We start from the raw sequence: 257,545 nt of genomic DNA on the forward strand, positions 1-257,545 counted from the left end.
AGGTACCAGCTCCCCATCCCTCCTAGACTCAGATTGCATGGCCATGCTAAGGTACCGCCACTTGGTGGCGGCATTCTCCAAATGGAAAATAGTATCTAAGTGCTAAAAAGACAAAGGCCTAATCTTCTTTAGGGCAAGATGTGTCAATTTATGCGAAATCCATGGGGAGTGGCCTCCACCCAGCCTGGTCTTCATCTTCCTGTTCTGGACTAAAACCAATGGGCGCTTTCTCAAAGTGCTGTACAAAGTGGGCTCCTTTGCTCTCGCTCTTGGAGCAACTCACTTGCCCGTCGGTCGGTCACTGTAGGTCACTGTAAGTGAGAGCCAGGGTCAGTCACTACTGGGCTGGTCCGCGGGTCAGTCAGAATCCAATTGAGCCTGTCCCTGTGGTCAGTCGCCCTACTCGTCCTTCCGGACAACGGAACCTTGCACGACCTGACTGGGAGATCACCTCTCCGCACGGGACAGAAATCACGTCCTCACGATCCGCCCCTTCGCAGCCTTAACCAACCCTAGGTCTCTACCTCAAAAAAGTGCCCGCCCCCGGGTGACGTCAAGCAACATGCCCCGCCTTCCCAAATCCTGCCCTATCAGAGGCCTAGCTCTCTAGGAATGTCTAGCTCATTAAGTCCCGCCCCTATGCCAGACCGCTCTCCAAGGCCCCGCCCCCACGGGAACCCTGTCTAATCAGAGGCCGTTACCTCCCCGAAACTCCGCCCCCAAGGCCGGCTTTTCCCAGACCCACGCCGCGCTATATAGACGCGGCGGATGACGCCATCAGGCCGCGTCACCAGAAGGTCACACGGGATCCAGCAACATGGCGGCGGCGGCGCTACGGGGAGGTTGGTGCCGCTGCCCGCAGGTAAGGAGACGTACGGGGTCAGGGTGGGGAGTAGGGGGCGGGCCTAGGGAGCTCCCAGCCCGCGACCTCCAGGGCCTTTTTCTCCTCAGGCCTTAGGCCCCCTCGGCCCTTTCTTGGGCTCGGCAGAAGGCTTGGGTTGGGTCGTTGGGTCGGTCGAGGCCGGGGCCGGGGTCCCGGAGCGAAGCTTGTGGTTGAGGAGCTAAGCGTGCCGGGTCCGAGGCGGCCATGCGCTGAGCCCGGCGGACGGCGAATCGCCCCTCACTTCCTGATCAGACTCCACGTGCACCGGGGAGTGCACGGTGGCCCGGGCGCCCGGTGGAGAAAGCCGGGAGAAGGCAAAATACCGTTGACAGTCACGGCTCGCGTTTATGTGCCAGGTCCTCTACCGAGACCATTTCCTGCATCGCTCCCCCTCGTCCTCCGTGTGAAAGTGCGGGAGGTGGTTCTCGTCCTGGCTTAGAGCTTGAACTCATAGGGGTGGTGGGAGTTAAGGCGTGTATGGTGCACTCAGAAAACAGTAGTATTTCATGTACTACAAGCTTCGTGGATTACATGTACTTCATGTACTGCTGCTGCTCGTTGCTGTTTCACAGGTTGGGAAACTGGGACTCAGAAAGGTTAAGCAACCTGCCCACAGCCTCAGCTCGTGGTAAGCTGACCTGGTCCAAAGCCTGGGTCAAACTGACTGCAGTGCTAGGCTCTGGATGAAGGAAAGTATCTCATAGGGATCCTAGTGTGGGGAGGAAGAAGCTGTCTTTGATTCCAGGCTGATTTTTTTTTTTTTTTCTTGGCTACTTGTGTTTTAAGTCAGGGTTTGACATTGAATTTACACATGTTCGGATTTGGGCACAAAACCGGTTGGGAACCAGCCTCGGGTTGGGGCTTAATATGGGATTTCTTTTCCAAGTTAGACAGCCGTTCACTGCTATCTTAGACTGTTGCTGAAGTCAGTGGTTCCAGGATCAATGGGTGTAGGCATATAGAGAAGAACAAATGATTTCAGCTCTCAGGGGTTACTCTTTTTTTTAATATATATATATTTAAGTTTATTAAGTAGTCTCTACCCCAATCGTGGGCATCTCAAACTCACAACCCTGAGATCAGGAGTCAAATGCTGTTCCCACTGAGCCAGCCAGGTACCCCAGGAATTACTCTTGAGTAGCTGTAGGAGATGCTAGCCTTTGCATGAGTTTGGGCTGTTGCTTAGAGTTCCTGGAGATAGGAGGCATGGAACGGGAGAGGAAAGGCCCAGGGAATATGGAAATGGAAGAGTGGTTCTATGGTCATTGACATCAATGTGCCTGGCTCGGTGCTGGGTGCTACGGTGCAATGTTGAGCAGGACGTGCACTGGCCCTTCTCTTATGAGCTTAAGTCCTTCATTTGGTAGGAGAAGAAATGCCTTTCACATGATGTTAGTAGTGTCTTGGCCCAGGTGTGCCCTCTTGCACAGCACATGCTAGGTTTCTTCCAGGGTTGTACCTAGAACAAGTTATCTGTGTTTTACCTCTGAGAGCCCAGGTCTCTGGTCTTCCAAGGCTGGCAGCAACGGACTAGGCTTGTGAGAGAAGACTGCTCACGGCCAGCATCGAGGCGCTTGGGGGCCCATTTCAGGCTAATGAGACGAAATCAGACGAAGGCACGTTTAGCCTTCTTCCACCATAGGTTGGTATCTCCTGAGACTCATCTGGTTTCCCCCAGGTTCAGAGGCAGGAAAGTAGGGATGGACCCTGGAGGTGCAGATCCAGTGTCTTCCTTTCCACGAGATTCCATTGGCTTCTCAGAATTTAGCAAGATGGCGGAGTGTCTAGCATGCAGCAGGCCTGCAGTGAAAATTGGCAAATGATGGGGCGCCTGGGTGGCTCAGTCGGTTAAGCATCTGGCTTCGGCCCAGGTCATGATCTCACGGTTTGTGGGTTTGAGCCCCGCATCGGGCTCTGTGCTGACAGCTCAGAGCCTGGAGCCTGCTTCGGATTCTGTGTCTCCCTCTCTCTCTGCTCCTCCCCTGCTAGCGCTCTGTCTCTCCCTCCCTCCCCCCGCTCCTCACCTCTCTCTCTCAAAAATAAACATTAAAAAAAATCGGCAAATGAGACTTGGGCGACCCCTACTTTTTAGTGGGGCTTACTCACTTCCTAGTTACCTTATCTGAATGGCTCTTTCTCTTTTCTTCCCTAACTAGAGATGCCTCAGCAATGGAGTCCAGTTCCTGTCCAGCCACAACCTAATGCTACTGCACAATGGTGCCTATCAGATACGCCGGCCCGGCCGAGAGCTGCCTCTGGTGAGTGACGGGATGCCAGCAGACAGAGAGGAGTCTGAAAGATCAGACCTGGTTGGCAGGAGACAGAGCTGCAGGACGTTGCCCACACTGGCAAGGGCAGCTGATTGGCGTTCCCCATCCAAGACCTGCGGGGTCACAGAACCCAGCGTGCTGGTCCTCTCGGGCTGTCGGGCAGCACCTGGCATTACCAGGGGTGGAGCTCCTGCCCGACAAAGTAGATGATGTGTCAGCTCTCAGGGCTGGAAAGGCATCCCCGTACTCAGCTGAAATCCATGTCCCTGTGGCTCTTCCCTTTTCTGGGTGACAGCCCTCCAGGCATTTGAGTGGAGTCACCTCACCTTGGGGGCTCAGTTTCCTGTCTCTGTTGTTCCTCACAGACAGCATTTTCTAGAGCTTTTCTCCTCCGCGTCATTCCTTTTCAACTGTGCTTTCTGGCGGTGTGTTACCACCACAGGGAGGAAAGCCCCAAACCAGTATACTTCCCCAAGTGCACACACTGGGGCAGCCCACACCCTTCCCTTCCCGCTGAGTCTCTCACAGGCCTGGTCTCCCCGTCCTGTCCTTGAGCTTTTGTGGGCGTGGCACATGCCCTGTGGCCTTTCCTCTTAGCCACCACCTCCCTGTGTGCGGCCGGCCGTGGAGGGGGAGGTGGGGCAGCTGCCAGGTGGCGCAGTCCCAGACAGTCTTAGAACCTAGACCTCCCCCAGAGAAAGGCTGGCTGGGCACACCATTCGCGTGGTTCTTCAAGCATTCTCTTTTCGGAGCCCACTCTCAACGTGGTGGGGAAGCAGCGATCCTAACCTGGCTCAGTGCGACCCTGAACTGAAGCCTGTGTCTTGGGCAGTGTACGACCCTGGCTCTTGTGTCTACAGAAGGACCGTGGCCTTTCTTCTGGCCTCCCTAGGCCCCGGCTTTCTGGGTGTGTTGGGTTTTCCTACGAGGGGCACCCCTGAGCTTAGGCTCTGGGTGACAGTGATCCTGTGGGTTGACGACGGAGGTTTGTGCCAAGCCCTGGGGTGACATGTGAATTCCAATGTGGGACTTGAGAGTGACCCCAAAGTTATCCCGGCCCCAGAAGCCCAGGGAGTAGGGCCCTATCTCAGCTTCTTCCAGATAAGGGGCTATAGAGTCCTTTCCACTCCATTCCTGGGACAGGGGCTCCTTTGGGTGTTGCCCTTCGCCTTGGGTGAGCATGTTTGAATGTCCATGAGGATTCCAAACCGCCCGTTTCTCACCCAGGGTTCCCTCTGTTGGAGAAGGAGCCTGGCACTTTGTTTTGTTTTTAGCAGACTTTATCCTTCTGAGCACTTTTACATGTACAGAAAAATTGAGCAGGAAGTACTGAGAGTTTCCGTCCACCTCCTGGCGGCCCCTCCTCCCACCTAGGCCTGCATTTTCCCCATGGTGCGGCCTCTTGCTTTAGTGTAGCACCTTTGTTACAACTGATGAGCCAGTATTGATACATCGTTATTAACTGAGGCCCATAGTTTGCCTTAGGGTTCATGCTGGGTGCTCATTCCTTGGGTTTGGACAGAGTAGTCTTACTGCCCAGAAACTTCTCTTTGCTCCGCCCATTCATCTCCCCCAGCAGCCTACCCAGCCCCTGACAACCACTGATCCTTTTACTCTCCATGGTTTCACCTTTTCCAGAATGTCCTAGAGTGGGGACCATGCCGCCTGGAGTCTCTTCAGACCAGCTTCTCTCACTCAGTAATATGAATTTAAGGTTCCTCTGTGTCTTTTTTTTTTTTTTTAAAGTTTATTTATTTTTAGAGAGAGAGCACAATCAGGGTAGAAACAGAGAGAGAAGGAGAGAGAGAATCCCAAGTAGGCTCCTCACTGTCATGGTGCCCGATATTGGGCTTGAACTCACAAACCGTGAGACCCTGACCTGAGCCGAAATCAAGAGTCAGACACTCAACTGACTGAGCCACCCAAGTGCCCCCTCCTGTGTCTTTTTTAAATTGAGATGTCATTGACAAATTGTGTAAGGCTGCAACATCTTTTTTTTTTTATTTTGTTTTTTTTTATTTTTATTTTTTTAAATTTTTTTTTTTCAACTTTTTTATTTATTTTCGGGACAGAGAGAGACAGAGCATGAACGGGGGAGGGGCAGAGAGAGAGGGAGACACAGAATTGGAAACAGGCTCCAGGCTCCGAGCCATCAGCCCAGAGCCCGACGCGGGGCTCGAACTCGCGGACCGCGAGATCGTGACCTGAGCTGAAGTCAGACGCTTAACCGACTGCGCCACCCAGGCGCCCCTTTTATTTTGTTTTTAATGTTTATTTTTGACAGAGAGAGAGAGAGCGTGAGCTGGGGAGGGGGAGGGGCAGAGAGAGAGGGAGAAACAGAGTCCGAAGCAGGCTCCAAGCTGTCAGCACAGAGCCTGATGCGGGGCTCGAACTCACAAACTCTGACATCGTGACCTGAACCAAACTCAGATGCTTAACCGACTGAGCCACCCAGGCGCCCCTCGCAACATCTTTTCATAGCTTGCTAACTGGTTTCTTTTTATTACTGGATAATAAAGAAACTGGACATCCCACAGTTTATCACCTGATGCTTTCTTAACTTGACTTTCTTGGCTCATAATGGAGGTAGCTGTTCATTGTGAAACCCGTATCAGCACAGAGGAGGAAGTAAAAATCCTTTGTTTCTTTTACATTCTTTCCAGTCCAAATCCTATTCTTCTGGAAACAGGAAAGGCTTTCTCTCTGGCTTGCTAGATAATATCAAGCAAGAATTAGCCAAAAACAAAGAAATGAAAGAAAGTATAAAAAAGTTCCGAGATGAGGCCCGCAAGCTAGAAGAGTCTGACGCGCTCCAGGAGGCCAGAAGGAAATACGTGAGTCCCTTTGCTTCCCGCACAGAGACGACACAGTGGGGGAAGTGACGTCACTCACTGACCACAGGGGCGAGCGGACAGGAGTGAGTCGCCAGCCCCCCGTTTCTGCGGTGAGACGGAGTGGGGTTCTCTGCACACCAGCGGCGCCAGCTTCTTCTGGAAGCTTGTGAGAGGTGCGGGGTCGCGGAGCCCGCCCCGACCTGCTGGATCGGAGCGCGTCTGCACGGGCTCCCCGGGTGACCCCTTGAGCTGTAGGTTTAAGATGCGCTGCTCCTGAGAGCTGGTCGTGGCCCCTTGAGTGAAGCAGGTAGAAAGCGGGTCACGGTGCTGGTGTGATTATTAATTACCGCCTGGTCTCTTACCGAAGCAGCTGCCAGGCGCCCGCCGCGGGGAGTGGGCTCGGCAGCTGCCGCATCAGGGCTCTGCGAGGTGGGGACAGCCGCCCCGTCTTGCCAATGGGTGCCTGCTCCGGGTCCCTTGGGTTTTTGTTCTCTTGGCCACGTCCCAGGCTGTGGGCGAGGCCCGTTCGCTCAGAGGGCCTGTGGGGGATTCGACCTGATGGATGATGACCCTTTCTTTCCAGTAAGGAAGAGGAGGGGGCTAAGGGGTGGTTTGGGGGCAGAGCAAGCCGAGTCGGGTGGGACTGTGGCTGTGGGAGATCCAGCAGCGGCTGGCAGCTGCAGGGGTGCAGAGCGAGGCAGGATAATGTGGATGAACCGGGGCGGGGGGCAAGATCACCCCTGCACCTGGCGAGAGACTAGAGCCAGGGCTGGGCCTCAGGGGTCTCCATCCGTCAGCCCTCAACTGCTCCCGAAAGCAAGGCTGTCGGGCAGTGAGGGGCCCTGGGGTGGGGAGGGGGCTGGGGTGGTCGGGCAGGCGGTGGGGGGGCAGGGCGCCGCTCAGAAAATGCTTCCTATAAGACAACTGCTGTGTTGTAACCAAGAGAAACAACCTCCTTACCGTAGAAAAGCATTGAATCCGAAACCGTGCGGACGAGCGAGGTGATAAAGAAGAAGCTGGGGGAGATCACAGGCACAGTGAAGGAGGTAATGGTCTCCGGGCCCCCACGCTCTGTTGCCCGCGGCTGCCAGGCCATCTGTTCGTCGCCTCTGGGAGGAGAGCTGTGCTGGAAGCTGCGGGCAGAGCTGGCGCCTGGGCAGGGCGTGACTTGGCACAGCGGATGAATAGGCGTGGGTGGCGAGCCAGGGAAGAGCCAGCCTGGCCAGGTGGCTTCCGGAGTTAGGATGCACAGCCCCCCCCCCCCGCCCCTCGCCCAGGAAGGAGGGTGAAGTCAGGCTAGCCCACGTGCCCCGCGGCCCACCGCTGGCAGTAGAAGCTTTCACGCTTTCGTGCCACCAGCAAAGACAGAAGGGCCAATGATTTGTCTCATCCTGCCCAAAACAGGGAAGCACTGCTTGGCCCCAGGTGAGGGGAGATGGGGCAGCGTGGGGGGGGGCCCAAGGGCTTCCTTTTTGTTGCCTGTTTTGCTTTGTTCTGAGCAGGAGAGAGGGGCAGGGCTCTGCACTGTTCTGAGCCGCCTGCGAGGGTTCCAGGCCAGTCCAGCATTAGGCACAGGCTCCTCGAACCTTTTATCCCTAAGCGGCCACTCGTGCCCATTCCGGGGAGAGCCCAGTTGACCTGGCGTCCAGCCCAGAGCCCAGGGGTTCAGCCCTGCAGACCTTGTACACGGCGCACCCGAGTGTCCGGGCCCCATAGGTCAGATGAGTTCAGAGTGTCTGTTCCCGACCTTTGAAGGACTAGACTGGTCTTAGCTTGGGGGGGGGGGTGCTGTGCTGACACCCCCATCCCTGTGTCTCAGTAGAGTCTTGACGAAGTCGGTAAAAGCGACCTTGGCCGGAAGATCAGGGAGAGCGTGGAGGAAGCTGCCAAGACTGCCAAACAGTCGGCCGAGTCGGTGTCCAAAGGCGGGGAGAAGCTGGGCCGGACCGCCGCCTTCAGAGCCATCTCCCAGGTGGGTCGGGCTGGGGCTCACGGCCTGGCCTGCTCTGAGTCCGGGATCCGGAGTTCTCACTGCCGATCTCAGCCCTGGAGAGGGAGGGCCCGCTTGAGGCACCGGGATGGTGCTCCGCTCCCTGCTGGGTGGCCTTGGACAAGTCACAGCCCCTAGGAAGCAGCAGGTTAATGCACGGAGAGCCTCTCAGCCACTAACACCCTTAGCTTGTGTCCGTAAGCCCGGGACCTGTCGTACTCAAGGCGACCTGAGGTCCTGATTCATTCTGAAATGACTGTTGAATCTTCCCACATGCTGGGCTCTCTTGCTACCCACAGGGGCCACTGGATAGAAAGTCCAAATTCCTGCTCCTGAGGTGTCTGGGGGACCCAGAGGGGGATGAGTGGTTCCTGAGCGACATGTGACAAGGGAACATACAGGGGAGGGGCCACGGGTGGAGGGGCAGCCCCTCCAGTGGGGAGGCGTGCACAGCCAGCTCAACACGGCCAGGGTCGCTGCAGCAAGGTTGGGGGAAATGAAGGGGGCGGCCAGAGAAAAGCGGGGTCCATCTGAAACAGCCCTGTGGTCCACACAGGGAAGTCAGGCAGGGTGCTCAGAGCCACATGACCTCGAGACCGGGGGAAGCTGGGGCCCTGGGTTGGAGTTCTCCGCGGACACTGTCCTGACTTGGGGCACAAACGCACAGGCCCCCGGCGGTGGTCCGCAGTGTCAGGAAGGTCCTGAGCGCCCACCCTGGGGCTGGCTGCTTTTCCCCAGGGGGTAGAGTCCGTGAAGAAGGAGATCGACGACAGCGTGCTGGGGCAGACCGGGCCCTATCGGAGGCCAGAGCGCCTCAGGAAGAGGAAGGAGTTTGCAGGAGAGAAGCTCAAGGAAGAGAAGGTGTTTGAGCCCAACGAGTAGGTAGCAGACTGGCCAGGGCCTGTGTCCCCCTTCCACACAGACACTGTTTGTGTTTGAGCGCCCCTGGAACGTTCCTGCCCAAGTCACTTCATTCTCGAGTGTCTGTTCTGCTCAAGAGTCCCTGCTCCCGTGTGAACGTGGGGGAGATGGTGGGCGGTGGGAAGGGGGGAGAGAAGGCAGGAGGCTGAGAGAGGAGGGCGGGCTGCCCAGGGGGACAGAGGCGCTGCCCGCGGGGACAGGAGGGCTGGGTGCCTGGGCCGGCACACAGGGGCCCGTCGCCACTGCTCACCGATGCCCCATCTCCCCAGGGAGGCCCTGGGGGTCGTGCTGCACAAGGACTCCAAGTGGTACCAGCAGTGGAGAGACTTCAGGGACAACAACGTGGTATTTAATCGTGAGTGTTCACGTCTCGGACACTCGGCCGACAGCGTCGCCGTGACAGCAGACGCTTACTGAGTGCTCCCCGCGCACTGGGCACAAGCCAGACCCCCCGCTTTACAGAGGAGGAGACCGGGGTCAGAGAGGAGCAGCCACTCCCCAGGATCACCCAGCCAGTGAGCAGCAGAGCCCAGGCCGCCCGGCAGCCCTGCTCTCGAGGGCAGCCCGGTACATCTCCAGCTGGCGGGCAGGGGCCCTCCCCCAGGGGCTGAGTCACCGTCCTTGCGGTCGCAGAGCTGCAGCTGGCAGGAGGGCGGCCAGGCCGACCTGCCTCTCCGGTGGCTGGGCTGTGGGTGCCACCGTGAGAGGCTCCCTCACAGGGCAGGACAGGAGGCGCTGGTGGGCCTCCCAGGTGCCAGCCAGAGCACCGCCACGCCACACACCCTTGTCCCTTGTCCTGTGACGGTCACTAGAGGCCGGTTTCCTTGGTAGGGAGAGCCCCGCCCCTCAGCCCACCCCCGAGAAAGCTGGCTCCGCCCCGCGCTGCCCAGGTCTGCACAGGGAGCGGGTCTTGCAGGGGCTGCAAGGAGCCCCCGGAAGTCGTAGAGTAAGGGTGTCTTTCTTTCTGGAGGCGACCCCTGACCTCAGCCCACGTCCCGGCAGGGTTCTTTGAGATGAAGGTGAAGTATGATGAGAGCGACAACGTCCTCATCCGGGCGTCCCGCGCGCTGACAGACAAGGTCACAGACCTGCTGGGTGAGTGGGCCCGGACCGTCCTTCCCGCCTGGGCTGGCCGCAGGGACGGTCCCGGGCCCTGGCCCACTCCTGCCGTGGCTGCCTCCAGGGGGCCTATTCTCGAAGACGGAGATGTCAGAGGTGCTCACGGAGATCCTGCGAGTTGACCCTGCCTTCGACAAGGAGCGGTTCCTGCAGCAGTGTGAAAGCGACATCATCCCCAATGTCCTGGAGGTGGGTGCTGCACCCTGGGGCCCCCACCCAGCAGGTCCCCGCTGTCCCGCCTGCCAGGTTACCCTGGGAACTGCCACCAGGGGCAGAGATCTCCGGCCGTCAGAGGCCTGGCGCCCCCGCGCCCCCACGCCCGGCCCTCATTAGTCATGCACCTCTGAGAAGGCACCCAGGGTCACCTGTGGGCCCTGCTGGTCCCCGTGATGGTGGCCGATTTCTTCCCTGTGGGGTGTGTCTGCTCCCAGGGACGGAGTTCCCTTTCACGAGGTCCGGCAGCAACTTCCGTCTTTCTGACAGCCGGCCTGGAGCCTCCTGTCTGGTTTCCCTCATGATCTGCTTGAAGCAGTTCCCTCGAGCCTACAGTGAGCGGCTGCCCAGGGCCGCGGCTCTGTCTCCCGGGGGCCAGGTCCCCTCTTTGTGGGAATCCTGAATCCCATTTTCTGGCCCCTCCTTCTGGTTCATAAATGAGGAGGGGGTGGCTCGCTCAGGGTCCTGCCCCTGCACACACTGCACAGGGCCCCTGCGCAAGGTTGACTGCCTCCAGCTAGCCACGTCTGTTTCTCCAGCCCCTGGGATGTGGCCGGAACCTGGGCCTCTGCCAGGCCTTTGGAAGGGCCTGATGAGATCACAGAAAGGCTCCGCACCCGCCACCACCCCCACCCCCCTGCCCCCTGTCTCCTCTATCCTACTGGTCTCCCTGTGGTCCCCTCCTCTCTAATTCCCCACATTCCCTGCACCACTTCGGGCAGGGCCGGGAGGAGGTAGAGAGGGGGCGCTCCCTTAACACAGCAGCCCCAGCACAGGCGGATCTTCTAGAGACGACGCCTCAGCTCCCGGCCTGCCCCTAGTTTTCTTTTTCCCTCTGGCCCTGGGCTCCTCTCTGACCTTCAGCAGGTCAGCCCCGCCTCCAGGTTCCTGCAGAGGCATCCCCTGTGGCACCTTGGGAGGCCACCCCAGGACCCCTCCTCTGCCCCTGTCCTGACCTCTGGCTGTGCAAAGCTCCAGCCCCGGTAGAGGTGGAATGCAGCTCCTGGCCTCCTTGGCTCAGCTTCCCAGCCCCGCTGAGCCCAGCATGCTGCCACCTTCCTCCACCTCACCCGAGGCCCTTGGGGCCACCCTGGGCTGCCGGGGGTCACACATGCAGGCCCTTGGTCCCAAGGGCCTGGGGAGGGGCATCCGTTGCTGCGGCCTGACCCGAGGCCCCCTGCTCCCCAGCTGGAGCCTATAGGGTAGGGTCTCCAGCCTAGATAGCCCCCTATTAGTCTCGAACTTATTTTTTGTTTGTTTGTTTTTCCCTTTTTAGGCCATGATTTCTGGAGAGCTTGAGATTCTCAAAGACTGGTGCTATGAAGCTGTGAGTCCTTCTGTTTTTCTTTCTACTTTTTATATTTAGGCCTAAAAAGAATCAGTTTGGAGGTCTGTTTGGGCAGAGCCAGGAAGGGTATGACAGGGCCCGGTGTCCTGGTTGTGGGGGCACCCAGGGGTCCGGGGCCGGGCGGAAAGGGACCGGGAATAGCTTGGGGTGTGTGTGACCTTCCCTCAGCGCTCAGGGGTCTCACGTGGTGGCTGTGGGCGCTGGCCGGCAAGCAGCCTGCGGGCCCACACCACCTCCCGTCCCTGGGCCATGTCACAGGCGTCATGAGGGTACAGTGTGAACACAGACGCAGCGCTCCCGGATGCACAAAGCGCTGGCCAGACTCATTATAGCTGTTCTCACTTTGAGTTCCCGAAACACAGATCAAAACAGACGGTGATAAGATTTCCCGCATGGGGAGGAGCCGTGTGTCCTGATGAGGCCTGACTGCTCCCCAGAGTCAGTGCTCAGGGTCCCGGGGCCCCATGGTGCCAGGCCGTGCACCCAGGTCGGCTGTCCCCAGGAGCACACCCTGTCCGCCCCGGTCCTGGCAGCCTCCCCGGCCCTGCAGGACTCTGTCGGCCACCTCGACTCACCCTGCTCACTCCCTGACCTGTGTCTTCATGGGGTTTTTTCTAGCTTATTTGTATTGAGCAATCCAGAGCCTTTTTTGGCTGATCTATTCTGCTTCCAGCTCACAAACAACTTGGAGAAAGCAGAGGAGAAGATGTCAGATTTTTTTTTTTTTTTTAATACTCCCCTGCATGGTGACTAATCCAGCAGGCATTTATGAGCGTGTGGTGTTTTTTTTTTTTTTTTTTTTTTTTTTTTTAATGCTTTGGGACCATTAGGCTGTGGTTGATTATCTTTCCCAAAGAGCTGCTGGGGCCCCTGGAAATGCTCCTGAAATTGCAGGTGCTTTCACAGAGGTGTATGTGTGTATGTATGTGTGTGTTGTGTGTGTGTGTATTTATTTATTTAAATGTTTGTTTCTCGGGGCGCCTGGGTGGCGCAGTCGGTTAAGCGTCCGACTTCAGCCAGGTCACGATCTCGCGGTCCGTGAGTTCGAGCCCCGCGTCAGGCTCTGGGCTGATGGCTCAGAGCCTGGAGCCTGTTTCCGATTCTGTGTCTCCCTCTCTCTCTGCCCCTCCCCCGTTCATGCTCTGTCTCTCTCTGTCCCAAAAATAAATAAACATTGAAAAAAAAAAATTAAAAAAAAAAAATAAATAAATGTTTGTTTCTCTTCGAGAGAGACAGAGCGTGAGTGGGGGAGGAGCAGAGAGAGAGAGGGAGACACAGAATCCGAAGCAGGCTCCAGGCTCAGAGCTGTCAGCACGGAGCCCGATGCGGGGCTCGAACCCACGAACTGTGAGATCGTGACCTGAGCCGAAGTTGAATGCTCAACCGACTGAGTCACCCAGGCGCCCCCAGAGGTGTTTCTTAGATGCCATTTTTAAGAACCACACAGGAAATAGGGTTGGCACCATTTTTTTTCTTGGTAGATCAGTTATTTCCATAAAAAGTAAGTGTTATTGGAATCTCTTCCACCATAGCTGCTGAGTCCAGAGAAGCCTCCAGTGAAAAGGTACCAGGTGTCACGTGTGTCCTGGGCCTGGGAGTAGGCTCAAGGGGGCTGGAGGTGTCATTGGGGTGTCACCGCCCCGCGGGAAAAACGGGCTGCCTGTGGCCAGCGGCCTCCCATCGGGGCTGGTCAGTGAGGAGGAGGCCGACCGAGGGAGCTCATTTCAGAGCGGCTGTGGGTTAGGGCGAATCCTAGAAAACGCGTTTGATTCCAGGCCAAGATTCTGAGTGCGGTGAATACGGGGAAGTCCAAGATCAGCCGTGTATTTCAGATCCTGTTGCAGGAAAATTACCTACTTTACTGATTAATACCACTTTCATTTGGGCGTCTCGATGCAGCGCTGTCTTTATAACAAGGGGGTGTGATTCGGGCCAGCAAATGGGTGGCACTGGCCTCCCTGCTTGGACCTGTGCTCCTGGCATCTGCTGCTCCTGGCAAAGCACACGCGGGCGATAGCAGCCGTTTCTGGAAGGTGCAGGTGCAGAAAGCACGGGATAGGGCGGTGAGCCTGTCTGCGGGGAGAGTTTCCCAGGACAGTGCAGCCCCTGGGGTTCGCCAGCAGGTGCACCGCAGCACCTGGGTGGGGCTTGCGCTCGCGGGTCCAGCCGCAGGGATGTGTCTGGCTTCTCTTCGCAGACCTACAGCCAGCTGGCGCACCCGATCCAGCAGGCCAAGGCGCTGGGCCTGCAGTTCCACTCCCGCATTCTGGACATCGACAACATCGACGTGAGCGGCTCTTCTTGGCGTCGGGGGGGTGCTAGTCAGAGGGGCGCCCGTCCCCGGGGGAGCTGCGGCACGGACAGACAGGGACTGGGGTGAAATGACCTCAGGGTCCCTTTCAGCAGAGGGTTCCCATAAGCCTGTGGTGGGAGAGTTCTGGGGCAGGCGGCGGACGCAGGGGGTGCTGTTGCCGCCCGGACCTCGGGGCCCCCGGAGGCAGTGCTGTCCCTCTGCCTTCACTGGGCAGGGCGAGAGCTTTGCCCCTGTGGAGAGCCGGACGAGTGCCGGTGCTGGTTACCCCTGCCCATGTGCAGGGGTCCCTCTGTGAGGCCTTACACGCCCACCCAGCCCCCTCTGGGGAACAAGAAGCCACCAGGGTCCAGGGAGGCTGCGTGGATTGTTAGTTCAGACTCTGGCTCACATTGGGAGGGGTCCCCCGGGAACCCGCCACAGGTCCTTCTGGGGCCTGGCCCGACGAGTAGGACAAGCGGGGTGGCTGGGACTGCCTCCTGGGAAGCAAGGGTCGGCACCAGCCGAGAGGCGACTGTCAGGGGAGGGGCAAGGCCACTCTCTGAGGCCCGCCCACCTTGTCGCTCCCCCTGCAGCTGGCCATGGGCAAGATGATGGAGCAGGGGCCTGTGCTGATCATCACCTTCCAGGCCCAGCTGGTGATGGTGATCAAGAACCCCAAAGGCGAGGTGGTGGAGGGCGACCCGGTGAGTCCAGGAGGGATCGGGCCTCGCGGGTGGCCGGTGCGAGACTGGCTGATGGCCGCCTCCAGCCACCTCGCGCCGACAGAGCCAGGAGGTTTTGTGACTGTGCAGCAACAGCAGGGCAGTGTCTTGAGAAGCCTGGGGCCCTGTGGGTGCTGGTGGGGGTTGGAGGGTGACTGACTCATCTGGCTGTGCAGAGGCCCGAGTTGTCGACTCTGGACCCAGGCTGACTCCCAGCTCTGCTCCCTGGTCCCTCCTGGCGTCCCCTTTGTGTTCTGCCCTGCCCCTCCCCACAGTCCCTTGTCGCGGCCCTCACCGTCCCTGCTTCTGCAGGACAAGGTGCTGCGCATGCTGTACGTGTGGGCGCTCTGTCGAGACCAGGACGAGCTCAACCCCTACGCGGCCTGGCGGCTCCTGGACATCTCAGCGTCCAGCACGGAGCAGGTCCTCTGAGCGTGGTGGCCACGAGCAGAGGCTTCTGGGCTGGATCAGCGCGCGGTGGTCACACAGGACTGGTGTCTGCCTGTCACAACTAGACCTCTGGGGAAGACGGGACTGTCGGATCTCTACCAGGGCCGCTACAAAACCAGCTGGATGGGGACGGGCGGGTGGATGAGGGGGGGCGGCTCCCCATCCGGGGGGGCTCCTGCGCTGCTCCCACGCCCCTCCGCCAGCAGCCGGGGTCAGTATGGTGCACCGGCCGGATGGTGCCGAGAGGCCACCCCCCTGGCCCAGGGACGATCCAGGGGGCAGGACGGCAGGTCTAGGACCTGCTGCTCAGAGTAGCATACGAGCCGCTTCAGCCCGGCCATTTTGGCTCCGTTTTTTAACAGTGCCCTTATTATCCTGTATATATGCCTGAGATTTGGAAATAATAAAACGCCAAAGTGCAGGACAGCAACTCGGGTGGTCTGAGGTGTTTGTCACTGGGGTAGGGGGCAGCTGGGACCGAGGATGGGTGGTGGGAGCTGGCCGGGTGGTCACAGGAGGCGGTCAAGGTCACTGAAGGAACTGCAGCCCTAGACCTTGCCTGCTCAGGACCCTGCCCTCCCTGGGTCGGGGGTCCTCCACAAGAGCTAGGGAGCTTTTCCGAGGCCTGGCTGGGATCTCGGAAGGTTGGGGTCCCTACAACTGGAGGAGCTTGAGCGTCAGTATGAGTGATTCGGGAGGCATTGGGATTCCCCAAACAGGTCGTCTGCTTGAGGGGTCTATCGCATAGACAGGTGCCCGAGTCGCGCTGGGGCTGCCTGGGGTGCTTGTCGGGGTGGGGTGGGCGAGGTCCTGGGTGCTGATGCGCCCCACGGCCAGGGTCTCCCAGGCGCCTGCGGGCGGGAGCGCTCTTCTCCCGGAGGCCGGGGCGGGGTCGCGAGCCCGCGCGCCGCTCCCTGCGCAGCCTCCGCCCCCCGCGGCGGCCCCGCCCCCCGTCGCCATGGGAACAGCCGCGGCGGCCCGGCTAGCGCGCGGCTCGCCTGCCTCGGTCTCGGGCGCTCCAGGGGCGGGTGGGGTGGGCTGAGCCGGGGCCGCCGCCGCCGCTGCCTCCGCGGGAGAGAGGCCGAGAGCAGAGCCGGCGCGGGTCCCGGAAGAGAGCGCAGCCGCCGGACGCTCGGTTCCCGTCCCGGTCGAGGCCAGGGTGAGGGGCGCGGCGGGGCGGGGGTGGTGGGGGAGGGGTCCCCGGGACGCCGGGAACAAAGGGAGCGGGGCGGGGGACAGGGTTTCGCCGCGCCGCCCGGGCTGTGCGTTCGCACCTGTTGTACGCGGGCCGGCAGGGCCCGGGCTCCCTCTCCCCACTGTCAGCACCCCCACCTGCGCGCATGGCCGGAGTTGGGTCCCTGAGTGCCTGTGGTGGCGTGCCTGCGGCCCGGGCTTGGGCGTAGCCGGGGGGACGGAGGCCCGGGCGGGGGCTGGATCCCGGCAAGGTCAGGGGGCCGCGGCAGGAGGGGGCGGCGCGGGGAAGGGAAGGCGCAGCCTCATCCCCGCGCCCCGGGCGGGTCCCTCCTCCGCAGGGCGCGCGGCGATGTGAGCCATGAGCGCGACGTGGACGCTGTCCCCCGAGCCGCTGCCGCCGTCGACGGGGCCCCCGGTGGGCGCGGGCCTGGACGCCGAGCAGCGCACAGTGTTCGCCTTCGTACTCTGCCTGCTCGTGGTGCTGGTGCTGCTGATGGTGCGCTGCGTGCGCATCCTGCTCGACCCCTACAGCCGCATGCCCGCCTCGTCCTGGACCGACCACAAGGAGGCGCTCGAGCGCGGGCAGTTCGACTACGCGCTGGTCTGAGCCGAGCGGGGTTTCTCGCCGAGGGCCGACCCGACGGGGGCGCCGCCTGGCCGGGATGGCGCTCAGGATCCCACCCCAGATCCTAGCCCGAGGGGGCAGGGCGTTAGAAGTCCGGCTCCTCCCCCTCAGACCCCTCCCATCTTTCCTCCCGGCCTGGCCGGAGCCCCACTTCGTGCCTTTATCCCGCCCCGTCCTCGCTCCGTGACTCACCGGCCCGGCTGGTCCCCTACTGGCTCCCCGACGGGGAAGAGGACCCCTCCCCCACCCCAAGGCGTATTGGTGGCTCTGCTACTGTCCTGCCGCCGCCGAGCATGACTGTCGTGTCCATTCCTGGATGCGGGGCACCCCCGTGTCCCCCTCCCTCCCCTGTGGTCTGGCCATCCTCACTCCCCCAACCCCGACCCGTCGCCTCGCCCCCCACCCTTAAGTGTTGAGCTGCTCCTGCGGGGCAGGCTCTTCTGGGCCCACGGGGTGGACGCTGCATAGCAATATGCCCTGCGTGGCCTGCCCCCGGAGACCGAGACTGGAGAGCAACAATGGCTGTTGTGTCCAGGATGCGTGACGCCTGCGGTGGGAGGAGAGTGCGGGCGGGTTCCCTTCCGCTCCAGCCCCGGCCCCAGTACAGGTCAGCGCCCTTCCCCCAGTCACCACCTCCGCCCCGCACTGGCGCTCCTGCCATTTCCCCCGATCCCTGCTCCCATCCCCGCCTGGCCTCACCCACGCCTTCTCCCTCCTCCCAGCCCCCGAGCCATTGGTGAAAATAAAAGCTATTATTGAGCGCTTACTACATGCCAAGCAGTGTGTGAGTTAGAGCGTCCTGCGCATGGCCTGTTCCTTCTTCAGGACCCAGAGTGAGGCCTGTTAGCATCCCTATTCTACAGGCAAAGGGACAAAGGTCCAGGCAGCCTAAGTGACTAGCCTGTACTAAGTGGCTGGAATTTGAACCCAGGCCTGATTTCCACCTGCTGTCCGTGAGCCCCATGCTGCCGAGACACCCAGGCCGCATTCTGGGGGCGGCTGATGTGCAACCTGGATCCCGCCAGCTCCATGCATAGCCAAGACCCATCCCCCTTCTTTCCCTTGACTTGAGGGGACTGGGGGCTGGGGAATACATGGACTTCGCTGGAGTGGGGAGCTGGAGGGTGTCACCAAGAGGTGGCATGATCTGGCACTGACCACATCTGCAGCCTGAAACACCTCTGAGCCTGGTGCCTCCTGCCCACCGTGAACACGTGCACACTGGGAACTGTGGGACTGGCGGCATGGAGTGGGCCGGCTCTGCTCCACACCCGCCTGGGAGATATGTTTGTGCCCCGGGGGAGCCGTGTGCAATGTGTGTGGGGAGAAGCGAGCGCTTCTATAAAAGGAAGGCTGTGTGAAGGCACGGGCTCTGCGAACAAAATTTACCAGCTCCCAGAAGACTAGTTAGGCTTGGTGGGGGGGGAGGCAGTGCTGTAGGAGGATGCTTGGTTCCCCTGCCGTTCCTCTCCCCAACCTGCCCCTGAATCTACACCCTCAGGCCCCCTGATGAAGGGGGACCCCTTGCTGGGAGACCCAGCAGCCAGGCCCCTGCCTCTACCCAGCTCAGCTCCTCCCTCCCTGCTCCTAAGGCCCCTCCAGCTCCCCCTCCCTCCCCCTCCTTGCTTCCCTAAGGCCACCTCAGGGACTCCCTCCCTCCCACCCCTACCTGGGGCCTGGCTCCTCCCATCTGGCCACTCTGCTGGCTTCTCCCCTTCATCTGTGTGACCTGAGGTCACCTGCTCCGAGAACCTTTCACTCACACCTGTCAGGATCAGGCCTCTATCCTCCATACCGTCACCAAAGGTCCCTCTCACGGCCAGCCCAAGGTCACTCCAGGTGGCACCGAACCAGACCTGGTCGCAGCAGCCTTTAGCTGCTGGCCTTCCTCCCTGTGTGCCCCTCGATTCGGTCCCTGGGACCCAGCTCTGGCACTCCTACCCCTGACTTCTCTTTCTGGCACTTTGGGCCTCGACCCCCATCTTTAACTCACAGAAAAAAGGGAGCAAGAGAGATTGACAGGAACTTTACTCACAGTTACAGGACATAGGATACAGGATGTTGGAAGACACAGGAGCTGGGGGGGGGGGAGCCCAGGGGGGAGGGTTTGGATTTGACAGTGGCTTTAGCCAAGCCTGCCTGGCCGCCCCCACCTCAGTTCTGTGGCCAAATGCCTGTACAACTGTGCTGCTTGTTTCGGAGAGCCCCGCGGGATCAGTCATCTTAAAAGCCGCCCCATAACGCCCACCGTGTCCGGTACCTTCCGCCGCGACTCAGGACAACCCAGTGCCAGCCCACGCAGGACTGAGGGCCAGGGGGTTCACAGATGTCTGGTGTGTCCTCTGCCTGCCAGGCCTTCAACGTGCAGGGGTGGCTGCCTGGCCTAGAAATTCCAGGGGCACCAGGAACGGGTTCAGGGGGCAGACCCCAGCTGCTTGCCAAGCAGATCTCGGTTCACTGGGCCCAGCATTCTCTGGGGCCTGGGGCATGGCCCGGCTGGCCTCCTCCGGCCCCCTGGGGCTTGTCCCGCCATTCTCAGCTCTGGGCCCCAGGCCCTCACCAGCTGGGTCCGGCTGGGGGGCGGTCAGGCGCAGGTACGTATCCGACATATGTTTAACCAGGGCCGCGCAGGGCAGGCGGGGGAGCTCCTCCGGAAGTGCCAGCAGCAGGTCAAGGACCACAGCCGACTCTGGTAAAGGACAGAGAGGAGAGAAGAGTGAGGTGGGGCGGGGCTTGCTACCTGGGACTCCCTCACAGCCCCTTCCCGTTATCCTCACCAGCTGCAGAAAGTTCAGGGCCCTGGCAACTGCGGGAGATGGCTGACAGATACTTGTAGATCTTCTCAAAGTCCACGGAGAGATCTCCTTCAGCCGCGGGATCAGCCAGGGATTCGGAAGGTGCCTCAGGGGCGGGGTCACTTGTCTTGGGGGCGGGGCCAGGGGTCTCCGGGGTCTCAGGGCTCGAGTCCTCCCGCCCTCCGGGGGCGCTGAGCAGCAGCTGCTTTCCACGCGCCTGTGTGGGCTTGGGGGGCTTGGAGTGCAGGAGGCTGACGGGCTCTGTGGCCGCGATGGTGAGTACCTGGCAGGAAGAGAGATCGGGGAGGGGAAGGCAGAAGTCCTCCCATCAGCCAGCCCCCTGCCCTGCACAAGGCTGAGCCCTCCACCCCCACCTGCTCACCAAATCCCCCCTGTTAGACGTAACATGCACGAGATGCTTCGGAAGCGGGGTCACCGGGGCTCAGGGTGCTCAGTGGCTGGCTGGAGTCACAGAGCTGGCCAGGGGAAGGTTCCAAGACCCCAATCCACCGTATTTAGCCTTACACGTAACACCCCCATCCTGCCTGGGGGAGGGCCGTACCTGTGAAAAAGCCACAGTCAGGGCTTCCTCCAGCGGGCCTGTTATCTTCTCAGCCAGATCCATCCATACCTGGATGGGGAGACCAGAAAGTACACGGTCAGCCTAGGGATCAACCCTCAGGGGTTGTTGATCCAAGCCCTGCCCCTCCTGGGGAGCCCCTGGCCAGATTATCACTCTCCAACCCCCGCAACACCCACACCATGCCCCAGGGCCCGGCCGTGGGGGGTGGGGGGTGGGTGGGTCTAGTCCTGCCTCACCTCGATGGGGGCCGGGGTCTGTGTTTCCCGGCGCCTTGGACCCTGCGGGCCACCTGGATGCACCCTCTGAATGGCCTCCCGGACCACGCGGCCCTTGAGCTGCCGCAGGAAGTCCCGGATCTGGGGAAGAGAGGAGGAGGCCAAATGAGCCTTCTATACGCCCAGGGCTGGGGAGAGAAGCCAAAGCCGACTGCCTGCCCCAGGACCGGCACCGCTCCCTAGCCTCCCGCTAGGTGTTAGGGGTCTCAGTGACTCTGCACGGGGACGAGGGCCAAGGCCCCAGGTGTGACCGGCCACTCAATAAAGTGTTAAGACCCAGGTCAGCTCGGGCTCCTCCCCGCAGCCAGGGCCCACCCCCCGCTAAGTACCACCCCATTCACCTTCCCGCTTCACCCATTCGGCTCCGTTTCCTGACTCTCACTTCTGCCTCACTCCCGCCAGGTCCCGCTGCCCTTTCCGCCCGGTCCCCGGCCTCCGCTCCCCGCTCCGCCTCATCAGGAGTCCGACTTAACCTCTCGCACTCTTGGCCTCCACCTCGCCCCGCCCCTCATCTTCACGTACGCCCCGCCCACCCCATCCTAGCTCCCAAGTTGGTCCCGCCCCCAGCATCGCACGCGCCCCGCCCACGCCCCGCCCCTCGACCGCAAGGATGCTCCGCCCACATCCTAGCCCCGCCCCCACCCCCGCTTCCTTGCCAAGATTCCTCACCTCGGCCTCGCTGCGGCCCGGCAGTTCTCGGGCCAGCTCAGTGGCGTCCGGCTCGGGCTGGCCCTGCCGCGCCTGCAGTAGTCGTAGCAGCTGCCGCTTCTCGCGGGGGCTCCAGGCCGCGGGGCCGGTCACCTCGCCCAGGTAGCGCGCCGGGGCCGCTCGCCGCCGCTGTGGAGGCTTCATGCCGGCGAGGGCGGAGTCGGCGTTCCGGGCTCGCTTTCCTGGTAGGCGGGGTTACGGAGGCCGCTGGGATCAGAAAGGGCGGCGCGGAGGCGGAAACAGATGGGGGCGTGGCTCCGCGTTTGCGGCCTGAAGCAACCGTCTGGGTGGGAGAGGCTGGAGGGACCCGCCTGAGAACTGTGGCGGGGGCGAATGAGACACACCCGCCCTCCCCGCCTGCATTTTATCTCCTTCGGGAACTGGAGCCGAGACCGTAGATCTCGTGCCGTCCCTTCCATTCCTGGACTAAGTCTAGGAGCTCCTACTGTGTGCTTTGCTTCTCCAAAAGGGGTGGACCCTGGCCGGAAGGCAGCTTGTCCAGTGGTAGCCAAGAACCTGGGCTGTGGGGTCGGCCAGCCCTGGTGACCTAGAGCAAGTGATTTGGCCGAGCCGAACCTCAGTTTACTCATTTGTAAAATGAGGTAGTATCCCGCTCAAGGGAAGGGAAGAACTGGGACAGGAGACGTTTATTTAAGAGCTCTAGAGTAGGGGGAGAGGAGGGGTGCCTGGGTGGCTCAGTCGGTTAAGCGGTCGGATTTCGGCTCGGGTCATGATCTCACGATTAGTGAGTTCGAGCCTCGCCTCGGGCTCTGTGCTGACAGCTCACAGCCTGGAGCCTGCTTCAGATTCTGTGTCTCCCTCTCTCCCTTCCCCTCCCCCGCCCACGCTCTGTCTCAAAATAAACATAAAACAATTTTTTTAAAGAGCTCTGGACTAGGCGGAGAGTAGCCTGGAGCAGAGGCCAGAGGTCGAGGCCCTGGCGAGAGCAGGGTCCAAGTGGTGGGGGTGGAGAGCGGAGAAGGCCTGGCTTTGGGAAGATCGCACGAGGCAGGTGGGCAGGCGCAGGGGTTGAGGAAGGAGGCGGGGCTTACTTAAAACTTAAGCAGGTGGGGTTGGGTATCCCTTTCTGTTTAGGACAACACTTGAATCTCCCCTGGCACACGTACATAAGGGTATCAGTCTGGACCTCTTTCAGCCCAGACCCCCCTAAGTCCTGGTCCCGAGGCCTCTGCTTCCTGCCCCCTACACCTGCGCCGAGCGCACACGCAGACTTCAAACTCAGCAGGTCAGACCAGATGTTTATTTTGAGCCCAGGTGGGAGGGTGTGCGGAGCAGCGGGTCGGAGGCGGGAGGGTGCAGGACGCTGGGATGGCGGTCCCATCGGGTCAGAGGTCGACCTCGGCCGATCCAGTCCTGGCGGACCTGGTTCGAGGCGTGGCTGGTGTGTCTCAGGACCCCGCCGGGGGTGTGCCAGCCCTGGGGAGAGGCTACCCAGGCCGAACGAAGTAGAGGACACCCCCTTCCCAGCTGATCATCCGCCTCCTCCATCGATCTGTGTGCCGGAGTGAGGGCGGGTGTTGGGTCTGTCCGAGGTTTGAGGACCCCATTTGTGACACAGGGCCCGAACTTGGCCGTGGGTGACCCAGTGCCTGAGTTTCAATCCAGCTCCACCCAATTTTGTGACCTTCGACAACTTCAGAGAGTGTCTCATGTTTCTCATTTCTAATATGGGGCTTATGATAGGAGCTACCTGGAAGTTGTTGCGAGGATGACTGAATAGGCGTGAAGCCTTCAGAACACTCCCTGGCACAAGGGAAAGCCTGTGAAGAGTCATTCTCCGCACCCCCCTCTTCCAGCTGGCCCCACGTTACAGCCTCCCCCCACCCCCGTCACCAAATTTACCTACCTCACTGGGGCCTCCTGGGCTGGGGGCCGCCGGCCGAGTCTCTCGGGAGGGCGCCGGGGGCTGGGGGTGCTGGAAAGGAGAGGCAGGCTCCAGAGCGGTAGGGGTTGCCGCTCATTGGGTCGGGCCAAGAGCGCCCCCTGGGGGCTGCTGCGGGCGTAGCGGAGGCGGGTCTAGGGATGGTCCAGCCCCACCCGCTGGGTCGCGGAGCCCCGGGGTCCGGACTCGCTGGAATAGGCTGCGGGCCCGGGCGGAGGATGCTACCTGAACGCGCACAGACGAGGCCGAGGCCGGCGGCCAGCGCGGCGCCCAGCACGAAGGCCGCCACCACCAGCGCCACCACTGGCGCGGGCTCCAGGGCCGCCGGGGCCGGCGCAGGCGGCTCGGGGCGCACGGCTCGGCCGGGGACGCCCTTGGACGGCCCTGTGGGGAACACAACACGGAGACTGGGCTCGGGCCCCAGCTGTCCTTCCCACCCCCCTCCCCCGACCCCAAGGACCCGTGCGGAGGAGAACTGCGCGCTCACTGGGGGGTGGCCGCGGCACCGTGACCACGATGGGCTGCGTCAGCGTGTGCAGGTGGGGGCTGTCGGCACCCGGGCTCTCGCCGCTGCCGCTGCCGCTGCCGCTGCCGGCGCCCGCGCACGCCTCATCCCGAGGCAGACACTGTGGGCAGGAGGAGGCAAGGGATGGGGATGTCAGGCCCCAGGGTTCAGGGGCCTGTCCCCAGGGCCCCCAAGAGATCTAAGTGTCCAGCTCTCTGTTGCAACCGGGAGGCGCACCAATAAGCCCCTGGAAACCCGACCCCCTGAGAGGTCCCCGAGCCCAGCGCCCAAGATGTACAAGCAGCCAGCCACCCGACCTGAGGACTCCAAATTTCAGCCCCTCAAAGTCACACGACCCGATTCTCTGAGAACATTGGATAACCTGAAATTTGGCCCCTTAGCCGCCTTCTGCATCCAGCCGCCCAGCCCCTCCCAGAGCAAGCCCAGGGCTCCTTCCCCGCCCGCTGAGGAACCCTTGTGCAGAGACCCACAGGCCCCCCTCTCGGTCCTTGCGCCCAGCCACCAGACTGAGAGACCCAGTGACTATCCCCAGCCCCGAGGGGCCCTTGTCTCCAGGCTCCATAGCGTCGGCCCCCTAGATCCACAAACTCCGAGGGGCTCCTCCTTTAGAGGCCAGAGGGTCCATGCCCAACCCCCGACTGGCCCAGGCGCCCAGATTCCCGGCCGGGTGCCCGCGCACCGGCGAGGGCGGGGACAGCGTCAGAGGCGCGGGCGTCCGGCGGGCTCCCCGGAGGCGGCGGCAGCGACTCAGCTGGCAGTGCAGGAACTGCACCGAGGCGTTGAAGACCGGGCGCAGGCGGAAGCTGAAACTGAAGCGCGCGGGACGGGCAGCACCCGGGAGCGGCGGCGGCGGCGGCGGCGGCGGGAAGACGACCGAGGAGTCGGCGGGGCAGCCCCCGCGCAGCAGCGCCAGGGCGGGCCCCGGGGCCGGCCGGGAGGACGGTGTCACTGAGCAGCGGTGCAGGACGAGGTCCCAGCGCGAAGAGGGACGGGCCAGGGCAGCCTAGGAGGCGGGGTCGCCATCAGCACCCGCCGCCCCGCATCAGGCCCGCCCCCCCCCCCCCGGCGCGCCCCGCGTCCACACCTGCACGAACACGCGGCTGTCGGCCGGGATCTCGAGCGGCCCCGCGCGGCGCGGGAAGGCGTCCTCCGCGTCGGACAGCTCCAGGCTGAAAAGGGGTCGGCGCAGCCAGGGCCCGGGCGCCGCCGGGAATGGGGGCGCTGGCGGGGAGAAAGGGCAGCCCGAAGGACGAGGCCGCGCTCTCCCTTAGACCCTCCAGGCGAGTGACCCAACCTCCCCGCCTCTGCCGCCTCCTTGGGAAAACGGGTGCTGTTTCGGTGAGGGGTGCACCCACGCCCCGCTCCTGCCTCACTGCTGGCAGAGTCGCTGTGTGTCCCCCGAAGACCCAGGGGCTGTCCACAGTCCAGCAACCAAGGCTGGGCGCAAAGCCACTCGCCTCTGCAGGAGACCCCCTTCCCGGGCCTCGATTTCTCCACCCAGAGCGGGCCAGGGAATCCCTGGCTGGGAAGTTGAGGGGTGCCTGATGGGGGGGGGCGGTCAGCAACCCCAGGGGCCCAGGCTGCTCTGTGGGGGCAGCAGCTTTCAGGGAGGGTGCCGGCCCCACCCCTTCCTTTCCAAGGGTACTGTGACCAGTAGGGAGGGTGCTGTCCCCTTGCCCTTTGGCACAGCGGAAGCTCAGCCAGGCTGCGGGGGTCTCTGGCTTCTCCATTCGTCCAGGTTCCTCACCGAGAGCAGCAGTAGCAAAGGGTGGGGACACGCACACGCGCACGCGCCCTCTGCCTTGGGGAGGCACTCGGCCGGCATCCTTGTCAAGTGTTCTCATTCAGGACACCCCCCCCCACCCCCGTTTCCTAAACGCATTTGAACACTCCTCCCCTGCAGCCATCGGCCTTAGCCTAACTGCCAGGGACTCTGAAGAAGTCGGGGGTCCAGGAGCATCTGGACACAGAGGCAGACCCCACCCGCTCCCCCAGGCAGGGGTGAGAAAGGGCAGCACGGGGACGGCAGCGTGACAGGTCCCGTCCCCAGCCTCTACGTACCAGGTGGCCCCCTGGGTAAGGTGGAGACCCCCGAGAGCAGGGCCAGGAGCAGGAGTGCGGCACCTGGCATGCTGGACTGGCAGTCAGGTGTGCCCCAGCAGCCGAGGCGCCGGCGGGCGGCACCCAGGCCTGGCAGGTAGGCAGGCAGCCCTGTCCTTGGCTGAGCGGCCACCCCAGGAGGCAGGGCGCGGGGGCGGTGGACTGAAGGGTGTACATCAGAGCCAGCACCCAAGGCCTGCCGGGGATTAAGGGCTCCTCTCTGGCCAACCTGTGGCCATCGGGGTTGGGGGGGGGGGGGGAGGTCCCTCACCCCGGTCGCTCGGCATCGGGCAGCTCACTACAAATACCGCCCTACCAGGCCCTGGCCCGGCTCCAGTCTCCCCTCCACGCAGAGGAAGGCACTACGCCCGCGGCCCCCCAGCTCAGGGCTCACAGCCCCTTCCCGCCCGGTCCTGCCGAGCTCTAGACACACAGAGACACACGATGGAAGAAAAGGGAGGGGTTTTATTCTCAAGCGTCTAAGGATTTACAAACGAGGGCATTTCATTTTAAAAAGGGACAGGGGAATACTGGCGACCAGAGAAGGGGGCTGTGGGCCACCCCAGGCCCCTGCCCGCCCGCTCCACCCTCTGCCTGGTCAAGAGGGAGGGCTGGTGACCGGTGACGGAGGGCAGGCCAGGAAAGAGGCAGAGGGGAAGAGGTTCCCCCAGAACTCCCACTTAACACTGAAGGAGGGCAGGGGTGGGCAGACACACTCACAAAACAGAAAATAGTTAAATAAAAGTAAATCCAGGTGGCCGGCCTAGGGCCTGCGCTGGCCCTGGGACCAGCCATGGAACCTTCCAGCTACCCACAAAGGCCCCCCTGGCCGGGCCAGGCGAGGGAGGATGGGGGACCAGGCCTGTCGGCCCCCCACCCTGCGCCCATCCCCTCACAAAGGAGACCGGGGCGGGAGAAGGTGGCCGTTCCCCTCCCGGGGAGGGGGGGGCAAAGAGCAGAGAACTTGCGTACTTTTAAACATGCGGCATTTCGTGAGTATGGACAGGAACAAGAGAATACAGGGATGCCTAGGTCTAGACTGCTTCAGCTACATCCGGCCAAGTTCCTCACCTTTGGTGTTGGTGGGTTTTTTGTTTTTTTTCATTTTGTTTTGTTTTGTTTTGTCGTCCACTTGGTTTGCATGCATCACCAACAAAAAGGAAACACACCCCCTCCCATTCCGGCTGCTGCACAGGGCTCGGGCGGACTGGCCAGCTCTGGGGGAGTCGAGGGGCGCTCAGGGGCACTACGAGGGCGTGACTGCCTGCACACGCCCAGCCCTCAGCCAGCCCCACCTCTGTCCCGTCACACGTCCTCGAACCCCCACGCTCACCGCTTGCACCCTCAATCCCTGCCTCCCCGGGGCTCCACGGCCCCGCTCCTGCCACCGACTCCTTCCACCACCTCCCTGCCGCGGCAGCGCCTGCTGCCCTCGGCGTGCCCTGTGCCCGCCTTCCCTGAAGGCCACCCTGTGTGGCCGCGGCCCCTTGGGCTCCCTCCATGCCCCCTGAGGTCCTCAACTCACCCCCCAAGCTGTGGCCAGTCTCCAGCCCCGAGGGCTGGCCCCGAGGGAGGAGGAACGCCCCCAGAGCCCACCTTTGGGGCTTGGCCCCCAGCCCCAGACGCCCGTGCCCACAGGCGGTCAGGGGCTCCACCGCAAGCAGCTAAACATGACTTTGGTAAAAGTTTCTGAAGGTACCGACAAACCCCGTGAGAACAAGCTCTTCTCCCCCCACCCCCCAAACACCCCACCAAGTACAATAAAATACAATAAACTCCAAAAAGGACCCCCTGAGATCAAAGAGAGACAGAGAAAAACAGAGAGAGAGAGAGAGAGAGAAAGACCAGCCCAGGTCCAGCTGTAGTCATAACGCCCAGCCCGCCTTCCTGGGGCGAAGACACCAGCCGACCGACTCGCCGTTGCTGGAGACCTAAGTGGACCCAGGGGTCCCCCCCCTCACCCCTGGGGGTGGCAGAGCCCAGATCTGGGCCAGGAGAGAGGCAGAGGCAGGGAAGGAGGTGGGGAAAGCCAGAGAGGTAGACAAGGGATGAGAGAGAGGGGATAGACACAAGGAACGTGTTCGCAGAGGGGAGGCAGAGGGGACAACACACAGCGGGTGGGGTGGGGAGGGAAGGGGCAGGACGGGCGGCTCTCTCCCGGGCCCTGGGGGCCGCCCCAGCCCAGAGGTTACGACTGAATAAATAGCGAGTCTGCTCGTGGCCTGCTGTCTTCCGTTCACAGTGTCTGTCAGGGGGACGCGCACGGCCGGCTGACCCCGGGACGGGAAGGGCTGGGGCCTGGTGAGCCCGTCTGTCCACAGCTGGTGGGCAGGGAGTCGGGGGTGGGTCGGCGCCCCCTACTTTCTGTCCTCAGCCCTCAGCAGCCATCCAGATCCCAGGTCTCCCCTGGCGGGCAGCTGGGTGGCCAGGTGGGGAAGGGGGGGCCTGTGGCCATGCCCCCGGCCCCCGGTGGGGCTGGCCGCCACCACGTGGCTACCTGAAGAAGGGCAGGTGGTGCTGGCTCAGGACTCCGCTAGTCCTCGGTGACTCGGTCTTCGCCATGACATCCTTGAACCAGGATGCCACGTCTACCTCCAGCATCTCGTAGCGCTTGATGAAACTGTGTTCCTGCGGGCCCGAGGGGTAGGGCTTAGGACCAGGGAGGAGCCCCAGCGGGGAAACAGGCCCCTGGATGTCCAGATGGGGTGGGGGGGGGGGAGGCAGGGGCCCCAGATACTCACAAGTAGCTTATTATACTTTGGTCTCTTCCTGTGATCCTTAGTAAGGCTAACAGAGAAGAGGGAGGAAACAGAAATCAGAGCTTGGGAAGAAGGGCCTGGCTGTCCCAGGAACACAACTGTCCTCCCTCTGAGACAGGGGTCTTCAGAATCTGGAGGGAAGCGGCTGCTGTGTGTTCACAGCCCTGTGCTGCTGGCTGAGAAGCCAGAGGACCCAGGGCCTGCACAAATCCCACCTGCGGCAGAAGCCCCACCCGGGCTGGGAGGGGCCCACGGGAGAGGTGGACCGGGGCTCTCCCGCACAACAATCAAATGGGGACACCACACGGGCATCATTCTGCTTGTCGCCGCGGGACACACAGACCCCTAGGCCCCGGGGCACATCGGCTTGTTCACAACCTCCTGTGGCCAAGCCCGAGGGCCATCCTGCCAGTTGCCCACAGGGCCAACTCGGGCCTCGGGTTCCAGCTGCCGCCCACATCACCGCCCTGACTGCAGCCTTCTCGCCCACAGCTGCCCCCACCCCCCGTCGGGGGGGGGGGGGGGCCCACCAGCCCCAAATCTCCCTGGCTGTTCTGAGCACAGGGCCACACCTAACCCCGCCCTGCCTCCCAGAGCACAGCACTGGAGGGGGGAGGCTCCTCACCAGTCTTTGACGAAGGACTGAAAGTCCCCCGAGAAGCCCATGTGACCGGGCAAGAGCGGGGGCTCTTCCTGCAGGACTTTGGTGAGGACCTCAAAGTCTGTCTTGCAGTTCTTGTAGGGAAACTGTCCCGTCGCCAGCTCCACCTAGGACAGAAGCAGGCGGGCTGGGTGGGCCGAGGACTGGTCCCCGCCCTCCCTGACCGCCCTCGTCTGTATCCCAAGAAGACGCTGGCAGGGGCCCCGCAACTCACCAAGGAGATGCCAAGGCTCCACACATCGGCCCGGATGTCGTAGTCTGGCTTGGTGGGGTCCGGAGGGTCTATGCGCTCAGGCTGCCGGTGGGAGAAGGGGACGATGTACCCCCAGGGCTGCGGCAGGCGTGCCGCCCAGATCCCCACGCTCGCCCGCCGGGGCGCCGCCGGACCCCCACTCACTGCCATGTAGGCGGCACAGCCCGCGCTGCGCGTCTTGGCCTTGGAATCGACGAGACGGCCGCTGATGCCAAAGTCGCAGAGCTTGATCTGGCCCCGCTCGTCCAGCAGGATGTTGGAGGGCTTGACGTCACGGTGGATCACGCCGTGCTTCTCCTTCAGGTAGTACAGCGCCTTCACGATCTGCGGCGAGGACAGCGGAGGGCACCCGTGATGGGAGGATGGGGGCCCAGGGGCCACCCGCCCGGCCGCACCCCTGTCGGGCTGCTCACCGCCACCGTCATCTTGCCCAGGATCCGCTCGGGAATGGGGCCCTGCACCCGCTTCTTGAGCTTCTCAGCGCACGTGCCCATGAGCTCCATGGCGATGAAAACATCCGTCTGTGGGGGCGGCACGTGCCGGCTCGGGGGGCAGCCGCACCCTCCGGCCCACCCCACACAGACCAGCAGCAGGGGGCACACCCGGAGATCAGCAAGGACACCTGGGGAGCCCACAGAGAGGCAGGGGAACACCAGAGGCCTGGACTCACATTAGTGATGAAGGTCCCGAAACACTGCACGATGTAGGGGCAGTCGTGGCTCTTGAGGACCACATCCAGGTCCATGAGGATCCGCTTGTTCTCCTCCTTATTCCCCGAGCGCCGCATTTGCTGCACGGGACGGCCGGGGGAGCCTTAGTGCCCGGTCTCGGGGCGGGGCGCCCGGTGGGGACGGGGGCGGGGCTCACCTTGACGGCAATGACATGGCCCGTCTTCCTGAAGCGCATCTTCCACACCTGGCCGCAAGTGCCGCTGCCCATCTCGCCCAGGTTCTCCAGATCGTGGATTTCGGCCTGGTACCGCTGTCGAGGACACCCAGAGCTGCCGGGTCTCCGCCTGCCCCCGACAAAGACCTAGCCCCACCACGTGTCCTGCCCGCCCCCCCAGGGGTCAGGGCGAGGTGGTACCTGGCCCCCGATGGTCAGGTAGCCCGTCTGCTTCATGATCTCCTGTAGCTTCTGGTCAATCTCGATGCTGAGGGAACAGGGAGGAGGTCCCGGTGGAGGAGGGTCCCAACCAAGCTGAGGCCACCCCAGTCCCCGTCACACAGGGGTTCCCACAGACTTCACCCCCCTCCTCCCTGGGGCGGGCAAAGCGGCCTCCCCACACTGACCTCCTGACCCCCGCACTGGCCAGCTGGCCCCATTCGACAGCTCACCTCTCCATGCTGCGGGGTGTGAACAAGGTTGACGGAAGCCCCAGCATGTGGCGGGGCCGGGCAGGGGGTGTGGGGTGCTGTGGGGAGCTCTCGGAGGACGGTGAGCGGCTGCCCCCATCATTGGCCAGCGGGAGCTGCAGGGCTGGGGAGGGGGGGGTGAGAGCCAGGGGTGAGAGGGGTTAGCTGGCACTGTGGGGTCTTCGGGGGACTCCGGTCTTCCCCTCCCTGGCATCAGGTAGGCCAACACAGACATGGGCTGGAGGAGCTAAGGTCTCCCTCCCACCCCCAACCACTCTCAGGGTGCCTTCTCCTGCCCCCCTGACCTGGAAGAAGATGGAGTGGGCTGGCAGGGAGGGGTGGTCCCCCGAGGCTGAGGGATTGTCCCCAAGTCTATGCTGACACAGGATCAAGGCCCAGAGGCTGATGGCACCCTTCAGCCAGGCAGTCTTCCTTATGTGTCCCTTTCTGCCCCACCTCTGCCCAGGAGCAGGCCCAGGGCCACGGTGCCCACGCTCCGGACCACGTGAGGAAGGAACGCCCGCCAGGATCAGCCTGGGCTCTGGCCCTGTTGGGAGCACTGCACGTGGCTGCCCAATAAGAATCAAGCAGACCACCCCAGGGAGACAATGAGCGAGGGACGCAAGCTTCCAGCTGCCTTGCCGCACATTCTGTTCCAGGGTCAGGGAGGGCCATCCTCTAGCCAGCAGGCTCGTTTCTGAGCCTCCCAGCTCGGCCTACAAAGCTGGGGCCAACGGGTGGGGGTAGGACCCCAGGCTGGGCCTGTGTCCTTTGGGTGAGGGGATCCAGGCGGCACAGCCCCTCCAAGGGCTGGTGGGACGGGAGGTGGGGAATGGGCCAGGCAGTGGGGTTTGGTTCTTCTCAGCAGCCTGCATGCGGACAGCTTGGGCATGCTACAGGCAGGCAGGCAGGCAGCGGGCAGGCAGCGGTCACCCCAGGACGGGCAGGCGGCATTCGGGGATCGGGAGGGCAGGAGACAGACAAATGGGAGCCAAGACTTGGAGCCCAGCTGCCCAGAGGAGGCACTGCAGAGACAGGCCAGACAGGGGCCCGGGACAGGACAGGAGGCTCTCTGAGTGGCTAGAATCCTCCCTGGCTGGGCTGGCAATAGGGTCGAGGAGCAGAGACCGGTGTGGTCCGTGGAGAAGACACATGACCCTCCACTCAACCCTCATACCCCCAGAGGCCCTGGAAGTGCTCCAGAAGGGGTCCCTAGCTGGGTAGGGCACTGGCTCCACGAGCTAAGGGGCCAGAAGAGGACGTTTCGTGGAGAACGGCCAGGAGGCCTGGGGCCTGCCGCTCTGCCCCTGGCCTCCCCCCCCACCCCACCTACACCTCCTGCCACGGCCCACCCCTTCCTCCTCCAGTTCTGTAAGCACCTGGTGACGTGGGCCCAGTGACCAACGTACAGAGACAAATATGCCTGAATTGCTGGCATCTGGGCACTTTCCCTGCCTTGCCAGCCTGGGACCCTGACCACATCTAGAGTGAGGGGGTAGGCATGTGACCCTTGCCTACAATTGAAAATGGGATGCGGGTCTTGCTAAGGGCTGGTAAGAGCAAAGGAAAGGCCCTGGGGACCAGTGCCCATCAGCCTGCACTGGCCTGGGGGCCTGACCTCCTGGGCCCCCTCCCTGCTGTTCCAGCCCCTTGCTTTGTAATCCCCTGCTTCATTACACTGCCATGGCCAGAGGCAGAATCCTCATCCCTCCCTCCCTGGCCCAACCACCTCAGGGACACTCGAGGGCCCCCCATGCTGTCCCTGTACCTGGGCTCTCTGGAGACACTGCCAGGCTCTCACCCCCTGGAGGATATCTGGGCCCCCTTGCTGCCCTGCACTGTCAGGTGTGTGGGGTGAGGACCACACCCTACCCTCTCCATACTTCTCAGGGGGGTGCAGACGCTTCCTGGGGCCCTTCAGACTGAAGCATGGTGGAGATTTGAGTGGGGCCAGTGTGGGGTGGCTAAGGTGGGGGGAAAGGGGCAGGTACACAAAGGCCCTGAAAACAGAGGTCACAGAGGTGGGGACAGGCCACGCGGCAGGTCAGGAGGGCACAGTGAGAGCAAGAGGCTGAAAGAGAGAGAAAGAGAGAATGAGACAGAACAAGAGAGGGCATGAAAGCACATGGCCAACAGGAGCCACAGATGTACTAGGCTGCCAGCCCAACACATGTGCACGCACGTGCACGCGCACACACACACACACACACACACACACACACACACACACCCCACACACGTCTGCTCCCAGACCCACCGGCAACTGCACTCAGGCCTCAGCTGGCTGCCTTCTCTACCTTCCTTCACATGCTCCCCACCTCCCATGAGACTGTGCTCAGATTGCAGCTTCTCCAGAGGCTTCCCCAACTGGGCCCCTGCTGCAGAACCCCAACCCAGCTCTACTCTGCCTTTTCTGCAAGGCATCACTGCTTTCTCCACTTCTCCCAGACCAGGAGGATGCTCCCTGTCAGGGAGCGTCAGCCGCAGAAGGAAGGGGCCTTGGTCCATATTCTGTCTGCCGCCGTGTCCCTAGCACCTAAAACAGACACGGCACGCGGCAGGCAACACACGTTCGCCGTACTGTCGGAACGGACCAACAGATGTAGCCCGATGGCCTTGGCCCCGCTTTCCCTCTTTCCCTCACGTGGGCGTGCGCGCGCGCACACACACACACACACACACACACACACACACGTGATCTCTCACGGGTGGCAGACTCCTGGCCGGTGAAGGAGCCCATTTCCTCTTCAGGGGAGTCCAAACCTGAGCTCACCAGGAAGGGAGGAGCGGAAGGTGAGAGAACACAGAAGAGGCCAAGTGGGCCGAACATCACTGATCACGGATTGGGTGGAAGGACAGAGAGTAAGAGTGACAGGCGCGGGCACGCACACACACACCGCACACACAGCATGGGGCGATGGGGGAGGGCATTCTGCGGCCGGGGCAGCGGTTAGGTCAATGGTGCAGATGTCCAAGCGGCAATGATAAAAAGGCTGGTACCTGCTCGTTGGGACGGGGCAGGAGCAGGGCTTAGAGTGATCACAATAACTGGATGGGGAAAAGGAAGAAAAAAAACAACACCACGATAAATCACAACAGAAACAACTGATTTGTCCAAAAGAAAAGAAATCAAATCATAACAAGGAAGAGGGGGAGGCGCGAGGCACCAAAGTGCAGAGACGGGTAGAAACCACAGAGATGGGAGGACCAGGAGGATGGGATGGAGCTGACACAGACACAGACGCCTGGAGGGGGCTCCTCGGGGGCCTGCCCACCACGGGCCTCACCGTACCTCACTCTGCACCTGGGACAGCCACCCCATAAGGCACCGCAGGCCCCATGCCCAGCCCTGTCTCATCCAAGCTGGGGCTGCGGGAGGCAGCATCGCAGAGCCCAGCAGGGACCCTCCGGTGTCGGGAGGGTATCTGCCCCAGGGAGGAGCCCACATTACCCCAGGTCAGAAGAGGAAGGGAGGAGTGGACTGCACACAGGGATGGTGGGGGCACTCAGGCTGTGAAGGTCAGGCTGGGTGAGCAGGGAGAGACTGGAATACCCCGATGTGGGCGCATGTCCCCCTCCTATCAGGATGACCCCACAGGGAGCTGCATAAGCTACATGGTTCGCGGAAGAATCACAAAGGAGGGCCAGGTGTTAGCTCAAGAGAGCGGGGTGCTCCTCATCAGGTCTGGGGGGGGAGGGTGAAGGCCTCATGCCCTCCAGCTGAGAGATTTGGGGAAGGGGTTCTGCGGGACAAAACAAAGAGACTAGACAGTGGTGGTGTCATGGCAATCCCTGGCCAGGTGTTGAGTGCCGGGGAGGGGCAGCTTTTGACTCCAAACAATAAGATGCCAGGCAGCTAGTCACAGAGACGGTGGGATCAGAGGTGAGGTGTACACGGGCTGGGATAGCACCACATTGGCCTCAGGTATCCCTAGGCCAGGTAAATGTGGGTGTGCAGGAAGTCACTTGAGTCCAGGTGATGACGTTGCCAGGCTGGAGGCTGGGTGTGTATTTTCGGAGAGGCCAGACAGTCGCCAAGATGAAGTAGGAGGGGGCCTGGTGTATGTGGGTAGGGTGTGTGCGGCAGGGGGTCTGCGAGGCCGAAGAACAAGGTCCCAGCCTAGTAAAAAGGGATCACCAGACACAGTCACAGAAAAGGAGATCAGAGGAATAGGGGGTTATATGTGGTCAAATAATCTCAGGTGTCAGCCGGGCCAAGTGTGCGTGTATGAATGCGAGTGGACCATCCACTGAACCATATGACAAGGACCCAGGTGCAGAGGTTGGGAGAAGGGGCCCCCTGCCAGTCACTGAGATGGCAGGAGTGAAATCATCTGGTCGGAAGGGACGTGTACATGTTTGCGGGGGATCTGGATGTGGTCACAGTCGCTCGGATTAAGGGGAGCCCGGCTCCTAGAGTAGGTGACGGTGACACGGGCTCCGAGGATCACGGTGAGGGGGCGGGTCATCAGATGGGGAGGCCTTGCCCTAGGGCCGGGTGACTAGGCTCATAGGCCCCGTAAGGGGGATCCCCCTAGGCTGGGGGAGGGCCGCCCGGGAGCCCGCCGGCCCCACGCCCCCCTGGGTCACCGTGACCCTCTCCCCGCGAGCCGACAGCAGGGGGTATAGGGTGGAGAGAAGGAGGAGCAAGAGCGCCCCGGAAGCGAGGGCGGGGCCTGACGGCGGGGGCGGGGCTTCCCGCGGCGCGCGCCCCGCCCGCCCGCCCCCTCCCCCACGCCGCCGTGCTTACTGGGCCTGGGCCGCTGGGGGCTGATATCCAGGTTGAGGTCGATCCTCCGCCGGGCCTCGCGGTTCTCCTGCTTCAGCTTTGCTTCCAGGCGGGACAGCTTCTGCTCCAGGGAGGACGCCGCCATCTTCCCCGCCGCCGCCGCGCACCGCCCGGCCGCCCGTCAGTCCGGCAGACAAACACCGCACTGCGCCTGCGCCTGGATGACCCCGCCGAGCCGCCGTCTCTCCCTGCACGGCGCATGTCCGCGGCGCGCACTCGCCCATCCCTCGTGCTAACCTCCGCGCATGCGTGCTTCTTCCCGGCCGGAGAGATGACGCCACCTAGAGTTCGCGTCGGGCAACGTGCAAAGCCGCTCATCGTGATGCGCATGCGCGGAGTCGGAGCCTTTTCTCGAGAGGCGCTGTGTTGAAATCCATTCACGGTTCTGCAGACCGCGGCAGGCGGGGAAAGCGGCGCGCCTGCGTGCAGAGGGGTAGACGCAATCCCGCGCTTTGCCTTTGCTGCGCATGCGCAACGTTGGCTCTTTCCGCGGCCGCTGTTGCTGGGAGTAGCTCTTGCTATGTGTCCTCGGCCTCGTTTTCGCTGTTCCCCGCCCGGCCTGTTCTCTGGCACCCACGCTCCCTCAGGACTGCCTTTCTCTTACGGGACAGTGTTTCATTAGGATCGCTGTTATGCCTAATTGCTGCCTCCTCCCCATAATTAGGCACCCGTGGGGAGCCCTTTCTATTTCAGCAAACTCGGGGGTGGCTAAGGACCGGCGGGAGGGACGGGGTAGGGCTCAGGTCACTGTAGCGGCCTTAGGAGTCCAGCGGCATGACCCCTGACCTCGACCACAGGGCCAGGGTCATGGCCAGAGAGTTCCAGGCCAGACCCACCTGGGACATTTTAAGACGTTCCCTCATCTTCCCGCCCCGGAATGTGAGCCCCGCGTCTGGACAGTGCAGTAGATGGGCTTTGGTGTTAATGCCCCTCAGCCTGTCATCCTCGCGGCTTAACTGGCATGGTGGGTGCCGGGAAAATGTCCACAGCTGCAATCCTGGTTTTCGGAAAGCAGCTTGTCTCTGCGCTCAGTTGCCAGGAAGAGGCTCACATTTTGCAGACATCTCGAGGTGTCCAGTCCCAGGAAGTCAGGGTCAGGCAGGCTGTGCCATACGCCCTGCCTACTCCCGGGCCCGCACGGGATCACTGGTGGGCATTGAAGGCTTGTGGGGACTCCTATGGTGACAACTTACAGGTGGAACAGATAAAAGACTGGAGTCCGGAGAATAACAAGGAATGGAGAGGAAAAGGGGTTCTCCAGAAAAAAAGCTGAGCAGAAGATGCCACTTAATTTCTCCTGCTGAGCTCTGTCTTTGCTCCCAGGACGGATCTCATACCCTTCATTCTGGCACGTTAGTGTCACTGCTTGCCTGTCATTGGTCTGGATGAAATGGAAGTCTTAGACAACAGGAGTGGATACCAGAGATCAGAATTTTAGTTCTCATAGTATTATTTATTAGCCACCCACTGATAGATGCTCCCTCACACAGAGAACATTTGAAAGACACAAAGTCCCTGCTTGTTCTCAGAAGCATGTAAATTCCACAGCAGGTGTTCTTAACCCTGGAGTCTGCCATCCTTAGGGTGTCCGTGAATGGCCCTCTGGGAAATCTGGGGGAATCCGTTGACGGCCTGAAGTAGCTTTGGAATTTGGCGTGTGTGTGTACATTTTCCTGGGCAAGGAGGTGCCCAACTTTTATAAGATGTTCAAAAGTCCTAGGTCTTCAAAAGGGTTCAGAACCCCGGCTCTGAACATCCAGATTCTGTAGGTCAGCGTTTCCCAACATACAGGCCTAGGACCACCCGCATCAGAATTACCTGGGATGCTGATTTACAGACAAGTTCCTGGCCTCCAGCCAGACCTGAGTCAGTCTCTCAGGGGTGGGGCCTGGGAGGTTTTGTTCTGGGGCTGTTGATTTTGATGCAAGGCCAAACACGAGGACCATTTTACTGAGTTCACGTGTCCATAGCAAACAACTTATAAATAAGGGATTGGCATCAAAGTTGGGGGCAGGGGTCGCTGGTCCCTCGTGTCTGTGTCCCCTCCTTGGGAGAGAACCGCAGATGTAAGCTGTTTGGGTTGGGGGAGAAAGGGTTCAAATCCCATTGGGATGTGCCTCACCCCCACATACGGCACTAATTGAGCTAGAATGTCCGCGGGGAGGGCAGGACAGCCAGCCAAAGACACGGGTGTGCTTTTGGTCTGAGACTCCTGCGACTGAGTTGATCCCTCTACGACGGTCCACCCCAAATCCACAGCCTCCTGTCTCTTCTCGGACAAACCAATCCCAGGATCTTGTCTGGACCCTCCCCCCCCCCCCCCCCCCCCGCCCCCAAGGCTGATGTGTCTGCTCCTCGTCTCCTGGCCTGGGCCCTGTCGGCCACCTCGCTTGAAGACGACAGTAGAGATTCTGGGGTGGAAGCATCCAGAAGGCCTCTACCCCAACCTGCCCCACCTTTCGCTTCATTCCTCCTCCATTTTTTCCCGCACCTCCGCTGGCAGGCCCTCGTAAAGGGTGTCCTCCACCAGGAGCGCCACTCTCTTGAGCCCCACGCAGTTGCCAAGTTCTTCTGGCAGAGCCTCCAAGCGGTTGCCCTTGAGCTCCAGGCGGCTGAGGGCCCTGAGGGCCCCCACCTGGGGCGAGAGCTGGCTCAAGTGGTTGTAGCCCAGGAGCAACGTCCGCAGCTTGCGGCAGCAGAAGAGCTCCTCCGGCAGGGCCTCCAGGGCGTTGTAGGACACAGCCAGGTGCTGCAGGCTCTGGAGGAGGCCCAGCTCGGGCGGCAGGGAGCGCAGCCCGTTGTGGGAGATGTCCAGCAGGCGGAGGCCAGAGCACAGGCCGAGCTGGGTGGGCAGGGTCTCCAGCTTGTTGTGGCTGAGGTAGAGCTGCTCGAGGCCCCGGAGCTTGCGCACGTGCTCGGGGACGTAGGCGATCTGGTTGTGCCACAGCCTGAGCGTGACCAGCTTGCGACAGTGCTGGAAGCTGAGGATCTCTTCAATGGACCGCAAGTGGTTGTCCTTGAGGTCAAGTTCCTGCAGCGCCCCCAGGCTGAAGATGGCATGGGGGATGCGCTCCAGCCCGCAGGCCACCAGCTCCAGCTCCCGCAGCGCCGCCAGCTTCTTGAGGCTGCTCAGGGCCAGCAGGCGGGCCCCGTCGTTGTGCAGACTAAGCCGCTGCAGATGCCCGGCCACGTCGGTCACGCTGGCTGGCACCTTGCTGGCATTGCTCCGCAGAGACAGCACCTTGAGCTGCTTCAGCTCCCGGAGGCTCTCGAGGGTCGCCGCCCGAGCCAGCTCCGGGGGGAAGAGCCCCTCGAGGTGCAGCTCCTCCAGGCCACGCAGCCCGAACACCCACAGGGGCACCTCGCGGAGCTCCTCACACTTGACCCGGACGACCTTCAGGCGGTCCCGCAGGAAGATCTGCAAGGAGAAGGGCAGCCGGGCGGGCGAGTGAAGCAGGCTGAGCTCTTGCAGGTGCACCAGCTGCGAGAGGCCCGGGGGGAAGGTGATGTCGCAGATGGCCTCCAGCCGGAGCGCCTCCACCTCGCTGAGCTCGAAGACGGTGTCGGGCAGCCCCGGGAGCATGCAGAGGGCCAGCTCGAGCCGGCCGCGGGCGTTGCGCTGCAGCTTCTGCCGCAGCTTCTCGGGCGTCCACTCGTGGTTCAGGTTGAGCTGCTTCAGGCGGCTCTCGCTGACCTCGGAGAGGAAGACGGCAAAGCGCTTGGAGTAGAGGGAGTCATACTGGTCGATGAGGTGCAGCATGAAAGCAAAGTCGTTCTTGACGTCGGGGATGTCACCCATGCCCGTCTCCTCCCGCACAGAACGGAAGGAGTACTCCTTGAGGGGCCGGTGGAAGAGCCAGTAGAGGGTGTAGAGACAGGTGATCCCGTAGACGCACACGAAGGAGATGTAGCAGAAAGCCAGCTTGGAGAAGAGGTGGGCCTTCGTGTGGTTGCAGCAGAAGCTGGCGTAGCCCGTGACCTCCGAGGTCTCCACCCTGCAGGCCACCAGGAAGCTGATCTTCTCCACGTAGACCAGGTTGTAGACCAGGATGGCAAAGAACTTGCAGACTTTGAGCACCGTCTGCCGGATGTACATGGTGTACAAGATGTCCCCCTCTTCCACGTGCACGCGGAACTTCTTGACCTTCTCAAACAGGGCTTTGGCCTGCTCACCCTCCTTCTTGTCCAGTAGGGTGACGGCTGGTGGCTCAGTCACCACCTTCTCGGGCTCCACCAGCACCTTTTCCTTCTCACCCTCGTTGGCTTTTCCCGACCCCGCCGAGGCCTCCACGGTCGCTGTCGCCCGTCCGGTGGTGGGGCCCTTCTGGTTCTCCCCAGAGACCTCGGACAGGGCCCGTGTGGTCCACGGAGAGTCGAAACACTTGCCCAGAATGGAGATGAAGTGCTCGATCTTGGAGCTGGTGCCGGGGAACTTGAACCAGAAGCTGGTGCAGACCATGAAGATGAGCGTGTGAATGACGACCAGGTAGGGGAAGTACTTGGCGTACCAGTGGAGGGCTGTCTCGTAGCAGAGCTGGTTAATGAAGCTGTACTGCTGGAGGTCCAGATTGTTCTTGAGGCCGCTTACCTCCCGGAGGCCCCCCATCTGCTCGGAGACGCCCCGAGGCAGCAGTTGCTGGCAGGGGGCCTCTGAGAAATTCTCCCGGAGTTCGTGACTGGGCAGACAGATGATCTTGTCCTGTGTCACCTGGGAATGAGGGGGAAAGAGGGCCAAGGAGCTGGGATGGCCTGCACGGTTGGGGGGAGAAAGGCAGGCTGAAGGTGGGAGACCCCAATCCCTGACTGTCCCCAGCGGGCTGTGACTTTGGAAGAGTCACTAAACTTCTGAGAATCAATCTTTGTCTGAAAAAAAGGAGTTAGGTTGAATTGCATCTTCCTTCTCCCTCCCGCGCCCCCGCACCCCCCCCCCCCCGCCGAAAGATACTGACCTCCTAATCCTTAATACCTGTGGACAGATAGTCTTTGCAAAGCAGATGTGATCAAGTTAAGGTGGGGTCATTAAGGTGGGCTCTAATCCAGTGCGACCGTGTCCGTATAAAAAGGAGCCATGTGCACAGAGACCCGTGCGCAGAAGGGAGATGAGAGAAGGCCTGAGGCCACCAGAAGCCAGGAGAGAGGCATGGGACACATACATGCTCCCTCACAGCCCGTAGAAACACACAACCCTGTCAACCCTTTGACCTCACACGCTCGCTCTCCGGAACTGTGGGATCAGAGCGGGTAGCCCTCCGGAATATCCGGGCCGCGACCCCACACGCCCCGCCTCTCCGACCCGCTCAAACAGGCCCCGCCCCTGTAGGTCCCGCCCCCACAGGCGGGCCACACCCGGGCCCCGCCCCCTACGTGCCCCGCCAACTACCCGCTCATCCGGGCCCCGCCCCTCTCCACGCACCCAGGCCCCAACCCCTGCAGGCCGCGCTCCATCCAGGCCCCGCTCCTGCCTCGCGCCTCACCTGCAGGGTGCAGCCGAAGACCCCGATCATGAGCATAGCCACGGTGAGGTACTCCGCCAGCACGTCCCACCAGGGTTTGAGCACCTTGAACGCGGGCTGCTGCTCCGTGAACTGCTTGAACTCGGCCACCGGAATCATCTTTCCTATGGGAGAGGAGGAGGCAGGGGTTGCAGAGACCCTCAAGAAGGGGCGTCTGGTGGTGGACCCCCAGAGGAGCCAGACACACGCCTCTGCTCCCAGTTTGTGCTCTGCCCTGCCCGAATCTGGCAGAAGGCACGAGCTGTGTGCCCCCTCTCTCCCCCAGACCTCACCTCCTTCCTGAAGCCAAGCTACTACCGGTCTCACCACATCTGCTCCCCGGGATCCCTGCCCCCCCCTCTGACGCCGCTCGCCCTTTCAGAGGTCAGGAAGGGCAGTCCACGGAGCCGCTGTCCCCCAGCTTGCCCGAGTGGCCTTCTCCCAGAACCCAGCCATCTCCCACCCTTGATGACGAGCCCAAACCACTCGCTCTGCCGCTCTGACTCCAGACACCTGCTGTCCGGACCGCTAGCCTCTGCCGTCTCTGCCACTGGGCCAGAGAGAGCGTCTGAGGCTGAGGACTTCCGGGGTGTGGGCCCCCCACCCCCTTCAGGGGCGCTCCGGGCACCACCTCCAACCTCCAACCGGAAAAGCCGGCTGGAGCCTGGCTCTGGTTACAGGGCCTGAGGGGCAGGGAGGGGCAAAGCTGAAGGCTGGTCAGTGGAGGGGAAGGAGGACTAGGACACCTGGGTTTCTAGAGGGATCGGTGCCCAGAAACTGAGGCAGACGACAGAAACCTGGGCTCTGACTGGGAGGGTAGGGGGTCGCCAGGATGGCCGGAGGGCAGAGGATCAGGAAATGGAAAACTCAGGGACAAAGCCAGAGTGACACCTACTGTCTGGGCTGGGGCTGGGCTGCCAGGCTCCTGGGCGGCCAGCCCGCTCTGTCTGTCCCTGGGTTTCACTTTAGACCAAGGTATCATTATTTCAGATACGGGACAGCCAGGCGCGAGTCACGTGGGGGCATGGGCCGCAAGCTGGGACATCACCCTCCCAAGAACTGGCAGCTGGGGAGCCTCCCTCCCCCTCTCCCGGAGGCTGGACGGAAGGAAAGGGAGGCCGCAAGGCCCCCACTGCCTTTTGAGGGGGCTCCCAGGCTGGACTGCCTCTCACAGCACCCTGCCTCCCTTTGCAGTCCCCAGGTCCCTGAGGCCTGGGGTTGACTCCCGGGCGGGGATGAGGTAGAGACGGACAGGGATGCGGGCTGTAAGCCCTGCCCACCGGGCTGAGGGCGAGGTAGTCCACCACACCTTCTAATCCCTTCAAAGGCCCTCACATCGGGATGGCAGGGGCAGGGCCCCCCTGACTCAGGCCCTGACTCACCCAGAGCCGGGCACAGGCAGGGGGTGCACAGACAGAGCACGGGCTCCCTCCCACAATGCCCCATTCCTCACTCTCAGTTTGATACCCTGTCCTAAAAGAAAAGCTGAGTGGAAGTGCCCCAGCGTATCAGTGCCGTCAGCCGGGAATCTTATCAGCAGCACCCTGGGGGCCACATGAACGACGTAGCCACCAAAAGGGACACCTGGGGGCATTCTGGAGTGTGCATACGGATGCAGGTGGGTACCCGGAGCCGTATACACTGGTCTGAGGGGAGACCCAGGACCTGTTCCAGCCAGCCACCGTTCTCCCTGCCCCGGGTACCTGTGAGGGACACGGCTCCGCTGTTGGGGCTGCGACAGAAATGCCACGTACACAGGCGAGGACCAACTTCCTGCCTGGGTCCATCTCGCAGTGGCGGAAGCTGCAGTATCCACCAGGTCAAGACTACAATCAAAGGCAAGACGGCGGCGACACCGAGGGTCCCCAGTGGATGGCCCAGTGGCTCCCACGGAACAAGGTATATACACAACGCCATCAGAGGCAGACACTGGGGTTATCATTATCTGTCTCCATGACTCAAACTCGATGGTCTGAACCTGCCATTAAGCTTCCACAGACACAAGGCTGGCCCCCCCTTTGTCTGAGCAGGGCTGGCGGGAGGGCCCTGGGCAGAGGGCTCCAGGGATGGGGAGCCCAGAGGAAAACAACAGCACGGCCATACGCAACTTATGGCCACCAGATGCTTCCGGTGCCTCCTTTAATCCCCACTCTGGGGGAGGGAGGGCACCACAACCCTCATTTTCCAGACTCAAGGGGAGGGAAGGAACCAGCTGAAGCTTTCACAGCTACAAGCGGTATGTGAGGCGTGACTCCCGAGTCTCATCTGTCCCCTAGCGCCCTGTCTGCTTCATCCTGGGTGAGAACCTCTCGCTGGGATGCAGCATCTTTGCCAAAAGGAGCCCGGAGGAGAGTGTTCTCGCAGAGAATGTTCTAGCAGAGAAAAGATGGGCGGAGGGCTGCTCTGCAGGGCAGGCCCTGGGGGTTCTGGTCGGCCTGGGACCGGGTCGTGCCCCCTACCTAGCCTCAGCTCTAGTATCCATGCCTCACCCCTGCGTCTCCCCTCTCAGACCCTCCCTAGGCTCCCAGCTTGCCTCCTGGGGGCAGTGGTGGGTGCTCGGGGTCCAGCCCCCCTCCTCGCCCACAACCCATGCTAAAGGGCAAGGAGGACACAGGGGTAACTGTCAGCCCTGAAACGGGCTTTGAAGCACACAGGTCCAACCTTTGAGTTTTACACAAGAGAGAAACTAAGGTCGGGGGTGGGGGTAGGGGTAGGGGTCCCCTAGTAGCAGATCTTGGGTCAGGCCCCAGGCCTGGGGACTCTCCACCTAGTACTTTTCCAAGCTGCCCAGCCAGGACTTGGGAGTCAGGGAGTCTTGAGGTTTAATAGTCCCAGGGAGGGCAACTTGGTAGGGACCCCCAGTGGTAGGGTTCTGGGGCGTCCAGGGGAACATGGCCAAGACCCCATGGGGGTCTCCCCCAGCCTGCTGATCTGTCCTTGGCCAGGCTGGCCTGCTCCCTGACAGGCGCCCTAGGTCTGGCCAAGGCCGAGTCTCTCGCCGCCTCCACCCCCTCCCCAGCTCCTTGTGTCCCTGGCGGGCGGGCCGCGGGCTCAGGCGGCAGTGCCGGCGGCACCTGGGGCGGTCCTCACGTGGGCCAGACCCCCACCCCGCCTCCCGGTCCGCAGGGACGGGGAGCCTCCTACTCACCGCTCTGGCTGGGACGCTGGGCCCAACTCCTGGGTCCCTGGGAGCGGAGCAGCCGGGACTCCCGCAGAGTTCCCGGGCCAGCCTGGGTGAGTCAGGGCGGGCGGGCGGGACAGGAGCCCGGGAGCCGCCCCGCCCGCCCGCCCCGGGGACGTCTCGGCTCCGCCTCCCTTTGGGTCCTCCCAGGTCGCCCCCTACTCCAGACGCGGAGGGATTGCGGGAGGAGGGCAATCCGAATCCAGCTCTCCACGATCGTGGAGGGTGAGGGGCGGGCCGGAGGGCAGAGGTCTTAGAACTTTGGGCCGGGCTGCAGCCAGGGAAACTAGGGGGGCCCCCCGGAGGCGCTGCGTGGCTCCCAAAGCCGGCCTGTGGGCCCCCTTCCAGGATCTAAGCTGTAGAGACCCTGTCAGGAACAGGTGAAGGGCCTCCTCATCCTTGCCCCCAACCCCACCCCAAGGGGCAGCCACCTGGCCTTGAGGCACAACCAAATCCAGAGGAACAGAGTCCAGGGGAAGGGAGGGGGCTTCCCCTCCCTGCTCTGACCACCCAGCCAAGGGAGGATGAGCAGAGTGGGGTGCTTACCTGTCTGGCCCTGCCCAGCCTTGAGACCTTCTCCGGACTTCGGGGGATGGGTGAGCTGCTCCCAGGTCTTGGGGGCGGCACAAGGGCTGGAAGGCTCTGGGATCTGGGGCTGGAGTCCGGTCTGGGAGGGCAGCTTCTAGAAAGGATGGCTGCCTCCCCACCCCCACTCATCCCTCCCTGGCCGAGAAGGCCTGAGCTGGCTCTTACACTGGCAAAGCACCCTTTCGGCCTGGAGGCATCCGGTGAACTTTGACCCGTTCTGTCTGCAAAACTGAAGGGAGAGGGGACCTTGACAAAGTGGGGGAATGAGACCCCTCCCCCACGGGAGGCTCACGAGTTCACTAGACTGGAGACAGTCCGAGACCCGAGGCTTGAAACCTCGAGGATTGAGACCCCCCCCCCAAGCTTGGGTTCCTCTGCGAAGCCCTGTAGTGGGCGCGACCCTTGGAGACCCGGCCTCTTTCAAGTGTCTGTGGGCTCCACCACAGGCAGCTCGAAGACAGACAGACAGACAGGAGGCCCTCTTCTCTCTGAGAGCGCCCATGCCCTGGTCTACAGCTTTACGCCGGGTGACCATCCTGATACACATGGCTTTGCACACTTGTACAAATCGCCGAGGTCACTGCGACGGCAGCCCCATGACTGCTGTGTCCCCAACCCTTGGGATGGTACCTGGCACACGGGGTGGGGGGGCATTCAGTAAATGGCAGGTGGGTGGACGACTGAGGTGTCGTCTTAGGTGCAGACCCTGACACAGGGAATTGGAGGCAAACGGTCCACCCGGAAGGTGATCCCAGGGCGCCCTGGAGGGGGGGGGGGGTAACTGGGAAGTGACACCGGGAAAGGAAGGAGGCCAGCAGGCATCCGTGAGGGTAAACGGAGCAGGTTCACAGGCAGCTGGGGCTCTGTTCTGCTGGGAGACGGTGGAGGACACACTGCCAAGTTGTCCAACCCAAGGGGCGAGGGGGTTGAGAAGGGCTGACCGTCAGCTCCTGTCAGGCTGCGGGTTGCTCTGGAGAAGGGGGGGGCGGAGGGGACTCTGGGGCACCTGCCACAGGTGTAGACGCCCCAGGAGAACAGCCAGGTCACGGGACACACGTACGCACCACGCCTTCCAGTGATTCTCCCGAAGGACCGTCTGCTTCACACCCCCATTGGTGGCGCGTGAGTGTCCCCCCCCCATCGATCACACCCAGCCTTTAAAAAGCATTGTCGTAAAATACCATGACGTAGAACTTACCACTGTCACCGCGGTGAAGTGTGCAGTTCAGCGGCATTGAGTGCACTGACGTTGTTCTGAAACCATTTCCACCGTCCGACTCCAGAACGCTTTTCATTTTCCAACGCCGAGATTCTGTCCCCATTAAACCCCGGCCCCGGCCCCCTGCCTCCCGCCACCTGCTGTCTGTCTCTACCAATGTGACTCTCCTAGAGAGCCCGCGTAAGGGGAATCCTACCATGTTCGTCCTTCCGTGACCGGCTTCTGCCACCGAGCTCGCGTCGCCGAGGTCCATCCGTGTTGTAGCAGGTGTCAGAATATCTTTCCTTTTTAACGCTGAAAAATATTCCATTGTGTGGCTGGACCACATTTTGTTTATCCATTCATCTGTCGATGGAGCCTCTACCCCTTGGCCGTCGTGGATAGTGGTGCTCTGAACCCAGGGGTGCAAGTATCTCTTCAGGTTCCTGCTTCCCATTCTTTGGGGTGGGATTGCTGGATCATATGGGAAGTCTGTTTCATTTTTTCGAGGAACCGCCGCCCGGTCTTCCGCAGCTGCTGCACCTGCACCATGTTCCCACCAACCGTGCACGAGGGCTCCCATTTCTTCTCATCCTCACCGACACTTGTTATTTAACACCCAGCTTTTAAGGTTTTGTGAATGGGAGGTAGTTATCGATCGCCGCCGAACAAATCACCCCCAAGCCTAGCAGCTTAACACAACTAGCATTTATTGTCTCACACAATCTCTGAGGGTCGGGAACCTGAGAGTGAGTGTCATGGGTGGTCACACCCATAGGAGGGTCACACCTCCCTCTCCCACTGGCCCCAGATATCACTGATTTGCTTTCTGACACTACAGATTAGCCTGGATTTTCCAGAATGTTATATAAATGGAATCATGCAGCGTGTTGTGTGTGTGTGTGTGTGTGTGTGTGTGTGTGTGGCTTCTTTTGTTCTGCAGGATATTTTTGAGATTTGTCCCTGTTTTGAGTGGCTTGGTACTTTGTTGCTTTTTATTTATTTATTTTATTTTTTTAATAAAGTTTATTCATTTATTTTGAGACAGAGAGAGGGAGAGAGAGAGAAACCCAAGCAGACTCTGTGCTGTCAGCACAGAACCAGACGCAGGGCTTGAACCCATGAACTGTGAAATCATGGCCTGAGCCAAAACCAAGAGTCGAGGCTTAACCAAATGTCGAGCCAAACCAAGAGTCGAGGCTTAACCTGGGCCACCCAGGCGCCCCAGTAGTTTGTTGCTTTTTCTGGCCGAGGAGTATTCTACTGTCGGGTACTCTCTGGTTTGCGTAATCTGTCCCTGTTGATGGACATTTGAAGAGCGTTCTTAAAAGAAGGAGGAGCCCAGATCCCAGTGAAATGCAGAGTGGGTTCAGAGTAGCCTCGGAGGGGCCTTGCGCTATAAAAGGTGAGGGGCAGGCATCTGGGGGTGGCCAGTGGATGTGACTTGCTCAGAAGGGCACTGCTGGTGAATGGGCAGGGGGGGGGGACCAGGCTGCTGTCATGCCAGAAGGGGCTCACACAGGTGATGCTCGGAAGACTTGGGGAGGAGGTGAGGCCAGAATGATCTACTCTGGAGGGCAGCGCCCTGAGGAATGGTGAGGGGGCACCTCTCCCAGGCTGGAGGGAGGGGTCATTGAAAGGATAAATTCCAAAGGGTTTTGACCTTGCCCTCTCTCTCTTCCATTCCCCTAACCTCAGCTGAACTCAGGCGCAACTCCTGAGGGGAGAAAGCCAAACCCCTGCTTCCGGCCACACCCTAGTTGAGTCTATCTTCCTTGTCCAGGTTCAGCCAGGTGCCAAAGCCCCCCACGCCCCGTCCTGTGCACGAAGCCCCCCCCCCCCAGTTCCAGACAGTAGTGAACTGCTCCTGTGTGGGCATGCAGGCATGTGATGGGCAATCGGTTGGGGCAGAGGGCGCTGGCTCTTTGGGATGGGGGAGGGGGTGGCTCAGTCTGGACAGAGGAGGTATCAGAGGTAGAAAGCACTGTGTGTGTGTGGGGGGGGGGGGGTAGGTGTCCTAGCAATAAGCAGAGATGAAGGAGGGCGGCCGGCTCTGTCTTCCCACTCCTACCTCCCCCTGGCCCCAGTGCCCTGTGGAGGTCCTTCCACGGAGACCCCTGCGCAGGCTGGGAAGGGCACCTCCCACTCCCACCGGCTGTGCTGGGCAGCCTGGGACAGGGTCGTCTCTGCTCCTTCAGGCACCAGTTTTGACACCCCCCCCCCCATTTGACTCCTCCCCCCCCCCAAAGCTCGGCTCTGCTTGAATGCTTTTGCTGACTTGACATAGGAGCATGGGCGGGGGGGGGGGGGTGCCCTGCCCTGCCGAGGGCTCGGAGCCTCTCACAGTTCTCTCTCCCCGCCCTCCCCAGACTTCCTCTCTTCTTGTGTTCTCCCAAATCCGAGCCTACCCCTAAATTCCCACGGCTGCATTCTCTCCGTGGTCCGCCTCCCGCAACCAATGTAGGGGCTTCCTGGGGTCTGGGAAAAGCCTTGGATATGAGAGGGGCGGAGGCCCGCGGGGACCCTGGGGGGCCCGGCCTCCGCTGTGGAGAAGGCGAGGACTGGGACCAGGGACACTGAGCGGCGGGATTGGTTGACTGGGCACGAGGCACGATGGTCCCGCCCCCTGGTTGCCAGGGCCCGGCCTATCCGCGTCCAGGCGGGCATCGGTCGCCAGGTGGTTGGGGTGGGGGCCAAGGCAGGTGTGTATGTTTGGAGGAAGGGGCCAGGCCCCGTCGGGACCCCAAGGGACTCCCTCCCGAAGCCCCTGCGGCTGGGAGTCTGGGGCCCTGCGGCGCGGCCGCGGAGAAGCCGCCCCTCCTTCCACCGCGCCTCTCCCCACCGCCCCCGGCGCGCTCCCGCCCGCCGCCTCCCGGGTCTGGATCGAGCGCGCGCGCCCCCGTCTCCCCTTCCGCGGCCGAGGGGCGGGCCCGGCTCCCCGCGCCACCGCCCGCAGCCCCCTCCCCTCGCCTGCCGGCGGCTCACGCCAGCCCCGGCGCTCCCGCCCGGCCCCACCCCAGGCGACCCAGCGTGGAGAGGCGGGCGGCCAGAGCCCGAGGTGAGCGCGGCGCGAGCAGGTGGAGCGGGCGGAGCGGACCAGGGCCCGGCTGGGGGAGGGGGACGGGCTCCGGACGCGGCTCTTTGTCTCCGCGAGCCCCTTCGCGGGCCGCCGGGGCCGCTCCTCCTCCTGGCAGGTGCCCGCATCCTCGGGGAGGGCGCTGGGGGCCGGGGAGGGGACCAGGGCTGGCGCTCCCGTCCCCCTCAGCTGGAGCCTGTGGCAGACCCCCGTCCCCGAGGCTGGTGGTCCGGGTCTCTGAAGGGGCGAGGGGTAGGGGCGTGGGTCTCGGGTCCTGAAAGGGAGCCGAGGCGGGTGGGCTGGGGCAGGCAGGGCCTCTCAGCTTTGGAGGAAGGCGGTGGGGGTGGGACCAGGGGACCACCGTGAGCAGCTGGGCTGGTGAGTGGGTGTGTGGGTGGGAGGGAAGTGGATCGAAGCCGAAGTGTGGGCGCCTGTGGGTGGGGAAGGAGCAGCGAGGTGCCGGGACCCGGGTCCCTGCAGGCAGCGTAGCAGCGCAGGAGCTGGGATGCTGATCTGTCTGTCTCCTCATCAGGTGCGGGATGGACAAGAGGGACAAGGGCAGGGCGGGGGCCGCCACAAGGACTCCGGCTTCTCGCCCTCCCGGCCTTCCCACCCCCAGACCCCCGGGGTCTCCTCGACCCCCTCCCCCAGTAACCAGCGCGGCGCTCCGAGTTCTGGGGGCAGCGGGAGCTGCAGGGCGAGGGCCCCTGGCCGAGCGAGCTGGAAGTACCCGGGCAGCCGCTCTCCCGGAGGCTGCTCCCCGGGTGGGATCAACTCGGAGCGCTGGGACAGGCCCCCGGAGTCCAGGTATCCCGCCCTCTTTGCCCCCATTCAGACCCCGTCTTTCTGTCCCCCCTTTCCTTGTGAGGCTGCTGCCTCCCCTTCCTTTCCGGAGGCACCGCCTTGACTTGGCCTTCTCCCCGCAGCCTCCAGGCCCCCAGCTGCTGGGAGAGGGGAGCGGGCCCCTGCCAAGACCCCAGGCCCAGGCTCTGTCTCTAGCCCGGGACGTGCCAGCGGGACCACCAGGTAAAATGCCTCTCCAGTCCCTTTGGCAAGGGCTAGTGTCACTAACCGGAAACTTTCAATTTTACACATGAATTGGGGGAGTGGGTGCATTTGCAGGTCGCTGGGCACAGGTTGCGTGTCCTCAGAGAGGGCATTGGTGGGAACATGCAGGCTTGGGAGAAAGCAAAGAGTTCCTTCTTGAGCGCGGCCGCTCCTGTCCCTAGGCTAGGCACTCTTGCGCAGAAGGGGCTTCGGCCCCCAGCTGAGGAACCCGTGGCCAGAGGAAAAGCCCCAGAAACACCAAGAAGGAGCCCGCTGAGCGCCGGGGCACGGAGAGGTACGTGGCCTGGGGAGTGTGGGGTGGGGAACGGGGTTCCTGGGCAGTGAAGGGGACCAGCCTGGAAGTATCGGTGACCCTCTGGCCTTCTACTTCGTCCCCAGACTCTTCCGGGCCCTCCCCAGGCGCCCCTTCCCCAGCCACCTCCCGTCGGTCCCGGGCTGCAGGAGCTGAAGTGGGTCTCCCTCGGGCAGCTCCGAATGCCCGGCCGCGGCCTCCGACCGAGGCCTCCAGGAAATCCGTGAGCAGTACCCCGCAGCATGGTGCCGCGGAGCCGAGCCCCGCCACCAGGAGGCGACCCAGCGCCGGCGGAGGTCTCCAGAGGCCAGCCTCACGCCCCTTAGGCTCCAACGCCACTCCTCTGTCCTCCCCTGCCCGCTCCGGGGCCTCGCCGGGTGGAACACCCCGGGCTCCCGGGCAGCCCTCGCAGCCCAAGGCGAAAGGGCTGCAGGCTCTACGCCCCCGCCAGTCCACACCCCCAAGGAAGAGCGCTACCCCCGCGCCGGGCTTTTCTCCTCCGATAGCCACACCCTCTCCACCGGGTTTGACTGCACAACTGGCACCGCCTCCGCAAATCACAGGCACTCCCCTGCCGGCCACTCTCCCTCCATCTCCACCGACCACGCCCCCTCCTCGCTCTCCTACCTGCCCTTTGGCCACGCCCCCTCCCCTAGCCCCTCCTCCCCTAGCCCCTCCTTCCTCTGCTCCACTCGCTCTGCAGACCCTCCCCTCTCCGCCGGCCACACCCCCCTCGCAAGCCCCACCCACACACGTGGGTACCTCCTTTCTGGAGGCATCCACCTCTCCTACGGCCGCTTCTCAGGCTTCATTCTCTCCATCCGTGTCACCCCCTCTGCAGAGTGTGCCCCCAACCCAAGCTTCTCCAGCTTTGCCCTCTCTTCTGACTCTCCCCTCTCCCTTGGCCACACCTCCTCTGTCGGCTCCTGGGTCACCAGCCACGGCTCCTCTACCACCAGCCACCTCCCTTCTACAAGCCTCTTTGACTCCAGCAACTTCTCTGCTGAATCCGCCCTCTCCCCAAGCCACACCCCCTCTGCAGGACCTTTCTGCTTTGACTACTCCCCCTCCACGGACCAGTCCTTCCCTATCTCCTTCCCCACTTCAGGCTATGCCCTATACAGTGACCACACCTCCCACGCAGGACACTTCTCTGGCCACATACCCTCTACAAACCTCTCCCTGCCCTCTGACCACCCTCTCTCTGCAGGGTTCTCCTTCTCTATGCTCTCCATTTCCTTTGGCCTCACCATCGCTGCAGGCTCCGCCTTCTCTCCTGGACACGCCCCCTCCACAGACCCCACCTCATCTGGCCACACCCCCTCCACAGGCCTCTCCCTCTCCGACCCGGTTCTTTACAGAGGTCCCACCCTCTCTGGCCTCACCACCTCTGCAGGCACCTTCTCCCCTAACCACGCCTCCTCCACAGACTCCAATTTCCCTGGCCACACCCCCTCGACAGGCCACACCCCCTCAGGCCTTCCTCCCAGTTCAGGCCCCACCGTCTCTGCGGGCCCCTCTCCCCCCTCCGGCTTCACCACCTCTGCAAGAGCCTCCCACTCCCTTGGCCACTCCCCCTCTCCAGGCTCCACCTTCCCTGGCCTTGCCTCCTCTTCAGGTTCCTCCCTCTCCCCCTGCCTCACCCCCTCCGCGGACAACTCCCTCTCCCCTGGCCACACTTTCTCCTCAGGCACCACCTTCCCTGGTCTTGCCTCCTCTCCAGGCCTCTACGCTCCCTTTGCAGGCTCCTCCCCCGCCCCTGGCCACGCCCCCTCACCAGACTCCACCTTCCCTGGCCCTACCTCCTCTGCAGGGCTCTACTCTCCCTTTGCAGGCTCCTCCCTCGCCCCTGGCCACACCCCCTCAGGCTCCACCTTCCCTGGCCTTGCCCGCGCTGCAGGTCCCTCCCTCTCCCCTGGACTCACCCCCTCTGCAGGCCCCACGCCGCCCCCCGACCCCAGGTCCCGATGCCCCGATCCCGGGCCCACGGCTGACCCTGGCGCTGGCCCCAGCTCCGCCGCCACCGCCCTCCCGCAGCCCGTCCAGTACGCTGAGCGGCCCGGATCTGGCGGGCCACAGCAGCAGTGCCACCAGCACGCCGGAAGAGCTGCGCGGCTACGACAGCGGGCCGGAGGGCGGCGCCGCCGCCTCCCCTCCCGCCGACGCGGAGCTCGCCGCCTGCCACCCGGCCTCCTGGAGCCGAGGTCCCCCTCCGCCGCTGGCTGTCCGCAGCACCCCAGGTAAGCAGCCCCCCGACCTCGCCGAGCTGTGGGAGGAGCGAAGTCCGGGGATGGTAGGAGGGCGGGATGGGAGGCGGGGCTTTCCAGCTCGCGGGCAGGGCAGTCGGGTCTGGGGCGGAACCGGGAGGAGGGGCGGGGCCTTGCGGCGGGAGCCCAGGTGCCCGCCCCTTGAGCCCAGTCCAGCCTCTCTCTCCGCAGGAGCGCCTCTGCCTTGGCCTCCTTCTGCCGGGTCAGGCTCCGCTGACGGCCTGTGCACCATCTACGAAGCAGAGGGGCCCGAGTCGGCGACCCCCGCCCCAGACGCGCTGGATTCGGGTCCTGGGCCCGGCGCGGGTGGTGGGAAGGTCGTGGCTGGAGCAGGCGCGGGGGCGACCTCGCGCGGCGCGAAGCCGGCGCGCCTGGGCGAGCTGCCGCTGGGGGCGCTGCAGGCGAGCGTCGTGCAGCACCTGCTGAGCCGGACGCTGCTGCTAGCTGCGGCCGAGGGTGCCGCGGGCGGCAGCGGCGGTGGCCCAGGGGTTGCAGGGGCTGGTGGCGTCGCGGGGGGTGCCCGGACTGCGCTCAGCGACGCCGAACTGGGCCGCTGGGCTGAACTGTTGTCTCCCCTGGACGAGTCCCGCGCCAGCATCACCTCGGTCACCAGCTTCTCCCCGGACGACGTGGCTTCCCCGCAGGGTGACTGGACGGTGGTAGAGGTAGAGACCTTCCACTGAGCCAGACCCTTAGCCCCGCCCACCATACCCATCCCTGCCTTAGGACCCGCCCCTCTGGCTACGCCTCTGTGTCTTAGACTGCCCGCCTGTCTGCTCTCCTTCAGGAGTCTGGCTCCCGTTGGATTGGACGTAGCCCCCTAGAGCCCTAGATTTTGGGTCAGGCTCTCGACCCACCCACGCCTGTGGCCAAGGTCTTTCCCTCGAGCCCCGCCCCTTTGGCCTGGAAACACGCCGACTCCCCTCGAGCCCCGCCCCCTCCCTCCGCTTAGGCTCCGCCCCGCGTCCTGTGTCTTGTCTACCACGCGCTGCCCGAGTTTGCAATAAAAGCCGGGACGCTGCAGCCTGTGCGCCTTCGAAGTCGCCTAGGGGGTCTACCGCGGGGCGGCGAGAGGGGCTGGGCCTGCCGGTGCTGGAGGCTGTGCGCGAGCGGGTTGTAGCTCCGGCTGAAGGCCTCCCGCGCCCCACGCAGATGTGCCTCTTTGCTAAGGAAAGTGGGCGCGTGAGGCAGGCTTGGGGTGGGACCTGGTGCTGAGTCCCCGGCGCGGCGCCCCCACGCACGTGCGTGAACGTGGGCTTTTTCCTGTCTGACTCGTGGTGGACAAGTTAGGCGCAGGAGCGGCCCGGTGGAATTGCCCGACCACCGGATGGCTGAGCTGAGGCGTGCCCAGCGTTGTTGAACGACCGAAGCTCTTCCTATACTCCCCTAAGGGAGCCGGCAGCTCTAGCGGGGAGGGGGAAAGACGTGCAGGAAGGGCTCGCCCAGGTCCGGGGGCGAGGGTGGGGGACCTCTTCCTGAGGCCCCCTCGTCACGGTGCGCGCCCCTTGACCTCGCACGCCCTGTAGTGCCGAAGGGAGGGGGTCGTCTAAGACCCAGTGGCGATCTCCGTTCCCTCCTGCGCCCTCCCAGCCCGCGGGCACACTGCCCTCCGCTCACCGAGGAGGTTCCGATGCGGAAGGTAGGTCTGCAGCTGCGCCCAGGACTCCTCCGGCCCCGGGGCTCTAGGGTACAGGATCCTCCTGCGTCAGGCTTCCTTGTCCCTGGGGAGCCGACTGTGCTGAGAGGGTTCTGCGGGAAAGGAGCAGCCTCTCCCAAGGTCGGGTGGGAGACCAGGAAGTCCTCACGAGGCCCTTTTGTGCCTCCCAACCCCTGGGCCTCATCTTCCCCTCCATCTCAGGGTGTCCTCCTCAAGCCCCTCCAGCCAGACAACCTTGCCTGGGCCCACAGTCGAGAGTCCTCAACAAAACTGCCAATCTGTCTTCACCTGTTTCCCCCATCAGAATTCCTGTCCTTCCTCCTGCAACTGAGTCACCTCGACCCTGGACCCCTTTAGCCCCACCCAGACCCATTCTCCCCAGTGTCACTCCAGAAAATGCAGCCCCTAGGCCTTTTCTCCCTGAGGGTCCTCCCTGGTGGGGGGGACCACAATCCGCAGAGCAGGTAAAAGGACAGAGTGGGACCCTGTGTCGGACCCTTAGCCCTGTCTCTGTCCCTAGACCCAGTCCCTGTAGTCCACCCTATAGCCACGTTCCTGTCAGACCTAATCCCGAAGCCCTGCCTGTCCCCACCCCTCATGTCAGTCTGGAGTCCTAGGAGAAAGTCGGCCTTCTCCCAGTGGGACCGGGCACCTCCACCCCTAGGGGCCACGCTCCCCCACTCAAGCTCGGTTCAGTGGCAAGCCACAGAGATTCCCTTTCTAGCTGGGCCCTGCAAGGACCCAGGTGTCCTTGCTTCCAGATGCCAGGACAAAGTCAAGGGTAGGGGCTGAATCCTAACATGTTGGGCAGCCAGGGCATCAAGACCACGCCTCTAAGATGGAGCAGGGCAGAACCTCAGACACTTCCCCCAGGGCCCTGCCCCACCCCCGGGAGCCAGCTGGGGTGGGTGACCCTGTGGGAGCAGGAGGGGTGGCAGCCATTGGGGGGAGGGTGTCTCAGTGTTAAATCTGTAGGCTGGGAATGGTGCGTGGAGACACCATTGTTGAGCCATGGGTCAACATGTGGGACTTGGCTGTCCTGGTGCATAACCGGTGTCACGCCTTGCTCCCTGGCGGGTACCAGGTGGCAGTGGGTAGGGGCACTTTGGGTGCAGAGGGCAGGGCCTGGCTGGCATCTCCCTGGACCCAATTAAGATTCTCTCCCTGGGAAGCCTCCCTTTGCCATCCCTGGCTCTGCCGCTCCCCCCCCCACCCCCGCCCCAGGTACCTGCCTCAGCTCCGTGCGGAACCCCCCTAAGGACTCTGCCTCTCCGGGCCTCCTTCCCCCAGGAGAGCTCCTGCCTACTCACTGTCCCTACTGTCCAGCTGTTTGGGTTCTGCCCTGGCCTCCTGATTGACCCCCAACACTGTAGTCCATCTGATGGTGCCCCCTCCCCTACCTAAGCCCTCCATGGCTCCTCAGTGCCCTCAGTTCAAAGCACAAATTCTGGCTCCCGACTGGAGAAGCAATTCTCAGTCTGGCCATGCCCGCTCTCTCCAGTTCCTTCCTCATAGGCATCATGTGCCTCCTCTGACCCCGCCAAGTCTCGCTTTCTGCTTTTGCCTTTGGAGAGAACTCCATCCCCCACCCCGCCCCTTCCAGGAAGTCTTCCTGGATTCTTTTGGGTACTCACCCCACTGGTAGGCAGGCTCAGCCCCCCACCCCCACCCCCTTGTCTGTCTCTGCCACACTGGGGACCCCGCAGAGCTGGGCACAAGGCAGAGCACCTGGAAGGCCTGAGGAAGGGTGTGAGGTTGAACGAACCCCAACCAGGTCCTGTATCTTCCTGAAGCCCTGGGGCCCCACATGCCTCCACGTCTCTCCTGGGAGGCCCAAGCATATTGTCCAGGTGGAAAATCAGGCCCCCCATCCAACACCTCCCCCCTGTCACCGTCTCCAGAGCCACCCTTCTGAAAATAGCATGACATAAGCATCCATCTGTCAGCCTGACACCTGAAGTCCTTTGCAACTTGTCCACCCCCGCCCCCACCGTACTATCTCTCCCAGCCCCACACTTTTGTTCACACTGAGCCAACGAGTGACCTTTCCTCTCCCTTGCTGCCCCCCAACCCGGGCAGCCTCTTTGGCACCCCTGCTGGTCCCCTACCCCTGGTTCTCTTAAACTGTGGGGCAGTCTGATGTCCTCTACACTGCTTTTCAGGACAAGGGGCTCACGGCTGCTGGCAAGCCCCCCAGGCCTGTCGCACCTTGTCTGTGACTGTGTAAATACACTTTATTTTCCATCTTTCCCGCCTGGGCAACGTGTGGAGTGTGAACAGGCAGTGTGCAAAATGGTGGTGGGCAGTGTGGGGGGCACGTGGGAGAGCCCCGTGGGCGCCCACTCTGGTCCCCAGGCTTTTGTAACACTGAGGAGTGGGCAACCGGGACGGGGGAACTGACCATGGGTCCCCACCCCAGGAAGCGCCAGGGAGATTGCTTTTGATGCTGCTCCGGGCTCCAGGAGCACCGACAGGGTCAGGCCCGAGGGTCGCAAGGCCCTGGGGGCAAGGGGCTGGGGGCATCGTTGGACTTTGGCACCGTTCTCAGCTCCGACTCTGCAAAGACCACGGGACCACCATGAGCAGCGGAGGGGAGGTAACCACTGGGAAGAGTCCTCCCCTGGGGAGGGTGGGGCTGGGGCCACAGGGAAGGAAGGGATGAAGAGGCTGGGGACCCCCTTGGAGAGCAGGCTAGCTTGGGTGGGGGAGCCTCTCCATCGTTGGCCAAGACAAGGTGATGGGAGTGTCTCACACAGGAATATGGGGGGGGGCGCTGGGGCGAGGGGGGTCTCTTCACTTCCTTGCAGCTGCTCTGGCCCCCAAGAAGCAGGGACAGTCACTGCCCACGCCCGGGCTGGTTTCCGCTGTCCGCTCACACCCCAGGTGGCCCTGCACACAGTCGGGGGGACTTTGGTTTCTGCTGCAGGGGCCATGATGCCTGCACCAGGCAGGAAAGGCCAGCCTGGCCATCTGTGCCCAGCCGCCAAGGGTCCCCAGGGGCATCGTGGGGTGGTAATGTCCAGCCCAGAGCCGCCCCCCTTCTTCTTCAGGCCTCCTTTAGCCCCTGGGCCCTTCCCAGCAGGGCCACCCGTGTCCCAGAAGAGGGACTGCTGGGAGGAGGGAGCTTCCTGCGCGTCCAGTCCTGGGACCTCCGGGTCGTCCCCTGCCCTGGCTGTTAAGAGGGGCAGACCCTCCCGGGAACTGGACCCGGAGGGGTACAGACCAAGGTGGGTAAACACTGCTGTGGAGAGTGGGCCTGTCGGGGGACCCTGAGGATCCTCAGCCCGCGTCCCTACCCTCTGCGCCGCGCCGCTCTGGGCCTAGCCCCCGGGTGGGCGGGACCACGGAGCGCACGGAGTTTATCAGGTGTGGCCCCAGGCGGCGGCGGAGCGGGTGGTGGCCCCCTGGCTCCGGCACGCGGGGCTCGGCCTCAGTTGTCCAGGCCCTGGCTGTAGGGCGCGGCCAGCTCGTCGGCGTCGCTGTCTGAGCTGCCCTCGCTGTCCTTGGCCGGCCGCTCCAGACGGCGGAAGAAGCGCGCGTCGCGCGGGGACAGCGGGTAGAGCGCGTCCTGCAGCGCCGCGCCCACGCCCACGCCCACGCCGAGCAGCTCCTCGTCGGACGACGGCAGCGAGTCCTCGTCCAGGTGCCGCGCCAGGCCCAGCCCGTCGAAGGCCAGCGGGTCCTCGAAGGGCGGCGGGCCCTTCAGCAGCCTCACCTGGGGCGGGGAACCGGCGCGCTGAAGGCGCGGACGGACGCGCCCACGGACGGAGCCCGGCCCGCCAGGCCGCTCCTCCCGCGCCCTCCCGGGCGCCGACGCCCGAGCGTCACCCGCCGAGGACACGCGGGGCTTCCGCCCGTCCCGCGCCAGCCGGGGCGGCCCCGCGCTCACCTCGGCCTTCAGCTCCTCGATCTGGTCCTTGAGCTCGCGGATGTACTGCGACGAGTCGGAGTGGTTCAGCTGGCCCTGGATGCGGCCCTCCTCCCTCTGCGGGGCGGGCCAGGTCACGGGGGGTCAGGGCCGGGCCCGCCCCGGGGCCCGTCCCCCGCCGCCGCCCCGCCGCTCACCTGGATCTCCAGCTCGGCGATGCGCTGCCGCATCTCGGCCACCGCCGCCATGCTGTCCGCCTCCCGCAGGCGCACGGCCATCACCTCCTCCTTGCTCTGGGGGGGGCAGAGGGGGCGAGGGCGCGTCAAGGCGCGCGGCGGGGCGGGGGCCGGGCCGGGCCGGGGCGGCGGGCGGGGGCGCACCTTGCACTCGGCCTCCGCCTGCTTCCGGCGGCTTTCGCTCAGCTGCGTCTGCAGCCCCTTGTTCTGCGCCGCCAGGTACTGCAGCTTCTCCTGCAGCGCCGCGCGCTCCGCCTCCACGCGGTTCAGCAGGTTGCGGTGGATGTGGTCCTGAGGGCGGCCGGGGGGCGGGGTCACGGCCCAGCCGCGGGGCCCACCCCGCCACCCACCCCCCTCCCCGGCCCCCGCCGCGGCGCGGGCGCTCGGGCCCACCTGCGTCTCGAGCTCCACCACGCGCTGCCGCAGCTCGCGCCCCTCGGCCAGAGCCTGGGCCTCGCGCAGACGCACGCTCATCAGCTCGTCCTGCAGCTCGCCCAGCACCAGCTTCCGCGGGGACTCCTTCCAGCGGCCGCCGCGGGACAGATGGGCCTGGAGGGGGCGGGGAGAGGCGGGCGGTGCGTCTCCAGCCCCGAGGGTCGCGCGGGCCGCTCCGCGCGCGTCGGGCTGGGGCCCTCACCTGCCAGGTGTCCGAGAGCTCCTGCAGCTGTAGCTTCAGCTCCCGCGCCGAGGCCACGGCCTCGCCCTCCCGCACCTTGAGCGCCTTCAGCTCCTCCTGCAGCCGCGCCACGTTGTTCTCGTCGGGCAGCGAGCTGTTCCGCTGCGGGGCGAGAGGTGGTCAGCGCCCGGGGCGGGGGAAGCCGCGCGTCGGGCGGCCCTGCCTGCGGGACCAACACCCCTCCCTCGCGGTCTTCTGAGCTCCACCCCGGGCACCCCGGCGAGGAGGGGTTCGCCCCCAGACCCCGGGATACACTGGGAAGGCGGCCCAGGCCCCTGGGGAGCAGACCCGACCCCACGTGGCCCCGGGCCTAGATCCGCAGAAATCCTGCCGGCGGAACGGCACCCGCTCTCACTGGACTGTCTCAGGGTGACCCCCTAACGCGTGGGTCTTCCATAAATGTTACTGCTAATAACACCAGGTAGGCTGGGATAGGGCGGGTGTCCCGCCAACGTGGGAACCCGAGATCACCCCCTGGGGCCCATGGTCAGACCTGGAACCTGCCCCAGCAACAGCCGAGAAGGCTGTGGGTCACAGCTCCCTGTCCCTGTTCCTCTCTCCCCCAGACCAGGACAGGCAGCCCCTTTCCTTGGAACAGGCCGAGGGACAGTCTAGGCCTAGGCCTAGGCCTGGCGGTTCCAAGGGCTCCAGTCCCTTGGGTCAAAATCCAGCTTGCTGCTAGAGGTCCTCACCGCCCCCAGTTTGAATCTGGGAGCTGGGGGGGAGGGTGGCAGGGTCTCCTGGTGTGCACATTTCCCTCTGATGTGGAGGGAGGTGGGAGGGAAGCCCTGTTCTGGGCCAGCTGGTAGAGCCTGAGAGGCCCATGGGGGGGGTGGAGACACCCCACTTGGGAGGGCACCCCAAATAGTGCAGGCTTGAGGGAGGTGGGGCATGGCTTCTGCCTGGTGTGAGTGCGTTCTGCTGCCCCCTGCTGGCTGGGGCACCTCTTTCCCAGGGCTTTGTGGGAGTTGAGTCAACATGGAGTCAGGGTGACAGCAGTTGAGGAGGGCCCAAGAGGTCTGGGGCGCCCTTCAGAGTAGCAGGTGGGAGCAGGTGGTCTCTGTATGGAGGTGGGGAGGGGGAGAGCAACCCCCAGGGGCCCTGGCCTTCCTTCCCACCTCCATCCTGGACCCCAGGGCCTGTGGAGACACAGGCAGGTGGGACTGGCTATCCAGGAAGCCCTTGAAAGCCACCACACTGCTGTCCCTTGAGGAGTCACGCTGCTTTGTGTGTGCCCTGATGTGTGTGTGTGTGTGTGTGTGTGTAGATACCCAGGGCAGGGGGGCTTGACATGCCCCACTGGGTCTGTCTGGTCACCCCTTCTCAACTAGGGCCTGCTCATGCACCTCCAGAAGCACGTCTGGTCCCTCCACCTCCCCTCCTCCACGGTCTCCCCAACACCTGCCCACTTGCCGGCCCAGTCGCACCTTCTCCATGTCTAGAACCTTGTCCTGCATCTCCCGCAGGGCCCCCAGCGTCTCTGTCTCCCGCAGCCGTGACTGCTCCAGCTCAGTCTCCAGGTGGGCCACAAAGTCCTCGGTGAGGCGCGGGTTGTCCTGGGGGCAGGCAGAGGGCTGCAGCTGGGGGTCAGTAGCCTTCCTGCCAGCTGGCCGCAGGCCTGGGCTCTGCCCCCCCCTCCTCAGAGCCCCTGGGCTGGCAGAGGGGGCCGCGGCTGCGGTGGTGAGGAGAAGCCCTGGATCCCCTTCCCTGTGTCTTCTGCCCCCGTGGGGAGGGAGCTGAACCCCATCATGGGGCTTCTGATGCTCGGTGCCTAGGGATGGAGCCCGCCTGGTTTAGCCTCTTTGCTGGGAAAGCCACAAAGTGGGGACCTTCTGCAGGGCTCTTTCCAGGGCCTCAGGCTGGCTCCCAGGCTTGCTGGGGTTGGGGTGGAGGACGGGTTCTCCCAGGCACGTTCCCCAAGGTGAAGTCGGCGCCTAAGCACAAAGTGGGGGTGGGAGCAGCGTGGGGCTGGGGCATTCTTGCCCCTCCTCCACCTCCCTCCTCTCGCCGCACCCTCATTTCAAAACAGAAAGGGGTGGGGAGTCTGCTGGGATCAGGCTCTTGCTCAGGGCCCAGAAGGCTTCTCAACGCACGTACCCCAGGGTGAGCCCCAGGGGAGTGGATACCCGCCTGGTGGGTGAGGGAAGCAAGCCCTGGGGCTGGAGCCATGGCCCCATCTCGATGCCTGGAGGCCCGGGAGGGTGGTTCTCCAGGAGGTGGTCCCAGGCTCTCCTGGCTGCTGGCCCCTTCCCAGGGGAGGGCCCGCTCGCCGCCCTTGGCTACCGCGGGTCTCCGAGATCCACAGGTTCGAGGGGCCCTCCCTTGGCTCGTGTGGGCCCCGGGCCCCACGCTGAGCCCCAGCCCCAGCAGCTATCTCCCTGCCTCACCCGCCTCTGCAGCTCAGGGGTGGCAGGTGGCGGTCTCTCTGGCCTGAAAGGGGTCATCGTGCCAAGGCCGGGATGAGCCCAGCCTTTGTTTCCCCATCGGCCTTGCTGCCGCCAGGGCTACGGTGCCGCTGGCAGGTCATGGCAAAAGGAAGGTGGCCTGGGCAGAGCCAAAGGAAAACCCGAAAAGCCACCTCCTGGAGAAGTGGACTCTTCACGGTGCTCTCGCTTGAGCACCCCCCGCCCCCGCCACTGACCCAGAGTTCATGACCCACAACAGAGTCGGGCTGCCCCCTCACCCCGACTCCGCCAGCTCAGAGCGGTGAGCACAGACCGGAGCCTCTTCTGAGGGCAAAGTGCTGGGCACTGGAGCGGGGAACCCTCTCTGTCTCTCGTCCTAGCTCCCATCCCGCATGGCTGGCCCCCGGGGAAGCCCACAGCCCTTCAGACCTCAGGGACATGCTGGACATTCCCCTAGGGAATCACAGCCACGTCAGCTGAGGGAGGGGGCACTGCAGGTGCAGCCTGGTTCCCAGGGGCCCTTGCGCCGAGGCCGCCTCGTTCTCAGTGTGGCAGGCCAGACGCCTCACCGGCGGGTGGGACGTGGGCGTGGGGCAGTGGGGGGAGCCGCGTCCCCCCTACCCTGCCTGCTAGGAAGTAACCGGGCGGGTCCGGAAGGCCGGGCGGCTGTGGTGCGGGGCCCCACCCGGCCGGGTACCTGCTGCTCCTGAAGCTGCCGGATGGTGCTCCGCGCCTTCTGTAGGTCCTCGGCCGCTGAGCTACACTGCTGCCGCACCACTGCCAGCTCCCGCTTGATGACGTAGTTCTCCTCGGCCTCCTGCGCCCGTGTCACCTGGCCCTGAGCACAGCGAGGACCGGATGCTGTGGCCCTCCGCTCGGGCCCACCTCAGGGGGCGGCCCAGAGAGGGAAGGAAGGGGACGAGGTCTCCCGCACTCAGAGCCTGGGATGGGGAGCCCCGCCGGGCCTGGGCACGTGCGGAGGGGCACAGGGAGGAGCCTGGAGGGGGAGAGCCACCCCGGGGCCCAGGCTTTGTGGCGCCTGAACGGAGAAAGCCCAAATGGCAGCTCCTTCCCCTGCCAGCTCCTGGCTCTCGGCCCCTGCCCCAGGTGGGGAGAAAGGATCCTTACTCAGGCCGATGGCACAGCAGAGTCTGGGCCCCGCTGGTGAAGGTGGGGGTCTGGAGGCAGCCAGGGCCCCAGGGACTCAGGGACAGCCCCTCAGGGCAGGGCTGGGAGGTGGGACGAAGCTCTCCTACAACTCTCCGGTCCTGGCATCTGGGGCCCCCATCTACCCAGGGCGAAGAACCCCCCCCCAGCCTGATCCCCCCACCCCAACCAATTCGGGCTGCCCCCCATTCCAGGCTCGGAGCCACCAGGTGGTGGGCAGAAGCTTCCAGATAAAGCCATTCAAGGTGAGGCAGCAGCAGAAGCAGGTGAGAGATGGTAGGCCTTGCAGGTAGGAGCGGAGAGGAGCGTGAGGGGTCAGAGGGGGGGTGGTGGTGTGTGTGTGTGTGTGTGTGTGTGTGTGTGTGTGTGTGTGTGTGTGGTAGAGAGGCTCAGTGCAGTGCACACACCAGGGCCTGTTGCTGATATAGCCTCAGGGCCCCCACCTGTGTCCCCCGGAGGGCGGAGGCTTTCTGCACACGTGCATGGGCTTACACTCAGACACGCTCACACGCACCCGCACACACCGTGCTGTCACGCGCACACCCCTCTTCCCCCCTAGGGAAACCTTTGTTTCCCCTGGAAGCGAGCCCCAGCCACCCCCATGCACGGTGCCAGGCCTGCCCCCACCCCGCCCCAGATGCCCCCCCCCCCCATGGCAGTGGCCGAGGAAGAGGCCGTCCCTAGCTGTGGTGTGCAGGGACCGGGAAGGAAGCGGGAGAGGGAGACGAAAAGCTACAGTACCTGGATTAACCTATCAGCCAGAGCAGCGCTCTCCTACCCGGCGGAGGGGGTTCCGAGCAACAGGGGGAGGAGGCAGAGCGGAAGGCGCGCAGGGACAGGAGAGGGGGAGAGACAGACAAGAACGACTTGTCACTAACGCAGTGGACTATCTCTAGAAGCAGGGGAGAGAGGAGTGAGACCAGAGAACCGAAGAACCAGCAGGAGAGGACCCGGAGGAAGACCAAAGCCAGAGCTAGCTCCGTCCTGGAGAGGGGTCTGTGTGCGGGTGGGGACGTGGGGGTGCCCACGGCTACACCCTCCAGGGCCCAGAAAACTCAGCGTGGGAGGCGGCGCCATCCCCGGAGGGTGAGGGGCGGGGTGGCAGCGCTGGGCCAGGACGAAGTGTTTTCCCGTGGAGTCTAGGCAAGAATTGAGACTTTGGGGCAAGGGCAGTAAAATCTGGTGGGGGGGCTACTCTCTGTGGGCAGTGGAGGGCCAAGTGAGGCGGGGAGAGGAGCAGGAAGGTGGGACCCCCCGCCTTTACTCCTGTCCTTAAAAGCAGGCTGGGGGCCAGGGTCAAGGTTGTGGCATCCCACCATGGCACCAGTGGTAAGGCCTCCCCTCTCCTCTCCTTTCTTTTGAGGGGGAGGCTTCCAAATTCCACGGTTGGGAGCCTGCGGCCTAATTCGGGGCACCTCAGTCAAAGCTGCGGTTCTGCCTCTTTCCGCCCCATGCAGGCCGCCCAGGAGGGACCAGTGTGTGCAGTGAACTGGGTTGTAACCTCACACCCGATCCCAAGCGAAGCGGCCCTAGAACCCCTGAGTATATGGCAGCCCCCATCTCGGTGGGGCTGGGGGTGGGGGCCCCGTGAGATTTACACCATGCTCCTCGGGGCCTGCTGGCTCAGGGTGGGGCCCGGGCCCTGGCCCGGGTGGGGGGCTGGCCGGCCCTCTGGTTGCTGGGTCCTGCTTGGGGCCTGGAGGAGTTGGTGCCACAGGCTGGTGGCCACGCTCCTAACCTTCTCCAGGGTCTCAATCCGTTGTTTCAGGAGCCGGTTCTCCGTCCGAAGCCTCTATGTGGGGAGAGGGGGGGGGAGTGTGTCAGAACCCCACCCCGTTCCCCATACACACAGAGGTCTGTCCCCTTAAGGGCCAGGTCGCCTCCGGGCAAGATGGAGTCCTGGTCAAATGTTCTGGGTCAGTGATTCCAGAAAACAGTCAAGGCCAATCCCTGTTCAGAATGGCCCATTAGATTTTTTTTTTTTTTAAAGAATCCTTGGTTCACTTAAAACAATGTGATCGCTTTCAGGGGTCAGCAGTCAGCACCCACACCCACTTTCTCTGGAGTCTGTTTCCACCCCACACGGGGGCCTGCCAAAGGCCAATGTGGCACCTATCACCGGGCAGACCCTTCCTCTGGATCTGTCAGTCCCTGCCCCTCATGGCTCTGCTTCGGGCACCAGAACGAACTGTTCTCAGAGTCTGGGTCCAGGGGAGGGGGTCTTGCTGAACACACACGCTTCCTTCAGCGGGACAGCCACATTTCTGTGAGCCACCAAAAGTCAGCTGTGCTCAAAAGCTGTCACTTCCCTCCAGCGGGGCGGTTCTGGAGGCAGTTTCCCTTGCTTTCCGCCTTCTCTCCTGCACTGATGGATGTGGGTTAGATATTTGTGGTTTTAAGTTCCCCGTGGCCTTTTGGGAAGCAGGTGAGCTTTATGTATGCCTTGCATCGTAGCCTCTGCTAGGCACCCCTTACGAAGCGGGTACAGATAGTTGGACCCAGAGTGTGTGCTGAGTGAACACCAACCAGATCCTGTGTCTTCCTGAAGCCCCAGGCCCCACATTCATGCGTTATTAATGAGGGCCCCGCCTCCCTGTGGATCACAAAGAAACTTTCCTCGTTTCTTCCCGGGAGGAAAAGGTGATGGAAACACTCAGAACACTCCCAGGAGGCAACTGAGGTCAGAGAGAATCATAGACTCGATTGAGGGTCATTCACTGATGTCACGGGTGGGGAAACTGAGTCCCAACGGGGTGGTGGCTTGCCCGGGCCTCCCAGCTGGCCTGGGTTCGATCTGTTCCGGGCAGGCTCTCTGCCCCACATCTGCGCTCCAGGGTCCTGATCCTCGCCCCCCGGCCCCTGCACTGCTCTGTCTTCTCTCCGGCCACGACCCACCACCGCAGAATTGCAGAATCGCAGAGATCCCTGAGAAGCCGCATGTGCCCGACTGACAACTCCCCTCTCTCCTGCTTACCCCAAAGGGAAAATAAGAGACAGGGAGTGAACAGGGACTACAGGGTCAATGCATACGCTGGGCTTTTTTTTTTTTCTTTTAAATTTTCTGTATTTTTGGTGCTTTGATATCCAGCCACCTTGCTAATCTTGGAGAGACTGCCTGGCCCTCGACTAGCCTTTCATATGCAAACCAGCCAATACAGAGCCCACAGCCACCCACCTTCCCTATAGCACTCGCACACGCAGCCAGCGTTCTCCCTGCCCCAAATTGTCCCAGGGCAACCGAGGACTCTCCTGTAGCCCACAGCTTCTGCTGAAATTGTTCAGACCAACCAATCCTGAACTCAAACTTGACTGCCTGCCTTGCCCATTCCTTCCTGGGGATGCCCAATAAAGGAGCTGGCCCACGCTTTCCCTCTCTCACCCTCTGCATCCTGACCCCACTCTGACCCACTCGGGTGCTTCCCCACGTGGCCAGGTGTGGTGGGGCGTGCCCCCTCCTTTTGGCAACTAGGAGTAATAAATTCTTCTTCCAAGGGCAGTGTCGTCTCTGTGTCTGTCACTTGACCACCTGATTAAAACAAATTTCAGGTACATTTTGAAACGGGCTAAAAGTGAAAGCGCCAAGGGCAGGGCCATCCATGAAAGAAGGCGTCTGCCTGGATCCTTTAAGGTCTGTGGGCTCTCAGGCTCCTCTCCTGGAAATTTCCAGGTTGGGCATGTAGTCTGAGTGTCTGCTGTGTCCCTACATACCTACCACTGGGCCCTCACAGTCACCAGATGGGCGCAGGCCCATGATCGTGCATGAGCAAGACAGGCACACATGTTGGGACTGGTGCATCAGTCAAGCTGCCATTCTTGAGAAAGGGGGATGCTTGCAAACTCAGGACACAAAACTTTCTGGAAAGCCAACAAACAGGACCAGGCCACCGACGTCCTCTTTCCCCTTCAGGTATGGGTGGCAGGTGACCTGGTTTCTAATCTAGATTCTGCCTCTGCCTCTGCCTCTCTAAAGGGGGTAGAGACGTTGATAGTGGTGATGATAATAAAACTAAAATTAACAATGATAATAATTTGAACAGCAGAGCAAATGTTATTCCCATTTTGCAGAAGGGGACACTGAGGCTCAGAAAGGTGAATCCACCTTCCTGGGTCATACAGCTGGTCCACGGCAGAGCTGGGAAGTGAATCCTGAAGAGGACAAAACCAGGTGTGTTGGGGTTTGGGTTTGTGTCTGTCCCTCTCACTGGACTGGAGGGACCCTCAGTCTCTGCTGTGACTCTGGCACGCAGTAGATGCTCAATAAATGCTTTTTGCATGAATAACTAAAATCACATGCAGAAGGATGAAAGCAGAAGGAAGGAGAGAGAGGCGAGTCTGGGTCTGAGGGGCCACAGTGGGCACCGTCCTCAGTCCTCCGTGCCTGCCCCTGACCTCAGGGCTCCGCCCATCAGGGCCAGCTTTCCTGATATTCCTCCGGTCCATCAGGCCTGCTGTTGCTCGGCCTTTTTGCACTGACTCCCTGGGCCCAGAGCAATCTTCCCTGGGTCAGCTCCGCCTCTCTTCTGCGCGTTTTTACCCAGAGTACTTTCTGGAGTCCTTAGCCTGTACCATTTGTTCCCTGACCATCTCCCCACGATAATGAGGAGGGCGTCCCATGAGGGCGGGGACCTATCCACCTTATCTGCCACCGGTCTCTGACAGTGGGGTGGGCCCTTGCTCACACGTCGGCCCGCTGGTGAAGGAAGGGCAGGTGTGTGGAGGCAGACGCCTCGGACTCGAAGCACAGGCTGTGTGCGGCTTGGGCAAGGCTGCCCTCCCAAGGGCACCCCGTCCCTGCCCCCACTCCCGCGACTCACTTTGATCTCGATCTGCTCCTCCATTTCCTTGCTCTTCATGGCTGCGTACTCCTTCTCCAGCCTGCAGAGGGGAGGCAGATGAGGCCACGTCCCACTCTCGGGGACCCCCTCTGTGCCAGTCCCCTGGCCGCCCGGCACTGACCTCTTCATCTTCTTGGGGTTGTACTTGACCTGGTAGGCCTTGAGGATCAGCTTGTCCGGGCAGCTGTCGAACTGGTGGGGGATCACCCTCTGGAAGTACTGTGGGGGCACAGGCGGTCACTGACACGGAGGCCCCGAGTGCGGGGGCCGCCAGAGCTATATGCTGCTTCCCCGCGGGAGGAGCTGGTCTGCCAGGGGCACGGCCACGGCCCAGCTCAGGGTGCAGCCTGTTGCGGGCGCTCTGTCAGGGCGTGTGGAGCGAGCGAGTGAGCGTGAGAAGCGGGGCCGGGGAAGCAGCATCCACAGCCCGGACCTCAGTTCGAAGGGAAAAAGCAGGGCTTCGGGAGCTCTTGCCGGCAAAGGCCGGGCGGTAGAGGGGGCTGAGCACAGGGACCTCCGCAGGGGAAGGGGCAGGCATGTCGCTGCCCCCCGGGGGGGGGCGGTGAGAGGAGGCCGAAGAGTGTGAGGAATCAGGGCGGCGGGAGCAGCCTGGAGGGAAGACCCCTCGCTGGCCGGCCCGCACGCCTGCGCCCGGGAGCCCGGGCAAAGGGTTAAGCGGAAGCCCTGACGGAGCACACAGCTTGCTGCGGTTCGGGGCCAGGCTGGCTCCCGCTCCCCAGCCCAGCTGGCCCCCTCTGGCAGCTGCGCACAATGGATGCCCGTGTTCACGGACACAGCCGTGGCCTTTGTGCATTCTTCCCCGAAGCACCAGCTGGAAGACGCGGGGAGGGGCAGGGGCCTGCATGATGGGGACATGGCGGGAAAGCAGGCTGGCCTCTTCTCCAGCAGGCGGGACGGCCAGGGCGGGTGTGAAGCTGCCCGGACCCCTCCTTCCCTCCCGGGCCCTCGCCTGGCCCACGTGCCGGGACCAGAACCACACCCAAGACCTTGTAGTTTGGCTGGTATTACTATTTGCCGGGTTAGACTTTGGAGGACCCAGGGCTGGGAGCAGGAGGTCGGGGCGGTGGGGGGGGGGGGTTAGGAGGACCGCCCAGGGCTTGGCTTAAGCCTAGACCTTCCGTCATTTCCCCCAGGCTGCTCCTCAGAGCCTGTCTGGGTCCTCCAGGAAGGCCTCGGGGAACAGAGGTCATGGCAAAGGGTCAGGATGCTCAGGACACCTTCCGCCCTTGCAACTCCCCCCCCCCCCCGCCCCCTGCCATCTCTCAGGAGGCCTTCACCTGCCCCGGTGCCCCTAGTGTAAGGGAATCCCGCCCACCCAGCCCCTCTGGCCCACCTGGGACATCCCCTCCATGTCCAGCTGCATTAGCTCCGTCTGGTTCACCTGCAGCAGGGCGAGGCCGACCCGGAACACAATCTCCAGGCCCTGCAAAGGTGATGGTGGCGGTGCATCTCAGGTCCTGTCGTCCCAGGGGTCTCCGACCCCTCCCCGAGTCCCAGCCCTCCCTCAGCCCGGGCCTGGCTGGGGATCTGGGAGAGGAAGGGGTGTTCGGCGTCCTCACCTCGTACATGAAGATGTCAAAGACACGAGTGGCAACAGGGAGCGGGAAGGTGGTCAGGAAGAGTGTGAGGAACCAGGACGAGGCATACATAGATGTGTGGAAGCTCTGGGAGCGGAAGTGGGTGTTCAGATCCGGGAGCTGCTCCTGGGGTGGGGGTGGGGGGGAGGCCAGGCGCCGTGAGACCACCAGGAATGGCTGTCCGGGCCCCCCGGGGCCCCCTCCACCAGCCAGGGCCGGGCTTCGGCGCCCCGGCCTCCAGGGGGTCTTACCCGCCTGCCCTTGACAACCCGTGGCACTGTGTCTGGGGGAGGCTGAGGTACCCCAGGGCTCTGAGCAGCACGAGGTGGGGACACCGGCAGGGGCGGCAGGTGCAGCAGCAGCTACTGGGTGTTGGGGATGCACGGGGGGCCGCACTGGCACAACCACCCGTGGGGTCCTCACCGCTGCCTCAAGAGGGAGCTTCTGGGGCTCGGGGGAGGTGGGTGGTTACACGACTCCCCAAGTTCACCCAGAGAGCGAGAGGTGGGCTGTGGCAGGAGCCCCATATTCTGTGACCCGCCGGTTGCTGTGTCCACCCACCGCCCCCTGCGTGGTACTTATGCCCAGCGACGCTCAGGGGATGCCTGTCTGCCTGGCCTGAACTTCAGGCAGCTGGCAAGTGACAGGACCCGGGGAAACTGGGGCTGGACCAGGTGTTAGGAGCCCCTGGATGTCCTTCACCAAGACGAAACAGACTCTGGGGCTGTCTCCCCACCTGCCCTGGGGCTTCCTCCGCAGCTGGGGGTTCTCTGGTGCTGTCCAGCTACTTCACCCGGGAAGGCCTTGGCCACCCAGGCCAGGGTGGGGTCACTTCTTCTCCGTGGCCCCGGGCCACCTGCTTGCCAACACGACCCGGTCCCCTCAAGCGACAGCACCTCCCTGCCATCTGCTATGCAGAGCTACACAGCCCCACCTGTGACCAGCTTCTGAAGCAGGCCGTGTGTGTGTGTGTGTGTGTGCGTGCGTGTGTGTGTGTGTGTGTGTACACGCACGCATACACGCACGCCCAGTCTCTGTCTGCCAGCCAGGGGCAGGCCCTGCGGGGGCTGCTATTTATAAACAGAGGCGGCTGCTCTCCAGTATCAGCAAAGGCAGGCAGACAACACTTTCCCTCCTTCCGCCACACTGGGGAGCAGACAAGGAGGGGCTGCGGGTGTACCTGACAAGAGCCAACCCGACCCCTCTTGCCCTGGTGGCTCTGGGAGTCCCATGTTCTCAGGGGTGCCCACTATCAATGGTTGGCCCTTGCCCCGTTGCTTGAAGCACCCTTTGGGGCAGTACCCATCTGCCCCCCGCCCCCCGCCCCGGCCCTGTCGCAGCACAGGACCCCCTTCTGAGCTGGAACCTCTGTGTGCGATTTCCCAGCCCTGGAACTTTCAGCTAAAGAGACTGGAACGGGGCAGGTCTAGGTTAGCACCCACGGGCGTGGGGTGAGCGGGTGCAGACCACCCGGCCTCCGCTTACCTGTAGCATGGACTCGAACTGATAGATGCAGAGCCCCAGCTCGGCCATGCTGGGCTTGAAGAGCTCCCTCAGGCGGTACTCCTGCATCAGCCGCACGAAGACACAGAAGGCCTCCTCCTCGGGCATCTGGGTGGGTGGGGACAGGCAGGGTGGGAGGGGGCGCTCGCGGCTCTTCTTATGGCCCTGGGGCGTGGTGCTTCGCCTGCCTCTGTTACGTTTAGACTTACAGAACGCGGACTGCGTAGGCTGCCTGGACCCTTATAACAAACCCCTGGTAAATATCGTCATCCCGGTTTCATTGATGGGAAAACTCCTGAGGCTGAGGCCACAGGCCTCCTGGCAGGAAACAGGGAGCTGGGACTTGAAGCCCGGGGCTGGCCACCTCCAGCGCCCAAGGTGAGACACCCTCTGGTTTAGCCCCAGCTCTCTCCATTCTCCCCTCCTAGGTCTGCCGGGTTCTCTGGAGGAAACCCTTGGCCCAGCTAACACCGCACTGGCTGACCTAAGCCCTCCGCCTGAGTGCCAGCCCTGGGCGGTGACCGGGCAGCTCCCGGAGGGGACGGTGGACCAGGACAGGCAGCCAGCCCCTCCGAGCCCACCCACGGGGGGCTTGGCCTGGGGCCTGGCGGGGGTCGTAGGTGGGTGGGGAGGGAGGTCTGACCCCAGGAGGACCCTGGACGGGGGGCACGCTCTGCTTTGGCCCACCTCCCAGGCTTGTGGCTGGTGCCTGGCCTACCTGCATGAGGAGCAGACCCACGATGAAGGCGCTGCCCTGGCAGTAGCCCACCTCCCTGTCCACCAGGGAGTACGCCTGCAAAGGGGACACACGCTCATTACCGCAGGGGCCCTCCGGGCCGGCCGGCCCTCACAGGCCGGGGTCTGGGCGGTGGAGACCCGCCGGCCCCGGGCCTCACCTTCATGACGTTGAAGAGGACCTCCTGGCCCAGGCTGTCCTGGCCCTTGAAGAACTCGTGCTCTGGGTAGGTGCGGGCGATGTCCCTGCGGATCAGCTTCTCACAGGGCGAGGACATCTTGAGCAGCTCCGAGTACTGGTTCTTGACGGGCATGTCCGTGGCACTGCACAGGAGTTGCCACACGATGGCCCGGAAGTGGTGGGGGATGCCCTTGCGGATCAGCTCCTGCCAACGGGGGGGGGGGGAGGGGGCGGGGGGGGGGCGGGAGGCCGGGCTGGACCCTGTCCCAGGGCGGCCTCCCCACGGCCACCCGGTCCAGCCCTGAGACGGGGCTGGCCTGTGGCTCGGTTGCGGCCCAGAGCTGGCCGAGCCCCCGTGCTGCGGACAGAAGCCTTGCTGCTTAATGCGCGGTCCCCAGTCCGTCACGGAACAGAGCGGGCGGGAAACAAACGGGTATACCTGAGACACCGGCGTGACAGCCACTAGCTTGGCCGGCCCCGCCCTGCACCGCGGCCCCGGCCCTCCCGTGTCCCGGCAAGGCTCATCTCCACTTCCGCTCTCTGCCCGCGGGGGCCCCAGACGGCCCCGGGACCCCGGTGCTGCCCTCCGGCGGCCCAGTGACCCGGCCGGCCCCGCCCAGCCCCACAGGCCCCGCCACCTTGAGCAGCTTCTCCTTCCTGCGCCTCCACTCCTCCCACTCGTTGGCGATCCGGCCCCACAGGATCCACGTGTCCTCCTCCAGGTGGCTCAGGTTGGAGGAGGCCGAGGAGCTGGACACCAGCGAGGAGCCGCTGTTCCGCCGGGAGCCGTTCATGGAGCGCATCGACTTGGAGTCGGCTTCCAGGAGCCTGGGCAGACAGGGGCTGGTGGGGGCGGGGCCCCGGCTGCGGCCAACTCCTGCCCCCGCCCCTGGGCTCTAGTGACTCTCTGGGGACAGGGCACCCCCGGGGGAGCCCGGCCCCTCCTCTCAGGAGTCCCAGACTGGGTCTAAGTCGTTCTCGCTGAGGGGCCTTAGCCGGTGCTCTACCCTCTCTGAGCCGTGGTCCTCATTCCCGGGCCCCCAGAGAGGCTAACATCTTTGTGTCCCGTTGGTGTCCAGCACGGGGCTGAGAAGCCCGTGCATTGGCGGACTCAGTCGCGTACCAGCACTGCAGGGCAGGGTTGGTTAAGATCTACGCTCTACGCACAGGTGCAGGGAGGGCGAGCCACTCAGCCAGCTGGCAAGCAGCTGTGTGGCCGTATGTTTCTGCCGCTCTGCCATCTGGGGCCTCGCTGACCCCGGGGGGGACCACCCTCCGGCAGCCCAGCAGATTCCTAGAGATGGGTAAGGACTTGCCTGCCAAGCGCCGTTTTCCTATGCAGACCAACCAATCTAGAACCCCCAAACCAACCCCTTCCCCTGCTCTGATCACCCCAGGGCCAGGTGCCAGGCCAACTAGGCTTGGCCCTGCACCCCCGAGCCCGCTGAGATTACTCGAGCTAGCCAGTCGGCCTCGCTGTTCCTTCCTACAGGAACCACAACGAAGGCTCTTGCTCACGTCCTGCCTCATCCCTCTGCCCCCTGACCGACCCTGGTGCTTTCCTGGTTAGCCCCACATGGTGTGCCGGGCCCCCTCCTCTTAGAGGCGGTGACTCACAAACTCTCTGTCCGTTGGCCTCGTTGTATCCGAATAATAATACCGCCTACATTTTGAAACCAGGGGAAGGGCCAGAGGAGAAAGGTGGGAAGGCCTGGCTCCAGAGTCAGAGGATTTGTTCTTCCCTCCAACAGAGGCTCAGCCAGCGAAGGCCAGGTTCACTGGCCCTCTTGAAACCTTGGTCTCATCGGAATGGGGAAACCGATCATCCGGGGTTGGAGGACGGCAGAAGACGTCCCTTGTCAAGCCTCTGGTGGGCGCTGTTACTTTGCCGAGGGCCGGGCCCAGCTCTTAGTGTGAGGGGGGGCCCCCAGGAACTTCTGTGTGGGGCCCAGGCTGCACCCCTGAGGCCACTCCCCGCCCCCCAGGCCCCAACTCACCGGTTCTGCTCTTCAAGCTTGGCCAACAGCTCCAGCTCATCGGGGCTGAGGTTCTCGGAGTCAGAGGTGGGGGAGCAGGTGGGGGCCGACAGGGCCTCCTGGGATGAGGAGTCGGGGCTCAGAGTGGGGCTCGCCATGGTGGGCAGGCTCGTCTGCTGCGAGCAGGGCCAGGTCACAGCTCTGTCTGGGGGCCGGAGACATGTATGGTCAGCACTGGGTGGGGGCGCCTACCCTGTCTGGCTGGCTCTGGGCCGGCTGAGCCTGCTGCTCGCCTGTGGACATTTCCTCACCTCGGGCTGCCCATCTCTGGTCTGTCCGCTCGGTGCACCCCCCATCCCCACGTACTCCAGCCCAGCGGACGGCCATGCTGGCTCCTTCTATGCCAGACACCAGCTACCATGATCCCTGCCTGGGTCCAGATGCATGGACGGAGACAGAAGGACTGCAGCCAGGGCCCGAGCTGCCCTGCTGTCCCCGGGCATAAAGGCCAGGTCTCAACTTGACATCCCTGAGTCCTCAGCAGGACCAGAGGCAAAGGCTCCCTGTCACTCAGGCCTTGGGGGCACAGAAGCCCCTGCTCCAGTGGCCCTTCCTGACGGCCTTGGTCCCTGTCTCTGGCTAGATCCTGTCCTGGGAGCCCTGCCTCAGCATCCGACCTTCCCCGTCTCATCAACCAAAGTGGGTGGCTGGCACAGCCAGAAACAATTATTCTCTACCATTGATTGGCTGGTGTTGCCAACGGCCGGAAGAGTCGACTCCCCTTGGGCTGGGAAGCCGGGGATGGACGCGTCAAAGTGCTGGGAATGTGTGGCCCGGTGGATGCAGAGCGAGAGCCACAGGCTCTCGTCAGTACCCCGATCTTGGCCGGGCGGGTGCCAGGCCCATTTGTCTGATTTTTCTTGGGGAGGATCTGGCCCCGCCCTCCTGGCGGCTTCCAGAACACTAGCCTCTTGCTTTCTGCTGGCTTCAGGAGAGGCAGCTCAGCACCGTGCCGAAAGCAAGGGCTCTGGACTCAGACGAACCTGTGTCTGAACCGCGGTTCCCCCTCAACTAGCTGGGTGGCCTTGGGCCAGTCCCCTGGCCTCTCTGAGTCTCCAAAGACTGAGGATCATACAGGACCTGCTCCAGAAGGTGGCGGTGAACCTGAGTGTGCCACCGCATGGAACGTGGGAGAACGGCGCCTGACACTTAATGACTGCTCTCTAGATGGTGGCCTTGATCATTCATTCCAGGGCCAGGGCCAACGTCTAGCTGGCCTCCAGGGTTCTGCTATGCCTGGTGTGGGGACTGCTGGCAGGAGCTGCCATCACCCTGGTGGGAGGTTTTAGGGGTGGGGGATGGCTAGGGGAGCGAAGGCAGGGGCTGGGGGCGGTGTTCTTTCCACTCAGTCATGTTTCTGGTAAGCCCAAGCATCAACGGTCTGAGAGGACGGGGATCTCCAGGGCCATGGAGGCGGGAAGAAAGTGCTCCTCCCTTCCCTGTCGCTTTGGACGGCTCCTTCACGCCCCCCTACTCTCCTGCATAGTCTGTGACAGGAATCCACTATTGCCCTTGGACCCCACGTGACCGGGCTCTGACAGCTCCGCCCGGAGGGGCCCTTGGCCAGGCCCCGGAGAGGGGGCATCTGGTCCCCTAGGCAGCAGAAGGACAATGACAGGACAAGAGTAGACCATTTCACACCTGCCATCAGGTCACTGGGCGCCTACTTGCAGCCTAAACTCAGACCCCAGCCGACACCTGAGGGCCCACTGGGTGGCTGGGCTTGACCCTGGCCATACACTTGATTCCAGCCTCCTTGCCCTGTGCTGCCCTGTCACGGGGTGGGAGCGAGGGGGCATCATTCTTTTTTCACCTTGTAGGGGGCCCAGAACCCTCCCTTCCCAGGTCTCTGTGGCTCCTCAGGGCCCCTGGTTCTGCCTCTGGCTCCCCAAGGCTCTCCGATTCTGTTGGGTGCCAAGGGCTCTGGCTTGGGTGGGCGGTACAAACTCTGGGTGGCGAACCCCAGCAGAACTGGAAGAGCTCTTCCTCCCACGGCCTCGCTGGCCAGCGACAACTGCCCCAGAGAACGGGCCACTCTGCACCGTCTAGCCAGGAGTTAACCTCTCCGGAGAGAGGTGGGGCCCGCTCCGGGCCTACCACCGAGTCAAAGTCTGTGACCAGCCAGGGCAGAGGCGGGCTGTGCACAGGAAGCCCTGACCTGGAAGGATCTCTCTGGGCGGGGAGGAGCTGGGAAGGCAGGCTTGGGAGGTGGGAGAGAGGTGGGGGAGGCGAGCACGGGAGCCTCCTAAGCACCGCTGGGGTGGGGGAGCAGTGGGAGCCCTGGAGCAAGAGACCACACGTGGCCAGGGTGGTGGTCTGGGCCCGCCATCTCAGGAGGCCTGGAGTGCCCTGGTGTCCACGATGCCACCCCCAAAGGACCCGAGGGACTGCTTCAACTCTGGCCTTCTGATTTCAAAACACAACCAGCCACTAGCAGGGCTTGTCCAGATATTTATCACATATTAATGTGGACTTCACACAGGAAGTAAAATTGATTCAATACACACGGCTGAAATTTGCAGTCCGAGAGGCAGAACCTTCTGATCCCTCAGGAACTTTCTCTTGACTCGTCGCCAGATTCTCTAAACACTGCCTGACGCTGGAAGCCATCCTCCCGATGCACACACACACACACACACACACACACACCATACACACTAACACACTCATGTAATTGACCCGCACACACCCACACATACTTACATACACTCACACACTACCTCACACCCCCTGCACTCACGGCGACACACACGATCTTGCACCCACACCCATGCGTACACACTCGGACACAGGGCCCACTCACACGATCTACAGTCCGTCTCACACCCACGCATTCTCACGTGTGCACACACACACACACACACACACATGCACGCACTTCCTGCACGGACCAGATCTTGCCACTCTTGGGACTGAGTAGGTTGGGACGGACACCGGCCCGCCACCCTCCTAGCTCTGCGGGTGGCCCTGCCTCCCCTCCAGAGAGGCCCAACTCTTCCCGGCTCACTGTCCTTCCCTGATGCTCACTGAGGGCCGTCTAAGGGCCAGGCACTGTTCTGGGCACAGGGAAACGGGGGGAAATAGGCGGATGAGGCACCGCCTCCCCTGCCTGACGGGTACAGAGACCCACAGATGGGGCGGTCCCTTCGAGGGCTGAGGGGCCACCGGCCTGAGATGCACATGCGGGTCCAGTGGGTCTGACGTGCCAGCCTCTCAGCGTCCTTCACATCAAGCCCCTTTGCCTCTACCCCACCTCAGCCACTTGAATGGGGTCCTGGACCCCGCAGAGCAGGCAGTGGGCCGCCTACCCCTTTGCCTGCTGGCACTCCCACCCTCCACACGCCCACAGGGTGGCGCATGGCTTATGAGGCTGAGCCCATGGCTAAGCCAACCTAGAGGGGTGGGAAGAGACTGCCAGTGTGCTGGGGGCAGGGGGCGCGGGGGCAGAAGGGCCCAGATGCTGGGTGTTTTCTCCTTCCCTCCCCCTCTCCGGGCTGTTTAGACACTGCCAGCCATGCACCCTCCTTCTTGAAGTCCTTTTCCACCCAGCTTCAGACAGGCCAGGCTCCTGGCTTCTTTCCCACCTCTCTTCCTGGGCTTCTCAGTGTCCTACACGGCACCTCTTCCCCCACGGGCCTTGCCTCGGCCCCTGTCCCTTCATGCCCCTGGTGGTCTCACTGTCGAGGCTTAAATGATCAAATAAATGCCACCAGTTGGGACACTCTCCTTTCCCCAGCTTTCTCTTTCTCCTGAGCACCAGCCAAGACTGCCAACTGGCTCCTGAATATTACCCACCAGGGTAAAAATCGCCACTGTCTGGGTCCCTGCCACTGTGGTGCCCTGCACTGAGCCTACAACATAAGAGTTGAGAAATTGAACCCACCTGCCCACCCACCCATATTTGCTGAATGCCTGCGAGGTGCTGGGCACCATATTGGGCAAATACAATGCAGTCGTGGCCCTCCCAGAGCGTACAGAGCATAGAGAATAAGAAACGACCATCCAAACTTTCTATTACAGATTGAGAGGCATGCTTGGAAGAACAGATAGCCCGGAAAACAATCTGGCAGTTCCCTCAAAAGTTAAACACGGAGTTACCCTATGACCCAGCAATTCCGCTCCTAGATATCTACCCCGAAGAATGGAAACCGCATGGCCACACGTGAACTTGCACATGACTCTTCACAGCAGTGTTATTCGCAACAGACAAAAAGTGGAAACAACCCAATGTCCGTTGATGGATGAACAGACAAACAAAATGTGGTCCATCCATACAATGGAATATTACTCAGCCATAAAAAAGGAAGGAGGCTCTGACACCTCCTACAACGTGGACAGACCCGGAAGACATTATGCTCAGTACAAGAAGTCAGACACAAATGACCACAAGTGACATGGTTCCATTTATACGAAATGTCCAGAGGAGGCATATCTATAGTGGTGGCCGGGGGCGAGGGCTTAGGGTGAATGGGGGAATGGGGGATTTCTTTTTGGATCAAGGAACTGTTCTGTAATTAGACAGTGAGGAGAATTGCACAGCGTTGTGAATATACTGAAACCCATTGAACCATTCGCTTTGAAAGGGTGACTTTTATGTTATGTGAATGATCGCTCAGAGACAATGATGATAGGGATGGGATGGGGTGGGATGGGATGGCAGAGGGACCACAGGGCAGAAGCAGGAGGGAGGCATGCTACTCTAGAGGAGACTGGAGAGTTCTGTAGAGGCCAGACCCCCACTGGGTCCTGTGGACCAAGGCAGGAGCCCGGCTGGCCTTGCATTTTAGGAAGACCTTCCCTAAAGCCAGCCGCTCCTCCTGATGCAGAGGGGCCTCGCTGGGTCTGTGGTGCTGCCCTCCACCCACCTGCTCAGGCCAAGCCTGGCGCTAGCCCTCTGCGCTTGCCCAGACCCTTCAGCCACTGCCTACTTGGAGATGGAGACCAAATGTTTTTGCCCGGTGCGCACAGCCCTGCCGGCCTCCCTTTCTCTGTTATCCAAGCCCCACCAGGCTCAGCCCTCTGTGACCCACCTGCTTCTTTCTGCCTGTGTCTTTGCACATGCTGTTCCCTCTTGCTGGAAAGGCATTCTCCAACATTTTGAATATTTTTTTTCCTGTGAAATTGTGCCTGTCAACCTCCACCTCCAGCACGCTGGCTCACATCTCTCCTCTCTGCAAATATCTCCTACAACCCAGCCCAAGGCACATTCTATGGCAATTACTTCTATACGTGCCTGCCTGCCCTACTGGGTCATGAACGTGCTGAGGGCAAGGGCCTAACTTCTTTTTTTTTTTTTTAATTTTTTTTAATGTTTGTTTTTATTTTTGAGACAGAGAGAGACAGAGCATGAACAGGGGAGGGTCACAGAGGGAGACAGAATCTGAAGCAGGCTCCAGGCTCTGAGCTGTCAGCACAGAGCCCGACATGGGGCTCGGGCTCACGTACCGTGAGATCATGACCTGAGCCGAAGTTGGACGCCCAACTGACTGAGCCACCCAGGAGCCCCGGGCCTAACTTCTTTAATTTTCTACTCCAAGATCCTAACACATCTGGAATTTAGCAGGTGCTCGGTAAACATTTGCCAAATGAAGACAAAAATCTCTGTGCTGTTCAGCCAAGTGATCAAGGTCAACATGGACAGTGATAAGTCATACTAAGAGCTTGGGCCCGTGATGAGATGACAAGGGCATGGTCACCTCTGTGTCTTTCCTCCCAGAACACACCACTTTAACTACGAGAAAAACATGTGACAAAGCCAGACGAGGGGACATTTTAGAAAATTCCTGACCAGTCCTCAAAACTGTCAAGGTCATCAGCAGTAGGGATAAGCCTAAGAAACTGTCCCAGCCATGAGGAACCTAAGGAGATTTGACAACAAAATGTCACGTGGGATCCAGGATGGGATCCTGGAAGAGGACAAGGAAATTAGGGAACCTGAATAAAGCATGGACTGTAGTTAATGTATCAACATCAGTCTGTTAATCATAACAAATGTGCCAGACTAACTGAAGACGTTACTAATAGGGGAAACTGGGTGTGGGGTCTACAGGAACTCTCTGTACAATCGTCTCAATTTTTTTTTTTTAATTTTTTTTTCAACGTTTATTTATTTTTGGGACAGAGAGAGACAGAGCATGAACGGGGGAGGGGCAGAGAGAGAGGGAGACACAGAATCAGAAACAGGCTCCAGGCTCTGAGCCATCAGCCCAGAGCCCGACGCGGGGCTCGAACTCAGGGACCGCGAGATCGTGACCTGGCTGAAGTCGGACGCTTAACCGACTGCGCCACCCAGGCGCCCCTCAATTTTTTTTTTTTTTTTAAATTTTTTTTTTCAACGTTTATTCATTTTTGGGACAGAGAGAGACAGAGCATGAACGGGGGAGGGGCAGAGAGAGAGGGAGACACAGAATCGGAAACAGGCTCCAGGCTCTGAGCCATCAGCCCAGAGCCCGACGCGGGGCTCGAACCCACGGACCGCGAGATCGTGACCTGGCTGAAGTCGGACGCCCAACCGACTGCGCCACCCAGGCGCCCCGTCAATTTTTTTTTTTTTAAAGTAGGCTTTGGGGAGGGGCGCCTGGGTGGCTCAGTCGGTTGAGCGTCCCAGTTTGGCTCAGGTCATGATCTTGCAGCTCGTGAGTTTGAGCCCCGCGTCGGGCTCTGGGCTGACAGCTCGGAGCCTGGAGCCTGCTTTGGATTCTGTGTCTCCCTCTCTCTCTGCCCCTAACCTACTCGCATTCTGTCTCTGTCTCTCTCTCGAAAAAATAAACATTCAAAAAATTTTTTAAAAATAAATAAATAAAGCAGGCTTTGGGGAGCCTGGGTGGTTCAGTCAGTTGAGGGTCTGACTCTTATGGTTCATGAGTTTGAGCCCCACATGGGGCTCACCCGCTGTCAGTGCAGAGCCCGCTTTGGATCCTCTGTCCCCCTCTCTCCCTGCCCCTCCCCTGCTGGAGCGTGCTCTCTCTCTCTCTCTCTCTCTCAAAAATAATTAAACATTAAAAAAATAATAATAAAGTAGGCTCCATGCCCAATGTGGGGCTTGAACTCATGACCCCGAGGTCAAGAGTTACATGCTCTGACTGAGCCAACAAGATGCTCCACTGTCCTCAGTTCTTCTGTAACGCTGAAACTGTTCGAAAAAATAAACCCTATTTGAAAGATAATTTGAAAAAAAGATGCCATATCAGCGTGGACAGAAAAGTAAAGCACAGTTGTAACACATGCCAGGTGCCGTAGCAAGTAGGACAGGTGCCAGGGCCCCCGACGAGGCCGCGGGGGAGGCAGGACTTGTGCTTGGATTTCTGACTCCAGAACCTCTGCCTTCTTTCTGCTTCCTTTCACTTTAGGAATAATACACATAAAACTCGAGTGCCCAATTTACTGGGCACTGAGGAAAGTGCAGTCGTTGGTTTTCAGTGGGGAGAGGGGGTGAGTGTGTATGCGCCCTCTCTCAGAGCCCGGCATTTTCAGAGGCAAGAATAAAGACCCCAAGTTTCCTTCCAGTTTGGCTCCCCACTTCCCCTCCCCCCGCCGGCTTCTGATCCTCTTCTTGGAATGGTTATGGGGGACACAGAATCATTTCTGAATCTGATGCCTCAGGAGATGCCATGTGACCCTAGATGTCCAGCCTGCCAGGACGGTCACTGTGGGCCCACAGACCGCCATGGTCCTGGCTGGCCCCAGCTCCTGGGGAAATGGCCTGGTGTCTGGGCCCTTTCCCTTGGCGAGGGGCGGGCAACCGATCTGTAACCTTGGATAACAAGAACAGCAGTTGGAATTCAGGGCTTACTGTCTATCCTCCTCTTTTCCCCGGTTCTCGCTGCAACTCCATGCTGCTCTAGATGTTTCCATATCCGTGTCTCTTCTTCCATGGCTCTGTGGGTGTGTGTATAACTGTTCCCAGATCTCTTGGCCTCCTGGGAGAACTTCAGAGCCAGTAGCCTGCGTTCAAATCCCTCCTACAACCCTTTCTATCTTTGAGATACACTTTGCCTCAGTCTTGTCATCTGAAAACAGGGTTAACTGTTAAACAGTACCTGCCTCCCAGGTTTTGTTGCGAGGAACACCTGAGCTAAACCTGTCAAGTGCTTCGGACAGGAGCCGGCCCATAGTATTTGTTCCCTGCGGGATGGAAAGTTCCATGAGGGCAGGGGCTGTCTAGCCCACCCCTGGATCCCCAGAGTTCCATCACAGCATCAGGCATCCAATATTTGTGGGATGAATAAACAAACCTCCCCTCCTCAGCAGGTCCACCCCCAGTGTGGTGGCCCTCTTTAAAAGTTACACGCAGTAAAACTATCATTATCATTATTGGTAATAATAGCAGCAGCAAATACCTTCAGATTAAAATCTGAGAGGTGGACCAGTATGACCTGTGGAATCCCTTCTGACCTAAAAAAAAATAAAATAAAATAAAATGTTTACTACCCTGTATCATCTCCAACTTTCCTACTGCCACCGAAACAGCTTCATTCCTGCAAACCCCTCGTTCCTCTAGGTCCCTGAGGATGACAAAGGGGAACATTTAAAGCCCTTATGAGCCTTCCAGGGACCCATGAATAAGACAAGTGGCATCTTTCAAGGCACTTGGCTCTTCAAAGCCAAGATGATAGCTTTTCTGGTGCCCGTGTCAGCTGCACAGGCTCTCTGGGCCAGGGGGCAGGGGCGAGGTGGGTGCGCCCTGCCTTTGGGGGCTCTCCAAGGCCAACAGGTCGACTTCTTTCTGGGGAAGAGATTTAGGTGCTCTTTCGGAAGTGGCTTGAGTAGGGAAGACTGTCAGATCCTGAAACGATGCAAGTATTTACCGAGCATCCAGTCGCCTGAGACTCAGCCATGAACAGAGAGGCACCCTGCCCTCGTGGGACTAGTGGTCTCCTGTGGGAGGCAGACCTCAATGAAACCATCTCACAACACATCACAGCACGCTGAGCCATGCAGGAAAAGTGCAGGCGAGCTGTGCTGTGCGGATGGGGCCTTCGAAATCTCCCTGGAAGGGATACATCGTTTCCCTGGCTCTGGTGAGTTCGTGCTCGCTCCTTTCACTGCCCCTGTTTGGCTACCGGAGCCCATGTGCTACAGACTCCCCTGGGCAAGGTGGGGCTTGCTGCCTGTCCAAGTTCTTCCAGCTACGGGTCCCTTTCCCCAGGGAGCAGCACACAGGGTGCGCCCCATGGATAGCATCTGGGACACAGGGCCCGCAGGGTGAGGCCCACCAAACAAGGCACGATTTCCTGAATGCACCATGCTGGCTCCTGCTTGGTGGGCCTCTGTCCAAGCACTCTGCCTGCCTGGCACGCCCTTCCCTGCCATGCCTGCCCGGTGAGCTCTTGTCTGGGCCTCTACGTCATCCTTGCTCCACCCTCCCTGGCGCCCCAGGGATGCGTTGGACCCTTTCTGTGCTCCCGCCGCACGCTGTGCATAATTCCATCTCATGCTTCCACACGGCAAGCAGCAGGACGTGGTGGGAAGGGCACACACTGGAATCTAGGTTCCTCCAGGTTGTTCGGAAGATTAAATGAGATAATATGTAAATGGTGCTTGGCACAGGGCCTAGCATGTGGCACGGGCCTGATCGCAGGGCACACCGCTGGTTTCAGCTCTTGCCTCCCGATGCCGGGAGGGTCTTTAGCTGCGGGGCAGGGACCACGTGTGACATTCTTTCATACCCCAGCAGCTGACTCGGTGCCTAATACTTGGTAGGGCTTCACCTAGAACAATCAGCGCCTCTATTTTGCAAGAGGAAATTGAGATCACGTTCCTCCTTGCCCCCCTGCACCTGACAAAGCACATAGACACAAAGACACAGGCCTGTATCCCAAGCGAGGGTAAAAGTGCACCGATGCTGTTCACGAGCCCTCCCTGGCAGCTTTCTCGTGTTTTCCCGAGGAGTTCGTACCCAGCCTCTTCTGAGGAGCCTTCTGACCCCACTGGATCTGCACAAGGTCCCACCCTGGGGAGGTGGAGACTGTTCCCTGTGTACCTCGTGACCTTCAGGCGTCTTCACCACCCCTCCCTTCAGCAAGCGGGCAGAGCAAACCTCTCCCTACCCGGGTCTATGCATCAGAGGTGTACGCGGGCCAGAGGCATTGCCAGCAAGCGGTCCCCCTCCTACCCTCCGTCCCCACGGGAGGCTTCTGTGTGGCCACAAATCCCACAACAGACCATCTCTCAACCCCCACCTGAGCCGGCTTCCTGAGATGCAGCTGGGCCACAGAGAGATGGCCATCAGCCAGAGAGGTGCCAACGAATTACAACCAGGGGACGAGGGCGGCCAGTGATCCTGCCAGCGCCCATGGATGGATGACTGCCCTGCTGGACCCCACCGGCCCCTTCCACATGGTGCCCGGGGGGACATTCAGGACTGCATCCTAACCTCGTTGGCTCCCCTGCAGTACAAAGCGAGGATCTAAGGATCTTTCCCCCCCATTTTCCAGATGGAGAAGTTGACGCCCCGAGCCAATATGGGCTCCTTCTCAGGGCCGTCCAGAGTCCACTGGTGAATATCCACAAAGAAGCCTGGGCTTGTTTCTCTGGGGCTTTCCAGGCCAATGTCGCTCAAAGGAGTCCAGACAGGCAGTGCGGGGGCTGGACTGATCTGGATTCGGCGCGGGCGGGACCCAGACTCCTCCTCACCCCTGCAGTCCTGGCCACACCATCGTGCCCGCTCTGTGATCTCCTTTCCTCATCTCTGTGCCAGGGCCAAGCCACCTGCGGCTCCTTCCAAACCGCCCACAGGGGTGACCACAAGAGCCCAGGGGCGCCCACAGGTTGGACCTGAGGGTGACAGCTGTAGGGTGGCAGGACGGGCGGAGGGAACCAACACGACCCGGGAAGACGCGTGGATGCTGGGGCCTCTAGCTTGACCAAAGCCCGGCCCTGGGACAAACCAAGCTGACTACTCACTTGTGTTCCACCCGGGCCTCTTCAGCACATTCTTCCCTTCTGAAAATATTCCTTAACAAAGAGCTGTGTGCTTCTGGCAGGCCCCAGCCCGGCCCCACCGGGTCCCAAATGCCAGGGGAGAAGGGAGCCGTTTCATTTCGGCATGACACGCGGGTGGTGGGTGAAGGAACTCACGCGGGCTATGAGGGGCTGCCCCTGGCGCGTGCATGATGGGGTCCGGAAGCTGGTCCTGCCGGTCTGGCCAGACTTCAGGAGCAGCCTGAACTCCCCCTCCCCACCAGGGGGTGGCATAAATCAGGGGGCAGGCAGTGGGGAGGGGGGGGCTTCCCTTTGGGAGACTTCAGTGTAGGAGGGAGAGTGAGTGTCCTTCCCTCTGAAGAAGGGCAAAGCAGGGAGAGACGGGTACGGGGAGAGAGGCCCGGGGCAGGTGTCCACAGGGGTGCTGGGAGATTCTGGGTCACCCTGCCACCCTTCAGGGCCCCAACGGGGACGCCGGGCAGGCTGGCTGCCTGGGGCAGGGCAAACAGCTCATGTCTCCAAGTCTGGGAGCTTTGGGCACTACGGGAGGACCCGGGCAGGTGGCGTCTACGGAGGCGTGTGAAAGTGCTAAGGAGTCCTGCGTGTGCGAGTGTGTGGGGGGAGGTACCAATTGTCTGCGTCTGTGTTGGAGGTCCTAAGTTTTTCTGTGTGCGTAGGGGATCCGAGCGTCTAGCTCTGTGTGTGTGTGTGTGTGTGTGTGTGTGTGTGTGTGTGTGTGTGCGCGCGTGTGCGAGAGCGCGCACGCCCGCGTACCGGGGGGCTCCTGGATGCCTGTGTGTTGGGGGGCAGGATGTCTGTCCGGACGCGTTGTGGAGGGTTCGTGGTCATGTCTCTGCGCGAGAGAACTGTTGGCTCCCAGATGTGCGTGTGTGCACGCGCACGGGCGCGTGTGGGGCTCTCAGAAAGATGTGTCTCTGGGAGGGGAGGAGGGTTCAGAATATCTCTCTGTTGGGAGGTCCTGAGCACGAGGGGAGGGTGGATGCTCAGGAAGCAGGCTCAGGGGTGTGTGTGCAGCTGCTGGAGCGCGCTGGGAGGAGCCTGAGGAGTGATTTTTCCGGGTGCCCTTGGGCATGGGGTTGCTGGGGGTGGGAGATGGGCCAGCAGGCCGAGGTCAGGCCTGTGGGTACGAATCCTGATTCACAGAGGCTAGGGGAGGGGTCCTGTGGGGTCGGAAGGGAGGGGTAGGGCTCTGAGGCTAACACCCTTGGGGCTGGGGGCAGGCCTGGGCCCTGAGATAGGATGCCAAGTGAGGGGAGGGAGGGGTGGCAAGGGGTCTGCAGATGGGAGGGGTCCTGAGGGATCCGGACAGAGGGAGGGCGGGGGTCCTGGGCCTGCAGGGAGTGGGGGGGGGGCGCCTGTGGGGGGCGGGTCTGCGGGGTGGGGGCTGGGGGAGCCCTGAAGGGTCCGGGAGGAGTCCTGCGCGTCTGTGGAAAGGGTGGGCGGGAGTTCGCGGCCGAGGGGGGCAGGCTCTTGGGGAGGGGGCGGGATGGGGGAGGGGGCGCCCGGAAGGGCCCGGGGAGGGGCCCCGAGGGGTCCGGAGGCACCGGAACGAGGGTGGGCGGGGGGCCGGGGCCCAAGGCCGACGGCCGGGGTCCGTGCCGGGAGTGCCGAGGGCCCCCGGCGCGGGTTCCGCGGCGAGACGGCCCGAGCCCCGGTCTTGCCGGGCCCCCCGCGGGCCGCAGCGCGGAGCCGGCGGCCTGAGAAGGCGCCCGGGAGGCCCGGCCCGCGCCGCCTGCCTACCTGCGCCGAGCGCGCCGCCATCGCCGTGCCGAGCCTCACCGTCCCGGGCCGCGCCGCTGGATCCCCACCGCGCCGCTCGCCCCGCAGCCCCGGCCCGGCCCCCTCAGCCGCCCCCCGGGACCGCGGCCGCCGCCGGTTCTGCCGCTGCCATTTCACCCGCTGACAGGAGCGGCTGCCCCGCCCCCGAGGCCCAGTCAGCCAATTCGCCGCCCCCAGGCACCCTGGCTCCGCCCACGGTCCAGGAGTGACGGGATGCCGGGCCAATCCGTGGCCATTCCGTGAGGAGGGCCCTGGCTACGGCCAGAAGGTTGCCGCCTCTAAGGAGAGAAGCAAATTGAAATTAGGAAAGCTGTGAAGGACGGGCAGTTTTTCCTATCGACATGTGGAATCCTGTTGAGCAACACCTGGCGGCACCAATAACAAGGAGGGAGGGGTGTGTCTCCGAGGAAAGGCTGCAGCCTTGAAGAACCCCAGACAGAGGCAGCCAAGCGTTTGGCTCTAAGCCCCGCCCAGAGCCGGGCTTTCTGCCCAATAACGAGACGTCTTGAGACGTCCATTATTATCTGCCCCTCAAATCTCGGCCATGGCAACTGTTGGGACTCTATAAAGAAGATTGACACCTCGGGACCCAATAAGACCGATGGAAGGCGGTGCACTAACATTCTCTGGCCAATGGGATCGTGAGATTGGTTTGAGGTTGGTCTCCCGGGCGGTGGGGCTTGAGGCCTGGATTGAATGAAATAGGGGAGGGGCTGAGAGGGGCGTGACCTGGGCCAACAATGGGGCGGGGCCAGTAAGGGAGAGGCTAATGGGTTGGGTCTGAGAAGGGGCGTTGGCAGGCTGAGGGGGCGGTGATGGGACCGCACCTTTGAGACCGGCTTTAGGCTAGGGGGCGGGACTGTTGGGGTGGGGTCACATCCAAGGCTCAAGCCGGTTCCCGAACCTGGTCTAGGCCGGGTTAAGTATTTTCTCTGGGGCTCACAGTGCTTTATGTTCACCCATCAAAACTCTGATCAGGCTGTTACCACTGCTTATACGGCCCTCCCACGCCCCACGTGGGGTGTGGGCGTGAGTGGATGATGCAGGGCGTAGGCAAGGGGCCTGGCTCCTGGAAACTAAGTATAAATGCTTGATGAATGAAGGGATGAATGAATGGTAGCCCCCAGACTCTCAACAAGGACGAAAAACGGTGGGGGAGTGTCACTCAGGCTGAAGAGGAGCATGTAGGGACAGTCACTGATGGCAGGCAAGACTTAGCAAAAAGAACACGTTCCCACCCCAAGGGATGGACCCTGGAGGGGGTGGGGTAGGAAAGACCCTGTCACCGAAGAGAGGGTGACACTGTAGGTTCCGAATGGGGGCTGAAAATGGGGAGACAGAAATGGGTATGGGGGAGCTTGGGATGGAGAGTGGGCCGTTATCAGGACTTTCTAAGATCTGAGGTTTCAACCTTCTAAATACCAGGGGCTTCTATCTGGTTTTGGGAGCAATGACTGACATCTGTTCGCTCCATGCCCCTGGTCATCTCTCTTTGCCTCTGTCTACGCTCTGTTCTATCTACATTTTGCTTCTGCCTGTATTCTCCCTGCCACTGTGTATTCTCTCTGCCCCTGCCTAACACTCTGATTCTGTCCACACCGTCTTTGTCTCTCTCTCTCTCTCTCTCTCTCTCTCTCTCTTACTATCTACATTACATCTATTAAAATTCTGGAACTGTAAGAAAAGCCCCAAAACATATTTCTAAAAACTCTGGTGGTAAAAATAAATATAATGCATTCCTTCTCCCCACATGCCCATATCCCCTTTCCCAATTTTTTATTTTTTTTATTTTTTTTTTTAAGAACAGATCTTTACCTCCCTTCGTTTAAAGTCAGCTTATGTGCTGGGCATTTCATAGTCTTGACAAAGTTATAAGGTGACTTTGGACTTGCAGAGTATGAAGCTGAAATGAATCTCATCGACATTGTCCCCTGATTTCCTGGGTGGGCTTGAGAGGGGGCCACAGACCTGCATGAACATGGTTAGAAATGTGATACAGGATGTTAAGTCAGGAGGGTAAGAGTAATGCCAGGACATGATAAGGATCAATTGACCAGCAAGGGACAATCCTTATGTTGGCTGTCCATGGTCCCTCAGTGGGTGGGGGCGGGGGGGGAGGAGGACTGAGGAGCCATCATAAGGGCCAAAGTCTTGGGATTTGCCCCGGTTTCCAGAGATCTTCCCCACTAGTGATCCCCTCAGAAAAGAACAGTTTGGTGTGAGCCATACCTTCCGAGGGACAGAAAAACCTGGACAGGTAGCCAGGATGTGAGAAACAAAAAGGTCTGTGGAGGCACATGTCAGGGTGGAGTCCGGGGTACCCCGGAAAGGAGTCATGACCAGTTCATTTCTGGGGTCTTTCCTGGGAGATTAGCAGCATCTGGTGTCTGGTGAATAAAGTCAAATACAAGAAGGATGCACAGGACATTTGACCCTCTTGTCCTCACATGGCCATTTTCTCACAAAGGATGGTTTTATTCTGGGGACACTTTGATTCCATTTTTATAAGCACAGTGGAAAAAAATCCAACACATTTCTGTTGGAAAATACTTTTGAATCACAAACTGCATTTAGCCAATTAGATTCCTGGATCCTTTTTCTATTTAGTGGAGCTAAACCGTTCCCAATTTTTTTTCTATGCTCATTTTTACTTGATTGAAATCATCTTTATCGGGAACATTTTTTACCATGTGATTTTTGGAAACATTCGATTCATTAATGAGGCTCATTTTGTCCAATTTTTACCAACTGTCAATTCTACCACTGTGATTTTTTTGGTGTGTGGCTGTCATATCTTCAGAGTCGATTTTTGCACATTCAAGTTTATTAAAAGACTCTTCGCTCAGTATTTTTCTGATAAGCAGTTTTAGCACAATAAAAATTTTTTTCTGGGTTAAACTTTGGACTCAAAATTCATTTGTTGTGAATACTGACCATGGGAGCCTAGAATTTATTTGTCTCAAAGAGAGCCGAGAAAGCCACAGTATCTGTAGCTCCTCTTATGAAGAGGTGAAGTGTGTTTTCTTATCACTTGAATCTGACCTAGCTTTGTCACTTGCTCTGACCAACAGAATGCATCAGAAATAAGGCTGGGGTAATTCTAAGCCTAGACTTTAACAGGCGTTGTGACTTCTTTTTCTTTTTTGAAAAATGTTAATTGTGATTATATATATATATATATATATATATATATATATATATCGACATGCCCTTTTTTTAATTGTAATTTTAATTTTTTTCATTTATTTATTTTTGAGAGACAGAGAGAGCACAATGGGGGAGGGGCAGAGAGAGAAGGAGACAGAATCCAAAGCAGGCTCCAGGCTTCGAGCTGTCAGCACAGAGCCCGACGCTGGGCTTGAACTCACAAACAGAGATCATGACCTGAGCCGAAGTCAGACGCTCAGCCGACTGAGCCACCCAGATACCCCAACACTTGCCCTTTTTTTTTTTTTTTAATTTTTTTTCCAACGTTTATTTTTGGGACAGAGAGAGACAGAGCATGAACGGGGGAGGGGCAGAGAGAGAGGGAGACACAGAATCGGAAACAGGCTCCAGGCTCTGAGCCATCAGCCCAGAGCCCGACGCGGGGCTCGAACTCACGGACCGCGAGATCGTGACCTGGCTGAAGTCGGCCGCTTAACCGACTGCGCCACCCAGGCGCCCCGACACTTGCCCTTTTTAAGACTACAGTTCGATGCATCAAGTACATTCACAATGTTGTGCAATCATTGCAAATCATTCCAAAATGTTTTCATCAACCCCAAATAGAAACTCTGTCCCCATTAAACACTAACTCCCCATCCCCCCCGTCCCTAGCCCCCTGGTTACCTCGATTCTACTTTCTGTCTCTATGAATTTGGCTCTCCTAGTTACCTCATATAAGTGGAATTACCCAATATTTGTCCTTTTGTGCCTGACTTCTTTCACTTAGCATAATGTTTTCAAGATTCATCCATGTTGTAGAATGTGTCAGAACGCCATTCCTTTTTTTTATGGCTGAGTAATATTCCATTGTGTGTGTGCACGGCGTGCTATTTATTCACTCCCCTGTTGATGGACACTTGGGTTGTTTCCATCTTTTGGCTTTTAATTTTTTTATTTTTAAAAATTTACATCCAAATTAGTTAGCATATAGTGCAACAGTGATTTCAGGAGTAGATTCCTTAGTGCCCCTGACCCATTTAGCCCATCCCCCCTCCCGCAGCCCCTCCTGGAACCCTCGGTTTGTTCTCCATATTTATGAGTCTCTTCTGTTTTGTCCCCCTCTCTGTTTTTAGATTATTTTTGTTTCCCTTCCCTTATGTCCATCTGTTTTGTCTCTTAAAGTCCTCATATGAGTGAAGTCATAGGATTTTTGTCTTTCTCTGACTGACTAATTTCACTTCGCATAATCCCCTCCAGTTCCATCCCCGTACTTGCAAATGGAAAGATTGCATTCTTTTTGATTGCCGAGTAATACTCCATTGTGTATATATACCACATCTTCTTTATCCATTCATCCATTGATGGACATTTGGGCTCTTTCCATTCTTTGGCTATTGCCGATAGGGCTGCTATAAACATGGGGGTGCAAGTGTCCCTTCGAAACAGGACACCTGTATCCTGTAGATAAATGCCTCGTAGTGCAATTGCTGGGTCGTAGGGTAGTTCTATTTTTAGTTTTTTGAGGAACCTCCATACTGTTTTCCAGAGTGGCTGCACCAGCTTGCATTCCCATATTTTTTGGCTTTTGTGAATAATGTTGCCTCGAACATGGATATGCCAATATCTCCTTGAGTTCCTGCTTTCAATTCTTTTGCTATCTACCTAGGAGTGGAATTGCTGGATCATATGGTAATTCTGTGTTTGGCTCTTTGAGGAACTACCAAAGGGTGTTTTCCACAGTGGCTGCATCATTTTACATTCCCTCCAGCAATGCACAAAGGTTCCTATTTCCACACATCCTGGCCAGTACTTGTTTTTTTTTTTCATTGAAAAAAATTTATAGCTGTTTTAGTAGGTGTGAAATGTCATCTCATTGTGGTTTTAATTTGTGTTTACCTAGTGACTAACAGGGAGAGAGCATCTTTTCATGTGCTTATTGGTCATTCGTACAGCATCTTGGCAGATATGTTGTTCAAGTCTTTTCCCCATTTTTTAAACTAAGTTGTGTGTCTTTTTGTTGTTGTTGAGCTGCAGAAGCTCTTTATATATTCTGGATATTAAGCCCCTATTAGATATATCATTTACAAATATTTTCTCCCATTCAGTCAGTTGTCTTTTTACCTTCTTGAGAACGTCCTTTGATGCACAAGGATCTTAATTTTTGATGAAGTCCAATTAATCTGTTTCTTTTTTGTTGTCTGTGCTTCTGAGATCATATCTTAGAATCCATTGCCAAATCCAGCATCATAAAGATTTAACCTTACATTTTCTTCTACAAGTTGTTTGGTTTTTGTTCTTATATTTAGGTTGTTGATCAATTTGCAGTTAATTTTTATATCTGGTGTGAAGTAGGGGCCCAATTTCATTCTTGTGCATTTGGAGGTCCAGTTGTCCCACACCAGTTACTGAGGACACTATTTTTCCCCATTGAATGGACTTGGTACCATTGCAAAAACTCAACCGAACATAGATGTATGGGTTTGTCTCTGGGCTTTTATTTCAATTCCATTGATTATATGTCTATCCCTACGTCAGGACACAGTGTTTTGCTTACTGTAGCTTTGTATTAAGTTTTGAAATCTGAAAATGTGAGTCTTCTAACTTTGTGTCTCTTTTTTTAAAGATTGTTTTGGCTTTCCGGGGCCCCTTGCAATTTCATATGAATTTGAGAATTGGCATCTCTAGTCTGCTAAAAGGACTTGTTGGAAGTTTGGTGTTTTTTAATCTGTTGATAGCTTTGGGAAAGAATGACTTTTTTTTTTTAAGAGAGAGAGAGAGAATGCACAAGCCGGAAAGGAGAGAGGCGGATGGAGAGAGAGATCTTAAGCAGGCTCCACCACGCTCAGTGTGATCACAACCGTGAGATCATGACCTGAGCCGAGATCAAGAGTTGGACACTTAACCAACTGAGCCCAGGTAGTATTGATATCTTAAGAATATTAAGTTTTCTGGGGTGCCTGGGGGGCTCAGTCGGTTGAGCATCCAACTTTGGCTCATGTCATGATCTCACAGATCGTGTGTTCAAGCCCCGTGTAGGGCTTTGTGCTAACAGCTCGAAGCCTGGAGCCTACTTCGGGTTCTGTGCCTCCCTTTCTCTCTGCCCCTAACCCAGTCACATTCTGTCTCTGTCTCTCTCAAAAATAAATAAACATTAAAAGAAAAGAATATTAAGTTTGCCTATCCTTGAACACAGGGTATCTTTCCACCTATTATGTATTCTTTAACTTCTTTCAGCAATATTTTGTAGTTTTTCAATGTACAACTTTCCACCTCCATGGTTAAATTTATTCTCAGGTATTTTACTCTTTTATTTAAAACAATTTCTTTAATGTTTATTTTTGAGAGACACAGAGACAGAGCGTGAGCTGGGGGAGGCAGAGAGAGAGGGAGACACAGAATCCAAAGCAGGCTCCAGGCTCTGAGCTGTCAGCACAGAGCCTGATGTGGGGATCGAACTCACGGAGTGTGAGATCATGTCCTGAGCTGAAGTCGGGTGCTTAACCGATGGAGCCACCCAGGTGCCCCTCCTTTTCTTGATCTTAGGGGGAAAGTTTTTGGTCTCTCACCGTTGAGAATTGTTGTAGTCCCTTTGGGCTTTCATAACAAAATACCATAGAATGGGTGGCTTATAAACAACAGAAATTTATCTCTTTTGTTCTGGAGGCTGGAAATTAGATCAAGGTAATTAGATCAAGGTAGTGGTAGATTCAGTCCCTAGGGACTTCCTTTAGCATTTCTTGCAGGGCAAGTCTAGTGGTCATGAACTCTCTCAGCTTTTGTTTGAGAATATTTTGATTTCTTCTTTATCTTTGAAGGATAGTTTCGCCAGATATAGAATTCTTGGTGGATAGTTTTTTTTTTTTTCCTTTCAGCACTTTAAATATGTCACCACAGTCTCTTCTGATTGCCATGACTTCTGGTGAGAAGTCAGCTCTTAGTATTGAGGATCCCTTGGAGATGATGAATCACTTCTCTTGCTGCTCTCAAGATTTTCACTTTGTCTTCTGACAGTTTGATTACGATGGTCTCAGTCTCTTTGAGTTTAATCTTATTTAGAGCTCGTTGAAGTTCATGGATTTGTAGATCCATGTTTTTTACCAAATTTGGGGAGTTTCAATCATTGTGTATTTTTGTTTGTTTTTTGTCGTTGCTTTCTTTTTGTTTTTGTTTTCAAATGGCATTTCTACCTCTCTCTCTCTTCTCCTCCTGGGAATCCCATAATGTGTGTATTGGTCCATTTGATTGTATCCCAAAGGTCCCTTAGACTCTGTTTATTTTTCTTCATTCTTTTTTCCTTCTGCTCCTCAGGTTTGATAATCTCAATTGTGCTATCTTCAACTTTTCTGATTCTTTCTTCTGCCTGCTTAAATATACTGTTGAACACTACTAGTGATCTTTAATTTTCAGTCTTGAACTTTTCAATTCTATGATTTTTGTTTGGTTCCTTTTTTATAATTCCTATCTCTTTATTGACATGCTCATTCTATTCATACATTGTTTTCCCCATTTCTTTTAAATCTTTGTCCATATTTTCTTTTCGCTTGTTGAGACCAGTGAAGACGGTTGTTTAGAAATCTTTTTCTAGTAAGTCCAGCGTTTGGACTTCTTCAGGGACGGTTTCTGTCAATTTGTTTTTTTCCTTTGAATGGGCCATACTTTTATGTTTCTTTGTATGCCTTTGATTTTTTTTTTGTCGAAAACTGGACATTTGTATGTTTATAATGTGGTAACTTTGGATATCAGATTCTCCCTTGGCTCCAGAATTTGATGTTGGATGTTATTGTTTTTGTGTTTTGATTGGTGAGAGCTCCAGTAATGCATTTTTTAAGTAAGTGACTTCCTCTGACAATTCTTGCAAATACCATATTCCTTCATGTGCATGGTCACTGAAGTCTCTGTTGCTTAGCTTGTGGTTCAGCTGGTGTTTTTGCAGAGATTTGTTTTAAACGCCAGGAGCTAAAAAAGCAAGCAAATAAAACAAAAACCCCACCTTTCTGTCTTCACAAATGGCTTCTGTGCCAGAGCACTCCTTCAACACTTAGCCAGGCTTGCACTGAGCCTAGAATCAGCCTGAAGTAAACCTTGGGGTCTTCTCAGGTCTTTTCTGAGCATGTATTTTGCCTTGGGCATGCACCAGACTTTCCACATCCCAGTTGATACACAGGTGTTTCTGAATATCCCAGTTTTCCAAAAACACTCTCCCCAGCTTTTGATCCTGAGCCCCAGGCAATGTAGTGTATGGTTTGACCATAATCTTTGCCTCAGATGTCTACAGGTTGTTAAGCCAAGTTTACTTGAATGCCAAGTAAGTAAAACAGAGATGTGTACTTTGTGTCAGTCTTTCAGGTAGTTTCCAGACAGGTTAGAACAGGCACTCATTATAATTTTTGAATAAAGCCTCCTCTGTTCCCTCCAGAACCAGGGACAAGGGTCTCACACTGGGAACATGGGCTTCCCTTTTTAAGACAATGCCATACCAGGGAGAGGGTGGGACAAGGGCAAATAAAAATGCCACAAAGCCTTTTACCATTTTGGAGTTGCCCTTTTTATTATTATTATTAATTCAGGATTTACTTGGTTGCTCTAAATCTTTGACTGTTTTCCAGAGTTCTGAAAATTTGGTGATGACAATTTATACTTGTTTTTTGCTGTTTCTATTGGGGATGGATGAAGGCTGCCTACTCTGATTTAGCCCAAGCTAGCCTGGGTAGTGAAAGATATATGACTCCATCACTTCTATGGCCTCAATCACCAGCCAATCAACCTCCAGCTATGAATGAGGCCATCTATTCCAATATTTTATGGCTGTGTAACAAACCACCCCCGAACTCAGAAGAAAACAGTAGCCATTTTTCTTTTAAATATGTTTGTGGATTCTGTGGACAGAATTCCGTGGGGGGTGGGGGACGGGGGATGGTTTATTTGGCTCCATGGCATCTAGGGCTTAAGCTGGGAAGACTCAAAGCGCTGGCGTTCCTGAGTGGTTTGGGGCTGAAATTATTTGGGGGTCATCTTTATTCACATGTCTGGTTCCTGGCTGGGACTGCTCAAATGGTTGGGGTCTCATTGTACTACTCTCTCTGTAGTTTCAGGAACCTCCATGCGGTCTCCCCACATGACATCTATAGCATGGCAGCCTTGGGGTAATTGGACTTATTACATGATGCCCCAAGCCTCTGAAAGTGAATCTTCCAGCAAACAAGGGAGAAGCTTGCATGGCTTTTAATGATATAGCATTGGAAGTCATAGTATTGCTTTTGATACACCTATTGGTTGAAGAAGTCCAACCACACTCAGATTCAAGGTGACCTCTTCTCTTGATTGTCTAAGTATTTTCTTGGTTAAAGTATTTTCAGTTATGTTTTAAAACTTCACCGGCGGGGCACCTGGGTGGCTCAGTCAGTTGAGCGTCTGACTTCTGCTCAGGTCATGATCTCACAGTTTGTGGGTTCTGTGCTGACAGCTCAGAGCCTGGAGCCTGCTTCAAGTTCTGTGTCTCCCTCTCTGTCTGCTCCTTCCCCATTCATGCTCTATCTCTCTCTGTCTCTCAAAAATAAATAAAAGTTAAAAAAAACTTCACTGGCTAAGTAAACAAACTTAGCTAACCTACAGATGTGTGAATGAGCCCTGCTATGCTCAGCAGAACTTTCCATCTGAGCCCGACCCAAATTTCTGAACCACACAATGTGAAACAAATAGTTTTTATTTTGAACTATTGATTTGGGGGGTGGTTTGTTAGGCAGCAATAGCTAACTGACACATCTTGGCAGGTAAAGCACACTCATCAAGCCTAATATCAGCTGATCACTTCCTGGAGCCCTACAAGGTGATGCAGGTGAGCAGACCCATGGCTTCTGTAGGCCAGTGGCTCCTCCCTGTCTGTGTTCACCCTACAGTCTGCCACCCCTGGTTTAACTGCTATAAAAGCTCCATCCATCCCACTGTTCTTTGATTCATTTCAATATCCTTTGAACAGAACCCCTGAACATAATAAAAGACACGTTGAATTGAACAATCCCTAACTATTCTATTCTTGATCCATACAGCTTACTCCACTCAGTATTTCGTTTTACAAATATTAAAGGAGCATCTACAACAGGCCATCCACCCTTCAAAATACTGGAGAAGTGATAGTTAACATGAAAAAAGTGCTGCTTCTGTAATAGAATTTGTATTCTGGTGGGGTATGGTAAGCAATTTCTAAAATTGTTCCCAGAGGTCTCCACCTCCTGGTATTCATGGCCTTGTGTAATCTTCTTCCAAGGAGTGATTTGCTTCTAACTGATATAATACCTCATCATTGAAAGAAATGTCATTTTTGTGACTAGGTTACAAAAGATTCTGACTTCTATCCCTCTGGCACATTTTCTCCCTTGTTGGCTTTCATGAAGCAAGTTGCCACGTTGGAACAATTCATGTGGCAAAAAAAAAAAAAAAAAAAACCTGAAGGCATCCTTTGGCCAACAGTCAGCTAGGAGCTGAGGCCCTTAGCGCAACAAGAACTGAATGCAACCAAAAACCATGTGAGCTTGGAAATAAATCTTTCCCCAGGTGAGCCTTCTGATCAGATCCTAATCTTGGCCATTCCCTTGATCTCAGCCTCATGAAACACCCCAGGCAAAGGATCCACAAAGTCATGTCTAGATTCCCGACCCACAAAAACCTGGGATGATAAATGTGTGTTGTTTTAATCCATTTGGTTTGTAGCAATCTCTTTTACAGTAATGGACAATGTGAGGGGAGTTGGGATAAATAAATGAACAATTCAGAAATAAATCACAGAGTGATACAAGCTATCCAAAGGATACAAGAATGGGGTGCCTGGGTGGCCCAGTCAGGTGAACATCTGGCTCTTGGTTTCAGTTCAGGTCATGATCTCGTGGTTCGTGAGTCCGAGACCTGCCTTGGGCTCTGCACTGACAGAGCCTGCTTGGGACTCTCTCTCTCTCTCCCTCTCTTTTTGCCCCTCCTGCTCTCTCTCTCTCTCTCTCTCTCTCTCTCTCTCAAAATAAATCAATAAACTTAAAAACAAAACAAAGGACCCAAGAAGTGGGGAAACCTGAACAGACTAAACATCACAGGAAACATTGGAAAGGAAGGTAATTGAAGATTTCATATGTGAAACAGCACTGGGCCAAGGTGGTTCTATAGCCTCATCTTGGTCTCCCTATACCCTAGCTCGACCATTTGATTCCTATGACCAGTTTGTACTTTCATTCTCAACCTGTTGGATCTTGGAGAGTTTCTCCTTCAGTAATGGCCTTGGTGCCTCCCTCTGACTTTGCTGTCCCTGTAGACCCAGGCTGACTTCAGTCTAGAGAAACTGGAGTTTCTGGAAACCGGACCAGTTTCCGGCTGCCTTTTGTCCTCAACCTCCCAACAGCAGAAGGGGATTTGGAGAGCAAAGACTTATGAATGCCAGGCGCATTTCAAGGTCAGGCAGAAGAAGACGAGCCTGTGAAGGGGATGGAGGAGGGGCTGGGGAGATTGAGGAGACCCCAGAGAGGACGTGACCGGGAGGGAAGTCCTGGGAGAGTGGAGTTTCAAGCAGGAAGGAAGAAGCTCTTCTTAGGGGGTGGGACCACGACAACAATGGGTCTGTTGGTTTTCCCAAGGCAAAAGTAGATACTGTCATTGGTCGTGTTCACGGAGTGGGGAGGGGGGAGGCAGCAGTGAAGAAAACCCTTTTCCAAGAAGTTTGGTGACACCTAGAGGACTAAAGGTGATGAGAGAAGCCAGGCCTATGTTCCTGGAAGTCTCTCTGTTCCAAGACGTGAGGCACAGATCATCCGCATCCCCAGGAACGGAGTTTTCAGGACAGAAGCAAGAGTGGACCCAGGCGTTGGCTTCACTGCAGGGCAGAGCTCTGCGGTGGGGCCACGCCCTTCTTCCTGGTGCTGTCACGGGCAGCAGTGCCCAGGAAGGACTAACGCTCATGGAAAATGAGCAGACCCAGAGGACTGTGACGTCACTCTCAAGAACTTGCAAACATAGGAGACGCGGAGGAAGCAGGGGTCCCAGCCAGTGCGAAGGCAAAGAGGCAGGAACGTGTGGCATGCCTTCTGTAAACCAGCGCTGAAGCCGCCTTGGGCGCTGGGTGGCACTGTCCAGCCTGGTGAGACACCCAGCGGGCTGCCCATTTCTTGATTCCTGACCACAGCCCTCGGTGGTCTCCTTCTGGTCTGTGGCTGTTAGCTGAGGTTCACGGAATTCTGCTGCTGGCAAGTTCCTGAGAGGCCAGCCCCAGCCTGGCCAACATTTCAAAGAAGGAGAGAATGACATCTCTAAAAGCACAGGTGTCACTTGTCTGAGCCATGAGAGGTTAAGCGGGCTCTGACCTGGGGTAGATCTTCGGGGGAAGATTTTGTATCAAGTCAAAGCTTACAGGGTGTGTCAGAGTCCGTGCAGCCCAGTTAGTTTGGGAATGGGCTGCAAGTAGGTAAGGAAGGAAGACTTCCTGGAAGAGGTGGAATTGAAAGGTGATGAGATTCGTTAGTGGAAGAGCGGTGAGAATGTGGGTGGGGATGTAGGACTGAGCAGCCACGTGAGGTGTTGAAGGTGAACTGGGCAGGGGAGAGAGCCAACGTTTGCTCATTCCGTTTGACATTTACGGAACACCTCTTCTGAGCCAGCTTCTCTACAGGGAACTCGGTCTGCAGGGGGGAGGCAGATCTGAAAGACAGATCCAGGAAGAGCCTGGAGGACGCACCTGCCCCGGCCTGGTGGGCATCTAAGATGGCTTCTCCGATAGAAGAAGAAATATAGTTAGTCTTTGTGTTTGGCTCCTGGCAGAAAACTCCTAAGACCTTTGTAATTCTCTGAGTGATAAAAGGATCATGTGTTATTTATAAGGCGCCCCTTTGCATCATACCTGAGTTTATGTTAACGAGATGACTCAGCAGAGGGCCTGGATGGGCCTGGTCCCCATGAAGGTCAAGGGATTTGAAGGTTGGAGCTTCTAGGGGCTGGAGGTTGAGCTCTACAACAATCCTTGAACAACAAGACTTGGTTAGCTTCCTGGTTAGTGAGGTGTCCGCATGTGGGAGGCTGTGCAGCTCAGTTCCACGGGGACCCTCTGGACTCATTCTGGGCACCCCTTCATTTGCCTGCTCATCTGTGTCCTTTATGACATGCTTTATAATAAACCAGGAAGTATATGTAAGTTTCCCCCTAAGTTTTATGAGTCGTTCTGGCAAGTTATTTGAAGAGTCCTGAGGAGGGGGTCATAGGAACCCCTGATTTATAGCCACTGGCTCAGAGGTATGGGTGGCCTGGGCTTACAATTGGTGTCTGAAGTTGGGGACAGTCCGGTGGCACTGAGCCCTTAACCCGTGGGATCTGTTAAAAACAAGGCAACAGGCCCCACACACGCCAAGCCCCACAGCATGGGACGGAAGCTTAACTTAATCACTGTTTTGCGCCCTCAGAAGTGGAAAGTTTTTTAATGTTAATTTTATTTTTGAGAGAGAGAGAGAGATCCACCAGGGGAGGGGCAGAGAGAGAGAGAGAGAGAGAGAGAGAGATTGAGAGCGAGAAGCCCAAGAAAGCTGCACACTGACAGCAGTGAGTCCGAAGCGGTACTCAAACTTACGACCCGTGAGACCATGACCTGAGCGGAAGTCAGACGCCCAACCAACTGAGCCACCCAGGCGCCCCATCTCAGAAGTGGCATCTTAACCAGCCAGTCCGGAATCACCTGATCAGCACTAGCTAGGTGACCTGCCTCATGGACCCCTGCCGTCCCCTACGCGGCAAGGAAACTTGCAGCAACCAACCTGCTTTTTTTTTTTTTTAAGTGGATTTATTTATTTTGAGAGAGAGAGAGAGTGTGAGGGAGGGGCAGAGGGGGAGGGAGAGAGAAGCTCAAGCGGCCTCTGCACTGTCAGTACCCAGCACCCAATGCGGGGCTCGAACCCATGAGCTGTGAGATCATGCCCTGAGCTGAAATCAAGAGTCGGATGCTTAACCGACTGAGCCACCCAGCTGCCCCTAGTCAACCTGCTTTTTGGCCTGGCACAATTTCCTTGTTCTTGCCCTCTTCTGCCTATAAAGTCTCTTGCCCTTTAAGCTCCTCAAAACTCCTTTCTATCCCCCATATTAGATGCTGCTCAATTCATGAATAATTGGATAAAGGCAATAAGGTCTTCAGTTGAATTTTTTTTTTTTTTAATCAGATCCGATGCTACCTCCAGGTTGATAATGTCATCACGGAGTGAAATTTGTGGGACGTCCAGTTGGTGTCAGCTGAGACTTAGAACACAGTTTGGTGACGCTGGAGCACACGCAGAACTTCCAGAAAGAAGGCGGTTGTGCTTTGGGGGAAAGGCTACGCTCTGAAGGGCGAACTGCTTGCGCAGAGACGGAATGGGGAGGTGGGAGGAGGAGTGTCGTCGGGGCGACTGGCACACGCAAAGATCAGGAAGTGAGGCAGAATGTGACTTCCCAGGGGAACTGAAAGTCTTTCAGCAGGACTCCAAGTCCCAGGAGGGAAAACTGGATGGCTAGTCTGGGATCCATCACGAGGTGTTCAGCCGCAGACGGAAGGGTTAATCACAAAGGTGGTAGGACTTGGCCCGCCCAAGAGAGAGTATCTTGTCTGGCGTTCGGACGAGGGGTTGATGTCACGGCTCCGCTCGTGTGTCTGCAGATGGGAAGTCAGCGACTCCTCTGAAAGTCCAGCTGGGCACCAAGAGGATGCTAACCGAGGCAGACTTGGACCCCAGCCCTGCCTCTCCTGCTGTGCAGTCACGGGCAGGTCTCCTCCACTCTCTGAGCCTCCGGCCGTCCCCACGTGTGAAATGTACAAGCGATAATAATTCATTTAGGCAGACCTTTAACAGCCACGGATGGAATGAGAGTTCTTGACCCTGGGGACAGAGCAGTGAAGAAAACAGACTCAGTCTCCTCCCCCTGAACAGCCAGCCCCCTGCTGTTGTTATAAATCCTTTGGCGAAAGACAGCCCCCCTCTCCATTCGCTGACATATTGTCAGCGGGGCCTCCACGTCATAGCAGCAGAGCTGAGCGGTTGTGGCAGAGACCGTATGCCTTGCAAAGCCAGCAAGTATTTACGAGGTGCCCCCTTGGTCTAGAAAGTTCCGTTCTGGGGGAGACAGGTAGTTGACAGATACACAAGTTTGGAGCCTGAATCTGCCGCCTCCCCTCCCCCTGCCTTCCTCCTTCCCTCAGACTTCCTGAGTCTGAGGGCGCTATCAAATCCCCCCTCCCGCTTTTTTCAGCTGGCCGGAGTTTGGGGCACAGAGCCGAATGAAGAGGAGGTCTGTCCCGCAGTTCCAGCATTCATGGGCAGGTGACACAGTCCTCTTTTTACTCCCAGGTAAAGTGGGAACAACAGTGGCTGCGTAATGGGAATTGACTGAGATCACGTCCAAAAAAGCATTTAGCACTAAGTGTTCAAGGAATGCTGGTAGGATTTTCACTTCTGGTTACAGTGCAGAAGGACCGGGGCCGCCTGGGTGGCTCCGTCAGTGGAGCGTCCGACTTCGGCTCAGGTCATGATCTCGCGGTTCGGGAGTTCGAGCCCCGCGTGGGGCTCTGTGCTGACAGCTCGGAGCCCGGAGCCTGCTTCGGATTCTGTGTCTCCCTCTCTCTCTGCCCACCCCCCACTTGTGCTCTCTCTCTCTCTCTCCCAAAAATAAATAAAAACACTAAAATAATAAAAATGTTTACAAAATTTTTCAAATGTAGAACAACCCAAAAGACCCTCACTGTCATGGCGACAACTAGAAAAACCCATTCTTTCCAATGGAGCTAGTTCAGAGTGGTGGATGAAAGGGAGTTTTGATGAGCTGGTTTTCAGAGATAAAATGAGCCCTTTGTAGGTGAGTCAAGAGCAGTGACATCTTCTATACCCAGGGGCAGGCGGACGCCAGTTCTGGGTATGGGAAGGCTTGCAGAGATAAGGATGTGTTTCAGGGACAGAGGAAATCAGCCAGTTACTGGAAGACGAGAGTTAATGTTTCAAGTGGCGGCCACTAGAGTGTTGGAGTCCAAACCTGGTGAGGGGGACATCCACATGGAGGGTTGTACTGGTATGGGGGGGTCAGAACCCAGGCGGGGTAAGGGCAACACCGTGGTCAGTCTGCCTGGTGGGAGGAGTCAATGTCCAAGCAAAGTAAGGAAGACATCCATACAGGTAGAGGAATGGTGTCAGAAAGGGAGACTGATTATATAGCGGGGCATTCATTCATTCAGGATAATGGGAATCAGGTTTCCCGATATCAGATATCAGCACCCGATATCAGGGTGCTGCCAAGTTGAACAGAAAGAAAACTAGAATGAACCCTATTGTACTTAATTGGAGGTGTTGGTATAAAATCATGGCTTTCAAAATATTTAGAGAAGTGCACGCATGTGTGTTCCCATTTGTCTACTGAGAGGTCTTGGGGCCAGTGATACTTCAAAGAAATGAGCACACTTAACACCCAGGTCCTGGTTTCTGAAACGCCATTCTCCGCTTAAAAGCAACCCAGCCTCTTTGGGAAATGGCTGACTCCAGAGTTGGGACAGGGAAAGCCTGGAACATCTAGTTAGAATAGAAAGGAAGTGTTGGAGTAGGTCATCAGGAGGACCGCCGGTTGACCTGTGAGCCGGACCTGGGCACTCAGAGGCTCCTCTCCCATTCCTCAATCCTTGGAATGTGGGTTCCACTTGCCTTTTCTATTCCCAGAGGCTGCCCCAAGGACATAGCCTTGAGATAGCGATGTCGTGCTGAGATATACCATCTGGATGGTATATATGAATGGGTCCCTACAAAAAAAATTTTTTTAATGTTTATTTATTTTTGACAGAGAGAGAGAGACAGAGCATGAGCAGGGGAAGGACAGAGAGGGAGGGAGACACAGAATCCGAAGCAGGCTCCGGGCTCTGAGCTGTCAGCACAGAGCCCGACGTGGGGCTCGAACTCACAGACTGCGAGATCATGACCTGAGCCGAAGTCGGACGCTCAACCGACTGAGCCACCCAGGAGCCCCGAATGGGTCCCATTAAGGTCTCTACATAAACTTTTAAGATTCTGGTGGGCAGGTGTGGAGATCTACTCGTCTTGCAGACACCCAAGACAAGCCTCGAATGTCATTCCTTTGCTTATTAAAACTGCCACCTACCGATCTGGAGTGGCCTTCTTCTTTCTTCCTGCCCTATATGTATGGGGACTAGTTTCAGATTTCACCCAGGGAAAGTCCTGAGGTTGCAGACCAACAGGAAGGAAAACTGATTGGCAAAAAAACGGATAAGCAGATGTCAAGAGGACACAGAAGCCGGTTTGAAAGGCTTCCACTGGCCAAATCAAAGACAATTTAAGCATCAAAAATATGGGAGGAAGAAGCAACATCAGCAAAAATGCCACAGTAAGTTTTGTCCTTCTAGGAAAGCGATGGAATAAACTGCAAAATTTGTCAGAATCAGCATGTTTAGAACTCTGGAAATCAACCAAAATCTCACAATAATTCAGGGAGCATGTAGTCAAGAAAAAGAGCTGAATCTCAGTAAAGAACAGTGAGCTCAGGAGAATCTTAACTTACTCTGGTTCGATTCCCCACCCTCCAACTCAGAAGTAGCCTTGAAAAGTAACAGTCTGGATAGCTGGTTCTGGAGGGAGAAGAACACAGCTGGAGCTCTTAAAAATCCTCACTGCCGAGCAGGAGTCATCATTTGATCTGTCTGATTTCCCTGGAAGCCCACACTTGAAAGGCTAGTCTTCAACTGACCCTGCTTGAACTTGCCCAGTGCTAAAAGCCTCTCTCCAGGGGACACTCCTCAAATGTTTTAACAGGACAGCTGCCTGAGGCAATGAGGCAAATACCAGCCTAATCAAAAGTCTCAAAAGGAAAAGTTAAGGAATGAGAGATGTCCTTGGGGCTTTGAAAAGTTCTGATATATTCTTGGGATCTGAAAGGTCACCTGTGTGCACAGGGGTTTGTGCACACCCAGGAAAGATCTGAGAAAGCCCTAAGCTCTCAGTTCTGGCTGGCTTTAAGGTTCTGGGAAAGCAGGAAGTGAAGGCTAAGGCAGAGCTTCAAACTTTCTGGCTGTGTGTTGAAGGTGTGTCTGAACACGCAAAGTCCCTCAGCAGAGACTGGGAGACTTTTAGAGGCATTCAAGGAAATCTCTGTCTAGCCATCAGCTAACTTCTAAGCTAACTGAGTAGAGATTTTAGTGGGCTTACATGACAGAGACTTTACAGAATTAGTTCAGAAAAGTCATTAAATAAGCAAAAAACAACAAACAACAGTGACAGCAAACCTTTAGGAGGAGGAAAACTCTGATTTCCATAGCTGCTGTATTATTTAAAGTGTCCATTTTTCAACAAAAAGATTATGGGACATACGAAAAAACAATGAAATATTACCCATACACGGGCAGGGAGGCGGGGGTGGGGCAGAAAAAGTGACTAAAAACTATTTCTGAGAGAGCACAGATGTTGGAATTACTAGGCAATGATTCTAAATCAGTGATTTTAACTAAATTGGTATTGATCCTACCTAGATTGTGATAAATTAATATGTTAATAGTAATCCCCAGGGCAACCAAAAAATAATTCAAAAATATATAGTAAATGAAACTAATAACCTAGAAAGACCTAAGACATATAAAAAACAAATAGCAAAATGGGAGATATAACTCCTACATTACCAGTAATTACATTAAATATAAATGAACTAAACTCTCCAATTAAAATGTAGAGATTGACAAAAAATTAAAAATAGAACTACCCTACAACCCAGCAATTGCACTACTAGGTATTTATCCAAGGGATATAGGTGTGCTGTTTCAAAGGGGCCCATGCACCCGAATATTTATAGCAGTACTATCAACAATAACCAAAGTATGGAAAGAGCCCAATGTCCATTGATGGACGAGTCGATAAAGAAGATGTGGTGTATATGTATAAATAATGGAGTATTACTCGGCAATCAAAAAGAACAAAATCTTGCCATTTGCAACAATGTGGATGGAACTAGAGGGTATTATGCTAAGTGAAATTAGAGAGAGACAAATATCATATGACTTCACTCATATGAGGAATTTAAGATACAAAACAGATGAACATAGGGAAGGGAAACAAAATAATATAAAAACAAGGAGGAGGACAAAACATAAGAGACCCTTAAATACAGAGAACAAACTGAGGGTTGCTGCAGGGGTTGTGGGAGTGAAGATGGGCTAAATGGATAAGGGGCATTAAGGAAGACACTTGTTTGGACGAGCATTGAGTGTTTATATAGGGGATGAGTCACTGGAATCTACTCCTGAAATCATTATTGCACTATATACTAACTTAGATGTAAATTAAAAATAAATAAATAAATAAAATGTAGAGATTGACAGAATGGCCTAAAAAAGATGATCCAATTGTATGCTGTCTACAAGAGACTTTGCTTATTTTTAATGTTTGTTTATTTTTGAGAGAAAGAGAGAGAGGGGGAGAGGGAGAGGGGGAGAGAGAGAGAGAGAGAGAGACAGGATCTGAAGCGGGCTTCTTGCTGACAACCTCGAGCTTGACCTGGGGCTCTAACTCATGAACGTGAGTTCATGACCAGAGGGGAAGTCAGACGCTTAATTAAAACTAACTGAGCCACCCAGGCACCCCAAGAGACTCACTTTAGATTTAAAAAAGAGAGAGAGATAGTAACGTATAACCAATTGAATCAGGTTGGAAACCAGGGGTCCATACATATGCAAAAGGAGAGTTTGACATACACCGTTTCAGAGTGACTCTGCAAAATGCTTCATAATCAAAAAGAGGAAAAGAGTAATTGCTTAATAGTTGGTTAATCAAGGGAACGTTAAGTAGTGGTTAAGCAGGGACCCAGAGGCCCACCTGCCAGGGTCCTATTCCGAGTACCGCCACTTACAAGCTGTGTGACCTCAGGCAGTTCCTTTCCCTCTCTGTTTCTCAGTTTCCTCCTCTGTAAAGCAATAGAAAAACCGTGTCTTCCTCATAGGGCAAATGTGAGGTCTCTCCGGGCGCGCCCCCACCCCCCAGCCAAAGACCATCAGGAACTCACTCGCGGTCGAACAGATCCAGATTTATTGCTTGTTCCACGAGGGGGAACACACACCCTGGGGAACTGCGAGGCACGTGCCAAACGCTATTGCTACTGAGCACCTATTATTAGAATAGGCGATGTGTATACCCAGCACTAGCACCCGGTGGTAAACCTCACAGAAACAGTTCGAGGCAGGGCGCTTGTCCCGCTTCCCACCTGAGGAAACTGAGACTCCGACCAGGCCGGGCCAGCGCTCGCAGGATGGATAGGGTTGGAACAGCGCCTTGTGACCCCGGGGTTGACCGTGCGGCTCCTGCCCCCACCCTCCGTGCCTTCTCTCCTACTTGTGTCAGCACTTCATTCCTCCACCCTCTTTTCCGAGAGGAAGCAGTGTCCTGTTTTGTGTTCTTCTTCCTGAATCGGGGAGGAATGTTCCTGAGGAGGGGCTGCTGGGGCAGCACGTGGGGTTATAAAAACCACCGCGTGGAGGGGAGCCGGAGAGAAGAGGAGGATGGCGGAGATGTGTGACCCCAAGGAGCCGGATGACCCCGGTGAGGCTGAGCCCCCACCCTGGGGTGACGGCAGGGAGGGCCGGGCTCCCTCCAGGCTCCTGGGGGAGTCAGGTCTGGCCTCCGGCTTGCAGTCCTGACGGCGGGGCTCGGGCAGGCTCGGCTTCAAAGCTCGGCTAAGTGTGTTCTGTCCCGTTCAGAGGTGGAGGTGTTTGGGGACCAGAGACTGGCTAAGAAATACACCGGCCTGCTCAGGAGCTCACGGAGCCTGCCAGGTACCGAGGTGGGCGTGTCCAGAGCAGGCATCTGGGCAAGGGGCAGCCCAGAGGCCCCCGCTCCAGCGTGGGGGGTGGGGGGGTGGGGCAGGGTCCGTCCCTGCCGACCTCAGCTCTGCCCGTCTGCTGGTCCTTCAGGGTGTCTGACCCAGGCCCACCTGCCTCTGCTGCTGCTTCTCGTCTCTCTGGGCTTCTTCATGCTCCTGGTGACCACTCTGGTTCAAGGTGAGTCGGAGGCTGGGGGCTCGGAGTCTTGGGTCGCTTTAGGTTGTCCCTCTGGGAAGGTCTCGGTGCTATTCCGCATCGCCTTCTGTGTGGCTGGGGGCTGGTTACTACCCCTCTCTGAGCCTGTTTCTTCATCTGTGAAATGTAGCTCGTCTTCCTCCACACGGGACCTAGGCTCCCAGAGACCTTGAAACCAGATTTGACACCAGGTCAGGCCTGAAGCTGGTGCTGATGAAAGGAGAATTCTCGGGGCTCCTGGGTGGTTCAGTTGGTTGAGCGTCCTACTTCGGCTCAGGTCATGATCTCATGGTTCATGAGTTTGAGGCCCGCATCGGGCTCCCTGCTGTCGGCACAGAGCCTGCTTTGCATCCTCCGCCCCCCTCTCTTTCTATCCCTCCCCCACTTGCTGTTTCTCTCTCGCGCTCAAAACTAAATAAACATTAAAAAAAATTGGGGCGCCTGGGTGGCTCAGTCGGTTAAGCCTCTGACTTCAGCCGGGGTCATGATCTCTTGGTTGGTGGGTTCCAGCTCCGCATCGGGCTCTGTACTGACGGCTCGGAGCCCGGAGCCTGCTTCGGATTCTGTGTCTCCCTCTCTCTGCCCCTCCCCTGCTCACACTCTGTCTCTATCTTCCTCTCTCAAAAATAAATATTTACATTTTTTCCAAATAAAAAATAAATAAAGGGGAATCCTCTGGTCTGTTGCAGTCTCCAGGATCCAACAATCACTGCAGAGAGACACAGGGGACCATCGGGAGAGGAACCATCAGGAGAGCCCCGGCCTCGGTGAAGGGCTAGATGCCCCTCGGTGAAGGGTTTGGGGCAGGAGAGGGCTCAGAGGCTGTGTGACTTTGGATGAGCCACCGCATACCCCTCCCCCCAGGGGTGAAGGAGGGAGGGTAGAGGTGGGGGAGGAGACTGGATCCCCGGGTGAGACCCTGGGGACGATGTCAGGCAAGTCATTTTCAGAGCCTCAGTTTTGTTGTGTGCACAATGGACTCTTGGGGTCCATTGTGAAATCTACTGATAATGTCGTCACGGGGCCCTCTCCACACCAAGCACACCCTAGGTGCTTAATAATTGAAGTCCTCTTTTCCCAGGGGATGTTTCTCAGGCCCAGAAACAATCATCCCTGGAGGAGATACTCCAGCAGCTGACCTGGATGAATGCCACCCTGGGTAAGCGTCAGACGCCAAGGTCGGGAGGGCGTTTGGGGATCCCGGGTGGGGCTGGAGCCCACCTTCTATGGCTCCTGGCTTCCTCAGGCTGGGGCCCGTCACACGGATTTCCTGGGGACTGAGCCGACAGCTGAACACAGGGGCCCGGCCCTGGGTTCCCAAGATCTGATGCACCTGCTGGGGGCCTGTCTGTCCCAACCCCACTCTCCTCCCCAGCTGGCCTGTGCCGCCACTGCCCCTGGAAATGGGAACTTTTCCAGGGAAGCTGCTACTTCTTCTCCCTGACCCAGAACACCTGGAAAGAGTCCATCGCCGCGTGTCAGAACATGAGGGCCCAGCTGGTGGTCATCAACAGCACTGAGGAGCAGGTGAGCTGAGCAGAGCGCCCGACTGGGGCGGGACCCCGGGAAGGCCAGCGAAAAGCCTTCTGTCCCTCTTCTGCCCTCCCCGAGATGGAGGCCTGGGGCGGGGAGATGGCAGGAAAGGCTTCCTGGAAGAGGTGGCCTTGGGAAGGTCATGTGAGAGAAGAACATGCCCAAGAGGAACCCATGTGTGAACAGAAAGGGAACTCAGAGCCCTCTCGAGACTGTGCAGAATCTCTCCCCAGACATGAAGCCGAGGCTCAAGTAAACACGTTTCCACACGTGTACGCACATTAACACAGCCACGACACGCGCGCGTGTGAACACATACAACCTGAGGGAGGGCTATCGGCTGGACCACAGGTCTTTCGTGGGTGGGGGGGGGGGGGCAGGGGACCATGGGAATGTGGGCAGACATGGGGAAGGGTGATGTCTCACTGCCCGTCCTCCCCCACCCCAGAAATTTCTGAAGTCTTGGAATACGAAAAATAGCCAGCGCACATGGATCGGCCTCAGTGACCACCACAATGAGGGTTCTTGGAGATGGGTGGACGACACTCCCCTCCAACTCAGGTGATCTCCCGGAGACAATGGCCTGGGAAGGGTGGGCACTGAAACCCAAACCCGGATGCTCAGACTCTGGAATTGGAAAGCATCATCTGATGGGCTTGCTCGGTGGAGATGCAGAGTCCTGACTCCATCCCAGGGTGGGGGGGGTCTGATTCTCTAAATCTAGGTGTGGGCCCAGGAATCTGCATTTGTACTTTGCAAGCGCTGATTCCAGTGGGAGTGGTGTTTGAACCCTCGTTTTGAAAACGCTGCCTCTGAATCCTCGCCACTCTCTGACTGCTACTGGGGCTTTTGCCACCAAAGGCCGGGGACCAGCTCTTCCAAGGGTGGGCTGGGGAGTGGGCTCTGGGTGGAGCAGGGGGGCCGATGGCTTTGATGGTGTTCACAGCTTCTGGAAAGAAGGGGAACCCAACAACCACGGGGATGAGGACTGTGTGGAATTGTACAGTGACGGCTGGAATGACAACAGATGTAGTACAGAAAACTTCTGGATCTGTAAGAAGCCCTCGTCCCCCTGCCCGGGCCTCTGAGGGCCAGTGCTCCCCGTGCCCCACCCCGTCTCCAGAGATCAGGCAACGAGCTCATGCATGCATGCTGCTCGTTTCTCTCGGGCTTCATTCTTTCTGCTTCTCCTGCTGGTGGACTCCCATCCTTCTCCTGCATGGAGGCCTTTAAGATCCTGAGAGAGATTCCGAGACCCCCTTCTCCTCTAAGATCTGTCCCTTTGTAGGCTGTAGACGTCTCCCTTCTTCTGTTGATGGTCTCAGCCCCTCTCCAACACCCCCCATGACATCCCCTTAATAAAGTCACACACTGCATTATGTGTTCCATTGAACTTCTGTTTTTTTGGCCACTGTTTCACTTACTATAGTGTTAAATTATATTTGATATAAACTAGGGTATTGTTTTCTTTCACTCGGTTTCTCTCTACTACTGTGTATTTTATTTCTCAGATACAGTTTTGGATTAATTTGTAATTTGGGTTGGGAATATACATATGTACATATAAGTACGTACGTGTCTATGTGTCTGGCTATCTATCTATTTATCTATCTATCATCTATCTATCATTTATCTATCTATTATCTATCTATCTATCTATCTATCATCTATCTATCTATCACCTATCAACCAATGTATCTATCCATCTATCATCTATCAATCTGTGTATCTATCATCTATCTATTATCAATCTATTTTCTATCTATCTATCTATCTATCTATCCATCTATCTATCATCTATCAATGTATATATCTATCTATCTATCATCTATCTATCTATCTATCTATCTATCCATCTATCATCTATCCATCTACCTATCCATCTATTATCTATCTATCATCTATCAATGTATATATCTATCTATCTATCATCTATCTATCTATGTGTTCATTCATTCCTCAACACATCATGTCTTTATACGGCACTTTTAAATGTCCTTCAGTAAAGTTTTGTGACTTTCTTCATAAAAACTTTATTACTAAATGTGTGTGTTAGTGTCCTATTGATGCTGTAACAAATTACCACAAACTGTCGCTTAAAACAGCACAAATGTACCTCTTACAGCTCCAGACGTTCAGTGTCTTAATTGTCTTCGTGTCCTTAACCTTTTTGATAAGTACTAGTCAATTATTCCTTTTTTTACAGTTTATTTTGATTTTCTTTTGAAGGTGGGGGGAAGGGACAGAGAGAGAGGGAGAGAGAGAATCCCAAGCAGGCCCCACACTGTCAGTGCGGAGCCTGACACAGGGCTCGAATTCACAAACCGTGAGATCAAGAGTTAGACGCTTAACCAACTGAGCCACCCATGCGTCCCTATTTTTAATTTTTTTAACTTTATTTTTTAATTTTTAATTTTTTAAATGGCATCTGTGCCCTTTATTTCTTTTTCTTAAAATTTTTTAATGTTTACTTATTTTTGAGAGAGAGAGAGAGAGAGAAACAATAAGTGGGGGAGGGACAGAGAGAGAGGGAGACACAGAATCCAAAGCAGGCTCCAGGCTCTGAACTGTCAGCACAGAGCCTGACGTGAGGCTCGAACTCACAAACCGTGAGATCATGACCTAAGCTGAAGTTGGATGCTCAACCGATTGAGCCACCCAGGTGTCCCCTATTATTATTTTTTATAATAGCTATCTCAGTGGATGTGAAGTGCTATCTCATTATGGTTTAGGTATGCTTTTGGTTTGGGGTGTCCAGTGCTCTAGGTCTCCTCAGGAGGCAGAGCTAGGAAATACATGCATGTGTACTAACTGAAACACATACACATACACTTCTATATTTATTTCTGTATCTACTTGTCTGTGTACATATATTAAAAACTATGAGTTCAGGGATGCTTGGTTGACTCAGTAGAGCATGCGACTCTTGATCTTGGGGTTGTGAGTTCGAGCCCCTGTTGGGTGTAGGATTACTTAAAAAAAAAAAAGCACAAATTCATACCGATACTCTACTTCCTGTCCAACACTGCAGAGTTCATTCTGGCCTTTCCCCTGTGCTTACTTGTAAATTTTTGTAAAATTTTAAAATGTTTTGGGGCGCCTGGGTGGCGCAGTCGGTTAAGCGTCCGACTTCAGCCAGGTCACGATCTCGCGGTCCGGGAGTTCGAGCCCCGCGTCAGGCTCTGGGCTGATGGCTCAGAGCCTGGAGCCTGTTTCCGATTCTGTGTCTCCCTCTCTCTCTGCCCCTCCCCCGTTCATGCTCTGTCTCTCTCTGTCCCAAAAATAAATAAACATTCAAAAAAAAATAATAATAATAATAAAAAATTTTAAAATGTTTTTATTTATTTTTGGGAGAGAGAGAGAGCGCATGTGTGTGTGAGCATGGTGGGGGAGGGGCAGAGAGCGAGAGGGAGACACAGAATCTGAAGCAGGCTGCAGGCTCTGAGCTGTCAGCACAGAGCCTGATGTGGGGCTGAAACCCATGAACCTTGAGATCATGACCTGAGCCAAAGTCGGACACTTACCCGACTGAATCACCCAGTCGCCCCTCCCCTGTCCTTATTTGTAACATCTTTCAGCAACAGTGAGAGACCTGGCTCTCATTATTCACAATATATTTGCTAATCATTTGCTCAATCCTAGAATACACAGGAAGTAGTTTCAGAATTTATAATTCATATCTCTGTGAGAAACAATTATCCTGTTGTTGAAGTATATCCTTTCATGGATTCTTCAGCAAAGACTAATGGGTACAGAATTCCTTAACATCTTGTGCGTAATTGAAGGACAGCTGGGCTGGGTATCAAATCTTAGGTTTGTGCTTTTGTTCATTGAGTTTTTGTTTTGTTTTTTAAAGTTTGGGTTTTTTAAAAAAGAGAAATGGGGAAGGGGCAGAGAAAGAAGGAGAGAGAGAATCTTAAGGGCCCTGACGCAGGGCTTGATCTCACAGATGGTGAGATCATGACCTGAGCTGAAATCAACAGTTGGTTGCTTAACCACCTGAACCCCCCAGGTGCCCAGTTTTGCTGTGTTTTTTAAATGACACTCATTGTTGTCTTGTTTTGAATGTTAGTTTTGAGAAGTCTTAAGTCAGTAGAATTCTTTTGACTTGGTAAATTGTTTGATCTGGAGGACTTGAAGATTTAATCTTTGAAATTGAATAGTTAAAAAATATGTTTCAGGGGCGCCTGGGTGGCGCAGTCGGTTAAGCGGCCGACTTCAGCCAGGTCACGATCTCGAGGTCCGTGAGTTTGAGCCCCGCGTCAGGCTCTGGGCTGATGGCTCAGAGCCTGGAGCCTGTTTCCGATTCTGTGTCTCCCTCTCTCTCTGCCCCTCCCCCGTTCATGCTCTGTCTCTCTCTGTCCCAAAAATAAATAAACGTTGAAAAAAAAATTAAAAAAAAATATGTTTCAGAGTCGGCCATTCTGGGTTAATTTTCCTAAGTACCTGCTGAGTCTTTTCAATGTGTAAATTCAGGTGATTTTCTATTTCTGAAAAAAAAAATTTTGAGTATGGTTTAAATATTTAGCTCTGTTTTATTTTGTCTTTCTTCTCCAGGGACTCCAAAAATACACACATTATTCTTTCAGTCTGGACTTCCGTTTTAATCCATTTCTCCCTGACCCTGTTTGACTTCTTTCTCAAGTCATTATTATTTTTTGTTGTTGTTTTCCTGTCTTTTTTCTACTACCCTTTATCAAATTTTCATTGGAGTCTATTCTCTCTTGAGTACCTTATAATTTATTCTACAGGTCTGAGATAATTTTGCCTTTTCTTCCATTTATTTCCTTCATTTATCCCTGTCTGTGTCAGTATTTCAGTTTTTGAATTTTTGATGTAAGGAGATTTTTTTTTCATATGGGCAAATGCCCGTTTGACTACACAGTATTGAATTCTGTTTGGAGCGCTGACTTACAATTTCCTTCTACATCTTGACTCCTTTCTGGGAGTCGTTTTTCCTTTGTTGATTTGTGTGGATTTTCATTTCCTGAATTTTTGCAATTACTCTCTGTGGACTTAACTATGTTCCTTTTGTTCGGGTTTTTGTTACTGGGAACAGTCCATGAGCTATGAGGCTTGATGGCGCCCTCTTCTGTCAACACAGCAAAGGGACTTACTTTTGTATTTTTTGTTCTGCTTTGTTGGTGGCAGGAATAGGTTGAGAGACCTCCAATTCATAGTTTTCTTTTGTCTTGAAGGGCTCTACATTTTCCCCTTCCATTCCTCTTCACCACCAGATTGCCAACCAGCTCCTCTCTCTTCCTTTTTCCCCTTTCTTTCTCCGGAAGCTATGCGTATTGAAGACTGTCCCTTGTATTCATTCCTTTTCTAGAATTTGCACTCTCTCTGATCTGCTCAGGCATCACTGCAGTATTTTCAGACTTAGGGTGAGCTTAATCTATCCAGAGCTAGTTCTAGATCAACCTCAGATTGTTTTGCTAGTTTCCCTTTTTTGTATCCACTGTAGTTTTCCTCCATTGCCTTTGATTCAAGCATGAAGCACAAGGGTGGGGCCCTCATATTTCAATTCCATGATTCTTCACTTTTCCTCATGATCCTTTTACATTCTGGCGTTCTTTGTGTTCAAGCTATACCATACCTTGCTTCCCCCTCTTGTTTTCTGTTGCTTTGGGAAGAAATATTTGGGAAACAGATAGATCTCCCCATGGTGGGACCCTCTTGAGATTCTTCGTAACTGTTCCGATACTAATGGATAATGTTGTTAACACCAAAAGACATGAGTGGCATTGGTATTGTTTTTCTAGGCTTACAGGGGACTCCCAATTGAGTTGACCTTATTTGCCAGGCTGAAGATTGACCACAGCCAAACCACAGCCAAGATGGTGGTCTTCAGTGGAGGGTGGGATGCGGACAACAGAGGTTATGGCATCAGTAAACAGAACTGCTATCACTAGATATATAGGGTACTAAGGAAAGGTCAAGTAAAAGCTAACAGTTCAGCACTATTCACAATAGGCAAAAGGAGGAAACAGCCCAAATGCCCATCAACCGATGAACGGGTAAACAAACTCTAGTATATTCATACAATGGGATATTATTCAGTCATAAAAAGGAACTAAGTACTGACACCTGCTACAACATAGATGAACTTTGAAAACATTATGCTCAGTGGGAGAAACCAGACACAAAATGTCACATATATGGAATGTCCAAAGTAGGCAAATCTTCGTAAAGGCAGAAAGCAGATTCTTGGTTGCCAGGGACTGGGGGAGGGGAGGGGGGAGTAAGTGCTAATTGGTCCAGGATTTCCTCTTTTGGGTGATGAAAAGTTCTGGAACCAGAGAGTGGGGATGGTTGCGCAACATTGTGAATGTGCTCAATGCCCCAGAATTGTACACTTTAAAGTGGTAAAAATGGTCAATTTTATGTTATGTGTATTTTACCCCAATGAAAAGGAAGTTAATGTTTCACTAAATATTCTGTTCTGTCCATTTGAATCTATGAGGGGATTGGATCTGTCACTCAGCATCCCCCAAATGACAGGTTCCTGGCAAATGTGGAAAAGCTGGGAGGTGGTTCTCTTGTCCACCTTCACGGCCACTTGGGCGATCTTGTGGCCAGTGCCATTGCTTCTTGGTTATAGGCCTATGAGACTCTTCTCGAGTTATCAACTATGAATATCATCTACTGGCTTGTTATGTGGAAACATCTCTTCTCTTGACTTCATCCTTTCTTGTCAAAATCAGATGGAAATTTCTAGACCCCCTTTTTTTTGTAGCTGTTTAACTTTATTATTTTTTATTTTTATTTTATTTTATTTTTAATTTTTTTTTTAAATTTACATCCAAGTTAGTTAGCGTATAGTGCAACAATGATTTCAGGAGTAGCTTCCTTAATGCCCCTGACCCGTTTAGCCCATGCTCCCTCTGTTTGTTCTCCAGTAACCCTCTGTTTGTTCTCCATATTTAAGAGTCTCTTATGGTTTGTCCCCCTCCCTGTTTTTATATTATTTTTGCTCCCCTTCCCATATGTTCATCTGTTTTGTATCTGACATTCCTCATATGAGTGAAGTCATATGACGTCTGTCTTTCTCTGATTGACTAATTTCGCTTAGCATAATACCCTCCAGTTCCATCCACGTAGTTGCAAATGGCAATCAGCTTACGTTCTCCTGGTTCATGAGTTCGAGCCCCACGTTGGGCTCTGTGCTGACAGCTCAGAGCCTGGAGCCTGCTTCAGATTCTGTGTCTCCCTCTCTCCCTGCCCTTCCCCTGCTCACACTCTGTATCCCTCTCTCTCTTAAAAATAAATAAACATTTTTGAAAAATTAAAAAAGAAGAGGGAGAGACACCAGAGCTCCCTCTCTCCTCCATGAGAGGTACAGCGAGAAGGCAGCCATCTTCCAGCGAGGAAGAGAGCCCTCACCAGGAACCAAATCTACAGGCACCTTGACCTTGGACTTCCCGGCTTCCAGACCCCTGTTGCTTATAAGCCACGCAGTCTATGGTATTTTTAAAATAGCAGCCTGAGCCGAATAAGACACATGCCTCTCACCCCATTCCTAAAAGCAGGGATTTAAAATGATCTCCCTGTTCAGGACCCAGGACTGGCTTTGTCCTTTTCAGCTGTAAGGGTGTGCATGGGTTAGGATGTGTGCAGTTGTTAGCAAGAGGCAACAACACAGACAGGTGTAAACAAATGAACAGATGACTAACTGGCTCAGGTAACTGAAAGTCCTGTTTCGGAGCGAGCCCAAAGATGCTGCTGAGGACCCCATGCCTGCCCATCTCTACTTCCTATGGTCTCCGTCCCAAGTTATGGGCTGAACGTGTGGTCAATTGTGATGACAGGCTTGGAGGAAAGGGCCAGGAGAAAACAGGGCTTGCATCGGAAGTGAAATCTAGTTATCACAAAAGACTCCCCACCACCCCGATTTTCCTGGGCCTCACCCCAGACTCACTGAATTGGACTCTCTTGGGTGTGGGTTAAGAATCTGCATTTTTTTTTAAGTTTATTTTGAGAAGTGGGGGAGGGGCAGAGAGAGAGAGAGAGAGAGAGAGGGAGAGAGAGAGAATCCCAAGCAGGCTCCACACATTGAACGCGGAGCCAGACGAGGGGCTCAATCCCATGAACCACGAAATCATGACCTGAGCAGAAATCAAGAGTCAGCCGCTGAACAGACTGAGCCACCCGGCCACCCCAAGGATCTGCATTTTAATAAGTGCCCCCAGGGAAATGCAAATGAAACCCACAATGGGATCTCCCTTTACACCCACTAGAACAGCTAGAATAAAAAAGATAATCGCAAATGTTGTCAGGGATGTGCAGAAATTGGAAACTTAGAAGACATTCATAAGAGAGCAGGGGCGCCTGGGGGGCTCAGTCGGTTGAGCGTCTGACTTCAGCTCAGGTGGGTTCGAGCCCCGCGTCTGACTTTGTGCTGACAGCTCAGAGCCTGGAGCCCGCTTCGGATTCTGTGTCTTGCTCTCTCTCTCTCTGCCCCTCCCTGCTTGTGCACTCTCTCTCTCTCTGTCTCTAAATAAGTAAATAAATGTTAAAAATTTTAAAAAAAGAGAGAGCAGATCTTCAAAATTCTCATCATGAGGGGAAAAAATGTATAACTGTTAACTATGGAACTAGATTTATTGTGGAGATCACTTTGCAATATATACATATATTGAATCATTGTGCTGCATTCTTGAAACTAATACAATGTTATGTGTCAATTATATTATATATATATATTACCATATATATATAATATATATATAATTATATTATATGTGGTGAGTGTCTCGCATATTTTGCAATACGATCGCCTATCAAATGCCTGGCGATGCCAGCCCTACCCAGAGGCCACGGTGAGGCTCCTGACCGTCCAACCAGTTGCCTTTGAGGATGAGGACACTGACCCCCAGAGAGAGCTGCTGCTGGAGGGCCAGGGGGCAAGGATTCTAAAAGCAGCCTCCCCGTCACCCTGCCTCTGTCCTCCCTCCCCCTTCCCTGCACCAGAGGTGAGAGGGACTGTGGGAGAGGCCACCAGACAGCTGACCAGGGAAACGCAGAGGAGGGAGATGAGTCCTGGCTTGTAGCCCCACCTCCGTCCGGGGCCTGGACCCGAACCCCTCAGGCTATGGCGGTTTGCTTTAATCTGTAACCTGCAGGTGACATTATCTACCCCAACGTGGGAAGATTAAATCAATTCGTATATGAAGTAGCTAGAAAAATGCCCAACGATAGCAGCTATTAAATAAACAAGCAGTTGTGACTCAGCCCGGACTCCCGAAGTCAGTCCCAAAATCGCCATCAATGAGGCCATCAGGAAGCCAAGAGGGCACAGTGGAAGTCAGAGGGAGGTGATGGTTCCAGGGCGAGGGGGGCACGGTCCGAGCTGCCCTCAGTGAAGGAGGCATCACAAGTTAGCCCTACTTTCCACGTTGTCGGATCTCATCCAAAGCATCCCATGGCCTGGCTGTTGCCCCCAGACCACCCTGCACCACCTCTTGGAATTCCTGGAAGGCCCAGCCCGTCTCATTCTGCATCAGAAGCTCTGCCCTCTCCCTCCGGCCTCTTACAGTGATGTGTCACAGCCTGGTGCCCCGTTCCTTTTCCTGAGCGAAAGTAGGTTTTGGAGGTGAGCACCACGGGGCGAGAAAGAAAAGCCGTGGGTCCCCAGGAGTCCCGGACAAGGCGTTTGGGGACCGTAGGTGGACATGCGCCACTCCAGGGATGGCTCGGCAACCGGGCACCCTGGGCGAGGCCGGGTTGGGACTCGGATTCTTGGGGAGGGCGGCAGGGGCTGGCCCTCTCTGGTCTCGGCTTGGGCAGACTCTGATTGCCTCTCTGCCCGTTCAGAGGAGGAAGGGCTGATAACCAGCGGGACCACTTGTCCCCAAAGACTTTGGATTCCGACAATCCGTGGTTTCCAGAACTTCACAGGTACAACAGGGTTAGGGCACAGAGCGCAGGTGACCAATACTGCCAGGCTCTTGGGCCCTGGGAGGTGGGGGCTGGGGGACAGGCTTCCCTGGGGCAGGCGGAGGCAGGAACACAGGTATGCTGGAAGCACCCGTCCTCCGCTCCCTCAGGGTGTCTGTTCTTCCCTCTCCTGCTCTTACTGGGCTGCTGTGGCTGTCCTTGTCCAAGGTCAGCTATAGGCCCCCAGGGCCACGGGCTTCCAGGCCTGGTCTTTGGTGGCAGACATTGCCTGGGCAGGGAGGGGGGCACTTCCCAGAGAGAGATGGGGCTGTTTTCCTGGTCAGCTGCCCTCCCTGGTGGCCCACCCAGAGCCTCTCCCCACTCTGGTGCAGGGGCGGGGAGGGAAGGGGTGGAGGAGGCTGCACCCCCGCCCTCCTCGTGCATCTTCAGACGGGATGAACCAAGATCTAGACGGAGAAACAAGTTCCCTGAGGGCCCAGTGTGGGGCGTGCACACAGCAGGCACTACAGTCTCTTGTTCTGAGCTCCCTGCTTGTCCCAGTCTGGAAGAGATGGGGATCGGGACTTCAGAGTTCTCCTGGGCGGGGGGCCGGAAGTAGGGAGGGAAATGGGCCGTTCGGGGTGTAGAATCCAGGACAGACCCCCAACCCTCCAGGGACTGAAGACCGGGCAGACACAGGGATAGGGGTGTCCTGAGTCCCAGCCCTGTCCCACCTGCCCCAACAGCCTACCTGTGCCGGTCCAGCCCTGGGAGTGGACATTCTTCCAGGGAAACGATTACTTCTCCAGTTCCCATCACAACAGACACAATTCTGTCACTGCCTGCCAGGAAGTGGGGACTTGATTCATCGTAATTGCAACTGCCCCGGGGGCGGGGGAGTTGCCTGGGTGGCTCAGTCGGTTAAGCATCTTGATTTAGGCTCAGGTCAGGATCTCACCGTTTGTGGGTTTGAGCCCTGTGTCGGGCCCTGTGCTGACAGAGCGGAGCCGACTTGGGATTCTCTCTCCCTCTCTTGCTCTCTCTCTGCCCCTCCCCCCCCCTTGTGCATGCACTCTCTCTCTCAAAATAAATAAACATTAAAAAAAAAAAAATGCCGGGGAGCAGGTCTGCCTGTCCAGGGAGCCGCCGTGACCCTGGGGCATGCACCTGGCCACAGGATTTTCTGGAAGGCAGGCTGTTTGCTCCACTTGGAAAGGTGAGGGAGAGAAGGAAACAAATCAGGCACCCGGCAAGGAGGTGCAACACTTGTGTTTGGGGAACGCCTAAATCGGAAACAAGCCCCAGGCGAACGAAGGAACGTTTAACGACCTGCGCTCTGCAGGGGGGACGGGGTGGGGTGGTGAGGGGGGAAGCGAGTCCTGATGCGAAGTGTCCGCCAGTCTCCCTCGTGTACATCCTGCCGCTGTGGCTGATTCCAAGCTGTTAACATGATGCCCCTCCACGCGGAGCTGAACAGAGACCGGCTCTCAGGGACTGGCTCGTGTTGCTTCCAGCACGCGAACCCGAGTCGTGAGTAAATTCGCGAGTAGTCCGTCCTTGGCGCCTGGGAGACACTTGCGCACACGCCTGGTGACCCAGTGTGTGTGATGGGAGAGCTGCTCAGGCCAGAGGGTCAGACTGAAAGAAGAACTTCCTGCCAAGTGCCTAGGGAGACGCTGAGCCCAAGAAGTGGGGGGGGGGGTCAGAGCCCCCTCCGGCCTCCTCTCCAGACACCAGAACTTTCTGCCGCTGCAGACTTTTCAAGAGTAACCGCTTCACCTGCCGGGGGCTCTCAGACGTGGAACAGAAGCCACTGGATGGACAAATCACCCCGTGCTGCCCAGGCGAGTCTCGGGAGAAGGAAACGCCCTAGTGGGGGTGCGGGTGCGAAACCCTGACATGAGCTTTACCCGGGGATCCTCCCCGGGCTCCCTGACCCCCTAGGCCTAAGAATCTGGGATTTCTACTGAGTCAGAGGAAGGTGGTGCTCACATACTCTGGCTCAGATAGGTTGCCGGGTGCCCCAAATTCTACCATCAGAGCTCCAGCTAGGATGAGCTTGCAGTCCAGGTGAATGCTTGAAAAAAACTTTTTTAAGTTTATTTGTTTACTTAGAGAGAGCAAGCTGGGTAAGGGCAGAGAGAGAGAGAGAGAGAGAGAATCCCAAGCAGGCCCCGCACTGTCAGCGCAGAGCCCGATGTGGGGCTCGAACCTATGAACCGTGAGATCGTGACCTGAGCCTAAATCAAGAGTCAGACGCTTAACTGACTGAGCCACCCAGGTGCCCCTGAGTGCTGTAAAATATAGCGTATTGGGGCACCTGGGTGGCCCTGTTGGCTAAGCGTCCACCTTTGGCTCAGGTCACGATCTCACGGTTTGTGAGTTCAAGCCCCGCGTCAGGGTCTGTGCTGACAGCTCAGAGCCTGGAGCCTGCTTCGGATTCTGCGTCTCCCTCTCTCTGTCCCTCCCCTGCTGACATTCTGTCTCTCTCTCTCTCTCAAAAATAAATAAACATTAAAAACATTGAACACCATGGTAACAACCACTGTAGGCAAAACCCACAGACAGATGCTTATAGTTAACATGTGCTACTCTAATCAGAGAAGCAGGATATTTGCATAACTTCCAATGTGTATTATCTCCCCCCGAAAAATATTTATTAATTACTGTGCTGGTTTTAACATGGGTTCACACGGGGCACCTGGGTGGCTCAGTCGGTTGAGCGTCCGACTTCAGCTCAGGTCACGATCTCACGGTTCATGAGTTCGAGCCCCGAGTCGGGCTCTGTGCTGAGAGCCCGGAGCCTGCTTCGGATTCTGTCTCTCCCTCTCTCTCTGCCCCTCCCCCCACTTGTGCTCTGTCTCTCAAAAATAAATAAATGTAAAAAAAAAATTAAAAAAAAACACACAGGTTCACACATGTAAAAAAATTTTTTTTGAAGTTTTTATTTATTTTTGAGAGAGAGAGAGAGCGAGCGAGCTAACAGGGGAGGGGCAGAGAGAGAATCCCAAGCAGAGTCCAGAGTCAGCCCAGAGCCTAATATGGGGCTTAAACCCACGAACCATGAGATCGTGACCTGAGTTGAAATCAAGTTGGACACTTAACCAACTGAGCCACCCGGGCACCCCTGTTTACACATTTTTTAAGAGTGCTTCCTGTGGGAGGAGGGAATTAATTCTCTTCCCCTTGGAGTGGGGCCGGCTTAGGGACTCACCTCATAGGAATAAAGCAGTGTTTATCAACCTTCTTTTAAATTTTGCACACAGCCCCCCCCCCCCGCCACCACCAAATAGCCTTTTAAATATTTTCCCTCCTTGCCCCCTTATATCCAATATTAAGAAGTAAGGGGTGCCTGGGTGGCTCAGGTAAGCGATCAACTTTGCCTCAGGTCATGATCTTGCGGCCCCGTGAGTTCGAGCCCAGCGTCGGGCTCTGTGCTGACAGCTCAGAGCCTGGAATCTGCTTCGGATTGTGCGTCTCCCTGTCTCTCTGCCCCTCCCCGGCTCGTGCTCTGTCTCTCTCACTCTCAAAAATAAAATAAACACACAATTTTTTTTTTTTAATAAGGTCATGAGGACGGACCCTAACCCAGTATGACTGGGGTCCTTATCAGAGGAGGTTAGGACACAGACGCACACAGAGGGATGATCGTGTGAGGACACAGGGAGGAGACGGCGTCTATGCCCCCACGAGAGACGCCTCGGAAGGAACCAGACCAACTTGCCCACGGCTGGATCTCAGACTTCCAGCCTCCAGAGCCGTGAGACAACACATGTCCGGTGTGTTAGCCGCCCTGCGTGTGCTCCTTTGTCTCGGCAGTCCTAGGAGGCTAACGTGGGGTCTGGACTCAATGCCACGTGGGGTCCTGGATTCAATCCTGGAACGGGAAAAGGACACCCGTGGAAAAACGTGAAACACAGACGAAGCCTTTTGTTTCGCTAATGGTATTGCACCAATGTTCCTTTCCTCTTTTTGACAAGTGACAGTAATTTAAGATGTTAACAGGAGAGGAAGCTGAGTTAAGTGTATACGGAACTTCCTGCACTATCTTTGCAATTAATCTGTAAATCCAAACGGTTGCACAACAGTGTGAATGTGATTGGTGCTGCTGAGGTGTGTGCTTAAATATGATTAAGACGAAAAATTCTATGTTGTATGTGTGTCTTTTACCACAATAAAACAGCTCTGTCGGGGCGCCTGGGTGGCGCAGTCGGTGAAGCGTCCGACTTCAGCCAGGTCACGATCTCGCGGTCCGTGAGTTCGAGCCCCGCGTCGGGCTCTGGGCTGATGGCTCGGAGCCTGGAGCCTGTTTCCGACTCTGTGTCTCCCTCTCTCTCTGCCCCTCCCCCGTTCATGCTCTGTCTCTCTCTGTCCCAAAAATAAATAAACGTTGAAAAAAAAATTAAAAAAAAAAAAACAGCTCTGTCAAAAATCTACTTAGGATGTTTAGGGACGCCCGGGTGGCTCAGTCAGTTGAGCGTCCGACTTCGGCTCAGGTCACGGTCTCGAGGTTCATGAGTTCGAGCCCCCCGTCAGGCTCTGTGCTGACAGCTCGGAGCCTGGCGCCTGCTTCGGATTCTGTGTCTCGCTCTCTCTCTGCCCCTCCCCGACGCGTGCTCTGTCTCGTCCCTCTCTCCCAGAAAAAGAGAGAAACATTAAAAAGTGGTTTTAAAAATCTACTTGGGATTTTTATTGGGATGCTACTGAATTTATAAATTAATTTGGGAAGAATTAATATTCAAGAGTTTTTCTTATCTTGGGAAAAGGATGTTTTCCCTTCCTCATTCTTTTCCAAACGCTCATTGCTCAGACATAAGGCCACGCCCTTTATAGATCAATCTTGCTTCACCCTATAATGAATCCAGATATTACATCCCTAGGACCTTTGAGAAAAGTAAGCAGGGCTGCAAAATACTGTCAACTTTTCAATATGTATAGGTCTTACTTATTTTTATTTTCCTATTGCATCGGCACCTTTATTTTGTTCTTGATTGTTATCAGAAATGGTCCTCAGAATTCACAATTAAAGAAGACACTTCTTTCTTTTTAATTTTTTTTAACGTTTATTTTTTTTTTAATTTTTTTTTCAATGTTTATTTATTTTTTTTGGGACAGAGAGAGGCAGAGCATGAATGGGGGAGGGGCAGAGAGAGAGGGAGACACAGAATCGGAAACAGGCTCCAGGCTCCGAGCCATCAGCCCAGAGCCTGACGCGGGGCTCGAACTCACGGACCGCGAGATCGTGACCTGGCTGAAGTCGGACGCTTAACCGACTGAGCCCCCCAGGCGCCCCAAGGAAGACACTTCTAAGGCGCCTGGGGGGCTCAGTCGGTGAAGTGTCCAACTTCCGCTCGGGTCACGATCTCACGGTCCGAGTTCGAGCCCCGCGTCGGGCTCCGTGCTGACAGCTCAGAGCCTGGAGCCTGCTTCGGATTCTGGGTCTCCCTCTCTCCGAAAATAAATAATAAACATTAAATTTTTTTTTTTTTTAAAAAGGAAGACACTGCTGTGGGTTCCTGGAAATTGCTGCTTATCAAATTATGGAAGTTTTATCCTGTCCTTTGTTTACTAAGCACAAATGCTTAGCTTTTTTTTTTTTTTTTTCTTTTTTAATGAAGAGTGAGTGTTGAAAAGATATATCTTGTAGTGTGGAGGAGGTAAAAGGTAAATTGTGGAAGGGTACAAAACAAGGGCACCACTTACAGAAAGCTTCTGGATGTGTAAAACCACCCAATATATTGTCTAAATGCGCAGCTGAAGTGGGTTTTAACGTAGTAAACACCAAGTTTGAGATGGCAGTCGCCTCGGGGTGGGGAAAAGAGAGAAGGTGCACAGGACTGCCGGTTACCATTTATTTACTATCCGCCCCCACCGCCCCGCTCCCACTGAAAAGTTTTTCCGGGCCTTTTGGATCGAAGCAGGAATTGACGTGTCGGGCAGGGTGGTCCCATCATCCTTCTGCTGGGACCAACGCCATGACCTCCTCTTTGATCGTTCCATGTCTGGCCCTCACACAGAGCGTCCGGACTTTCTCATCCGATGCCGAAGCCCGACCTACTCGGCACCACACAGAAGTCCAGGCCATACATACCGGTGCTTGGGTCCCCACATCGACGCGCTCCTGGATCCCCACACCAAAGTTCCTCGTGCCGGAGAAGTTAGTATTTCTCAACTCATGCTCCCACATCTTTAGAACTTTCTCGGGGATTTCTTCAGCCTTGACCCCACGGACTGTGCAGTGCACGGCCATCTTTTTTTTCATTCCTCCTGCTGTCAAAGGCTCTGACGGCATATCCAGCTCTGGAGAGCACGGCGGTCTGGCCTGTGCACTGCTCCAGCACCCTGGCCACCCCAGTCAGTCTGTCTCCCCTCTCCCCCCACCCGACCCCCCGACCACAGAGGTTGAGGCAAGAACTTGCAGATGAGAAGTTCGCACGTGGGATTCCCCTTTTCACCTTGATCCGCTACGGCGGGGATCAGGAAGAGAGAGCACAATTTATTTCCTTTTTTTTTTTTTCAACGTTTATTTATTTTTTGGGGGACAGAGAGAGACAGAGCATGAACGGGGGAGGGGCAGAGAGAGAGGGAGACACAGAATCGGAAACAGGCTCCAGGCTCCGAGCCATCAGCCCAGAGCCCGACGCGGGGCTCGAACTCCCGGACCGCGAGATCGTGACCTGGCTGAAGTCGGACGCTTCACCGACTGCGCCACCCAGGCGCCCCAATTTATTTCCTTTTAAGAGGATCCGAAATACGTGACCAAGTCAAAACCTGGTGAAGCCGAGCGGAGATCGCACGGGTTTTCGTGTTTCTACTTTTTCTCTGCATACCTTTGTGTGTGTTCACGTTTTCTCATAACAAAAAAGCAAAGCAAAGACTGACAGCCACAGCCGTCTCCGGAGAAAATGGAAGCCACAGAGTGGTCTTAGCCTTGGAGCTGAACCCTGGGACTTCTGCCTTCTTCCCACTTTATTTTTTACGTATTTCTTTTTTTTAAGTTTATTTATTCCGAGAGTGTGTGTGTGTGCTCACGTGCACATGTGATTGGGGGGGGGGGGGGAGAAGCAGGAGAGGGAGAGAATCCCAAGCAGGCTCCACGCTGTCAGCATAGAGCCTGGAACGGGGCTCGATCCCATGAACTGCGAGATCATGACCTGAGCCGAAGTCGGATGCTCAACCGACTGAGCACCCCCAGGTGCCCCTGCTTAGTCCAAACCCCTGGTCCCTGCTATTTGAGTCCTTGTGTGGTCCAGCCCCAGACTACTGCCCCTGAGTTAGTCTCAGCCTTTCCAAGAGTCCCACTCCCAAACTCTGCACGTGCTAATATCACAGCGGGGACGCTCCTTCATCCACACATCCCCTCCAGAATAATTCTGGCTCCTCCAGACGTCACCACCTCCTCCAGGAAGCCCTCCCAGATCCTCTAGGCTGAGTCCGATGCCTCCAGTGGTCCTCACGTTCCCTGTGCTTCTGAGACTCATGACATTGTTTTCAAATCCCTGGTCACATGTTCTGCCTCCCCACCCCAACCCAGTGGGTCTCCCTTCCCTCTTCTGGGTCCAGGGCTCTTTTGGGTCTGGGTGGTTAAAGGTCTGTGGCCAGCCTCATGCCAGGAACCTCCCTTTCCTTTTAATTCCCCTTTCAGTGAATTTTGGGCATGGGACAGGGGTGGGTCGCCTTCTGGTTGCCTCGCTGGGCTGGACAGCTTCCCCTGGCTCCCCAAGGCAGCTTCAGCCCCAGCCACATACAAAAGAGACCCAACTTCCTGCCTCTTGTGCCTTGGCCGTGCCCTCTGCATGACAGACCCTTCCTTTTTCTCTCGCCAGTGGACGTGTCCTCGATGCCCACTTCCAGAAGGCCACCTCTGCTCCTCCAAACAGCATTCACTGTTTCTCCCTCCGTAAGGGCTGATGAATCAATCCTATCTACCCCCTTTCCCAAGAACCTTATTCGGATGAGGTTGTGCAATCCTTTGCGGCTTTTTTTTTTTTTTTTTTTTCCTGTTTCCTCCCACTGAGCCCACACCCCTCCGGAGTACTGCTGTCCTGGAGAGCCCCAGAAGGAGGGTGTGCCCTCCCAGAAAGTTCTGCCCCACAGTGAAATCCTGCTGCTAAGTCAGCTGTCGGTGCCTGTTGACGCGGGCTCCGTTTCTGATGAGAAAGGAAGCACGAGCCTTGCATCTCGGAAGAAGGAGACTTCTGAGAAAAGCAGCAAGACCCTCCCGTTTTTTGGGAAAAGACTTCCTCGGTCCTGAACTGTCCTCTGAGCATTGCTGGCTTCTGACGCCTGACTTCTTCCCCGCTCTGTGTCATGGGCATCTACTCCGACCTCTGTGATGGTGTGTGACACACGTACTTAAACATCCGTACGTGGTGTCGTTGTGTGTGACTCACATCGATGTCACAGGACGGCGAGTCTCACGTGCTGCCTGGCGAGACCCTGGGTTACTGATATCCAGAGACTAGGTCTTCTCGTTCGTTTGCTTCAGAGTAGGTAGCCACCAAGTCTGACTTAGTGACAAGCACTCAGAGACACCATAAGGAAGATGGAAACACTAGCCATCACCCAGGAGATGATATTCGCATCTCTTATCCGTGATACATACAGACCTTCTGTAAACGGAACTTTTTTCTAACGTTTACTTTTGAGAGAGAGGGTGAGTAGGGGGTGGGGCAGAGAGCAGGAGACACAGAACTGGAAGCAGGTCCAGGCTCTGAGCTGACAGCACAGAGCCCGACGCGGGGCTCGAACTCGCAAACCCGCAGGATTATGACCTGAGCCGAAGTCAGACGCTTAACCGACTGAGCCACCCAGGCACCGCCCCGCCCCCCCCCAACTTCTATAAATGAATAAGAAAAAAACAAACCGCTTCCTGGAAACAATGGAGGAAGTATACAAACAATTTACAGGAAAGCGAAACAGAAGAATGTATCCACATCCAGTGGATACTCAAAATCTCGGGAGTTGGGAAACCATCTGAAGCCACAGTGAAATTCAATGAGAAGCAGTAAAAGCTCCAAGCTTAAAGACTTTTTTGAACTAAGGAGCAGAGGGGAGAGAAGGAAAGAGGAGATAGAGAACAAGAGACTGAACATGAAGGAATTAAGGATTTCACTTGATAAATCAGTTTTTTTTTAAGTTTATTTTTTGAGAGAGAGAGAGCAGGGGAGGGGCAGAGAGAGAGGGAGAGAGAGAGAGAGAGAGAGAGAGAGAATCCCAAGCAGTCTCCAGCTCTCAGCACAGAGCCTGATGTGAGGCTTGAACTCACAAACCGTGAGATCGTGACCTGAGCTGAAATCAAGAGCCGGACACTTAACCAACTGAGCCAGCCAGGCGCCCCGATAAATTAGTTTTTAAAAACAAACACAAGACAGGGGCGCCTGGCTGGCTCAGTTGGTGGAGCATGTGACTGACCGACTCTTGATGTCAGGGTCATAGGTTCAAGCCCCACACTGGGTGTACAGATTACTTAAAAATAGTATCTTCTATTGGGGTGCCTGGGTGGCTCAATTGGTTAAGCGTCCGACTTCGGCTCAGGTCATGGTCTCGTGGTTCGTGGGTTCGAGCCCCGCATCGGGCTCTGTGCTGATGGCTCAGAGCCTGGAGCCTGCTTCCGATTCTGGGTCTCCCTCACTCTCTGCCCCTCCCCTGCTCGTGCTCTGTCTCTCGTTCTCAAAAATAAATAAAACATAAAAAGGAAAAAATTTTTTTTAAAAAGAAACCCTTCCTACCTGGATTTCCCCCCCAAAGTTTTGCTTTTCAAATATGTAGGTTTAGAGCCATCTGGGCTGGGATTGGCTATCTTATTCACCATTCCACGGCCAGGACCTTCAACAGGGCATGATACACACTAGCAGTCAAATCTGTTGAATGAATTAATGAGGGGCTGCTGTGTGTGACCTACGAGGATGAGTACCAGGGATGGGGGTGGGGGTAGCAGGCCACTTGCTGGTAGAAGGACTGGAATCTTCTTCCTGCAAAGAAACACAGCATTGGCCTGCGGGTATCTGGGCCCAGAAAGGCTGTCTGTATCACTCACTGATCAGACCACGGGAACCAGGCTTCAGTAGCACCACCATACGTCTTGGAGAGAAACTGTGCAGGAGGGGACAGATAAGCCAATTTCCATTTGAGGGGAAAGGCTGTTCTGTTCCCTCTCCTCGGACATTTGGTTTTTCGGGCCCCTACAAATTCTTGGACAACTCAAGAGACAAGAGAGAAAATCTGAGCTGCCTGCTAATAAGTAAGGGAGAAAGCCACTAATTAGAAAAAGAAATGAATTTATGGGACATTTTATTCTAGTAATGTAGTAACTGGAATTCTCGGTTTAATGTCTGACTTCTATGACAGCTAAAATTTTGGCTTCGTATTCTTGACTGTACTCCCAGCTCCCAGGCCCTAGGAGTCGTCAAATGGGTGTGTGTTACGTAAAAGAGTAAGTCTGTGGGTTTTTCCTTGCTCACCGCACCCTAGCACGTTCCTGTCTACACGGGGCTCCCTCTGGCTGGTGTGTGTTTCTTCCAGTATGTTCAGGGCCATTCCCTCACTTCATTTAGATCTCTGCTTCGATGTTTCCCCTTCTTTCCTGGCTTTATTGAAATAAGGTTCACATGCCACACAATTCTCCCTTACCATTCAGTGGTTTTTATTATATTCACACGATTCTGCATCCGTCACTACAACCAAAGTAAGAACATTTCATAATCCCCAGGTCCCATGTACCCGTGGGCGCCTGGTAGGCTCACTCTTGATTTCAGCTCAGGTCATGGTCCCCAGGTCACGGGATCGAACCCTGCCTGCATCAGGCTCTGTGCGGAGCCTGGAGCTTGCTTAAGATTCTCTCTCCCTCTCCCTCTGCCCCTCTCCCCCATTCACACACTCTAAAATTAAAAAAAAAAAATGAATGAATCTATAAAGAATTCATGTACCCTTTAACCATCACCTTTTTTCTTTTTAAGATTTTTTAATGTTTATATATATATATATATTTTTTTTTTGAGAGACAGAGACAGAGCATGGGGGGGGCGGGGGGCGGAGGGGCAGAGAGAGAGAGGGAGACACAGACTCTGAAACAGGCTCCAGGCTCTGAGCTGTCCGCACAGAGCCTTGACGCGGGGCTGGAGCCACCCAGCGCCCCAACCATCACCTTCTAGTTTCCCCCATCACTCCCAGCCCTAGGCAACCACCAGTTAAGTTTCTGTTTCTATAGGTTTCCCTATTCTGGAAACGTCATAAAAATGGAGTCACACAATCTGTGGCCTTTTGTGTCTGGCTTCTTTCATTTTGCATGTTTTCGAGGTTCATCCACTTTACAGCACCTGTCGGCGCTTGGTTCCTTTCTAGGGCTGAATAATAGTCCCCATCGAATGGATATACCGCACTGTATTTGTCCATTCACCAGTTGATGGACATTCGGCTCAGTTCCGCTTTTTGGCTATTCGGAGCCATGCCGCTGTGAACAGGCATCCCCAAGGTTTTGTGCGGACGTGTTTTCAATTCTCTTGGGTAGATACCTAGGAGTGGAATTGCTGGGTCCCCGGCGCATATTTGTCCATATGTTTACGGTCTTTCCTTTCCCAAGATTGTGATCTCCATAAAAGCCGATATTGTTGCCCATTTTGGACCTTGCTGAATCTCCAGTGCCTAGAAAGGCGGCGTCTCACACAGAGCAGCTCGCGAGGCACGTGAGCAGGCGTCCCAGAGGCCGCAGGAAGCTGGACGTGGCCACTTCCGTAAACGCACCCCCAGAAATCCACAAGATCCCGGGTTCCGTGAGGAAGCGGTTGGAGCAGGGAAGCCCTGGCACTGGGGGAAGCTGCGGGGCAGAAGCCAGATGGCCGCCCCGGGGCCTGAGCGGGGGCCGAGGTTCTGGAGAGTCATGCTTCCGAGAATGCTGATGCTGGAAGTGGAAAAGCGCTGCCTGTCCTGTGTCTGGAAATGTCCTCTGACACACCCGCCGCCTTCCCGGGACGCCTGCGGAGAGGGGCGCCCCTCCCCGCGCATCCCAGACCCCATCGTAACCGCAGCGTCCGCTCGGGGGCCCAAGGGTGCACCCGTCGAGGCCCGTGGCTGCTCCAGTGAGCGGCTGCGGGGCAACCCCCCACCCCCAAATCGGTGGCTCCCAACAACAGCCCTCTGCGAGTGTACACAATTCCGCGGCGTGGCTGGCGCGGCTCCGTTCCTGGCCTTGCGCGGAATGAGCGGGTTCGTTGGATTCGGATGACAGAAGAGCTGGAAGGGCCAAGCGGCCCTCAGCCTCCAGGGGCCGAGCCAGGCTCCCTGCCGTGGCAGCCGGCGGCGGGAAGGCGGCAAGGCGGAAGCCGCAAGGCATGCTGGGGCCCGACCTGGCCAGTCACGTGCCGCCGCCGCCGCCCACCGATTGGTTAAAGCGAGTCACGGGGATGACGCCCATTCCCGAGGGGCGGAGAATAGACACCGCCTCCGGTTGGGAGGAGTCACGGTCGCGCGGAGGCAGGTGTGCCCAGGTTGGGGGGGAATTAGTGGCCAGGATTTTTCAAGTAGAGGCCATCTCGTGTTATCGTCGTCTTGCTGGTCATACTTTTCGCTCACCAGCCACCCCCCCCACCCCCCCCCAGGGAAACGAGCCACAAATCAACAATTCTTAAATCTTTTCTGGCCGACGCTCTCCCCGAACGTGGATAATTCCATTCACTCGGGGTCCCGCTTGACCTTGGATGGCAACGACGGCGAGCCGATGATAATGGCACCGGCCAGAACAGCTACCTCTGACGCGTCCCCGCCAGGCTGAGTGAGTTACTCCGCGGATCTCTGGACGCAGACCAGGAGTCTTGGGGTCACCCCAGAAGCAGAGTTTAAGAATGTGAAAATGTGTCCTTTCCCTGGGCGGTGATTCTAGAGGCCCCGGGAGGAAAGTAGGGAAATGGGACTGGGATGGGAAAGAGTCGGTGCCGGGTACTGGGGTGGGCGCTGGGGCTGAATCCCACTGGGCATCGCTGGAAGGCAGTTTGGAAGAAGTGGCTCAGAGCTCTCCTAACCCCAGAGCGTTCACTCGCTTGCACTCCCAGCCTGCCCTCCACTTGGGTGAGGGGGGAAAAAACTCTTCAGGCGAAGAATTCCAGGAGATTACAGCGAGAGAGGTCAAAGCCAAGGGGATGTGGATACCGTGCTGACAGCCCTTTACTACTTCCGTTTTACGGAGGAGGAATTTGAGGCTTACAATGACACCGCCAAGAATCAACCCCAGGTTCCTCTCTCTCCGGAGCCCTGCTCTCTATCGCTCTGCTGTACTGTTTTAGACCTCGGGTTGCCTCTAGTTTAACAACGTTTCAAGCTAATACCCCCCCCCAATTTTTTTTTTCAATTGTAAGATCTTGCACCTGACTTAAAATTAACTCCCAACTGTCTCAAAGACCCAAACGCAAAACCTAACACCGTTAGGAAAAAGCATGGGAGAAGTGTTTGGATTAGGCAAAGATTCCCTAGCTAGAACACCAAAAGCAAGATTCATAAAAGAAAAATGGGTAAATTGGATTTTGTCAGCATTTAAAACTTTGCTCTTTGAAAGCTGCTGTTAAGGGAATGAAGAGAAAAGCCACAGACTAGGAGAAAAGGTTGGAAAACCTCATATCTGATAAAAGATTTGTTACCAGCATATTCTAACGAACCCTCAAAACAACAAAATAAGCAACCCATTTTTTTTTTTAAATTAACGATCATTTCTTTTTTAGAGACAGAGACGGAGCACAAGTAGGGAGGGAGCAGAGAGAGAGAGGGAGACGAAGAATCTGAAACAGGCTCCAGGCTCTGAGCTGTCAGCACAGAGCCTGACGGGAGCCCGGTGCCCGATGCCCGATGTGGGGCTCGAACTCACAGACCGAACGCACAGACCGTGAGATCATAACCTGAGCCGAAGTCAGAGGCTTAACCGACCGAGCCACCCAGGGGTCCCGGCAACCCAGTTTTAAAAAACACTCCTCATTGAAGTATTTTTATATATGTACAATGAGTGAGCATTAAGGTAGTTATCTTGGATAATCCATTCAAGGAAGCTCACTTAATCCAATTTAGTGAAGCCTGTATCCTTCACTTCATAGTGACGGAGACAATGGCGGGCACATATTGAGCCGTAATTTCTGGAGCAGACTGTGCCAGTCCGAGCAGACACAGCAAGAACGAGAACCCTGGCCCAGCTTCTTCAGCTCCAATAAAGCTGCCGGTGACCATCTTGCTCTCTCAGACGCAACGAGGCAATCCGTTTCTTTCAATGGGCAAAAGATCTGAAGAGACAGGTCACCAAAGGAAATATTCAGGTGGCAGAGAAACACGTGAAAGGATGCCCCACGTCATTATTCATCAAGGGAACGCAAATGAAAATCACACCGCGCACATGACAGAATGGCCCAAATGAAAAAGGCTAACCATGCCATGTCCTGGCAAGAACGCGGAGGAAACGGAACTCTCATCCATTGCCGGTCGGGTTGACACACGGCACAGCCACTTCGGAAAATCGTCTTGGCAGTTTCTTAAAAACTGAGACGCACACCTCCCATGTAACGCAACCATCCACTCCTGGGTATATACCCAGGAGAAAGGAGAGCGTCCGTGCACGAAAATACTTGCTCCCAGGAGTTCACGGCAGTTTTATTCATGATCGCCACAACCGGAAACAGCCCAAATGCCCACCAGCAGGTGAGCGTATAATGGAGCTGGCATATTCAGGCAACAAAATTCTACTCAGCAGTAAGAAGGAAGGAGGTATTAATGCAGCCACATGGATGAATCAAAATAATTATGCTGAGCAAACGAAACCAGTCTCGAGAGGCTGTATGCTGCCATTTCTACAAAATTCCAGAGAAATGCAAGCGAATCTAAAGACAAAAAGCAGATCGGTGGTGGCTGGGGGATGATGGGGGGGGGGGGCTGACCAGGGGGCGCAAAGAAACGTGGGTGGTGATGGGTGCTTTCACGTTCCGGATTGTGATGGTTTCGTGGGTTTAGTCAAAACCCATCAAATTGTAAACTTTAAAGGTGGACAGCTTATTGTGTGTCAGTGATACCTCAACAAAACTTTGTTTTCAGGCACTTGAGAAAGTTAATCAAAATATTTCAAGTTAAAAATAACCGCAACATTTGGGGCGCCTGGGTGGCTCAGCCGGCTAACTGTCTGACTTTGGCTCAGCTCATGAGCTCGTGATGTGTGACTTTGGGCTTGGGGTTCTCTCTCTTGCCCTCTCTCTGCCCCTTCCCGATCTGTCTCCTACATGGCCACAGAAACGTAATGAATTGGGTTGACAAAAGCTTTATCACCTGTTGATGGTAACGATGAAGAAATGGGGTACCAAGAGAGTAAGTGCTTTGCCTGAGGTTATCTGGCTCATAGGTGAGATTTTATATCTTACTCTGTACGAGGCCCATTTTCTCCCACTGAAATGATTTCCTCTCGGCTCAGGATTCTTATTTAGAGAGACCAAGCACCAATGACAGACCCCAGGTACCCACCGAAGCCCTCGTCTCACCCTTCACTCAGCCAGATTCTCTCCATGGTCTCAAAGTCACTGCTTCCGGAAACATGCTAAAAGCACCCCCAAACAGTGAGGACGGCCGTTCATTTAAGGTAAGTCTGCTTTCGAGAAAGCCCTGCCTGGCCATGAAGCTGTCCACTTTGACCCAGTGGTAGAAAATTGCTACCATATTTATGGAAAGTTCAATGGGGACTTGGTCTACACGTCTGTTGGAGAGATTCCGCTCCAAGAATTTGCTGCACATTTCCAGATGTCTGACCCTACTTTTCCTGCTGCATTTCTCAAGAGCCCGGCACCTCTGGCTGAATTTTGTGAACCAGACTCTCTTAGATTCCCGTTCCCTTCCTGATTCTCAGTTTTCCTGTGCCTTCTCAAAAAAAAAAAAAAATCCTCTGTCTTTTCATCGTTTTTTGTTTAAGTTTATTTACTTTGACAGAAAGAGACAGTGCGAGCAGGGGAGGGGCAGGGAGAGAGAACCCCAGGCAGGCTCTGTGCCGCCAGTTCGAGCCACCTGTGGGGCTTGAACCCACAAAACTGTGAGATGAGCCGAAACCAAGGGTCTGACGCTCAACCGACTGAGCCACCCCAGGCGCCCCTCTCTGTCTTTTCATCTTACTTTATCATGTGTGTCTCTCTCATGTCTTTCTGGAACAAGGTAGGGAAATGGGCAGCAAATACAATTTTTAAATAACATGCGGATAATGTTTGTTATTTCTGAGGGTTGTTGAGAGGATTTGGGAAGGTGGAGTGTGTTTCTGCATCTACCAGGGGGGCTGGAATGAGGGAAGTACTCGAGAAAAAAGATAACGTTTGTCCCCCTCAGTGAAGGGCACTTACTGCCCCAGCCCTGGCACCCCGCCCCCCCTCCCCGGCACCCCAAGCCTTTTATACTGCTTGACTTAATCTTCTTTTTTTCATGGCACTAAGAGCTTGTTTATATATGACATTAGGGTTCTCACCCTCAGCATTATGGACATTGGGAGTCGATGGTTTTTTGCGGGGGGCGGGGGGGGTGTCCTGTGGGTGTCCTCCACCCACCACCTACTGTGATAGTCACAGATGTCTCCAGACATGGCTGCGGGTCTCCTGGGAAGCATAATCGCCCCTGGTCAAGAACCACGAGGCTACACAACTTAACTTTTTCGTTATGTTCCTTATTTCGTTGTCTGTCCCTCTCTACCCCCATCTGGAATGCTTGCTCTGAGAAGGAAGGAATTTGCTTGTTTGGGTGGGGCACTGATGTGTGCCCGGTTCCTAGATTGATGCCTGGCCCAAGGTAGGTGCCCAATATTTATTGAAAGGATGAACATTTGGTGGGCTTTGTGCTCAGGGGTGGTGCTAGGGCTTGACATGCATAAGCTCACGTCTTTATCTTGGCATCCCTCGGGGGGAGGCCATGTCACTCTCCCTCACTGTCCCCCTTTGCACAGAGGAGAGAAGCTGAGGCTTCCAGAAACTACACACATACATCCCCACTCACCCAATGCAGAAGCTTAGCTGGCCACCACCCAACAGATGTCTGTGTTCTCCCTTCTGGCCAAGAAGGATTGAATCAAGGTCAAATCGGGGGTCAAATCCAGCCTCCAGGCACCTGCAGGGGAGTTGAGGAAGGAAGCTGAGCTGGCCTGGAGGGCCAGGCCTGAGGAGACTTTCTCAGGGCCAGGACTTGGCTGGGTTCAACCTGCTCCTCTTGGGAAGGGGTCTGGCCCCCACACCTCTAAGAGATGGGGGTGAGCTCCAAAATGAAGCCCCCAGTATCCTTAGGGAGATGTTGCTGCAGCTACCGGGCCAGGGAGGCTGGAACTGCGAGCGTGTGCGCACACACACACACACACACACCACTCCCCACCCCTCTCCACTCCCTCTGGCCCTTCTATCCCTCACCTCTAACTCCACTACCCCTCAACACACACACAAACTTCACACTTATCCCTAAACCAGCCCAGAACAGACAGGGCCCTGCACTGTGATTGGTCCAGGAGTCCCTGGTACCAGGAACTGAGAGGAAGGAGATGGAAAGGAAGGAAAAGAGTAGGCGGGACCAGCAGGGGGCTACATTTATATCTATGCCCAGGGCTGGGCGCCTGCTCACCATGGACACTGCCGGGTACACCAAGTGGGACAGCAGGCTCGAGGAAGTCCCTGGAGGTATGAGCAAAAAGACAGCCTCCCCGGCCCCCTGGGGTCTCTCAGGCCAGAGGTTTGGGGTTTGATGGGAGAAGGGAGGGGAACAGCCAAGAGCGGGTCCATGCAGTGGGTGCAGAAGAGACGTCACAGGCGCCAGAACCAGCCGGACCTGGGTTCAGATTCTAACTCTGCCACTTAGAAGCTGTGTGACCATGAGCAAGTTGCTTCGTCTCTCTGAATCTCGGTTCCCTGGGAGGAACCCAAGCACCCAGGGCTCTGTCCTCGGGGGGCCAGAGATCCAAGGCAGTCCTGGTGCAGGAGGGACCCACGGAGCCCATCTGTGTTATCCCAGGGCACTGGGGACGCTGGGGACGGAGACTCCTCTTCCTGGCCCTGGTGCTGGTGGCAGCCTTAGCCCTGTGGGCCCTCATTCTGAGCATCCTATTTTCTAAGGGTGAGTGACCGTGTAATGAGGCCCCCCGGGGGGGGGACATAGACCTTCCCTCTGTCTCAGGACGCCCCCAGCTGGGTCCCGGACCCCTGTCTGGGTCGGGGGTGTGAACACGTGTGAACAGAGCTTGTGCATGTCTTTGGGCTGTGTGCACCCACCTGTGTATGCATATGCGTGCATGTCTCTCCTCGGCGTGTGTGTGTGTGTGTGTGTGTGCGCGCGCGCGCGCGCGCGCGCGCTCATCACGTGCGCTGTGCGCCTGCCTGTCCCTTCTGTGCGTCCGGAGACGGGAGCTCCTGCACCCCCTGGGCAAGGGGAGAGTTCCGGAGGCCCCGGCCCCGCCTGCAGGAGCCTCTCTCCACAGCCTCCACAGAGCGAGGGGCGCTGTTCGGCCACCAGGACCTGCTGAGGACAAACGGTGCGTGCAGAACGGTGACTCCGTGACTCTTAGCGCCTCCCCACCTCCCCACCCCCCAGATGTGAGGGCCGGGAGTGTCTAGGACCCTGGAGACAGGGTAGTGGGTGGGTGAGGACCCCTTCGGTCCCAGGGGTTGGCCCCGGAGTGGGGGAGGGTGTCCTGTTTGAGTCCCCGCAGATGACCTGGAGTGTGTGGGGGGCGTGCGGGGGTCATTCCAGCCTCGAAGCAGAAGGCGGCGCTGGGTGTTTTGAACGCGGAGGTCCGAGCCTGCAACAGCTGCTGTAAGACGTGTGTGCTGGGGGCGGGGCTTGGGCCGGGATTGGAGGCGGCGAGCCGGGATGGTCTGTGGCAGGTGGGGGCGGGGCAGGTTGGTCACCGACGTCCCGCGCCTATCCTCCCCCCCCCCCCCCCCGTCCTTCCCAGGCTCGGGGACACAGACGCTGCTAGAGAAGGCACGCGCGGAGCTGGGGGAGGCGCAGGCGAAGCTGATCGAGCAGGAGAGTGCCCTCAAAGAACTGAGCGATCGCGGTGAGAGCCGGACATTGCCTCGACCCCTGATCCCTCACCCGGGCTGTCACTCGACCCTTGATTCACATACTAACACCTATCCTGAAGAGGGTTACCGCGACCCTATCCTGTGATCCTGACCTCTGACCGCTGGACTCTGATCTCGACTCCGACTCCTAACCCCAAGCGCAACTTGGCCCCAACCAGCCGTAACAGTCCTTGACGGTGATGTCATTCTTGACCATGACCATGACCCCGGACGTGGATGCTGACTTTTACCTAATCATGACCCTACTCCCGACCCTGACCTGAGCCATAATCTGGACTCCCTTGACCTCGCAGTGACCCAGAGCTTGGCTGAAGCGAGCAGGGACCGCGAGGACATCCGCAGTGAGCTCTTCAGGGCTCTGGAGGCCGCCCGGCTGGGGAACAGTGAGCAAGACAGAGGGGAGAGAGGAGGGGACAAGTGGACCCTACGTGTGGGCCTCGGGATGCGCCCCGTCCTGCCCTTTGACCTTGGCCTGTTCTCTGTGGCTCCGCCCCTAGACCTCGGGGGTCCACCTCCCCCCAGTTTTTTTCCGTCTGCTCTACCCCGGGGGCAATTCACCTCTTTGACCTTCGCCATCCCACAGGCTCCTGTGAGGAGTGCCCCGCATCGTGGCTGCCCTTCCAGGGCTCCTGCTACCTTTTCTCCATCCTGCGGGCCACGTGGGAGGAGTCGCAGCGCAACTGCGCGGGCTCCGGCGGACATCTGGTGATAGTGGGGGACCTGGAGGAGCAGGTGGGCAGTCCCCCCCCCCCCCCCCCGAGGTCCCAGGAGGGAGGCGGAATTCACCTGAGGGGGCGGGGCCTGCGAGGGGCGGGGCGGGGGCGAGGCGGACCCCGCGGGCTCAGTGTCCTTCCCCGCGCAGGGCTTCCTGAGTCGGAACACGCGCGGCCGCGGTTACTGGCTGGGCCTGCGGGCCGTGCGCCGCGCGCGCCAGATCCAGGGCTACCAGTGGGTAGACGGAGTCCCGCTCAGCTTCAGGTGAGGGAAGGGACTTGGGGAGAGGGACGGGTCAGACCCCAGGGGCAGTGCTGTGGCCAGATCTGTGGGGATGGGCAGGCTGGACCCCAGGACCTGGCGGAGGGTTTAAATTCCGGGAGTTTAGAAAGCTGTCTCCCAGGTGCACGCTCAAGTTAGACCCTCGGAGTGTCTAGGTTGGACCCAAGCAATAAACAGGATAGATCCTCAGGGCCGGACGCCAGGCCCGTCCTCAGACTCCCAGAAACAGCCCCCCGACAACCCTCCGCAGCCACTGGAACCTGGGGGAGCCCAACGACTCTATGGGGCGCGAGGACTGCGTGATGATGCTACGCACTGGGATGTGGAACGATGCACCGTGCGACAACGAGAGGGACAACTGGATTTGTGAGAAGAGGCGCAGCTGTTGACCCCGCCCCGCGCCCCGCGCGCCCCGCCCACCGCCCGGCGGGCGGTCCCCTGAGCGGTCCACCTTCCCGGCGCCGCCCACCGCCATCGATTTCTTCATTTTCCCCCATCCACGGCTACCCGAGAGCCATCCCGCCCAGTCCTGTCAGGTACAGGCCCTGGGACCTCTGCTCCAGCCTCACCGCCGGCCCTCAGGTGGTCATAACCGAGCCTCCACCCTACCCAAACCGCGGGCAGCCCACTGTCCCCACCTCCCTCCCCGGCCAAAACCGGGCAACTCGGGACGAGCTGTTTGGTGTTCTTGCATTTTTTTCCCCCCAGACTGGGAAGCCTTACAGACGGGGGTTTTGTGAGCTGTCTTCGCAGCCCTTAGGAAGCATCAATAAATGCTTGAGAAATGAATCTGGGTTCATGGCTTTGGTGACCTGTTCAACGTTTAATCCCAGAGACCCTGATATTTATCCCTGTGAGTGACCCTGACCTCTGTCAGTGACCTCCCGGTCCTGTGGTGCCCCAAAACTCAGGGCGTAACGTGTACTGGGCCAGGACGGCTGTAGGCCACCGGGGACACTGGAATGACGCAGACCGAGCGCTCTGATCTAGCGGGGCACTGGAACAATGCTATGATCAGTGACTCCAAGGAGTGGACAAGGCCCTGAGGCAGGTGGGAGAGGGGCTGCCCGGACCTGAAGAGCAAGCCCTTTCTGGCTTGGGCACCTAGGTTCGGTGACCACTGGCTGGAGCGATCAGGAAATACATTGCAGAGAACATGGCCTTTCGAGCAACAACGGGAGGACCTGGGAAGGAAGGTCTTTGCAAGCAGGGGGTGTGAAGTATGGCTGAACCCATTCTGGGGGGTGCAGGGTGCACCGAGCCTGGCTTTCGCAGCTGGGGACTTTTGATCTGAATTCACCCTGCACTCCCAAAGTTTCCTGCTCCTGTCCTGGAGACATGGGGGCTCTCCCAGAATTTCCAGTGGAGACAGGTCCAACTGAGGGGAAGGACAGGCTAGTGGCCTTTAGTCCTGGGCAGCTTGGGAGCTCCCAGACCCCCTGGCCAGGGGAGACCTCGCTGAGAACCCCGACACTTCTCTGGGTGCTCTCCTCCTCTACTGGGTGCTCTGCTCGCCCAGAGCGAGGCACTAACCAGGCTCAGGAGCCACCTCTGTCCCCAACAGATAACCTACCTAGGGGACTGCTGGCCAGACTGATGAATTTCCAGGCAGTCAGCTTGGAGGGGTATGAGTGTTGTGGCGCTGCTGTAACTAATGACCGCCAGCTTGATGGCTTACTAACAACACCCATCCTCTTACGGTTCCGGAAATCTGAAGTCCAAAGTTAGTTTTCCTGGACCAAGATCACGGTGTCACCAGAGCCAGGCTCCCTCTGGAAACTCCAGGGGAGAATCAGCCTCCTTGCCTTTTCTAGCATCTAGACCTGCACCCCTCACACTCCCTGGCCCCTGGCCCCTTCTTCCGTTTCCAAAATCGGTGGGGTAGTATCTTGCTTCACTGATCACAGTGCCGTCCACGTCAAATCTCCCTCTGCCTCCCTTCTTACAAGGACGCTTGTGATTGCTGTTTAGGGCCCACCCAGATAATCCAGGAGGATCCCCTGGGATATTGTAAAACAGTTGTAAAACTGATCACCCTGGCTTAGCTCAGATGCCACCCACAGGTGAAAGGTACAGTTCCTTTTTCTTTCTAAACATTTATTCATTTATTTTTGAGAGAGAGAGAGAGAGAGAGAGAGAGAGAGAGAGAGAGAATCCCAAGCAGGTGAACACCGTCAGTGCAGAGCCCGACGCGGGGCTTGAACTCACAAAACTGTGAGATCGTGACCTGAGCTGAAATCAAGAGTCGGACGCTCAACCGACTGAGCCACCCAGGCGCCTCCCCACCCACCTTTTAAAAATTTTATTTAATTTAAGTGATCTCTACACCCAACATGGGGCTCGAACTCATGACCCCGCGATCAAGAATCGTATGCTCTTCTGACTGAATCAGCAAGGCAAGATTGCCCTCACTGCAGACACCAGCTGCAAGTTTGGGGTTGCCTAGGCCACCTGCTCTTTGAACTAACTGATTCTGACCGACTGATAGAAATTCAGAGGATCTCACAATCCCCCCTCTCCCCGGTTCCATAATTCGCTAGAATGGCTCATAGAACTCAGGAGAGTTTGCTACAGTTCTTACAGTTTTATTATAAAGGACACATCCAGACTGGCCCAATGAAGAGACCCGTGTGGCGACGGCCAGGAGGGTCCCAAACACACAGCTTTTGTGTTCAGTCCCCAGGGACTCAGGTCATGTCACTTTCCGGGCACAGTGATGTTTCCACCAACCAGGAGGCTCCTCTGAGAGTTGGTGTCCAGAATTTTTATTGGGACTTCATTTTGAAGGCGTGGTTGATGGAATCAGAGGCCACACGATCCCGTCTCTGGAGCTCAGGCGGTCACAGCTGGTCTCTCTGGCGTGACCAGCCCCCGCCCTGAGCTATCCCCTCCGTATAACCCAGGTGTGGCCCAAGGGGCCCCCACAAGTGACAAAGACACTCCTATCACTCGAGAAATCCCAAGGGTGCAGATGATCCCTTCCAGGAACAAGGGACGAAGACCCGCCAAATTCTGAAATATCTACATCTTCCCACCTCTAAATTCTTAGTCTAAAATCTCTGTTGCCATGTAAGATGACGGTCAAGGTTCCAGGGATCATGACGTGGATATCTTTAGGGACCACTGTGCAGCCTCGCACCAGACGTGACCAGCTGGCAAACAGACTCGCAGGTAGGGCAGCAGCCAGAACACCTGCATGGTGGCCCAAGTGCGTGGTGAGTGGGGTCAGTGATGGTCTGGAGGACAGATACCCCGCAGCACAGACGGGCAAAGAGGCCCGGGTGTCTCTCCCGGGAATGGAGCTGAATGGGCACCGTGGTTGAGGCAGAAGGGGGTGGCCCCAGAGTTAAGCAGGAGCTGCCCCGGGATCTTTTATTTATTTTGCTAATGTTTATTTTTGACAGAGAGAGAGAAAGTGGCAGGGAGAGAGAGAGGGAGGCGCAGAATCCGAAGCAGGCTCCCGGCTCTGAGCTGTCAGCCCAGAGCCCGACACGGGGCTTGAACACACAAACTTCGAGATCGTGACCTGAGCCAAAGTTGGATGCTCAACCGCCTGAGCCACCCAGGCGCCCCTGCCCTGGAATCTTTCAGAGACCCGGCTCCGGCTAGAGCAAGCCCCTCAGCTCAGACATCGGGGTCTGGGGCCTGAGGGCGCCCTGGGTAGGAGCCCAGACAAGGCAACTGGCCTAGAGCCCCCCTCATGCCCTCTGCCATCTGCCCTGCCCCCTCCCGGTCAGCTCGCAGGCACTGCCTCCCCGCTGCCTGGCTCAAACCTGTCAGCATCCACTTGGCACACGAAGACCCTGCATGAAAGGGTCAGGGTCAAGTTCCCCAACTTTGGCTTCTTGGTCCCAGGCCCTCCCTCCTCCAAGATCCGACCTCCCTGGGAAGCAAGGCGTCCCTGGAGCCTAACCTAATCCCAGAACAGACCTCGGCCTTTGGTTGGCTTTTGTTTTCCTGGAGAATCAATCTTGCCGGAAAGACTAAATTCTAAAGCTGATACAGGCGGGGACCTGAATACTGAGAAGCCCTGTGATGTCTCCCCCGCCGAGAGGCTGGCTGGGCCAGGCCAGCGGTCTTAAAGATGGACCTCCTTTCCTGGAGACCCCAGAGGCTCTGAGAGCCCCCGTAAGATCCGAAATACACCTGTAATGTGCCCGGGACATAACAGTAATTGCTCAGAACACCTTGATAGGCCCGTAGCGGACAGAACAACAGTCCCCCAAAGATGTCCGTGTCCTAATGCCCTGAACCTGTGAATGTGCCGCCTTATATGGCCACAGGGACTAGGCACGTGTGATTGAATTAAGGGTTTTGCGGTGAGGACATCATCCCGGGTTGTCCAGGTGAGCCCGTTGTAATCACAAGGGTCCTCGAAAGTGAAAGGAGGAGGCAGGAGAGCATCGGGGAGGGAGACGTGGCTACGAAATTTTTTATTTAATTTAATTTAATTTTTTAAATCCTTATTTTTTTAATGTCTTTATTTATTTTTGAGACAGAGAGAGACAGAGCGTGAGCGGGGGAGGGGCAGAGAGAGAGGGAGACACAGAATCTGAAGCGGGCTCCAGGCTCCGAGCTGACAGCACAGAGCCCGATGTGGGGCTCGAACCCAGACAGTGAGATTATGACCTGAGCCGAAGTCGGAGGCTTAAACGACTAAGCCACCCAGGTGCCCCCAATTTTTTTTTTAATTTTAAAAATAACGTCTTAACCTCCCACCCACCCCCAAAAGGATAAAAAACCAATTTCCCCCCAGAGCTTCAAGACCAATGCCACTCTGCTGACACCTTGACCTCGGGCCAGTGAGACTGATGTCAGACATCTGCTTTCCAGAACCGTGAGATAACGAGTCTGTGTTGTTTTAAGCCACTAAGTTTGAGGTAATTTATCATCACAGCCACTGGGGACTAAATAGGAGTTTCCCTGAAGGTCACCCATAACTCAGCGGTAACCAGCCCTCTGCGATAATCCTGCAACATACCTTAACATGTCTGTGGGTGCCTATACCCCGCCATAGAAGCATCTCGACTTCACAGAAGCCACTGGAAACACCAGTAACAAACTTTGAACACCCATAACATGGCAGTCACCACTTGAGATCTAACCGTCACCTCCCGTCAGCTGACAATACACATATACCTCCTACCTTGACTAAGGTGGCCACACGTCTCTATTTGTCTCGCGTGGTCCTGGTTTGCACTTGCTCCCCATGTAACTATTAAAAAAAAATAATTTTAGAGGCGACTGGGCGGCTCCATCGGTTGAGCGACCGACTCTTGATTTTGGATCAGGTCACGATCTCATGGTCACGGGATCGAGCCCCGCCTTGGGCTCCTGCTGAGCGTGGAGTCTGCTTAAGATTCTCTCTCTCCCTCTGCCCCTTTCCCCCACTCCTGGTCTCTCTCTTTCTCTCTAAAAAACACATTTTTGTAAATTATTTTAAAACATCAACTTTGTTGACGTGCAACTGATACACAACAGAATGTACCAACTTATCACACCCATTCGGACAAGGTCTGTCAAAAAACAGCAACAACAGAACGGCAGGTGCCGGCCAGGGTGTGGAGAAACTGGAACCCTCATGTATGGCTGGTGGGAAAGTAAAATGGGGCAGCCGCTGTGGAAAACAGTATGGCGGACCCCCCCCCCAAATTAGGAACAGATTACCATTGATCCAGCAATCCCATTCCAACCCAAGCGTCCGCTGCCAGACGAACAGATACACAAAATGCAGTCCATCTATACAATGGAATATGATTCAGCCTTAAAGGAAAGACATTCTGGGGCACCTGGGTGACTCAGTTGGTTAAGCGTCTGCCTCTCGATTTGGGCTCAGGTCATCATCTCACGGTTCATGCGATCGGGCCCCATGTCAGGCTCTATGCTGACGGCGTAGAGCCTGCTTGGGATTCTCTCTCTCTTTTCTCTGCCCCTCCTTCCGTTGGGTCTCTCTCTCTCCTGTCACTCTCTCTCTCTCAAAAAATAAACTTTTTTTTTTGAGAGAGAGTGTGTAAGTGAGCAAGGGACAGAGAGAGAGAGAGAGAAGGGGGGCTCACCCGCCGTGGGGCTCAAACTCATGAACCGTAAGATCATGACCTGAGCCAAAGTCAGAGGCTTAATGCCTGAGCCACTCAGGTGCCCCCCAAATAAATATAAACTTAAAAAAAAAAGGACATTCTGACACCTGCTACAACACGGATGAAACTTGAGGACACTATGGTCAGTGAAATAAAACCAGTCACAAAAGGACGGATCGTGTACTATTTCACTTACGTGAGGTATCTAGAGTAGTCCAACTTGTAGGAACCGAAAGTCGAATGGTGATGGCCAGTCCCTGGGAGGGAGGGAGAAACGGACAGCTGTTGTTTCATGAGTATAGAGTTTCAGTTTTGCAAAACGAAAAACTTCTAGAGATTGGTTGCCCAACAATGTGAATATACTTAACACTACTGTTAAGTGTATGCACTATACCACACGCTTAAAAATAGCTAAGACACGGGGCACCTGGGTGGCTCAATGGGTTACGCCTCTGACTCCTGCTTTGGGCTCAGGTCAGGATCTCACAGCTTGTGAGATCGAGCCCCACGCTGGGCTCTGTGTTGACAGCATGGAGCCTGCTTGGGATTCTCTCTCTCCCGCTCTCTCTCTCTCTCTCTCTCTCTCTCTCTCTCAAAATAAACAAACATTTGTTGAAATAGCTAAGATGTGTATTTTGTTATGTGCATTTATACCACGATCACAATTTTAAAAAGGTAACGCACCCACTTCAAGCTTACAATTCAACAAGGTTCCAGACGGAACATTTTCAACCTCCCCTAACATTCCTTCCCGACCCCCTGCCCCAGGCCACTGCCGCTCTGCCGTCCATCGTGACTCGCTACGCTTGCTTTTTCTGGATGTCGTCTGAATTGAGCCCCACGATATGTACCCTTTTGTGCCCGGCTTCTCTCTCCAGGCGTGACGTTTTTGAGATTCACCCACGCTCTTGTGTGTATCCAGTCTGTTCCTTTTCGTCTCTGTCTCGTCTGCCATCGCGTGGCTGGACCACAACGTGCGCATCCGTTCACCTGTTGACAGGTGTTTGTGCTGCTGCGATGTTAATTAGTATGAATTAAGCTGCCGCGAATACTCCTGCACAGATCTCTCTACGGATTTCCACGGTCACTTCTCTCGGGGGAATCTCTAGGCGTAGATCGGATGGTAGGTGAACGTGAAAGTTTATAAGACACTTCCGGTCTCCCAAAGGGGTTGCGCCATCTTGGGTCCCCACGCTCAGCAATGTCTCGGAGCTCCGGCGGCTCGGGGAGGGTATTTCTGACCCAGGAAAGCCTTCAGCAGTTCTAAATCCAGGTGGAAGAGTTTATCTAGAGAGGCGCAGGAAGGGAGGAAATGCTGCTGGAGGTTGAGGCAGATAAAGGGGGAAAGCAGGAAGCTGGTGGTAACATGTGCCTGATAATCCGTGTTCTCGTGGGAAGATAAGCCTGGGGACCGGGAAGCAGGAGGTGGTGGTGGGGGGGGGGTCTCTGCTATTTGGTATTACAGCCCCTGAACCAAGACCAAGGAGGAGGTTGGTGAGCAAAGCTGGAGAGAAGGAGTCAGATCAACTCTCTTGTGAGCAAGGAGCAATTTCATTCATTCATTCATTCATTCACTCAGTGCAATTATTTCCCTACCCATAAACACTCCTCAGCATTTATGATATGCCAGGCACAAAGATTCCAATGGAGAACAAGAGGTCAGGGTCTCCGGCCACAGAGGAATCCGAAAACACAGGCAGAGCGGAAGCAGCCATTTGTGAAATATTATAGACTTTACGAGCCCGTTTGTATGAAATTATCGAAACAGACAAAACTACTCTGGGGTAAAGGAGACGTGAGAACTGTAGTTATGTGGGAGCAGAGGCAGGGGTTGCTTAGGGAGAGCCATGAAAGAACTTTCCGAAGGAATGGATACGTCTTAACAGGGATTTGGGTTCCACAGGCGAATGCATTGGTCAAAGGTCGAAGAAAACGCACTCGGGATTTGCACGTTTTATTGTTTTACTCAAAAGGAAAAAAAGTCAGAATGGCAAATATTGGACTCTAGTTGGTGTTTTGTGGGCTAGAGTTTTAGGGGGAAATGAGCTGATGTCTGCAACTTACTTTGAAAAATGCAGAAAAATTTAAGATGGGGATTGAGGGGCGGAGGGATGCATTGATGTGTGTAATATACCAATTTTGCAGTCTAGGGGTGGGTTTCTCATCCTTAAACTCATTTTTTTCCGTATGCTTGAAAATTGTCATAACGCAATGTTGGGGTTCAGGTTGTGGTTGGTGCCTTTCTGGGGCTCCCAGTCTGGTGGGCAGAGGGGCAGGTGATGAGGAGGGATAGGACGTGGTATGCTCCCATGATAAGGTTGCAGGTGGAAGGTTCTGGAAAAGCAACCCCCCATACCCTGCACTTCTAGTCTGAGGGGGGAAGGCAGGGGAGGGAAATGAGGGTCTGTCTCCGAGGGGCCAAGGGGTCTTGTGCTGGGAAGCAGGGAGTAGGGGCATGGAGGGTACCCCGGTGCCCTCTGACCCTTTCCCAGTGGGTGTCCCCACCAACAGCCCCCTGAGTGACACACGACCACACTTTCTGGGGCTGAGTCAGCAAGTCAGTGGTGACCCTGAAGCCCAGCCAGGTTTCCTGGACAGACCGGCCCCACCCATCACCCCACTTTCCCAGGAAGTGACCTTGTGACAGAATAGACTGTTCTTTCCAAACTCCGACTGCCCTCCCCCCATCCTAGGAAACCCCCTGAGATCCCAAGGCCTCTTACCAGGTTGGCTGAGGTGTCTGGGGACTCCCCCAAGGTAGGGCAGGACACACTCTCCTCCAGCCCTTGCTAGCCCCTTCCCCATCTGCCTCAAACCCCCACCCCCATCCCATCCCTGGCTCCAGACACAGATGGCTCCGGTGGGTTAGTCTGGCAGATGTCGACAGAAAGCCCAGAGTCCGAACCAAAACCTGTGCTTGCCACTTACACACTGGGTGAGGCTGGGCACGTGACTTTCCTCCTCTGTGCCTCTGGTTTTGCATCCACCAAATGGGATGACAACAGCAACAGCGTTTTCGAGTATTGCGATCGGCTGAATAACGGCTCCCAAAAGGTGTCCCTGTCCCAGTCCCCGGAACCTGTGATGATGTGGCCTTACATGGTGAAAGGGACTTTACAGACGGGATTCGTTAAATCAAGGATCTGGAGGTGGAGGCCATCCCGGGTTATCCGGGTGGGCCCAAGGTCAGCATCACGAGTCCTTATAAGAGGGAGGCAATCAGGGGGCGCCTGGGTGGCTCAGTGGGTTAAGCATCTGGCTCTTGATTTCGGTTCAGGTCATGATCTCACTGTTCGTGAGTTTGAGCCCCGTGTCGGGCTCTGTGCTGAGGGTGCAGAGCCTGCTTGGGATCCTCTCTCTCTCTCTCTCTCTGCCTCTTTCCTGCTCTCTCTCTCTCTCTCTCAAAATAAATAAATAAGTTAAAAACCGAAGAGGGAGGCAGGAAGATCAGAGTCTGAGAAGGAGATGTGACAACAGCAGCAGAGTCGGAGAGAGATCAGAAGTTCTCCGCTGCCGACCTCAAAGCTGGAGGAAGGGGCCACAAGCCGAGAGGTGTGGGCCCCTGTAGAAGCGGAAACAACAGCAAGGAAACCGATTCTCCCCTTGACTTTCCAGGAGCACAGCCCTGTGGACGCCTTGATTTTAGCCCAGTGAGGCCTGTGCTGGGACTTCTGACCTCCAGCTCCGTGAGATAATAAACTTGTGTTGTTTAAAGCCGCCAAGTCAGCGGCTGGTACTTCCTTAGCGCAGCCCTAGGACGCTCACACGGCTGTGACGCCTCGTGGCGCAGCTACGGCGTGCCGTGTGCCGAGCCCCGGGCTGGGGACGCGGTGACAGTCCTGCCCCTCCCACTCCCGGAGCGTACCTTCCAGCGGGTACCGGTAACAAGCAAACCACACGCGTCCACACACAGGAGGTAGGTCATAGAGACCGTCCCAGGGGTGACTGTCACCTCCCTCAGAGAGCAGACACCTGGAGGGCGAAGAAGGGCCACGGAGAGGCCTCGAAACCCAGAGAAGCATGTGGGTGTGGCTGCAGCAAAGGGGCAACCGTGCAGGAGAAGGCGCCAGCCACACAGGGCCCGGCTGGCTGCGGGGGGCCGGGGCTTCCTTGGAGGGGCCTTCGCGGGGCGGGGTGTAGGGGTTACTCACGGGAGAGACTCCAGCGCTCCCCAGGGGCTTGTCTCCGTTCGGCACCCGTGGAAAGCTTTAGGAGCACGAGGCCCTAGGTAGGAGGATTGTGCTTATTCCCACTTTACAGATGGGGAAACTGAGGCCCGAGAGGATACAGTCAGCCCGCAGGGAAAGGGGGTGGAGCTGGAAGCCACCCGCCCTCTCCTCTGCCCACCCAGTGGGGGGTCGCCAGTGGGGGGCAGTGACCAGATGTGTCCAGCAGGGGGCACACGCCTCCTGTGCTGGCCCAGCTGGAGAACCTTCGCGCAAAAGGGCCCGATGGAGTAGAAAAAGCACGCGATCTAGACCAAAGTCTTACGGGGCTGGGGGCCTGGGTCTTTGAGGGGCCGGGGACCTGGGGCCTGGATTTCTGAATCCCTGAGGGGCTGGGAGCCATCCTTCAGTCTGGTCCCCACATGGTACCCTGTCCCCTCAAAGAACCGTGGACATTGTCAGAAAGAAATCCCCGAATCTCCCAGTGTGGGCCTGGAATGTTCTCAGGATTCCTGGGATGAGCTGGCTCAGCCCCCCAGTCACTGGGGATGTGCTGGGATCTGGGGGGTGGTGTGGAGGTGCGGGCAGTGGGCCCCGGAAGGCCTTCTGAAGAAAGGATGTGGACAAGCCGACTTCTGGACCCCCTCATCCTGAGCCCCCCTCCAACCTCTCCCTCCATCCCAGCAACACACAGGAACAAAACCAGCTGGGCTCCAGACCCCCAGGCTCCAGGAAGATGAAAATGCAAAGCCAGCCTCCTCCTGTCCCACACTGGCCTTCCCTCTTCCTGTTGACAAGGTCACTGCAGGGGTGGGGGTCGGGGAGGGGAGCAAGGAGGGGTGTGAATGAGTGGGGGGGGTGTGGCTGGGAGCTGGGGCTAGCCCTCTGGCCCTTCAGCTCCCAGTCCTGGGGAAGGTGCCCATTTAATGTAGGAGCTCAGGGCTGGGGAGAGGGGAGTGCAGAGGGCTGTTGGCGGAGGGGCGGGGGGGGTGGGCCTCTGAGCCTGCGAGTGAGTGAGGAGTGAGTTCAGGACCAAATGAAGGTCAGGGGAGGGGGCTGGGCAGAAGATGGAGAGTAGGAAATCAGCAGGGGTTGGGGGTGATTGAAGCCGAGGGGGGGTCATGGAGAGGCAGAGAGAAGTCCCTGAGGGGAAACTGAGGCGTGCATGGGGGCGGCGAGGAGAGCAGAGGTAAAGGGGAGGGCTGTTAGTGGAGGAGAGCTACTTTTTCCCCATCAGCCTCTCCTCTGGGACAGCAAAGGGGACCCTCGTGCGTGTCTGTGTGACCGTGTATGTCTGTGTCTGTCTGCACGCGTCCGTGGGCCTGGAACGTTCTCCGTGTGTCTGTGTGTTTCGTTTCTTTGTATGTTTCCGTGCGTTTATGGCGGGGGGGGGGGGTTGTGTTGGTACGTGCGATTGTGTTACTTGTGTCTCTGTGCACACGGGGTGTGTCTATCTTGTGTGTGTGTGGTGGCCACATTTGGACCTGTGTGTGTGTCCCTACCCCCGCGCCTACCTGTGCGTATCTCTCCTGTGATTCGTCGTGCGTGTGTGTGTCTGCGGTTAAGCCGCGGGACCGTCCGTCTCTCTGTACCTGCGTGCCTCTACCGATGACGGTGTCACGTCACCCCGTGTGTGTGCGTGCCTCTGTGTGCCTGCGTGTTGGGGGCCCCCACCTGTACCCCTCACTCGGCTCTCACGTGAGCCCGACCCCGGCCCTGCAGAATTTCCACTTTCCCAGAGCACTGGGGTCCTTCCTGCAGGAGGTGATAAGGCTTCCGTGCCTGTCAGGGAGGCGCTGGCCAGGACCCAAAGCCCGGTGCCCTCCTCCGTCGGGGAAACTGAGACCCAAAGAGGGCAGAGGCTGTGGAAGCCACGTGGCCAAGCTGGGGGAGGCCGCAGGGCAAGCCCCTCTCTGGGACCTGGGGCCTCTGGGAAAAGAATGAATGGATTTCCCCTGTCTGGGAGGGGGCGGGGCATCACTCAAGGCTTTAAGGTTGCAAAGCCCCGGGAGAGGGCCTCCGGCAGCCAGCGTGAAACAGAAGGAAAATCCAACCTTCCCGAGGGGTCTGCTCAGACCTCACTTCACGTCCCTCAGGTTCAGAACCCTCCAGTCTAAACTAGCCCTTCTCCCCCACCCCCACCCCCAGGACCCTAACCCTGCTTTTCCAGCACCTAAGACTGTCCTGCAGATTTGTGAATTTTAAACTTTGTTTTTATGCTGCGTCGTGGATGAACCGTGAGGGTGTCATGCTAAGTGAAAGGGACTAAACACCAAAGCACAGACCCTGTAGGATCCCAGTTAGATGCCGTCCCTAGAGGAGTCCCCTCCCCAGAGACAGGAAGTAGATGGAGGGAGCCAGGGGCTGGGCGAGGGCAGGGGGAGTTGGTGTTTCGGGGGGACGGAGTCTCAGTTTGGCAAGATGGAAGGTTCTAGAGACTGAGGGTGGGGATGGTGGCGTGGTGTGAGTGTGCTTAACGCCACTGCAAATGATTCAAATAGTAAATTTTGTGTTCTGTATATTTTATCACGATGAAAAACCGAAACCTCCCTCGCAAGAACTGGGCCTTTGTTCTCCGAACCTGGCACCCAGTAGGTGCCCAAATAATGTTTGTTGAGTAAATGAGAGAGGAGAGGTCATCTGTCCCCAGCAGATGGAGGGACAGACAGAGACACAGAGAAAGCGTGTTCAAGCCCGAAGCCAGCACCTTCTCTTTGTCTGTAAATCATGCTTCAAAGCAGTGGTTCTCGACTGGGGGTGATTCTGCCCCTCAGGAGGCATTCGGCGATGTCTGGAGACATTTTTGGCGGTCGTGACTAGGTAGAAGGGGGGACTACTACCGGCAGCCAGAGGCTAGAGGCCAGGGATGTTGCCAAAGACCCTGCAATCTATAGGACAGCCCCCCACCCCAACAACAAGGAATCATCCGGCCCCAGTGCCAACAGAACTGAGAATGAGAAACCCGGTTTTAAAGCCACCTCCTCCTGCAAGCCCTTTGGGATTGGACACACCCACTTCCCTCCCGCCCACACACCCCCTCCTTCCTTTCTCCCTTTTGCAACACCAGGAGGGACCGATCAGGTGGGGAGAGCCGGGGGCTAGGCCACCAGGGTGGGGTTGGGGTCAGGGTGGATGTGCCTTCATCACATTGGAATTGAACGCGGGGCCCTGTCCTAGGTGCTGAGGTTCTAAATTTAGAGGTTGAGGCTCCTCTCCGCACAGAGCACAGGTGAGAGGGTTGGGGATCCGAACACCCTTGGGGGTGAGTTGGGGTTGAATAGCGTCGGGCCGGGGCCAGGGTGGGGACCCGCCCGGGGATCGTTTGTGGTTGTTGCAGGACCCCCGTCCAGATCCAGGTCTGTGCCGAGCAGGGGCCGGGGCGGGGGGGACGGGTGGGGGGGGGCTGCCCCGGGCTCAAGGATCCCAAACGTGAAAGAAGAACTGACACCCTCGATGGGGGCCCACATCCGCACGGTTTCCTGTTTTTCCCTTGAAGTGAACAAAGCCCTGGGTCGATACCGCAGAAGGGAAGAGGGAGGGGTCAGTCGCGTGACAGGGTTTACTGCAGCCCCGAGTAGGGGGGTTGAGATGTCACCCCCAAAGCATCCTCTTGTCTAAGTTCAGTCTTGGCAGGGACCCAGCTTCGCAGGAGCCGTGGAACCTTCCGGAAGGACACGGTGGAGACGGTGGGCACCAGTGTGGACGGGGGTTGGGCACCTGGGCTGCAGAGCTCTCAGAGGCTCAGGAACACCAAACCTCATCCCCACCCCATCCTCGATTCGACACCTCCTACCCCATCCTGTGTCTTCACTGCCACCCAGCGAGGCTTCTTCCCAAACTTTCTCCTCTTCCTTCCTGTGTCCTCAGCACTAGGACAGCCCCGCTGTCTACCAGAGGCTGCGACTGAGACCCAGTCAATTGTTACAGCATCTTCCGGGTGCCCCCCCCATCCTCCCGTCTCTTCTCAAACCCGTCTAGTCATTCCCACAGCCACTGCCCCAGACACCTCCTCTGGTGCCTGGACCTGGTGACAGCTCCCCCATGTCCCCACCCCCACCTGGCCCCATGATGACACTCAGGGTCCCCCCCCCCCGCCGCCAGGGCTCCTGCTGCCTTCTGTCCACCCAGCAGCTCCAGTGACCTCTCTCTGGTGCCCACCTGACCGCTCTCTTCCCTACGATGACCATCCCCTGTCCCTTGGCAAAACACGCCGTGGGTTCAAGTCCCCGCAAGTAGCCCAGATCGAGTTGAGAGGGACAGTCGGGGCCCTGAATGAACAGCCTCAACCCAACAGTCATTCAGGCAGTACACATGTACTGAGGGCCACCCCTCCATGCTGGAAACACAGTGTGACACATGAGGCAGCTTCGTGCCTGCTGTCCTGGAGTGCAAAGTCCAGGGGACATGTTGGGCCAGGCCCCTCCCCATCTGGTGGTTGGCCCAGATGGGTCCCGGTGGGAAAGTGGGACACAGGGGCCCAAGTGGGCATCTTCCAGAGTGAGAGGCAGAGCATCAAGCCTGGAGGACGGAGGCAGCCCTTCCCGGCGTGGGGATTGGCCTGGGGTGTCCCCCAATCAAGAATGGGAAGAGGGTTAAGGATCAGAGGACACAGTTTAGGGAGGAAGGGCAGGGTGTGAGGTGTGAAGAAGTCCCCATAAGGGGCGCCCGAGTGGCTCAGTCGGTCAGGCGTCCGACTTTGGCTCAGATCATGATCCCACGGTTCGTGGGTTCGAGCCCCACGTCGGGCTCTGTGCTGACAGCTCAGAGCCTGGAGCCTGCTTCCGATTCTGTGTCTCCCTCTCTCTCTGCTCCTCCCCCACTCCTGCTGTCTCTCTCTGTCTCTCAAATAAAAATATTAAAAAAAAAAGTCCCCATAAATCCAAGGCTAGGGGCACGGGGGTTAGGGCTGCTGACTTGGGGCCTGCGCTGCCTGGGTTCAAATCCCGGCATTGCCACTTATGAGCTGTGCAACTTTGGACAAGTTACCTAACCTCTCTGCGCTCCACATTCTTCACCAAGAAGGCAGCATGAGGAACAAAAGCATCTACCTCATAACGAGCGAACGTTAAATGTTTCGATGCACCTGGGACACCGGGAACTGTCCCCCCCCCGCCCAACTCCCTGGCACACACTGGTATTAAATTCAACCCTGTAACAAAATTGTTACTATTTGACCAGAATGTTATCTCATGGATCTTTCTGTTTCTTCCCTACCTCCGGGGTCCCTCCTCGCTCATCCCTCTCTCTTTCCCTCTCCTTTTCTTCCCTCTTCCCTGCCACAGTGGTATAATGACTTAGCCACGTTAGTTCAGTCCTGGCTCTCCCACTTACTTCCTCCAGCACTCTGGGAATGTGGCTTAGCCTCTCTGGACCTCAGTTTTGCTCACCTGCGTAATGGAGATAATAATAGGACGGACTTCACCCGGTGGTGGGGAGCATCAGGGGAGGCCATGCGTGTAACATGGGTAACCAGGTGGCAAGCCCATAATTAGGCCTGTGAAAATAGAAGCCGTGGGTGGGCCTGCTTTCAGAAGAAAACTGTCTCCCCAGGCCAAGGTCCTCACCACCGCCCGCGGCCCCGCCGGCCCCTCCAACCCGCCCCAGCGGACCAGGACAGCGACGCCGTTCGCAGCGCATGTGAGTGCGAGATACGTGCGAGGGGGTGGGCGTGCGACTGCGTGTCTGCGTGTGAATGTGGGAGCACACGCGTGTGACCCTCTGTGCGTGTGCGTGTGTGTTGGGGCTGGCAGTGGGATGTGGACGTTGAAGGTTCCTTGCAAGGAGCGGCCTCGGGGCTGGGTCTCAAGGGACAGAAGGGCGGTGGGCAGCGGGCAGCGTGGACAGAATCGGCAGGCGCGCGGGGTCCTGGGTTGGGGCAGTTGAAGCCAGCGCCTGGCGTGACCGAGCAGAACAGATGAGCTTGGTGGGTGCACCGGGGGCTGATCGTGCAAACCCCGGAGGGCCGCGGAAAGCCGTCCGCAGGGCTGGGAGCTCCTAAGTCAGAAAGACGGCCCGGCATCAGGACCCTGCCCCCTGGCACTCACTGGCAGACACCCATCAGGAGGCCGTGTCCCCAGGTGGTTGAGCGAATAGGCTCCGATGTCACCTGTCGTGGGCTCAAGTCCCCGTTCTACCATCGTGTGGCATGGACAAATTACTTACCTCCTCGGGGCCTCAGTTTCCCCAGCTCCCCACCAGCAGGTTAACCGAGCGCCTGCTGCGTGCCACGCCCATCGTGCTTCATCCGGTGGGCTTGGCACGGTCACCCCTCGTTGACAGATGAGCAAACTTAAGTCGCCCGTCCTGGGAGAAGCCGGGACTCAGCCCCCAGTCTGTCCAGCTTGGGCTCAGGCACGTTTGGCTGCAGGATGGCCACGCCTCTGGCCTCTTCCACGATGGCACAAGGTCCAGTGGGAGCTGCCGTTAATCAGAGCCTGGTCACTCCCCACACCCACCTCCCCGGGGCTCAGAGAGGGGAAGCATATTGCCCATAGTCCTACGGCAAGAGAGGCAGCCTGTAACCAAACCCGCCCTCTTTGGCACAAAATAGGTGCTCGAAAGACTTTGGGGCGCCTGGGTGGCTCCCTCGGTTAAGCCTCTGACTCCTGATTTCGGCTCAGGTCATGATCTCACGGTTCATGGGCTCGAGCCCCGCGTCAGGCTCTGCGCTGACAGCATGGAGCCTGCTTGGGATCCTCTCTCTCCTTCTCTCTCTGCCCCTCCCGCAGTCATTCTCATTCTCTCTCCCTCTCTCTCTCTCTCCCTCTCTCTCTCTCTCTCCCTCTCTCTCTCTGCCCCTCCCGGCCCACTCCCTCTCTCAAAATAAACAAATAAACTTAAAAAAATTTTTTTTAAAAAAGTCAAGATACTTTAAAGATGCCTTGGGCGCATTGCAGAAGAGGAAGCTGAGGTCTGGTGACGGAGTTTCTGCACCGCCCAGCAAGGCCTGACACACAGCAGGTGCCTGATAAGCGTTTAGGATCTGAAGACCCACTGTGTGCGCACGGCGTCTTGCCGAGACACTCACCTATGTTGTCATCTCATTTGATCCTACCTCGACCTCGTGAGTTGGGTGCGAGCGTCCCTCCCATTCTATAGAGGGGACCCTGACGCTCGGGAAGGTTGAGTCCCAAGCCACGTTGGCCACCGGCGGTGACAGCAGCAACGTGATGATATTTGTGGGGCGACAGACCAGCCCTTGATCGAAGCGCCTGACACATCCGTGAAGAGCATGTCACCACCCCGTGGTGCGGGTGTTATTGGCGTTTTATGGATGAGGCGGTTGGTTTTGAGGTTCGGTCACTCGCTGCATTTATGAGGCACCTGCCGTGTACCCGGCCCGCGTCGGCTCTGGGGCGCCCACCTCTGGTCTCAGGCCTGTGTCTCCCAGTGAAATGCCGCGCTGACTCCTGGTCACGGACGAAACAAAATCAGCCAATGGTCACCGAGCTCCTCGAGTCCCAGACGCTGTCCTGCGCCCGTAACCAGAGCCTGACGTCTAACCTTAATGCTCCTCAGAACCCGGATCCCGGCCAGAGCCGCGACTACACCCGCTAAGTGGGCTGCCTTGGGAGGTGGTGAGCAGCCTGTCACTGGGAGAATCCAAGCAGGGCGGCCATGGAGGAACATGTCTACTCAGGTGAGAGGGCTCTCTGGAGCTGACCCTGGCAAAACCGAGCACCTGGCCTCCTCCCTTCCACCCAAGAGAGGAGAGGGGTTCCTGGGTCTCTCTCTGGGAAGAAGGCCCAGCAAGGGGTGAGGGGGAGGTGAGCCCCGACTGGCCTTCTGGGCACAGAGCCAAGCAGGAGGGGGAAGCCGCAGGCCCCTCCCTGCCCTGACTCAACGCCCTCCAACAAAAAAATCGGCTCCAGCTCGGGTGCTGGGAGCCCGGTAGATTTGGAAGTAGAACGGGGACTCAGAGCAAGTAGAATCCAGCACGATGAATCCTCACGGCCAGGGCGAGGGCAGGGGGCCCGGACCCACGGTGGGGAGTCAAGGTAGAGTCCTGGGGGCCCCAGGGATCGTGGTGAGGCTCCGGGGGGTCTGACATCCGGGGAAAAGGCGGGGGAAGGGCTTGGATATGGAGGCAGAACACAGACCCAGCGTCCTGGGTTTAGAGAAGGGGTGCGGGCTGGAGGACAGCCACAGGGTGAGGGCAGGAGGTCCCAGGGGAAGGAGGACCCAGCTTCCCGGGCATGAGGCTAGACCTCGAGCGTTGGTGCGTGAGGGGGTAAGGGAAGAGGGTCACAGCGAGAGCTGGGTGGCAGTCGGCCACCTGATGGGGGACCACGGAGGGAGGGTCTCAGCTCCCGGCCCCCCACCCCGGGCTGCCTTTCTGGACGGCGCCCTGGCCCCAAGTCAGGCTTGCTGACCACTGGGGTGTGGGCAGAAGGGCTGGACGGGCGGAGGGACAGATTCAGAGATGCACAGACGCAGAAGTGGATGGAGTTGGGGTGGGGGGGGGCACCGGTGGGGCACGAAGGCGGCATGTGGGGAAGGTGTGCGGAGCAGGCTGGGGGTCCACTGAGACCCACGGCTTTAGTGTGGGCTCTGGACAGGCTCCCAGGACTTAGGGGCTGTGGGTGACGGGGAGACAGGCAGAGCCAAGCCCCGTCTCACGCTGCACCCCTTGGCGCTCCCCCCTCAACGCCCGGCAGAGTTCCCAAACCTTCCCGGAAGGCGGCGGCGGTGCTGCGGGCAAGGGACCCAGATGGCACTGTTGGGGCTGGTGACCGTCATGCTGTGGGCCGGGCTGCTGACCCTGCTTCTCTTCTGGCGTGAGGACACCCCCAGCCCCATGCGGCCCCTCTCTTGTGCTCTCTCCCAGAACCCCACTTTCAGATGCTGGGACGTCACGCCCCTCCGAGTCCAATTTCCCCATCGTGCTTCCCACCTTGTCCCCAGCGGCCCCCTCCCGAGGCCTTCTGCCCCCCCCCACCCGAGAGCTCCCCACCCCGTCCAGCGTCTCTGTCTCCCATCCTTTCTGTGCCTCCCGAGTGGTATATACCCAGGCCTCCCTCCCCAGCTGACAGGTGGGGGGGGTGTGGTCGGGGGCTCCTGAAAACCCGTCTTTGCCCCTCCTCTTCTCCCCTCCCCAGACTGGGACGCTGTACAGAATCTGAAACAGCTGGAAGAAACCGCTGCCCAGAACGGTAGGGGGGAGGGGTGGGGGGGAGAGGAGGCAGGGAGGGGGGCTCTCGTCCTGCTTCGGCCACTGGCCACTGTGGGACATGGGAGAAGGACTGGGCTCCAGCATCCCCTGCCGGGAAGTGGGGGTCAGCCTGCATTGCCCCCTCCCCTTGGGGTGAAAACCCGGAGCCTCTGGGAGAGACGGGGGGCTCTACGAGGTGTCTGATGGGCTGTTAAGTAATGACTCCAGGCCTCGGTTCCCTCACCTGTAAAGTGGGCATCATTTCAGGGTGTCGAGGCAGAAACGAGCTGAGACTTGGTGAAGCATTTAGACCTGCCTCCAGTGAGCTTTCAGGAAACGCCGGCTGCTTTTACGTTGCGTTCTGGGTGGGGGGAGGGTGCACGTGTTCATCCTATTCTTGCCTGCGTCTTCCTCGGTACCTTGTCCCCAAAATGAAAATGTGAGGGGACCCTGCACTCGGGACCAGGGAGGGGAAGGATTTGAGGACGTGCCTTCCTGGTTCCTGAGGACACGTCGTCTTTCCTGCGGTCCCAGTCTCTCAGGTTGCCAAGGACTTGGAAAGACACAGAGGGGACGAGATGGCCCAGAAATCCCGGGGTGAGTGATGTCAGCTCAGGTCGAGGAGGAGGAGTGGGGTGGGGGTGGGGGAGCCTGGATTAACATGTGGACAGAGTGCTCTAGGCCACCTGTGAATGGCAAAGTGAGCAGGGGACCCGGAAGACAGAGGCGAGAAGGACAAAGGGGCCAGCGGGGGAGCTGAGGGGGGGGCAGGGGCGGCCCTGAGGACCTGCTTACCACTGAGCCCCCTCCCCTGCACCCAGCTGCCCAGGTGTCACAGAACGTGGAGGAAATCCAAGCTGAACAGAAAAGAATGAAAGCTCAGGGTGAGAGGCTGGTGGGGACGGGGGTCCTAGAGCTGGGCGGGACCGTGAGGCTGGGGGCCGGGCTCGGGGACTCCCAGCCCTGACCCCAGCCCGGCCCCGTCAGACTCTGAGCTCTCCCGGAACCTGGATGGACTTCGTTCGGACCTGAGCAACCTCAAGTCCCAGAGTGAGCCTTGGGAGGGGACGGGGTAGAGGGTGGAGGTGGAGGGGGGGCGGGGGGCGCACTCCAAGCTCGTTTCTGACCACCGTCCCCCACCCAATCACCCGAGGCTTGAACGAGAGGCGCACAGCCTTGCACTCGTTGGAAAGGCTCCAGCAGGAGGTGGTAAAGCTGTGGGTTGAGCTCCACGTCTCCAACGGTGAGTGTGCTTGTGAGTCTGGGCCTGTGGTGTGCCGGGGCGTGCGAGCGACGGGACGGGTGTGGGGGGGGGGGTGTGCTAGAGGGCTGCACGTGACAGCGTGGACGGGTGTGGGCTTATGTGTGCGGCAGGGTCCATGGGGGACACGCGGCAGTTTCTCTCTGAGTCCGGCCGCCTCTCTCCACGGAACTGGAGCTTGGGGGGGGCGGGGGGGGAGCTCGCACGCTTTTTTCCCTCCTTCAGGTCGAAGCTTCCCTGTGTGTCACCATCTCTGGGTTCGCTTTGCTTCTCCTTCCTCTGCCCCTCGTGGCTCAGAGGAGGGTCATCAGTAGGACGCCCTCAGCCACAGCCCTCCCAGAAGATTGTCTGACCAGCCACGGGGCTCAAGGGGGCGGGTCCCCTCTGCAGAGACGGGGCAATGCTGGTGGTGACACGGCTTGGGGTGAGGGGGGGCCCCGGCAGGCTTCAGGAAGAGCAGAAGTCCCGTCAGCGTACCTTCAACCTGGGACAGGAACCCGGGCGCTCCCCACCCCCACCCTTGGTTTTTGACTTTCCACCCCTGGGAAGCCCCTGCTGCCCTAGTTGGCGAAGAGAAGAAGAAGGTTCTGTGCTTGGTGTGGAGTGCAGCCCCCCGGGACATGCCGTGGCTGTGGGAATCCCAGCCAGAAACCCGGCAGTGGTCCCTCTGGGGAGGGCTCTGGGCCACGTTCATGTGGATGGATGACCTCCCAGTTCCTACCCGGTCCCTGGGGTGACCTGGGGGCTGAGGCCAGCTCCAGGGCTGTCTCTTGATGGGGACACAGGCAGGGTACCTCCCTCCAGGTTTTCTTCAAGTGCCCAGGGATACCCCCTTCCGGTTTTAATGTTCCCCACCCCCCTGCACCACTGGCCACATACTGGTTACTGGCCCATGTGTGAGAAACACATCCAGCTTTGATCCCCCAGAGGTTGGGGACCCCAGGTCTCTTTTAAAAATTCCAAGCTCTGGAGCCCTCTCTGCACATCATTCCAAGAAAAGCTGTTTTCAATCAAGAGTGAGTCAAGCCAGTAACAGTGGGTTTAACCCCCCATCTGGGAGTCCTGGGTGGGAGGTGTGGTGACAGTGCCTAAGAGTTTCTCCGGGATGTGGACAAGAGGAGACAGAGACCAAGGCGGCCCCAGGTCAAGGCCATTCGGACCCAGCCCTCCCTAAGCTCTCCTGCTCGGTCCCTCCAACTAGACAGAAATCGTCGCATTTTCCCCAAATCTGGTCAACAAGGCTGGTTTGGGGGGTGCCGGTAGCAATGGCACCAGGGTTGTCACTGGAGCTGTTGGTGGGGACAATACAAGGGGACCATGATGCTGGCAACTGTGGCCTCGGCAGGTCGGCCCTGGTGATTAAGCCGTGGCTGGTGTGAAGACGGTGTTGGCCGTGCTGGTGGCACTGGCGAGAGGTTGCTGGCGATCCTGGGTCCCCCCGGCGATGACGGTGGGACTGAAGGTGCTGCTGAGAGCGGTGGGGTTGGTGGCCATGGTGTTGGCGGTTGACACGCTTCTGACCGTGTACGTGTTTGTGGTGATGCTGTTGGTGGTCGAGGGGCCACGGGCCACAGAGCTGGTGACGTGGTGATGCCGCGGGTCTCTTTGTGGGGCTGATGCTGGCAGAGGCCAAAGAGCTGCTGGCCAAGAGGTGTCTACGATGACGGTGTCGGTGACAGTCATTCTTGGGGGGGGGGGGGCGGGGAGGGGCGATATTTGTGGCAATGGTGCGGGCAGCCGAGGTGCTCCCGCCGGGCAGCTGGTCTGGCCGGGAAGAGAGGGGCAACCTGCAAGTTGGTCTGCTTTCAGCCCGGACCCCAAGAGTGACCCCAGGAGAGACGCTGCCACCCACCCTGCCTATTGTCCCCACGGTGCCGGCCACGGCGCCGGCCACAGCGCCCGCCACGGCGCCGGCCACAGCGCCCGCCACGGCGCCGGCCACAACGTCCGCCACGGTGCTGGCCACGTCTGCCACGGCGCCGGCCACAGAGCCCGCCACGGCGCCGGCCACAGAGCCCGCCACGGCGCCCGCCACGGCGCCCACCACGGCCGCACCCCTGAGCCTCTCCTCCGCCCCAGGCTCCACGTGTAACACGTGCCCCGAGAACTGGGTCAACTTCCAGAGGAAATGCTACTACTTCGGCGAGGGCGCCAAGAAGTGGATCCAGGCCCGGTTTGCCTGCGGCAAACTGCAAGGGCGGCTGGTCAGCATCCACAGCCAAGAGGAGCAGGTGGGCGGGCTCTGCAGGGGGCGTGGCCAGCAGGGGGCGGGGATCCCACCGCGACCTCCTGTGCGGTGGGGGTGGGGACCCCGGGCACAACCCCGCAGCCCCTCCAGCCCCGTCCCGCTCCCCAGGACTTCCTGGCCAAACGCGCCAACAGGAAGGGCACCTGGATTGGCCTTCGGGACCTGGACATAGAGGGGGAGTTTATCTGGATGGATGAGAACCCCCTGAACTACAGGTGAGGCCCGGACTCCAACGGGGGCGGGCGGGGGGTGCCTGTCCGCAGTGGTCGGGTTGAGGGGAGGGGATGTGGGCAGCCCGGTGTCCCTGGGCTGCAGGGCGTGGGGAGTGGGGATCCAGGGATGGGGGGAGGGGCCCAGACCCCGAGGGACGTGTCTAGGCCGAAGGCAGTAGGGCTCCTGCCCCCGACCCCATCCTCTGACCTGAAGTCTTCTGCTCCAGCAACTGGCGGCCGGGGGAACCCAACAACCAGGGCCAGGGCGAGGACTGTGTGATGATGCAGGGCTCCGGGCAGTGGAACGACGCCTTCTGTGGCAGCCGGCTGGACGGCTGGGTGTGTGACCGGCTGGCCACATGCTGACCGCCCCTCCCCCGCCACCTCGGCCCCCCTCCCTGGGGTTCCCCGGGAGGTCCTGGGAGACGCAGACCCTGATGGCCCCCTGCCCACCTGCCAGGTGCACCCCTGCGTTGCTCCCCCAGCTCAGACACAGGAGCAGCCGGGCCCACGGCGGGGCCCGCAGCCGCGGCCTGGATGCCTGTTTTGTGGCTAAGGCCCCAGCATCCCTTTCTCCTGCCCAAGAGGAAGAAGGGCTGTTGACCCCTCCCCGGCTCCTGCCAATGCCCCTGAGGGCCTGTCCCTTACTCCTCAGCCCAGCAGGCTGTCACCATGTCCCTGCCTTCCAGGGCTCAGAGTACCCACCTCGAGAACTTTCCAGAGAGCCTCAGACCCCTGTGAGCTTCCTCTGTCTGGCTGCCCCGCAGTCTGCTGGAGTCAGGACCACACCCCCGCCCCACCCCTGGCCTCCCCAGAAGCAGCCCCCATGTCTTAGCACCCCAGGGAGAGGTCCCCGGCTCAGGCAGCCAGTCCCCTTGCCCCCAGCCCATGTCGATAAAATGGGGGCGAAGATGGCCCCATCTCAGAAGCCTCCAGGCGTGGGAGCCGGGAGTTCGGAACCTGGTGCCTGAGTCCGTCTGAGTATGCAGAGCAGCTGAAGCAGCAATTGTGTCTCTCCACCGTTTCCCCTCTACTTTATTACAAGAAGCATGTACTAGGCAGGGCTGGAGACAAAGACTCTGGGATCCAATGGAGCAGAGAACACCCTAGACGCCTAAAAGTACCGCAGGGCAGGGCAGTGGGCTGGTCCCCCCGCCTAGGCTGCTGGCAGGAGGGCACAAGCTCACGCATGGGAAGTGCTGAATGGACCTGGTATACAGAAGGCACTCAGTAAATGCTAGCAGGCCCAGGGTGGCCTGGCCACCCAGGTCCAAAGGTGCTGGTGTGACTCTGACACAGGTTTTGAAAGAAACAGGTGGCACCAGCCCTGCACCAGAGGCTGAGGAGGGAGGCGGGCCAGGATCGCAGGACACCCCTCGTCAAACTCCTCGCCTACCCACCCCACCCCCAGCTCCCGGCCTAGGAAGAAAGAACCAGGGGCGCCTGGGTGGCTCACTTGGTCAAGGGTCTGGCTTCGGCTCAGGTCATGACCTCACAGTTCGCAGGTTCAAGCCCCGCATCGGTTTGTGCTGAGGGCGGAGCCTGGAGCCTGCTTCCGATTCTGTCTCTGCCTCTCTCTCTCTCTGCCCCTCCCCTGCTTGCACTCTCTCTCTTTCTAAAAATAAATCAACATTAAAAAAAGAAAAGGAAGAACCAGATGGCTCACGTGATTCTCAGGCTTCCTGGAGGGGACTCCGTGGGGGGAGGACCACACTGGACCACCTTGGACCTGGGAGTCAGGGGCCCGGGCCTAGGGGGCTGGGGAGGGCCCTACAGTGGCACCCAAGAGACCTGGGGCCGGGAAAGGGCAGGGATAGAGCTCGTCCTAGGTCACCTGTTACCAAGCCATTGTCCCTCCCACCCCCCCACCACCACCAATTTCTGCTTCCTCCAGACCCCTCCCAGCCCCCAGGCCAGAGCACAACTACCTACCTGAGCTCCGCAAAGGGGACTCCCAGCCCCGCTCTGCAGGTCACCCGGGCCCATGTTGGGATGACAGTCATCACCGGTTTCCCTCACTGAACCCTCCAAATCCTCAGGGAAAGCCATGTGCAGAATCTGTCCACTCCTCACCCCTCCAGCAACCGCCTTGGTATATCCCCTGCCCTAGCTTGCCTCAATCTCTTCTTCACTGTCCCAGACCTTCCAGAAGTTTCCTTCTGGCTCAGAGGGAAAAAAACCCACAATCTTACAGGGTGCTTTGCAATTGCAGAATCCCTGCAGCTTGCCTTGTCTCCCCAGCTTCACCTCCTCTCTGCCCTCCCCCAACCCCAGCACCTACACCAGCCTCCTCACTGGCCCTTACACATATAGGCTTGCTCTTTGCCTCAGGGCCTTTGCACATGCCCCCTCCCCTGCTAGCTCTTCAGTGAGAGCTATCCTGGGCTCCCCGTCCTTCCTGTTTAAAATGACACCCCTGGGGCGCCTGGGTGGCGCAGTCGGTTGGGCGTCCGACTTCAGCCAGGTCACGATCTCGCACTCCGTGAGTTCGAGCCCCGCGTCGGGCTCTGGGCTGATGGCTCAGAGCCTGGAGCCTGTTTCCGATTCTGTGTCTCCCTCTCTCTCTGCCCCTCCCCTGTTCATGCTCTGTCTCTCTCTGTCCCAAAAATAAATAAACGTTGAAAAAAAAAAAAAAAAAAATTAAAAAAAATAAAATGACACCCCTGACTCCGGCTCCCTTTTACCTTTGATCTACTTTCTCACCAGAGAACTTTTCCCCTTCCAACCAAACTTGTCACTCACGGATCTGTGTGTGCTCGCCGCCCCCCCCCTCCCCCACGCCCAGGGCTAGCATGTGAGCTTCAGGAGGGCAGGTGCATTGGTCTCGCTCTCAGCTGTGACCTCAGCAGCTGACACAGAGTAGGTGTTCAATAAATAGCTGTTGGATAATCAATGTGTGTCCGTGGGCGAATGACCTCTTCTCACAGAACCCACTTTGTGGTCTGTTCAACGAGGGGGAGCCTCATGTCCGGCTGGCTCACCGAGGGCTGGTGCTGGGTTCCTCCTCCTCACCCCCCACCCCCGGGCCCCTGCCAACCTGTCTGGGGGCTTCAGGACTTCAGCAGGGACTTTATTTGCAGCTCACAACCCCCCGCCCCGCATCCCGCCCTCGGGGACCAGCCCATCTCTTCCTCCCCCTGCCCTTTCTCTCTGCAAACTTCACTGCCAGGCCTCTGGATGCAGCAGGCTGGGCCATCCCTGCCTCCCGCAACCTGCCCCTCACCCAGCAGGCCCTGCAGGCCAAGCTCGCCAGGGTCCCCGGGGGACCTGAGGCTGCTAAGCCCAAAGCCTCCCGCAGCTCCCCCTGAAATCCGGCTTCCCAGGCGCCAGGTGCCCTGCCCACTCCACCCAGACGGGCGGCACCCGCCACTGTGCTGACTCCTGGACTCCAGACCTCCGATCCTCCTTGGCTTCCTAGACATTGACCCCTCGCCCCCGATTCAGACTGCCACTGTGACCACCCCCTTCCCCAGGCAACAGCTATTTCCTGACCATGGCCATCCCTGTGCTAAACACGGGAGGCGCCCCCAAGTTCCATTTATGGACCACGTATCTTCGAGATGTGCCGACGCCCCCCCCCATCACCCTGGTTGGAATTCCCGAAACTGCCCCCTGACCAAACCCGGCACCTCGGCTCCCCCCATGCCCGCCTCCACCATGCACCCCAAAAACGCAATGGAAAAGCTGCATCCGTCCCGCCCTTAAACCCTCCATCAACAGTGAGGGGACCCAGCCCAGGGCACCACCAAGTTCTCCTTCACATCAGGCTCATTGAAATCCAGGGGAAGGGGGAGGGGGAGGGAGGAAGAGACATTTGAAAAGTTTCCCCCCAAAAGTCTGGCAGGATGGACCCCGGGGAGGAGGAGCTCTCAGGAACCCCGCGAGGGTGGTGGGCAGAAGGGAAAGGCAGGGTTGCCTCAGGCGTCAGATTTTACTTTTTCAACAAGGCACACACGGGGCACCTGGCTAGCTCAGTAGGTACGGCATGCAACTCTTGATCCTGATCAGGGTTGTGAGCTCGAGCCCCGTGTTGGGTGTAGACGTTACTTAAAAGTAAAATCGTAAAAAAACACAACAAGGATATGTTCATGTATCATCGATATCAACTTCAAAATACGGTAGGCGCCCCGAGATTTCGGAAGTGAGCCCATCCATTTCCCCAGGTCTCCAGGGGGGTAGTTCTTAAAATGCGCCCCCCCCCCCCCGGAGCATCAGCCATTTCCTGGGAACTTCCAGAAATGCAAATCCTCAGCCCACTCAGATCTGCAGAATCGGAAACTCTGGGGGTGGGGCCCGGCCACCCCAGTTGGAACATACTCTGTGCCCTAGAGCACCGCTTCTCAAAACAGGGTACACAGGAATCCCCTGGGGATCTTGCCGAATGACACGCTGTTAGTGGGCCTTTGGGGGGGGCCCGAGAGTCCGCATTTCTGACAACCTCCCAGGAGATACGGAGGCTGCTTGTCGTGGACCACACTTTGAGAGGCAAGGCTCTAAAGCAGGGGTCAGCAAAGGATCCCCCTCCGCCTGTTTTCTAGACACACAGCCGCACCCGATCCTTGGCATACTGCTGTCTACACCGCGGAGCAGAGTGTCTGGACAGAGACTTCTAGGCATAAACTCCTATCTGGTCCTTTACAGAAGAAGTGTGCCCGCCTGATGGAGCCTCTCTCCACCTGATCCCTCACCCCCCACCTCTCCGGCCTGGCCTCCAATCGTGATTCCAGAGAGGGTCAGCATCCTCCCGCCTCCAGCCACGCCAGCAGCTCCTTCTGCAGACTTCTCTCCACACTGCCCCCCGCCTTCCCCCGGCCCCGTCTGGAAGCCCACCCCCACCGCAGCCCCACGGCATCCCAAACAGGCTCGGGTCCTGGCCTCCCTCACCAGCCTGAGGCAGGGACCTGGGTCGAGGCGTTGAGCGGATCTCTGAGGCCCCCCCCCCACAAGACACAAGACACACTTGGGAAGGGGGCTCTCTGCATCTTTATCTCCCGCGGGGTCAGCGGCCCTCCAGCGCCCGGTCTCGGGCTATGACGGCCTCCTCAAACTTGATCATGAGCGTGGTGCCCTTGTGCCAGTGCGCCGTGACCTTAGCAGGAAAGCCGCTGTGCGTGAGCACCGCCTCCACGATGCCCGCCGTGAAGCTGGCGCAGTTGAGCGTGCTGTTCTCCTTGGGCACGGAGATGTAGGTGTTGATGAGCGGCTCCCGCTCTATGATGTAGAAGGTTCGCGCGTCGTCGTTGGCCTGCTCCAGCTTGTCGGCCTCCTTGCCGAAGAGCGCCTTCCACACGGCGCCCTTGACGAAGAGCAGGGCGCCCAGCACCTTGGTCTCGCGCCGGGCACCCTTTTCGCGGGCCACCAGGGCGTCCAGAACGCGCGCGCCCACCTGGCGGCCCAGCGCGGCCAGGCGCGCCTGCAGCTCGGCCACGGAGAAGACGCGGCTCTGGCAGTGCTGTACGAGCTCGGAGAAGAGCAGCGCGAAGGCGCTCAGGCTCACCTCGGTGCGCGGCCGCACCAGCGCGCGCTCCAGCAGCGCCGACTTTCCGCGCGTGAAGCGCGCCTCCATCCTGCCGCCGCCCTGCGGGGACACAAGGAAACGCGTGTGGGGCGGGGAGGGGGGTGCGGAGAACGCGCTACCGGGTCTGTGTGCTCCGCTGATGACCTCCCGTGTAGGAAAGGAAGAGGGGGAAAGAAAGGGGGGCGTCCGCCTGCGCGTAAAGCACGCCCCCTCCATGAAGCCTAAGCCCGTGAAGGAAGACGGGGAAAGAGGCAGGTTTGCACCTTTGGGGGAAGGGGGGAGGTGGGAAGACACAAGAGGGGGAGGGGAAGGGGGCGCTGGAAACCACTCTTAAGTTCCAGGCAATTGCTCCTACGTGAAAGGACCTCTGTGCCCTGCCCCCTCTGCCACCTGTGGGAGCGACTAGAGAACCAGTGCATGGGGGGGGGGGACGGGACAAGGATGGGGGGCCGTGAGAAGACTCGGGTACTGTCCCCTGCAAGCTCTCCAGCAAAAACAGCGCTGACTTCTGCAGATGAAGAGAACAACCCCGCCTCTCCCCTGCGGAAAGCCAGAGAAACGGGAGAAGGCAGTAGGGTGCGTCAAGACCCATGGCGGGGGTGGGGGGGGGGGGCTGCGGTTTGGGGGACGAACAGAGGAGATGCGAGGGGCAAACTAGGAGGAAACGGCTCTGGCAGCGCCCATGTGTCAGGCACGAAGCACGCCTCCTTGAGACGTGGGCGGGCCTGCGTTTGTAAGGAAGACTGCAGGGGGGGCGCAGAGAAGGCGTTGGGAACCCCTCCATCTCCGCGCCCTCCAGAAATGTAGCTGGACAGTGGAGGACAAGGTGGAGGAGGCCGAGGCCGACTGTGAGACCTGAAGTTTGGGGGGCCCAGGAGGGGGCGCTGTGATCCTCCCATCCTAGCGCCCCAAGCCAGTGGTCAGTGGGGGAAGAGCCCCGGAAAAGGCTGTTGGAGAAAACCCAGAGGGGTCGCTAAGATCTCCGCGGAGCGGATCTACGGTGGGGGTGTGGGGGACAGGAGCTGCTGGGGGGAATCCCAAGGGCGCGGAGACACCCTCCCTCCCCGCCCCCCGTCCTCGCCCATTCAAGTGTGAAGCCTCTGCCAAGGGTGGGGTCGAGAGGAGGAGCGGAGAACCCCCTTCCCACTACCAGGGAAGGAGCCAGAGGCCGGCGGGGTCTGGGGAGGGTGGGCCTGCCCCAACGAAGTCTGCGTGGCGGCGGGTGGGGGGGGTGGGGTGGGAAGGCCGGCGGGGGAGGGGGTCCAGGGGCTCCAAGACGCCCCCCAGGTGCGCAGCCGACTACAGGAGGGTCCAGAGCGTGAGACGGGGGGGGGGGGGGTGTTGAGACCCCTCCACCGGGCTGTGATGGGGGCCAGTAAGCTAAGACCCGGAGAGGCGGGGGCCCCAAGCCCCCCACGCCGGCGTGAACCGGGCAGAGGGCCGGGGAGGGAGCCCACCCTCCTCAAGGACCCCCCCCCTTGAGTGGGCCGAAGCGGACGGACCGGGGATCGCGGGCGCCGAGACCTTAGCCCGGGATCCCCAGGCCCACCGGGCGCGGGAGGGTCCGAGAACGGGCGAGGCCCGACGCGGGTAGGGGTCACGGGCGGGCGGGGTCTCACCAGGGTACTGAGGCCTTCGGTTCGGCCGAGCAGCTTTACGGCGCCGTAAAAGGCCTTAAGTGCGCAGGCGCTGCGGCGGACAGGCTCGTGGGCGGGGCGCGCGCGCTCACGGAGATTCCAGAGAGCGGCCGCCTGGGGGCGCGCGTGTCCGGGGCACCCGACGGAGGGGTGTGGCCCTGAGGCCAAGGGCCGGGCTGGCGTGGGGTGCCAAGCGCTCAGGCAAACTGCACGGATGGCTACCGGCTCAAGGGCACACAGTTGACGATGGGCCCAAGTCTGGGTCTCAGGGGCACATGTGTGCCCTTGGGCATACGTCTATTTGGCCTGGGAGCACACCTATGCCTTGGGGACACAGTCTCTGGTCTTAGGGACACGTGTATATCCTTGGGCACATGTTCTCTCAGGGACACACGTCTGCCCGTGTACACATGTCCATTTGTCTTAGGGACAAACGTTTGCCTGTGGACACGTTCTCTTAGGGGACATACGTCCACGAGCCAGGGCACAGTGCACTTAGGGGCATGCGCACTCACGAATACATGCTCAGTGGGCATATACACTCAGGAATAGTTACACCCGTGGGGACATGCTTAAGGGTTCAGATGTATCTGTGGGTCCCCCTACACTTAGGGAGACATTGTTAATTTTTTTTAATGTTTATTTTTGAGAGAGAGAGAGAGAGAGAGAGAGAGAGAGAACGCGAGTGGGGGAGGGGCAGAGAGAGAGAGACACAGAATCCGAAGCAGGTTCCAGGCTCCGAGCTGTCAGCACAGAGCCGGACGCGGGGCTCAAACCCACGAACTGGGAAATCATGACTTGAGCCGAAGTCGGACGCTTAACCGACTGAGCCACCCAGGAGCCCCACTTAGGATAACAGTGTATATCTCGGGCCACAAACCCTACTGGGCACACAGTCTCAGGCACGGAGACTGTTCCTCGCTGGGTACAAGTTCATGGGCACAAAAGGACCCATTCAGGGCATTCATGCTCACACACGCTCGTGCCCCCAGGGCTCCTGGTTATCACGTCCGCGTGCTTGCTGTGTGACTTTCCTCATCCCTTAATACTTGCAGACCCTCCGCCACCGGGTCCCACCCCCACCCCCAGATGCTCCCAGGAACAGATCTGAAAGCCACATTCTTTCCCATTGGCCTTTATCATCACAAATCACAAAACGTGAGTGCAGAAACAAGGGAACGACAAATGTACCCGCTCTGCACACCCTCGGTGACATAATCAGTCACACACTGACACCCACCTGTTCACACAACACAGGGAGTGACGAGGTACACTCTCAACACCCGCAGTTACAGTGATGTAGGGGGCGCTCCACACACACACACGCATGCACACACACACACACACACACACACACAGCTCCATGACATTCACACACAACATACCACAGGACATTCACACGTGTTCACAGTGCAACACGTGTTACCAACACCCGCGCCCAGGCTGACACACTTCTGCGGTCCTTGCTGACACAGCCGCCCACTGTGTCATGTGTTATTGCTCCCGTGACGCCATGAGGCACACATGCGGCCGTCTTCACGGGGAAGTGCAGCCCCGTCCTCCAAGCTGCAGCCCGGGGGTCAATGTCTTCTCATTTATTGAGCTGTGGGCTCTGAGCAGGATGAAGACCCAAGGTCAGGCAGATCCCTTCCCCACCCCCCCACCCCCCAGAGAGAAACCAGGACCAGAAATGTGGCTCCCTCCTCATCCACCTCCCTCGCCCAACTTACGTGGCTGCGGCTTCTTCTCTAGTATCTTGGAGATTTCGTGTAATTTAGTCTTGATTTGGCTTAAGTCTGGGGGCAGGGGGACAGGAGAAAGCTGGTCTGGGCCTCAGACAAGGCCCTCACCTTTATTGGAAGCCTCTTCCCTGCCCACCCCGCCCCCGCCCCAGCCTGGGTGTTGCAGAGCCCGTGTACTTGGCCTTCCCTTTTTAAATATCCCCGCCCAGAGGGTGGCATCCATCGCCCCCTAAACCCTGAGCACTGGGAGGGCAGACCCCTGCTGTCGCCTCCCCCCAATCCCCCAGCGCCCAGCATGAGACAAAGCCCGCCCAGTAAGGGTCTGCAAGGGCACCTGTTGACAGCGTCTTCGCTTTCTCATTCCCCACGTGGACACTTCTCTTGATCGTGTCAAGGTCCTGCCTGGCCTCCGTGATGAGCTGCTGAATGCTGTTCCAGCCCTGTTTCTGCTCCTCCTGACACTGTTGGCCCGAGGTGGAGACTGAGGCAAGAAACAGACACGTCTGAATCGCCGCTGCCCACCCCGACCCCGTGGGCCTCCCCCAGGTCCCACCCGTACCATTCTGGAGCTCCCTTTTCACGACCAGCAGCTCCTGGGACACCTCAGAATCTGTTCAGGAGGAGGGGCGGGGGAGGCAGGAACACCCTTGAAGCGCCCCCAGTTGGGCTGTCCTGAGAACAAGGGTGGGGGAAGGGAGAGCAACGAGGGAGAAGGGAGACAGGGTGGGGACACGGGGCCTCCCCCACCTCCCGAGGCCCCCCTTTACGCCGCCCCAGCCCCCTCCCCACCCGCCAAAGAACGACAAAAAGGAAAGTGAAACCGAAGACCCTACTCACTCTTCACCAGGACCAAGGCCAAGAGAACGATGCAGAACAGGGCAAGGAGGATGTACAGGCTCAGGGTGGCTCTGTGCAGCCAACGAGGGACCTGGGCAGAGTCTGGGGCCGGCTTCGACCAGGCTGGGACTGGAGCAGAGGCAGGACAGGTGACCTCCAGGGCCCAACACTGCCGCTTAGACCGTCGGCACTGACTCTACACTGAGCTCCGACTCAGAGCTGTCTCACCTGCTCCCACTCCTGCCGATACAGCCACTGCGACCACCAGCATGCACCCCGCCCACAGCCACCAGTAGTTGTCCGTAACGCTGTCACCATCAGGTCTCCCCCTTGACATCCCCTTCACCAGCACTCACAACATCAGCAGCAGCTGTCACCGAAGCCCATCCACCTCAGTGCCTGTCGTTATCAGCACTGTCCCGGCAACAAGTCTCATCAGCTCTTGTCTAGGTGGTTCCTTCCTGATCCACTGCACAATCACCTCACCAACATTACCCACACTGTCACCAACACTGCCACCAACACCAGCACCACTCGCACCATCATCGCCACCTGCGGAGCTACCCCCCCCCCCCCCCGCGACTGTAACTCACAAGCCCTGAGGCCACCACGCCCCACACCATTGCCCCAGGCCTCCTCACAGTGCCCTTGTTCCCGTGATGTCCTACCAGGGGCCCCTCCCGAGGCTGTGAGGTGCGGGCTGGCAGGTGGCTGCTTGCCTCGATTCTTGGGTGGTGAATGGCTGCCCCTTGGTTGCTCCTGGTTTCTGAAGGTCAAGGTGATATTCTCATAGTCAGGGTCTGCACCTGTGGGTGGGTCAGTGAGACTGGAAACCTGCCTGGAGCTCTGGGGCTGGGGTGGGGGTCGGAGGGGGGCTCAGAGATCTTGGCTCAACCAAACCCCTGCAGATAACAGATTTCTGGGGGTAAAAGAGAAGGAATGGGGAAACAAGATCTGCTTCTTGGTTAGGTAGAGAGGGCGTGTGTGAGTGTTTGGGGGGTACACGTACACACGTGCCTTTTGGGGTAGGGGAGGGAGCCCTGTGACCCAGCTTTCAGCCCCTTACCTCTCCCATCCCAACCTCTCCCTCCTGCCGTCTCCCCTCCCCACCTTGAGGTACCTAACCTTCCTTATGGTCTGGGGCCCTCTGTTTCTTGTCTTTGAAGGCTGCTGCTTGCATCTTGACCTCCTGATTCAAGCAGATTTCCTCAGACCCCATGGTTCCCAGTCTGCCAATTTGCCCACACACACCCCACCCACCGGAAGGTGTCGCGGCAGATGAGGAAATCTCTGGGTTGAGGGTGGGGGGAGGAGAGGTCAGCCTCCTCTTTTCAGTGATCTGGGACCCTCTGACCCTGGGGCATCCTCTCCTCCCCTCCCAGATCCAGAGGGTCTTAGGAGTCCAGAGGTCTCACGGAGGGTCAAGCAGAGAAGCCCATGGACCCAGAGACAGGACAGAACCGTGGCAGTCATCCTGTTGCAATATACAAATGTATCATCAGGCTTACACAATGTGACATGTCAATTATGCTCGATGTAAATAAATTGAAAAGAATTTAAAGGATGATCAGGAACTTTACAGGAAGCTGTGTGTGTGTCTCCCCAAATGAACTTTGTCCCCTGCCCCTCTCAGGAGAAACCCTGGGGCACCTGGGATCCCCACCTTTTAGGTTTGAGGCAGCCGCGCTTGGAAGCAGGATTCCTGAGCCCGCCACGTCTTTCTCCCCCCGGCCCCAGTCCCACCCCTCAGCTCCACCCCAAGAATTCTGCTTCTTTAAGGCCCCATGGGAGGAAAGGAACGGAATTAAGGCAAGAGGACCAATTACTGGAGCCCCACCCACATCTGGGACTGAAGCCAGACCCACGCCTTGACCTAACCCTGGATGCGGTGTCCCCTCTCCCCGGGTCCCCAGACAGAGACTAACTGGAAACACTCACTCTCATCCACACATCTGCTCATCTACCCACACTCACACACACTCCCAAATACCCTTACGCATCTGCTCACGTTTTCACATGGCTTGCTCATTGGCATGCCTCTACATGTGCTTGCCCTAGAGAAATATCCATATTCATGCATTCACAGGGTGGCACTCTGTCTAGATGTCTTAGAGCTCTCTTTGTCTGTGACCTTGAAGACTGGAGATAAAAATGAGACAACGTGTACAGGGAATTTTCTCTTTAACTTTAGAACAGTGCCTTCTGGTAGAAATGTAAGGTAAACCACATCTCCAGTTTAAAATTTTCTGGGGGCGCCTGGGTGGCTCAGTCGGTTAAGCGTCCGACTTAACTCAGGTCACGATCTCGCGGTCCGTGAGTTCGAGCCCCGCGTCGGGCTCCGGGCTGATGGCTCAGAGCCTGGAGCCTGCTTCAGATTCTGTGTCTCCCTCTCTCTTCCTCCCTCCCCCATTCATGCTGTCTCTCTCTGTCTCAAAAATAAATAAACGTTAAAAAAAAATCATCTTAAAATTTTCTAGCAGCCGCATTAAAAAGATAACAAAAAGACAGACAGTTAATTTTAATAATGTATTGTACTTAGCATAGTACAATTATCACTTCAGCATGTAGACGAGACTAAAAAATTATTGAGATGTTTTTGGTTTTTGGTTTTTAGACCTTTCGGTTTTGGCTCTGAGACCTTTTTTTGGTACTAAATCCTTGAAAACAAACGTGTCTTGTGTTTACACTTAAGGCACATTTCAAGTATTTGATGGCTGCCTTACTAGACAGCACTGGTCCAGACTATCGATGAAGTTTTGGGGTGATGGGTCCAGAGCTGACGGCCAAAAAAGAATTCTTAAAGATGTCTTGGTGCAAAAAAAGGTGATTTTCTTAAAGCATGGGGACGGGACGCCTGCGCGAAAAGAGCCGCGCTGGGGTTGTGACAGGTAACTCAAATATGCCCTCATTTGGGAGGGGGTCAGGGATGGAATAAGTCTCTAAGGAATTTTGGAAGCAAGGGTTCCAGGACCTTGCGGGGCTGGCTGTTGCTAGGGAAACACCATTTATTCCTGTTTGATAAAACCTCAGTCACGAGACCCTTCAGATGTATATGGGGGAGGGGCCAGAAGCTGGGAGGATGGTTGCCAGCATATATCTTGGGGCAGTTGAGATAAAGGAAGTTGATTTACAGGATCCTTGAGGTAGGGATCGTGTTAAGCTAAGGTTTTTTTTGCCCCCAGGAAAGTGTCATCCTTGAGGCAGGTGAGCTCCTAGAGGGACGTCACAAGGACTTATCAATGGGCTGTAGGCGGTAAGCGGATTTGATTTTTCATTTGCCTTAGTTTCCCAAGCACTTAAACCCCTTTCCTTTGTTCTTGGGTAGCTGGGAGTGTCCAAGGAATATGACACAGATCCTACCCCGGTGAGAGGAGGGGGTGGGGGGTGCTAGCTTGTGCTCAACCTGCCTCATACTCCCTCATCAGCTATCCTAGTTTCCTCCCTTTGGAACAATAAGTAAAAGAGAATTTAAGAGACTTTTATGTGTGAGAAGTATGTTTTAGCTCTTAAACGTGTGATTAAACTGTTCTCTAAACTATTGCCAACCTTGTCTGCTCAGAGATTGGTTTAGTAGTGATTAGATGGCAGGGGCGCCCGGGTGCCTCAGTCGGTTGGGCCGGCCAACTTCGGCTCAGGTCATGATCTCATGGTTCATGGGTTCGAGCCCCGCGTCGGGTTCTGTGCTGAGAGCTCGGAGCCTGGAGCCTGCTTCGGAATCTGCGACTCCCCCTCTCTCTCTGTCCCCTTCCCAGCTCATGCTCTGTCTCTCAAAAAATAAATAGACGTTAAAAAAAAATAAAAAAAAAATAGTGATTAGATGGCAGCTCCTCCCTCGGACCTTAGAAAGAAGTCAGCAACTGAGGAATTCAACTCCCTTTCCTGACGTAACAGCCGCGGAGGAGCCGGACCAATGGGCAGCTGGCTCTGCTGTGATGGACAGGTGCAGGGGGTGGGGCTTAGCACCTCACGTTACGGAAGGTCAGTTGAAGCCCAGACCAGACTCCAGCCCTCTGGCAAAATGGTAGCTGTGAGCCTGGAGGCCCACAAGCAGTCATGAGAGGGCTCTGTGGGGTTCCCTGACCAGCCCCTGCCATGGAGTAATAGTCTCAGTTTTCTCTTAAGAAAGAATATGCGTCTCAAGTCCAACCGACCGTAAACCAGAGGTTGGTTTAGAGTGGGCACGTGATCCAGGCCCAGCCAATCAGAGTCTAAGATTTGACACAGGGGTGGGCAAATGAGCCAGAGTCAGCCAATGGAGCTCAGGCCCGGGACTTTGGTTGCATTTACCAGGAAAAAAAGGCATTTCGTCTTTTTTTCCTCTCCACCGGGACTCTCAGAGACTGGGAAGATGTAAGCCTGGAGCTGTGATGGGGAAGGACCTGCTGAGAGAGAAGCCAGCAGTGAGGAAAGCAGACCGGAGAGGCAGTCGGGTCCTGGAGGCATCATCTGATACCTGAATCCATTGTTCTACCCTGAGCCTCTCAGTTACATAACCCAGAAATTTCCTTTTACTTTTGCTCACACTAGTTTGAGGTGGCATTTGTGGCACTTGCAACTAGACCAATCTTGGCTGCCTCAGGGGGCTGGGCAGTTGGCAAATGAGGAAATGGAGGCTTAAGAAAGGAGCTTGCCTGTCCAAGTGTGCACTGTGGGACAGAGAATGACTGTGTTGGAAGTGAAGTCTCTGAAGAGTACCTTCTTGGGGTCCAGATACAGGGGGGCAATTGAGTGGGACTTGGAGGTAAAGACGCATTCTGATCAGAATCTGGGGACAAAAGAGGGCACCCCCCTCCACATCAGTGAGGGGGCGGGACAGGCCAGGTACTAGACTCAACTTCTCTCCTCAACACACTTCTGACTCAGTGGTCCCACCTCAACCCCATGGCAGCCGTGGGGTTAGGAGGGAGGACCTAGGAGAAGAACCTCTGGATTGGGGTCTGGGTGGGTTCCAGGGGCAACGGGAGTGTTTGTGATGTCAGCTTATGGCCACCAGGAGCAGACAGGAGGCTGTGGCATCGTAGGAGGTGGGTGGCGGTGGAAGGAGAGTCCAAAACATCTTGAAAACCAGGATCCCACCCCATTGCCCATTCCCAAGTCCCTGAAGCGTGCTGCTGGGGACTGTGACATTTGAGGCTGGGGTCCCTTTCAAGACCGGGCACCAAGTGTTCTGAAGTCTGAGTCTGTGTCTTTCAAGGGACTGGGTTTTAAGATAATTTAAAACTATCTTAACTAATAGGATTATTATTTGATAATAATAACAATAATAATAATAAATTAGGACTAGGAGTCCCAGGGAACTGGACTCTGAATCACCAGATTTGTGCCCCCAGGAAGCTGTGCAGGGGTCGCACATGACTCATCTTCTGGGTCAGAATTCAGACTGAGATCGCTGTCATTCCAGGCTGGGATGGGGACTCTGTCCAGGGCTTAAATATGTCTATGTGTCTATGCTCCTCTTTCCACGGGCACACCTTTGTGATTCAGGGGTGCCTCCTTGTGCCTACGTGTGTGTGTGTGTGTGTGTGTGTATGCGTGTGTAGGCATGGTGTATCCCTGTGTGACCACAGTAACTGGGTTGTGTACTATGTGCACATGGCCGTGTGTAACTGTGTCTGGACATGGAGGGTGTGCACCTGCGTGGGGTATCCACGTGCGTATGTGGTTATTTATTTAACAGACATTTCCTGAGTGCCTACTATGTGACATGCTCTCTTTGAAGCGCCAGGGATACACCAAAGAGCGGACAAGTACCCTGCACTCTGTTTTCATATTCAAGTGTCCGTGACGGTGTATATACCGCGGGTTGTTAACTAACTCCTCGAAACCGCGCCTGCAAGTGTGAAAACGTGAACTCGCGGTTCGTGGCCTCAGGTAAGCGTTCTCAGCCGGCTCCGGTGGAGATTCCTCCCTGTCCACGGCCTGGCTTTGCCTGTGCCTTGAGGGACCCTCAATGAGGTTGGGGAGTGAGGGATGGGGGCTCAGGACTCTGGGCGAGAGGTGATTCAGGGGTCCACCTTGACCCTGGAGCTACTGGGGGCTTGGGGGGCCTGGAGTGTATGAGGGATGGGGGGCGGGGGTCCCCGTGCCGTCCAGACCTAGACCCCTGATGAAGCCTCGTTGTGGGGGCTGGGGCAGAATGAACCAGCGCCTTCCTGGAAGGCCAGAGACCCGAGGGTGATCGTCAAAGTGGCCTCAAAGGTAACATCCACTTCCCCTCCCGAAGGAGGCCATGCTCCTTGGGTGTGAGTGTCTTATAGAGGAAGTTGAGGCCCTCTTCTGCGAGGCAGAGGTGGGGACAAACATGGCAAGAGGGGGATGGCCAGAAGAAAGCCACGGGCGCCGCCCCCCGGCCACCGCCTCCCTCCAGCGTCTACGTGCACCGCTCTTTTCGGAGACGCCAGCTCTCTCCCCCAAACCCCAGCAAGACAGCGCGGCGCCCAGCCCCTCGCGGTCGTCTTCTCAGGGTTTATTTCCAGCCCCGCCCCTCCGAGGCCCGTCCCCGCCCCTCTGAGGCCTGGCCACGCCCCCCCTCAGGCGGGGGCCTGCACGCGACAGCAGCGAGCCCCCGTCCAGTCCATGCCCGCGCACTGGCAGTGGCAGGTGGTCTCGGCGCGCACGTCCCACGAGCCGCAGGCGGAGCCACAAGTGCAGGCGGTGACGGCGAAGCCTGCGGGCGACAGGGGAGGGAGCTTGGCCCCGAGCCGGAGGCTACGGGCCTGGGGGTCGGAGGGGGCTGGCGGCTCCAACACCTGGGAATGGGGGCCGCAGTGCTTGCGGCAGGGAGGCCGGCGGCTGGGGGGCCTGGACTCTCCAGTGTCCTAAGGAAATGCGGTCCCGGAGCGGGGGCGCGGGGAGGGCTGGGGCTGCAGGCCAGGACTCCAGGGAAGTGGACTCAAGCAACCGAGGCTGGGGGCGCCTGGGGGGGGGCTCAGCTGGTTAAACCTCGGACTCGTCTCGGACTCAGCTCAGGATCCCAGGGTTGTGGGATCGAGCTTCGCGTTGGGCTCCTGCTGAGCCTGGAGCCTGCTTGGGATCCTCTGTCTCCCTCTCTCTCTGCCCCTCCCTTCCTCTGTCTCTCTCAAAATAAAGAAACCTTTAAAGGGAAAGAAATAGAGGCTGGTCTTAGGGGGAGGGGGTACGGGGTACTGGGAATATAACTGAGAGCCTGGACAAAGGACTTCTGTACTCACCTAAGGGGCAGGTGGCCAAGTCACCCCTGGAGGTGACCGTTCGGCAGCTCAGGCCGATGGTCCTTATTGTCTCAAGGACTGTGGGAGAAGAAGGGACCGAATGAGACCAAGCTGCCCCTCCCCCACTCTCATGCTGCCGGGGTGGTTTGGAGACCCGCCCAGGGGGTCTGGAAAGCGCTTTGGAGGAAGGCCCGGGTGGTGGGGGGGGGGGGGGCCTGGTGGAGAGCGAGAGCCGTGGGCGGGCAGCTCACCGCCTCCCAGGCTCCGGTGAGTGTTTTAGAGGAAGGAGGATTTGGGGCTTCTGCTGAAGGCCGAGCTGCATGGGGGCTGCGGTTGGGTCGGGTCTGGGGGTGAGGTTTGGTTCTGGTTGGGGCTGGCTTCATGGTGGCTCTATGTCAGGAGTTAGAGGGGTTTCTGAGGCCCCTGCTGAGGGTCCTCACTTGAGCGGGTGCCGTCCTGGATCCTCTCATTGATGGCTTCCTCCACTGGACACAGAGACCTGCCACACACCAGCAGCCCCAGGACAGGGAGGAGGAGGAGGGGAAGAGCCTTCATTCCGGAGGCACTGCAAGAGGGAACCGAGACGCCCACAGCTGGGTCCGGGGAGGATGGGGCCTACAGAGCAGGAGGGATATGGAACCCTGGGTCCCTGTGGGGGACGCGGCTGGAGTCCCCGCTTTGCCATGGCCCCCTCGGGCTGGGGCTCTGGGCTGAGCCAGGGCTGGGCTCTGGGCAGCCGTCACTTACCCTCTGGATGGACTCAGCAGGCCAAATCTCGGACACTGATTTCGTGCCCCTGCCACATGTCCCTCTTTAAAGCTTCTGAATGTGGAGCTTCCTGTCTTGGCAAAGTTTCTTGGCCCCCTGACCCTCCCATCCCACATCCGGGGCCAAGAGGAAGCCCCCAGGCCAGACTCCAGGGGCCTAGGGGTGGGAAGCCCTGCCCCCCTCTCCCCCTGCCACGGTTTCCCCATTCAAGAGCCCCCCCCCCCCTTGTCACATCCGGGCTGGGGCTGGTCCAGGAGGTAGTGCCTGGGGCATAATTCCAGAAGCCCTGGTTCCAGACGCTGGGAGTTTGCATGCAGGGGTGGGGAGTGCAGGCCTGTCCAAAATAACCTCCCCGTGTGTGAACTGCATAGGAGGTTCATACCCGGGTGCCCATCAACAATGGAATGGATACATTCATGGTTTATTTTCCTTCAATGGAACCATCCGCAACAGATGGTGACAAACGACAGCCCATGGGACAAATCTGGCCCACTGTCTATTTCTGTGCAGCCCAGGAGTTAAGCATGGTTTTACGTTTTGGGGTTTTTTGCGTTTTTTTTTTTTAATTATTATTTTTTCAGGGCGAGAGAGAGCGTGAGTGTAGGAGCAAAGAGAGAGAGAGAGAGAGAGACACAGAATTCGAAGCAGGCTCCAGGCTCTGAGCTGTCAGCACAGAGCCCGCCTGGGCGCTCGAACTCACGAACCGTGAGATTATAACCTGAGCTGAAGTCGGACGCTTAACTGATCGAGCCACCCAGGCGCCCCAGAACCTCATTCCTTTTTATGGCTAATATTCCTCTGTATGGACAGGCCACCTTGTGTTTATCCATTCTTCTGTTGTCGTGTGCATTGTTTCCACCTCTTGGGTGTCGGGAATGATGCCTCTGTAATCATTGGTGTATAAACATCTCTGAATCCTTGCTTTCAGGTTTCTTGGGTATATACCCCGGAGCAGGATTGCTGGATCATATGGCAATTCTATGTTTAACTCTTTGGGGAGCTGCCAAAGAGTTTTTACATTTTTAAATCGTTGGGGGAAAAAAATGTAATCCTTAGTGACATATGAAACGTCTATGAAATTCAAATCCCAGCGCCCATAAATAAAGCATTCTTGGAACGTGGCCATGGCCACTATTTTATAGATTATCTGAGGCTGCTTTTCCTAGGTCAGTGGCAGAGTTGAGAGGTTGTGACAGAGACTGACTATATGGCCTACAGAGGTGAACCTGGCTATATCTGGCCCTTTACAGGAAAAAAAAAAAAAAAATTGCCCACCCCGGTCAACAGAAATGAGTATGAATGAGAGATCACACTGTATCGTTTGCAGCTATATGCAACAGTCTGGAAGATTCTCACCATTTTAATTGTGAGCAAAAGAATCTAGGCCAGGGGCGCCTGGGTGGCTCAGCTGGTTAAGCATTCGACTTCGGCTCAGGTCGTGATCTCACAGCCCATGGGTTCGAGCCTTGCTCTGTGCTGACAGCTCAGAGCCTGGAGCCTGTTTCAGATTCTGTCTCCCTCTGTCTCTGCCCCTCCCCCGCTCATGTTCTGTCTCTCAAAAATAAACATTAAAAACAAAGTAAAAAGTAAAAACAATCCAGACCCAAAAAAGAATATACCACACAAATTCATATACTAAAAAGGACCAAAAATGGGTGCCTGGGTGGCTTAGTTGGTTGAGTGTCCAACTCTTGGTTTTGGCTCAGGTCAAAATTTCACGGTTCGTGGGTGTAAGCCCCGCGTGGGGGGCTCTGTGCTAACAGCACAGAGCCTGCTTGGGATTCTCTGTCTCCCTCTCTCTTTGTCCCTCCCCTGTTCACACGATCTCTCTCAAAAATAAATTTGAGGGGCGCCTGGGTGGCTCAGCCAGTTGAGCGACCGACTTCGGCTCAGGGCATGATCTCACTGTTCGTGAGTTCGAGCCCCGCGCCGGGCTCTGTGCTGACGGCTCGGAGCCTGGAGCCTGCTTCAGATCCTGTGCCTCCCTCTGTCTCTGCCCCTCCCCCACTCATGCTCTATCTCTGTCTCAGAAATAAATAAGCATTAAAAAAATTAAAAAAATAAATTTGAAAAATATACATTAAAAAAAAACCAAAAGGACCAAAAAAAGAAGACAGGGAAAAAAAAGCACAACGAATCTATGCTGTTGGAGGATGGAAGTTTCCTGGAGAGTCTGATGAGAAAAGGGCAGATGGAGAGCTTCTGGGAACGGAGTGAAAAATTTGAGCTTACGCTCCGATCCACACCTGTGTCTTTCTGTATGTCGTATTTTGGTGAAAGTGATAGGTGTGTGTGAAATCCCTATGTAAAAACAGCCGTGTACACGAGCCATAGTATAGGCAATGCTTATTGAGCACCTACTATGTGCCAGATGTGATGTGGTGGGGAGCAAGGGGACACCCCTCCCCCCCCACCCCGCCATGCACTTTGCCCTGTCGGAAGAAGACAGACACCAAGAGAGTGCTCAGTCAGCCTCAACCCCCACCAGTCACTTGTGCCCTGAAGGACAGGAACCCGGTTCTGGGAGAACTTCTGACATTAGCACGTCCCACCCAAGGGACGCCTGGGTGGCTGAGCTGGTTGAGCGTCTGACTCTTGATTTCGGCTCCGGTCATGATGCCACGGTTCATGGGCTCGAGCCCCGCATCGGACTCGGCGCTGACAATGCAGGATTCGCGCTCTCTCCCTCCCTCTGCCCCTCCTCTTCCCCTTTCAAAATAAATAAACTTAAAAAAAAAGAAGAAGAACATGGCCCCCAGTGGAAGAATCCAGGGAGGGTTTGCGGAGGAAGAGATGGCTGAGAAGAAATCAGAGGATGAGACAAGTTAAGCAAAAGAACCAGTGAGGGAAGGCTTTCTGGGTGGAAGGAACAGCATGTCCCAAGGCCCTGGGGAAGGACAGGGCGCACCAGCTTTGAGGAACTGAAAGAAAACTAGGGGGGCAGGAAGACAGAGAGCTTGGCTGGGATGAGCAATGTCACAGGCTCCCTTCCTTGAAGGGACAGACACAGCTTGGGCACAAGGGTGACTCAGGAGGCAGCAAAAGTCATCGTTTGAGAGTTCTGGTTCTTCAAACCCTTTGGTCTCAGAACTTTTCGGGTAAAAGCTTGTGAGGGGCACAGAAGTAGGCAGCTCTGACTTCAGGTTGGGTGAAAAGCAGGGGGAGTATGAGGAACCCCTAGGATTCCTTGGGATCTTAGTTTGAAAACCCTTAGTGAAGTAACAGGAAAGGGCCACAGGCCTTTTCATTGTCTTTAAAGAAAAATAAAATATTTTCGGGACGCTTGGCTGGCTCAGTGGGAAGAGCATTTGACTTTCGATCTCTGGGCTGTGAGTTCCAGCCCCACGTGGGGTGTAGAGATTACTAAAAAAAAGGCAAAGTTAAAAAAAAAAAAAAAAAAGAAAAGGGGCACCTGGGTGGCTCGGTGGACTGAGCATCTGACTCTTGGTTTAGGCTCCGGTCGTGATCTCAAGGTTCATGGGATGAGTCCCTCACCAGACTCTATGCTAATAGCACGGAGCCTGCTTGGGATTCTTCCTCTCTCCCCACCCCTCCCCCACTCATGCATGGGCTCTCTTTCTCTCTCTCTCTTTCTCTCTCTCTCTCCCTCTCAAAATAAATAAATATTAAAAAAAGAAAGAAAGAAAATAGAAGTGCCTGGGTGACTCAGTCGGTTAAGTGTCCGACTTCAGCTCAGGTCATGATCTCTGGGTCTGTGAGTTCGAGCCCCGCGTCAGGCTCGCGTCGGGCTCTGGGCTGACAGCTTAGAGCCTGGAGCCTGCTTCAGATTCTGGGTCTCCCTCTCTCTCCCCCCTCCCTCCCCCGCCCACACACAAACACGCTCTCTGTCTCTCAAAAATAAACGTTAAAAAAAATCTTAAAAAAAGAGAAAATGTTTTCATTATCCCTGACTTCTTTTTTTTAAGTTTATCTATTTATTTTGATAGGGAGCGACAGAGAGAACTCAAGAAGGGGAGGGGCAGAGAGAGAGGAGGAGAGAGCCCAAATCAAGAGTCAGACACTTAAGCGACCAAGCCACCCCTTTTTACCCACCCCCCAGATTTCTATCAATGAAACTGAGTTCTAGTGGCCTTGATTTTGCATCAAATGCTATCAAATAAAATTCCAGAGCCAGGCCTTTAAAATGTATAGTATGGCAATCACACACTTTATTGAGGTATGATTTTCTTTAAATAAACCACATCTATCTTAAGCATTCAGTTGGATGCATTTTGACAAACATATATACCTGCAGGCAGCATGAATGTTTTGTTTTTCCCAAGCATTGTCTCTTTGAAAAATAAGGTGTAATTTACACAAAGTAAAATTCATCCTTTTTACTAAGGTCTATGAGTTTCCACAAACACATTAGAGCTGTGTGATTATCAATACCAAATGCTTTTTTCTTTTAATGTTTATTTATTGTTGAGAGAGAGAGAGAGACAGAGCGTGAGCAGGGGAGGGGCAGAGAGAGGGAGACACAGAATCCGAAGCAGGCTCCGGGCTCCGAGCTGTCAGCCCAGAGCCCGATGCGGGGCTCGAACTCACAAGCCATGAGATCATGACCCGAGCTGAAGTCGGACACTTAACCGACTAAGCCACCCAGGCGCCCCCAGCACCAGAGTCTTCTAACTTAAATGATGGTTGGAAAAAAGGCGTTTCCCAACAATCTGAAGGAAACCTGTGTCCTGAAGTCTACTGCAGACAGAGAGGACTTTTGTGCCCCGTACAACTGGTTTTCCTGGGTGGGGCAGCAGATCCTGGAAATATTCACAACTGTTAGCGGCTTGTGCTCGCCTCGGTTACTGTACATGTGCCCTTGAAGGATTGCTTTACAGGCACGGAGCCTGGGGAACTGACCTCTAGAAGCAACATGAGCTTCCGGTTGGTTGCTCGCCTCCCTGGGCAACAGACAGCTTGCTGACAGGTGGCTGAGCCAAATCAGGAAAGAATCATTGACACTTGCTTCCTGTCCCGCATGAATGACAGGAAAGTAAAAGCCTCGGAAGGCTGCCCGATTTCTTTAAGCGAGAGCTGGCGAGCCTGGCTTCATTTACAAACACTTCTGACCTGGTGGGGGAGGGGTGGGGCGGGCGGGGAGACTGCAGGGCAGAAGGGGGAGTCTAAGCAGCGGCCAGCAAACAGCACAGGTTTGGAGACGATAAGCTGTGGGCTCTGGCAGGAGCTGACCAGGCCAGGCTGTCCCCTGGGGCAAGGAACAGAGTCTGGAGGCTGGGTGGTAAAGATCGTGGAGCTTTCCAGTGTTAACTCCCTGAGATTTTCCTTTGCAGAGACCTACTCCCGCCTCCCAGCGTCCCTGGCTCGGTTCCTTGGGCCTGTTGCCTCCTTCCGGAATATTTTCCATCGTGGAGCCTCCTCAGGGAGCTCTGAGGTGATCCCATCTACTGTTTGTGGAGAAATTTACACATGTGACCACCATCCTGTCAGGTAGATGAGGTTATTATCTCGACAAAAGGGGTTGTTCAGGCTCAGAGAGGCTAAGTGATTTGCCTGAGGTCACACAGCAAGTTGTCCCCGCTTTCCTTAAAAAATAAAAAGAAGGGTAGGGGCCCCTGGGCGGTTCAGTCGGTTAAGTGTCTGACTCTTGATTTTGGCTCAGGTCATGATCTCAGGGTCGTGAGATCGAGCCCCGTGTCAGGCTCTGTGCTGAGTGTGGAGCCTGATTAAGATTCTCTCTCTCCCTCCCACTCCCCCTCTTGCTCGAGCTCTCTCTCTCTCTCTGTAAAATTTTTTTTTAAAAATAATAACAATAAAAAAAAGAGAATATTCCTACAGCTTTTCTTTTTCTGTTAAGGAAATGACAGAAGGGGCGCCTGGGTGGCTCGGTTGAGTGTCCGACTTCTGCTTAGGTCACGAGCTCACAGCTTGTGAGTTCGAGCCCTACATCTGGCTCTGAGCTGTCAGCACAGCTGAGCCTGCTTTGGATTCTGTTTCTCCCTGTCTTTCTGCCCCTCCCCTGCTCACGCTCTGTCTCTCTTTCAAAAATAAATAAACGTTAAAAAAATTAAAAAAAAAGAAATGACAAATAAAACATCCGTATTTAAAAAGGAATTCAAAGGGGCACCTGGGTGGCTCAGTCGGTTAAGCGGCCGACTTCGGCTCAGGTCATGATCTCGCACTCCATGAGTTTGAGCCCCGCGTCAGGCTCTGTGCTGACAGCTCAGAGCCCGGAGCCTGCTTCGGATTCTGTGTCTCCCTCTCTCTCTGCCCCACCCCCGCTCATGCTCTGTCTCTCCCTGTCTCAAAAATAAAAATTAAAAATTTTTTGGAATTAAAAAATTAAAAAAAATAAAAGGAATTCCAAGAATACAGAAGTTTATAAAATAAATGTCCCCCATATTCCTACTCATGCAGAATAATCAAAAAATGGGGGCGATTACAGAGCAACCTGCACCCCCCCCCTTCAGCTGAGGAATATGAATATAAGGGGATAGAGGGGAGGTCTCGTCTGGCCGGAGCCTCCACACCCCGCCTCCACCTCAGCCCCCCGCGCTCCCTACGACCACCTTCCCAGTTCTCCAAGCAGCCATGTGAAGTTTTGCAAAACGGGAAAACTCACCTGGGTGAAGTCGATCACTTTCAAGGGGGAGATTTCAGGCTCAGATTTGCCCAATGCCAAAGTCTTCCCTTTTAACTAAGGCATGTTCCCACCCAAACCGTGGGGAGCGTGGTACATGGACCAGGGAGGGGGTACATGGAGAGCAAAGTCAGGGGGGTAGAAAGAGTTTTGTAGAAACTGCCTCCATCCAGCCTGGCTTTTTTAGATTTCACATATTAATTTTTTTAATTGTTTTTAATATTTATCTATTTTTGAGAGAGAGAGAGAGAGAGAGAGACAGAGCAGGGGAGGAGCAGGGAGAGAGGGAGACACAGAATCCAAAGCGGGCTCCAGGCTCTGAGCTGTCAGCACAGAACCTGACATGGGGCTCGAACTCACAGACCGTGAGATCATGACCTGAGCCAAAGTTGGACGCTTAACCAACTGAGCACCCCGGGCGCCCTTCAATCTTTTTTTTTTTTTTTTTTAGTGCTTATTTTTGACAGAGAGACAGAGAGCGAGAGAGAGTGGGGGAGTGGCAGAAAGAGGGAGACAGAGGATCTGAAGCGGGCTCAGCGCTGACAGCTGAGATCCCAATGCGGGGCTTGAACCCATGAACCACAAGATCATGACCTGAGCTGAAGTCAGATGCTTCACGGACTGAACCGCCCAGGCGCCCCTAAAATAGCTTTTATAAGGAAAAGCAACTGAAATGTTAGTTTCATTATGCTCATCGACTCTGGGGCTGTGAAAGATGATGGTTTTGCAAGGTCCTCCAAAAGTCCTAAAAATACAGAAAATTCCTTGACAGCTGTAATCAGGTCATAGAAAGTCCTAAACCATTTTACCTTTTCCTGGCACCCTATGGCTGTGGAAAACGCCTCCCGCTATCTTGCGTAAATGTCATACGCTCATCTGGACACTGGACAGTTTACCAAAGTAAACAGAGGAGAGTAATAAAGTGCAGTAAATAGTGTCCCATTCTCTAGGAAGGTGGTTTTTTTTTTTAAATGTTTGTTTATTTTCGAGAGGGGGAACAGAGGATCCGGAGTGGGCTCTGTGCTGACAGCAGAGAGCCCAGGGCGGGACTCGAACTCGCAAACCTGTGAGATCATGCCCTGAGCCGAAGTCAGATGATTAACCGACTGAGCCACCCACGTGTCTCCCATACAACAATCTTAAAAAAAAAAAAAAAAAAACTCATAGAGAAAAGAACAGATAGGTGGTTGTCAAGGCGGTTCGGGGGGAGGGGTGAAGGTGAAGGTTGTCAAAAGGTCCAAACTTCCATCTAGAAGATGAATAAATTCTGGGGACTACAGTTAACATTACTGTATTGTATATGTATTCTTTTAAGTTTGTTTATTTTTTCCGAGGGGGGAGGGGTGGAGAGAAGGAGAGAGAGAATCCCAAGCAGGCTCAGTGCTGCAAACTGCCTTATAAGAGAATAGATTGTAAAAGTTCTCACCACACACGCGCACACACGCACACACACATTCACACACGGTAACTATGTGTGCGGTTGGATGTGTTAACTAACCTATTACAGAAATCATTTTGCGATACATCCATATATCAAATCACTACCTTGTACACCTTACATTTATACAGTGTTATATGTCAATTACATTTCAGTAAAGTTGGAGGGAGAGAGAGTCCACACATGAGGGAAACCATACAGTGTTTGTCTTGCTCCTTCTGACTCACTAAGCGGGGCTTCCCATGGATCTGCAGAACCATCCAGAATGGGGCACCACACAAAGTGACTGCTTCGTACGTGTTGCCTTTCCTTACCATTATTCCATTATTTTCCCAGAATTTCCCCAGCTGCCGACAGGGATTGAGGCTCTGAGTGGTCTCAAAAAGCACTGTGGTCACTAGAGGCAGGGGGTGGGGCAGAGCCCCAGCCGGGACCTCCCCGTCCTGTCCTGTCCCCACCAGCACCCCAGCCCTGATGACTCTGTCCGTCTCTGGCCCCCGCTGGAGCAGAAACTTCCCACTCACAAGACAATTTCTTCACTCTCGATGCCTTTTCACAATATTCTTGGCAGCTGTTGGTTAACTTGCGTTTTAAGATTTTGAGTAACTTTAGAACAACAGAAAAGGGAAGCTCGCCTCGCCTCCTCACTGTCTGGGCTCCTGTGGAACAGATATTCTCCTCTGACGTGCCTCCCTGCCTGGAGGTTTCCTTGGCTCACTGAGTCACACTCACTTCCCGTTCCTGCGCTGGGGCCACGGAGCCCCTTCCTACCAAGGAAGGCGAAGGCGTGGGGCATTCCTTCCTCTGCCCCTTCCTCTGCGGGGGTCCTGCCTGTCCCCAAGTGGCCACCAACCCTCCTGCCCAGCTGGCAGCTCCAGCGAGCCCTGGAGCCTCATGTTTGCTGTAAATTGAGCAAGTTCGAGACCACAAACCTTTCCCTTCCTGGTATGACTTGGATGAGGTATTATTCTAGAAGAGGCCCCCGGGCACGGGCAAGGGTGGAGAACTCCCACTCGGTGCATTCCTGATGCTGAGAACCTTAGTCCTCACTTCGTCTGGGGCGGGCCCTCGGACCCTCCAAAGCGCTGGTGTTAGCCTGAGAAATCCTTTTTTGCTCCCTTTGTAGGGCCCTCCTTCTTAGCTTGCCCAGGGCTGGTCCCCACTAGAGTGTTAAATAATAATAATATTGTATCAATAATGTATTATTATGATGGTCATCATTAAGGCAGCCAGAGTTTCCTGGGTTCTTCCTAGTTGCTTACAATGTGACCGTCCATCACCCTGAGGTCTGTCTCCACCCCAGACCTCCCTGATAAACTCAGATCCTGCTGCCTCCTGGGGATCCTGGGGAGAATACCGAAGACAATGTATCAGGTTGTTACTTTCTGTGGCTTTCTATGTCCAACTGGTTGCGGAGGGAAAGGTCATTCGAGAAGGATCCCAGCTAATTCCAGTGGAAGGATTAATAAGGTTGGAAATAAGCCTCAAGGGATCATGGGTCCAGGCGTTGAGACTTCATAGCAGCTAACACCTTTATGGGGAGAACTGGTGGGGACAAGGGGGCATTGGCCCCACTCCCCCCAACCCACAGATCAATTGAGGCATCCTGACATCATGGGTCCCCTGAGAAGGTACAAGTATCCAGCTCCCCCAGGGAGAGAGGATTCTCACCTACAGCTTAAGCCGATCTAGGCTATCGTGCTAACCACCTGTTGACCGAGGAAACCGCACGGTGGGGATGGTGGGGACAGACGCTAAGGAACAAGTTGCATAGGGTCACGAAGGAGCAGGCAGCCAAATCCAGAATGGGGGCCATTCCCCAGGACGGGAAGACAACCCCAAAATGTCCTAGTTGGGATAAATGTCCTGAGGAGATAGGTCACCGTGACATTTGAGCTAAAACGAGAAGGAGGGAGGGATATGGAGATTGGGGGAAAGAGCATTGTAGGCAAAGAGAACAGCAGGTGCAAAGGCCCTGTGGCTGGAACAGCGTGGTGTGTTTGAGAGCAGCACGTCCAGCCTTGCTGTGGCTGAGGGAGCCACTGGAGTCACGGAGGGACCTTGTTAAAGCAGAGAGAGGGATCGGGGCGCCTGGGTGGCGCAGTCGGTTAAGCGTCCGACTTCGGCCAGGTCACGATCTCGCGGTCCGGGAGTTCGAGCCCCGCGTCGGGCTCTGGGCTGATGGCTCGGAGCCTGGAGCCTGTTTCCGATTCTGTGTCTCCCTCTCTCTCTGCCCCTCCCCCGTTCATGGTCTGTCTCTCTCTGTCCCAAAAATAAATAAACGTTGAAAAAAAAAAAAAAAAAGCAGAGAGAGGGAGGTTGGATAGTATTCCCATAGGAAGGTTTTGAGAAGTCTGAGTAATGCCTGCAGAGGGCTTGGCATGATGCCTGCGACACGGTCAGGGCCTGACATTGCTGGCTGCTGTGGCCCAGAGGGGTCTGTGAATATTTGTTTGAATCAAAATGTCCTTAAGTCGGAGACGTTACAACACCTCCCAGGTACAGATAAGGGGCAGAGGCCGGTGTAAGCAACAGTTTTGTTGCTGCGGGGAAGCACGGAGTCACCGCTGGCTTACGTCTTGTCGTTTCCAGCCAGGGCCACCCAAACTCCAGGCGCAGACTGGAAAGTGCGAAGAAACCGAAAAATTGGGCCACAGCGCCCCCTGGTGCTCTCAGCGCTCACCTGCCTAAGCGACTTTCCCCCGGAAAGCGAGTTTAAATATTAAACTGTGAAACTATCTCCCTCCCGCTCCGGCTCGGCCAGTTAAAAGGCTTCCCTGCCGAGGCCTGGCGGGGAGCCGCGTCTCCAGGGCGGGCGTCTCACCGCCACCCCGCACCCCACGCCCTCGACGGACCCTGTGCATCTTCCCGCCCTGGTGGGAGTTTCGTGTAAACCCTAGAAGTAGAATTGCGGGGTCAGAGTGTTCAGCGCTTCTCCAAGGCCCCACCTGCAAAACTGCGTGTGCGATTTTTTCTGGGGGAAAAAATGTCCTTATTTCCCCGAATTCTCAAAAGGATAGGGGGACTTAAATCAGGGCCACGTCCTCCAGGGCTGGTGAGGAAGCGTCCTGTGCGTTCTGCCTCCGCCCATGCCTTCCCGGTCCCAGTCTTGGACGGGCCACATCCCGAGGTGATAGAATGGGAATAAGCAACGGTCCACTGGGGGGCGCTGTACCCGCCCACCCACACGCCCTCCCCTGGCACCCCTCCCAGCGGAACCTCTTCACCAGCATTAGATGCGGTCCCCACCTGTCCTGGCTCACATCCCTTCTGTGGTTTCCCACTGCACCAGCAGAGGCCAAATCCTCACCCTAGGCCCCCAGAGGCCCCGTGTGGCTCTCAGATTTTATTACCCCTTAATATCTCTTTTGCTCCGTCTCAATCTCTTGCCTTTGTGTCCAGGTGCCCTCCCTCCCTCCCTTCCCTGACTCCTTTTTTTTTTTTTTTTATGTTTACTTTTGAGAGTGTGAGTAGGGGAGGGGCAAGGGGGGTGGTGCTGGACAGAGGATCCGAAGCGGGCTCCGCACTGACAGCAGAGAGCCCGACGCGGGGCTCAAACCCACGACCCACCAGATCACAACCTGAGCCGAAGTCAGACGCTGAACTGACTGAGCCACCCAGGGGCTCCTGACTCCTCCTTCCATTCTCAACTCAGACTTCCCCTTCCTCCAGGAAGCCCTTCTTGACTGCCCCCAGACTGGGTGGATTAGGGTATCCTCTGGGCTCCCACAGACCCCTCTGCTTGCTGTCCACCTGGCTCTGCATCTGTGCCCCAGAGAGAACGGTCACCACGTGTCCTATTCACGCCGTGAGACCCGTTTCTCCTTTCGGCTGAGTGTTACGGGCTGAATTGTATCCGCCCAAACTTCATGTTGAGGTCCTAACCCCCAGAACCTCAGAATGTGACTGCATTTGGAGACAGAGTCTTTTACGGGATAATTAGGTTAAAATGAGGTCATTAGGGTGGGCCTTAATCCAATATGACTGGTGTCCTTATAAGAGATTAGGACACAGACAAGCAGGTGAATAACCATGTGAGGACACAGGGAGAAGATGGCATCTAGGTATCTATTTGTCAAGGTGAGAGGCCTCAGCCGACACCTTGACCTCGGACTTCCAGCCTCCAGAACCGCGAGAGAATACATTTCTGGTGTTTAAGTCACCCAGAATGTGGTACTTGGGTACGGTGGCCCTGTCACACTCGTGTACCCTCTGAACACCCCGGGCGGGGGGAGGACGATGAGCAGAGTTCTAACTCCGGGGTGGGAAGCGGGCACGGTTTGCTGTGTGCCTGTCCTCCCACCGAAGACGACTCTGATCCCAGGAGCTGGAGAAGCCCCCAAGCCTTGTACGGCTCCAGGTCTCAGGAAGACAGTTCCCGGGGGGCGGGGGGTGGGGGGGCAGGATGCAGGGTCCGTTCTGCTTAATAACACTAAGAGTCCCATCAGAGCCGCCAAGATAACTCTAGTGACAGTGGAGGAACAGCAGCTGTCACACTGTTTTGCTATCAGCTTTCTGGCACCGTCCCTTATCTCCTCTGCAAAGCTGCTGCCGTCACTGGCCCCGATTTTTGGATGCACGGAGAAGCCAGCAGGTCGGCCAAGGAGCCAGTGTTCAAACCGAGCCCAATCCTTAACCTTGGCCCCGGCTTAAGATGCCATCTGGCGGGATGAGTCCTGGGTCCTGGGTCCTGAGACACAGGTCAGGGAGGCGGGCCCACGGGAGGCTGGCCCAATACGGCTCCCTCGGAAAGAAGGCGAGGTGGGCACTGGCTGGCAGAGAGAAGGGAGGATTTTATTTCTCTGGAAGGGGAGGGGGAGGGGGAGCGGGTCAGGGCAGGGCAATGTCCTCCAGCTTCTGGTCCAGCGTCTTGAGGTCATCCAGGAAGCGGGTTGGAGTGAGGATGTGTGAGGAGCCTGGACAGTAAGGGAGGGTTGGGGTGGGGGGGAGGCACTGTCTCAGGACCCCCAGCTGAGGTCCTTGGGAAAGCAGCCTCTGATTCCGAGGACACAGGGGTCTTTAGAAACACGGGGGTCTGGCCTGCAGGTGACCCCCTCCCTGGGAGGCCCAGCCCCGGCGCCAGCCCCCGGGAAGCTCAGGATACAGGCAGGTTGAAGCCCCGCGTGGGCTCCAGGCTTTGGGGACCCAGCTGGGAGTCCAGCTGTCAGCCCCCCACCTTCCTCCAAGGCACCTAGGAGTCCAGCCCCAGCACCCAGGGACCCCAGTCCCGGCTGCTCACCAATGAGCACCTCCCACTTGCCATCGGTGGCCCTGGTCACCTCATAGGCGGCCCTCATCTCTGACATGGCCACGCCGCCCATGACATAGATGATGAGCCGGGGCCCCGCCCGTGCCTCCAAACCGGCCTTGTTCTTGTGCCAGTGGCCGAAGCGGGCACTGTGCAGGGGGAGGAGGGCAGAGGTCAGTCTCCGGGCAGGAGACTCTCCGCCCGCCCTCACAACCCTCAGCTAACATGGGCGGGGGTGGGGGGGGGGTGTCCCCTGGGGCCCTCACCTGACTGCAGCCTGGGAGCCGGAGGTGGGGGCGGGGTCGGACACAAAGGGCCACAGCTTTCTGTCCAGCCGGTCCTCCACGGCATCCTGGGGGCCACAGAGGGAGCCTCAGGTGATGGGGCCTGGGGTCTGGAGCCCCCTCCCCCGGGTTTGTTCAGGGGCCAAGATCCTGGCAGACAGGAGCCCCCATCTGTATCTCTAGCCTTTGGGGACCCAGAAGTCTGTATCTGCAGTTCCTTGGGGACCCAGGAGTCCAGGCTCCAGAGTCCATAGGGATGGGAGGCAGAGGCCTGCTGGGCCCGAGTGGGGAGAGGTACCAGGCTCCAGAGGAACAGCAGGCAGGAGGCAGGCCCCTCGGCCTGGTCCTCTTTGTTGTTGCTGTTTTGCGCCCCCAGGATGGGCAGGGCCAGGTGGTGGGGAGGGCTAAGGGGGAGCAAGGGGACTTTTGGTGGGGGCAGCAGGGGAAGAGAATAGAGGGGGACACAGGAAGGAGCCAGCGGTTGGACAGGAAATGGGGCTCCCCCACGAGGTGCCCATCTGGTCCCAATTACTTGGATGTCAGCTTGGGACACTCCCCTGGCAGAGCAGATCGGATGCCAGAGGGATGCCCATAATGAGGGATATTCCCTTAAGCCCTGAGGCTTAGCACCATGACACGAAGAGGACGGAGCCCCCACCTAGTCAAGGGCAGGACTTGGCGGGGGTGGGGGGGCACAGGGGGAGGTCAGGCCCCACCAGTGGTACCTCCATCACGTCCTTGATGACTGGGGTCCAGCGGGATAACTGATAGGTGGGCTGCAGGCGCTCCCTCCGTTCTAGCCGACTTGAGGTCCCAGAGCCCTACAGGTGGTGGTGGGATGGAGGGGGGAGTGGTGGGACAGTGGGAGGATGGGGGAGAAGGAGGCGGGTCACAGATGGGGCTGGGGCTCGTCTGGCTTGGGGGAAGGGCTGGAGAAAAAGATGGAGAAATGGAACAGAGGAGCAGAGAGACAGGGAAGAAAGAGAGAGAAGGAGAGAGAAAGGGGCAGGGAGAGGGAGAAAGAGGGAAGAAAAAGGGAGGGAGGGAGAGGAGAGAAAATGAGACAGAGAAAGAAGTACGGATGAAATGAGACCAAGCGATGGGGCAGAGAGAAAGACAAGGAGAGGAGGTGGGGATGAGAAAACGGGAGCCAGGAGGTGGGCCCAGGGCGACAGACAGGGGCTGGGAGGGGGATGAGGGACAGGCGAGGGGGACACGAGAGCCTCCCCGGCAGTGGAGGCAGGGTCAGGGAGGTGGGGACACACAGGGCCAGAGGGAGACAGGAGCGGCTGGGCAGGCGTGTGTTTTGGGTGGGAGGTCGTCCAAGACCTCCAAGAGACCGGGGTCGACCGTGTGCCCTGATCCCAATGCTCGAGACCCTGCTGTCTGCCCAGCGGGGCCTCAGGCCGCACACCCCACCCCACACCATCACCGGGGCCAAGGTTCTGACTACACCCCGCCGCCCTGCTTATCACGCGACCCAAGACTGATGACAGCTGTGGGGCTCGCCGGTAACAGACCGGATCCTGCACAGACCTCTCTGTCCTCCAAGAGCCACACCAAACCCTGTGCCCTGGCCCCGACGATGTGCCCTCCGCCCCCCGGGACCCAGGTTCTGACTCTCACGGGCACCCCCCCTCCCCATACCCACGTTGGCCTCCTGCCCAGTCTCTGACCCACAGCCTGTTCCCGGCATACCCCGGGGTTGGTGACCGTGCCCCCCAGCAGCTCTAGGTTCCGGATGAGGCTGCTGTGTGCCTGCACGTTGGCATGCTGGATCAGCTTGGCCAGATTCTCCTCACTCACACCTGGAGGAAGAGGACGGGGGAGGGAGGGGCTCCTGTAGATGGGATTCTCAGGAGGGGGGCCGGCTTGGGGAGGGCGGGGGGGACAGAAGGTGGCCATGGGGCTCCTGGGTGGTGGCAGAAGGAGGTCCCCAGACTGTGATGGGGGCATCCTGCATTTGGGGTGGGGTGGGGGGGGGTGGTCCTCAGGACCGAGGGAGCCACCGGGGCAGGTGCTAGGAGGATCCCAGAATTCTGGATGGAGATCCCAGAGAGGAGAGATGGGGGAACCTCCTGAATTAGTTGAGGGGGCTAAGTTCGGAGGAGTCATAGATGTGGGGGTCCCTGTGTCAGTGGAGCCCTCGTGTCAATCAAAGTTCCCCTAGGTTAACGGAGGGGGGTTCCCAGGGTCGAGAGGGGTATCTGCGGGGTCCAGTGTGCTTGGGGAGTGGAGGCGACCCAAGGTCAAGGAAATTATGGGGTAGAGACAATCCCAGGATCATTACAGACCCCAGTGGACGGGGGTGTCCGGGGGCCCTCCCCCAGCCCACCGTTCCGCAGAAGGATGTAGAGCAACAGGGCCCGGATCTTGTCATAGGCTGGCACCGCCGCGTCCAGCAGCACGGGCACGATCAGCTTCATGGCGTCCTTGATCTTCTCACCCTCTGCATCTGAGCCCATGGCCAAGTCCTGCGGGCCAGGGGCGGGGCCAGGGCTGGGACACCCGCAGGGTTCTCGGCAGCACCCTGGGGACCCGCTTCATCCTACTACCGGGTCTCCGAAGATTTCATCCCTGTCCATCAACAGGTCCCGCCCCTCACAAGGCCCCACCTCTCCACAGGCCCCAACCCCGGGTCCTACCTCTCTATGCACCTGCCCACAGGGTCACACCCGTGTGCCAGGCCGGCCTCTGCACGGGATCCACCCCTCTCGCAGGCCACACCCCTACAAGGCTCCTCCCCTGCACACCCGGCCCCCTCACGACAGGCCCGCCTCCCCGAGGCCCCGCCCCCTGCCCCAGGCCCACGCCCACCTGCTCCACAGCGCACAGCTTCTCCACCGAACCCTTGAAGTGCTTCATGCAGTCGTCGGCCAAATGCAGGTGCGTAGAATACTGCGGGGCGGAGGGTGGGGATGTGGGAGTTGGGGGTAACAGGCACCGAGACCCAGCCAGGAGTCTGGCGGCAGAGGGGGAGGTGCCAGGTTCTCCCGCCCCCGCGCTCACCTTGTTCAGCTCCTTCTGGTATTGAGGCATCTTTTTCAGGATGTGGGACAGGTCTTTGATGTTGGCCTGCGGACAGGGAGGCCGTGAGGCCCCGCCCTGCCCACCCCAGATCCCACTCCAGACCCCGCAAACAGATTGGGGCCCCGCCCCTCTCTGTGGGGGCAGGGCACTGTCCTGCCCATCCCGACGCAGGCCTGCCCCTACCTTGTCGGTGGTCAGCCTCTTGCTCTCACAGAACGTCTTCAGGAGCTCCGTGACCCTCCTGGCGGTGACAGCGGACAGGGATGAGGTTGAGGGCTGGCGCCAAGGCTGTGGTTTGACGGCAGTTGGGGGGGGGGCCACACAGCCCGGGGGGATGGGAGCCAAGGGACACGCGTCCCTGTACCAGGCCATGTGCCAGCCCATGTTGAGGAGCCCGGTTGAGAGCAGTGGCTCGTAGTGGGGGGGCTCACCCAGAGCCAAAGGCTACGCACCTGGCCCACGACGGGGAGGAGGGGATGGGAGTGGGGACATGGGCGGGGAGCACAGGACAGAGCGGCCCGCACCCTTGGCGCCCGCCGCGTGCACGCACTTGGACACGTCAGCGATGTGCATGTGCCGAAGCTCTACCCACAGGTCATCGTCCTCGTCCAGCAGCACGGCTTTCTCGCGGGCCTCACTCAGCCCTGTGGTCTCGTACCTGCGGGACACAGAGCGTCAGGGCGGCTCGCTGAGGGCCAGGGACCCAGGTGGTGATGGGCGGAAGGTGTTTCTGGGGTCCGCCCACCTGTACGTGTCCTGTTGGATGTCCAGCAGGTCATAGGCCATGGCCTGGAACGTCAGCTCATGCAGCAGAGGGGACACAGGGTCCGCCGCCCGGTCCACGATTAGTAGCTGTGAGCGGGTTTTTTCAGGGCCCTGGGAAGGGGGTTTGGCAGGGATGAGGACACTGACCCCGTCGCCCTTGGCTGGGGCTTCACCCCCACCTCCCCAGCACGCCCCCTCACCTCGCCCAGACTGGGAGTGTCCGCCTTGAAGGCATTCAGCTTGGCCAGGACGGCGTGGGCCAGCTGAGCTGTGTCCTCTGGGCCCCTGGGGGTGGGGTGGGCAGACAAGGGGGCTTAGGCTTGGGGAGGGCCAGGCACACGCTGGAGGTCAAGGATGGGCTTAGGGATGGGAGTCGGGTGAGGGTGAGGACCGGGACGGGGGTCAAAAGTGAGGTTCAAGGCTGCACGTGGGATGGGGTCAGGGCCGGGGGTGGCCTCGGGCTGGGGTCCCCACTTGCGGTAGCGGATGGCCGGGTACTCCTGCAGCGTGGCGCACAGTGTGGCGATCTGCTGGGCCAGGGCCTCGATCTGCCGCGCCCGCTCCCCCGCGCGGAAGGGGCAGTAGAGGTTGTAGGTGCTGTGGGGGGCGTCCAGGGAGAACACCTGCGAGGGCACAGGTGCCAGGGCCGCCGCTGTGGGCACACACCTGGCCAGCTCGCAGGCTCCAGCACCCGCCGCCCCCTGCGGCTTCCCTGCTCTCCCTGCTCTGCTCTGCCCTGGTGGGGGTGCGGGAGGCAGGGGACAGGCCTGGGGCAGCTTCCAACCAACAGGAGGCGGAGATATACCCAGCCCCCTCCCCCATGGGCAGGACCCCTCGGAGGTGTGCTCTATGCTGCCCCTTGGGACAGAACTCCAGGCGCCCATGGTGGTAGGAACTCAGTTGCTTTCCTTTGTGACCTGATGTCCCCTTTCCTTGTTTCAGGGTCCGTTTCTGAGGGAACCCAGGACGTTTGATCAAGGACTACCCCCCTCCCCACACCCCCAGCCCTGGACTAGCTTGGGCTGTACCTGGGCCTCGTAGGGGAGGAAGGCCAGGTCGATCTCCTTCAGTGTCTTCACCACCTTTGCTAGGCGGGAGCGGCCCAGCTCACTGAACAGGGGCTCCGGGCAGGCTGGGGTGAGCGAGCGGGGGCATCAGGCCAGAGCGGCCTCTACGCCCCGACACCCCCCGGGCCCCCAGCCCGCGGCACTCACTGTCAGTGAAGAAGACGTGTGCTGCTTTGTAGGTGAAGGTCGGGGTCCCCCGGAAGTCTGCTATCAGGGCCTGCACTGACTGGGGAAGGCAGGACATTGTCCAAGCCTGGCCCTGCCCCCCCTCCGGACCCCTGCCCCGGCCCCCCAGCCACTGCCTGTCCCCAACACATGCGCACACACGCACACACACACACACACACACACACACACACACACACGCTCGCATAGGCACCTTCTCTGTGGGGCTGAGCAAATAAATGGCCTCCAAACTTGGGACGGGTTCTCGCCGTTTGTTAATATCTTCGACAACTAGCAGAACAGAGAAAGGGACATTGGCATTGGGGCCAGGGTTCACGGAGCATCTCGGACTCGGGAGAGTTGGACACATGGGCAAGAGGGCTAGATGCTAGGGCAGGGGATGCTGTACTCCCTCGGGCACCTAAAGGGGAGGTACCTGCCCGTGGGTCACACAGCTAAGAGTTACTGGGCAGGGTTCTGCACGTCTCAGTTCACGGCCAGGCTCCCAGGGATCCCCCACAGAAAGTTACACGCTCCGAGAGGCTCACACTGAGTTCACCCTGGGGTCCTACATGGGGTTCCACACACAGGGGGTGCAGAGTCAGGGAGGCTGACCCCTTAGGAGTCGCAGCTGGGGAGTCCTGCACGGGAGGTCCGCCTGCCACAGGCTCCCACACCGAGGAGGGGGAAGGGCTGTCTATGCAGGGTGCTGCGCACTTGGGAGTTCTGAACAATTTTAGGGGATCCAATACTTTAGGTCCCATCTGGGCAGCATTGGGGTGGGGGTGTCCACTCACTAGTAATGCCCTCAGCCAGGATGTCTGACATCTTGCAGCAAGAGGACAGGATACGCATGCTCGGGTGGTCCATGATGAGTACCTGTCCGGACGGATGGACAGACAGACTGATGGACAGAGGAGCGGGCAGGAGAGGCTGCGGTGGGGCTGGGGTAGTGTGAGCAGGGCCAGCGGCTGCACGAACTGGCTGGATGGGAGGACCCAGGACCCCCCACCCAACCCGACCCTGTCCCAGACCCTCCCCCCACCCCCACCCCAGGGACCAGCAGCCTCCTCCCAGAGTTCTTGTGGGTCCCACAGTCAGGGCCCCCCACAGGGGCCTGGACAAGGCATTCTGCCAACCCCGCACCTTCCACTCGCCATCCTTTTTGACACTCCGGATGACTCCGCTCAGAATTTCTGCAGGGGAAGTAGGGTGGGCTCAGGATGCTGGGTTCTCTGGCCCCGACAAGCCCCCGAGCCTTCTGGGCGTCGGGGCTGGGCCTCCACCTCCACTCCTGTTTACTTCTGTCCTCAGTCTTGTGAGGTCACCCCTGGTGTCACCCCCGGTTTACAGGCAGGGAAACACGTTGAGAGAACAAGTGACTAGTCTAAGCACCCGCAGCCCCAAGTGGCTAAGTGGCCACTCGATAAATACGCGTCAGATGAACAAATAACTGAGAAGCCAGCGCTCACATACGGTCCACCTCCCTCCAGAGCCGGGATCTCGCCTCCCCATCGACAACCTCGCGTCCTCTGGGTGGGGACGTTGCAGCCAGACCCCCGCCCCACCTCCATCGGTTTCCCTGAAGAACCCCTGGCTCCCTGCTCTGAGACGGGCCTAGCTGCGGTCACCCCATCGCCCGACCTCCAGCCTCAGTTCCCTCATCTGTAAAATGGAACCAATGGTTTCCCCTCTCCGCATTACCCCTGTGCAGAAGGCTCCGATTGTTGCTTGGGGTGCTGGGGTTTGAGCCACAGTCGGCCCTGCCTAGCGGGGGGAGGAGGGAGAAGGGACAGGGCGGCCCCGCCTGCCCACAGGGTCATGTCCACTGTTATCAGGACCGACAGGGCGGAAGGAGCAGGAAGGAGGTGCTGAGGCCGGAACTACCCGAGGTGGGGGAGGGGACGACCTCCAACCCCTCTCCCAAGATCCCAGACCCACGCGGCCCAGTCGCCCGAGTCCCCACGCCGCATGAGGATAGTGGGGGACCCGGGGTCCCTCACCCCTGGGCCTGGGCATCGGCCTGACCACGTCCGCTGAGCTCTCACACCACCTGGGGTCGTCGACCAGCGCACCCAGCCCGGCCCCAGTCCAAGAGTCCAGCCCCCCGGACTTTGCCAGGCTCAGAGACGCGGCAGTCTGGGCGTCCAGTTGTGCCCTCTCCCTGCCGGCACCCTAGGGGGTCCAGGAGTGCGAGCCCTGGTGCCTGTCTACGGCCACCCCTAGCCCGGTCCCCTTGAGCCCCCGGAGTCCAGCCTCCCAACTTTGTTCCGCTCCGGCACCGGAGAGCGGGGACGCCCCGCAGGACCAAGGTCCCGCCCGCCCCCTCGAGGATCAGGTGCTCGACGCCCAGCCCGGCCGCCAGGTCCCCGCCGCCCGAGTCCCAGGGTTCGTGCGCCCCTGGCCCCCGCTCCCCGGGAGACGCACTCACTTTCCCCCACCACCGCCTTCAGCCCCGAGGGCGCCATCTTCCCCCAGGGGCGCCACGGCCGCTTCCGGGTCTGTCCCAAGGTGGGGGCGTGGCCCCGCGCGTCACCCACGTGGACCCCGCCCTGCTGGGCCGGCCCCGCCCCCCCCTCGGTCCTCGGGGAGGAAGGTGTGTACCTCCCCGAGCCGGCAGGTGTGTCCTCCGCAGACGCGTGTGAAGTCCCTCGAGGGGCACACCCCGACGACGCGCACCGACGTGAGCTCAGGCGCACCTTCCCTGCTCGTGTGCGGCGAGAGCGCGGGATCGCCGGGGAGCAACGCTTTAATCCTCCCCAGACACAGCCACCACCCTGCCAGAAGTTTCTCCGTGGTTGACGGATGCTGTGTGCCCAGCCGGCGCCGCGGGGGCCATACGCCTGTGACCCACTTGCCTTCCGTCCCCCCGAGTGCAGCAGCCGGCTGGACAGCATTTGATAAACTCAGGAGGAGGCCTGGAGGGAGGCTTGAGGCTAAGCCAGCACCTACTGTGTGCCAAGGGCCCGTGCCAGAGTCTCACCCAGTCCCCTCAGAAACCCTGACGGGGGGGGGGGAGTGCGGTATAGACGGCGAAGCCGCGGCTCAGCAGGGCCCTTGTCCAAGGCCACGTGACGAACAGGCCCGCTGGGATCTGAACCCCAGGACTCTGTCCCGGGAGGACTGCCTGTCACATAGCCTGGCCCTCACCAGGGGCACACACACCCTCATAGGCTGCTCGTCGCATTCATCGGCTGATGACTTCGTGGGTTTGGAGGCACGCTCAACCCCTTGCACGCTGACACACACACGCGATTCACACGTGACCTGAAATTTCGCGGCCTGCTCCTGCTGTGCGCCAGCGAAGGGTGGCCACCTTGTCACACAGAGGGCACAGGCAGCAGCACCCGTGCAAAAGAGGTCCCGGGCGTCAAGCGTGATGCACGTGTGTGAACGCAGAGTCCAGAACTGGGTCCTTCATTTGGCCGTCTTTCTCGAGGCTTGGTCTGGCGCCTGGCCCTTTGCCACTTACGCGGGAAAGGCGGCAGTGAATGACTCTCGGGTCTGCCAGGTGGCGCTTAAAGTTGAATGGAAGGGGGAGAGAAAATAACTCTCTCCACCAGAGGGGTACCCTGACAGGGTGGCCTTTAGATTTAACCTGAACGACATCACGAAGCAGCTCTGCAGCGGTCCAGGCAGAGAGAAGCAGGGGGTGTGTCTCGAGGGGCAGAGGGAGGGAGGTGAGCTTGGAGGGACTGCAGAGGGCTCGACTTGTCACTTGTCGTGGGACGAGATAGGACTAAGCCAGTCCGATTTGCCTGGGATTGAGAGGTTCCCCGGACACAGGACTTCCAGCCCTAAAACTGGGACGGTCTCGGGCAAACCGGGATGGCTGGCTACTCTACGTGGGGCTTTGGGGCTTTCTTTCATTTTTTCCTCCCTCTGTTCCTCCCTTCCCTGTTCTTTTTCTTTCTTTCAAAGCTTTATTGAGCGATCATTCACCTACCACACACGTCAGTCACTGAGACTGGACAATTCGATGCCTTGTAGCAGACGCAGAGATGCGCACCCACCCCCGATTTTAGAACATTCCATTACTCGGAGGTGTTTGAGTTGTCTCCTGAGGACAATGGAGGCCAGGGTTGAGTTCTGAGCAGGGGAAGGAGGGGGTCCCTGCAGCTCCGGAGGGGAAGGATGGATTGCAGGGGCAAAGGGAGTTGTTGGGAGACCGGGAGACCCCCCACCCCAGCCTCTCAGCCTGTCCCCTGGGGGTGAAAGTCTGTAGGGCCTACCACCTCCTACTATACACTGTGAGAGTGACCAGGGTGCCCGGCTGTTTATGGGCTGTGTGGTATCCTGTCCACCCTCCGCCACCAAAAAAGGTTGAAGCCCTAACCTCTAGTTCCTCAGATTGTGACCTTATTTGGAAATGGAGTCGTTGCGCATGCAATTAGTTAAGAGGAGGTCACACTGCAGTAGGGGTGGGCCTTTATGCAATGTGACTGGTGTCCTGTCTTATGACGGCCTTGTGCAGACAAGGACACAGAGGAATGTCGTGTGATGACAGAGGCAGACTTTGAAGTCCTGCAGCTCCCAGCCCGGGAACACCAAGGGCTGCCTGCGACCACCAGAACCCGGGGAGAGGAAAGGAAGGACACACACACACACACACACACACACACACACACAGGTTCCAGAGCATGGTACTGCCACACCTCAACTTCAGGCTGTACGACAATGTCTGTTGCTCTCGGCCACCCAGTTTGTGACTTTGTCAAGGCGGCTCCAGGAGACCAGTACATCCGCGGAGGAGCAGAGCATCCTGTTGGCATCGAGGACTTGGGGCTGCAGAGGGGGTGTAGACGTGGGCCCTGGGTGGGGAGGGGGGGGCTGCCTGGGGAGGAGGACCAAGCTGCACGCTTAGGGAGGTGTGGGGACGGCGTGGCCCATTTATTCCAAGAAGAAATCTTAACTGGTTTCCAGAAAGGCATCTTGGGGAGGGGATGGGGTGCCAGCGACACCCTCCCAGTGGCATCCTCTCCCAGGGCACTGAAAGAAAGCCATAGCTGCTTGGGGGAGGGGGCAGGGACTTTCCCCCTTGCCTCCGGTCCCCAGGCACTGAGATGACGGATCACAGGAGACAGCTCAACCTGACACTGGCGACAGGACAGGAAATCCCAGACCTTCTTGTCTCAGGGCCTGTGGTGGGCAGCCGGACCCAGGGCCAGTGACCAGGAGGCGTGGCCTGGAGACACAGAAGGAGCCAGTCTGCCTGGCGGCACCTCAGTGGTCCTGGGGTCCAGCTTCTTCCCCCGGCACCTGCAGATGACAACCGCCCCTCCAGCAGGCTGATGCCATCCTGCACTGCTTCCCACTGGGGGGCTCCACATCCTGCCCGAGCCGCCCTGGTGGCCCGTGCTCTCCCGATGGGGCCAGCCAGCCCCCGCTCCCCACCATGGGGACGCTGCTCTGGCTTGCTGTTGAGCCCCACCTGAGAGTCCCTGCGGCCCAGTGAATCCTGCTGGGCGGGGTCCAAACCCGGGTCCCCCTGCCTCCTACCCCCACAGCAGCACCGGCATCCTTTTGCAAAAACAATGATCTGGATCATCTTTATGGGGCTTAAGCCTGGGTGGGAGCAGATGGGGCGTGAGCTGGGGATTTGGGGCTGGGTATCCGCTCTCCCCACGTCACAATCTTTTAAAAAGCCTTCTCCGGCACAGGGCCGGGTTAGAGGCCAGCAGAGAGGGAGACCCGGGGGAGGGGAGCGGGGACCATGATGGACCAGGAAGAGAAGGTGGACGGGAGCTCGGGCCCCTGCGTCAAGGTAAGCACACCCCCACACACCCCCAACTCAAGGGCCTGTGAATGACAAGACTAATTAGTTTGTAGGGCACCTAATTAGCAGGCAGGTCTCCTGGGACCCCTGACCCAGTTGCCACGGCCCGAGGAAGTGCTGGTGGGCACGAGGGTCCACGTGCCTAGTCCAGCCCCAGGGCAGGGGTCGGGGCTCTCAGTGCCGACCCCTGTGAGGTGGGAGATGCAGATTTAGGGGCAGCCCCTCGTATGTTTCCCTGGCCCGCATCCCAGCCCCCCCGGCTCCCCTGCCGTCAGGCCCCAATTTAGGACGTCAGGATGCTGGCACCCGCAGCCTCTCCCTTGAGGCGGCACCACGTGAAGTGGCCCCGCTGGCCGGGCCCCTGGGGCGGGGGCCGGGCTCGGGAAGGAGGCTCAGGTCTCATTCTGAGCAGCTCTGCAGAGCAGCACGTCGGCGGGACCATGGTGAGAGCCGGGGAGGGGAGGGGAGGGGTTCCCAGCTGAGAGGCCGGCTGGACTGAGCGTGTCTGTCCCCCAGGCTGGCTCTCCAGACCAGGAGGGCTTCTTCAACCTGCTGACCCACGTGCAGGGCGACCGGATGGAGGAGCAGCGGTGCTCACTGCAGGCGGGGCCGGACCCGGCCTCCGAGAGCCGTGAGAGCGGGCAGGGGGTGCATGGGAGCGGTGTGATGTCTGGGGGGGGGCACGAACAGGGCAGGCCGTAGGGGTACGGGGAAGTGGCCGTCCAGGGGGCCCGTGGGCAAGAATCTGCGACAGCACCTGGGAACCCAGGGCAAGGGACGGGGCGGGGGGTGGGGGGGAGAGACGAGCGTGTTTCCTAGAGAGCACGAGTGGGGGTGCAGAGGCAGGATGGGGGCTTCAGCTGGGCCGCATCCCCTGCAGTCTGTGCATACGTTCATCCCCACATGCCTCTGCTTAACACAGAGAGTGGCCCTGCACCCGAGATGGACAGTCTCATGGACATGCTGGCCAGTACCCAGGGCCGCCGTATGGATGACCAGCGTGTGACAGTCAGCACCCTGCCTGGCTTCCAGCCCATAGGCCCCAAGGTAGGTGACCTCCTGCTGGGGCTGAGCCGAGACCCTGCCTCCCACCCCCCAGCCAGGAGGAAATGGGGCCTCACCCTCAGCTACCCATGACTTGCCCCCTAGGGATGAGTGCCTGGTAAGAGTGCCACTCTGTGTCCCTGCCAGTCACAGGACCCTGGTCAATCCAATACCCAGCTTCAGGTGGGATGACAAAGGCTCTCCCCGATGGGGCTGGGAGGGGCCCAAGGTCAGGCCGGGGCACGTTAATGTCAGAGCCATGGCTGGAACTCGTGACTCCTGCCTCCATGTCTCAGGGTGTCCGAGAGGACAATGAACAGCCCCCCTCCCTGGGGAAGTTCCCTCCAAGGAAGAGGACACAGGCGCTCATACCGAGGACACACGCATCCATACACTCCTGTGTGTCTATGACACCCAAAATCACAGCAGCCTGGGTTCTGATCAAAACCCCAAATACCACCCTAAGTGTTGAGTAACTAAGGTGCCTAGAGGCTGGGAGATGGGGGTGCCTGGTGGTTCAGTCGTTTAAGTCCTCGACTCACTATTTTTTTTTAATGTTTATTTATTTTGGAGAGAGACAGAACACGAGCGAGGGAGGGGCAGAGAGAGAGGGAGACACAGAATCCCAAGCAGGCTCCAGACTCTGAGCTGTTGGCACAGAGCCCGGTGTGGGGCTGTGACTCACGAACTGTGAGATGATGACCCGAGCCAAGGTCAGATGCTTAGCCGGTCATTTCCCTCTCTCTTGGGATCCCCCCTTTTCAGAGCCTCCATAAGCCCCCGACTCTTGATTTCAGCTCAGGTCATGATCTCACAGTGATGAGATCGAGCCCGTTGGGCTCTGTGCTGGGCATGGGAGCCTGCTTAAGATTCTCCCTCTCCCTCTGCCCCCCCCCGCCCCCGCTGGCGTGCACACATGTACACTTTTTTTTAAAGTTAAAAAAAGGGGCGACTAGGCAGCTCAGTCGGTTAGGCGTCTGACTCTTGATTTTGGCTCCGGTCATCATCTTGCGGTTCATGGGTTCGTGCCCCGAATCGGCCTCTGCACAGACAGTGTGGAACCTGCTTGGGATTCTCTCTCTCTCTGACCCCTCTTCTCTGCCCTCCCCAACTTGCACTGTCTGTCTTTCCTGTAAAATAAGTAAGTAAACTTGAAAAGTTCCTCCCTCTCGCTGACCCCTCTTCCTCCGCAGGACGGAATGCAGAAACGAGCCGGGACGCTCAGCCCCCAACCCCTCCTCACCCCTCAAGATCCGAGTGCTCTCAGCTTCCGTCGGAACAGCAGCCCCCAGCCCCAGACCCAAGCCCCCTGAGGGCCTGACACGTCCTGGGCCCTACTTGGCCCCTAAAAGCAGACAATAAAACACTTCCACGAGAAACAAGGAACCGCGTGTGTGTTATTTCGTGGGTGGAGGGGCTAGGACTCAGGAGCTCTGCTGGGCGGCACGAAGGAGTTTCTCCTCCCGCTGCTTCCGTATCCTCTCTTTGAATTCTTCTAGCTCTCGGCGCTGGGGGTGGAACAGGAAGGAAGCGGGAAGAGGGCACACACCTCAGGGGCCTGGACCCCGATCCCACCACCCGGCCTGCCCCCTACTCCCCTAGGCCACAGCTTCAGAGTTCATCATCTACACTGGAAGCCCTGTGCCAACTACAACCAGGGTCTAAGTGGGATCGGTTTCATCCTTCAGGAAGAGGGCACTAAGGAAACCATACGCCCCTCCGCTCTCAATTCTCCTTCTTCATGACTGGGGGTAAAATTTTCACTCAAGCCCATTATGGTCACAGGGACCCAGGCACCCCCATCCCTTCAGGAGGCAGAAGAGTATGTTACTTACCTGGTCCTCCTTCTCAGGTGGCCACAGCTCCCTCTGTGGGGACAAAGTAACAGCTGGAAGCAGGAGCCAGGAGCTTCCGGAGACCCCCCACCCAGGGCAGGGTCGGTTCGTAGAAGGCAAACATTGCTCCCCAGCAGGGTGGTGCCCCACGCTCTCCCCCACCCCCTGGAATGAGCCCGTGAATATTCTCGTCTACGCCCACCTTGCGCTGTATGACATAATCCTCAAACCACTCGGCCTGATTGGCAATCCAGAACATAGCCACAGGGAAGGTGAGGTAGAGTGTCATCTAGAAGGGCAGGGGGTAAATGAGCAGAGCCAGGGATTAAACCCCTTCCGCAGTGTGCACAGGCTGCTCAGAGCCTGGAGGACCATCCTCCCGCAGAGCCAGGGACCTCCTCGGGACCCCCAAGGACCCCTAACTCCCACCAAGGGTACAGAAGCCTCACACCTAAAAGCCTAGGCCCCTAATAATAATAATAGTGATTATGATGATAATAATAATAATAATAATAATAATAATAATTTAAGAGACCTCAAAACCCCCTCCGAGTCTGGGAGACTCCTTCTCAGAGAAAGACACATACACGCACACGCACCCGACTCAGAATACAAAAGTTCGCACTACAATCAAAAGCATCTGCCCGAGGCCTCATTACCCACCCGTTCGTCGGATCTCTGAAACACCTCCAAACCCAGGAGGCCTCACTATTTACATTTAGTCTATTTCTCTAAACATAGGCGTCTCCCTATCAGAAACACACATGCCACCCAGAGCCCCACGAGTTCCCCAAGCGTCTGGAGCCTTCCTTCTTGGAACCTCTTCCTCAGATCACTCCTCTCAGAGGTCCTTCCTCCCACCAACCCTCCCAGAGCCCCCTAACCCGGCGCCCCCTCCTCTAGGCTTCCGACCCTAAAGACCCTTCTCAAAACTCAGAAGCTGTCTCCTCAGATTTCCCTCTGTCTTGGAATCCCCGCTTTTCTGAGCCTCCTCGTCAGATCCGGGAAGAGCCCAGCCGCCCAGCCGCTCCAAAGATCACTGACCCGAAACACCTCCAGCTTCACCCCCATCTCGCTTCTCCTAGGCTACAAAGCCGCTTCCGCCCAAGGTCAACCCTCCAGCAAGACAGCAGCTCACTGGGCGTTCGCGGGCTCCACTACTGAAGCTGATTGGTCGAGGAGCTTTCAGGATGACGTCATCTTCGGGAGCCTCTTCTCTGCTTCCGGTCCCTGGAGCCTTCCACGCGAAAGTCAACAAACGTCGTCCGCTCGGTCGGAAAAGGTTCAACCAATAGGAAATAGGTCTGGCCCTGGAGGGCGGGCCTTCAGCGGGAGACGTCATTATAACGCGACTTCTGCCCGTGTCTGGAGAGCCAGGAAAATGGTGGTGATGGCGCGTCTTTCCCGGCCGGAGCGGCCGGACCTTGTTTTCGTGAGTCCGCGGCGGGGCCGGTGGTGGCCCGCGTGGCAGAACCTGGGCTTGGATACTTCAGGGGTTCGGGGCCTGGCCGCCTGGGGTGTCTGGGCCAAAGCTCTGTCCGCCCGAGGGCAGGACCTACGGACCAGGGTGTCCAGGAGCAAAAGTCTGGCAGTGGAGTCCAAGTGGTCTGAGTTAAGAGTTGCAGTCGAGGTTCAGGGCCTGGCGTCCGGACCTTTGGTGGAAATAGGAGCGCGCGCGGGGGGGGGGAGGGGAATCGCATAGCGAAATCTTGTAGAAGTCCGGAGTCTGGAATTAAGGCATAGTGATCAGGCCGGGGTTCTGGTTTATGTGGTAAAGCCTTGGTGCTCTGAGTAACGGCCTAGGTCAAGTCCTGAGCGTTGTAGTTTGTGGAACGAAGGTTTGCTGTCTGGATTCGGAGGACTGTGGCGTCAACTGTGGTCAGGCAGTGGCCATTGGGATTCTGAAAAGTCCCAAGACTTGGTATCCGGAGCACAGACATACGACCTTTCATTGCACTTTGTAGCTACTGTGGGGTTTTTTCTTCTTTTCTTTCTTTCTTAAACACAAATTGAAGGTTTGTGGCAACACTACATGAAGTAAGTGTGTTGGCACCATTTTCCGAGAGCATTTGCTCACTTCATGTCTCTGTGTCACGTTTTGGTAATCTCACAGTATTTCATACTTTTTCATGACTTTTGGGGCGTCAAGAGCCACACCCATGTAAAACCGGGAAGTTAATAATTGTTGTGTGTGTTGGGATGGCTTCATAGGCTATTCCTTGGGCCGCCCTACTCCCTCAGACATAACCACTTTGAAATTACTAAGCTTACAGTGGCCTTTAAATGTTTAAGTGAATGGAAGAGTCACCTGTCTCACCTGATATCAGAAGCTAGAAATGATTAAGCTTAAGGAGGAAGGCACGTTGCAAGCTGAGAGGGGCTGAAAGCTACTAGGCCTTTGGCACCAATAGCCAAATTGTGAATGCAAACGAAAAGTTCTTGGAGAAGATTAGAAAGTGACGGACACATGAATGATAAAAAAAAAAAAAAGCGCGAAACAGCCCTTTGCTGTTACAAAGAAAGTTTCAGTGGTCTGGATAGAAGATCACACCAGCCACAGCATCCCCTTAAGCCAAAGTCTCACTCAGCCAAAGCCTAACCCTTTGGTTCTGCGAAGGCTGAGAGAAGTAAGGAAGCTGAAGAACACAACTTGGAAGCTAACAGAGGTTGGCTCTTGAGGTTTTTGGAAAGAAGCCGTCTCCATCACAAAAGTGCAAATGAAGGAGCGAGTGCTGATGTAGCCATCTGTGGCAAGTCGATCACAAGATCTCGTTAAGATAGTTAATGAAGTGACTGCACAGACCGAACAGACTTTTAACAGAAATGGGAAAGCCTTCTGTTGGGAGAAGAGACCTTCCAGGACTTTCATTGCTGGAGAGGAGGAGTCACTGCCTGGCTTCAGCGTTTCAAAGCACAGGCTGACTCTGTTGTCCGGCTAATGCAGCTGGTGGCTCGAAGTGGAAGCCAGTGCTCCTTTAGCATTCTGAAAAGCCTAGGGCCCTTAAGAATTAAGCTAAATCAGGGGCGCCTGGGTGGCTCAGTTGGTTAGGCGACCAACTTCGGCTCAGGTCATGATCTCACAGTTCATGAGTTCGAGCCCTGCATCGGGCTCTGTGCTGACAACTCAGAGCCTGGAGCCTGCTTCGGATTCTGTGTCTCCCCCTCTCTCTGCCCCTCCCCTGCTCATGCTCTGTGTCTCTCTGTCTCTCAATAATAAATAAACGTTAAAAAAATTAAAAAGAAAAGAATTCAGCTAAATCCGCTTCGTGTTATGTAAGTGGAACAACAAAGCTTGGATGATGGTATGTCTGTTTAGAACACTACTTACTAGATATTTTAAATCCAGTGTTGAGGCCTATTGCTCATAAAAAAGATTTCTTTCAAAATGTTGCTGCTCCATGACGATGCACCCTGTCACCCAAGAGCTCTGATGGAGATGTACAATGAGATTAATGTTGTTCACGCCTGCTAACATAACATCCTTTCTGTAGCCCATGTATCACGGTAATTTCAATTTTTTTAAAAACAATTTTTGCCTAATGTTTATGTATTTTTGAGAGGGAGACAGCATGAGCAGGGGAGGGGCAGAGAGGGAAACACAGAATCCGAAGCAGGCTCCAGGCTCTTGAGCTGTCAGCACAGAGCCCGACGCGGGGCTCGAACCCATGAGCTGTGAGATCATGACCCGGGTTGAAATCAGACGCTTAACCCACTGAGTCATCCAGGTGCCTCTACCGTTTCAAGTCTTATTATTTAAGAAATACGTTTCGGGGCGCCTGGGTGGCTCAGTCGGTTAAGCATCCGACTTCAGCTCAGGTCATGATCTCACAGCTTGTGAGTTCAAGCCCCACGTTGGGCTCTGTGCTGACAGCTCAGAGCCTGGGGTCTGCTTCGGATTCTGTGTCTCCCCCTCTCTCTGCCCCTCCCCTGCTCATGCTCTGTGTCTCTCTGTCTCTCAATAATAAATAAATTTTTAAAAAACGTAAAAAAAATGTTTCATTAAAAAAATTTTTTTTAACGTTTATTTATTTTTGAGAGACACACAGACAGAATGTGAGTGGGTTAGGGGCAGAGAGAGAGGGAGACACAGAATCCGAAGCAGACCCCAGGCTCTGAGCTGTCAGCACAGAGCCCGACGTGGGGCTTGAACTCACAAGCTGTGAGATCATGATCTGAGCCGAAGTTGGACGCTCAACCGACTGAGCCACCCAGGCACTCCAAGAAATACGTTTCATAAGGTTACAGTTCTAGATAGTAATTACTCTGATAGATCTGGGAAAAGCAAATTAAAAGCCTCCTGGAAAAGATTCACCACTCTAAATGCCATTAAGAACTTTCTGATTCATGAGAAGAGGTGAGGATAACAGCATTAACAAGATCTTGGAAGAAGTTGACTCCAACTCTCCTGTATGACTTTGAGGGGTTCAAGACTTCACTGGAGGAAGTAACGACAGATGTGGTGGAAACATGGAAACAGCAAGAGAACCAGAATTAGTAGTGGAATCTGAAAATAGGACCGAATTGCTGCAATCTCATTATAAAATGAGGATGAGGAGTTGCTTTTTTTTTTCTCTTAATGTTTATTTATTTTTGAGAGACAGAGAAAAACAGTGTGTGAGCAGGGGAGGGGCAGAGAGAGAGGGAGACGCAGAATCCAAAACAGGCTCCAGGCTCTGAGCTGTCAGCACAGGGCCCAACGCGGGGCTTGAACTCACGGACTGCGAGATCATGACCTGGGCTGAAGTCTGACGCTTAACGGACTGAGCCACCCAGGCATCCCAGCCAGGAGTTGCTTCTTATGGATGAGCAAAGAAAAGGGGTTTCTCAAGATGGAATCTACTGGTTATGATGCTGTGAAGATTGTTGAAATGGCAACAGAGCTTCTAGAATGTGACATAAACTATTTTGTTCTTGTTAGTACAGTATTTATTTGTCTTTCCTCTGTCAAACCCTGAGCCAACCACTTTCCCCAGGCTGCCTGGGGAAGTATAGGAAAAGGAACACACAGGGCAGACGAAACACGGGAGAAAAACTTATGGGAGGTGGAGATGGCTCCTTCACGTGGCAATGAGGATACAAAAGGCCGCCGTCAGGCAGAAGAGCCTCGTGGCTTCTGGGAGGGCAAAGCCCAGAATGGTGGAGGAGAAGAGCTGTTGCTTCAGAGAGGGCTTCCTGGCATAACCAGTGATGAGGCTCCCAGACACAGTCCCAATTCCAGCCCCAGAGCCAGCCACCCCAACTGTGGCAGCCCTAGTCCCAATGAACTTGGCTGCTGTGTCAATGTCCCTTGAAGCAACACTGGTTTGGAAACTGCGGCTAGGAATAAGTGAGGTCAGGGGACGTGGGGCTGCCCAGCTGCTGAGGCTCTCATCTGTCAGTGTCTCTGGGGGTTTTAATGCCACTGCAGACAGTGATCGGCTCAACAGCTGACAGGTGCTCCTGACCAAGGAGGGGGCGGAGACGAACTTTGCACAGGCGGACATTTTCAGAGGATGAGGGGCTGTGGCCAGAGAGCTGCTCCCAGTGCGGAGAAGACAGAGAGGGAATATGACATACGCTTAGTTGACAAAGCAGCAGCAGCAGGGTTGGAGAGGATTCCAATTTGGAAAGAAGGCCTGCTGTGGGTAAAATGCTGTCAAACTGATGGGGCACCTGGGTGGCTCCGTTGGGCGCCCGACCTCGGCTCAGGTCGTGATCTTGCAGTTCAGTTCTGAGTTCGAGCCCCGCGTCGGGCTCTGTGCTGACAGCTCGGAGCCTGGAGCCTGCTTCGGATTCTGTGTCTCCCTCTGCCCCTCCCCCGCTTGTGCTCTGTCTCTCACTCTCAGAAATAAACATAAAAAAATTTTTTTTCAAGTGCTGTCAAAAACCGAGTCAGATACTACAGAGAAGTTGTTCGTGGCGGCAGGATTCAGTTGATGTGGCAGGCTTTATTTTGTTTTATTTTAAGAAATTGCCACAGCCACCCTGACCTTCAGCAGCCACCACCCTGATCAGTCAGCAGCCATCACCCTTGAGGCAAGACCCTCCACCAGCAAAAAAGATTACAACTCATTGAAACCTCAAGTAGTGGTTAGCACTTTTTTTGCAAGGAAATATCTTTTAATCAAGTTATAACACTTTTTAGACATATGCCAATGCAAATTTAATAGACTGCAGTGTAAACATAACTTTTATGTGTGTCGGGAAACCAGAAAATTCATTTGACTTGCTGTATTGTGATGTGTATTGTGGTGGCCTGGGGCTGAACCACCAGTATGTGTGAGGTGTGTCTGTAGGGGCCTAGCATCTTCACAGGTGTTTGGTGTTTCGTACTGGGGAGGCTTGGGGTTTGGTCCATACCTCTCCTTCTGATGTAAAGGTCTAGCTTCTGTCGACTTGGAAAATAAAACTGCCAGTGATTTTATCAGCAGAGTGGGTTTATTTAGGAACGGCAGAGGAATTTTAATTCAGGATATGGAAGCTATGGCAAAACCGAAGGCAAGTCTGGAGAACAAAGGAGAAGAGCATCACTTTATTTTATTTTAAAACTTGTTTGTTTATTTTGAGAGAGCACGTGCACGTGCCGAAGGGGCAAAGTGAGGAAAAGAATCCCAAGCAGGCTCTTTGCTGTCAGCACAGAGCCTGATGCAGCATTCCAGCTTACAAACCGTGAGATCATGACCTGAGCCGAAGTTGGACGCTTAACGGAGTCACCTGGGTGCCCAAGTAACGTCACTTTATAGAGAAAAAGGAGTAAACTAGGAGGGGCCGGTTTGAAGGAAAATCTGTTAGGTGAAAGTGATAGTTCAGGGTGGTGATGGCTTCTCCTTGGCTGAGTTGTGGCGGTTTCTCATTGGCTGGACTGTTGCTGGGCAAGGAGAAAATCTTGCTGGGGTAGTAAAGTAAGCTTCTTTCTGTTGGGAACGCAAGGTGCCCTTCTTCCTGCGGGGGGGGGGGGGGGTCTGCAATTGACAAAGAGATGGTAGGCATGGGAGTGCCCCCTTCAGGGCTTCCTGATTTCATGTCAAGTAAGGTTTCCGTATTCACTTTCCGAGTTCTGGGACAGCTGAGTAGTTCTGGATAGTGGGAGCCTGAGATGCTGAAGGCCTGGTGTTTAGGAAGAGGCGTGTTCGGAGTTAAAGCTTGGCGTCCAGGTCCAGAGAGACCTGGCAGTGGACGGGGAGTCTGAGAAATCTGGTGACCTGGGCCAGAGAGTAGGTGGCTTGACTGGGAGGGCCAAAAGCGTGGTGTCTGGATGACAGTCTCAAGTCTGGCCCGGAACCCTGTGGTTGAGGAGTCTGATGACCCGGGTCAGACTGTGGGCAGTAAGATTTCGAGGAGTGAAATCCAAACCTGAGTCCTGGTATGTGGCTGTCTGGTGCCCTGGCTCTGAGCTCAGGTCTCTCTTTTCCCCGTTCCCTGGCTCCCGCAGGAGGAAGAGGACCTCCCCTACGAGGAGGAAATCATGCGGAACCAGTTCTCCGTCAAATGCTGGCTCCGCTACATTGAGTTCAAGCAGGGTGCCCCGAAGCCGAGGCTCAATCAGCTGTACGAGCGGGCCCTGAAGCTGCTGCCCTGCAGGTGGGAACGGTCCCAGCCGCCCTGCCCACCCCCCACCCCCCACCCCACCTAATCTAGCCATAACGGAACTGGCCAGTAGGTCCCAGGTGATGGCTGTCGTTCGGGCACTAAGTGTACGTCCCCTGACGGCTCAGCACACCTTCCCCGGTGTCCTGGCCCGTGCCCCCCAGTGCTGAGACTTGCCGTCCTTCCCCAGGCCCCTTTGCCCCGCAGTCACTTCCCGGCGCAGGGCAGAGGGTTCCGGGGGTGCGTGAGGCTGACCGGTCGTTGTCTGCCCCTCCCGCGTTCCCCAGCTACAAACTCTGGTACCGATACCTGAAGGCGCGCCGGGCACAGGTGAAGCATCGCTGCGTGACCGACCCGGCCTACGAAGATGTCAACAACTGCCACGAGAGGGCCTTTGTGTTCATGCACAAGGTGGGAGCGGGGGGCAGAGGCCGGGCGAGGGCTGAGGGGGAGGTGCAAGTGGACGGGGACCGGGGGATTGGAGTCCTGTCGCCTCGGTGTGCCCGAGGTGGAGCTGGATTAGCCCTAGAGGACGGGGTCCCGGGTCTTGCCGCATTTTTGGCCACAGGACACGTGCCGTCTCTGTGGTCGAGCCGTGGCGCCAGCGGTTCAGACCCTGCCCGTCCCCCACACCTCCAGATGCCACGGCTGTGGCTGGACTATTGCCAGTTCCTGATGGACCAGGGCCGAATCACACACACCCGCCGCACTTTCGACCGTGCTCTCCGGGCACTGCCCATCACGCAGCACTCTCGCATCTGGCCCCTGTACCTGCGCTTCCTGCGCTCACACCCACTACCTGAGACGGCCGTGCGGGGCTACCGGCGCTTCCTCAAGGTACGCCTGTGGGGGTGGGGCGGGAGCCGAGCGGCGAGAGGCCGCTTCACGAGGTTCCCAGCGCCGGCTCACTGGGACACTGGCCCCTCGAGGGGTGTCACCCGACAGACGGGAGGCGGGGAAGGCTCTCGTTGGCGATTTGTTTTCCCTCCAAATAATCTGCCAGCACCTGCTGCATGTCTCGCATTGAGACACGTGCTGGGACAGCGTGTGACAAAGACAGTCCCTGCCTGCACGGAGCTTTTGATCTAACTGGATAGACAGGTGCCCACGAGCTGACCACATCTCCTGGTCACATCTTTAAAAAATTTTTTTTTCACGTTTATTTCTGAGACAATGCAAGAGACAGAGCACAAACAGCAGAGGGGCAGACAGAGGGGGACACGGGATCCAAAGTGGGCTCCGGGCTCCGAGCTGTTAGCCCAGAGCCCGACATGAGGCTCGAACTCACGAACTGAACCGTGAGATCATGACCTGAGTGGAAGTCGGATGCTCAACTGACTGAGCCACCCAAGCATCCCCCCCTTCTGCTTCTTTATTATTTTTAATTTTTTAAAAATGTTTTTATTTATTTTTGAGACAGAGACACAGCATGAGCAGGGGAGGGGCAAAGAGAGAGGGAGACATAGAGTCCGAAGCAGGCTCCAGGCTCCAACGTGGGGCTCAAACTCACAAATTGCAAGATCATGATCTAGGCTGAAGTTGGATGCTCAACCGACTGAGCCACCCAGGCGCCCAAAATTTCTTTTAATGGTTTTTTATTTATTTTTGAGACAGAGAGAGACAGAGCATGAGCAGGGGAGGGGCAGAGAGAGGGGGAGCCACAGAATCCGAAGCAGGCTCCAGGCTCTGAGCTGTTAGCACAGAGCCCGACGTGGGGCTCGAACTCACAGACTCTGAGCCGAAGTCAGACGCTCAACCGACTTAGCCACTCAGGCGCCCCTCCTGGTCACATCTTTTAAACCAGTAAAACCACAACCGTGGGAGGGCAGGGAGCGGGAGACGAACGGCTGTGGGAATGTTTCCAGGCGGAAACAGCATGGGGGGGGTGCCGCCCCCTCGCGCTTCTAACAGCTGTCGTACGTTGTGAAACTCGGCACGGTGCTGTCTGGCTGGGGGACTTGGGGTAAAGGCCAGGCCCAGACCATGCCGGCTGTGCCTTTGTTGTCTAAGCCAGACCGGTCAGGGCTGGGGCTGCACCAGAGGGGCCCAGACCGGATTGGCAGGGCCTCGGCTGGACCGCCGGTCAAGGCTGCCCCCGTGGGGCTGAGGCCGGACTGGTAGAGTCCGGGTGGGACACGTGTGGCTAAGGCTGGGTCGGCAGGGCTGGCGCCGGGTCAGGGCAGTGGTGCGTGGCTGACCCAGAGCTGCCGAGTGGGAGCCAGGGGCACGGCGGGGTGGCTCTGCGGCCCCGCTGACTGCTGGTGGGGCCGCCCGCTGCCCAGCTGAGCCCCGAGAGTGCGGAGGAGTACATCGAGTACCTCAAGTCCAGTGACCGGCTGGATGAAGCCGCGCAGCGCCTGGCCACCGTGGTGAACGACGAGCGCTTTGTGTCCAAGGCTGGCAAGTCCAACTACCAGGTGGGCTTGTGGGGGGATGGGGTTGGGCAGGAAGGCTTGCCCTCCCCCCCCCCCCACGTGGGGCACAGGGCTGACTCCTCCTCCTGGGTCCGCAGCTGTGGCACGAGCTCTGTGACCTCATCTCCCAGAACCCAGACAAGGTGCAGTCACTCAATGTGGACGCCATCATCCGCGGGGGCCTCACCCGCTTCACCGACCAGCTGGGCAAGCTCTGGTGCTCGCTGGCTGACTACTACATCCGCAGCGGCCACTTCGAGAAGGTGCGCAGGCACAGGAGGCGACGAGGGGAGGGGGGGGCGGGTGCCACACAGGTGCCTGACACAGCAGTCGCTCCCGAGGTGTCAGTGTTCTCGTCAGTGTCCACGTTAGCTTGCTTGTCAGGCAGTGGAATGGGGGGGTGCGTGGGGCAGACGGGTCCCCAGAGTTGCTGGCTGGAGTCGTCGGGGCCTCGTGGAAGAGGAGGCGAGAGGAGCTGGAGCAGAGAAGGGGCCGCTGACGGGCTAGGGGAGGGAGCGCCCTGTGGGCTGAGGGGTCGGCCGTGCCCTGCTGAGGGGCACCGCCAGCCAGGCGTGAGCAGGACGGAGGCAGGACCGGCTGCGCGCTTCGCAGAAACCCTTCAGGCCACCACAGGCTGAGGCTGGCGGCAGGGGACTGGTCAGGAGGCGGGCAGAGCCAGCGGCCGGGGTGGGGCGGACAGTGGAGCGTGACTGGCCAGGAACAGGGGTAGAGGGATGGGGCCCAAGCTTAGGGGCTGGAGTGACCGGGAGAACATGAGCTTCAGAAGTGGGGTGGGGCCCTCCATGGCCAAGTCCAGGGTCCCCGCAGCGGGGACCTGTGGGGGCGTCGGGGTTGGTCACCTCTTGAGTCTTAACCGGGCGTCGGCCACCTCACACGTGTCTCCCTCGAGCTTCATAGTCACTCTGCACGGGGACCGTCACCATTTACTGGGGAGGACCTGAGGCCCTACACTCTGGGAGGGCAGGGGGCGGCTGTGGCTCTGCTGGGTGTCGGTGCTCCGGGTGGTGCGGCCAGGTCCCCTGCGTCCACGCGGGCAGGCCCTCGCGTCCCCCCAGCCAGAACTTTCCTTTTACCCCGCCCGTGCCCACAGGCTCGAGACGTGTACGAGGAGGCCATCCGGACTGTGATGACCGTGCGCGACTTCACCCAGGTGTTTGACAGCTACGCGCAGTTTGAGGAGAGCATGATCGCAGCCAAGATGGAGACGGCCTCAGAACTGGGGCGGGAGGAGGAAGGTGAGGCAGGCCTGGGCCGGTGAGGGGAGAGGGCTGGGCCGGCAGACAGGGCTCTGAGAGCCCCAAGGGACAGTGACGGGGGTGGTGCGTCTGCACGACAGAGGGAGGCCGGCGTGGGTGGAACTTTGGTGAGTAGCCGGGACTAGCGCTGCATCCCTGGCCGGAGTGGCCAGTGGAGTGAGTCTGCCAGGCCCCGGACACTCGGGGCCCTGGTGGTGCAGAGGTGGGGGCGGGGCCGCTGTGCTGAAGCCCCACCCCCATCTCGAGCGCAGATGACGTGGACCTGGAGCTGCGCCTGGCCCGCTTCGAGCAGCTCATTGGCCGGCGGCCCCTGCTCCTCAACAGCGTCTTGCTGCGCCAGAACCCACACCACGTGCACGAGTGGCACAAGCGCGTGGCCCTGCACCAGGGCCGCCCCCGGGAGGTGTGTGACGGCCCCGCCCCACCCCCCTTCCCCTGCCTGCCGGGCCCCGACCGTCCAGCCTGACTCCGTCCTTCCCACCCAGATCATCAACACGTACACGGAGGCCGTGCAGACGGTGGACCCTTTCAAGGCTACAGGCAAGCCCCACACACTGTGGGTCGCGTTTGCCAAGTTTTACGAGGACAATGGGCAGCTGGACGATGTGAGTGCCCTGCGTGTGTGGGTTTGCGCGTGTGTGAGTAGAGGCGTGTGCTTGGCCAGAGGACCCAGGAGGCACAGACACGTGCACTCTCGCGGGGAAGGGCGGGGGGGGGGGGTGGCGGGGGCCAGAGAGACAGGGTCCCAACCTGCCTTCTCCCACCCCTGCAGGCCCGCATCATCCTGGAGAAGGCCACCAAGGTGAGCTTCAAGCAGGTGGACGACCTGGCCAGCGTGTGGTGTGAGTGTGGCGAGTTGGAGCTCCGGCACGAGAACTACGACCAGGCTTTGCGGCTGCTGCGGGTAAACGTGAGCCCATGTTAGGGCGGGGGCGTGGTGTGCTGTGTGGCCGTGTCCGGCTGTCCCCAAGCCCCCGCCCTGCTGCCTGCTCCCTCCAGAAGGCCACCGCGCTGCCTGCCCGCCGAGCCGAGTACTTCGACGGCTCGGAGCCCGTGCAGAACCGCGTGTACAAGTCCCTGAAGGTGTGGTCGATGCTCGCCGACCTGGAGGAGAGCCTGGGCACCTTCCAGGTGAGTCGGGGGGCCGAGGGCCCGTGGAGGCGTGGAGCGGGGGGCAGGGCCGCAGTCTCTGCCCCGGACGTGCCCTGACCTGCTGCCGCCCCACAGTCCACCAAGGCCGTCTACGACCGCATCTTGGATCTGCGTATTGCCACGCCCCAGATTGTCATCAACTACGCCATGTTCTTGGAGGAGCACAAGTACTTCGAGGAGAGCTTCAAGGTGAGGGGGGCTGATCTGGAGGTCCCGGACAGCGGGGTCTCCTGTCCCGGGGCCCCGGCCGCTGTGTCCGTGTGCTCCAGTGGCCCTAACAAGGTGTTGCAGAGCAGGGAACTCAGACAGCAGAGACGTACCGTCCTCGTTCTGGGGGTGGAAATCTCAGACTGTGGTGCTGGCGGGGCTGGTCTCTCCCAAGGCCTCTGTCCTTGGCTAGTGGGCGGCTGTCTTCCCACCGGTGTGTGTATGTGTCTTAATCCCACAGGGACTCCAGTCATCTCGGGTTAGAGCCCACTGTAACGACTCCCCTTCATTTCCTCTTTAAAGGCCTGGTTTCTAAGTCCAGTTACATTCTGAGGTCCTGGGGTTGTGGCTTCAACAGGAATTTGGGGGACACAGTTCACCTCTTAACAGGCACCGAGTCTTGTTTCTGGGCGGCGGGTGTGTGCGGGCTGTCCCTGCTCTGCTCGTGTGACAGCTTGTAGGTACGTGAGGTCCTGCACGTGCACGTGTTGGGAGGCCCTGCCTCTCTGTTGAGAGGTTTCGGTTCTAGGCGGAGACCACACGTATCCAGATGACATACACGTGTGCCACCCCCTTCCCCCCCCCCCCCACCCGCCTGAGTGACACCGGCCCTGCCCCTGGCCTGGGCATGGGAACCTCTTCCCAAGGCCGTGGGCTCCAGTGTCCACAGAACTGAGGATCCCCCCGACTCCCCTGCCCATAAGGTTACCTACCGGTGACTTGGTAGGTCCTAGTCCTGGTCCGTTGAGGGAGACATACAGGCCCCCTTGACCGCACTGTGATCGTGGGGCAGGGTGGACGGGGAAGGGGCCGCCATGACCAGCCCGAGGGAGACGTGGGGACTCTCCTGGCAGGCTGGACGCCATGTGTTCTTGCCCTGGGTTCCCACACACGACACCCTCTCTCGGGGCAGGCGTACGAGCGTGGCATCTCGCTGTTCAAGTGGCCCAACGTGTCTGACATCTGGAGCACCTACCTGACCAAATTCATTGCCCGCTACGGGGGCCGCAAGCTGGAGCGGGCGCGGGACCTCTTCGAACAGGCGCTGGACGGCTGCCCTCCCAAATACGCGAAGAGTGAGGCAGGCGGCCGGGCCGGGCCGGGCGGGGGATGGGTTGTCTGGGGCCGGGCACCAGCCTCTGACCGCCCCCCCACCCCGCCTCGTGTCTCAGCGCTGTACCTGCTGTACGCCCAGCTGGAGGAAGAGTGGGGCCTGGCCCGGCACGCCATGGCAGTGTACGAGCGCGCCACCCGGGCCGTGGAGCCCGCCCAGCAGTACGACATGTTCAACATCTACATCAAGCGTGCGGCCGAGATCTACGGGGTCACCCATACCCGCGGCATCTACCAGAAGGCCATCGAGGTGCCCTGTGGGGCAGGGCGGGGAACGGGGGTGGCCAGAGGCTCTGAGCATGCCCCCACGCACGGGACGTCCGGGAGCCTTCCGGAGGGCCCGGGGTACGGGGACCCGCTCACGCCCTGCCCCCTCCTCGCCACCACCACCCAGGTGCTGTCGGACGAACACGCCCGGGAGATGTGCCTGCGGTTCGCGGACATGGAGTGCAAGCTCGGCGAGATCGACCGGGCGCGGGCCATCTACAGCTTCTGCTCCCAGATCTGTGACCCCCGGGTAGGACGTGGGCCCGGGCGGGCGGGCGGGCGGTGACGGAGGCTGCAGCCGAGCCAGCCGCTCACGCCATGCGCCCCACCCCGCACAGACCACCGGGGCTTTCTGGCAGACGTGGAAGGACTTCGAGGTCCGGCACGGCAACGAGGACACCATCCGGGAGATGCTGCGGATCCGCCGCAGCGTGCAGGCCACGTACAACACGCAGGTCAACTTCATGGCCTCGCAGATGCTCAAGGTGTCGGGCAGCGCCACGGGCACCGGTGAGCAGCCGTGGGCACCCGCAGTAAGGGCCCGGCCCCTGCTCTCTGCCCGCCCTTGACCTCCTGGTCTGAGAGCGTCGAGCGTCCACCCCCCCACCCCCCCACCCCCCCCACCCCCTGCCGAACCTGGGAACCCCTTGAGGGCTGGGTCCTCGGACGGATGGGGGTGGGGTGCCCGGTAAGGAGCAGAGCGGCCTGTGGGCTGTGGCGGGGGCCGGCGCGGGTGTGGCCTGGGCAGAGTGGTGTGTGACCCCCACGCTCCCCCACCAGTGTCCGACCTCGCCCCCGGGCAGAGCGGCATGGACGACATGAAGCTGCTGGAGCAGCGGGCAGAGCAGCTGGCGGCCGAGGCCGAGCGGGACCAGCCCCCGCGGGCCCAGAGCAAGATCCTGTTTGTGAGGTGCGGGGGGCAGGGGTGGCGGGGAGGCTGAGCGGCACGCGTCCCCCTCCCTCCCCCCTGCCCGCCCCCTCCCTCCTCGCCTGCCCTGTCCCTCCTTCCCTCCCTCACCCCTGCCCGCCCCCTCCCTCACCCCTGCCCACCCCCAGGAGCGACGCATCCCGGGAGGAGCTGGCCGAGCTGGCCCAGCAAGCCAACCCCGAGGAGATTGAGCTAGGGGGGGACGAGGACGAGGACGAGATGGATCTGGAACCCAACGGTAGGGGGCCAGCCAGGTGGGCAGGACGTTTTGGCGGAGGCACGGGTGGGGCCCCCCCTCCCGGAATGACCGTGGCCTCTCTCCTTTCCCAGAGGTGCGGTTGGAGCAGCAGAGTGTGCCGGCTGCCGTGTTCGGGAGCCTGAAGGAGGACTGACCCCAGCCCTGCACCCCTCATCCCTCCTCCCCCATTCCTCCTCCCCCAATAGAATCTATGTTTGTACACACGGTCTGAGCCTCTTTCCTGCCCACCCTTCCCGCTGCCCAGGTGCCTATGGGGACTGCCAGCTGGGTAGTGCCCTGGCCTTGGGCCCGGCACCCCCCCCACCCCCGCCCCCAGATTGGCTGATGCGGGAGGTGGGGCAGCTGGGCTTCCAGCCAGGGCACATGCCCCACCCTCCCCCTGCAGAGCCAGTTCTCAGAGGCCCGGCTCTGCCGCCTGAGGCCTCCTTGAGGGCCTTCCCAGCCCATTCCCACATTAGGTAGAGATACACGGCCTTCCCTCTCCAGATTGTTTCATTCTGGGCCAGGGCGCTGACCTCCCCTCAGAAGACTGGTCTGAGAGCCTGTCAAGGTACTTCTCACCCTGGGTGGCAGCCAGGAGCCAGACCTCAGCCCTGGGTCAGGGCGTGGTCCTTAGGCCTAAGCTCCGGGAAGCCATTAGTGGGCTCTGGACTATTAAGGGATTTTAAGCATCAAGAGACATAATCAGATTTGTGCTCTGAACAGGCCATGTGGGCTGTGGGGGATTGGTTGGTGGCGGGAGGTGACGGGGTGGGGAGGCCCGGGTTGGTGGCCTGGACTGGGGGCCAGTTATGGGGATGGAGAGAGGCTAGCGGCCATTAGGTGAACTGTGCAGTGTCGGGTGGGGTTGGGGAAGCCGGTCCTGTGTCTGGGCCACGGAGAGCAGCAGCTCAGGCAGGCTCGAGTTACGGCCTAGGGCCTACATCTGAGCTGTCCCCAGCGATGCCAAGGGCACACCTGGACCCTTGGGTGTGGGGCTCGTAGGAGAGAAACATGGGACTCCTTTGCAGAGGCCGAAATGGGGGCAGGCGGCTGGAGGAGAGAAGGTCAAGCTTAGCAGCTGGCCGCAGACCAAGTGCCGGGAGAGGCCAGCAACATCCGCACGGAGGAGGGAAGTGCAGTGAGCGGCGGGTGGGGAGGCCACAGGGAGAGGCTGGTCGAGAGGCAGCCAAGGAGCAGCCACGAGGGGCCTTGGCATGAGCCGCATCAGGGCTCTTGAGGCGGCAGGACATGGCGGGCGAGGCTGGAAAACCCCCTCAGAGAGGTCACCGGACGCCCCAGCCAGCCTCAGGGAGATGCCAGCACTCGAGCTCTTTCTAAATTATTTTATTCAAGAAGGTGGGGAGGACAGACAGGGGACTGAGCTGAGCCCTGAGTCCCTGAACCTCCCAGCTCAGCCCCCACAGCAGGACAGGACAGAAGTTAGGGGGTAGGGACTCCAGCCCTACCCAGACAAGGTTGGGGACAGACGAGACCCAGGAATGCCCACGGATTGTCCTCCAGGCTGTCCTCCGCCCTGGGAACCACCGGGACGAGGCTACTTGGGGGTGCTGCTGCCCTTCTTGGGGGTGGTGGGCTTCTTGCTCTGCCAGAGGTGGCCCTGGATGGTGAAGGCGTCTACACTCATGGACATGGTCTTGGCAGGGATCTGGGTAAAGCGCTTGCGGTCCGAGTTGTACTTGTAGATGCCCTCGACCATGGCGGGCGTGACTGTGCGGGGGCCGTAGCCGGCCAGCCTCGTCAGCTCCTCTGTCTCCCCGGACAGCGTGTAGAGGGCCCGGAACTGGCAGCTCGAGTCGCGGAAGAGGATCAGGAAGTGATTGGCCTTGCTCTTCTCGATTTCCTGGTCGGGTGGTGGAAGCGGTTCACCGGGGGTGGGGGGGTGGGGGGGTGGGCGGCAGGGCCCTGGCCCCAGCCCGCCCGCCCCCACTGCCAGCCCCAGGCTCACCTCCAGAATGCGGTTCTTCTGCGGTTCGTTCACCTTGCCCGCGAGGCAGCAGTGCGACAGGGCGTTGTGGATGATGAACTTGTTGGACTTGGCGCTGGGCTCCTTGTACAGCCGCGGACCTGGGGTGGGCAGGGTGGTCAGCGGGGGGTGACGGGGGGCGGGCAGGGCCTGGCGGGGGTGCTCGCGATCCCCAGCCCCACTTACCTGTGTACTCGGGCACCGACGCCGGGGACGAGGCGTTGCTACCGTTCTCCCAGTCGCGTTCCCGGCTACCAGGCAGGCGGCTTGGGGACATGAGGCCAGATGGGGATGGAGCCCTGTGGGGGGGACAGGAAGGGATGGGGATGCACTCGGTGGTGGGTGAAGCCTTCCCACGCACAGAGGGACCGGGGAAGGGCCGAGCCCAGAACACCGCACAGCGGGAGGCAGGTGCACCTGCCGGAGCCCTGCTCAAATGCAGAGGACAGAGCCCCACTCGGCCTCGAATGTGTCCTCTAATCCCTTCGGCGGAAGAGAACACAGACTCGGGGCGCCTGAGACGCGGGCACCTGCCCACCCCGGCCAAACTCACCGAGACGTCGGCCTCTTCACGCCAAGATTATTGGGGGCCTCGTTGGCCACGGTTGACAGTGACAGGGTGGACTGAGAATAGACTTTGCTGAGCCGGGAGCCTGGGAGAAGATGGCACGGAGTCATCCCCACCCAAAGCCCCTGGTGTCCCCAAATGCCTGGGGGGAGGACCTTACCTGGTAGGCTGTGGAGGGCACGTGGCGTCAGCCCTTCCCAAGACCCTCACCCTGTGCCTTCCAACCGAGACCTCCCCCTACCCACGGGGGCAGGATCTGTGCCCAGCAGGCTGTGGGGAAACCCCCACTAGAAAGCTGTTGCCCCTGAACGTACCCGAGGGGGCCTCATCCACGAAACCCCGGAGACAACTCTGGGCCAGCTCTGCCCAACACGCCTTACCCCCACTGTAGCCCCCACATCCCTCTGGAAGTCTAAAGGGCACGGGCAAGGCCCCCGTCACCCCACGCACAGTCCTCCCCTCTCCCACATACTCGGGGGTGGGGGGGCGCGGTCTCCACAGCCCTGGAAAAGGGCACTGAGCAGGCACCATCCCTGCGCCCCACCCCTCCCTACGGGCTCCTTACCCAGCAGGCCACGGGCAGGGCTTCGTGCCAGGGCCGAGTCGTCACAGCAACCGGAGCGCGGCCGGGGGCCCCTCCGCCCACCCCGGCCCGGCCCCCCGGTCCCCGCAGCCCGTGGCCGGAGCACTTTGTCAAGGTCGTCCATCAGCTTCAGCTGGGCCCGGCGTTCATACTCGAGCCGGGTGAACTCCCCCCTCCTGGGGCCCACCTCCTCCTCGACGGGGGCCCTGGCGGCAGGGGCCGGGGTCGCTGCGGGGGCTGGGGGGCCCGGGGCCGCCTCCTCCTGGGCCAGCCTGCAGACCGAGAGTTATCAAGCGGTCAGACAGGCCGCGGGTTCGCGGGGGGCCGGGGGCCCGGGCAGCACTCCGCTCACCGGGCAGCCTCTTCCCTCCGCTGCTCCTTCTCGGCCTCCTGCCACTGCTTCCGCCGCCGAGCCTCCTCCGCCCGCCGCTGCTGCCGTTCCAGCAGGCTGGCCCGCTTTTGGGCCATCTCGTCCTCGGGCTTGTCTTCATCCTGGGGGCAGGCTCGGAGTCCGGCTGGCCGTCCCTCCCCTGGTACGTCCATCAACCCAGCCTGACAACCACTCACCCACCCTTCCGATTTTGTAATTGGGCTGAGGGCGTCCCCTTGGCTCCTGCTTCGTGCAGAGTTCTACGTGCGGCACAGGGACCAGAGTGGACCCGGGTGCTGTTCACACAGAGCACTTAACCCAGGGCGGGAGACGACCTGATACATCAGAAGCAGCTACCAGTCTGGGGCACCTGGGAGGCTCAGTGGGTTAAGCATCTTATTCTTGGTTCTGGCTCAGGTCATGATCTCACAGTTCATGAGTTTGAGCCCCGCATCAGGCTTTGCACTGACAGTGGGGGAGCCTGCTTGGGATTCTCTCTCTCTCTCTCTCTCTCTCTCTCTCTCTCTCTCTCTCTCTGCCCCTCCCTCACTCTCCCTTCTCTCTCTCAAAATAAATAAAAACTTAAAAAATATTAAGACAAAACAGCTACCAGTCTACAGGGCGGGGAGGGATCTATCCCAGCCTGGGGGCACTAAGCAAGGCTTCTTGGAGAAGGTGACCAGGGAGAGAGAATGACAAGAAGGCGAGAGGTAAAGAGAGTATCCCAGGCAAGAGGGAACAGCAAATGCAAAAGCCCTGAGGCTAGAACAAGCCTAGCAGGCCTGGGAGGGTCAGAGGTGGGCAGAGCCTAAGGCCACGGAAGGACTTTTATTCTAAGAGCAAGAGAAGCTACCGAAGGGTTTAAACGAGATTGACAAGGTCCAGTTCATAGTAAAAAAAAAAAAAAAATCTCTCTGCTCAGTTGAAGATGGCCAGGGATGGAGGGGTGGGGTGGACAGCAGAGGCCGTTCAAGATGCGGGTGCAGGTGTCCAGGTGAGAGCACCGGGCCAGGCTGGGGGTGACGTGAGGATGGGGAACAGGGACCAGACATGGGAGGGCGGGGAGGGGAACCGGCAGGGCCGAGGCGGGCAGAGCGTGAAGGAGAGCATGAGACAGAAGGAAATGGAAGACCCCAGCCCTGCTTATCCGCCCGCCCCTGTCCGTCGTCTGTCACCCACCCGTCTGTCCACCCACGCCCACCCCGTCCATCTGTCTATCCACCCACCCACCCATCTGGCCACGCCCACCTTGTCCTTGCCCACTCCCACCTGGCTCTCCGCCTCCACGCCTGTGCCCACCCACCCCGCCCCTTCCCCAACCTGCGTCGGCGACTCACCTTGTAGAAGAATCCCAGCCCGGCCCGGGGCTCTCCCTCCGAAGACGCCTCCTCCTCCAAGGAATCCTCAGCACCAGGGGGGCTCCCATCTCCCTCGTCCTCGGCCGTGGGCTCTTCCAGGCTGCCCAGTGGGATCTCGATGAGGCCAGGCCGGGCCGCGGGCTCCTCTGGAGGCGACCCCTCCGCCAGGAGGATAGAGGAACGGGTCTGCACGGGCACCTGGCTCGGCGAGAACTTGCGCAGGTGGGGGAGGCTGTCTACATCGTGGGGAGGCGTGAGCACTCTCGTCAGGGGAGCCAGCCGCAGCTCCGCCGGCCGTGCGTGTTTCGGGCTTCGGGGTGTCGGGCTGGGGCCGGGCCCGGGGCTGCGCCGGGCAGCCGGGGCGCGCCGAGCAGGGCTGGGAGATGCGGCTTTGGGACCCACCGTGGGACCAGGGATGACCCACGCGGCGGGCGGCGGGGCAGGCCCAGGGGCCTCGGGCGGAGCCAGGAGCCGCTGCTGCTGGTCCGTGAGCCTCTGCATGTCCCGCTGCAGCGAGCTCAGCGCGGCGCTTAACTTGCTGACCGCCCGGTTATAGTCCCCCAGCCCCTCGGGGGGCACCGGGCCCAGTTCGGGTGAGAAGGTCACTGCCTTGGGCCGCGGGGATGGCTCGCCCTGGCCCTCACCCGCCGGCCGCTCCCCACCGGGGACTGGGCCTGGCTCCGCCTCTGCCTCCGCTTCCCCTCCGGCCTCCCGAGGCTGCACCTGCAGGAAAGCGCTCTTGCCCAGTCGCTGGCGGTGCTTGGCAAAGATGGCCTCGATCCGTCGCTTCTGAGCCTCTATGGCCCGCCGTTTCTCCTCCAGCCGGGCTCCCAGCTCGCTCATCTCGGAGCTCAGGGCCTCTGGTGCCGCGGGGGTGGCCGTCGGGGACCCTGCCTCGGCCTCAGCCCTCACCAGCTGCTTCTTGCGTTCAGCAAAGCTGGTCATCTTCACTTCGGAGTTGTTGGCCGCTGGGGACGAAGCCGCCGCCTTCGGGGAGCCCTCGGATAGGGCCGACGGTTTCGACATCTCCGCCACCGTGCAGGGAGATGGTTTCAAGGGGGCCTCGGGGTGGGGCACGTAGGCGGGTGCTTTGGAGGCCCCCTCGAGTGGGTAGGAGGAAGCCAGCGGCAGTTTGGAGGGCCCCTCGGGGGAGTGGAGGTAGAAGCTGCCGTCGGCAGCCCCATCTGGGAGCAGCCGGGGCTCGGCACTGTGGATGATCTGCAGGGCCTCCTCGATGGTAGGCAGGTCGCCAGGCTCCGGGGCTGGCTGCACGGGGGTCCGGGCTGGCACAGGGCGCGGGGGGCCCAGGCTGTCCGAGCTGACCGAGCGGAGTAGGACGGGGTCTCCCATGACGACATCCACGTCGCTGTCCAGGCCAAAGGGGGTGCTGAACGACACTGCCTGGGAGAGGGGACGGCTGGGCGGCAGGAGGGAGGGGTCAGCCCCTGGGACAAGCCCCGGCCCCACCCCTGCCCAGCCTGGGCAGGCCCCTGAGACGCACTCACCTGAGCTGACGGTTCCAGGCCTTGCCGAGGGCCTCCATGTGGGACATGGACGGGGAGGACTTCAGTGAGCCTGGGGAGGGGTGGTAAGCGGTCATTCAGTGGCCACTACGGCGCTGGGCACCCTGGGTGGGGTCCGCCGGGGGGTGTCACTGATGGGCATTATGTGGAGAGAGAGCTGGGGGCCACTGTGGGGGTGAGTGTCACCACCGGGTCATTCAGGCGCCTGAGGGACCCAGTGGAAGGATCAGGAGGAGAGACAAAGTCAGCCGGGGGTAGTGGCTGCGTAGGGGTCTCCAGTGACAAGCTGTACCCCTGCCCTCACCTGTGGATCCACGGAGTGGGGACTGGGAGCCGCCGGGTGACAGGAGTGGGTGGCGGAAATTGAAGACAGGAGAACTGCCAAGAGATGCACGTCAGCCAAGGGCCCCTCCCTGCCCCGCCCCTGCTCACCTCTCCCAGGAGCCGAGAACAGAGAGCATCCCCTAGCCCTGTCACAGGGCCACGGCCACGGAGACTCACCCAACGGGGAAACCATACCTGCAGCCACTGCTGTTCTGGGCAGAAGAGGCCTCCGTGGCCCGGGGGGAGGCCGCTGCAGCAGAGAGAGGAGGGTCAGGCAGGGCCTGGCCTCCCTACCCCCGCCCCACACCCCGGGCCAGGCCTCACCATGACCATCAGGAAGGTCCTTAGCCTGCACGAAATCAGGTTTCAGCACCTCAAAGCACATGAACATCTCGGCGAGCAGCACCACCAGGTTGATCTGGAGGCAGAAGGCGGGGTCAGCCACTGGGACCCACGGCCCCGGACGCCAGCCTCGGCCCACGAGGCCTCGAGACGGCCTTACCTTGAGGGGCGGTGGGACGTACAGCAGGTCCTCGAGGGACAGTGGGCAGCCACGAGGAAGGCGGGAGGCACAGAAGTCCTGCACCAGCTGGAGGTTGTAGAGGCTGTCCGCCACAGACATGGGGTCCTTGAGGCACACCTCTGTGGGGACAGGATACCTGGGTCCCCAGCTCTATGCGGAGGAGGACGGGGCCCTGGGGAAGCGAGGGCCCAGCAGGCGACACGCACAGAGGCTCTCCTACGGGCCGGGCCTCAGGCCAGGTGCCCTTTACAAAGCGGATACTACAACGGGCTGTCCCTCCGGCCTCTGCAACTATTCCCAGCTGCCGGGAGAACTCGTCCCCCAGGAACTCAAGTCAGAAAGCTTCTCCTAGGGGCGCCTGGGTGGCGCAGTCGGTTAAGCGTCCGACTTCAGCCAGGTCACGATCTCGCGGTCCGTGAGTTCGAGCCCCGCGTCGGGCTCTGGGCGGATGGCCCAGAGCCCGGAGCCTGCTTCCGATTCTGTGTCTCCCTCTCTCTCTGCCCCTCCCCCGTTCATGCTCTGTCTCTCTCTGTCCCAAAAATAAATAAACGTTGAAAAAAAAAAATTAAAAAAAAAAAAAAAAAGAAAGCTTCTCCTAACTACCTCGCCCTCCCTCAGAGCACCTAACGTCCAGAATGTTTTTCTGGATGAAGTTATTGTCTTTCTCTCCCAACCAGGATGTGAGCTGCCTGAGGTCAGGAGCATGTCCGTATTGTGCACCCTGGGTCTCCGGCACCTAAAACGGGATCTCGCACCCAGCTTGCATTCTATAAATATCTGCTGCAGGCGTGAATTCTATGAAGCACAGAGAAGTTTAGACACTTGCGCAAGGTCACACAGCTAACGAGGGGAAGAAATGTTCAAACGCAGGCCCGCCAGTTCTGAAAGCTGCACTCCTAATCACCGCAGCACTCTGGGGCAGATGCCTGGGTGTCGAGCTCCCACGGACAGCTGCGGCCCAGGCCCACTCACTCACCCTCGAGTCGCAAGAGCTGGGGACAATAGCAGTGGATCGTGGCGGCCAGCGCGGCCCCACTCGCCAGATCCTGGAGGGTGGTCACGGTTGGAAAGCAGGGGGCGCGTCGGGCCACAGCTCGGTCCTTGCGGTATCGGATCTGTGGGTGGGAGCCGGGTTAGGTCAGAGCTCAGGCCGGCCCCCGGGGCAGCGGTCATGCAGGCTGGGTGGGGAGGCCTGGGGTTTCCGCCGTGAGGGGGCGTGAAGCTGGGGGTCCCGGAGCCAGAGTGGGGCCAGCCTGGAGCAGGGGAAGGGCAGCAGCAAGAGGCAAAGGAACTGTCTGCAAGCAGCCAGGCCAGCGGCGAGGGCTGGGGCGGGACTCCTGGGACCCCGGGGCGGGGGATACATTACCATGGGGGGTTTGCTCCCCGACTCCTTCAAACAGAAGGCAATTGCGTGCTGGGGGGAGAGGAGCAGCCGTCAGCGGGGCGGGAGGGGCGCTGACTTGCTGGGCCCCCAAGCACACCTCCAGGGGAGGGGAGAGAGAGCCCTGACTCCTGTCACGAGCCCTGGCCGTCCAGCTCCCTGACTGCGCTCTGGCCGGCTTTGGGGACCCCAGCTCCTCCCAGCCTGGAGGGACCCCACACAGCCAGCCTCCCATGCAGGGAATCATCCCCCCCCCCCCACAAAAGACCCAGGCCCCAGCTCGGGGAGGGGTTGCGGAGGAAGCGGGGAGGCAGAAGGAGAGGAGCCCCCGACCCAGGCCACAGAGTGGAAGGAGGGAGGCTCCAGAGTGAGCAGAGGCGGGACTCCGTCCACCCGGAGCCCCCGCTGGCAGTGGCCACTTGCCCCTTGTGTTTCAGGGATGGACGCCCCCTCCCACCCAAGCCGGGCTTGTCCGCAGGGAAACTGGAGTCTTAGGAAGGTTCTTCTACCTTCTTCTGGGTCTGGGGGCCTTCCTCTTGGCTAAGGGGTCAGGATCCACGTGCCTGATGGGCTAGGGACCCCCTTCAGGGGTGCCGGAAGTCTCCCGCCTCGGCAAAGACGAACGAGCCCAGAAGCTCTGCCCTCTTGATTACTGGGAGGAGAGGCTCATTCCCTCCCATCCCCCCCACCCCCACCCCCGCCTCCCCGGTCAGGTAACTGGGGAGTGATCTGCCTTCTCAGTGAACGCGCTTCTCTTCTCTTGGTCTACGGAGAGGTTCCCTCTGTCCCCCAGGGCCGGGGTCCCATATCCTCTGCTCACAGCTGGGAGGAGGTAGGAGAGGGAGCGGACAGGCAGGCAGAACAGACAAGACAGACCAAGCGACAAGCGAGGCAGGCAGACGGGGCGGAGGAACAGCCCCACTTACAGGAACCAGCTTCCAGTACCAGCGTGTGGGGCACTGATGCCAGAGAGGCAGAGGGGAGAGCAGCGGGAGAGGCACAGGGGAGACGGCAGAAAGAGAGAGAGAGTCACCTCCAGCCCCCCCCCGTGCAGCCCTTCCCCTCCCACCCAGCCCTCCCTCCGACCGTCCTCGCGTCCGTCCATTCGTCCGTCGCCCTAGTCTCACCGAGGGCTGTGCGGGGGCCACCCCATCTGCAGGGGCCGCGGGAGAGGCTCTCTGGGCAGCTTCCTGCTCAGTCTTCTCCTGCAACCGCCGGATGGTCTGGGGAGCAGGGAGAGGTCAGCACTGTGCTCCCTGGGCAATGCCGGCCCCCAGCCCATGCCTGCCTGACCCCACCTACCGTGTCCACCCAGAAAAGGAGCTTGTGCTCCAAGCTGGCCAGGGCCAAGGGACCGGGCAGTGTCTTTGTCCACTCGAAGGCGAAGGCAACCATGAGGGCGTCAATGACAGCTAGGTGGGCTCCCTGTGCAGGGAAGGGCTCAAGGGTGAGACCACAGCCAGGGGTGGGGGTTCCCCTGGCCGCCTCTGAGGAAGAACCAGAGGAAGAACCTCGAGGTGTGCGGGGAGGGGCCTGAAGTAGGAGGGGCTTTGGGGATGAGCCAGGGTTAGTGGGTGGGGCTTCGGGGAAGGAGCCAGGACAGGGGTCCGGGAAGAACCACTCGTGGTGGGCCCTGTCCTCAAGCGCGTCCTCAAGGACCAGGGTGGCGTCTCGGGAGGAGCCAGGCCTGGTGGGAGGAGCCGGGGGAGGAGCCGCGTCTGGTGGGCGGGGCCTGACGGACCGGGGCGGGGCCTACCATGAGGATAGGCTGGTGCCTCAAGTCGGCCTCCTGCACGGGACGCTCGGGCAGCGCGGGCACCGTGCCCCTCCGCGCCAGCAGGGCCAGCAGCGCGGAGGGACTGGGGGGGGTCTCGAGCTGCGGCAGCACCTGGCGCCAGGCCCGGCAGTAGAGCTCGGCCGAGAGCAGCAGCCGTGTCACCGGGGGCTTCACGTGCTCCTGTGCGTACTGGTCGGTGTAGAAGGGCTCCCACAGCTCCGAGGGCACATGCTCTGCGGGGCGAGGGGGGTGACGGCGGGTCAGGGCCCAGGCATGCGTCGGAGGACGGCACGGGACGGGGAGGCTAGGGGACCCGGGCGCGGGTGTGCGGGAGCTCGCCACAGGAAGGGGCTCCGGGCAGAGGGGCAAAGGCCAGGAGGTGGGACAGGCAGTGCCTGGGGGGTGGGGGAAGGGCAGTTCTGGAAGGGGAGAGGCCACCCGCGCAGGGGCTTGTTGGGAGGGCGGTGGTCTTGCAGGCCCTCCGAGGAGAACAACGACGACGACAAGACAAGATCCCTTAATCCACCTAACTCCCCGGGTGCCCTGCAGGCCTAGGAAGCAGCAGCCAGGGCACAAGTGGTAACTCCAGAAACTGAGGCACAGAGAACGAAAGCAACCTGCCTAAGGCCACACAGCCGGCCAGTGCCGGCACTGGGATTCAAACTCAGGCCTTTAGCAGCCCCCCCTCCCCCCCGCACCCTCTGTCAGCTTGGAAGCGGGGGTGGGATGAACTGTGGAGTCGGGGGACTGGCAGGCGGGCGGGCCAGGGAACCGGAAAGCTGGCCAGACTGCAGACCTTCTGAGGGGGGTGAACGGTCGGAACCTGGCGACTGAAGGGAGGAGGCGGGGGAGGGACAAGGAGGCGTCCAGGGCCCCATCAGGTGTGAGTGGGAAGGTGGGGGTACAGGCGGTGAGGCAGCAACAGCGGAGCGTGAGGGGCCGGGGCTCTGGAGAGAGGTGAGATCACCTTGTAGAGGCGGCCACAAACCCCCTGAAGACGCTGAATGAGACGGGCAGGGCAGGGAGAGGCTTGAGGAAGCCCATGTGGGGGGATGGGGGGGCACGGAACCCCAAGCAGGACCCATGGGTGGGGAACAGAGAGACCAGAATAAGTCACCAGGACGATTCTCTGGGAGGGTCCAGGAGGAGGTGACTGAGGCCAGCCTAGGGGACCTGCCCTCGTGGGGGTCTTTCAGGGAGGCCCTAACTCTTACTCCAACCAGAACAGCTGTTTTGTCTACTGGGGTTCTATGTGTCTGAAATAACGGGAGGGGGCGGGTTTCTACCGCTTAAAAACATCGGCACACAACACACCAGGCCTTTCTCACGCGCCTGTCTTCACAGCCAGGCTCCCCGGAGACCCCCTGCCCTCACCTGTAAGGACCCAGGCTTCCTTGCCTTCACTCCACCCCGCCCCCTGAAGTCACACTTGACCTTCCCACGTAATGCTCCACCCCTGTGGATAGCTGTGTGCGCTCTCTGAACAGACTTCTCCTTCCACCGACCCCCGCCCCAACCTGCCCTCCCAGCTCCCAGCCTCCCCAAGGCCAGCAGCGGCCCTCCAACGCTCGGTTGTGGGCTGTATCTCGCCCGGGCGCTCTGCCCAGCACCTCCTTGTTCCGGAAACCTTCCTCCCCCCGCATCTCCCCGCCTTCCATCTTTTTCTCTGTCCCGCCACTCAAGCCAGGCCTCTTCCCCTCGTGCCCCTTCAATGCCAGGTTCCTGACAGCTCGGTCGGAACAGCCCTGTAAGTGGACACGTGCACCCCCCACCCCTGCCTGCCAGCCCGCCCGCCCGCCCAGTGATAGCTTCCGTGGCCATCTGAGCACTGCCACCTGCTGCAGCCCAGGCCGTGTGTCCCACTGCCCTCTGGGCATCTCCCATGATGCTCGATACCTTGCTCCAAACCTGCTCCTTCTCCCTCGGAGAGAAATGGAGGTAAGAAATCAACATCCCTCCTCCCCCCCCCTTCCCCTCCAACACCTAAGGTCCTCTGCTTTCATTCTCCTGGCATCTCCCCAACCCACACCCTGTTCCCCGTCTCCCCAGCCCCTGCTCATTTCCTGCTCCCACTGGCAAAATTAAACAAGTTTCTTTCCTGCAGGACTTGTCAGGGCCTTCGAGATGACAACACGTGAGCTAGGGCTACCCAACAGCTCATGTTTATCGAGCGCTTCCTCTATGCCTCTATACCGCACCACGGCCGGCACTTGGGGGTGGATAATTCTTTGTGTCTCACAGGGGGCGGGGTAGGCTGTCCGGTGCTTCAGGACGGTCAGCAGAGTCCCTGGTCTCTAGTCACAGAACGCCAGTGACACCCTCCTTCCCAAGCAGTGACAACCAAAAAGGTCTCTAGACACTATCAAAGGTCTCCTGGAAGGCAAAACCACCCCCGGGGTTCAGAGCCACCGCTCTCTACTAAAAATGTTTATTGATCATTCACCATCGGATAGTGCTGGCCGACAGAAATACAATTTGACCCGCATATGTAGTTTCAAATTATTTTCTAATGTTTATTCATTTTTAAGAGAGAGAGAGAAACAGAGCACGAGCAGGGGAGGGGCGGAGAGAGAGGGAGACACAGAATCCGAAGCAGGCTCCGGGCTCCGAGCTGTCAGCAACTCAAACTCATGCTCAAACTCATGAGCCACGAGATCATGACCTGAGCCCAAGTCAGACGCTCAACCGACGGAGCCACCCAGGCGCCCCAACCCACACATGTAGTTTTAAACTTTCTAGGAGCCACATTAAAAAGGTAGAAACGGGGGGCACCTGGGTGGCTCCGTCGATGAAGCGATCGACTTCGGCTCAGGTCATCATGATCTCACAGTTCGTGGATAAGAGCCCTGCATCGGGCTCCGTGCTAACAGTGCACGGCCTGCTTGGGATTCTCTCCCTCTCCCAATGCCCCTCCCCAACTGGCGCTTTCTCTCTCTCAAAAATAAATAAATAAACTAAAAAAAAAAAGAAATGGATAATTACCTTAGTATATATTTAACACAATATATATCTGATACTATCATTTCAACAATTGACATAAAAACATTGTTAGGGAGGTATTTCACTTTTTTTTTTTTTTATCAAGTCTTCGGAAGCCACTGTGTGTTTTTTACATTCATAGCACATCACGATAAACACCGGCCACCAGACCAGACCACACAGCTCTACAGCGCCTCTGACATACACGGCCACCTCGTATGTGTTCGCTCGTGTAATCCTCACGATGCCGATTCTTCTCCCCACTGTACAGATGAGAAAACCAAGGCCCAGAGAGCTAACTCGCCCAGGATCACACCGCTAATAAACATCCGAGCTGACGTGAACCCAGTTGCCCTATGGGTCAGAGTGACGTTCAGGCGTAAGGGACTTAGGTGGTGTCTCCCAAACTGGGTAGAGATGGCACCCTTTCTTATCTCTGAGCTTCGGTCCCACAGAGGCCACCTGCCGGCACTCGTGCCCAGCCTCCTTACACCTGTGCCCCCAGGCTGCCAGAACCACCTCCCCCCACCCCCAGCCACCATTCCCCAGGGGGGGCAACTGCATAGCTGATCTCATTTTGTCAGTCCCCAAACCCAGTCCATAGCTCCCCAGCGCCCTCACATCCCCCCACCTCCCGGCCACAGTTCAAGAGGCCCCCTGTCCCGCCAGCCTCTCTCATCTCCCCCCTCCCTGGGCCCCCACCCCACCACTGGGCCCCGCACATTTTTCTCTGAGAACTCCCTGATGGGCCAACCCCCAGGCCTTTTCACATGTGGCCTCCCCCTGGCAAACTCCTATGCGTCCCTCAAGGTTCAAACTTTCCCTTCCCTCCCCTCCCCTCCTCGGCAGTTCGGGGCTTTCCTCCCCCAGCCCCACGGCACGGCACGCCTCTACAACACAGACCTTATCACCCTAAGCAGCCAGAGATCTGGTTTCGTGTCCCATCCCCCATTTTCCCAACTCCACCCCCATCGCTCTGTCCCGGCACCAGCCTGGCACCCAACAGGCATCGGTAAAAAGTCCCAGAGTCCGTGAATCAAGCACAGCTCTGTGGCCCATTTCCCCCTCTGGGCCAGGCGTCCCACCTTCCTCAGCCCCCTCTGCTTAGAAAAGGTGGGTACGAGGCCGACTGAACGTGACCCTCACCCTGACCCTCACCCTCGGGGAGGAGATCGCACAGTGCAGGGAGCTGGGTCAGGGAGAACAGGACTGGGTGAGTCGGGGCATCTCCTCAGGAGACCTCCCTTTCCTTTCTATGAAATGGGACGGCATTTTCTGCTCCATGATAATATCAATGTTATTAATAACAGTGCCCCAACGGGTCACGGCAGCAGTGACAGCGAGTAGCTGTTTACCAGGCACTGTGCGCCAGAACCAATCTGAGGTCTGCTGTCCAGCAACCTTGTGAGGAAGGTGCCGGGATCCCAGCCGCCCGAGCACTGCCCTGGCACTTAGTGGGTGCCCCACAGACATTTGCGAAACGGATAAATGAGTGAACATAAATGCCTTCTTACACACGGGGGAAACAGACGCTTAGAGAATTGACATAATTTGTCCATAACCCGGTGGAGCTGGGACTTAAGCCCAACTCTGATTCCCAAAGTCGAGCCTTCTAACCAAGGCCACATAACCCGGGACGGGAGAGGCTGGGGCAGACCCAGATCTCTGCCTACCAGCCCCCTTTCTTCCTCAAGCAGATCCTCAGGGAAAGGCAGGCCCCAGAGTGGACCCTGCATGGGAGGGTGTTGGGAGAAAGACACAGGCTTGGGCGGACCCAGGAGATGGGCAGCTGTCCCCGAGCCCCACACCCAGAACAGGTTGATCTGGGAAGGCCACTGAAGGGGTGGGGGGATGGGCTGTGCTCAGCAGGTGCCAAGACCAGTGGCCAGGCGGGTGGGAGAGCAGGCGTCCCCCTTAGGTCGCCTGGGAAGGCCCAGACCTTAATTAACCCCGCCTGCCCCACAGCAGGCCCTGGCTCCCAGCTCTGGCCTGGGTGATGGGGCTGCCCTAGGGCCCTGACTTTGCCCACACGCGCCCTTGAATCCCGGGGACCCACCGCACCCTCCCCCTTGGGTTGGCCTGACTTCCCCACACACGTGGCCCTAGGGGAGGGCTGGAGGCTCTGCCCCGGGTGGGAGAAGGCCTTACACCTGCGCCCCCACCCCCGCCGATCTCGGACAAGCCAATTCCCTTCTGGGCTCCCAGGCAAAATGGGGTAATAAGTCACAGCTGCCAGCCGCTGGCCGGGGCCATGGAGGCGAAAGAAGAGGCTCCCAGAGCTGCCCTCGCCGCCCGCAGCGCAGGGAGGGCTGACGCGGGGTGTGGGTTCGGCTGCGGGGCGGTAGGGGTGGGGGGGTCCTCGGGGGCGCGTGATGTGAATGTGTAAAGGGGGGGGGGTAGGGCGTGCAAGGCCCGCCCGGGAGACCCCGCCCCGCTCACCTGGGCTCCCGGACGCCGGGGTCCCGGCGCGGATCTGGGCCGCCGGCCCCACCCCCACCGCGCTCCCGCAGCCGGGCGGGCAAAGTCCACCGCCCGGGCCGAGCAGGAAGCCCGGAGGCCCGGCGCGGCGGGGCCCGAGTCCGGGCCCCCCCCCCCCACACCCGGCGGCCGGCGCTATTGTTCCCACGGCCCCGGCCTCCGCGGCCCGGCGCCCCGCCCCCCGCACCTGCCGCCCCTGCCGCCCCCGGCCCGGTACCTGCGCCCCCGAACGCGGCCCGCAGCACCCACGCCAGGCTGGCCGCCGCCTTGGCCCGCGAGAAATCGTACTGGTCCAGCGACTTGATCTCGGGCACCAGGAAGGTCCTCCTCAGCGGCCCGGGCCCGGGGGGCGCCGCCTCCACCATGGCGGCGCCGGGGCTGCGGGAGCCGGCTCCGCGCTCGCTCGGGCTGGGCTGCGCCGCGCTCGCACCCGGGCCGGGCCCGCCGCCGCCGCCACCGCCGCCGCCGCCGCCGCCGAGCCAGGTGCGGCCGCTCGCGCTCGCGACGCAGCGTCGGCCCCGCCCCGGGGCGGAGCCCAGGTGCGCCCCGCCCCCGGCCCAGACCCCGACCCGGTCCTCCCCGCCCCCCTCCGGCTTCGCCTGGCCGCCTGCAGAGGGTGGGGCGGGCCCGGACTGCGGTGTTGGCGGGAGGCTGCGGAGGAGTGCGTGTGCGTGTGCGTGTGCGCGCGTGCGCTGGGGAGGACGAGGGACCCTCTGTTTGCGGATGTGTGTGCTGGCCCGAGCGTGTACGCTTGGATGTGAACGTGAGCGTCCGTGCGTGGCTGCACCTGTGTCCGATGGCGAGTTGGGAGCGTAGAGAGCGTGTGTGTTTGTAGCCGTGTGTGCGTCTCCGAACGCATTCGGGTGGTGAACGCGCGAGTTTGAGGGTGTCTGCGTGTGCTCTCTGGGTGGGCGTGTGACAGCACCTGTGTGTGGGGATGCGTGTGCGTCCGTGTTTTTCATGTGTGTGCAAGGATCGTATGGTGTAGGTGTCTGTGTCCAGAGGGTATAGTGGTGGCGAGTGTGCGTGTGCATTTGTGTTTTGTCAGTGGATTTGCGAGTGTACGTGTTTGTGAGCATCTAAGGATGTTTTGTATAAGGATGTGATCGGTGTCGATGAAGGAGCACGCGAGAGAAATTGTTTGAGAGCAGGTGTATTTATGCAGGAGCGTGTTTACTTATATCTATGAATGGAGCTAATGGCAGTTACTGGGGACACTTGCAAATGTCTGGGCCCTTTTTGTGGATATTTGTTTAATATTTGCTTGTGTCAGGGCGCCTGGGTGGCTCAGTTGGTTAAGCTCTGACTTCGGCTCAGGTCACGATCTCATGGTTCGTGAGTTCAGGCCCTCCGTCGGGCTCTGTGCTGACGGCTCGGAGCCTGGAGCCTGCTTGGGATTCTGTGTCTCCTTCTCTCTCTGCCCCTCCCCTGCTCGTGCTCGCTCTCTCTCTCTCTCTCAAAAATAAATAAATATTTAACAATTTTTTTAATTGCTGTGTATCCCATTGTGTTTTTGTGTCAACACATCTGCCACGTGCCTCTCAGCTGTGTCTAATTGTGAACGTAGAATCGTGTGTTAAGTCTTTGCAGACCTGTATATCCGCGGTGTGTATAACCGGGTGTGATCACATGTGTATAGTAAGTGCACATACGTATCTGGGTTTGTATGTTATCTTTTCACAGGAGTGTTGACATGTATGACTTTCTGCGTGTTTTTGTGTGACGCTGATATTTACGTTTGAAGTTTGGGACGTTTGCACGGATCTGTGTGGAAGCATGAGTGTGTCAGAGTGTCCATGGGTATCTCTTTTCTGAATGCAAATTGAGTATCTGAGCTTCCCTCTTTGCGTGCAGGTACATGTGTGCCTGGTGGCAAATCGAAGACTGTAGTGTGCGTGTAGGTATGCACACGCAATAAGTTAGGTTTTTCACATTTTTTAAAATTTATTATTGAGAGAGCATGAGCGTGGGAGGGGCAGAGAGAGGGAGAGACCCAGAATCCGAAGCGGGCTCCGGGCTCCGAGCCGTCAGCACAGAGCCCGACGCGGGGCTCGAACCCACGAACCGCGAGATCATGACCTGAGCTGAAGTCAGACGCTCAACCGACTGAGCCACCCAGGCGCCCCAAGAAGTTGGGTTTTGAATGGCTCTGTGAGCGTGTGAGGGTACGTGTGTGTACCTAGATGCAATTGAGTGCCATATATGAGTGAGGCTGGGTGGGTGAATCCCATGTAAGGGAATGTAAATGTGAGTTTCTGCATTCACAACTGTAGAGGGAGTTTCATTCAACACCCACACCTATACACACACACAGCAATCGGGGGGCTCTCGACTCTGTACAAAGCGCAAGAGCGAGTCAGTTTCCTGAGACAGCCCCCCTCTCAGGCTCAGATGGTCCCCAAAGCCTATTCTTTGTAGAAATTCCTGGGGCCCCTTAACATACATTGCACAGGTGTGTTTGAGGCATGGGTCTCATGGTCCAGAGCGTGTGACTGGAGAGGGGGTGGGTGTGCCCAAGGGAGGGGAGCTGGGGCGTCGGCCCTCCTGTCTGGATGTGCCCGTGCAGGAGTGGGTGTGGGCGCACAAAGGGCCCAGTGTGCGTGTGTTTTCGTGCAGGTGTTGATACGCGCGACGCACGTGTCTCGGCTCCTGTCCCAAGCCCCCTGAATGACCTGGACATGTCCTTTCCCCACCGGGCCTTGGTCTCCCCATCGGTGGCACTGCCGGGGGGTCCGGGGCTCCTGGCATCGGGAGGTGCCCGGGAAGGGAAGGGCACACCGTCACGGGGTGCCACTCCCATGAGCGTGGCACGTCCCGCTGGCTCACATGCGTGTTTGCTTTTCTGGGAAGCTTCTCATGACCTCTGTGGACCCCAAGGACAAACACGAGCTGGGACACACTCCTGGGGATGCTCTGTAAACACACATGCACAAGGCTCCCGCCCCGGGAGGGAACCCGCAGGCCCTCGCCTGTCCTGGACTGGAGGGCCTGGGGGAGTCTGCTGGTGTCAGAGTAGGAACTGGGCACGGTGCCCCCCCCCTCGGGCGCCAGGGGCCTCCTCAGGCCCAGCCCCCACACTGGGCCAACTGGAACTCCTGGCTGGCTAGACTGCCCCACCCACACACAGCCGGCTGGAACCTGGAACCGAGGTCCCACCCGCCCCTGAGGGCCAGTTCCTGGGGCCCACGCAGCTCCAGACACACTGGCTCCCCTGTGAGCAGGTGGCCTCCTCCCCTTAGACCCCCCTCCGGCCCTCCCCAAGCCCTTGCCTGCCACCTCCTCCCTCACCTGGGGCTTCCTTTGGTTCTCACACCTCCTAACTCATCAGACAGGCTCTGGTTATGAAGCTGGAGGTGGGGATGACTTAGAAGGTTCATAGGTCGGAATTCAGGACTAGGTTTTGGGGAAGTGTATGAAGCCCCCAAAACTCATCCGCAAAATTCTGGGTATGTGTGCACTTTGGGGATCGTATCAACAGGTAACAGTTTTTGAGGCTATTTTATACCCAGCACGATCTCATTTAATTCTTACAACATCCCGACCGTAACGAGTTTTAGACCCATTTTGCCGACAGAAAAATTGAGGCCGAGGGCCCCAACATGACACAGCTACGAGAATAAAGGAGGCTTTGAGCCCAAGGCACCTGGATTCACCCACTGAACCTCCATGCTGTCTTTCCGTTCTGAGGCTGGCCTACCTTCCCTAATCGTTCGTCACCCTCAAATGGGGTTGGATGAAGCCCGAGGCTGGGGGGCCTCCGAGCAGAGGAAGGTTGGGATCTCCCCTCAGTACCTCTCGTCCACACTGAACTATAGTGATGGGGATTCAAGTCTGGCCACTGATTTTGTCTACCTGCCCACACAGTGTCCCATGGCGGCCTTTCTGAAGTTTGGCCTCAGTAGAGGGAGATTATTCTCGGACTCCCCCCATCCAGGGATCTCAGGGAGACAATTCTGAAGTCTTTCAAAATAACATTAAAAAACAAAAACAAAAACAAAAAAACCCAGGGGTGCCTGGGGGGCTCAGTCGGTTGAGTCTGACTTCAGCTCAGGTCACGATCTCACGGCTGATGAGTTCGAGCCCCGTGTCGGGCTCTGTACTGACAGCTCAGAGCCTGGAGCCTGTTTCAGATTCTGTGTCTCCCTCTCTCTGAGCCCCTCCCCCACTCACACTCTGTCTCTCTCTCTCTCTCAAAAATAAAGATTAAAAAATTTTTTTTAAAAATACAGGGGCGCCTGGGTGGCTCAGTCAGTTGAGCGACTGACTCTTAATTTCGGCTCAGGTCATGATCTTGAGGTTCATTAGATTGAGAGTCATGTCAAGCTCTGTGCTAACAGTGTAGCCTGCTTGGAATTCTCTTTCTCCCTCTCTCTCTGCACCTTCCCAACTCATGTTCTCTCTCCTCTCTCTCTCAAAATAAATAAATAAACATTTTATTTTATTATTTTCTAAGTTTATTTTTAAGACAGAGAGAGGGGCAGAATGCAAGCAGGGGAGGGGGCAGAGAGAGAGGGAGACACATAATCCGAAACAGGCTCCAGGCTCTGAGCTGTCAGCACAGAGCCCGACGCGGGGCTCAAACTCACAAACTGAGATCATGACCCGAACCGAAGTCGACCGAGCCACCCAGGCTCCCCCTGACACATGCATTTAGAAGCAACTGTTAGTACGCCAAAGAGATGACTTCAGCAGGGGAAAAAATATTGGGACGATAATAAAACAAAGCAAGAGTGCGAGTGCTGAAGGCAGCTGGGGTGAGGGCTGCTTCAGCTTGGGAGGGGGAGGCGACTCTGTGGGTGGGACAGATGGACAGAGACAGGAAGAATGAAAAGGAATAGTTGTGGTGGGTGGGCGGCTTAGTCTGTTAAGCTTCCGATCCGGGTTCTAGCCTTGCATCAGGCTCTCTGCCGTCAGTGCAGAGCCTGCTTTGAATTCTCTGTCTCCCTTTTTCTCTGCTCCTCCCCCACCCTCAAAAATAAATAAACAGTAAAAAAAAAAAAAAAGAAAAGAAAAAAGGAACAGTTGTAGGAAAAGCATTCCAGGCTCGGAGAAATGCAAGAGCCCTGGGGCAGGTGCAAGCCTAGCCTCCTCAGGGAAGGTCACCGCAGGGGACGTGCAGAGAAAGCTTCTTTGAAGTGCTTCTCAAATTCTCTCCAGTGAGGAACGAGTCGCCTCCCCCCCATCCATAAAATGCAATGAAAATTAATTTCTAGAAAAATGATGTTGAAAAACACATGCATAGTGCCAGAAAGCAAGGAACGACCTGCAAGGATTGGGTATGTCAGAGGCCGTAGGAGCCCCACTGAAAGAAAGAGCCCCTAGTGGCCACAGCTGGAGCGATCTGAGTAACGAAATTAATGTAACATTGGCTTATAACCCCAAGAATAAAGTAAATATCCATGAGTTCGCACCGATGCAAAGAAATGATCAAATACGTTAACGGTTGAGGGGCAAGAGGCAAACTTGATGTGCAGAATTCCAAATCGTTCATGAACATGCTGCACCCCCCAAAAGAGGTCCAGCTGCACAGCGTGATGCCTTTCCAAGAAGGATGTTGTAGAAAGAGAGGAGAAAAGAGTAAGTTTTCAGTGGAGAAGCCTCGTGACAAACACGCACGTCACCTGCTGGCTGGGTGATCAAGGCCACCATCAACAGTCATAATTAGGCGGACGGTACGTCCTCTCGTGATAAAATGCAATGAAAATGGCACTTTGCCTCTGTGATCTTCCCTCTCCAAACCCATAACCCTAGCCTAACCGTGAGGAAAAGATCGGAAAAATTCCAACAGAGACGCACCCTTTGGGATCCCTGACCAATACCCCTCAAGACTGTCAAGGTCGTCAAAGACGAGCAGAGCTCAAGAGACCATCCCGGCCAGGAAGAGCCTAAGGAAGCGAGCCAACTCAATCTCGTGTGGGATCCTGGACCCCCCAAAAAGGACATTCTGGTAAAGCTGGAGAAATCTGGATAAAGCGTGTGCTTTAGTTGATACTAATGTATCAAAATTCGTTCACTAATTGTAACAAATGTCGCATACTAGTCTAAGATGTTACTAAAAAGGGAAACCGTGTGTGTGCGCGCGCGCGCGCGCGCGCTCACGTGCGCTGGGAGAAGGGCGTCTATGGAAACTGTGCTATTTTCTTAATTTTGCTTAGACCTGTTCTAAAGCCTGATTTTAAAACATTTAAAAGACAGGCAAAGCTTGAGCCCGATGGTCAAAATCACTCTATCAAGTTACTATAAAGCTTCTCTCTCTACACTTACTGTTTTCTATACTTTCTCATCTGGACGGTGGTCAGCAGCTCGGGACCGGCCCTGGTCTGTGGCAGGTTTTGAGTGGTTCTAGACAAGGGTTCCTCACCCTCACCGCTGTTGACCTTTGGGGACAGATTATTCTTGGCGGGGGCGGGGGGGGGGTGCCTGTGTATTGCAGGGTGTTCAGCAGCATCCCTGACCTCTACACAACTGGGTGTCACTTGCAGCCCCCTCCGACCGTGACAAGCAACAATGTCTCCAGACATTGCCCCGCAGGTCAAATCACTTTCCCATCGAAAACCACGCACGTGCACGCACGTACGCAGGCAACCAAGTCAAATCAGGGAACGTGGTCCAGGAAGCCCCGTGCGTGTTTGGGAGTTCCAGGTCTGCCATGAAGGGCCTGGTATCTCCAAAACAACCCTGCTGATGCCGGCTGGTTTGTGGCAGCTTCGTTCGGAAGGCCCATCCTAGGGTGTGGCTCTGGGCCCGGAGAGAACGGAAAGATTCAGAATGTGTTTGGGAGAGAGAGGTGATGGGACTTGCCGATCATGGGGGCAGGAAGCGAAGAGGGGAAGGGAGGGGCTTGGGGTAGATGCACAGATTGCTGCCGCCTTTCGCAACTGGGTAGATGGCGGTGTCATGCGCCGAGATGGGAACGTGAGATGAGGGGCCAGGCTGGGCGAGGGAGGGGAGGGTGAGGAGTTTCGCCTTGGACAGGTGGAGTTTCAGGTCCCGGAGGGCCATGGAGGAGAGCGGAAGTTCACGGGCTTGGTACACATCGTGATGAGGGACGCCCCACGGGCCTAATCCCATGCACAGTGCTCCCCGAGGGGCGAGGCCAGAAGAGCAGAGCCCCCTTCTCCCTCCTCCCCTGCAACCATCGCGTTGGCTGCTTTTCTGACGTGGCCCCTCGGGGAACACTGTGCATTTGATTAGGCACATGGGACATCACTCATCACGATGTGTACAGGTTCACGAACTTCTGCGCTCCTTCCCCGCCCCTCTCCTCTCACACGAAAACGCAGTGGGACTTGGGAGGCTCCGAGATGTCCCGCAGCAGGTACACAGATACATAAACTGCGCTCGAGTGGGACACTGGAATATCATTCAGCTCTTGAAAAGAATGCGCTTTCACACCACAAAAAGCCATGGGAGAGTCTTAAGTGCTTGGTTCTAAGTGACAGAAGCCGGTCTGAGAAGGCTCCAGAGGGTCTGATCCCAACTCTAGGGCATTCTGGGAAAGGTGAAACCGTGGAGACAGGAAAAGGATCAGTGATTGCCAAGGGGTTGGTGGGGGCGGGAGGGATGAAAAGCCGGAGCACAGAGGAGTTTCGGGGCAATGAAAATACTCCCTAGGAGACTATAATTGTGATCACCTGTCATTACACATCTGTCAAAACCCACAGAATGTATGACACCAAGAGGGATCCCTGACATAAACTATGGATGCTGGGTGATGACGGTACCTCAGTGCAGGTTCATGTCGATAGTGGGAGAGGCCGTGCTTCTGTGATGGCAGGGGCTCTCTGGGAACTCTATATTTTCTGCTCAATTTTGCCATGAACTTCAAGCTGTTTTGTTTTTTTTTTACATGATTTTAATTTTTATTTCTTTATTTATTCATTTATTCATTTATGTTTATTTCTTTAGTTAGGGAGAGACAGAGACAGCACGAGTGGGGGAGGGGCAGAGAGCGAGGGAGAGAGAGAGAGTCCTGAGCAGGCTCCACACTGTCAGTGCAAGGAGCCTGATGCGGGGCTCAACCTCCCAAGCCATGAGATCGTGACCTGAGCCAAAATCAAGACTCGATCGCTTAATCGATGGAGCCACCCAGGTGCCCCCCTCCCCCCAAAACTGTTTTTTAAAATCGTCTATAATACACACACACACACACACACACACACACACACAGTCTGTATTGATGTAGGTCAAGGGAGACAGATTATCTCTAGAATGCCTTCTATGTTTTGCACATCGTTGGTGGGAAGAAATTTTCTGTCCGCTTCGTCTCTGTTCTTCCTCCCTCTGGTAGGAGACGGTCTTTGGGCAGAGTGAGGCCATCACTTTGCACGTATAGAGCATGAAGACCTATGTGATTGCAGGGGATGGAGGGTAGAGGGAGAAGTGGCTCTGGGAGAAGGCGGGTCTGGCTGTTTCTCTGACATTGGTGAAGCCTGTGAGGACTCAACCCGGATGGAGCTTGTGTAGCACCCCCTAACTCGTTGCTGCGCCCCACCGGCCCTTGCCAACCCTGAGAGCACAGCAAAAGGACACACTGGGAAAAAAACAAGTCACATATAAACTTTGGGTCCCATGATGCCGCCGTCTGCCAAGACCCTTTGGCTCGGGAGCTCTCAAGAGTCATCGCGGCCAGGACCTGGGATGTCCGCGTGGAAGGCAGAAATTGAGCCCCCGTGGAAAACAAGACCCAGGCTGAGGACAGAATCTGGGAGAGGAAAAACAGAGGGTGGGGGTTTCTGGAAGGTGGGAGTGCTCCCCGGTGTTTGGGGCCTGCTGGAGGGTTCACAGTAGATACAGGAACAGAGAGTCCGGCAACGACCTTGAGGAAGGCAGATTCAAGGGTATGTGTGTGGGAGGTACAAGGGAGGGAGTCAAAGAAGACAAGAGGCAGTGGAAACTTTGTCTAAAATCTTCCCTCTGCAACCCCTCTGCGTCTCCAACCACCCTCCAACTGCTCCCCAAAGCTATTCTTCCCCACGACCCCATCCTTCCACCTCCGGGAGGCCTCCCTTTGTGTGCCTTTGCCACAGCCTAGCTTTCTCTGCAAGTCAATCCCTGCTGTGGAATTGCAGGGTATTGGAGAGGAAAGGAACCGTAACCATCGGCTAGTCCAAACCTTCCCCCCAAGCTAAAACAAGCTCCCTCTACAGCATCTCTGTCCCCTCTTGTGCAGCCTATCTTTGATTCTTTCTGTGGGAAGGGAGCTCACTACTGAGAAAAACAGCTCCTTCCAGCACTAGAGGCTCCAGATCTATTCTTCTGGGAGAATCATGCACGCAGTAGGTCCTCAGCTCCTGTTTGTGGAGTCTGTGTCACTGTCCCCCCGACTCATTTCTTAACCTCCCTAGCAAATTACATATCCCAGACGCGAAGCTAATTGCCAATGTGCGGGGTAACTTGCAACTGATAGGTTTCCATTTCAAATACATGGATTAATACAGCCACCTACTATGTGCCAGGAGCTGGGGATTCATCCTGGATGAAGACAGACGCCGTCTCTGTCCTCATGGAGCTTATGTTCCTGTGGGAACACAAGACACAGAACAGCCAAAGACACAATTATTTAATTACAGTTGTGGTGAGCGCTCTGGGAGAGAGAGATGTCGCCTGGATTATAGACAGGGAGACCATACGACAAGGTGGTCTTAATGAATGCTCAACACTCTTGTTGAACGTGCGGGCATGAAACTGGCCACACGAAGTTGCCAAGCAAGTCATAAGAACAAATCTGTTCCTTGGGGGCAGAAGCCTTCCGCAAGGAGGTTTGTCTATGGCAGACTGTTGAAGTTATGGCTCCCAATTTGTTCACATCTGCTTGTCTCCACCCATTCAGGGGATCCCCATCCACACTCAGGGCTTAGCCCTGTGACTTATTTTGGCCAATGGGACGATGGGATAGGTGACAGAAGCAGAGGCTTGAAAAGTACTTACATAGTGGAATAAAAGACGGGAGATTGCTATAGGTCCTCGGACATTTACAAGGATAGTGAGGGAAATTTATGAACAATTTTATGTCAACAAATCAGAGAACTTACATGGCATAGACAAATTCCTGGAAATGCAGATGCTTACTTAGGAAGAAATGGATGACCTAAATAGTCCTCTGTTTAAAAATGGAATTCGGAGGGCACCTGGGCGGCTCACTTGGTTAAGTGTCCAACTCTTGGTTCCCGCTCAGCTCGTGATCTCATGGTTCTTGAGTTCCAGCCCTGCTTGGGGGCTCTGCGCTGACAGTGCAGAGCTTGGGATTCTCTATCTCCCTCTCTCTCTGCCCCTTCCCCATAAAAATAAATACATAAAAATTAAAAAATAATAAATATGGGGGGCGCCTGGGTGGCTCAGTCGGTTGAGCATCTGACTTTGGCTCAGGTCATGATCTTACAGTTTGTGGGTTCGAGCTCTGTGTCGGGCTCTGTGCTGACAGCTCAGAGACTGGAGCCTGCTTCGGATTCTGTGTCTCCCTCTCTCTTTGCCCCTCCCCTGCTCATGTTCTGTCTCTCTCTGTCTCTCAAAAATAAATAAAAATGTCAAAAAATTTTTTAATAAAAAAATAATAAAGATGGTCAGAAGAGTGATTTTTAAATAAATAAATAAATAAATAAATAAATAAATAAATAAATAAAATTTATGATTAAAAACCTTCCTACAAAGAAGGGGTGCCTGGGTGGCTCAGTCAGTTAAGCATTTGGCTCTTGATTTCGGCTCAGGTCACGATCTCATGGTTTGTGAGATCATGCCCTACATCGGGCTCCTCACTGAGAGTGCAGGGCCTGGTTGGAATTCTCTCCCTCTCTCTGCCCCTCCCCTGCTCACGTTCTCTCTGTCTCTGTCTCTCTCTCTCTCTCAAAATAAACTTAAAAAAAAAACAGCCTTCCCACAAAGAAAACTCCATGCCCAGATGTCTTCATTGGTGAATCCTACAAAAATATAAAAAAGACATAATACTGATTCTACACAAATTCTTCCAGAAAATAGGAAGGTGCATTTCCCAATTCATTCTAGAAGGGTAGTATTATCTTGGCACCATAACCAGATAAGGATATTACAAGAAAAGAAAGCAACAAAATGGGGTGCCTAGTGGCTCAGTCAGTTAAGTATCTGACTCCTGACCTCAACTCAGGTCTTGATCTCAGCGTAGTGAGCCCAAGCCCTTCATTGGGCTCCACATTGGGTGGGGAGCCTACTTAGAAAAAAGAAAGAAAGAAAGAAAATAAAAGAAAACCACAGACCAATATCTTTCATGACTATTGACACAAACAATCCTTAACAAAATATTAGCAAATAGAGTCCAGCAACTTATAAAAAGGAAAACACATCATGATCACATGGTGGCTAATTTAAGGCATGGAAGGTTGATTCAGCATTTGAAAATCAAATCAATCTAATTTGCCATACCAAGAGATCAGAAAAGGAAAAATCAGATGAGAATCATCATCTTAACAGATGTAGAAAACTTATTTGACAAAAATCAAAACGGATTCCTGCTATTGAAAATGCCTCTCAGCAAACCAGGAATAAAAGGAGATTTCCTCTATGGGCTAAAAAGCACCTATGAAAACTTGTAGCCAAAACAATATATTTAATAGTGAATGCTGGGTTATTTTGCCCCAAGACTGGAAAGAAGGCAAAGGTGTCATCTCTTATGGCTTCTATTCAACATTGTGTTGGAGGTCATAGCCAGTGTAATAAGACAAGAAAAGAAATAACAAAGCACAGATTGGGAAGAAAAGTTAAATGTGATAATCTACATAAACAGAAAGAAAGAAAACAAGTAAAATACAATAATCTACGTAGAAAATCATAAAGAATGGACAAAATCATAAAGAATACACCTACTGTGAGTTTAGCAAAGTTATAGGATACAAGGTCAATATATAAAAATGAATTCCATCTCTACAAACTAAAATAGATAATACGATGAAAATTTGAAAAATCAGTACTATTTTCAATAGCATCAAAAACATGAAATACTTAGTGGCATCTGGGTAGCTCAGTCAGTGAAGCATCTGACTTCAGCTTAGGTCATGATCTCACAGTTTGTGAGTTTGAGTCCCCCATTGGGCTCTGTGCTTACAGCTTGGAGCCTGCTTCAGATTCTGTGTCTCCCTCTCTCTCTCTGCCCCTCCCCTGCTCATGCTCTGTCTCTGTCTCTCTCTCTCTCTCTCTCTCTCTCTCAAAAATAAACATTAAAAAAAATTTTAAATATGAAATACTTAGGGATAAATTTAACATAGACCTTTATGTTGAAAACTAGAAAGCATTATTCAGAGAAATCAAAGAAAGCCAAAATAAACATAGAAATACACTACATTCATGGATTAGAAAATTCAGTGCTGGTAATATGTTATTTTTTCCTAAAAATAATCCATAGTTTCAATACAATCCCAATCAAAATTTCAGTAAGGTTTTGTTTTTGTTTTTGTTTTTTGTAGAGGTCACTGAGCTCATTCTAAAATTACAGAATTGTGAAAGACCTAGAACAGCCTAAGCAATTTGAAAAAGAATGAGGGGGCGCCTAGGTTAAGCACCAGACTGTTGACTTCAGCTCAGGTCATGATCTCATGTTTGTGGGTTCAAGCCCCACTAGGGCTCTGCATTGACAGTCAGAGCCTGCTTAGGATTCTCTCTTCCTCTCTCTCTCTCTCTGGCCCTCCCCTGCTCTCTCTCTCTCTCTCTTTCAAAATAAATAAATAAACTTAAAAAAAAAAAAAAGAAAAAGAATGAAATTGTAGGACTTAAGTTACCTGGTATCAAGATATAAAGTTACAGGTATAAGGTAAACATATCTATCAATGGAATAAAGAGCCCATAAAATATAGACCCACACATATATAATCAATTGATTTTGATAAAGCTGTCAAGGTAACTCATTGAGAAAAGGATAGTCTTTTTGACAAATGGTATGGAAACAACGATGCATCTATATGCAAATATATATAAATAAATAAACCTAGGTCCTTACCTCACACCATATATAAAAAGTAACTCAAAATAAGGGCGCCTGGGAGTCTCAGTTAGTTAAGCATCTGACTTTGGCTCAGGTCATGATCTCGTGGTCCATGAGTTCGAGCCCCTCGTCAGGCTCTGTGCTGACAGCTCAGAGCCTGGAGCCTGCTTCAGATTCTGTGTCTCCCTCTCTCTCTCTCTGCCCCTCACCTGCTCATGCTCTTTCTCTCTCTTAAAAATAAACATTAAAAATTAAAAATAATTTATTATTAAATATTACTAAAATATTTATTAAAATAATAAATGAAAATGAAAATATTTGCAACGTAACTGACAATGGGTGTAACATCTTTAGTATATAGGAAATATCTAAAACAGGGGTGGTAAAGTATGACTCAATGCTTTTTTTTGCATGGCTTGCAAGCTAAGAATGGTTTTGACATTTTAAAATCATTTTTATTTTTTTTATTATTTTTTATGTTTATTTTTGAGAGAGGGAGAGAGTGCGCATGCGAGCAGCGGAGTGGCAGAGAGAGAGGGGGACAGAGGATCTGAAGCAGGCTCCGTGTTGACAGCAGAGAGCCCCACGTGGGGCTGGAACTCACGAACCACGAGATCATGACCTGGGCTGAAGTCGGATGCTTCACCGACTGAGCCACCCAGGCGCCCCCCGACATTTTAACATAATTTTTAAAATCTGGGGTGCCTGGGTGGCTCAGTCCATTAAGCGACCGACTCTTGATTTTGACTCAGGTCATGATCTCACGGGTTGTGAGACCGAGCCCCGCACTGGGCTCTGTGCTGACAGTGTGGAGCCTGCTTGGGATTCTCTCTCCTCTCCTTCTGCCCCCCCCCCATTCACACTCTCTCTCTCTCTCTCTCTCTCTCAAAATCAGTAAACTTTTAATTGATTTTTAAAAATCAAAAGAAGAATATTTGACAATTCCTGAAAATTATATGCAATTCAAAACTCCACGTGTCCATAAATGAAGTTCTACTGGAGCACAGCCATGCCCACTGACTTACGTGTTGTCTGACTGCTTTTGAGTTACGAGAGCAGGACGGAGCAACGAAGACTGGCCCCAGCAAGACTATAGAAAAGATGGGGCGCCTGGGTGGCGCAGTCGGTTAAGCGTCCGACTTCAGCCAGGTCACGATCTCGCGGTCCGTGAGTTCGAGCCCCGCGTCGGGCTCTGGGCTGATGGCTCGGAGCCTGGAGCCTGTTTCCGATTCTGTGTCTCCCTCTCTCTCTGCCCCTCCCCCGTTCATGCTCTGTCTCTCTCTGTCCCAAAAATAAATAAACGTTGAAAAAAAAAATTTAAAAAAAAAAAAAAAAAAAGAAAAGTTAAGGGGTGCCTGGCTGACTCAGTCGGGAACGGGGGAGGGGAGGGAGCGTGCGACTCTTAATCTCGGGGATGTGAGTTCGAGCCGGATGTTGAGTGTAGAGGCTACTTAAATCGCAAAACAAAACAAAACAGTGCAAGCAGCAGAGGGAAAGACAGAGGGAGACACAGAATATGAAGCGGGCTCCAGGCTCTGAACTGTCAGCCCAGAGCCCGACATGGGGCTCGAACTCACAAACCATGAGATCATGACCTGAGCTAAAGTCGGACACTTAACCAACCGAGCCACTCAGGTGCCCCTGGGCTTCTTATTTAAAAAGTCAGACCATTGGAACACCTGGGTGGCTCAGTCGGTTGAGCGTCTGACTTTTGATTTTGGCTCATCTCGAGGTTCGTGGGTTTGAGCCCCATGTCAGGCTTCACCCTGACAGCACAGAACCTGCTTGGGATTCTGTCTGTCTGTCTCTCTCTGCTCCTCCTCTCCCCCCCACCCCCACTCTCTCTCTCTCTCTCTCTCTCTCTCTCAAGAATAAATAAATAAATGTTTTAAAAAATCAGACCATCCACCAAGTCACTCCATCATCCTGTGCCTCAGTTTACTAATAAAGCAAAGAGCAAAGTAGGATTGTTGTACACAATAAATTAAAAAGTACGTGTGAAACACTTAGAATGGAACCTGGCACAATAATACCACTACATGAATGTGAGCTAGTCTCTTTTCAATTGCATCTATAGATATTCTAAAATTGCAATCCTGCCTGGTGTTTTCAAGTGTTCTAGGAGGCAAGACTTTGCACCCATTCCCAGGGATGTATATTACTTTCTCCAGGGCAACTTGTCAAAATGCATCAAGAAGTATAACAAAACCAATATTTTGGATCAAGTATTTCCACATCTGAGATGTTTTTCTAAGAACACAAGCAGAGAAACAATAAGTATGTGCTCGTTCATTCATTTCTTCACTGATGAATTTGGGAGAGACATAAAGAGTTCATCACGGAGGCACAGAGATGAACAAACATGAATATTCATCCCAATTTCCTGTAAAAGTGTGAAAAGTTGCAACCAACCTAAACGCCCAGCAGGAAAGACCAGGTTAAATAACTATGCAGCCATGGAGGGGGACAGGGGAGAGGGGGAGGGGTCCTGCTTTAAAAGAATATTTAACAAGATATTTTCTGGGGCTTTAAAAAGTAACGAAACAACACAATCTCACTGTAAAAGGCTCAAATAACAGAAAAGAAATCCCCCCTCCCCCCTCCCCTTAAACTCTCACCCCGCCTCTTCTTCCTAAGAAGGAGCCACTGTCAACTGTTTGGAAGAGATTTTCAGGGTGTTTAATGCGTGGACATACTTGTATACATTCGTGTTCTCCAACATCAATGCAATCATGTTACGTGGCTTTTTCTTTTCCCATGGAGCAGGTACACAGGGATTTCTCCATGTCGGTGAATATAGGTCTGTCTCATTCTTTTTAATGGCTGCAGAACGTTCCCAAAGCATGCCGTGCCCTAATTTGCCTAACTATGCCCCTATTGTCAGTCTTGGAGACGGTCTGCCACGTTTCACTTTTACAGGCAATGGCATCATTGCAAGCTGGGCTGTGATGAGCTCACATATCATTAGGCACATGTGTTTATGGGCTCCCTTGTTGGATGGAGAGTGGCCAGGTCAAAGGTTATGTGCTTTCATATTTTGATGAACACATAGTACCTTTATTTTTATGCTTCATTTGTTTTTTAAATTTATTTTAAACACACCAGCAGTCATTTTATGATGAGAAAAAGCGCCCCCTCCCCAGGAAACGTTTACCACGAAGGCCAAAAAAGCAAGGAGTTAGCCAACTGTTGCACCCCCAACCTCCCCCAGCCGGCAGAAGAAAGCCCCGCCCCTGATGTCTTCACTCCGGGAGCACGACACCCAAATATCACAGCAAGATCGCCCCCTGGTGGCAGAGAAATAGGAAGCTGATCCAGGACAGTTCAGAGTGCGTGTGTGTGTGTCCCCTCTTGTGCGGAGCTGTATTTCATTTTATTCTAATCATAAAGCAACCCTCTGAGTCAGGGACTAAAACCAGGTAAAAGACACAGGTGAGAAATCTGAGTTACCTGGCTGGCAAGGGGCAGACGCTCCCTCAACTCTGAGAAAATCCAGGTCCCTGTTTCCACTCCCGTGAGTCTGTGGATCTAATTCACACACCGTGCAATTCACCCGGTGAAAGTGAGCAATTCAGTGGACTTTAGTGTATTCATAGAGGTCTGCAACCATCACCACTATCAGCGCGAAAGCATTTCCAACACAGGACGTGGAGAAGAGGGAATCCTCGTGCACTTTGGTGGAAACGTACAGTGATGCAGCCACTATGGAAAACAGTATGGAGTTGCCTCAATTAAAAATAAAACTACCCTATGACCCAGGAACTCCACTTCTAGGGACCTACCCAAAGAACATGAAATCACTATCTCAAAGAGATATCTGCACCCCCCCCCCATGTTCACTGAAGCATTATTCACAATGTCCAAGGCATGGAAACAACCCAAGTGTCTATGGATGGATGAATGGATAAAGAAGATATAGTGTATATATACAACAGAATATTATATATCCTTTATTTTTTAATGTTTATTTTTGAGAGAGAGAGAGAGAGAGAAGCAGAGAGAGGGGGAGACACAGAATCGGAAGCAGGCTCCAGGCTCCAAGCTGTCAGCTCAGACGCAGGGCTCAAGCTCAAACTCACAAACTGCGAGATCATGACCTGAACAGAAGTGAGATGCTTAACCCACTGAGCCACCTTATCTGTCCTTTAAGAAGAAAGAAATCCTGTCATTTGTAACAACATGAATGAAATGGCAGGGCATTATTCTAAGCAAAATAAGCCAGAGAAAGACAAATACTGCAAGGCATCACTTACATGTGGAATCTGGGGTGGGGGAGGGGGAAGTTGACTTCATAGAAACAGAGAAGAGAAAAGTGGTTGCCAGGGGCTGGGAGATGGGGGAAATAGGGAAACGTTGGTAAAAGGGCACAAAATTTCAGTTCTAAGATGAATAAGGTCTGAGGAGCTGATATATAATACGGAGGCTATAGTTAATAACACTGTATTTTACAACCGAAATTTGCCAAGTAGAACTTAAATGTAGTCACCAGAGAGGGGGATGGTAAATATGTGAGGTGATGGATATGTTAATTAACTCAATGGGGGATCCGTTCACAATGTATGGGTATATCAAGTTATCACATTATACATTCTTTCTTTTTTTAACGTTTATTTATTTTTGAGAGAGAGAGAGTGTGTGTGTGTGCACACGCAGGTGCGCATGGGTGCGAGTCGGGGAGGGGCAGAGAGAGAAGCGAGGACAGAGGATCTGAAGTGGGCTCTGTGGTGACAGCAGTGAGCCCATTGCGGGGCTCGAACTCGCTAAATGTGGATCATGATCTGAGCCCAAGTTGGATGCTCAACTGACTGAGCCACCCAGGTGCCCCTACATTCTTTTATTTAGCATAAAGTTTCCAGGTTTCATCCACATTGTATCATGTGTCTGTACTTCACTTCTTTTTTGTGGCCAAATAATATTCCATTGTGTGGGTATAACAGGTTGTTCATTTGTTCATCAGTGGGTGGGTATCTGATTGGCTATTATGAATAATGCTCATATGAACCTCTGTGGACAAGATTTTGGTGGACATCTGTTTTTATTTTGGGGGAGGGAGAGATCCTAGGAGATCGTTCTATACAGGAGAGACCCTTTAACTCAGCTTTCCAGATGTCCTGGGGTTCTGACCTCTATGTGGCCATTTTCAGAGAGCTGGCCAGAAACATGTAAAGCAAACCCTCTTGTTAGCTTGGCTCCATCGGTCTCCTCTGCTCCCACTCCACTGGGTCAGCTCCTGAGCTGCAGGTAAACCTCCTGATCCAGAACCCAGGCCCTCACTGGAACCCCAAGATTTCTTAGCATTAGCTGAGCCTTAATCTCTAGAACCAGGGAGAAGTAGCCTGGACAGCCCAAGAAGCTCCATTGGAAGCCCCACTAACTCTTAAGTGATGAATGATTTCTCCAAAGATTTCCAATGCTCTCTCTTTTTGGCGCACAGCAGAGCTGTTCTTTCCTGCCCCCTCATGGTTGAGTAAGGCCATGTGACTTGCTGTGAGCAATGAGTAGTGAGTGGAAATGTATTATTTCCCAGCCAGAGTATCTAATTGCCATGCAAGACCCCCCAGAGATTTCTTTCCTCCACTACAGTGATCTGAAACATTCCAGATAGTGGCTGTTTCATCAGTGGGGTGAGGAGTGAGGCACATGGGAAAGAATCCCTAGATGATCTGTAATAGATACATCTTGAGAGCAAAAAATTAATCTTGTATGGTTTTAGGCTCCCAAGACTTTGGGGTCATTTTTTACAGCAGCATATTCTAATTTATCCTGGCAGAGACACCATCCCATCCACATCATGGTACCTGGGTCCAGCCGAGGGCTTTATATTAGTTTGGTAGGGCTTCCATAACGAAGGATCACAGAGCCGGTGGCTTAAACAACAGAAATTTATTGTCTCCCAGTTCTGGAGGCTAGAAGTCGGAGATCCAAGTTAACAGGGTTCGTTCCTCTGAGGGCTGTGAGGGAGCATCTGTCTGATGCCGCTTTCCTAGCTTCTGGTGGACTCAGGCATTCCTTGGCTTTGTAGTTGATGTTCTCCCTGTGTCTTCACGTTGTCTTCCCTCTATATATCTGTCCTAGTGTCCAAATGTCCCCGTTTTATAAGGACACTAGTCACGACTGATTAATTTTTGCTTATTATCTCTTTAAAAATCTTATCTCCAAATAGAGTCTCACTCTGTTGTCCTGGTTAGGATTTCAACATATACATTTGGGAGGGGGGCACAATTCAGCCCATAGCAGGCTCCATTCCAACTTTGAGGTGCCAGCAGTCCCATCCTGCCCAGGATCAGTGAGAAAAAGTAGGAAAGATTGATGCCAGTCTAAGTTGGTGAGGCTTGGGGCATCTTAGGCTCTAGTGATCAGGGAGTTCCTTCTAGGTCCATGGAGGACTTCTTCCCTGAGGATTCAGTGCTGCCCCCAGGATTGCAGCCTTAAATGGAAATCTCAACAAGTCCACCTCCAGAGGAAATAACATTGGGTGGTGAGTAAGCTTATGAATATGAATCCTGGCTACATCTATTAACAACTGTGTAA

The 257,545-nt window shown here is 57.2% G+C and overlaps 20 protein-coding genes and 1 pseudogene across 40 annotated transcripts; 8 read left to right on the forward strand and 13 right to left on the reverse strand.

Annotated features, from left to right (window-relative positions):
* Positions 1–797: 797 nt before the first annotated feature.
* TIMM44 (translocase of inner mitochondrial membrane 44) lies at positions 798–15,473 on the forward strand. The gene is made up of 13 exons (XM_047096928.1): positions 798–862; positions 3,040–3,141; positions 5,817–5,987; positions 6,953–7,033; positions 7,810–7,959; positions 8,716–8,855; positions 9,168–9,253; positions 9,901–9,993; positions 10,082–10,206; positions 11,507–11,557; positions 13,776–13,865; positions 14,465–14,575; positions 14,906–15,473. Exons 1-13 carry the CDS (start codon positions 818–820, stop codon positions 15,023–15,025), a joined length of 1,365 nt encoding a protein of 454 aa, XP_046952884.1. The 5' UTR covers positions 798–817; the 3' UTR covers positions 15,026–15,473.
* A 1,122-nt stretch (positions 15,474–16,595) lies between these two features.
* On the forward strand, positions 16,596–17,621 carry CTXN1 (cortexin 1). The gene has a single exon (XM_047097193.1). The coding sequence runs from the start codon at positions 16,596–16,598 to the stop codon at positions 16,842–16,844; it is 249 nt and encodes an 82-aa protein (XP_046953149.1). The 3' UTR covers positions 16,845–17,621.
* A 1,251-nt stretch (positions 17,622–18,872) lies between these two features.
* Positions 18,873–21,398, reverse strand: SNAPC2 (small nuclear RNA activating complex polypeptide 2). 2 transcript variants are annotated; one of them, XM_047095557.1, is made up of 5 exons: positions 21,185–21,398; positions 20,477–20,596; positions 20,220–20,288; positions 19,640–19,940; positions 18,873–19,551 (listed from the first exon to the last, which is right to left on the reverse strand). In XM_047095557.1, exons 1-5 carry the CDS (start codon positions 21,365–21,367, stop codon positions 19,220–19,222), a joined length of 1,005 nt encoding a protein of 334 aa, XP_046951513.1. In that variant the 5' UTR covers positions 21,368–21,398; the 3' UTR covers positions 18,873–19,219. The 2 variants fall into 2 exon arrangements, with proteins under 2 accessions (XP_046951513.1, XP_046951514.1); XM_047095558.1 differs by lacking the exon at positions 20,477–20,596.
* A 1,693-nt stretch (positions 21,399–23,091) lies between these two features.
* TGFBR3L (transforming growth factor beta receptor 3 like) lies at positions 23,092–25,382 on the reverse strand. Its single transcript, XM_047094469.1, is given in 6 exon segments — positions 23,092–23,237; positions 23,352–23,510; positions 23,614–23,806; positions 24,332–24,655; positions 24,737–24,884; positions 24,886–25,382. Coding segments are annotated over 6 exon segments (1,467 nt in total).
* An 817-nt stretch (positions 25,383–26,199) lies between these two features.
* MAP2K7 (mitogen-activated protein kinase kinase 7) lies at positions 26,200–35,697 on the reverse strand. 2 transcript variants are annotated; one of them, XM_047095914.1, is made up of 12 exons: positions 35,531–35,697; positions 33,781–33,828; positions 30,763–30,904; positions 30,512–30,578; positions 30,293–30,406; positions 30,096–30,215; positions 29,839–29,946; positions 29,570–29,749; positions 29,387–29,467; positions 29,137–29,279; positions 28,494–28,539; positions 26,200–28,380 (listed from the first exon to the last, which is right to left on the reverse strand). In XM_047095914.1, the coding sequence occupies exons 1-12, from the start codon at positions 35,652–35,654 to the stop codon at positions 28,246–28,248; spliced, it is 1,308 nt and encodes a 435-aa protein (XP_046951870.1). In that variant the 5' UTR covers positions 35,655–35,697; the 3' UTR covers positions 26,200–28,245. The 2 variants fall into 2 exon arrangements, with proteins under 2 accessions (XP_046951870.1, XP_046951871.1); XM_047095915.1 differs by lacking the exon at positions 33,781–33,828.
* A 2,336-nt stretch (positions 35,698–38,033) lies between these two features.
* On the reverse strand, positions 38,034–41,186 carry LRRC8E (leucine rich repeat containing 8 VRAC subunit E). The gene is made up of 2 exons (XM_047097297.1): positions 41,044–41,186; positions 38,034–40,277 (listed from the first exon to the last, which is right to left on the reverse strand). The coding sequence occupies exons 1-2, from the start codon at positions 41,179–41,181 to the stop codon at positions 38,034–38,036; spliced, it is 2,382 nt and encodes a 793-aa protein (XP_046953253.1). The 5' UTR covers positions 41,182–41,186.
* An 8,457-nt stretch (positions 41,187–49,643) lies between these two features.
* Positions 49,644–53,754, forward strand: PRR36 (proline rich 36). The gene is made up of 5 exons (XM_047094475.1): positions 49,644–49,911; positions 50,031–50,130; positions 50,334–50,446; positions 50,551–52,704; positions 52,903–53,754. Exons 1-5 carry the CDS (start codon positions 49,644–49,646, stop codon positions 53,412–53,414), a joined length of 3,147 nt encoding a protein of 1,048 aa, XP_046950431.1. The 3' UTR covers positions 53,415–53,754.
* A 2,848-nt stretch (positions 53,755–56,602) lies between these two features.
* On the reverse strand, positions 56,603–86,369 carry EVI5L (ecotropic viral integration site 5 like). Of its 6 annotated transcripts, none has more exons than XM_047096299.1 (21): positions 86,313–86,369; positions 73,590–73,773; positions 72,231–72,420; positions 71,573–71,797; positions 71,395–71,469; positions 70,659–70,784; positions 69,156–69,299; positions 68,930–69,019; positions 67,697–67,794; positions 67,555–67,615; positions 64,479–64,532; positions 63,482–63,514; positions 62,271–62,411; positions 60,998–61,102; positions 60,596–60,724; positions 59,130–59,270; positions 58,886–59,041; positions 58,637–58,783; positions 58,454–58,549; positions 58,278–58,373; positions 56,603–58,103 (listed from the first exon to the last, which is right to left on the reverse strand). In XM_047096299.1, the coding sequence occupies exons 2-21, from the start codon at positions 73,724–73,726 to the stop codon at positions 57,819–57,821; spliced, it is 2,529 nt and encodes an 842-aa protein (XP_046952255.1). In that variant the 5' UTR covers positions 73,727–73,773; positions 86,313–86,369; the 3' UTR covers positions 56,603–57,818. The 6 variants fall into 6 exon arrangements, with proteins under 6 accessions (XP_046952255.1, XP_046952256.1, XP_046952257.1 ...); XM_047096300.1 differs by lacking the exon at positions 86,313–86,369 and adding an exon at positions 81,968–82,022; XM_047096301.1 differs by lacking the exon at positions 63,482–63,514.
* A 20,597-nt stretch (positions 86,370–106,966) lies between these two features.
* CD209 (CD209 molecule) lies at positions 106,967–110,436 on the forward strand. Its single transcript, XM_047096808.1, has 8 exons — positions 106,967–107,059; positions 107,218–107,292; positions 107,431–107,517; positions 108,225–108,302; positions 108,617–108,694; positions 108,911–109,062; positions 109,517–109,629; positions 110,015–110,436. The coding sequence occupies exons 1-8, from the start codon at positions 107,020–107,022 to the stop codon at positions 110,154–110,156; spliced, it is 765 nt and encodes a 254-aa protein (XP_046952764.1). The 5' UTR covers positions 106,967–107,019; the 3' UTR covers positions 110,157–110,436.
* Positions 110,437–122,818: 12,382 nt separating this feature from the next.
* LOC124522834 (60S ribosomal protein L11-like) lies at positions 122,819–131,278 on the reverse strand (annotated as a pseudogene).
* A 5,265-nt stretch (positions 131,279–136,543) lies between these two features.
* Positions 136,544–139,755, forward strand: CLEC4G (C-type lectin domain family 4 member G). Its single transcript, XM_047094478.1, has 9 exons — positions 136,544–136,598; positions 136,930–137,031; positions 137,315–137,446; positions 137,665–137,727; positions 137,870–137,974; positions 138,296–138,385; positions 138,586–138,734; positions 138,865–138,980; positions 139,249–139,755. Exons 1-9 carry the CDS (start codon positions 136,544–136,546, stop codon positions 139,385–139,387), a joined length of 951 nt encoding a protein of 316 aa, XP_046950434.1. The 3' UTR covers positions 139,388–139,755.
* A 12,729-nt stretch (positions 139,756–152,484) lies between these two features.
* Positions 152,485–163,580, forward strand: FCER2 (Fc epsilon receptor II). 5 transcript variants are annotated; one of them, XM_047095822.1, is made up of 12 exons: positions 152,485–152,503; positions 154,792–154,878; positions 156,760–156,880; positions 157,899–158,018; positions 158,340–158,393; positions 158,927–158,989; positions 159,214–159,276; positions 159,380–159,442; positions 159,546–159,635; positions 161,733–161,884; positions 162,010–162,116; positions 162,341–163,580. In XM_047095822.1, exons 3-12 carry the CDS (start codon positions 156,859–156,861, stop codon positions 162,477–162,479), a joined length of 873 nt encoding a protein of 290 aa, XP_046951778.1. In that variant the 5' UTR covers positions 152,485–152,503; positions 154,792–154,878; positions 156,760–156,858; the 3' UTR covers positions 162,480–163,580. The 5 variants fall into 5 exon arrangements, with proteins under 5 accessions (XP_046951778.1, XP_046951780.1, XP_046951777.1 ...); XM_047095824.1 differs by lacking the exon at positions 152,485–152,503 and adding an exon at positions 156,102–156,304 and having other exon boundaries at positions 154,709–154,878; XM_047095821.1 differs by lacking the exon at positions 152,485–152,503 and having other exon boundaries at positions 154,709–154,878.
* Positions 163,581–167,077: 3,497 nt separating this feature from the next.
* TRAPPC5 (trafficking protein particle complex subunit 5) lies at positions 167,078–169,314 on the reverse strand. The gene is made up of 2 exons (XM_047096923.1): positions 169,251–169,314; positions 167,078–167,691 (listed from the first exon to the last, which is right to left on the reverse strand). The coding sequence occupies exon 2, from the start codon at positions 167,677–167,679 to the stop codon at positions 167,113–167,115; it is 567 nt and encodes a 188-aa protein (XP_046952879.1). The 5' UTR covers positions 167,680–167,691; positions 169,251–169,314; the 3' UTR covers positions 167,078–167,112.
* Positions 169,315–170,387: 1,073 nt separating this feature from the next.
* On the reverse strand, positions 170,388–173,084 carry MCEMP1 (mast cell expressed membrane protein 1). The gene is made up of 7 exons (XM_047096688.1): positions 172,973–173,084; positions 172,516–172,653; positions 171,848–171,976; positions 171,570–171,620; positions 171,345–171,491; positions 170,999–171,064; positions 170,388–170,880 (listed from the first exon to the last, which is right to left on the reverse strand). Exons 1-7 carry the CDS (start codon positions 173,064–173,066, stop codon positions 170,864–170,866), a joined length of 642 nt encoding a protein of 213 aa, XP_046952644.1. The 5' UTR covers positions 173,067–173,084; the 3' UTR covers positions 170,388–170,863.
* A 5,222-nt stretch (positions 173,085–178,306) lies between these two features.
* Positions 178,307–179,850, reverse strand: RETN (resistin). 3 transcript variants are annotated; one of them, XM_047096159.1, is made up of 4 exons: positions 179,785–179,850; positions 179,478–179,602; positions 179,038–179,115; positions 178,307–178,514 (listed from the first exon to the last, which is right to left on the reverse strand). In XM_047096159.1, exons 2-4 carry the CDS (start codon positions 179,590–179,592, stop codon positions 178,378–178,380), a joined length of 330 nt encoding a protein of 109 aa, XP_046952115.1. In that variant the 5' UTR covers positions 179,593–179,602; positions 179,785–179,850; the 3' UTR covers positions 178,307–178,377. The 3 variants fall into 3 exon arrangements, with proteins under 3 accessions (XP_046952115.1, XP_046952114.1, XP_046952116.1); XM_047096158.1 differs by having other exon boundaries at positions 179,478–179,652; positions 179,785–179,822; XM_047096160.1 differs by lacking the exon at positions 179,785–179,850 and having other exon boundaries at positions 178,307–178,536; positions 179,006–179,115; positions 179,478–179,709.
* A 12,764-nt stretch (positions 179,851–192,614) lies between these two features.
* On the reverse strand, positions 192,615–200,906 carry STXBP2 (syntaxin binding protein 2). Of its 5 annotated transcripts, none has more exons than XM_047095598.1 (19): positions 200,832–200,906; positions 199,547–199,596; positions 199,198–199,279; positions 198,615–198,691; positions 198,383–198,461; positions 198,197–198,300; positions 197,643–197,791; positions 197,369–197,453; positions 197,149–197,279; positions 196,954–197,061; positions 196,587–196,644; positions 196,383–196,448; positions 196,191–196,271; positions 195,709–195,847; positions 195,072–195,181; positions 194,099–194,194; positions 193,356–193,441; positions 193,081–193,238; positions 192,615–192,757 (listed from the first exon to the last, which is right to left on the reverse strand). In XM_047095598.1, the coding sequence occupies exons 1-19, from the start codon at positions 200,866–200,868 to the stop codon at positions 192,672–192,674; spliced, it is 1,782 nt and encodes a 593-aa protein (XP_046951554.1). In that variant the 5' UTR covers positions 200,869–200,906; the 3' UTR covers positions 192,615–192,671. The 5 variants fall into 5 exon arrangements, with proteins under 5 accessions (XP_046951554.1, XP_046951553.1, XP_046951552.1 ...); XM_047095597.1 differs by having other exon boundaries at positions 199,198–199,344; positions 200,828–200,887; XM_047095596.1 differs by lacking the exon at positions 200,832–200,906 and adding an exon at positions 200,105–200,376 and having other exon boundaries at positions 199,198–199,344.
* Positions 200,907–203,276: 2,370 nt separating this feature from the next.
* On the forward strand, positions 203,277–206,602 carry PCP2 (Purkinje cell protein 2). 3 transcript variants are annotated; one of them, XM_047096980.1, is made up of 4 exons: positions 203,277–204,619; positions 204,693–204,807; positions 205,099–205,223; positions 206,414–206,602. In XM_047096980.1, exons 1-4 carry the CDS (start codon positions 204,473–204,475, stop codon positions 206,531–206,533), a joined length of 507 nt encoding a protein of 168 aa, XP_046952936.1. In that variant the 5' UTR covers positions 203,277–204,472; the 3' UTR covers positions 206,534–206,602. The 3 variants fall into 3 exon arrangements, with proteins under 3 accessions (XP_046952936.1, XP_046952937.1, XP_046952938.1); XM_047096981.1 differs by having other exon boundaries at positions 203,277–204,164; XM_047096982.1 differs by having other exon boundaries at positions 203,277–204,164; positions 204,744–204,807.
* LOC124524635 (protein PET100 homolog, mitochondrial) lies at positions 206,598–208,175 on the reverse strand. The gene is made up of 4 exons (XM_047096983.1): positions 208,100–208,175; positions 207,258–207,344; positions 207,056–207,088; positions 206,598–206,728 (listed from the first exon to the last, which is right to left on the reverse strand). Exons 1-4 carry the CDS (start codon positions 208,124–208,126, stop codon positions 206,645–206,647), a joined length of 231 nt encoding a protein of 76 aa, XP_046952939.1. The 5' UTR covers positions 208,127–208,175; the 3' UTR covers positions 206,598–206,644.
* Positions 208,176–208,404: 229 nt separating this feature from the next.
* XAB2 (XPA binding protein 2) lies at positions 208,405–222,439 on the forward strand. The gene is made up of 19 exons (XM_047095870.1): positions 208,405–208,487; positions 214,467–214,615; positions 214,909–215,032; positions 215,261–215,458; positions 216,904–217,038; positions 217,134–217,298; positions 218,147–218,291; positions 218,564–218,715; positions 218,798–218,917; positions 219,085–219,216; positions 219,312–219,443; positions 219,540–219,653; positions 220,585–220,747; positions 220,844–221,034; positions 221,179–221,301; positions 221,390–221,561; positions 221,832–221,961; positions 222,108–222,217; positions 222,310–222,439. Exons 1-19 carry the CDS (start codon positions 208,437–208,439, stop codon positions 222,369–222,371), a joined length of 2,568 nt encoding a protein of 855 aa, XP_046951826.1. The 5' UTR covers positions 208,405–208,436; the 3' UTR covers positions 222,372–222,439.
* Positions 212,113–212,582, reverse strand: LOC124523907 (ATP synthase F(0) complex subunit C2, mitochondrial-like). Its single transcript, XM_047095841.1, has one exon. It carries the CDS (start codon positions 212,536–212,538, stop codon positions 212,113–212,115), a length of 426 nt encoding a protein of 141 aa, XP_046951797.1. The 5' UTR covers positions 212,539–212,582.
* Positions 222,440–223,720: 1,281 nt separating the features above from the next.
* Positions 223,721–238,433, reverse strand: CAMSAP3 (calmodulin regulated spectrin associated protein family member 3). 2 transcript variants are annotated; one of them, XM_047096640.1, is made up of 19 exons: positions 238,286–238,433; positions 232,591–232,844; positions 232,137–232,259; positions 231,962–232,057; positions 231,761–231,793; positions 230,820–230,867; positions 230,430–230,568; positions 229,433–229,572; positions 229,255–229,348; positions 229,126–229,180; positions 228,911–228,984; positions 228,589–228,658; positions 227,063–228,500; positions 225,708–225,847; positions 225,338–225,627; positions 224,758–224,857; positions 224,391–224,503; positions 224,187–224,305; positions 223,721–224,081 (listed from the first exon to the last, which is right to left on the reverse strand). In XM_047096640.1, the coding sequence occupies exons 1-19, from the start codon at positions 238,431–238,433 to the stop codon at positions 223,776–223,778; spliced, it is 3,780 nt and encodes a 1,259-aa protein (XP_046952596.1). In that variant the 3' UTR covers positions 223,721–223,775. The 2 variants fall into 2 exon arrangements, with proteins under 2 accessions (XP_046952596.1, XP_046952597.1); XM_047096641.1 differs by lacking the exons at positions 230,820–230,867; positions 231,761–231,793.
* Between the last annotated feature and the right edge of the window lie 19,112 nt (positions 238,434–257,545).

This window comes from Lynx rufus, unplaced genomic scaffold, assembly GCF_022079265.1.
Source record: "Lynx rufus isolate CCGP_SWC_20201006 ecotype Redwood Valley unplaced genomic scaffold, mLynRuf1.p SCAF_4, whole genome shotgun sequence".
NCBI lineage: Eukaryota > Metazoa > Chordata > Mammalia > Carnivora > Felidae > Lynx > Lynx rufus.

What these genes read in the sequence shown, in the direction of transcription:
- TIMM44 (XM_047096928.1), top strand. Translation starts at nt 818, where the DNA reads ATGGCGGCGGCGGCGCTACGGGGAGGTTGGTGCCGCTGCCCGCAG. An exon ending in CAAGGTCACAGACCTGCTGG is followed by an intron (nt 9,994 to 10,081) that starts GTGAGTGGGCCC and finishes GGCTGCCTCCAG; the next exon opens with GGGGCCTATTCTCGAAGACG. An exon ending in AGGTGGTGGAGGGCGACCCG is followed by an intron (nt 14,576 to 14,905) that starts GTGAGTCCAGGA and finishes CTGCTTCTGCAG; the next exon opens with GACAAGGTGCTGCGCATGCT.
- CTXN1 (XM_047097193.1), top strand. Translation starts at nt 16,596, where the DNA reads ATGAGCGCGACGTGGACGCTGTCCCCCGAGCCGCTGCCGCCGTCGACG.
- SNAPC2 (XM_047095557.1), bottom strand. Translation starts at nt 21,367, where the DNA reads ATGAAGCCTCCACAGCGGCGGCGAGCGGCCCCGGCGCGCTACCTGGGC. An exon ending in AGACCCCGGCCCCCATCGAG is followed by an intron (nt 20,289 to 20,476) that starts GTGAGGCAGGAC and finishes CTCCCCATCCAG; the next exon opens with GTATGGATGGATCTGGCTGA. An exon ending in TGACTGTGGCTTTTTCACAG is followed by an intron (nt 19,941 to 20,219) that starts GTACGGCCCTCC and finishes TCTTCCTGCCAG; the next exon opens with GTACTCACCATCGCGGCCAC.
- MAP2K7 (XM_047095914.1), bottom strand. Translation starts at nt 35,654, where the DNA reads ATGGCGGCGTCCTCCCTGGAGCAGAAGCTGTCCCGCCTGGAAGCAAAG. An exon ending in GGAGCCTTGGCATCTCCTTG is followed by an intron (nt 29,280 to 29,386) that starts GTGAGTTGCGGG and finishes CTTCTGTCCTAG; the next exon opens with GTGGAGCTGGCGACGGGACA. An exon ending in CAGTCCTTCGTCAAAGACTG is followed by an intron (nt 28,540 to 29,136) that starts GTGAGGAGCCTC and finishes CTTCTCTGTTAG; the next exon opens with CCTTACTAAGGATCACAGGA.
- LRRC8E (XM_047097297.1), bottom strand. Translation starts at nt 41,181, where the DNA reads ATGATTCCGGTGGCCGAGTTCAAGCAGTTCACGGAGCAGCAGCCCGCG. An exon ending in TCTTCGGCTGCACCCTGCAG is followed by an intron (nt 40,278 to 41,043) that starts GTGAGGCGCGAG and finishes CCTCATTCCCAG; the next exon opens with GTGACACAGGACAAGATCAT.
- PRR36 (XM_047094475.1), top strand. Translation starts at nt 49,644, where the DNA reads ATGGACAAGAGGGACAAGGGCAGGGCGGGGGCCGCCACAAGGACTCCG. An exon ending in GAGCGCCGGGGCACGGAGAG is followed by an intron (nt 50,447 to 50,550) that starts GTACGTGGCCTG and finishes CTTCGTCCCCAG; the next exon opens with ACTCTTCCGGGCCCTCCCCA. An exon ending in GGCTGTCCGCAGCACCCCAG is followed by an intron (nt 52,705 to 52,902) that starts GTAAGCAGCCCC and finishes CTCTCTCCGCAG; the next exon opens with GAGCGCCTCTGCCTTGGCCT.
- EVI5L (XM_047096299.1), bottom strand. Translation starts at nt 73,726, where the DNA reads ATGGCGAGCCCCACTCTGAGCCCCGACTCCTCATCCCAGGAGGCCCTG. An exon ending in GGATTGAGACCCTGGAGAAG is followed by an intron (nt 63,515 to 64,478) that starts GTTAGGAGCGTG and finishes TCCGCCGGGTAG; the next exon opens with GAGAGCGCTGCTCTGGCTGA. An exon ending in AGGCGGAGGCCGAGTGCAAG is followed by an intron (nt 58,550 to 58,636) that starts GTGCGCCCCCGC and finishes TGCCCCCCCCAG; the next exon opens with AGCAAGGAGGAGGTGATGGC.
- CD209 (XM_047096808.1), top strand. Translation starts at nt 107,020, where the DNA reads ATGGCGGAGATGTGTGACCCCAAGGAGCCGGATGACCCCG. An exon ending in CAAGGAGCCGGATGACCCCG is followed by an intron (nt 107,060 to 107,217) that starts GTGAGGCTGAGC and finishes TGTCCCGTTCAG; the next exon opens with AGGTGGAGGTGTTTGGGGAC. An exon ending in TCAACAGCACTGAGGAGCAG is followed by an intron (nt 109,063 to 109,516) that starts GTGAGCTGAGCA and finishes CCCCCACCCCAG; the next exon opens with AAATTTCTGAAGTCTTGGAA.
- CLEC4G (XM_047094478.1), top strand. Translation starts at nt 136,544, where the DNA reads ATGGACACTGCCGGGTACACCAAGTGGGACAGCAGGCTCGAGGAAGTC. An exon ending in CAAAGAACTGAGCGATCGCG is followed by an intron (nt 137,975 to 138,295) that starts GTGAGAGCCGGA and finishes TTGACCTCGCAG; the next exon opens with TGACCCAGAGCTTGGCTGAA. An exon ending in GGCCGCCCGGCTGGGGAACA is followed by an intron (nt 138,386 to 138,585) that starts GTGAGCAAGACA and finishes GCCATCCCACAG; the next exon opens with GCTCCTGTGAGGAGTGCCCC.
- FCER2 (XM_047095820.1), top strand. Translation starts at nt 157,181, where the DNA reads ATGAATCCTCACGGCCAGGGCGAGGGCAGGGGGCCCGGACCCACGGTG. An exon ending in TGAGCTCCACGTCTCCAACG is followed by an intron (nt 159,636 to 161,732) that starts GTGAGTGTGCTT and finishes CCTCCGCCCCAG; the next exon opens with GCTCCACGTGTAACACGTGC. An exon ending in TCCACAGCCAAGAGGAGCAG is followed by an intron (nt 161,885 to 162,009) that starts GTGGGCGGGCTC and finishes CCCGCTCCCCAG; the next exon opens with GACTTCCTGGCCAAACGCGC.
- TRAPPC5 (XM_047096923.1), bottom strand. Translation starts at nt 167,679, where the DNA reads ATGGAGGCGCGCTTCACGCGCGGAAAGTCGGCGCTGCTGGAGCGCGCG.
- MCEMP1 (XM_047096688.1), bottom strand. Translation starts at nt 173,066, where the DNA reads ATGGGGTCTGAGGAAATCTGCTTGAATCAGGAGGTCAAGATGCAAGCA. An exon ending in GGCCCCAGACCATAAGGAAG is followed by an intron (nt 172,654 to 172,972) that starts GTTAGGTACCTC and finishes ACCCACCCACAG; the next exon opens with GTGCAGACCCTGACTATGAG. An exon ending in GGCCTTGGTCCTGGTGAAGA is followed by an intron (nt 171,621 to 171,847) that starts GTGAGTAGGGTC and finishes CCTCCTGAACAG; the next exon opens with ATTCTGAGGTGTCCCAGGAG.
- RETN (XM_047096160.1), bottom strand. Translation starts at nt 179,592, where the DNA reads ATGAAGGCTCTTCCCCTCCTCCTCCTCCCTGTCCTGGGGCTGCTGGTG. An exon ending in CCAGGACGGCACCCGCTCAA is followed by an intron (nt 179,116 to 179,477) that starts GTGAGGACCCTC and finishes CTTCTCCCACAG; the next exon opens with TCCTTGAGACAATAAGGACC. An exon ending in GTCCTTTGTCCAGGCTCTCA is followed by an intron (nt 178,537 to 179,005) that starts GTTATATTCCCA and finishes CTCGGGGCCAAG; the next exon opens with CTCCCTCCCCTGTCGCCCGC.
- STXBP2 (XM_047095596.1), bottom strand. Translation starts at nt 200,223, where the DNA reads ATGACCCTGTGGGCAGGCGGGGCCGCCCTGTCCCTTCTCCCTCCTCCC. An exon ending in TCGGAGCCTTCTGCACAGGG is followed by an intron (nt 199,597 to 200,104) that starts GTAATGCGGAGA and finishes CTTCCCCTGCAG; the next exon opens with AAATTCTGAGCGGAGTCATC. An exon ending in AAAAGGATGGCGAGTGGAAG is followed by an intron (nt 199,345 to 199,546) that starts GTGCGGGGTTGG and finishes ACACTACCCCAG; the next exon opens with CCCCACCGCAGCCTCTCCTG.
- PCP2 (XM_047096980.1), top strand. Translation starts at nt 204,473, where the DNA reads ATGCTGGCACCCGCAGCCTCTCCCTTGAGGCGGCACCACGTGAAGTGG. An exon ending in AGCACGTCGGCGGGACCATG is followed by an intron (nt 204,620 to 204,692) that starts GTGAGAGCCGGG and finishes TCTGTCCCCCAG; the next exon opens with GCTGGCTCTCCAGACCAGGA. An exon ending in TCCAGCCCATAGGCCCCAAG is followed by an intron (nt 205,224 to 206,413) that starts GTAGGTGACCTC and finishes CTTCCTCCGCAG; the next exon opens with GACGGAATGCAGAAACGAGC.
- LOC124524635 (XM_047096983.1), bottom strand. Translation starts at nt 208,126, where the DNA reads ATGGGGGTGAAGCTGGAGGTGTTTCGG. An exon ending in ATTATGTCATACAGCGCAAG is followed by an intron (nt 207,089 to 207,257) that starts GTGGGCGTAGAC and finishes TTGTCCCCACAG; the next exon opens with AGGGAGCTGTGGCCACCTGA. An exon ending in CACCTGAGAAGGAGGACCAG is followed by an intron (nt 206,729 to 207,055) that starts GTAAGTAACATA and finishes TTCCACCCCCAG; the next exon opens with CGCCGAGAGCTAGAAGAATT.
- XAB2 (XM_047095870.1), top strand. Translation starts at nt 208,437, where the DNA reads ATGGTGGTGATGGCGCGTCTTTCCCGGCCGGAGCGGCCGGACCTTGTT. An exon ending in AGGCTTTGCGGCTGCTGCGG is followed by an intron (nt 219,217 to 219,311) that starts GTAAACGTGAGC and finishes TGCTCCCTCCAG; the next exon opens with AAGGCCACCGCGCTGCCTGC. An exon ending in AGCAAGATCCTGTTTGTGAG is followed by an intron (nt 221,962 to 222,107) that starts GTGCGGGGGGCA and finishes GCCCACCCCCAG; the next exon opens with GAGCGACGCATCCCGGGAGG.
- LOC124523907 (XM_047095841.1), bottom strand. Translation starts at nt 212,538, where the DNA reads ATGTCCGCCTGTGCAAAGTTCGTCTCCGCCCCCTCCTTGGTCAGGAGC.
- CAMSAP3 (XM_047096640.1), bottom strand. Translation starts at nt 238,433, where the DNA reads ATGGTGGAGGCGGCGCCCCCCGGGCCCGGGCCGCTGAGGAGGACCTTC. An exon ending in TGGCCCCCGCACAGCCCTCG is followed by an intron (nt 231,794 to 231,961) that starts GTGAGACTAGGG and finishes CTCTGGCATCAG; the next exon opens with TGCCCCACACGCTGGTACTG. An exon ending in CCAGCTCTTGCGACTCGAGG is followed by an intron (nt 229,573 to 230,429) that starts GTGAGTGAGTGG and finishes CTGTCCCCACAG; the next exon opens with AGGTGTGCCTCAAGGACCCC.